Raw genomic sequence first — 277,800 nt, 5'->3', positions numbered from 1 at the left:
CATGAACATCTCGTGTTTTTCTTCTTATTTTTTTACTGTTCCGATTGCTCTGCTTTCTATTACTCTATTAGCCAATTAAATTAATTTATGTACACTATTCTTTCGAGATAATGGAGATACCTGCCTAAGTAAAGGCTACCATATGTAAAGACTTCAGGGTTCCTGGTATCTATCATTTACCGCCCTTGAAGATATGAAAGAATATCTCAAATATCTTATCTTTGTCTCAAAATTTCAATATAGGTTGACTACGGTCTATATGCATGTGCATTGGGGTTGGGGGCTGGAATTATTAAAATTCTTCAAATCTCAACCATTTATCATATCTAGTGGTTCATATTTATTGACATGTCACCAAACTATCTTTTAATGTTCCCTAATAAAAACAGACAGCCAGGAACAATAATAGTACATGCCGTTGATGGTTCTTCTCCTTCCATTGAGACTTCTTTTTTGTTTTGTTTGTTTACTGCCTCTAAAATCCTCTTGTTCTTATTCACAACCCAACTGCTACTGAGTCTGCGAAAGGAGATGCCGATGAGGGTACAATATGTTCGAACTATGGACCATACACATCTTCATATTGGAATGATATTGTCTGCTTTAGATCTACGTTCGCACGAATTTGTTCATGGGTTCTACCCAAAAGGAATCATCCAATTACTACAAGAATAGCTTCTTTACCGGCACTTTAAAAATGCCACCAATAATTAAAATGCCGTATAAGATTTTAAGTAATGACACCTTTATATTGAGTGCCATATTACATTACCAGCGTTGACACTTTTTTCTAAAGTGAGTGTCGATATCAAGTGCGGGCAAAAAAACTGTTTCTTATAGTAGTGCATACTGTATAAACTCATCCATCTCCCCATGTCTAATCGATGGATTTGGGAGCTTCTCAATTTCTTAGACCAAAACCAGATGATATCATTCCAATATGAACCATTAAAAGCTAGATTGGTGATGGGTCAATAAATATGAACCATTAGATACAATAAATTGCTGAGATTTGAAGAATTTTAGGAATTTCAGCCCCCATTATTGATCTTGTCACACATATTCTTCTCAAGCATTAAGTACGCCAATCGTTATCATTCTTGCTTAATGCACCAAATTGAACTTAAATAAAGATAAAATTTTCATCACCAATCAAGATTGGATTATTGTAGATTTGGGTAATGTTGAGGCCCCATGATCGAGGGTCAAGTTCTTTTTTTTCCACTTTCTATACAATTTATTTTCTTATGCTGAGTCATAAAGGATGTGTCATGAGGTCGATATTTCACAAAGATATTTTGTTTATATATATATATATGACTCCATTTTTCGAGCTCTCTCTTTATTCATCTGAATTAACAAGTCCCCACTTGCATTGCATGATTTTGATCGTTCTTTCAATGCATGGTGGACAGTACAATATTCTTACTTTAACCATCAACTTGCATGGTGTAGGTAGCGAAAAGCCGAAAACTACTAGTACCAAGTTAACCTAATGTGCCTGTACAATGCACTGACAAACTAGATCAATAATCATAGCAACATAGGTCGTCACCTTTCAATTTCATTTCTCAGTCCTGACATGTAACAAATTGTTGACCACTGTGGTGCAGTGGTATGTCCTAAAGTAAAACATGTACTACTAGCTAGGTAGGTATTATATAGGATGAATGTTTGATCGTCGATATCCTGTATTCCGATGGAAAACTTATGTGCGCGCGGACCTGACAAACCTAGGTTAGGCTCATATAGATTGTCGAAATGACAAATTTATTTGTATAGTATTCGACCATCTCCTAGAACTACCCAAAAAAATTTACTCTAAATTATTATGCAAAAGCTTTAACCATGAAATTATGATCAGGGTGTCAATGATTGATCAAAATTTATTTTAATAAAATTATATAATTACAAGCAAGACCTGCCTCCTTTGTGGCATACCACAATCAAACTTACACCCTTTTCACAAACATGAACAATTTTAATATACACTCTAAATATGTATGTGTGTATATATGTATACCCTTTTATAATTCCAAAGATGAGTTGGTTCCATAATTGGACATAAGTGCATTGACTAGAGTTATATATTTTACAAGACCTAAAGAAGAGAAGTCCTTCTTGGATGGTCTTGAAACAACAAGCATTGGTGATCTCGTAAACCCCACAAACATTAATATAAAGTTATATATATGTGGTAGTTATGATGGCTAGCACAGTAATTGCTCATAAACAGAATAAAACGCCAACTCCATTGGATGCTCAGATTTTGGTGCAGCAGCCCCACATTAAAGAAGGGAAAAAGAAGAATATCTTCCATTGTTTTTTAGGGTTTTTGTTTTCTACTTAGTTTTTTAAGGAGCCTTTTTTGTTTTGGCTGGTTGAAGAAAGGGAAACCCACCACTAGTCGGTAAAGGAATCTATATTGGTTGAATGAGGAGTTGGAATCCACTCATTTTGTGGTTGTGTGTGTGAGTTTGATACTTTGATGTGAATAAAAACAGGCATAAATATACATTTGAAATATGTAGCTAGGGACACTTAACATGGCACCAAGGCTTTGACAACCTCGGCTCTCTCTTTCAGGACGTGTAAAGATGGACTCCACTAGATCCCACCCTTGTTTGAATGATTGGTGCCTTAAAACTCAAATAAACTACGTCTTTCTAAGCTTCAATTATTGGTAGGAAAGCTAATATATATGAATCCCCTTCTCCAATGTAGCCAACCATATATCACTTGCTAATAAAATCTCTCCCACATTTACGACTTTGTTTTCTTCCAAAAAAGAACGATCCCTCTATATACATATACATATATCTCATCATGTACATCTAATAATATATTATGATTTGTGTTCCATTGTAGATTGTGGTCTCACTTGACTCCCTCATGTTCCCACCTACCCAAACCATGAGAAATCTTTCATGTGTGACAACTAAGACCATAAACATTACGAAAATCTTTAATTCAAAAGTGTGTGTATATATATATATATATAGACGATCGTATAATATAAAGTTGAGATGGCTGCATTTTGTAAGGTGGCATGGGAAGGGAACCTTTTCAGTACTAGTGCATCCTGGCTAGGAATGGTCCTGCAAACATACGTGTCAAAATTTCTCAAATAATTTTTGACACGTGTGGAGGCCTTGGGAAACGGTCCCCGCATTGAAGGTCGAGCCCCAATATATCTGTACATGTATAGATATGTTGTATATATATATATAAAGTATATATGAATGGTATTGTATGTGACAAACAATAAGGTCACATGGAGTGGCATGTGAGGCCCCAAGATGCCATTGCTATGGGGAACAAATGAATGGAATTATGGGTCGACATGGGTTAATCCCGACAAATAATTGAAAAGGATTGTATGAGAGTCTTAAGAGATGAAGAAAGAAGGAAGAGAGAAGATTGAATGAATGAATGATTGAGAATGTGTTGATGGATCATTGGTGGGATTTTATTTTTTATTTTTACAATAAAAGCATTCCCCTTCATGACTCTAAAATTGGTGTTGGTGAGTCATCCATTAATGAAACTATACTTCCTATAGCTACTATAGCATAGAATAATGAAGAACATTTAATTTCTTTTTGGGATTTCATAACTATTTTTAGAGGTTCCAACTGCCAAGTTATTAACTTAATTAGGTATATCATACATACGTGATTGACCTGTCTAGCTTTCATTACAAAAGTGTGTGTGTGTGTGTATATATATTTATTTATATATGATTCATACGTGATTGACTTGTCTAGGTTTCATTGCAAGTATAAATATATTTGCAAAGCTGCGTTACGTGCTCTAAGTATGGAGCTACTACTTAGAAATAAAATATATATATATATATATATATATATATATATATATATATATATATATATATATATAAAGTTTAGGGTTTTATAACTTAAAATTCGACTACGTATGAGTTGAAGAAGAAGACATACAATTTCTCGACAATATATTTGTCTCCGTCCATAGTTTCATGTAATGTGTGGTATGTATAGGGCAACCTTACGACAAAAAAGGGAGAGGATAAAATTTTATCCGAAATGAGAAGAATGATAATTCAAAGAACCTAGCCAATAAAAACAAACCGGTTTTATTTTTTTGTCAAAAGCTATTAGTACTAGTTAGATTGCCATTTATATCTATATAATACATGTAGTTTCTTCTTCATCTTGAAGTCTACCGTATATGTATAAAACATATGGTAGATTGACATTTATATCTATATAAAAACGTGTAGTAATCCCTCACTTCTTCTTCTTGAAGTCTACCATATGTGTGTGTGTGTGTATATATCAATGTTTAATTTAACCCCTTCTAGCTTGCATTTGTCAAAAGATGTCTCATCACCTTCAAATTCTTTGCTAAATTAATCGAGATGTTATACTCAAACTTGATTTGTTTGTCAGATACAAATACATGCAGCCATAGTGTTGTGTACATATGCAAGTACTAATATGTCTTCATGTGACAAATTTGTGTGCGCTCGGGTCTAACAGCGCGAGTTTAGACCCATATCGAATATAAAATGGTAAGTTTGTATACTGTGATTCTTGGTTAAAAAGGAGAGAGTATATATGCAAGTACAAACACTAACTGAAGAGTTGCATTGATTCTTTTTTTGATAACCTGAGAAATCCCTTGTCCAACGTTCACTTTGTGATCCTTGAACTAGATACAAACCCCGGACCACACTCCCACTATGCGATAGTTTGACTGGGCCAAAGCCCTTTCAAGAAATACCGCAAAGATGATAAGTAATTATCATCACACAATAAGAAATCATTTAAACATGACTTTGTTCTTTGATAGTATTCAAGTAATTATTATCAAAAGAAACTGAAATAAAGGAAGCACCATATAATTGAACATTTTAGCTAGGGGCCATGTGTGCAAGTGCATGTATCAGAAAAGGTGGAGAAGCAAACTCTACTTTCCAAACTTCCATAATTGCATAACTAGCTGGTAGAATACCAAATTTTTCCGGGAAAAAGAAAGAGAGAAAGAAAGGGGAGTAGGGGATGTCATCTTTTTATATAGTTTCTAGCTCACTGTCTATAATATATATATATGCGATCCTTTTAAAGTTCCCTTCCTTTAATCCAACACTCATTAGTTCCACTTCTTTGCATTTTATGCTTTTTCTATAAAAGATTAAATATATGTGCCGGTATTCAATTATTTGTTCATCTACTTTGGTGCTTCTTTCTTTCTAGCTAGAGCTTCCGAGCTGGAACTCACTCATGTACTTTTGCACCTAGATAAATACATGCATGTATTAGGGATACTTTTAAGAAAGTTCAATTATATTTGTGGAATTCACTTATTGTTATTGTTGCTAGGGCTGTAAGGAATTAACGGAAAAAATCAACCGAACGGTTAACCGATCCAATGGTCAATCATTTTCAAAAAAAATATATAGTTAGTGAGAACCGAAGGGTTAATTGATCGAATAACTGCTGTTAATCGACCGATCGGTCGGTTAAATTTGTCAAAAAACAGAAAAACCAACCATTTACGCCCCTAATTTTTGTTTACTGGCCTTAATTACCGCATGCAAAGCACATAAAATGCATGAGTCCATCGGATTTGGTGGCTATACAATTTCTTAATAATTCCGGAATCTAAAATCTTACATCTAGCCGTTAAAACTAAATGTCACATCATTTACTTTTTATTTTTATCCAAACAATGTCACGTCATTCTATATCATCACATGTTTTCTTGATTTTGTTAAGAAAAAATGACTTGGCATCACATGAGCTATCAAATGAGAATTCAGATCCAAAAATTCAAGAGAAATTGTAGAGCCCCTGAATTCGGACCCTAAACCCTAGATCCATATCATAATGTTAATTCGTAATAAAACGTGAAATTATAACTAATAATATTTTGATTCTAATATAATATATATTAAATGTGCATCTACCTTTTTTTGGGGAGAGAAAAAACGAACAAACAAATCATATTATGATGTAGATTTAATGGGAGGGAGGAATGCATGGATAGCTAGCCCAGACCCAAATCTCTCTTGTAAGATCTGGGCCTGCTCAATAGCAATTGGATCATCTGTACCCCAAATCACTGAAGTGAAATTTGGGCCCAGGAATAAAATATAAAGCCCATCCTGCAAACTACAATGGACAAGATTTAAGAACCATAAATTTAGTTTCATGACAACTACATGTCGTCCAAAAGATGATTTCTTCTCCTTTTTGTTGTTGTTGTAAGGACTAGTTGAAATCTGAGTGACATTGTTGAGATTGAACCTTAGAACTTTTCCCCATCAACTTGTTCATCTTGAAAGTGCATACCACATCCATGTCCTTGCTCCCAATATTGAGTATGGGAGCATCAAATTTCACCTTGACATGCATTTTTAACGTTAATGACACCGGATGATCTTTGGCCTTCTCAATCTCTTTAGGCAATGTTGCACTCGAACCCTTTAGCCCTATACGAACGTCGCTTGAACCACCTTCGTCTTGGTGCAATTCGGGCATTTCCCCCGTTGCGAACTTGTGTTCTTTAAGAAGAAGCAAGACATCTCCAGTATCATAAGAGATGTCCATTCTTTCATTTGGATTTTTGGCTTTGAGTGTGACTTCAAATCCAAAATTTGACCTCTGATGACTGGAAGATTTTAGGGTTTTGAGAACAACCTTATCAATTGAAAAAGAAGGAACTTGAGGGCTAAAAATATGGTGCAATACGGCCATGGTTACCCCAATTACAAGAGCAATTAGAGCCAATGCTACAATAATCCACACGATGCGCTTGCAATGTGACCTATCCTTCTTAACCGGGGTGCGAAATTGTTCGACAATGGCAGCATTTTCCGGTGGAGGAACTCGATATATGATTTCTTTTGGGATTTGGATAATGTAGGTTTCTGAATGAACTTTAATTGGCGGCGGCGGTGGTAGAAGGGGAGGTTCATTGGCAGCGGTGGAGTCATTGTTATTGTTCTTTGAGACGGGGGAGGGATTTGGATGGGGAGGCGGGTCATCGTTGGGAGGCGAATCCCGCCCCTCCATAGGAAGATGGGGAGCGTAGCACAAAGAAAGTGTGTGGTTGCAAAAGGAACAAATAAAAGGAAATGAGAAAAGTTAGGGTTTGCATGGGGGGAATGGTTGGTATGTGTGGGAGGCATGGTAACAGAATGGAATAGAAATGACAACGCAAGCATGCTGTGAGTTTTGGCCTTTTAGGAGTTAGTGAAGATTGAGTTTACAGCTCTTTATATGTATGTGGTGTTTTTAACTTGTATTTTGGTATATATTGTTTGCTTCTTTGTCATCAAATAAGGGGTGGAGAATGCAATCTATTAATGTTTGGTACATATATTCGAATATTCCTAAGTCAAATCCTTTTGTCACACAATGGATGGAAGAAATCTACAATTCGACAGACTTTTAAATTTGCAACTAACGGTGCATAAACAATATACCAGAACTGGATCCCTTCTGAAGAAATTTAGCCAAGTAGTAGCTAAGAAAGCAATCAATTAATTGTCTTTTTGATTGAAATTGAAACAGCAAATACGATAGGTCACAATGCATAAATTATCCGCTGTTGATCCAAATTAGTTAAAATCTCATTTCTCGTCTGATCGTCTGAACTGTATATGATACCTCTTCCCTGGTCGAATTCAAGGATTCAAATCAGCTCAAGGATTAGAATCAGTTCAACACTGCAGTCCATGCGAGGCCAGATCTTCAAAGAGGGTCATCTCCAGAAAGATGTGGCATAGAAAAAATACGACAGAGTGATGTGACACACCTCTCAAGCTGTTGGATACGAATTTGAAACTCTGGAGAATTGCAAAGGGTCTGGATCCCACAAAGACACCCTGCCCTGGAATATGGATAGAGAGACCATTGTATCAATTTACAAAAAATAAAATTTAAAAAATTACTTATGTCACGACAAATTATAAACTATTGTGAATTGTAAGAGCAAGAATGGGCCGATTAGGGCACGTAGGATAGTGGGCCTTTGGGCCTATACAATCCTGGTGGTAGACGGGCAGTCCATGCTTGTTGATTCTAATGAAGAGTGAAAACAGGTAGAGAAGATTTATCGCATGACTCGGTGCTTGGACGACAAGGCAAAATTTTGGGGATATTTGCAGGAGGAACAATGACAGAGGCTAAGGGGTATAGTAGGTTCAACTTCTACGGAGAGATTTAAGAGAAACCCATGAAAATTTTCTCCTGAAACGATCATGCCCATCTTTCGGTCTCTTTTCCTTTCCTCCAAGCACCGCCCTCTGAATCTGCTTCAAAGGTCCATTCTTGAAATCCTTCAATTCTTTCCTGTTTCTGCGGACCATTTTTTGATTTTGTGGTTATTCTTTAGTGCTTTCGTAGTAGTAATGTTTTATTCCTAGCTCTTCCTGTATTTTGGGTCTTTACTGTATTCTTTTGGTTCCATTATTTGTTGAGATTCGAGTTGAATTGATTTGATTCTGTATGGATTTATAATTTTTATGAGGAATCCAGTTAACTGTGAGCAAATATCTTTTTAGTTGAATCTGAGAACTTATTCGGTAGTTAGTGATATTTGATTGGTTTTCACGCGGGAGTTATTCATGCCCCAGATGTTTGTGTTGGTGAAATACAGTATATTTATGGGAGTTTGGGGTTTTCTATGAAGTGTCATTGATTGTTGATGCTGTTTGCAAATTACTTGATTATTGCTGAATAGACATATTTTCTTTCACTGTGATCAGGCCAGACCCTTTCATCTCTAATTTATCTTTGAAATGCAGTATAATGTGTGCTCTTTCTTTTAAGAGTAATTCTAAGGATCTTAGTTATTCAAAAAAATTATGGCGGATATAGGTTTGGCCTGTCAAAGGGGTTTCAGGCTCGTAGCTATACAAAATCAACAAGGCAAGTAAATCAAAAGCGAGATGGTCATTCTGTAATGTCTACAGAAACTCAGGCTCCCCGCTCATGGAATATTTACATCATTGTATGCTGCCTCAGACCCCATTTTGTCTTTATATGCTTCATTTCATTGTTTCAATATGCATTTCCTGAATTGATTTGCATGGAAAGAGGAACTTGCATCAGAAGAATCTAAATATTTGATTGGTATACCTTACTTTCTGTGTGCAGCCAGCTGCTGCTGTACTTGGATTGGCTGGATTAGCTACTTTTGTTCATTATAATGACGAGAGAAGAGCCATCTTAAAAGGTGCCATTTTACAGTTACTATTATCATTTAATGGCTTTAGTAATGGGTTGACTATTGAATTCTGAACTGCTTGTGATCTCAGATTCTGTACCTTCCAAATCGATGTACTGTTAGGTTCTTTGTTAATTGAAGGAGACATTCAATTAATTGTGAGCTAATATTTGTAAAATGGGAAAAGTCTAGGTGACCATATACGCTTTAGGTAACTAACTGGCAATTGGAATTATTTATTTTAAGTTGCGCATTTTTGAAAACTCGATACCTCTGAGGAAAGGAAGTGGAGCTTTATGCCACTCTGAGCTTGCGAATATGGGTTATCTTGTAATGTAAAATTGAAGAGGAAAGTTACCTAGCTATACTTGTAAATCCATGATCATCTAAGAAAACCCCGGTACCAGCAGAAAGATCCTTATGTATTGCTTTTGTGGTTTAGAAGATATAGTTTTACATTTTTTGAGTGTCCTGTCACAACTTTTATGGCATGGATAATCCTGAAGTTAGGAGAAACATGCCCATGAAAAGGTGCAGAGAAAAATTCAAGTGGAATGTCATAATTATCCGGTTATTTTCACATATTGTTTGAAAGTTTTATGCACATATACCATTATACATATGGTATTGATATTGACACTTCATAGTAAGTATAGTCTTTTTCGCACATATACATATGGTATTCATAGTAAATATAGTCTTTTTTTTCTATCGCATTGCATCATTGATCAATCTACAAGAACATAGTTTTATTGAATGATTATTTAGACTCTAGAGCACTTATATCCATCTTTTGGGATAAAGGCTCAAATGATGATGATATCCATTTTCTTAAAAAAAATAAACTTTAGCCTGTTTTCTTTTACTCAAGCGTTTTCATCCTGCTGTATGTTGAACTTTATTGATTATCAGTCAGCTGTGGTAATAAACTTATTGAATCAAATGTTAGTCTTGTCATTCTTAAATGAATAGTTGGCAGTGTTATAAAAAACAAATTTACTCTCAGGGAAGTGATAGGCAGGTTCTTTCATTTTTATGAGAACGCTCTGGAGAAAACAACCCAAAATAGTAAGCTATTTTCTAGAGTGTAATCTATTTCATATTACAGCTCCCAATGGTGAGGACGTTCTAAAATTGATCTGTTATCTGGTTCGTTGGGCATTTGGGACAATTATAGACTCGTCCTGGGGTAGGGCTATCTGAAATTCCACTTACTATATTATTGGGTTAGAGTTGTATATATAATGACTCATGTGGAGGGTACCTCAAATTGCAATACGGTCAAGGGATAGGGCTAGTAGATATTCCAATATGCTGTAAGATTTAGAGGAATTTCTGCAAGGCTAGAACTAGTTCTGCACGTTGCTTATAGTTGTACGACAGAGGCCTAGTCAGATTTGTTGTGTAGCATATGGCATTGTCTATTCTTTTTCTTTCTTTCTTTTTTGTAAGGCAAATATGTTTGGCATTATATATTCACTGTTAGTGTTGGGGAAATCATGGTCAGGGAGTTCTCCTATGCACAAGCGTGTGTAGGCCCTGATACACTTTTGTGTACCCATCTAAACCCAAAAGCTTAAACATGTTATTTCTAAGTCCGTCCTTGATCCTAACCACTTACTTTGCTTCTAACTTAACAAACATGGAACACTCTTTGAGACATACTTGTTCAGTAGTTCTTAGTGAGCTATTTTCAACTATACCCAGCCAGACCACTACTACTGCCCAACTACTGAGCCACACTGCACCATCTCTTGAGGCATAACATATGGCAAAGGGATTTAGAACTTAGAAGTCAAGAAGATCAAACTAAAATGAAGGATTTAGAAGTCAAGAAGGTCAAACTAAAATGAACCATCCAAAATTTTGCACTTGCGAATACCTCTACTGAATGTCTACTGCTTGAGCTTCACTCAATGGATCTCAGTTTATCGATGATCCTATACCATAACATAATTTGTCCCAGGGATCAGAATATATGTGCATACAGTAAAGCATAGGCACCCATTATATGGCTGTTTTCATTCGCAACATCTCGTCACGTGGCCTTCAAGTCTTCAATGTAGCATACTTGGCAATCTTTTTTTCATAAACCATACATGACAATCTAATGATAAGAATGTGTTAAAAAACTGTTCTTATTTTGTTTGATTGCATTACTGAGAAAAGCTGTTAGCTTTTGTTAGTTATTGCCTTGCATACTGAATTGGCTGATGTCGGTAAGCGAAGGTTTTTCATTCCAACATATTAATAAGTTTGGACTTCGAGATCATGTGTTCTCAAGTGGGTGTATGTATCATAGGTTATGTGTTTTACTGTGTATGATCCAATTTTTTCGTGATATTTATCTTTCCTTAAAGCTACTTCTCTTTGGTCTATTCATAGTTCAAAATGTAAGGTTTTGAAGTTCCTTCAGTTCATATGCTTGAATCCTGCTTTCCTTTGAATTTGTATTTGTACCAGATTTATTCGCTAGCTCTATTATGCATGTTGTATACTACAACAATTGATGGGGCTTACAGATTATTAACCCAATTGTCTTTTTTCCCATGAAACAATGTTTAGGGTTTCCATGAAACCATGTTTAGGGTTTAGGTGATATCTAGAAGAACAAGATCTGCATGTTTAGGCAATATTATGTCATATATGACCCCAAAAAAACTCGTTGTATCTCTGAAAACGCATAACATGGTTGTTAGATATGTTTCTGTATTATTCTTAGTGGCAGTAATCTGGCCTGGGATTCTGAGTTGGACAAAAGGTGGTTGAGGATAAATGAAAAATCTTGTAGGACTGTCCATTCTAAATGGAAAACAACTGCTCATTTATTATAGTATTTCTAGCTGTTGTCATAAATTTCAATTTCGTATCCCGTACTTTGTACTAATTTATGGATTTATTTTGTTTCTTTGATGTTTTGAATGGATGAGAGATATGGCATGTGCAACTAATGACTTGTAATTATTTTTCGTATTGGATCAGGACAGGGGAACAGCGATAATGATACTACTGCTAAGGGTCCGATCATTGGTGGCCCTTTCACTCTGGTTGATACGGAAAATAAAACAGTGACTGAAAAGAACCTTTTAGGGAACTGGGTTCTACTCTATTTCGGCTACACATCATCTCCCGATGTTGGACCTGATCAAGTCCAAATGATGGCCAAGGCAATAAAGATATTAGGTTTGTCGCCTCTCCTGCATCCGTATATCACATGATTTACCCTTCTTGGATTATTACTGACATTGTATACTTTACATGTGCTAGAATCAAAACATAATGTTAAGGTTTTACCGGTATTTGTCACAATTGATCCTCAGCGTGATACACCTTCTCATCTTCGTGCCTACCTTCAAGGTTAGAATTCCCTCATAACTTAAAACATTTGTGATAACATGCATATTCTGTTAGGATTATAAGTTGTGCTAACTGCTAACTCTTGCCTTCTTTGACTTGAGGATCGCAGAGTTTGATTCGAGAATAACGGGATTGACGGGGCCTGCTAATGCTATAAGGCAGATGGCACAGGAATACCGAGTGTATTTCCGGAAGATTGAGGAAGAAGGGAATGACTATCTTGTCGAGTCTTCTCACAACATGTGAGCCGGAATACCTTCTGTGATTTCCATTTACTGGTTCCTTTCCCTTTGCTCACATGGATTCTATTTCTTGTTAAAACAAGCAGGTATCTGATGAACCCAAACATGGAGGTTGCAAGATGCTTTGGAGTTGAGTACAATGCAGAAGACTTGTCAGAAGCAATAGTAAAGGAACTACAGAAAACGCCAAGTTAGTTGTTTATCAAGAACTTGAGTCTTGATTCACTGCCAGCATTTTTTCAGATTTAACAGATTCTGGGTAATCTTTTTAACATTCTTCCCACCTTGGGTCCTTATTTCCAATTTTGTAGTGGAAATTTTACACATTTCATAATCCAAGATTTTCAGATGGCAGATTTTTTTTTTCATGGTTGAGAAAAGCTTGTGGGTTGTGGCAAGTGTTTAGCAGTGCTCTTTTAATCATCCTTTACCTTCTTTTATTAGAAGAAACTAGTGTTTGAACTCGTGCGATGCACGAAGAATAAAATAATTTATAATTTCATTAAAAATATTGGAAATATTGAAAATATTCAAAAATCAACAGATTGATTAAGATAAGAAACGTTAGGTTCAACATTAGTATTAGTTAAGACTTAAATTCGACTTTATTAGTTCAGATTTGCATTAGGTCCATCCTGATTAGTGGTGATTACCATCTAATTTTTCAGTTCAAGCGTCTAAGTTTTTCATAACGACTTGAGTGATAACCTAATTGGTGAATATCTCTGGTACCAAATCGTATCGACTCGAGAAGTTCTGAGTTCAATTCCTATTGCGAGCAATATCTCGCAATATCCTTATTGTCATGCGTTGGGCTTTGAATCAATTACTCTGTTGTTAGGTGAGAAATTTCTATGTGCGCGGACTTGATGACCCGAATTTAGGATCCGTATCAGATGTCTAAAGGATAAACTTTTATCAGTTTTAAAAAAAAGGTTTAGATTTTTCGTGTAATCTTAAACAAAAAGAGTGGGTGGATGGTAATGTAAATCAATGAAAAAGTTGAGTTGACTTTTTGACTCTATGATTCCCTCTTTCACTTATGTTCCGCTGATATATATATATATATATATCTTCTCCTCTGAATGCCCTATGGAATTGTTGGTCTTGAAGAGTAATGAAATAGAATGGGCATGATGAGGAGGATGAATGGAATACCTCCCTTCTATTTTTTTCTAAAAATCTAGAGATCCTCATTGTGCCTATGACCGGGTCTCCTGCTGCCCCATGCTTCAACCAAACAGAAAAACCAAGACAAAAGTAAAACAAAAATCAAACCCAAATCAACAATTTTAATAAAACAAAACAAAACAAAAGAAAATCTCAACTCTCTTTTCCTGGAAAATTGTCTTCTCTGTCATCATGCAATCTCATTCTATCTCTCCAACAGAAAGAGAGAGAAAACGAACAGACTTTTTCTTCTTTCAACAGCCACTCCAGGGGTCCATGATCTTCTGGGGCCAGGCTTCTTTTCAAACATAGATTCCTTCAAAATTGTTGTCCGATTTCAGGTTTCAACAACTACCCAATGTTAAAAAACATTTCTTTGCTTCAACGTACACGATTCTTTATTTACATAGGACTACTACTGCATTGTCAACAAGAAAATATATAGCAGTGGAAGCTTTGAAGGTCACAATACTGAGACATGGGAGACACCTCTCCTGATAGAAAATCAGGTTGTGGGCTGTTAAATGCAGTTTTAGGTCGCCGGAACTTCTGGCAGAGAAGAGCTACCTCTACAGGCTCGCTTCCTACTGCCAGCAATGGAACATTAGTCAAAACACCAAGCACTCCAAACTCGAAAAGGCGGAGAGGAGGCTCTGGCTCTGGCTCTGATGAGGCAGCATTTCTAGGCCCTTCAATGAATGTACCAGAAGCACATCAAAAACCAATCACAAGAGCTCCTAATCATCCCAAGATTCCTCCTGCTGTATATCAACAACCACCAGTCAATGTTAGAAGAAATCCTGATCATGAATCAAACAGGATTTCACCTAACCAAGGTTATGTTAATCAAGGTAGGAGGGTGCCTAAGGAGGCAATAGGAATTTCTGGAGAGCTGGAGAGCGTGATTGCTGATCATCAGAAATCAAAGGGAAGCAATACGCTTGTTCGGGCTTCATCGGGCAATGTCATGCTTATGGGAAATTTAGGCAATTTGAGGCAACCAGGAGGAGGAGGAGGAGGAGGAGGAGGAAGAGGAAATACAAATTCCTATAATGTTCTTGATCATCTACCCAAGACAGCTAGAGAAGAAACCACAATGCCTTATGGAAGATACCCAAATAGTGTGATGGGAAATGTAGTGAAGAAAACAAATGAAGCGGAGAAGCCTAAAGAAGAACAATCTGCAGGTTCCTTATGCAGAGCTATATCTACCAGAATGGACCCTGAGCAGTTGAAAATTATGGGTAATGAAGATTACAAGAACGGAAATTTCGCAGAGGCGTTGGCTTTATATGATGCAGCTATCTCAATTGACCCAAATAAGGCTTCTTATAGGAGCAACAAGAGCGCGGCGTTAACAGCTCTGGGTAGGATTCTTGACGCTGTTTTTGAGTGCAGAGAAGCAATCCGGATTGACCCTCGTTATCACAGAGCACATCATCGTCTGGCGAACTTGTATCTCAGGTATGTAAAGATGTAATTTTGAAATGCATCAGTTAAGTACTGACAGATTCTGTCGATAATTGTTGTGTTGGTCATCTTGTAATCTGCATTTTAGATTAGGTGAAGCAGAGAAGGCTATATATCACTACAAACATGCAGGACCAGAAGCAGACCATATCGACATATCAAAAGCCAAAACCCTTCAAGCTCATCTCAGCAAATGCACCGAGGCTCGAAGGTTACGAGATTGGAACACCCTGATCAAAGAGACTGCCAACACTATGTCTGCTGGTGCAGATTCTGCTCCACAGGTATCAAACCATGCATGCTATCAAAATTCATTACAATTGGTTTGGTAGGTTTAGTAACTATTACCATAAAACTTGCACATAACCTCATATCTGGTTTGGTACTTTCACAAGATTTATGCATTGCAAGCTGAGGCCCTATTGAAGCTCCATAGACACCAGGAAGCAGATGATGCATTGACAAAAGGTCCGAACTTTGAAGTCGATGCTTGTACCAAATTTTTCGGTCCTATTGGTAATGCGAATTTGCTGGTAGTACGAGCTCAAGTTGACTTAGCGGTTGGAAGGTTAGTTGATTAATTCTTCATTATTTCATACATGATTCACAATACAAATTGCATTATAAAGTAGAGTGAAAAGAACTAAAGAAGGTAGGGTAGGCTCCTAAAAGTGTTTTATGAATTTGATTATACATTAACGTAGAACAACTCAAAAGAGAACTACTTGCTGGCAAAAGAATGTTATTATAGCTTCAGCTTTTAAAAAAAATATTTGAGCATAAAGCTCTCCTAGTGGGCGTGGGTCGAGGACAGACAATACTAATACAAACTTTACCCCCCCCCCCCAACACTAGTGCACAAAACTCCCGCATTGGGAGGGGTCGGAGATGTTATTATAGCTTCAGCATTAAAAAACACATCGGTGCACAAAGCTCTCGCCATGGGCGCGGAGTTAAGGACATACAAATGTACGTAGATCTTATCCTCCACATAATATGTGGAGACACTATTTCCAAGAATTCAACTTGAAACCTCTAGACTACTAAGCCACATGTTCGTCTATGTTACATTAATACTGGGTTTTGGGGGATTAATATGTTCATACATTGTACCTATAGAGAGACCTTTTTTATGCTTAGGATGGGACCTTCAATCACAAAGTTATGGTGGTTTCCAGCCAATCTTTTGCTTTTCAAGCTTCCCCATCCCATCTTGTGAAAAAAGATCCTTGTAGGAGTAATTGACAAAATCATCTTCAATGTTAAAAAGAACTTTAAAAAGTGTTATAACTCTCAAGTCAAAAATGGCATCCTATATGGTTCTTGATTAAATGTTATAGTAAACATATTTTTAGTGACAAGCTTATCTAAGTATTCTATTTAATGAGACATATGACCTAATGGATTGAACAGATTTGATGATGCACTGGCTTCCGCACAGCGAGCCGCCCGGCTAGATTCGAACAACAAGGAGGTTAACATGGTAATGAGAAGGGCTAGAGCCGTGGGTGCAGCTAGATCAAATGGGAATGAGCACTTCAAGGCTTCAAAATATAAAGAGGCATGTGGTGCGTATGGGGAGGGGCTTGACCACGACCCATACAACTCAGTCTTGTTGTGCAACCGTGCCGCTTGTAAGTCCAAGCTCGGCCACTATGAGAAAGCTGTAGAAGACTGTACTGCTGCCCTGAATGTGCGTCCTAATTACAGCAAAGCAAGACTAAGAAGAGCCGACTGTAATGCCAAGGTGAATAACTACTACACTCTTTTTATAAGCTCAAGTAGATTTTTCTTTTTATCGTGGGAACCTCTCCAAGTCAAGGCCCTTTGGATCCAATCCGATAGAGTAAATCTCTAGATCCGTGCACCGCCCCCTAAGAAGTTCCCTACACGGGATCAGGATAATTTGTTGACATTTTATCAGAAGATGTGACCCCAAAGTGTTGCCGAGATATTTCAAGCCTAGGATCGTATGTTTATATTATTATATGGAATATTAGGAACCGACCCGGTCAACCCAACCCTTGGGGATTATAGGTTTCAAGTGGTTGATTCTAATGTTTGTTGTATTGGGCTTTATATGTGTAGTTGGGGAGATGGGAGGCCTCAATACAAGACTACGAGGTGTTGCAAAAGGAGACACCCGAGGACGAGGAGATAAAGCGGGCCTTATCAGAAGCCCAAGCCCAGCTCAAGAAACGGAGAGGAGTGTGAGGGAAGGCCCTGAAGGGCGTGATCATATGAAGCCCGGTTCATCTTAGCGTATTGGAGACAGCCGAATACATTTTCTACAGCCATTAATGGATTGATCGAGGAGGGATTGATGTGCTATTTGTGTGATTCGATCGTTGTTTAGAACATGAGGTAATGTAAAAACAAGAAGCAGATTTTTTTTTTTTTTTAATATGATTCCAATTGTGGAATTGTATCTTGTATGAGAACTCGTTTGACTGGCTTTTAAAAAAAAATATAGGACTTAATTGATCTTTTGTCGAAAGTATAAGGTCCTTCCTTATTTTAAAATTATAAATTATTCAAAAAAATATATGTCAGATACTTAACCACACTTCTTTGTCACATCAGAGCGTCGTTATAACACTTCTTTGTCCGATCTAGATTAAATCAAGTTTCAACATAAGTTATATGCTTGAAATTCGAGTCCAGACACAAATTTTTTATCCGGTTTAAGACCGAGTACGAGTCCAAACACATAAATATTTTCTGATTTATTTGTTCGAACCCTAACTCGAATTATATTATTGTCCGATTTACTTATCTATATTTAAATCAATCTAGTTTTAGGGAATTAAAATACATTCAAAATCTTATCAGGATTAGAGTCCAAACAAATAAATATTTCACAAATACGTGTTATTATCCGACGTAGAACTGACCTGGAGTCAATTTTTTTTTTTCCACCCCCAAGTGAGGATCACATTTAGGCCTTACCGACAAAAGCCCATTAAAGAACAACTTAAAACCTAACCACCACTAAAACAATGCATTTCAAATTCAAATGCCTCGATTATTATCATAATGATAGCTACTCAGTTGACCAAAGAAGTGATCCGATCCGATCCGATAAAGAATCACATCACATCACAGCAAACGATACACCGATAAATCACTCATAGTACATACACCAGATTATTATTACTATTCTTGCAAAAATATGAAAAATCACACTACCGATCTGATCAGAGAAGACTTCTTGATCTTGCGGCCATCAAATTCAGACTGACAGTAATTCCTAATAGCAGTGAGCTCCCAAGGCGCCGTATCAAGGGCCAACCACTGCTCCACCGTGAACTGCTGCTGCGTACAGGGGGTGTGTACTCCGGTCGCCGTAACCTCCACATAGTTGCAGTACCATCCGTGATGGGGACTGGACCCGTCCGATGTGATATTCAAGGCACAGATTGGGGAGCTCAGGCACTCACCCCTCCCACTGAAAATGTCCAAATTGCCCCTCTCGAAGTAGTTGTAATCCGGGCCCATCAGCCCGCCCCAGGCCTCCAGGTCTGTGATCTCCACCGTCTCGCCGAACACGTCGTAGAGGGTTAAACTGATGATGGAATCGGTTCCGCCCTTGATGATCGAACCGGTCCTTATGTAGACCGTGTACACGCAATCATCGCCCTGCATTATTAATCAAACCAAAAAATTTAAAAAAAAAAAAAAAAAGAGTAGCGGAGTTGTAGAGTTTAGGAAGGAAAACTTACACGGGCGATGGTGATGAAGGAGAAAGAGAGGGCGAAGAGGACAGTGAGGAGCCTGACTGACATGTCTGTTTGGTGTGTTGAAGAGTGAAGCTTCGCGTCACAGAGAGTGAGCGTATCTGGGTATTGTTCACAGATATATATGGAAATTTTCTATATATGGACAATTTCCATTTACAGATATATTTTTATCTTAATAATAATGAGTTGGTATAAATTCAGAATTCAGACCCATGAAGAATCTAATGGCCATAAAACGATCACGTGTCGCGTGCATTAATTTGGATAGATTGGCAACGAAATGGGAAATGGGCCAAATGGCAACTTGGCAAATGTTGTCTGGGATAATACAGTGAATCAGTTATAATAGGGATCTCAACAGTTGATATTCTAGTTGTTGAATTGTATGCACAGAATTTTATTTGCGTCATGTAGGACATGCAGAGTTTATGAATTTACTCAGATTTTGCGTGTCTCCAACTCAACGACTAATATAATTAGAATATCAATTACTGAGATCTTTTTTTATCATTTTCGGGTACAACCTCATGTGCAACAATAGTTAAGCGACAAGAGGGGTGAAATTTCCTAGTTTTTGACATTTTGTTGGATCTTCTTTATTACGATTAAAAAACACGTAGTGCCACATTGTTAAAGGTTGTGTGCAAAACACAATACGGCCCACTATTGTTTGGGCCTCGAGCTTGAGACAAAAACAATCAGGGCCCAGTCTCAGTGAGGCCTGGATTGACCCAATGACAATGATGGACTATACAGAAGGGCACATTATCAGGCTCTGGCCCATTTATTCCCTAAGACAAGGTCCATACACCATACTCATGGGACCTCGATATTGGATATAGGCTTTAGCACAGAGCTGAAGATAGATTTTACGCATCAAAGCCATACGTTTGCCGTCGAGAAGCAAGGGGTGGTGGCGCAGTTGGCTAGCGCGTAGGTCTCATAGCTTAGAGTAATCCTGAGGTCGAGAGTTCGAGCCTCTCTCACCCCAAATCTTTTTTATATTTATGTTTTTTTAATCATACCGATAATCAAAAGTCCCTCTGTCTTATTTTTTGTGTTAATTATTGGCTGGAAGTGATAAGGGCCTCTAGGGTTTCAAATCGAGCGGTTCGATCAGGATCTCCATCGACGCTACACTGTTAGAAGCTCGCCTGGACTCTCTTCAAGCGGTTTATGTACGAGGTATGCAAAAGGCCGTACTCTTGCGCGATTGTATTGGATTTTTACAATCTGAGCTCGATATCTGCTCAATGCTCGTTGTTGCCATTTTAAATGCTGCCATGCTGGTGTACGTAGATTGTTGTTTTGTTGTGATGAACGATTTGAGTGTTAACACGGATGAGTTTTTTTGAGATTTTTTTTTTAAAGATTAATAAGCGATACTGTCTCCATGTTTGATCAGGTCCTTGAAGGGGAATATAAATGCTTGCGGTGATATTTGAGTATCGTTGTGTAATGGCTTAATTGATATTGCGCACTAGTAAACTCACATTGATATGATAAGGAACGATGTTATGAAGGAGAACTGCGTGATGAAGATGCGCAAAGCTGATCAGACAGATTGGTAGTGATGTCTTAATGGAATCTGTGATGTGAATATTCTCTGCGTTCATTGCTTGGTTGCAACATACATTTTCCTTAAGTTTCTTATACCTGAACTGTTTGGTCTTAGCTCTCTTTAATTTTACAAGAATAACTATAGTATGACAAGCTGGTTGTTTGAATCGTTGTTTGAATCCTGCCTGCCTTTTGGGTAAACACAGACCGTAGTTGGATGCTAACATTAAGATTGAGCACTTGAAAGTTAATGTATGATTGGTGTTCCCTAAATTTATATTTGGGGAAAAATAAAGGTTTTACTTTTAGGCTCATTCTCAAATTTCCATACCAAGGGTATGCCAGTTTGCCTCCTTGATTTCTTGAGATTAGACCCTTGATCTGGCCCTGCTTAGTTGATATCAAGTGTTGATTATATGCCGAACATTTCCATTTGTGCTCCTTATTGAGTTCATGTTACCAAAAGTTACGTGTAGTCATAGAACTTTGATTTTAGGGCCAGATTGTTTTCCTTTTTAAACTCTAGATAGTTACATATGAGATGTGTTTTGCCCTCTGCTTGAATTGAATAAATGAAAGGCTTGAGGAGAAAAGGGTGACAAAGTTAAAATCATGTCTGAAAACTTTGATTTTAGGGCCAGATTGTTTTCCTTTTTAAAATCTAGATAGCTACATATGAGATGTGTTTTGAACATGAATTGAAAAAATGAAAAGCCGGAGGAGAAAAGGATGACAAAGTTAAAGCTTGACCCTAAAATTAGGTAGCAATTCTATTTTCATCATTTTGTCTGATTTTCTCTAACCCTTTCATCTCTGGCTATTGTCCTAATTGCTGACATGCTTGAACAGGTCGCTGGATGTAATCCTGTTGCAAGAGAACATTATTAAACAAGATTTGTATTCTCTTCTGAAGTCTAGTGGGACATAAATTACTGTTGTAGCAGGGGAAATTGTGGCTGATAATCTGGAATAGTAGCATTGGCTATAAAGCAGTAGAATTTCAATGGATGCCATCAATAGATATAATTCTTCTCCAACTCAACCCAAATGGAGAAAGGTGGCATATGGAGGAATGCAACCTGGATATGACGACAACCACACTGATGAGACGTTTTTGGAAGACATGGTCATGAATGCCAACGTTGTTAAAAGGGATATGCTTAAAGTTATGCAAGATTCGGTTTCGATAGCTGAATACCTGTGCATTGTTGCCCTCGTCGTCTTAGTTTGGACCTATACACTTGGATTAACTCTTAACGAAAGATCCCTCCTGCTTATTGATGTAGGGCTTCTTGGATCAGGTTTCTCTGTTCTGCTTCTGACTGAAGAAATGCTTTCCCTCAGTCTGCTCTTCCATTATTTCCTAAACATCTCATTTTTCATTACTGGTTTATATGTTTTGGCTCCCATTTATCAAACCCTAACGAGGTCTATCAGCTCGGACTCTATTTTGGCAGTAACTATTTCACTTCTTATACTCCATCTCTTCCTCCATGACTACTCTGGATCCACTATAAGGGCCCCGGGGGCTCATAAAAATCCAAGCTTGACCAGCTGTATTTCCTTAAACGCTTCCATCGTTGCTTCAGTTTTCACCGCATCTCGCCTCCCGACAAGCCTGCATGTTTTCGCCATCATGTTATTCTCCTTGCAGGTGTTCCTCTTTGCTCCATTGGTCACATACTGTGTAAAGAAATACTCCTTCCGCTTGCACCTAATATTTTCCTTTGGGTTGATGGTTGTCACCTTGGCTTTAGTTTACATGCTTCACAGGTTAGTTTTTGTGATGTTGTTAGGCTTATTGGTTTTTGTGACTGTTGTGTGCCCATATTGGCTCATACGGATTCACGGATACAAGTTTGAGATCAATGGCCCTTGGGATGAGGCTAAGCTTTGTTTTGATATAGCAGATTAAGATAACTGATCCCAAACATTTTTGTGTGATGGAAGTTAGTAAAACGATTGGAGCTACACTCCCGCTTGTTCTTTGCTTTTTTATTTTTTTGTGTGTGTTTAGTGACAGTTGAATGTGCGATATGCATTAACTCTCGGTGGAGGGTATTGCTCATTTGTTAAAAGGGAGAATCGAACTCAGAACATTTCAAGTCAACGTTTAATGTGTGATAACAAGGATATTGACTATAGTGATAATTAAACTCAGGACCTTTTGAGATTATACGGTTTTGACCGGGAGAAATTCACTGACTAGGTTATCACTCAAGTGATTGTCTTTCTCTTGTTAGTGGTAATAATTATAATAATAATAATAAAATTTGATTTATTAAGAAAATCTAACTGAAAATAAAAGTCAATTGAGTATCACTGTCAACGACTTTTACGGTCGAATGAAATATTTAAATGGGTAATAATGAAGAAGAATCAAACGTCGCTAACCATATGTCGTGTTCACCACGTTTGATTGTGGAAGGGAAGAAATCAACAAGTCAGTTTCGTGTGGTTCGGAGTTCTGGCTTCTGATCACTGATCAGCCATGGCAACTGGCATTGATGAAGAAGAAACCCCGCTATTGGAACTACAAGTCGACGGCTTCGTCGACTACAAAGGCCGTCCAATCCTCAAATCCTACTCCGGCGGTTGGAGATCTGCTGCTTTCCTTATTGGTAATTTTTCAATTACAGAAATGCAACATCCACATATATTACTAAATCTTGCTTACAGTTGCTTAGGTATGTGTGTGTAGGAGTTGAAGTGGCGGAGAGGTTCTCCTATTACGGGATCGCTTCCAACCTTATAACATTCTTGACGGGGTCGCTTGGGGAGTCCACAACTACAGCTGCTGAAAACGTGAACTTGTGGACTGGCGTATCTATGCTGTTGCCTATTCTTGGTGGCTTTGTAGCTGATTCTTTCTTTGGAAGATACCGCACCATCGTCATTGCTTCGATTATTTACATCTTGGTGCGTTCTCTTTGCCTATCACTATTGCAATTTCTTGACATACAGTTCTGTACAAAAGAAAATTATGTACATCTGCTGTTGGCCAATCCTGTTATTATGGTGATAATCTTTGTTCTCTCTTTATAATGAAGTTGAAATTGTTTATCGTGTATGCTGAAAGATTTTCATTACAAAAACGTACTTGTGGGATTTGGCTCAAACGAAGTTTTGGGAATTTGGGCAGAGTGACTCCGCTCGAGCACAATTGGTGTTGGTTGCAAGATATAAATAGGAATTTCGAAAGGGTTTTCTTATTGTACAGTTATAGCGCGAGTGAGTGAGAGAGAAACTCTAGTCCTCTTGGTGTAAGTTTCACCCATTGTAATCTTCTCCTACAAAGCGAATCTGAATCTCAGCTGTCCGTAGATGTAGGCTTTTGCCATACCACGAATCTGAATCTCAGCTGTCCGTAGATGTAGGCTTTTGCCATACCACATAAATCTTGTGTTCTTTACTTCTTTGCTTTGAATATTTATCTCTGGATTGCTTGGATTGTGATATTGATTTAGTCAATCGATTGAATGCTTTGTCTGTTGGGTTAATTTTGGCAATACTTGTATTATGCTTTCGTAGGAAGTGAATGCAATATGTTTTGGGACTAGAGATAAGTGAAACATATTTATAGAAAATAAGACTGACTAAAAGCATCACATTTTTGTTATGAATTTAAATTGAAGCAAATTTCAACAGCTTACATGTGTAAAATTTTTTAAAAAATGAAATCCGAAATCATGGGACCTCTTGAATTGAAATGGTCATGGATGTAGTGATACTGATTTGGATTGAAATGTATTGCAGGGACTAGGCTTGCTGTCTCTGCTTGCCGTGCTTACTTCCGGCAGCAGTTCTTCTTCTAATATCTATGTAATTTTATTCTACGTTGCTTTATATCTAGTGGCAATTGGACAAGGTGGGCACAAGCCTTGTGTTCAAGCTTTTGGAGCAGATCAGTTTGATGGGAAAGATCCAGAGGAGAGCAAATCCAAAAGCTCTTTCTTCAATTGGTGGTATTTCAGTTCAAACGTTGGCATCCTCGTAACGTTTTCAGTCTTGGTCTATATTCAAGACAACCTTAGTTGGGCCTTTGGATTCGGAATCCCTTGTATTGTGATGGTGGCTGCATTGTTCATTTTCTTGCTTGGAAGTAGGACTTATAGATATAGTGCCAAGACTGATAAGAAACACCCATTTGTGAGAATTGGCCGAGTGTTTGTGGCAGCAGTTAGGAACCGGAAAATTACTCCTCTGGCAATGGCTCCCGAAGAGGAAGGTTGTGGCTCCTTGCCTCCCCACCTTTCCCAACAGTTAAAGTAAGAAAACTGACGCATCTCTTCATTTTCTTTTCTTAATTCTTATGTGTCCATTTTATGTTATTTCCACTAATAAGTACAATGATCATGCTACAAAAGTCTATTAGTTGCCAGTTCCAAGTCAATGTTATAGAACATAACTCCTTTTTTAAGAAAAATGAATCTTCATAGAAGCCTAACCAATATAACCTTTCGTAAGTTGTATTTTAGATCTTTTTGCTTTGTATTTGTTTCTTTTTTTCCCTATGAGACATGATACTCTTTGTGGAGCAAACTTTTAGTACAATAATGTGTGTGGTTATTTCTCTAAAGGACAATGCTAGAGACCCCCAAAATATCACCCTCAAAAGTCCCCCAAATCTATGTGACATTAAAATAGTCATTGATTAAAAACACACATGTAGAATCCACTTCACATCCAACACTCCACATTAAATGAGGGTATTTTGGTGTCACTTTTTGGGGGTCTCAAGCATTATTCTTCTTTAAAATGGTAACAACTCCAAGCTCATAATTTCTTCCTTGTAAGATGCCTAGACAAAGCACTGCTGACAACAGCTGGTTTCATGGAGGATGGGAAGGTGTGCAGCGCAGGTGAGGTAGAAGAAGCGAAGGCGGTACTAAGGCTCATTCCAATATGGGTTTCATGCTTGGGATACGCTGTAGCATTCGCGCAATCTTCGACCTTCTTTACAAAGCAAGGGGCTACTATGGACAGAACCATCACATCAAACTTCAGAATTCCAGCTGCTTCTCTACAATCTTTTATCTGCATCGCCATTATTCTCATCGTTCCGATATATGACCGTATTTTCGTTCGGGTATCAAGAGCTATAACTATGAAGCCCTCAGGAGTTACCATGCTTCAGAGAATTGGAATTGGAATGGTTTTATCTGCTATCTCCATGGTGATTGCAGCTCTAGTTGAGATGAAAAGGCTTAAAACTGCAGAAGAAAATGGGTTGGTTAATAAGCCAAATGCAACTATTCCAATGAGTATATGGTGGTTGGTTCCCCAATACATACTGTTTGGTGCTGCAGATGTGTTCACCATGGTTGGACTACAAGAGTTCTTCTATGATCAGGTCCCAGTAGAACTAAGGAGTATAGGTCTTTCCCTTTATCTTAGTATATTTGGTGTAGGCAACATCTTAAGCAGCCTACTTATCTCTGCTACAGACAAAGTGAGCGACGGTACCTGGTTCAACGACAACCTAAACCTGGCGCATCTTGATTACTTCTATTGGCTTCTTGCTGGACTCAGCGCGGTAGGATTGGCTTCATTTTGGTATTTTGCCAAATCTTACATCTATAAAAGGGAAAGCACAGGGTAAGGGTGTTCTTTCACTTCCTGGTTATATATTGTACAGCTTAATTGCTTCTTTCTTTGGGTGTGTCTAGGTGATTGTAAAGGCTGAAAACTTAAAACATATATATATATACACACACTGTCTACTTGTGTAGCTATAGAACCATATAATATAAAACAAACATATATGCATTGTTTGCCTTTGTTGATGGATACCCGCAATTATTGATGAACATATCGTAGAATCAAATGTGGTAAATGGACAGTTAGCGGTCCATATCCACTTTTTTGGGCTGAAGAAGAGAGATTATCACGGCATTAAGGAAGTCGAGAGTAATTAATTACTTCTTTTGTGGCCTCTAAGCATGCATTATGTGTGTGTTTGGTGCAGTGAAGGTGCATGCGGTTCCGCTGCATCAAACTAGTGATTGATCTCAGCGGATCCGCTGGCAAAACAAACTCCAATTAGGAGTTTCTTTGCAGTACATCCTTTACACTTTTTTCTTTTTTAAAAAGTTGAAAAAAGTGGGTCCCACAATAAATCATTTTATCAATATTTTTTATATAAATTATTTTTATATATATAATATATAACGTGGGTCAGACAATATTTTTTATATTAAATAATTTTTTACCGGGTCCCACAATAAATCATTTTAGTAATATTTTTTAATATAAATAATTTTTTATATATATAACGTGGGTGAGACATTTTTTAATATAAATCATTTATATATATATAACGTGGGTGAGACAATTTTGTTATTAATATAAAACTCACAATAATATAAATAAAATAAGTAAAATTATAAAATCCATTAATCATAAAATCTAATATTATAAAATTAAGATAAATTATTGGTTGATTATTTTGAGCCATTAAAATTAAGATAAATTATAAAATCCACAATAAAGTAAGTAAAATTATAACGTGGGTGAGACAATTATATTGGTTGATTATTTTCAAAAAAATTTTTACTTAGAACCGATCGATAAATTATAAATCAATCGAATTCATGTAAAAAAATAAATTAAAAAAAAACCCTGATCATTTACACCCCTAAATCCACAACAAGTTATTGCTAATAGTCATAAATTATTAATAATAGTAATAATACAATTTGATTTATTGAAAAAATTTCAACTGACAATAAAAGCTTCAATTGAGCATCACTATCAACCACTTTTATCAACCACTTTTAAGGTGATGGCACCGAATGAGATGTTCAATGGGTAAATAATGAAGCAGAATCCAACGTAACGTGGCTAAATAAAAAAAAAAAAAGGACGGGCTCATATCGTTTTCCGCATGAAATAGTTGCCTTTGACTGTTGAAGTTGAAGAGAAGAAATCAAGAAGTCGGTTTCGTCTGGTTCTGACTTCTGATCACTGATCAGCCATGTCAACTGGCACTGATGAAGAGGAAACCCTGCTATTGGAACTACATGTCGACGGCTTCGTCGACTACGAAGGCCGTCCAATCCTCAAATCCTACTCCGGCGGTTGGAGATCTGCTGCTTTCCTTATTGGTAATTTTTCAATTACAGAAATGCAAATCAACATATATTACTAAATCTTGCTTACAGTTGCCTAGGTATGCGTGTGTGTAGGTGTTGAAGTGGCGGAGAGGTTCTCCTATTACGGGATCGCCTCCAACCTTATAACATTCTTGACGGGGTCGCTTGGGGAGTCCACTGCTACAGCCGCTGAAAACGTTAACTTGTGGGCTGGCGTAGCCACTCTGTTGCCTCTTCTCGGTGGCTTTGTAGCTGATTCTTTCTTTGGACGATACCGCACCATTGTCATTGCTTCGATTATTTACATCTTGGTGCGTTCTCTTTCCCTATCACTATTGCAATTTCTCGAAACGAAAATGATAAAGATCTCCGTTGTATCCCAATTATCCCAACAGTTACTTGGATTGCACAGGATCCAAGTGAATTAGTGGGTTCCACACCCGCTGTTGGGATCCCTTATCATTGCTGTTCTCGAAATACAGTGCTGTGCAGAAGAAAATTATGTACATCTGCTGTTGCCATTGGCAATATGGTTATTATGGTGATATCTTTGTTTTCTCTTTATAATGAAATTGAAATTCTTTTATCATGTATGCTGAAAGGATTTCATTACAAAAACATAGTTGTATTCTGCTTTCTTATGAAGTGAAATGCGATATGTTTGGGGACTAGAGATAATAAGGCAGATTAAAAGCATCAAATTTTAGTTACGAATTAATCAGATAGATTCATATATGAAAGGGGTTGACTCTAATTTTTTTAAAATTAACTATTCGCCCCTCAATCGAGTAAATAGATCTACGAACGAATGGATCGGATCAAATTGGAAAATGGAAAGTCCTGGTATAGTAGATGCTTCTCATATTAATAGACAATCATACTCAATTCAATGGAATTGTTTGATCGTAAAGGGGATCTTCTATAATTTCACACGTGGGGTTATTTCTTGGTTTCTGCCAGAAGCAATTTTCAACAGCTTACTGATTTGGATTGAAATGTATTGCAGGGACTAGGCTTGCTGTCTCTGCTTGCAGGCCTTACTTCCGGCAGCAGTTCATCTTCTAACATCTATGTAATTTTATTCTACTTTGCTTTATATCTAGTGGCAATTGGACAAGGTGGACACAAGCCTTGTATTCTAGCTTTTGGAGCAGATCAGTTTGATGGGAAAGATCCAGAGGAGAGCAAATCCAAAAGCTCTTTCTTCAATTGGTGGTACTTCAGTTCAAATGTTGGCATCCTCGTAACGCTTTCTGTCTTGGTCTATATTCAAGACAACCTTAGTTGGGCCTTTGGATTTGGAATCCCTTGTATTATGATGGTTGCTGCATTGTTCATTTTCTTTCTTGGAACTAGGACTTATAGATATAGTGCCAAGACTAATAAGAAACACCCATTTGTGAGAATCGGCCGAGTGTTTGTGGCAGCAGCTAGGAACCGGAAAATTACTCCTCTGGCAATGGCTCCTGAAGAGGAAGGTTGTAGCTCCTTGCCTCCCCACCTTTCCAAACAGTTCAAGTAAGAAAACTGGCACACTCTCTTCATTTTCTTTTCTTAATTCTAATGAGTTCATTTTCTGCAATTTCCACAAATAAGTATCATAATCATGCTGCAAAAAGTATAATCGCAAGTTCCATGTCAATGTTATAGAAAAGAACTCCTTTTTAGGGAAATGAATTCTCATATAAGCATAAGTTATATTTCAGATTTTTTGTTTTGTGTTCGTTTCTTGTTTTTTTTCTTTCTATGAGACATGATGCTCTTTGTGGAGCAATGTTTTTAATACAATCATGTGTGTGGTTTTTTCTTTAAAATGGTAACATCTCCAATCTCACAATTTCTTCCTTGTAAGATGCCTAGACAAAGCATTGCTGACAACAGCTGGTTTCATGGAGGATGGGAAGGTGTGCAGCGCAGTTGAGGTTGAAGAAGCGAAGGCGGTACTAAGGCTCGTTCCAATATGGGTGTCATGCTTGGGATATGCTGTAGTGTTCGCGCAATGTTCGACCTTCTTTACAAAGCAAGGGGTGACAATGGACAGAACCATCACCTCAAACTTCAGAATTCCAGCTGCTTCTCTACAATCTTTTATCTCCATCGCCATTATTCTCATCGTTCCGCTATACGACAGAATTTTCGTTCGGGTAGCAAGAGCTATAACTATGAAGCCCTCAGGATTTACCATGCTTCAGAGAATTGGAATTGGAATGATTTTATCTGCTATTTCCATGGTGATTGCAGCTCTAGTTGAGATGAAAAGGCTTCAAAGTGCAGAAGAAAACGGGTTGGTTAATAAGCCAAATGCAACTATTCCAATGAGTATATGGTGGTTGGTTCCCCAATACATATTGTTTGGTGCTGCAGATGTGTTCACCATGATTGGTCTGCAAGAGTTCTTCTATGATCAGGTCCCAGTAGAACTAAGGAGTATAGGCATTTCCCTTTATCTTAGCATATTTGGTGTAGGCAGCATCTTAAGCAGCCTACTTATCTCTGCTATAGACAAAGTGAGCAATGGTACCTGGTTCAACGATAACCTAAACCGAGCGCATCTTGATTACTTCTATTGGCTTCTTGCTGGACTCAACGCTGTAGGATTGGCTTCATTTTGGTATTTTGCCAAATCTTACATCTACAAAAGGGAAAGTACAGGGTAGAGGTGTTCTTTCACTTCCAGGTAATATATTGTACACCTTAATTGCTTCTTTCTGTGTACTTGTGTAGCTAGAGAACCTTACTCAAAATATATTGCATTGTTTGCCTTTGTTGATGGATACCCGCAATTATTAATGAACATATTGTAGAATCAAATGTGATAAATGGACAGTTAGCAGTCCATATCCACTTTTTTTGGCCTTTACTAAAGACTAAAGACCAAAGAAGTGAGCTGAAGAATAGAGATTATCAAGAAATGAGAGAAGTCAAGGGTAGTTAAGGAGTAGTTATTTTGTGGCCTATAAGCATGCATTATATGTTGGAGGGATAGCATAGGACCAATGACTCGATTAAGAAACTGTAATTGACTACAAATCCTCCACTTATTTTCTCTAGTCAGAGCCAGCTATAGTGTTTTTTTTAAAAAAAAAACCAAAAATGATAACATATAAATTTGCCCTTTGGATATATAGAGCCTAAACTCAAGCCATCATGTCACATGTACATAAATATCCCACCCGACGATAAGATAAGTTGGGCTAAAGCCTAGAGCGTGGCCACAAGAGTATTGTTCCCAGTGGAAATCGAACTCAAAATCTCGTGAGTCCATACAGTTTATCCCCATAGAGATTCATCAACTAAGTTATCACCTAAATGGTTAATTTTAGTTTTTTTGTTGAAGCTGTCACCGTAAGAGTCATTACCCTAAAATGATGAACAAAATGAGGGTCTTGAATTATTATTTTTTTCTGAAATACCATATAGAAATATGTTTACGGTTAGAATCGAACGTTGGACACACATACCAATCGATTATCAACTGAACCACGTCTCATTGGTCTTGAATTGATTAATTTGTTGACACTTGACACATTGTTAGGCAATTGTTTTCGTTAATTATGCGTTTTCTTTAAATATGTGTTGACTTTTTCCAAACGTAGAGGAAAGACCTATTCATGGTCTTAATGAGTATTATAAAGAGGGAAACAGCTATTTACAGCCACATATTAGACCAATCTCGTTAAGATGTATATTAAGAGATGGGTATGTCACATAGAAGAAATTGAGTATAAGCAAAGTTACTAATTAAGAAAATTCACAGTATTAATCCATCATTTAAGGCCATCATGGTAAAAGATCATTTACTTGAATCCTGAATGTTCACAATGAGGAAGTGACGAATTCATTTTGTTTTGATATCTCCCTTGTTGGAGAATACATAAAAGAATAAAATTGTGTGATGAGAATGGCTCATGTATTAGTTAGAAAATCGAGCTCAGACACATTAAAATGATAAATGTCCGCACAAATTTATTTTCTTGGGTCATCCCCAAAGTATTTACGGGACATTTGGTTGACATTTTGAGGGGGGAATGAGGTGAGCCGAGGTTCAAGAAATACGTTACTTGTGTGAGAGAAGCTGAATTTTTGCTTATATACCAATACCATTCAATTGAGTTATACCAATCCATGTGGGATTATGAGTCTCGACAATATCTCCAATTAAGATCTTATTCTCCTTTTCAGAATCATAATAAATTTTTCCCATTCATCACTATTTTCATATTTATTATTACAATATCATCCTTATCCTCATTGTTTTATCAAAATTAAACTTTGCCATTCATGACAATCCGGTCCCCTCCGAGGTCCTGTTTCGACATTTCACGCAAACGAGTGCGGAAGTGACGTTAGTCATCTCGATCGCACATCTCATGCCATTGAAAAGCGCGCATACACAGCCAACTTCCGCTCGTGGCCGTCTTTGTATTCACGCAGGAGTACAATTGTACAAAGGAAGAACAACGTAACACTTCCAAAAATACCGACCAACATAGCGGAGTCAGGATTTTAGACAAAGGAGAGAAAAAAAAAAATGACGTGATCGGGAAGCAGCGTCTCAGATTTTTTTGGGATTATTTACTGAACATTTGTTGTTGAAAATGTTGTTTTAACATGATTTAAAGTTGTAAAATTCCTCCACCAATGTCATTTATCATTAGGGTAGTATTGATAGACCGGAAATCAAAACACCACATGTCCTTTTAAATATCTCTTCACGAGCATGAACAAAAAAAATTAAGCAAACAAAAGCAAGTCAACTTCAATATAAGAAAGCAGAAAGCAATTGAGCAAAATTAAATTTGTTTGGATTTTTGGGCTTTGTGGACAAGCGGATAGCACAAAGTTAGTTAAGCGGCCTTTGGACATTTACGATTTGTGGACTTTGTAGATGGAAGTTTATCGTATTTGGAATAAAAGAGGTTCAATAGAGACGAGTTTGGGAAAAATATATTTTAAAGGGGGATTGAAAGAATGGATAGTATATATGGTATTTTTTTTTAAATAAGGGGGTAAAATTGAACAAATTGATATGGATATTGACTTCTAATTGTCCCACGTTAATAAATTTCTTTTTTTAGACAGATTCTTTCTTGGGAAGTTATTGATGTGCTTATTTGAGATAATCGAGTCGGACCAATCGGCAATAATGAATTATTATTAGATGAACATAGAGAATTCAATTTTTATAATCAATTTTTATTTGACAAATCCCACCAAGTGATTGTTACAAGTAATTTCCAACTAATTCATTAAATAAAATAATAATTACGATCAAGATTTAGTTGTAATAGTAACATGGTGACCTTCTTTGCAAATTTTCCAAATCCCCCCAAAAAAATAAAGTATCATTTTAGTCCCTATATTTTGTTTGGTGAAAACAAGTTCTTCTCCTTTGAGTTTCAATCGTGATAAATCATCACCCTTGGCTTCCTCGTCCTCATCTCCTAAAATTTTTGCCACTCCTCCAGCTGTCGCTCTCATGATACCGACAATTTTCTTCAAGATTGAAACTCCTTCGCTCTTGATGAAATCATCATCTCAAATTAAAACAACGATCGTCTGCTATGTTATTTGATATGTCTTTCAATTTTAGGGTTTTTAATTCAAATTTTAGGGTCTTTTGATTCAAAATTGAAGCAGATACTCTCTGTTGAATGAATCATTGAGTCTCATTTCTCTCTTGTATTAAAATAGAGGAGCTCATTTGTCCATTCTATTAAAATAGGAGGGTTTATTTGTTACGTGTACGTGTCACTTGTGTAAACAAATTAATAAAAAAAGTTAACGTCACTGATTTAACGGCGCCGTTATGCAATGTAGTCAGCCATTTGATATAGAAAGTCATTTAAGGACTTGTCTAATCCGGAAGCACAAACTAGAAGGACTTGTTTTTACAAAACAAAATACAGGGGTTAAAATGACACTTTGATTAAAGTATATAGGCCAAAATGTATTTTACCACAAAAGAAATAACTAAAAGGGCATAATGGGAAACCGAATTTTGTTGGTATGTTATGTCTCTGAAGATAACTAGATAAGTATCAAAATTAGGGGTTTCAAAACTCTCTCCGATCCGAATGACCGAATTTGTTCAACTCGAATTAAATCAAGTTTGGATATAAATTATATTTCCGAAATCCAGATCCTAACACAAAATTTTTGTCTGATTTAAAATTGAATCAAGGCTCAAACATATAAACCTTGTCTGATTTACTCATTCAAACATTAATTCAAATTATATTATTATCCGATTTACTTATCTTGATTTAAACTAATCCGGATTTGATCAATTAGGTGTGTTCAAAATCCAATCTGAATCAAGGTCTGAACATATAAATATTGAATAAACACATGTTGTTATCCAACCCAAACCCGACATGAAACCGATTTTTTTCCACCCCTCATCAAAACCATATACATGACGCACGAGTTGCAGTCGCCTTTTCCCATTCTGCCCCTAACGGTTTGTTAATTCTGCCTTCAAACTCGAAAGGAAACATTTTACGAAAAATGTATAAAACGCAACTCCGTAAATAATTCCTCACCCAATCTATCTTCATTACTTCATATCAATCTCTCTCTCTTCCTCTTGTCTTACTTTGTTCGGTTTTCGTCCGATTCGCGGACTTCACTTCCTCCGGTTCCTTGAGATATCAGGGTCTCCAGGGTTCAAATCGAGCGGTTCGGTTAGGATCTCCATTGACGCTCGACTGTTTGAAGCTCGCGTGGATTCTATTCAAGCTGTAAAGTTACTGGCAGCGATACTGCGTGGGAGAAAGTGAGTTGAGGTGAGTTCGTAACTTTCTATTGCTTGTGATGCTGTTTACGTATGAGGTATGCGAAGGGTCCTACTCGTACGCGATTGTATGGGTTTTACTATTATAATTTGGTATGTGCTCAATGTTTTTCAATTTAATTGCTGTTGTAGGTAGATTGCTGTTTGATTGTGATGAAGGATTTTTTGTTGATACATATGAGGATTTTTGGATTTTTTTAAGGATATATATATATAGCAGCAGGATGTGCTGAACTGTTGAAGTTATTGATTGTGGAGGCATGATGTTTGTGAGTAATTGACAAAATAGGAAAATGCATGGGAATTTTTTATATTTGGTTTATGGAATTTAGCATCACTCTGCATCATACGGCCCCAGGGAACATATGCACACACCCCAAAGAAAAATAAAAAGCTTTATCTGTACCAACTACCAACATTATTTTCTCGAAGATATGTATGAACGTTAGTGTCATCTCCAAGTTTAGTTTTTTGCTTTTCAGGTAAACAATTGAGCAGAAGTACGTAGTTGATTTAATGGAGATTAATTCTGACTTGTCCTCAGGATGATTTCATCCCTGCTCTATCTAGTTGAGATTTTTTATTTCTAAATACAAGCAAAGAGATATCTCTTATTTATATGATTAGTAAAATTCTAATAATTTACTGCTTAACATTGAGATTTATTGTAATTTTTGCTTCACTTCACTGTTTTTCGTTTGGTACTGGGGCTGTGACCTACATTCCTTTGAATATCTTTTTCTACAGTTGCCTTCTTTTTTTAAGTTTTTTATTTTTAAAAATTTCCAAACCCTGCTTAACTATTGGCTATGGGGGAAGGGAAGCAAGATGGATTGAACATTGGTTTTGCATATGGCAGAATTATTTACTCTCGTATTCAAAAGGAAGTTGCGGTTACTGATATTTTCTGGTAGGGGGAAGTTCCTTTTACAGCCATGCCTTCTCTTCAGCTCCTGCATTTAACTGAGCATGGGCGAAGCCTTATGGCTTCAAGAAGGTATATTGTTCTATTTTATGTTTTTCCTAAAGATGTTGAATCTAAATATGTTGTCAGAGCATTATCCATCATGTTTTGGTGTTCAAATTGTTTCTAAGTGACAAATTTGGTGCTGCCTTATTTGCTATTTTGATAAGTTCCTTTACAAGCTTTAAATGACATTTGGTTTCAGAGCTTGATTGACTGGAACTTAGTTCTTGGTGAAATTTTGCAATATTCTCATTCATGGTGTTCAATGGGCAATGTTTATGTGTGTAAAACAGTTGCTATTCATAATTGCAATATTGGCGACTGCTAAGGGTGCTGTTGTGCTCTCTCACAATAACACCTCTGCCTGCAACCTGTTTTGTGCTTGATGCTTTGAACTCTTGGAAATGGGTTACACTAGAGTCTGAGAGAAAATTTCAGTCATTTGGTAGTAAAAATTACGATGGACTAGAGGGTACCAGGCTATGATGATAGTCATTATTAAAACTAAGACACTGTCGTTCATTCAAAAAACTAAGACACTGTCATTAAGCCATTGGACTGTTCTGTGTATTCTATTGTTACATCTTCCATTCATATTAACATCTACCAGGATGCAAAAGCTGTAAGGTGCATGATATTCATTCCAGTATATATTAGTTTCATTCGTCACTCTCTTGCATAAAACTTATTCTGGAGCATGTTCTCTCCCTTATGCCCTAAGGGTATCTATAATATTTTTCTTGACCACAGGAAAACTCTACTGGTTGCCGCTGGTATCTTAGTGGCTGGGGGAACTGCAGCATATGTGCAGTCACGATTTAGCCGTAAGAAGATTGATTCGTTTCATCATTACAATGGGCTTGGAGATAATGAAGAAAAATCGGCAAAGGTAGTTTCAGATGATAATAATAGAAAGAAAACTACACATAAGAGAGGAGGAATAAAGTCTCTTCAAGTTTTAGCCGCAATTCTTCTCTCTAAGATGGGAAAAATGGGTGCAAAGGACCTTTTGGCTTTAGTGTCCATAGTGGTGAGTTTTCCTTTTGTACACTCTAAAATGCAATTGTCTTTTTTGGTAATTTGGTCCTTTGTGCTTTTTTTTATTGTGACTAATATCTTGTTGCATGTCCTATCGCCTTCTCTTTTATACAATGTCTTAAGCCTAGATGTCTATCGACCATTTTAAATGACAAGACCATAAGTTATTGGTTATCTGGTTTGATAATTTGCAATTGGATATGGTGGAGATGAAGACTTGTCTTGAAGCTCATAAACAAAACCTTTTAATCCACTTTTCTGTTGATGGTGGTTGGACTTTTCCAAACGGATTTGTGCATTTCTTGCAGGTATTGAGAACTGCTTTGAGCAACAGATTAGCGAAGGTCCAAGGATTTCTATTTCGCGCTGCGTTTCTCCGACGTGTGCCATTATTTTTCAGGCTGATATCAGAAAACATGTTGTTATGTTTCCTTCTGTCAACCATGCATTCCACATCAAAATACATTACAGGGATCTTGAGTCTTCGCTTCAGAAAAATATTGACTAAACTTATCCATGAACATTATTTTGAGGTAGGTACAACCACTACTTAGTACTTATGCAAGTAGTAATTTTAGTCTCTGATCCTATTCTTATAGTGGTCTTATTCGAATTTAGCTCCGTTGCATGGTTCTTCTAAGCGATTAACCCCTTTCATGCATTGATGGAGTTAAAATTTATCTTATATGAAGATTTAGTTTTCCCCCATACTTCGTCACTTGAAACTGTGACGTTGCAGGTTTTAGCTGTCAAATATGCGTGTGTTTCTTTGCCGTTGAAAATTCTATCGTCTTTTTTGTGTTTTTCTTCCTGAGTTCCTGGGAAATACTCTATAAAGGTTTTTAGTGCCCAGTTATTCTTGTATAATCCTGATTCTTCCGGAATCAGGATATGCACTTATGCGGTCAATCTTCTAATGCAATTGCAAATACATACACTATTATTTTCCATCACAAGGCAAAGCTGTATTGGCTGAAAGAATTGTCTAGTGAGTGCATAATTGTTTGGGGTATTCAAGTCCCCTTTGGTGTGTTTCATTGGTCCTTTTGTTTGAGGTGCAGAACATGGCTTACTATAAAATATCACATGTTGATGGTCGGATTACCAATCCTGAACAAAGAATCGCGAGTGATGTACCAAAGTTCTGTTCAGAGTTGAGTGAGCTTGTACAGGATGATTTGACGGCAGTTACTGATGGTCTGCTTTATACTTGGAGGCTCTGTTCATATGCCAGTCCAAAATATCTTGTATGGATTTTGGTAAGTAAAATATTTCCTGTTTATTGAGCTATTTGCTATTCTTGGTCTTTCTCTGCATGGCATCGGTTTCTACCCACTCATTTACGTAAGATATTGCTTTGTAGGCATATGTTTTTGGAGCAGGAGCAGCTATTAGAAACTTCACTCCTCCTTTTGGAAAATTAATGTCCAAAGAACAACAGTTGGAAGGGGAGTATCGCCAGCTTCATTCACGGTTAAGGACCCACGCTGAAAGTATAGCCTTTTATGGTGGAGAAAGCAGAGAAGAATATCACATTCAGCAAAAGTTTAAGAATCTTATAAGGCACATGAGAATTGTTCTACATGACCATTGGTGGTTTGGAATGATTCAGGACTTCTTAGTAAAGTATTTTGGTGCTACTGTTGCTGTGATATTGATTATTGAACCCTTCTTTGCCGGCCATCTTAGACCTGACTCATCAACTTTAGGGCGAGCAGAAATGTTAAGCAATCTACGGTATCATACTAGTGTCATAATATCACTATTCCAAGCTCTTGGAACTATTTCTGTAAGTTCAAGGAGGCTTAACCGTCTCAGGTATTTCTCCTCAATTTTGATTTTTTACAGTTGCCTTAAATAGGGATCTGATGAACAATATAGATTTGAGCAATTACTGGCTGACAATATTTAATATTTTTTGCACCATGCATCTTCTTTGTGAGGTTATGGACACACTTGCTTTTATATGACTTTATGGTAAATTTCCATGCTACCAAAACATTTCACTTCTCTATCCTCCATAAGACTGTTAAATTTATGAATAATGGAAATGGGCAAAGCTCTTTGGGGTGAGTGGAAGAGGATAGAGACAAAGAGCAGGAGTAGACCAGATAGAAACTAAGGAGTAAAAAGAGGCATAATTTGTTGATCATCAAAAACACATCTCATACCGACTACTGAGTACTGCTCTTTTCTGTTTATTATCTAATTGTTTATTTGTATCCAGTGGATACGCAGACCGCATACATGAATTAATGGCCATATCGAGAGAGCTTAAATCTGATGGCAGATCCACTCCGCTGAATGATGGAAGTACAAGCTACTTTACTGAAGCTAATTACATTGAGTTTTCTGATGTCAAGGTACTTGAAAATTAGTGGATTATCTAGCTTCTGTTAGTAGTTTTATTTATGCACATTTCAGTGATTTTTGGTATTGCCTTGCAGGTTGTTACCCCAACGGGCAATGTATTGGTGGAGAATCTGACTCTCAGGGTTGAATCGGGATCTAATCTATTGATTACAGGTAGATTTTTTTTTTACCTTTCTATGTAATGGGATAAATCCTCTGTGATTTTCTGTGCTGTCCTGTCCTTTGCACATGGTTGGATTTTTTTGTGTATTTCTTAGCTTCTTTTTCCTTTATTATTTTTTTTGTGAAAAAAAAGGGAAGCAAAAGCAGTTCTATGAATATGTACTACTATGTTTGCATAGGTCCTATTTGTACACTGATAGCCTTTGAGGTGAATGTTTCACTGGATTAGTTAAGAGTTTTGGTTGTGGAATCATATTTGTGAGAGAGATGGAATAAGGAAACAAGATAATCCAATGAGAAGAAGAAAACTCTAGGGCACAGTTATCTAATGCCCTTCTCTTGCCCCTCTACTCTATTTTAACCAATTCAGCTTCTCCTTTCTGTCTGTGCTAAATTTTCACTTCTTATATTCTTTATTTTGAACTCATCAATCAAACACCATATATTCTGCAAATAACATGCAGCAAGTGTGCAATATACATTTGGGGGTTAGTTGATTGTTGTTAATGCTTTACAAATTAGCTTTTTAAGGACATATTCTCTTGCCAGACAGTCTGCACTATAGGAGTAGAATCAGATGGTAATTGAAGATACAGAGTAATTTTATCTGAATTAATTAGTCGTGATTTGATGTAGGGCTGCCAATTTATATCATAAGGAGTATCCATTCTCTTGTGATATACATGGCTGTGTTTGTATGTTTTTCTTTCTCTGGATAAATCGTCGTGTGCAATTCATGCGGAAGCGATGTCTGCATACAAAGATATGCCTTTAGCATTTTCTTTTTCAGGATAATTTAGGTCATAAGGTAGCTGTTATTACCAACCTTCTCTATTTCTTCCGTACTAGTCTTGAGCAGATGTTTGGGATAATTGACAATTTAGTGCTTGCTGTGATAGCATATGTATACTTTTTATTTGATATGAAGAAGCCTTTTTTAATGAACTTCTTACATCATGACTGAAATGTTGACTGGCTTAATTTTCTGTGTGGATAAAGATGCAAACAGTCAAAAGTTTATGTGATTTTGTTACTCTCCCTGAATTTATTTGTTCTGGAAACTGATCTTCTGTTAAGTGCATGAGTAGTAACTAGTAACTCTATAAAGCTTGGAAAATGGAGAGGAATCCTGAATTCTCTACTGTGTATATGGCATGATGACTGGAAAGAACTAACATTGTTTATGTGTTCTGCATGTGGATTCTAGCCTTTTTTAATGATGAAGTGGAACTCTCAAAAAGATATATGTCTGTTGCATCACGGGCCAGAACGGGTCTTTTATTGTACATTGGCTATGTTATGGTGCTGAACTAAGCAAGTTTGCTTATTTATTTGTATTGAAGGTCCGAACGGAAGTGGAAAGAGCTCACTTTTTCGAGTTCTAGGGGGACTTTGGCCACTGGTGTCTGGCCATATTGCAAAGCCTGGGGTTGGGTCTGATCTCAATAAGGAGATCTTCTATGTACCACAAAGGCCTTATACGGCTTTTGGAACACTTCGCGACCAGTTAATTTATCCTCTTACTGCAGATCAAGAGGTTGAACCACTCACACATAGTGGAATGGTGGAGCTGTTGAAAAATGTAGGAAATCTTATCCATCTTTTTATACAAACATCCCCCTCTCCTCAAACTCCTCAGAAGGATAAAAAAGAAAATGAGGAGGGAAACAAGGAAAGGGTTGATGACTTGTATTTCATAATTATCTGCATATTTTGTACATGACTCTTTGCATAATCCTTGGTGTAAATTTGTGCCCAATTTCTTAGGTTGACCTTGAGTATCTATTGGACCGTTATCCACCTGAGAAAGAGATTAACTGGGGTGATGAACTATCTCTTGGAGAGCAACAAAGGTTGGGAATGGCCAGACTATTTTATCACAAGCCTAAATTTGCAATTCTTGATGAATGCACCAGTGCTGTAACGACTGATATGGAAGAGCGCTTTTGTGCAAAAGTTCTAGCTATGGGTACTTCATGCATAACAATATCTCATCGTCCAGCTCTAGTTGCTTTTCATGATGTGGTTTTGTCTTTGGATGGTGAAGGGGGTTGGCATGTTCACTACAAGAGGTTGGATTTCTGAATCACAAGTCTGCAGAAGTTTTTTGTTGAATCTGTAAGTACTAAGTAGTGTTACTGAACTCTCTTTGAAAACTAGGGACGATTCTCCAGATTTAACACAAGCCAGCACCAATGCGTTGAAGACTTCTGAGACAAAACGCCAAACTGATGCAATGGCTGTTCAACATGCATTTACTAATACTGGAAAAGTTAGAATTTTAAACCTGTTAATATTTTCTGCAGTTATGTTTTATTTGATTTATTTCACTTAGTTTAGCCTTTCTGGCATTGTTTGTCCAGGGTCTGGCATTTTCAAATTCAAGACCACAATCTTATATTTCTGAGGTGGTGGCTGCATCTCCTCGCATGGATTGTGGAGCAACATTGTCTGCCATTCCACAGCTCAAAAGCACTCCAAGGGTATTGCCCTTGAGAGTAGCGGCCATGTCTAAAATACTGGTAAGTATGATGTTTACAAGCCCTTTCCCTAGCATAGCTTTTATTTGTTCACGTGGTTGCTAATCCATCATGGTACTAATCAAGTAATCATAGACTTCTTTTATTATGTTGACTTCTGAAAATATATTCCTTGCCTTTGGAACTAATTGCCTACATAGTGTTAATCTTGTAAGTACCATAGTGCTACCGCTCGTGTGACTTCTTTTGTCATTTTGAGTTGTTTTTTCTCCATCAAGGATTTTGATGTCATATTTTGTGGGTCAGGATCTCACGTTCTTAAAGGATCTGGAGTCTGTAAGGCAGAGTTGCATTTCCCACTTTATGTTTTTACCTTTATAAATGTCAATGCTACTCTTTCTTTTAGATCAATGTGATTGCTTTTGCTTTTTCTTTGTAGTTAGGTACACCCTCCTTGGTACCTTTCTAATGTAAGTCCTCTTATATTTTTAAAAAGATGCACTAGTTCTGACCTTGTACTAAAAGACTTCGCGTAGGCATAACATGGTTGTAAGTCCTTTGAAAGGATCAGTTGACGGAGAATCTACTTCCGAGTCATTGCTTCTTGCTTCTACTCTCAATGTGTAATGTTTCCCCACCTGCAAGGTGTTTTGATGTTTACTGGATTCTAACTCCTCACTTTATTTAGTTTTGACTTCTTCTTGTTATTAAATTGACAATTACTAAAAACACATTGTGGTCTAATCTGTATTCAATGATTTTGTACCATTTTTGCATGGCGGAAAATTTATCATGCCTCTTACTTGGCTTTTTATCACGTTCTTTCCAGGTACCAACTGTATTTGACAAACAAGGGGCACAACTACTTGTAGTTGCTTTGCTTGTGGTATCAAGGACCTGGGTTTCAGACCGGATTGCCTCATTGAATGGTACTTTTTGTTTGTCGTGGGGAAGGTGGGATTTGAATTTGATACTCGGAAGGGATCACGTGTAATGGTTGAATATGTGTGTTTTCTCAGGTACTACTGTAAAGTATGTTTTGGAGCAGGACAAGGCATCCTTCATTAGGTTGATCGGTATTAGTGTTCTTCAAAGTGCCGCATCTTCTTTTATCGCACCTTCATTAAGGTAACTTCAATTTACTGTCCTGACTTCCTGTTCATGTGCTGTGAATTTGTTGCTGAATCAAGCAATGATACTTCTGATTACTTTTTAGGTAGATGTGTGATGCATGCGGCTTATAATTATTTTGTATTTTTTTCCCTTCTTGGGAGTCGCATCTCAGCAATATTTGCACTTCATTTTCTTGTAAGTGTGAGTGTAACATATACTTTGACTGCTCTCATGGATGTATTTTTCTCAGTTGGGCAAAAAGACTGATTAAAATACTGTTGATATGTATATTATATAAGTAAAAGAGCATGGCCTGGGACTATGTTCTGGAGTCCTTCGTATAGCACCCCCTTTGTCCCCATTAAATTTGCACCTCAGTTCCTGGTTATTGAAACTAATTTATTTTGGGGTGTCACTGGAGTTGGGTCTATGTATTATCTTCCAGGTTGGAATGAGTTCTGTTCAAGAAAACTGGACAGCTGACTTCAAGACTTCACGTGGGGACCTCATACCTGGAATTGATCCTAATTTTTGATCAAAGTCAGATTCTGTAATACTTCCATCACGGGCATCTTATTGGATCTCCTATAGTAACTGTCAAATGTGTGCACCTTATTATTTTTATGAGCCAGTGTATTCCAGTGTAGCCCTTCTGACTATAAAGTGAGAAGGTAGACCAATTACTGAATGTCTCATGCTTCACTAACCTTAAGCACTAACACAGCTCTAGGGTTCTAAACGCATCCTATGTTTTCTTTTGGTCGTCTTCAGAAGTGGAGATGAAAAAGAACCTATTAAGTAATAGAAATTGCCTTTGAGTATATGAAATGATATATACTTGCAATCTGTGAACACTGTTGGTCATGTAGACGTTCAAATTGATGAATTCTCACCCTTCCTACCTCTGCTCCTCTTCCTTCTCCTCTTGAATAAAATTTCTATTATTTTTGTACAGGCACTTGACAGCCAGACTGGCTCTTGGATGGAGAATTCGTTTGACTCAACATTTACTGAAGAACTATTTGAGGAAGAATGCATTTTACAAGGTACTCCCATATGGTATTGCGGTCAATTTCTAATTAATCTTATTTCATGGAAAGGGAACACTGCGTGCATGTTTTTGAAGTCATTGCACGATATCGACATTGTAGTATATTACACTACTCACAAACACCTTTGGAAAAGTTTGGGATTCTCATAGTCTGAGCAAAAGCAGTCATATTTTGCAAAAGGGATTTGCTTATGTCAAGTGCTTTTCAAATTTTTTGGGTATTTCATAATTCGTTATGATATAAAGCTACCTAAGTTCATGTAAGAGGCATCTCTTTGTAGGTATTCCACATGTCACGCAAAACTGTCGATGCAGATCAAAGAATAACTCATGATTTGGATAAGTTAGCAACTGACTTGTCTGGATTGGTTACTGGAATGGTAAAACCATCTGTTGACATCCTATGGTGAGTACCTGTATTGTTTTATATATGTTATTGTAGACTATTGTATGAGTCCCTTAGGCTTTAGATTTTAGATACTCGTGTGAGCTTGTCCACTTTCTTATATGTCAACATTTTGAACTGTTCTGAATATTTTAAAGGTTTACTTGGAGAATGAAGCTCTTAACTGGTCGGAGGGGAGTTGTTATACTGTATGCTTATATGCTGCTTGGTCTGGGTTTTCTAAGAATTGTAACTCCTGATTTGGGTGAATTGGCCAGTCGAGAACAAGAACTTGAAGGAACTTTCAGGTAATTTTGTTTGCTTTCTGCTCTCCTTTTTGTTTATGGCACATAACGGATGTACACAGGTGGTGATTGGTGAATTGCATTTCTGTATGCACGGTCCTAATTTCTGTGTTTATACTATAGGTTCATGCATGAAAGACTTCGCACTCATGCTGAATCTGTTGCTTTCTTTGGGGGTGGAGCTCGTGAAAAAGCTGTAAGATGCTCGGTCTTCACTTTGTATTGGTTCATCCTGAATTTCAATTGATATTTCTATAATCGCAACATTACATTCTGACTAGAACATGAGTTGACATTTCCATGCCTTGACATCACTTGTGTTCTTGGCTTTGTCTTTAACATGGGGCATAGATGATCTGAGAAATGAAAGTTTCTTGTATCTTTGTGGATTGACAGGTTTTTTTTACTGAGTCATTAGCATCTTAGCTACCATTCCAAAGGGGAAATGACTTCCTATTCCTGTGTTCCATGTGATGCAAGTGTTGTTCTGATAGTATTTCCGAGTTTATATTGGGAATTTGGTTGTTTTGGGAAGCATATGATATTGTCATAAAAATTTTGTTTTATCTGCTGCATTACTTTTTTTACACCTTTTAATTATAGGCAAGTTCCAATCATAACGTGGTTTGAAGTTTGATACGTCTGGAAGAGTTAGACATGCTTTTTACCATGGTGTTAACTTTCTGCAAGGCCAATCCTTACTGACATGCTATGCTTGTTTTTGGGAATGGAACTGACATCTATGTTTTTGTTTTTCATCTAGGGGAAACATAATGTAGCTGTTTCCCCTTAGTAGTGATATTTCTTTTTTATGTTACACGACCTATTATGGATTATTTTTCATGTACAATGCACCTGCGGATGCATATTTCACTTTGTCTTTTATGATTTTATGACTTTCACCAAATTTATTATACTTAAGCTGCATGTAAGAAGGATGATGAGGGTGTAGCTCTCCTTCCCTTGCATTCATGGTAGCTATGGTAGTCTGGAGATGTCTTGCTCTTTCTGAATTGGCCTGTTGGCTCCTTGAAGAGGAGAGTGACATGGAAAAGAAATCACAGAGGGTTGTCTCACTTGTATCTCTCACAATATTTGGCTGGAGAGTGACGGAAGGGCTCTTTGAGGGTAGAACAATCAACAACTAAATTCAAATCAAGAGTTTTAGGGTCTACTATATTTAGTTATTTACCATATGTTTTCTTGGGTGTCAACAATTATATTGGAAACTTGTGAAATTTAAAAGCTCGCATTATTAAATTACAGAATTGCAGCCAGGACTCTCTGTATTTCTTTACTTTTCTTTATCCTTTTAGGTACGTACTTTACATTAATACTTAAGTAAACTGTTTGTACTTTGAGCAGATGGTTGAGTCAAGATTCAGGGAACTTCTTCAACATTCAATGTTACTTCTAAAGAAGAAATGGCTGTTTGGCATACTAGATGATTTCGTGACAAAGCAGCTCCCACATAATGTGACTTGGGGCTTGAGCTTGTTATATGCAGTGGAACACAAGGGAGACCGAGCCTTGAGCTCCACTCAAGGTGATTACCCTGATAACTAATTCAAATTGCTTTCCGTCATTACCCCACCCTCTCCCCTCCCTCTATATATATATATGCATGCGACATGCGTGTATGTGCGCGCTCGCGCACTTGTGTGTTCGAGTCTTACTCTCTTTCTGGTATGCATGCATACTCACTTTCCTTCCTTGTGGTATGCATGCACATGCACGCCTCATACACTGCCATATGTTCACAAACATGCTCATGGACATAATGTGCACACTCAACAAGCGCACTGACATTTATGAGCATAACATTTTCAGGTGAGCTGGCACATGCATTGAGGTTCTTAGCATCTGTTGTATCTCAAAGCTTTTTGGCCTTTGGAGATATTCTTGAATTACACAGAAAGTTCCTTGAGCTCTCTGGAAGTATCAACCGAGTTTTTGAGCTTGAAGAGCTTGTCGATGCTGCTCAATATGGTACTGATTTAATTTTATGTTATTTCGTTTCATTTATAATATAGGCCTTAGTTGGTGCTGCAGTAGCTTTTAGTGAAGCGCTTCATATAAAAGAGAGATGAATAGAGATTTTAGTCAACATAATTAGTGCCTTTTGTTTATTATAATTTTAGAAAAAAGCTTTTATAGAGAGAAATGGATATACATGAAAGTTTTTTTTTTTTATTTTAAAAATAAACTTTCATGTTTATCCATTTCTCTCTATAAAAGCTTAAATTGAAGTTATTTGATTTGATTATAAAAAGAAATAAAAATAAACAATACCGAACTTTATTCTGGTAAAAGCATCTCTCCTCCTGATTTTGTGACGAGCTTTCAGCATCTTCTCTCTCTTTTTTTTAAGTGCTTCCCTTAGTTTAACAAGCACCTACTTTTTTTTAAATGAATAACAAACACCTAGTTAGGTGCTTCAATATCAACTGCACTATGAAACAAGCATGTAGTATTGAAATTAATTTTATTTGGTGCAGCAGGACTCCTAGATAGTAGATACTAGTCTTGTTAATGGACACATAGGAGAATACGTCAACTTGGTCATTCTCAAATCACCATTTTCTAAGGAGGTTGATGAATGTTAAGAGGATGAAGATTGTTAGTGAAATGTTTGTCTTGTCATTTGGCCTTGTGGAGGTTGCTTGCTAACTTAGAAAACCTTTTTAAAAAGATTTGAGGTTTTTAGTTTAGTACATTAAGATTTTATGAGCATGGTAATATTTTGTCTAACATACATTCATAATGTTTCTGAATCCCTATAATGCTGATGCATTTATCAGTTGGACAAACATTGTTTTTTTTTTTTTTATCTTTCCTTTTATTGTTATTTCATATATTTTTGCATCCATGCTAGGCCCTCCAGGGGATTCAGTGATGAATGGTCTCTTCCCATCTGAAAAGAGGAATCTTTCCCCAGAAGATGCTATCTCTTTTGTTAAGGTGGATATCATTACACCGGCGCAAAAGATGTTGGCCAGGCAGTTGACGTGTGACATAGTGCCTGGGAAAAGCCTACTTGTTACTGGTTAGTTTAACAGATTTCTTTCTTTAGCATGATATGCAAATTTGTGATTGACGTGCTTGAAACTTTTAAAGGTCCAAATGGGAGTGGGAAAAGTTCTGTTTTCCGTGTTCTGAGAGGTCTTTGGCCGGTCATGAGTGGAAGACTTACCAAACCATCCCAACATACTGAAGAGACTGGTTATGGCATATTCTATGTTCCTCAGCGACCATACACGTGCTTAGGAACCTTGAGAGACCAAATTATTTATCCTCTGTCTCACGAAGAAGCAGAAATAGTGGCATTAAAATTATATGGAAAAGGTAAAGTACTTGTATCACTCAATGATATGGCCACTTTATGCTAACTAGTTTCCATCATAGTGTTTCCTTTTTAAGATGACTAAACAAGTAAACGTTTTAAGTTTCACCTGTTGAAGCAGTCAATAGTGTCATTGTTTATGCTGGTCACTATTAAGTTGACGAGTTTGGCATTGCTCTTGCTTGCTAAAAGATGCTATCTGACACTACTGCACAAGTTGGTGCGAACCTGTAGTAGATAGCCTTTATGCGGTAAACTGCTTTTCAAATTAACTCTTCGACTGCTTTCAAAAGCGCCCTGTTAAAAGCAGCAGTGGATTTCAAAATTGATATTTAATACTTATTTTCCAGTAGTGTGATGCCATAATCCTAAAAGCTCAATGGCAGCTGATAGAGTCCCATATCGGTTAGGAGAGGGGAGAAAGTGTTGTATATAGGTGGGAGGTAGTACCTCTCCTTAGTACCTGGGGTTTTTAGCCTAAACTGGGCCTCAGGTACAACCCCTGCCAGCACATGGGCCGTATGGTTTGGGCCAGGCTATGGGTTGGGCCTTAGGTACTGAGTGATGTGTTCCTCCCTCTCTATCATTGGTATCAGAGGCCTCGTTCTTGGCCTGTGGGGAGCTCTGGTATCCACGGGCCTTGTGCCCTTGGCCCTTGGGGCCGCGTCTGCGGAGTGGCCGGCCTTGGTGTTCTGTTATATGGGGCCGAAAGGATAGGGATAGGGAAGGGTCCCGGGTCCTGAGTCTGAGTACTCTGCCATGGCAGGCCAAGGTGCTCGACCAACGTGGACGTTGGTCTTAAAGGGGTGGGTATTGATAGAGTCCTACATCGGTTAGGAGAGGGGGTGGGTATTGATAGAGTCCTACATCGGTTAGGAGAGGGGAGAAAGTGTTGTATATAGGTGAGAGGTAGTACCTCTCCTTAGTACCTGGGGTTTTCAGCCTAAACTGAGCCTCAGGTACAACCCCTGCCAGCACATGGGCCGTATGGTTTGGGCTAGGCTATGGGCTGGTAGATGGGTTGGGCCTTAGGTACTGAGTGATGTGTTCCTCCCTCTCTATCATTGTATTGATAGAGTCCCACATCGGTTAGGAGAGGGGAGAAAGTGTTGTATATAGGTGGGAGGTAGTACTTCTCCTTAGTACCTGAGATTTTCAGCCTAAACTGGGCCTCAGGTACAACCCCTGCCAGCACATGGGCCGTATGGTTTGGGCCAGGCTATGGGCTGGTAGATGGGTTGGGGCTTAGGTACTGAGTGATGTGTTCCTCCCTCTCTATCAGCAGCTGACAGTACCATTTGTCACTTTAAGAAATTCCTGAAATTCCTGTTTGCATCTAAAATTGTATGGTATAATGCTTAATATTTGGCCGAGACATTATTGTTTTGGTCTATGATAGATAGTGATGTGTTCCTCCCTCTCTATCAGCAGCTGACAGTACCATTTGTCACTTTAAGAAATTCCTGTTTGCATCTAAAATTGTATGGTATAATGCTTAATATTTGGCCGTGACATTATTGTTTTGGTCTATGATAGATCCCTGAGAATTTTTACTGCGCTAAATTTCAGGGCAAAAATATGCGGACTCTACGAACTTTCTTGATACACATTTAAAAACTATTCTGGTGAATGTTCGATTAAATTATCTTTTAGAGAGGGAGGAAGGTGGTTGGGATGCTAATCTCAACTGGGAAGACATGCTCTCTCTGGGAGAGCAACAGAGATTAGGCATGGTTAGTGACTCACATTCTTGTTTGGGAGATCATTTTACAATTAAATAGTGAGTTTATTCATTGTTTCATTTGTTACCTTTATTGTAATAGGCACGGCTATTCTTTCACAAGCCTAAATTTGGCATCCTTGATGAGTGCACCAAGTAAGCTACCGAAACTCTTTATTTTTGTCACTTAATGAAAATACTTTCCTGGTTATGTAACTGTATATTGGTGCTTGATTATGTTGTGAATGGCAGCGCAACTAGTGTTGATGTTGAGGAGCAACTTTATAGACTTGCTACTGATATGGGCATAACAGTTGTTACCTCCTCACAGGTAATCAGTTCTCAACTTATGATGAAGGATCCTACATACTTTAATCTGAGTTCTCAACATGTAGTACATGAGTTTGAAATGGTTTTTATTATACATCAAATGGATCCTATTACGTTTGATACTTATGCATTACATTATTACATCCCACCATCAAGCATTGCAATTTGAATTGGTGATCTGTACTTTGTTGTTTTGCCTTGTGCATTTGCACCTCACATATCGTGCTCTTTGCTTTAATGCTTTCTCAGCGTCCCGCTTTAATACCATTTCATTCCATGGAATTGCGGTTTATCGATGGGGAGGGAAACTGGGAGCTTCGTTTAATTAAGCAGGATTAGCTATGCAGTGCACCACCCCTCTGTACATGCTATGACAACTCTGGCTCTTACACATGGAGCTGAGGGCAAGTCACAAAGTCAGTGGAATTGATTTATCTTACTGTATATCGCCTTTTGCTGATATTTCCATTCCTATGCAAGTAGATTGAAATGGAGATGCCGTCATATCCATTCCCCGAAGCTAACCATTTTAATGTACTACAAGCTACCTTTATTTCCAGCAATCCTCATGGATGAAAAGGAGAAGTCAAACCACATCAGGAGTATAGAAATAACTTAGTTTGATTTAAGTCCAGGATAAATGGATTAGAATATACAGATTGATCATGTACAGGCTTTTATTTTTTGTAAATTTTTTTTGGTTGGGTATTCAAGATCAGATGCCTGCCATGTTGTAGGAATTTAAAGCTCAATTATTTTTAATTGGTCCCCAGGAATAAAAGGTCTAGGGGAAAATAACAGGTCCACATATTTCACTTGGGGCTGGTGCTCTCTTACTGTACTCTCTGCGCTCAGTCTTCTGGACTGATGGTTGTGACTTGTGAGCTCTCGAGTCAACAGAGCTCCAATTTGCTTGAATGTGGGAACACATTTTTTTAACGTAATAATTGCACTTGTTCATGGATCTTTCTGCCTCCATTTGTTTGCTAGAGGTGGTTAAATCTGGTCTGCCTTTTTCACTAGATAATAACCGGGTGGCTTGAGTTCCTAGTCCTTAATGAATTTCTTTCTTTGTTTCTTCTGTCTTGACGACATATCAAGTTGTAGGATTGATGTCAGATGGTGTCCTCGGTTATGTTGAGTATGAACATTACACATGAGCTAAAAATGGCTCCGAAGGTGTGTTTGGGAGACCTCTTTGACGTCAAATCAGTAAGCAATCAATTGGGTGTTTGGAGCACCCTCTCTCCCCTTAGTTGCAAGTAAAGCGTAAATTCAGAATCATTTACTTGTAGCGGGCCATCTCGGCTCTTCTTTGTCGGTGGTCGAGGAGACTTCCAGATTGATGTTTTAGTTTGGTATTTTATGCCACGTGTCAAGAGTCTAGTGGAGGTTAATTTCGATATCATCAACTTGAAATTGCTTTTGAAGGAATTTGGAGCTAGCTAGAGCAACTTACGTTTTCCTCTCCTTGAAAGCATTGATGATATGTAAGGGTGAGATTTTCCATTTGGGGTAAGAATGAATGGACATCGTTCATCCCAGGTGGAGATGACATTCTAGGCTGGATATATTGGAAAGCATAATAAGCATAATTATCCTAATCATAATGAAGGATAGATCAGTGCAATGAGTTCAAGGCTGTGGATGATATTGGAAGGCATGAGTAAGCATAATTATCCTGCTAACGTGTTAACCACAATTCTCATCTCTCTTCCTCATAAATCAACAAACTTTTTAGCTAAACTAGTATAAAAAAGTAATGTTGCAATTAATCTAATCTGATATTCTTTCCTTACAATAATCACGAGTAGCTCAGATAAAGCCTCAATAATGTCATATTCTAAGAGCCCAAACTATGTGATTGAATAAATCCTCCTCTCTTTGTTGCGGGTCGAGGATTCCCTCTCCTTCCACTTCTTCAAACTCCGATTCATATTTCTTATAGAGAAATCTCTGATCAATGTGTGTGTGATATCTATGGTTCTCGCAGCTCAGATGACACTCACGTGTGTGGTATCTCATAGAGGTCTCGAGTTAGAGAGTCTCCATCCCCTTCTCCTATAAATCTGCTTTCGAATAAATACACTTTATTATCTACTTGTATTTGTAATGGCAAAGTGGATATCCTTTGAAGATCTCTCCTAGGGATACAATCTTTTGCTATATGCCTTATCAGTTGTCAGGTCAAAAATTGAATCTCATATTAAAAATTAAAAATTGATTTGTTAAAAGGAACCAACTCCACTTGGGCTTGGCTGAGTTGGCTCTACTATCCAAACGGGCCTGTGAATATTTAATAGGGTAGCTTTAGTCACACCCTGATTTTTTTAAAGACACCCCATCTAAATTGACCACCCCTCGTAAAAATCAGTTGACAATGTGTCTTTGGAAAAAACCGGGGTGTGACTAAAGCTACCCTATTTTATATGCAGTGATGTTGACAAACTAAAGGCAAATTGGCTTGTTCTCTCCATTTTCCCAATAGAATGATCAATCGTGTAAATAGGTGGTTAATAGATACAACTTTTGTTATCCTTTATTGTATATATTAGTGGCTAATATGACCTTCTGACTTGTCTCACTTTGCATAGCTCTATGCATGGCAATTTCCTTAACAGTTATAATGATAGTGCTTTAGTTGTTATCTAATTAAGTTTTGGATTTATTACTTATGTAGCGACGCGTTGGGTTTTAACTCAACTTATCATGTCGTTAAGGAGAAAAACTTATGTATAGATAGGTCTGACGACCAGAATTTAGGTTGATATATCGAAGAATGTTCAAGAGAGCGAATTTTATGGTGTCATTCTCGATTATAGAACAAAATGAATTATTGTCCCTGTGAGATTTTAAAGGTCAGAAGGTAAAATCAACCTAGGATTTATTTTGCTTACTAAGTTCTGAAAAAGCTTGCCAAGTTGGTACTGCACATAGCCACATATATATAAAACACGTTTGGTTTGTGGGCTTTGCACTACAAGGGTCGTTTATAAAAGATGATCAAATCCAGCCTTTCGAGATTCACAAGGGATTATTTTAATTAAATACAATCTTCCCCACAATCTGATATTGATCCCCTTGATTTCATCTGTATAATATTTGCAACTGAGATTTTGCAAACCCCACTTACATAGATACATATATACATATATTATGCACATTGCAGCTTCCTCAAAAGCCACTATCTCCTTCCCTCCACATCAATAGATAGATACATACATGGTCCACCTATATATATGCATACCCCCACAAACCCAATTCATCAACACACACCAAAACCAAAGCTTGCCTTGAAAAAACAAAACCCACAAATTCAATTCAGTGTCTGTGTCTCTCAATGGATGCTCCTCAGTCTCTTCGTTGTGAACTAAGAATTGTTCAAGCAAGAAACCTTGAATTCAAGTCAAATGGCACCCTCTTTGTAAGGTACTATCTTTCATCTGGTAATGGCCAGAGAATTCGATTGAACAGTCAAGAACTCTCTACAAAATCTGATCACCTTGTTTGGAACGAATCCTTCTCATTGGAGTGCATAGGGACCCAAGAATCTATTGACCATCTGAGGCAAGAAACTGTTGTTTTTGAGCTGAGATGGAGGAACACAGTGCCAGTTCTTGGGAGAATTGGGTCTTCACAAGTCATAGCCAGAGCTGAAATTCCATGGAAAGATGTTTTGGAGTCACCAAAAATGGCGATTGAGAATTGGGTTGTGATGAAGTCTAGGAAGAAGAGCTGTGTTGTTGAAGGTCTAAAGCCTCCTGCTCTGTTAGTAGGAATGAAAGTTGAAGTTCCAACAATGGTGGAGATGGAGAAGAAGAGCAAGAGAAACAATGGGATCATGAAGAAATTAGAGAATAATCATCATGAGTACTGTGGATGCAAAGGTGCTTGCTTTGATAATGATCACTATGATGTCTTTGCTCTAGTGGCTGCTTTGGATGCACTCTAGAACAAGAACATGGATTTCTTCATCATTCTTTTGATTTTTTGTTGTAATAGATAGATACAATTTTGTTGGAAACTGTATGCCTATCATATCAATGAATTATCAAAGTTTTAATCTTTTTATTAGCTCGTCTCACATACGTAATTTATGGACTAATACGTAGGTCTGATTAATTTACTCAATACATACACCTAAAGGATAGTAACTGCGAGTCTTAACTTTAAAAAAGCATGACGTTTGTGAGCAATCCTACAAGGATAGGATTAATCTTTTAGATGTCGTTAATAAACATAATCTAATATTAGACTACAACCACTAACTTTAAGTGAGCATTGAATAAATATATGAGCCCATACAACAATTCTAAAATTACATATTTATGGGATTTGGGAGCTGTCCTACAAGAACCTTGGCATGCCTAATAAACATCATCTAATATGATATTACAACTAGCTTTGAGTGTGCACTGAATAAGTCTATGAATCAATATAATGATTCTAAACTCTCAAGCGGTTTACACTTGGTCTCGGCCCAATTAATTTGTCGGATGAATTTATGCGTGTCTAGACAGACCGAGTTTGTGCACAATAAACTTGGTTAATCATTCTATTTATGGTTAGTGATTTACTCATGTTGGAGGTAATTATTAGCCTAACAAAAAAAAGCCTATTTCAATGCAACCACCAAACAGGGCTTTTTTGAATTAATGCCTCTAGTCTCTACCATGGTCAAGTGTACTGCCAGTCTGCCACGTGCACTCCAGATCTCCTTTGCTCCATTTAAAAATTCAAAAACTCGTTTTATTATTATTTTTTTTTCAAAATTTAAAATTCATTGAAATTAAAATATCTCAAACAGATTCTCCACAACCCAGAAACACTCGTAGCAGAGACGGAGCTTAAACAATGGAGAGAGCCACACCTGTGAGGAAGACCCACACTTCCACCGCCGACCTCCTTACTTGGCAGGAGGTTCAACCGTCTGACTCCTCCACCGCCGCCTCCCATCGGTCCGGCGCTCGTTCACACCAGGTATGGCGAAATGCTTGGTCCTCATCCCAGCTACAAATGTATACGATTTGTTATGTTCTCAGCGGGGTTAGGGTTTTGACTTTCTTCGATTTTTTCATGCATTGTCAGCCGTCGGATGGCATCTCCAAGGTCCTCTCCGGAGGTCAGGTCACTGAAGAAGAAGCTGAGTCTCTCGTGAAGAAGTAAGATCTGCTTCTGTTTCCTGATAAAATGTTTGCTTGCCTTTTGTTTTCAATTTTTTTTCGAAGCTTGAAGCTTCGTCTTTTTTCTAAAATGTTATTTCTATTTCAACCTACCAGATTATACAACATTCCTTGTGCGTTACGGGTCTTTAATTTTCGGACATTTTTTAGTTTTTTTCCCTGTTTCAAATATGGAATTTTTTGCTTTGTTTGTCAAATGCAACATCGATCTAGTGTTTCATGCTTTCGTTTGAGTTTCGATGCTTCGTTGTATTAGATTGTTATGGCGATCTGTACCAAGTTGCTTAATTTGGTTGGTTTATCAGCTTAAAAACTTGAAATCAGTAAAGAAAGCTTCTCAATGCTATGACAGATTTTGATTTTGATCTGTTTATGTGTCAAATCACGTATTCTGAATGTGTTGGCGGTGAAGAGTATCTTTAGTGGGGTTTCATGGCTTTATTAACAAAGATTTTATATGACCATAAATGTGGCAAGAAATTAATTTTGATATGGAACTGAGTTTCACTTTTAGTCAATTTGTTATTGTCAGAGAAGGTTTTACTTTGGTTCATGCTCAATTTTCTAGTGATATTCGAATTAGTAAGATTCTTTTGTGCTTCTGGTTGAACTGGTTTCTTCAAGTTCTTATCCAGGCATTGTTTTTTAAATAACTTTTAATTATAACATGAATTCTTCCTTTTTCGAGTTTTGTTTTGGTACTTTTATATGTGGTTTTTTTTTGTTGCTAATTTTAATAGATTGATCACATTCTAATTTGCAACCCAAGATGCAATGAAGAAATACAAAAGGTAAAATGGGAGAGATAAAAAACACTAATATGAATTACTCTTCTTGTTTCTGTAGTCCAGATTAGGTGAAATTTTGTGGGAAACTGGTTCTTCTAGGTTGTAAGTTGTAACTTGGATGAAGCGGGCATCAATACTTCCATTAATAAAGTAATTACACACCTGACCCTCAGAAACTCAGACGTTTGAAGCAATTGCAAGTCTTTTATTTGATCTGTGTCTTGGAATTTTTAATTTTCTTATCCTAGTTTACGGATTCACCCCTTAGTTTGATCAATGGCCGGAGTTGTCATATCAACAATAAGTGTTTCTATTCCATCTAAGCTCATCTAGAACTGTTTCCTGTGCTATTCTCAGGAGACCTTGTTCAGGGTATAAGTGGAAAGAAATGACTGGCAGTGGTATATTTGCTGCCAATGGTGAAGATGATGCAACAGATTCTGCTGCTATGAGTCCTAATAACAGAACGAAAGTGCGTGGCTATCAGGTACATGTGTTGTCTCTCTGTTATTTGCTTAGTACTTATTTTTATATATTTCGTGGTTTAACTGCCAGCAAGCGATAAATGGAATTAGCCAAATATCATTCAGTTCTGAGGAGAGCATCTCTCCAAAAAAGCCTACCTCTATTCCTGAGGTAGCAAAGCAGCGTGAATTAAGCGGTACATTGCTACATGAGTCAGATGCAAAAAATAAGAAGCAGATATCAAATGCAAAGATCAAGGAGATCAGTGGACACAACATCTTTGGCCCTCCTACTGAAACTGTGCCTCAATCATTGGTTGCTGCACGCTCCTTGGAATCAAAAGAAACTAAAGACCTTGGGGAGCCTGCACCTCGCAATGTGCGAACGTCTGTCAAAGTTTCCAATGTGAGTAACTTCTTGACTTTGTGAAAAGAAAACTTTTCTTGTGTTTGTGTTTAACTCTCCACTGGAATCTCTTTCATTTTGGCTGTAGTGTTTTGATCTGGATTGGAAGTTAAAGATAAAATAAATGCATTACTCATGCTTGGGGCCATTAGAAGCTCCTACAATGATTTATTGTTTAATCTCACTATGCATTGTCTCTCAACTTCCATCAGCCCTTGTGTTTTTACACAATGTTTTATTTTACCGTGTTTGGCTGGAAAGAAGGAATAAACCTCTTCTTCGACTAATAAAAAACAAGTGGTGAATATCATTTGCAGCTGGTTCAATGTAAGATCCGATATAGTCTATGATTTCTCTTTGTTTCTGGGAGGCATCCCATTGGTTCCATCAGCTAGAGATTCAATTTTTTTACTGCTAAAAAAAGTCTTGGTTGGGAATGTTTGAGATCATCTTTGGTTGCCCTGATGCATGTGATTGTGAACTAAAATATCTGGGATATGCATTTGTAATTTAACTTGGGTTGTTGCCATGGCAGTCAAACAGAACATTCGGTTTCTTCACTGATGAAATTGGAGTTTAACATTTTGTTTCCCATTTCTGTAGCCCGCCGGAGGTCAGAGTAGTATTCTGTTCAGTGAAGAACCTGTCGTTAAGACATCAAAGAAAATTCACAATCAGAAATTTGCAGAGCTGACAGGAAATGATATTTTCAAGGGAGATGTTCCTCCAGGGTCTGCTGAAAAACCACTGAGCACTGCTAAGCTGAGAGAAATAAGTGGCAATGACATCTTTGCTGACGGGAAGGCAGAATCCCGTGATTACTTCGGCGGTGTTCGCAAGCCCCCTGGTGGTGAGAGCAGCATTGCATTAGTTTGAAACTTTGTATCCATCTGTAATTCTATTGTGTTTGCAAACTCATGGTACGTATTAGACTGGATGATGGCCACTCATGCCTTGTGATGCAGTTTCTTTTGACAGTGAAGTCATGTATGTGGGTAATGTGGCTTTCTTTCACGTTCAGATTTAACTTTCTGATCGAAACTGCTGGATGAATGACCAAATGAATTTTCTTGATAATGTGTATTTATATGTTTTCTTTTAATTCTTCATTCCACACAGGTCTTCTTGATAATTGGTAATTGAAGTTCATTGCCCATGAGAGTTGGCATAAGTGGGCCGTGTCCACTAATGGGCTGGCCGACGAAACGTAGCTCAATGGGCCATGGACAAAAGACTAATAATAAACAAAACAAATTGAAATTCAACGGCCATGAGCGTTGAATAGCGTGGGCCCAACTAGTGGGTTGGCCAACAAAACGGAGCTCACTGGGGGCCCATAATAAGCAAAAAAGAAATTGAACCGACTTCACTGGGGATCGAACTCTGGTTCCGTAGACCAGCGCCTTATCCATTGGGCCATGAAGTCGTTGACACTTGAAAATCGATCATTTGAATAAGATACCTATTAAATGCTATACAAGTCTTGTCAAGCATCAAAGGTTCGGGCTATCGGATATTGGCAGATACGCAGACTCATAGATGATAACAGCAGAATCCACTGCCAATTAATAAACAAAAGTAACTTCAAAGTTGGTCCTCTTATCCGCCTACCCACCTGCCTATGTTCGGAGATGGACGAAGGCGAAGTGGGCACATTGAGTTTCACCAGTCAACCATAAAAAGGAATAGAAGTGATAAGAATCTCAGTAAAAAACATTTTAGTCATTTCAATAGTGGATGTGCCACTCTCTGATTCAATCATCAGGTTTTGTGAGCAAAAAGAAATATAGTGTTCACAAATCTATTGAGTTGCTTCGTTGTTTGTACGATATTGATTATGGTAACTCATTGCAAATGTAAATAGTCGTACGTTGAATTCCACGTTCAACTGTTTCCACATTATTTTCTTGCATGAGCCAAAGATCATGAGAGACTTTGTGAAGTTAATTCCATTTTGTGAGCTTCGGTCTCGTTCTCTCCATATGACCTTATGTCCAATCTTACTTGTCACTGATATGAAGCGACCTGAGTCGACAACTCGAGTTTAGAGCTTCACCAATTTAGGAATATTTGCGCTACTGACTCATATAGTAGTTTAGGAATATTCGTAATGATCGAGAGGTCCTTCTCTACATTTACGGTGTCTCCTAGTTACTGTACTGTATGAAGGACTCTTTCACTGTTTACCTGTTTCGGATACAAATTGGATTTGATATCCTTGTCCCGCCATTAAGCCAAGTATGAAGACTTCCGCACTTCACACAAATTAATATAAGTTGCTCATTCACTTTCAGGCCATTCGTGGAAGAACAAGGAAGGAAGAAACAAGGGAAATAAGTCGCTAATTCAAGACCAGAGAACTATATCAGATGAAATCCAAACCCCTTTAAGGATCTAATAATGCTCTTCAGACAACTACAAAAGAAAATGTGGGTATTACACAGCCTAACCAACGTGTCTCTAAACGTCTAGCACCTCTACCTGTAGTTTGGCAAACTTCACCAGCAAAAGCCTTTCATGGGATCTGTCAATAGAACCAGAATTAGACGAAATTGGAATTTAAGATCCAACGATGAATTTCATTCATAAAAAATTAAAAACTAGCTTTATAACATTGGAACGGAAGACAGATCGACTTTCCCAATGAAATTTAGTACCTTTCGTGTTAGTTCGCATTGTTAATGCACGGAAAATATGTATGCTCTACTGCTCTAGCCCCAATCAAACTACTGTTGCAGTCTTCTCTACAATGCCTTCTTGTAGTTTATGTGAGCGTCCATTCATCACATTGGCATTCTTCATATCTCTCTGCTCCTCATATGCAGAGGCATGGACACCCAGGGCAGCACGACCGGAAGGATCCGGATTTTTTGACCATGCAGCATCCCATTCCACCGCTTTAGCTGTACTGCATGCCACACTTGGACCTCCAGGAACTGTAGCTCTTGCAGCATTCTGCTCATAAATGGGAAATTGATCAAAATAATTTCTAAAGAAGTGAGCAAAAGTTTAATAGAAATACCAAATGAAAAATAACATTAATAGAAAGAACTTAAAACCACCTTAGGGAAGAATTTCTCAAAGATCGTCCTATAGTAGTAGCCCTCTTTTGTCGTAGGAGTATTCTCAGGGTAAACAAAGCTTGCATTCATCAGCATTGAATCTGTAACCTGACAGATTACAAATTGAGACTAGGTATTTATTCAATGTACTCAAGAGGTGTATTGAAAATTAAAAGAAAATGATGGATTCCCCTTGCAGAGCAAAAAGCTTTGGCAAAACGGTAAAACCCACGACATACGCAATTTAAGAACCAAATCCTGGTCAACAAGACGGGCAAGGCATCCAAAATGAAACCCTAGTTGAAAGGATGCATACTTGTTTGTTCGCATGATCCTTCAAGCCATCAATCCAACTGTACCCAACACCATCGCTGAATTGTTCCTTCTGCCTGTACAATATGTGCTAAACCCCAAAAGGCAAAAAAGAAGAAAACGCATGTAAAATCGTAGCAAGATGGACAAAACAGTCCAGAGGGAAAAAGGAAGGAAAGCAGAAGCAAGATATAAATTCATATCAAATTCGGCAAGCCCGAAGTCAGTAAATGCTAAAATATTGCACACCTTTGGCAGATATGGCTTGTGATCATCATCGAATGCATTACGTAACACCCACTTCTCAATCCTTCCAATATCTGGTCTGATCTGTAATGGGTGTAAATATACAAATAGTTATTAGGATATTGCTTAAAGTCACCATCCAGCAAGTTTACAGAGCAACAATTCATGGACATTAAAAACTGAATGACTAACCCTGTGAAGGACTAGAGCCAACAATATAAAGAACAAAGATTACATGAAAAATGACCTCTTGTCAAACCTTAAGAATCATGGCCATTCAAATATTGAGACTCAACTCTGCCTGCAATTGTTACCAAGTGATATGCATAATCTAGCATTTGCAAGTATAATGACAATACCAGCCATGAATAAATTAGCCCCACAAATAGCTATTACAACGAAGAAAAAATAAACTTGGTTTTGTCGCAAACAATGCACCTGAAGCTCTACACAGTTAAAATGGATTGTGCATTGCAATGCCCAAGATCTTAAGAACTTTCATACCATTTTCCACTCTGGATCTATGCTCATTGCTGTGTTGATGAATTCTTTATCTAAAAAGGGTACACGTGCTTCAACAGCCCATGCTGAAGTCGATTTATTGGCCCTCAAGCAATCATAAAGATGAAGAGCTTTGATCTATTGAGTTAGAAAAGATGCCATCAGAACCGACAAAATGGACCAAGCAGTATATATTACGGCCAGTCAAGTTGAACAGTCCGTCAATACATGTGAACAAATAAACAGAGACAAAATTACCTTTCTACATGTTTCTTCGTGAAACTCTTCTTTGTTAGGTGCCTTGTGGAAATACAAGTAACCTCCAAATATTTCATCTGAACCTTCCCCAGAAATAACCATTTTCACTCCCAAAGATTTAATTTTCCGAGACATGAGAAACATCGGAGTGCTTGCTCTAATAGTAGTCACATCATATGTTTCAATATGATATATAACTTCTTCAAGAGCATCTATACCTTCCTGATATGACAGTTAACATAAAAAGGCTCCAATTTGTAAAGACCAAGAACTCACATAACAGATGTTTTCTCTTGTTTTAAAAAGATGCATAAGTGATTACCTGAACAGTAAAATAAAACTCATGGTGGCGAGTTTTAAGATAATTTGCTACCTCTCTGGCAGCCTTCAGATCTGGGGAACCCTGAATAACGAATATAAATGAATAAATAAGCTATACAGAGACAAACCCAGAGGAAAGAAAACCGAACACTGTGAAATCTTTTTACAACTGTAAATTTTTCCAGTCTTCAATTATTTTTGCCATCAATAGTATAATTGTGACTTCATAAACAGGAGTCCACATTAATGGTCAAGGCCTCCATAGAAAAACACATGCTATTCTAGAAGCTAAAATATTTTAGAGATTACCCTCAGACCAATGCAGAAGGTATGTAATTGTGATCCCCATTGGCAAGCAGCTTCTGACTCAACCAAATGGCGGGATGCCACAGCAGCGACAAGTGATGAGTCCAGCCCTCCAGACAAAAGTACACCAAATGGTACATCAGTCATAAGTCTCTTAATGACAGCCTGCATGACATTAACCGAACACATGTAGAGTTTTAGTCTCAAAATAAACTAGGTAAATTACATGAGTCTCAAAAAAGGAGGAGGAAATTACCACGATCAATGAGAAGTCATTCTACTTTATTCAAGAATTTGCATGAAATTATACGAACTTTGTTCAAACTAATATATTTGTTTCGAAAAAGAAAAAAAAAGAAACAGAGTTCATTCTGGCCATCAGTTGACCACATATAAAAAAATGAACGAAAGGACCACCAGTGGAACACATAAAAAGTTTTTTTGTTAGTCTCTTTCCTTCCACTGGATCATTTGGAAAGAGAGCATACAAGGGGATTGAATCTAATTTCGATTTAATAAAAAATAGAAGAATACAATTCCAAACCGTTACAGATTAATATACGCTTCTGAATTTAACATAGTGAGGTAAAGTGCTCTGTATTTGAGCAGCATCACTCCAACTTATAGAAATAGTTTTAACCACATTTAGTTCATGCCGCCACAGAATAAAGAATATACACTTAAATCTCAATGGAGAAGCAGTTCTATATGAGGAGATATTCTCAGAGCTTGTTCCATTGGACAAAGTCAAAAAGAACCAAGATATAACTCAGAAAGGATTTCAAGCAAATATAAGAAGATGGCCAGAGCATGCCTTCTCAAAAGCTGCACGTAAAACCAGGGGATCATATGGTGTGGAAGGAATCTGCTCTGAGAACCAGGGTGGGATGTACCACCTTCTAAGCCCACCTGCAAGGCATTGCTACTGTTATCAAAGAAAATTTAAAAAATCACAATAAGGATGGAATTCCATTCCATGGATATCAACTTTTCAAAACACAGATGCAAAGGAGGGGAGGAGTGGGGCGGGGCAACCAAATAAAATTAAGAAATTCCCTATTCCCATTTTTCGGATTAGCGTATCTGCAAAAATGCCTTGAATTTCTTAGTCAAACAAAACGAGCTCTCCTTAGATGAACCGTCCCATATATCATAACATTTTCTTACTTCATAATTCAACCAATGATTGAATTAACAATTTTACATTTCAAGGTGGAACAAATTCTATAAACTATACAACCTATTTAAAAGTCACATAACCCAACTTGTTTGCTTCAAAAAAAAAAACAAAAGAAATATGTAAAAGAAGTATACCCTAGACTACTTTGTAACGATTAACGTTTCAAATATGCCAACCTTGTTTGCTTGAATATATATGCCCCGGAAGGAAAGATACAAATCTTTCACAATCGTCACTCAATGCTTTCATTTCAGAAGCAAACCATATTGAACCTGAAGAGAGATATGGCACCAAATAAAAAAAAGTTAAAATATCTTACAAGGAAAATCATAACTGACATCATGAATTTTACATCATAAAAGATGTTGAATAGTGAATTTAACAACACTCAGATAAACCAAATTCGATTGTGCCTAAACAGATGTTCCAAAAAAAAAACAAAGATATCACAGAAAAATAAAACGAAGATCAGGTACATCATCTGCTAGTCACTGTCACTACTTATTGAATCCATTCTATGTGATTAACATGGATCCACAGATTCCACACACACTAAAATGATAAAGTGGGCTGGGCTGCCCAAACAGATGAAAAATGCCATCAGCTTTTGTCAACGGTGCCTTTCAAACTTTCTAAACATGCACTAGTTGCAGAAGTAAACAAATCATATCCAGAATATTACGTGTTAAGGTTTGCTACAACACATAAGTAAACAAGATCCACCCAAGCTAAGGAATGCTAGTGTTAGCAGTAACAATAACACCACCGTTGTAATCGAAGCTTTCAAAAGTCTATTGCTAATTGATATGCCAATTATATTCATATAATTGTGCATCCTTTTATATGAAATCTTGCATTGTTTAAGAGTTAATTCGAATTATATGCTGCTTAAAGAGTGTTATTTGCACATTTCAGGTTCCGGAGCATAAATGGAAGAAAAGCAGCTTAATGGATAGGAATAAGCAAGAAATTGGACCCGGAAAGAAAAAATCCGATCGATCGGACCAAATGCCCGATCGATCGGATTCTAATTTAACTGAATTGGACAGTGGAGAATTCCGATCGATCGGGCCAAAAACCGATCGATCGGCCAGAGTAGTCTCGCGAATTTTTAGGCCTTTAGATGTCCGAAATCAACCTAAAGTCAAGAAAGATCAGCTCAAAACGACATCATCCTGTGAGATAAACGACTCTGGGTCATGGGGAGTATAAAAGGAATAAGTTGCTAGGTTTTGTGGGGTTGGAACGTTTTGGAGAAATTCTCTCAAGCTTGGACGGCAACCATTGGGAGCTCAAGCTGGAATTTCAGGGGTTTCATCTAATTTCTTCTCATTTCTTGTATTAAATGACTGCTAGTATGGATTTCAAGTTGTATTTCGTGATTATGAGGAACTAATCCTCTAACTAGGGGTCCTAATGGAACCCCTCTTTGAATGTTGAATGAACTTGATTTTTAGCCTTTAATCTCTCTTATGGTTGTTGATTTTCTATGGATACACTTATTGCTTTCAAATGCTTGATCACCATTTGAATGATTTTTAGCTTGAGTTGAGTCCGGAAGGATAGGCCTAAGGTTGCAAGAATCCGTAGAAAACATAAGTTGAATGAACCATAGAAATATAGGTTTATGACTTATGCAATTGTTAAGTGATTTCCATTGATCTTAATGGGTTTACAATGTACTAATCCGAGTGTTAGGAATAACCCGGATTTATGTTGAAAACACATTCGATGTATCTAGGAATAGAACATTGAATAGAGTGGGAAATTGATTGTCAACAACTAATTTGAGAATTGAGAGTTAAAGAATCAATGGAGTTCAATTGGATGAGAGGTGGTGAAATTAGGAACCCTAGTGTTTAACTTTCTTGGAAATCAAATTGTCGTTTGTTGTTAGTTAATTGTTCAATTTGTTACTTACTTAGTGATTTTGCAGTTGCTTGTTAGCTTTGAATGACCACAATCACAATTCGCATTACCAATTAGTGTAAAAATTGTTCGAATTGACTTTGAATTTGAATTTGCTAAAATATCCTCGTGGGAACGATACTCTACTCATTCTTTATTACTTGTGCGACTTGTCCGCTTGCGAATAATTACACAACAAGTTTTTGGCGCCGTTGCCGGGGATTGAGGCAAAGTTTTATTTTTGTGTCAATTTAGGAAATTTTTGTGCTAATTCGGTTTTTAATTTTCTGCAGAAATTATTTCCTCTTGTATGAGCTTGGGAACACGTTCTTCTAATCCAGAATTAATTGCTATTGATTTGGAGATTGAAAGGACTCTTCACAATCTTAGACGAGAGCTTATTAATAATCAAATGGAAGGCTTTGGGGACAATCAAGGAAGGGGAAATCTTGGTGATCTTGGTGGAGCTGTAAATGTGAATGGTGGCAATGGTAATGGTGGAGGTGTTAATGTAAGACATGGTGATGATGAGGTTGAAGGTCCTCCTAGACAATTTGATCCTCGCTCTCTCGAGGATTGTGCTAGGCCTACTTGGGACACCAATCCTTCAAGCATCCGCTATCCCCCTATCAATGCTACTAATTTTGAGATCAAGCCGGCTATCATCAACATTATCTCTAATTCAGTGGTTTTCTATGGTCTTCCCAATGAAGAGCCCAATATTCATCTTCGCTCTTTCTTGCATGTGTGCACCACTTTTGGGATTAACGGAGCTTCTAAGGATGCTATCTTGTTGAGGTTATTCCCATTTTCTTTGAGGGACAAGGCTAAGGGATGGTTGATGTCTTTGCCTCCCAACTCTATCACCACTTGGGATGAGATGGCGGAACAATTTTTGACGAAATTCTTTCCTCCAAGCAAGGCGGTGCTAATTAGGGCGGATATCATGTCTTTTGCCCAAAAGGATTTTGAATCATTTTATGAAGCTTGGGAGCGCTTTAAAGGAATTATTCGAAGTTACCCAAATCATGGCCTCCCGGAATGGGTAGTGTACCAAGCTTTTTATAATGGTTTGAGCATGCATACTAAAGAGACTATTAATGCAGCTGCGGGAGGTTCATTCATGACCAAGAATCAAGAGGAGGCTAGAGAATTACTGGAAAAAGTGGCCAAAACCACTAACTCTTGGTCTTCGGAGAGGGGGAATCCAAAGCAAGGAGGAAGTTTTAGAGATGATGAAGTTATGTCTACCTTGGCTATAATGGCAAAGAAGATTGAGGCATTGACACTAAATCAAGCTCAAGGAGTACATGCTATGCAAAGCACACCTTCTCATATGTCTTGTGATTATTGTTGTAGTACTAACCATCACACCGGAGAATGCTTGATCACTAATGCATCTTCGTCTCAAGGTGAGCAAGTTAATGCTATTGGAGGTGGATATTACAGTCGGCCCCGAAATGATCCATACTCAAACTTCTATAATCCGGGGTTTCGGAATCATCCAAACTTCTCTTGGAGCAACAATAAAAATGTGCAAAACCCCCCCCCCTCAACAAATCCAGCCACAAGAGAAAAGGAGGGATATCGATGAAATGTTTGCTAAAATGGCCGGAAGTATGGAGGCATTAGCCAACAACACCAACAATTTCATTAGCAAGACTGATTCTGCATTACAAACTCAAGCGTCACTGATTCAGAATCAAGGGGCATCCATTAGAAATCTTGAAATACAAGTGGGGCAGCTAGCTAATGCCCTATCATCAAGAGAAAAAGGGGAACTCCCTAGCCAAACGGAAGTGAATCCAAAAGGTAAAGATCATTGTTATGCTATCACCTTACGGAATGGGAATCTAGTAAAAACTGCTGCTGATCTCGATGCTGAAAAAGCGAAAAAATTGAAAGATGCAGAATTGCAGAAAAATGTAGTTGAGGAAACACAGAGTCCAAATCCGATCGATCGGACCTCAAATCCGATCGATCGGATCCCTGAATTTGAAAATGAGACAGGAGAAAAATCCGATCGATCGGACACAATTCCGATCGATCGGACCACTGCAGACCAAAATGAAAGTGTTGAAAATATGCAGAAGAGCAAGGATGTGCAGTCCCGGTATGCAGTTGAATTGGATTGGCCTGATAGTTCATTGCCAGCACCTCCAGTTAAAGCATATGTACCTCCAATTCCTTTTCCACAAAGGTTGAAAAACACCAAGACGGATTCTGGATTCTCAAAGTTTCTTGATGTGTTCAAGAAATTGCAGATAAACATACCTTTTGCCGAAGCTTTGGAGCAGATGCCCAGCTATGCCAAGTTTATGAAGGAGATTCTTTCTAAGAAGCGGAGGTTGAAGGATTATGAGAGTGTCCAGTTGACAGAGGAGTGTAGTGCAATAGTGCAGCAAAAGCTTCCAGTTAAGAAGAAAGATCCAGGAAGTTTCACTATTCCTTGCACTATTGGCAGTACAGTAATTGAAAGGGCATTATGTGATTTGGGAGCTAGTATCAATTTAATGCCACTATCGATAGCCAAGCTCATTGGCTTGCATGAAATCAGCCCCACTACAATGTCTCTTATCATGGCGGATCGATCTATTAAACATCCTCGGGGTATCATTGAGGATGTTCTTGTCAAAGTAGACAAATTGGTTTTTCCGGTGGATTTTGTGATTCTTGATATGGAAGAAGATTCTAATACTCCAATTATTTTGGGGAGACCTTTCTTGCGTACGGGGAGGACTCTTATTGATGTGGAAAAAGGTACTTTGGTATTGAGAATTGCGGATGAAGAAGTCACGTTCAAGGTGTTTAACACTACCAAGTACCCGAATGACGAAGAATCTTGTCTTTGCATAGACTCGGTGGACCATATTTTGGCTCATACTTATTCCATCAATTCTTGCCAAGACCCTCTTGAGTCTTGCTTGGTGAATAGAGATGCTCTTGAATACGGTGATGATGAAATGGTAGAGTTTATGAATTGGTTAGAATCGATGCAAGAAGCTAAACCAAGAAGATTCCAGCGATTTGAACCGCTTGGTGTTTTGTCTTCAAGGCCACAACCAAGTATCATAGAAGCTCCAACACTCACTTTGAAACCTCTTCCGTCTCATCTTCGGTATGCTTACTTGGGAAATTCTACTACCTTGCCGGTTATTATCTCTTCGAAGTTGAATACGGAAGAAGAGGACAAACTTTTAAGAGTATTGAGGGAGCACAAAATGGCTTTGGGGTGGACAATAGCAGATATTCGGGGAATCAGCCCCACTATGTGTATGCATCGTATTCTAATGGAGGAGGATTACAAGTCTTCGGTAGAGCATCAACGCCATAACACCTAGTGCCCTAAGCCAACTGGATTGGGAGGATTACAAGTCTTCCGTCTCATCGTATTCTTTCATAAATTTTTTGCTGAGTAACCGGGCCTCTTGCCTAGCAAGCAATGAGTTTCGCGTAAAAAGGTAGGAAATGAATGTTAGAGTACCTTGGTGACTAGTTTAACCTCGTAGCCTTTTTGACTTGGGTAATTAGATCCGTTGGGGTGTCTTAACACCTAGTGCCCTAAGCCAACTGGATTGGGAGTCATTGGTCGAAAGCTCGTTACATGAGTCATTTAGAAAGCTTAAGGAGGTTGAACATTGCACAAGTCACCTTTGAGAAGAAAAAGAAAAAAAAAATGTGAATAAGAATGAAGTTTGAATAAATGCTCATTCTATTTGCTTTTGGATTCTTATTGTTCTTGGAAGACTACATGGCCATTGTTTAGGTCACTTTGAAGCCAAATATCAAGTGAAATCCATTATGTGCATCAATTCTAGAATTTATAAGCAAAGTGGATGAGATAAGATTCTTGAAGGAATGCCTTTATTGGTTTGAATGCCCTAATGTTTGGTTTGTTAATGTGGATAGGGTTGCAATTGTGAATCCGTTTTATACTCTTGTTGATGACATGAATTTTGGCATTGAATTTGTTTAATGTTTGTGGGTATCATTCTGGTAAACCCTCAGGAGACACAACTCCTCCTACTAGGGGCACCTAGGGGTTTAAAGGCTTGTGGCACATGCTAAGTGTCATCGTGAGCCCTACGAAAGTGGCATAGATTAGTTGCTTATTTGGAGTAGGTCTTTGTTGTTTTATTTTTCATTTGAGCTTAACAGAAAATACTCTTTCCCTCCTTTATTCATTCTCAACTTGCTCGAGGACGAGCAAAGGTTAAGTGTGGGGGTGTTTGATGTGTCAAATATATACATACATTTGTGCATCCTTTACACATAAGTTCATTGCATTTTGAGTTGATTAAGAGTTAATATTGCCTAAGAAAGCTATATTTGCATATTGTAGGTGTCAAGGCAAGAAAGGGAGGAAAAGAGTGCAAAATGAAGACTTGGAGCCCATGACTAATTTCCGATCGATCGGCCATAATTTCCGATCGATCGGACCTGCCAAAACACCTAAAAATATCATTGAGACAGATTGTATTTCCGATCGATCGGACTATTCCCGATCGATCGGAGTACTATTCACAGCACTGCGCAGTTTCGCGGAAAAGACCCGAATTCACGTGTTTCTAAGCCAAAACGACCCCAACTTGTTTTGGAAACGACATAAGAGTTTGGAGAAGTATAAAAGGGCATAAGATAGGGTTTTGGAGGAGAGCTTGGAGGCTGGGGAGCTGGATTTCGTGCTGCCTCCATGGGAGAGCTTGGAGGTCACCTTGGAGCTTGGAGAAGAAGAGGATCTACAAGGGGGTTTCCTCTCTCCTTTTCTATCCTAGTTTCTATGGTTGATTTCCTTTGTTTAATGATGTATTTTGCTTCCATGAGTGGCTAGATTTCCTACTAGGGTCTTAATGTAACCAAACCTTGAAGATTCAATAAACTTGATTTCCTTATTTCTTGATTTCTCTTTCTCTCTTGATTGTCTATGGGTGTGATTAATGCTTTTGAGTGTTTGGCCATCATTCAATTGATTTGCTGCCTAGATTGAGACCGGAAGGAGATATCTAGGGTTTGCCTCAAGCCATAGATGACATAGGGTGCATGAACCATAGGAATATAGGTTTGTGACTTATGCAATTGCTAAATGATTTCCATAGTTCGTAATGAGTTTTTGATATATTAATCCAATTGTTAGGAATAACAGGGATTTATATTGAAAATACGTTTGATGTATCTAGGAATAGAACATTGAATAGGTTGAGAAATCGATTGTCATTATTGAGAGATGAATTAGGGATTAAGGAATCAAGGGAATTGAATTGGATAGGTGAGGTGAAGTTAAGTACCCTAGTGCTTTCCATCCTTAATTTCATATTTGTGTTTGATTTGTTTTTGTTCTTTTTAATTAGTTTAGTAAAAATCAAAACCAATCGCTAATCATTTTCTCCAATTTACATAATTGCAGCTTGTTTGACATTGATTTTCCCACGGGTCCCCCCTTTTTTTTTTTTACTTACCCAATCCGATCGATCGGCTATATGGTCCGATCGATCGGACTTCGTCTCTGTCCATATTTTCACAATTTTGCATATCCTGCACCATAACACTTCCAATCCAACCCAGGCAGTTTTCAAAACAAGCAAAACAAATATGTACATGAAAATAAAGCAATGCAAAAGAAATTAGGGAACGAAAGTACCCTGGTTGGGTTGCCTCCCAACAAGCGCCTAGTTTATAGTCGATGGCCCGACTATGGCTTGCTCATTGTTGTGGATTTTGGAGAGGAAGAGTGACCTTCCCTCCAGAAAATTCAGCTTCATAATAAGGCTTCAATCTCTGCCCATTCACCTTGAATGAAGTTCCCATAGTTTCATGCTTGATCTCAACGGCGCCATGAGGAAACACCGTGGTAACTAGAAAAGGTCCGGACCATCTCGATTTGAGCTTGCCCGGAAATAGACGGAGTCTTGAATTGAATAACAGCACTTGTTGCCCCACCTTGAACTCCTTCCGAACAATGTGGCTATCATGCCATTTCTTGGTCCGTTCCTTATAGATTTTTGCATTCTCATAAGCATCAAGGCGAATTTCATCAAGCTCATTCAATTGCAATAACCGTTGTTCTCCCGCACTTGTCATGTCAAAATTCAGAAATTTAATAGCCCAAAAGGCTTTGTGCTCCAATTCAACCGGGAGGTGACAAGCTTTCCCAAATACCAAGCGGAAGGGAGACATGCCAATAGGAGTTTTAAAAGCTGTACGGTAAGCCCACAAAGCATCATCTAGCTTTAAAGACCAATCCTTCCTTGAGGCATTGACTGTTTTTTCAAGAATTTTCTTCAACTCTCTATTAGAAATCTCCACTTGGCCACTTGTCTGAGGATGGTACGGAGTAGCGACCTTGTGAGTAATGCCATATTTGGCAAGCAAGGAATCGAATTGCCGGTTGCAAAAGTGGGTACCCCCATCACTAATAATCGCCCTCGGGGTACCAAATCTTGTAAAAATATTCTTCTTCAAAAACTTCAACACCCTTTTGGAATCATTGGTGGGTAATGCCATAGCCTCCACCCATTTAGAAACATAGTCAACCGCCATAAGGATATAGTAATTTCCCAAAGAATTAGGGAATGGCCCCATAAAATCTATGCCCCACACATCAAAAAGCTCCACCTCGAGAATATTGGTTAAAGGCATTTGATTCCGATTTGAAATATTCCCAGTACGTTGACATTCATCACAAGCAGAAACAAATGAGTGGGCATCTTTAAACAAAGTAGGCCAATAAAAACCGGATTGCAAGACCTTATCTGCCGTTTTGTTACCGCCAAAATGACCACCACATGGAAACGAGTGGCAATGCTTCAAGATACTAATCATTTCTTCCTCCGGAACACACCGACGAATAATTTGATCCATACATTGCTTCCATAAGAAAGGCTCCTCCCAATAATAAAACCGAACAAGATGGAGGAATCTCTTCCTTTGATAGTGGGATAAATCCGGAGGAAGGATCTCCTTGGCCAAATAATTTACAAAATCAGCATACCAAGGAGTTGTAGAAGAGTGAATAGCAAACAATTGTTCATCTGGAAATGTTTCTTTGATAGGAATGGTCGCTTCTTCACGCCCCTCCAATATTCTAGACAAGTGATCCGCCACCACATTCTCGGATCCCTTTTTATCTCGAATTTCCAAGTCAAATTCTTGCAATAGAAGAATCCATCGAATCAACCTTGGCTTGGCTTCCTTCTTCATTAATAAATAGCGCAAGGCTGCATGATCAGTGTATACAATGACTTTAGAGCCAATCAAGTACGACCGGAACTTGTCAAGAGCAAAGACAACCGCCAAAAGTTCTTTCTCCGTTGTTGTGTAATTGAGTTGAGCATCATTTAGAGTACGGCTAGCATAGTAGATAACATACAAAATTTTATTCTTCCTTTGACCGAGAACCGCTCCCATAGCGTAGTCACTAGCATCACACATGAGCTCAAATGGAATGTTCCAATCCGGAGAAGTGATAATAGGAGCTGTAGTAAGCCTTTCCTTGAGAGTGGTATAGGCTGCCAAGCACTCCTTTGTAAAATGAAACTTAACATCTTTCAACAATAATTCACACAAAGGCTTTGTGATTCTCGAAAAATCCTTGATGAAACGCCTATAGAATCCCGCATGCCCCAAAAAACTTCTCACCTCTTTAACCGAAGTTGGTGGAGGGAGTTTCTCAATAAGTTCAATTTTAGCTTTGTCCACTTCAATGCCCTTTTGAGAAATTCGATGCCCTAAGACTATCCCTTCTTGCACCATGAAATGGCATTTCTCCCAATTGAGCACTAAATTAGTCTCTTCACATCTTTGGAGCACCATAGATAAATTTTTCAAACAAGAGTCAAATGATGAGCCAAAAACAGAAAAATCATCCATGAATACCTCAATTGTGTGCTCCACCATATCACTGAAAATACTCATCATACACCGTTGAAAGGTGGCCGGCGCATTACATAAGCCGAAAGGCATCCTTTTATAAGCAAAAGTGCCAAAAGGACAAGTAAAAGTGGTCTTTTCTTGGTCTTCCGGAGCAATGGGGATTTGATTGTACCCCGAATAACCATCCAAGAAGCAATAATAGGAATATCCCGAAAGCCTCTCTAGCATTTGATCAATAAAGGGTAAAGGAAAGTGATCCTTCCTAGTGGCATTGTTGAGCTTCCTATAATCAATGCAAACTCGCCAACCAGTCGTAGTGCGGGTGGGAATCAATTCATTCTTCTCATTCTTCACCACTGTGATTCCACCCTTTTTGGGTGAGATTATGTCTTCCACATTTGAAGTGCGGGATTTGTTTGAATGCTTACACTATTTTGAAATGGATGTCTGTGGGAACTTGAGCTTGTTAGATGTATCCGACCTTGTTGTCCTTGTGTTTTCCATATTTTTGCATCGTGCTCTCATCTGTTTTCGTCTTTTGCAGCATGGGACGACGCAAGGCAGCTGAGGCGTCCGGTTCCACCACACCTCCACCCTCCCCCAAGCGAGCGCGGGGCACTAAGAAGAAAACTTTGGCACCTCCGCGTCCGCGGCCATCGGAGGATAATTTTGCTTCGGCTCGCATTGCGAATGATTGGAGGCTCGACTCCCGTATCATGGACGAGCCACTGAATTCTTGGGCCGCGGGGTACTTGAGTCGAGCTCGGCTAGATTTTCTGTGGAACTACCGCCATTTCCGGCTTGATGTATACTCCACTTTAATTCGTGCTTTCTACCGTACTCTACGCACGGTTGATTCCAGCGAGGGCGACGACGGCCCCGAGCATTACATTGTGAGAATACCCAAGATAGACAAAGGAGTCGTTTCTTATACATTCACTACTGCTGATATTTGTGATGCTCTTGGCTATCCTGCTTCTTATTCAGAGGATCTTCCAGTCGGCCCTCCGGTAGAGGTGGATCACACTACCATGTTCCACACGTTAGTGCCCGACCCAGTTGTCCGCCAGAGAAATAGGCATGCTGCTACGAGAGGCTCTATTCCCTCTCGTCTTTGGATTATTGACAGTATGATGAAGAAAAATTTATGGCCCCATGGCCATAAATCTGAGAGACGCGGCCCAGCCTTGGAGTTACTGTATTTCTTCCATCAGAAGTGCTGGTTTGATATTGGCTATTATTTTGTGCGCTCCATGCTGCAATGCACTACGGAGGTGCGTCAGGGGAAGAAGATGCAGTTGTTCTTTCCCCGGTTGATCACTCGTTTGCTCCGTCATTTGGGGCACCCGCTACCAGAGACCGGTGATGCTGATCCTCTTGTTTCTGAGCTCTCCCCCGCCGACTGGAATCTGCGTACAGGTCATCTCCCTCCAGCTGTTGATCCGGCTGCTGAGCCGGCTGATTCTAGTCCCCCGTCCAGTCAGGCTGATCCACCACATGTTCGCTCTACGGAGGAGCGGTTAGAGGCCATTGAGATGTTTCAGATTGAGACACGTGACCAGCTGGCTGCCATTCGTGCTCAGCAATCGGAGATGGTTGCTCTTCTACGCCAGCTGTCCATGCAGTCTTCCAACGCGCCAGCTGCTCCTGCACCTGCTTCTGCTGGGCCATCCACTGTTTCTCTTCCATCCAGGCGTCGTTCCTTCTGAGATTGCCCAGGTTGTTTTGTTCCTCTCCTCCCTACTGTGTACTCATAGTTTGCAACACTGAGGACAGTGTTCCCATCAAGTGTGGGGGTGGGAAGGAAAAACTTTTTATTAGATCACGTTTCGTCTTTTTATTGTGTTTTTCTTTTCTTTTAGAACCTTTTAATTTTATGGTAGTGTAACTTTTTCTTTTGAAACTTTTAGTGTTGCTTTCCCCCTCTATGATGCTTCCTATTGATGTGTTCAATGCATTGGAGATGAATTGATGAATTGTAGATTAGAAAGTTGATTTTTAGCCTTAAAAAAAAAAAAAAAAAAAAAAAAAAAAAAAACTTGTGGCCAAAGGATCAAATTGAAAACTTTTTGGTAGTGCACATCCATTATTTAGCAAATTGTGGAGACTTGAACCAATGTGAGTTTTTTGAGCCATTCGTTTCTTAATGAGTGATATAAATCAACTCTATTGTTTTTATTCCGCTCACTATAATATTTGCTTGATCTCATTATTCTTCATCTCGGTTGCTTGCTAAGTACTCATTGCATGACATTACATCCAAATCACTTTCTTGTGGGAAATTCAATAGTGTTCTTGAAAGATGAGAGTAAGGCCATTTTTGAATCTATAAATACCTCTTTCATCATATTTTATACATGCTATCCATTGCACCCTTTTTGAAGCCAAACACTGACCTTTTATTCATAGCCAACTTCCATGCTTCTTATTGTGGAGGAAGAATTATTTATGTTAAATGAAAAATTGGGATGATATATGCTGAATCTCTTTTGATCATTGAGGGAGTGTGGATGGATGTTGTAGTTTCTTTTGGAAGAAGTGTGGGGGGGTATTGACTGATAGAAAAGAAGAAACAGAAGCATGCAATTGGTTTCTTCTTTAAAAAAAAAAAAAAAAAAAAAAAAAAGAAAAAAAAAAAAAGAAAAAAAAAAAACCAATTGCAATTGCATGTGACTCTATAGTTGTGAATTGATTGTGAAGGAAAGGGAATGATGGAAGAATGGAAAGATAGTGAAGTATGGAGAAAAATTTGAATGACATTTCTTTGTATAATGATCCTCCACTAATTCAAAATTCTATACCCTTTGCCCTTCTCATCTAGCCTTTACCCTACATTACAAGCTTAAAAAGTCCCACTTGATTTTGAGAATGCTTTGAATTTGAACACGAGTTGGTGAATGAGGATGTTGGTCAATTGCTTGGTTAAGTGACATCCATTCATGAGATCATTTCATTTGTTTCTTAAGCCTTCATTACATTATTGCATGTGGGAATTCTGAGTTCTTGTTTATAATATTCCGCCCGCATGCACTTGAGAGAAACACTTAGCCACTTCAGTGCGATTTTGCTTGCTAGTGAATATCTGTGAGGCTTGAAGTTGAAGCTAAAAACTTTGTAATGTGCTGTGTTTTCTGCTAGAGTTTGAATTTTGATCCTAAGGCTGCTCGACATTTTAAAAAAAAAAAAAAAAAAAAAATATTATTACTGAGCTACAGTTTTGTTGATGCTCCTCCTTTGTCTTGAATTATTTTCATTCCTGAGAGTGTGGGAAAGTTTTAAAATTCCTTTCATTCTTGATTTTGGAGTTACTCGAGGACGAGCAAAGATTAAGTGTGGGGGTATTTGATATGCCAATTATATTCATATAATTGTGCATCCTTTTATATGAAATCTTGCATTGTTTAAGAGTTAATTCGAATTATATGCTGCTTAAAGAGTGTTATTTGCACATTTCAGGTTCCGGAGCATAAATGGAAGAAAAGCAGCTTAATGGATAGGAATAAGCAAGAAATTGGACCCGGAAAGAAAAAATCCGATCGATCGGACCAAATGCCCGATCGATCGGATTCTAATTTAACTGAATTGGACAGTGGAGAATTCCGATCGATCGGGCCAAAAACCGATCGATCGGCCAGAGTAGTCTCGCGAATTTTTAGGCCTTTAGATGTCCGAAATCAACCTAAAGTCAAGAAAGATCAGCTCAAAACGACATCATCCTGTGAGATAAACGACTCTGGGTCATGGGGAGTATAAAAGGAATAAGTTGCTAGGTTTTGTGGGGTTGGAACGTTTTGGAGAAATTCTCTCAAGCTTGGACGGCAACCCTTGGGAGCTCAAGCTGGAATTTCAGGGGTTTCATCTAATTTCTTCTCATTTCTTGTATTAAATGACTGCTAGTATGGATTTCAAGTTGTATTTCGTGATTATGAGGAACTAATCCTCTAACTAGGGGTCCTAATGGAACCCCTCTTTGAATGTTGAATGAACTTGATTTTTAGCCTTTAATCTCTCTTATGGTTGTTGATTTTCTATGGATACACTTATTGCTTTCAAATGCTTGATCACCATTTGAATGATTTTTAGCTTGAGTTGAGTCCGGAAGGATAGGCCTAAGGTTGCAAGAATCCGTAGAAAACATAAGTTGAATGAACCATAGAAATATAGGTTTATGACTTATGCAATTGTTAAGTGATTTCCATTGATCTTAATGGGTTTACAATGTACTAATCCGAGTGTTAGGAATAACCCGGATTTATGTTGAAAACACATTCGATGTATCTAGGAATAGAACATTGAATAGAGTGGGAAATTGATTGTCAACAACTAATTTGAGAATTGAGAGTTAAAGAATCAATGGAGTTCAATTGGATGAGAGGTGGTGAAATTAGGAACCCTAGTGTTTAACTTTCTTGGAAATCAAATTGTCGTTTGTTGTTAGTTAATTGTTCAATTTGTTACTTACTTAGTGATTTTGCAGTTGCTTGTTAGCTTTGAATGACCACAATCACAATTCGCATTACCAATTAGTGTAAAAATTGTTCGAATTGACTTTGAATTTGAATTTGCTAAAATATCCTCGTGGGAACGATACTCTACTCATTCTTTATTACTTGTGCGACTTGTCCGCTTGCGAATAATTACACAACACTAATGGACCCTTCCATACTAGCTGCATATGCATTCATGTGACTCCAAATTTGGAAGATGTTAAATGATATCAAGGAAGAAATTAATGTTTTAAGAATGTGATGGAGTGGTTAATAACAAGTCAACGTAGAAACTCAACCATGCCAGCATGCAAAATTCAAGATGGATGTCAATGCCTTTTAAAGTGCAGTGAAGGAGACAGTGAATACTGCCTAGTTAACTAACACGTGTTGTACTGCATTTTAGAGCTTGCTATGGAAAATATCTAAGCATACTATTCAAGGAAGACTTAAATAATGCACTTTCAAAGTTTTTTCAAAAAGCATTCAATAATGTATAATTTTTATTCCTTTCAAATAGAGCCCACATTTCAGATTAGTTTACCTTGGAAAAAGCCTAACCCAAATATGGCTATGGGGTTTCTCTCAAGAAATAGTAAAGAAATTAATCTAACTAACATAATATCACGATGTGATGAAAAAAGTAACTTGTCGAACATATGTTGAAGAAAAGGTATGTACCATCAAGGCCCCAGCCCCCATATAGTGGAGTAATTCCAATAGCATCCCGAGCTGCAATGAAACTCCTGTCACGGGTGTCAAGAAGAACAAAAGAGAACATGCCATCCAGCATGTCGACAAAGTCCTCTCCATATTCTTCATACTACAAAAGACAACAAACCAAAAAATAAACGTCTTGAAACCCAGGCAAGTGGTAATGAAGCAGACAAGGGAAATGAACATAGACATATACTAATTCTCAAGTACTTACAAGATGCGCGATCACTTCACAGTCACTTCCAGTTCGGAACTGATGAGACTTCAACTTTTCTCTTAATTCTTTATGGTTATAGATCTCCCCATTAACCTTAAGATCAAAGCGCCATTGATAAGAAATGAGAGTATCCAAGATTTTATACTACGATTAAGAGAAGGTCTAGAAAATATTTTACCTTCAGATACCATGACACACCACAAGCATCTAAGAAGGAAAAATTAAAACCAAAAGGACTGAACTAGCATGTATATGTACTATTTTAACCATGACAGATCATTTTTGTGCATGACATCCTACCACAGGGGTCATGCTAAACTTCTTCGTATCATAACCTGCTAGTAGTATGCATTGCTAATAAAATAAGTACAAATTGCATGGATGTGCATTATTTAAACTAAAGCTATAAAGTATTGAAAGGGTCCACAACAAGGCACTCTCCTACACCAATTCAATAAAAGATTGCATAACTTGGATTTTTCTGTTTTCGATCAGCAAGAAGAAAATAAATCAGGCATTAGTTTGGAAAATTTTCTAGTACCAAAAATCCAAACATAATTGAAGCCCCAACTCTTATCTAGAAAGGGTTAAATTTAGCTTTCAAAGCAACAGAAAATGTTTGATTGAGATAACTATCCCTCTCATGTCCAAAATAAAATAATTGAAGCTTCTATTCATTTCCATATGAGTCTATAACAAAATCTCTACAGCTAAGTAGCACTGATTTTGTAGAAAATAGAATGTTATATCATGTTCTAGTTCAAATAGGTTTATGGCTTAGCTCATCAGAAAAGTCTATGTTAAGGCTTTAATTCATCGACTTCATCAAAGATTTAATGCTTTAATTCAACGACGTCATCAAAGATTCCATGGAGTTTACAAGTAGCTCTTTCTAGATAATTAAGGTTCTTCCGACACATACTATCAATTCACTCACGGAGCCTAAGATTACCAACAAATTTTCGTCCATAATAAGTGTTCATTTAAGTTTTTCCCATATCCTCGATACTTTGTTTCATTTTTCACGTACAGAACTTGAATAAAAAGAAAGATTTGTATGTTTTGAACTATCCATTTAAATCAACTGTCTAATTTTCTTCATAGGACGCCATAAGAACAAAAGTTGCCCCTTTTTCATTTTTATTAATTCAAGGTTAAGAGTGACAGCCAGAGAATTAGGTAAATCATGTTGGAAAATGATGGTCAACTATATTTTGACCATTATTAAATGAAAGCTCAATAATAATTATTGAATGAAATTTATGGGCAATTGATCCTTGTTATAAGGACAATAAACTGGAGTAATTAGTGTGACCAAATCATTTATTGGTTGAATGTAAAAAGACTTCAAAGTGACCATGATGAGCATGGTGAACATAATGCAATAAGTGTGTGTATGGGAATCCCACATTGAAAAAATACCATGTGGATGTGTTGTTTATAAGTCCAAGTGTTGTAGTAAAACTTTGGGCCCAAGGGCACCCAAGCTTTTGTAGGAGTGAGAGGTTCCACATTATGAACTTGGACTAAAACACACGCGCGCGCCCGCCTGCCGAGTAGAGCCGGTGCGTGTCAGGCCCTTCGCAGGCTTAGCCCAATAATTTCTTACATTTTTGCACTTTGTTATAAGCCCATAAGAGAGGCCCAAATGCATTGAATATGGACTGTTCAAGCCCAGCCCATGACTGGTGGTTGCAACCTTGCTTGGTCAAATTGCCAGCCCGATTCTGGGTTTTTTGTTGCTAAGCCTCCTATATAAGGAGAGCCTTGGCAGCAGCTTCATTAGATAGAAAATCTTCTTCTTCTGTCATTCTGCTGCTCTTCTAAGTCTCGTTTTCTTTTTCTTCAATCTGTTTGAGAGTGCAATTCTAAATTGGTTTGTCTAAGTCCATTAGTATTGAAGTGCTGCTTACTAGTGGTTTGCGGAGCGTTGTATCTTGGGAAGAGTCTGTCCGGAGAGCTTGGCACCAGTGGCTGGACATTTCTCTTTAAGGAGATTCGTGAAAGGCGTACCTCGCTCCCACTATTCCTATCAACTGTTTACGGGTTTTGGTATTTTAATTTTAACATCAATTATTGAGTTCATATATGCTGATGTTACTGTTTCTGATTAATGTTACTGTTTTAGTTCTGTAGCTTGTTCACTGTTCATGCAATATAAATATTAATTGGTTTATTGCATGTTATATTCCAACATATCATATATACCGTGACAATAACAGTCTTGTCTTCATTGTAAAGTGGCTGATCCCCTGAAGCGGGTCTACAATAGCTAGTCGCTGATGAGCAAGATAACAGTCCTCGTGACAATGCAAGCCACTCCAATCGGGACCTCTATGGCGCAATCTGCGTTTCCAAATCAACAGCAACAAATTCGGTGATTTTGCAAACGCAAAGAGAAGATGTGCAGAAGGAAATCATGAGAGGGAAAATATTATTGAAAGAACTAACCTTCGAGACAGCTCGATGATGCGGAAGCGTTTGGCTTGAGAGTTGTCTGTGCAGCCGAAGACGGCGAGTATTCCACACATTGCTGGCGGCTTCTGCTTCCCTGTCCTCTCTACGTGAAAAAAGCGCGAGCGGGACGACGAATGCTGCTGAATAAGATGGATTTTATAGTGGCCCTTTGATCACGGCCGTTGATTCTCTGACCTGTAGAGATTCGCCCGTTTTCGTCCCTTTCCATTCTAATTAATGATAATTTAATATATAGTATAATTTTAAATTAGGGTTTCATTTGTTAGTGTCTAGTGGGTTCTCCTTTTTCAACACTTCTAGTATCACGTACAGCTTCCCTCACACAAATGATACGTTTGTTTGGGTCTAAATATTTAGAGAACGATCCAAAGAATAAATATCACAATAAATATCTACTTCACATATCAAAATGGTTACGGGTTTTCTAGTCTCACGTATAGCTTCTCTCACACAAATAAAATGTTCTTTTGGGTCTAAATATTTCGAGGACGGGTCCAAAAAATAAATATCTACTTCACATATCATAGTGGATAAGGTTTTGGAACGTAAGTTCAAACCCCATTATATTATAAATATCAAAAAAGTTTTACGAATCCAAACCTATACCAAAGTTCAAACCACATTATATTATAAATATCGTGTGGGTTGTTTTTCCTAAAGCCATAAATAGTTAATTTCTGGAATACAAGCTTTCCGTTAAACCTTATTTGACAAACGAGAAAATAGTTAGATTTCACAGTTACATGGTTTTGGGTGCAGGCTTGAGGTCTAGACATTTAGGATATGGATAATCTTCTTCTTAAGTTGACTTTACGACCAATTGAATTGGAGCTTGCCCTCCTTTCTCCATTTCCATCTTCCTCCATCCTACGCTGAAAAAGAGCTGATTTTCTAATCATCTTCCACGCGAAATTCCAACCCGATGTCTTTCTTTGCTTGTCGGTTAGCTTTTCATATTCATGTTGCAGCTCGGAGTAGTCTCTCTGCAGTTCTGCCATCCTTGTCTTTGTCATCTCAAGTTCAGCTTTCAGGTTCTTAAACTCTGTTTTTGTGGATGGCAGGTCAAGTTCTTGTTCTGAGTTATTGCCACTAACGGCCAGCTCCTTCCCTTGCATCGCTTCCCTTATTTTCACTTGCTCTGCGAACAGTACCTGCACTTTGTATGACAAAATAATTAACCTTAACATGGTATCGGAGCGGGAGATATTGGGTTCAACTCTTAATATAAAACTTTCATAAAATTACCTGGATCACTGTTCTAAGAGGCAGTCGATCATTTTGCGCCGCATGGGCGCATGCATCCAGTGATAGTTTTTTGCAGTTCATTACTTTGCATAGCCTTTTCCTGTCGTGCTCGGGGAGCGAGGGATGAGTCTGGAAGGAAGAATGGAATTTCATGCTTAATGAATTTGTTTATCAGAAGTTTTAGACAGGAAAAGAGAGAAAAGTGGCAAACCTTTAGGTAGGTGTCAATGGCTCTGTAAAGTCCATCATCACATGCTCGAGCGTTTTCCGGAAGAGCTTCTGCAAAGACTTGGAACTTGGTGATGCAGAGATTTGGGTCCTTTGCGATCTCAGCTAGGTAATTGTCCAGAAGCTTACTGATACTAGATTTTTCAGACATTGTTTGCAGTTGTTGATGCTGTTCATGCATTAAGAAGTATTCTACAATTCTTTGCACCACATCTATGTTGTGCATTGTTTGTGGTTCTGGCGAACTGTGTCACATGCTTGTAATTATCAGTGCATATGCAAATCAATGAAGTTCATGAACTGTAAAATTTGTGAAAGACTACAAATCTCACATCGGATTGGTATAACGCAACCGTGGTTTAGAAGCAAAATCGAATCCTTCTCACAACACCAATATCTTTTTTTTGGTCTTAAGTATTATATACGACGACGCCTTAGAAAAACAAAGTCATGCCAGCTCAGCCTAAAGCTGACAATATTGGTTTATAATGTTTGGAGTGGATTTTCTAACATGGTATTGGAACAAACTCTCACTCTAGTTGGACGTGGCATTTACCTATCATTTGTTGGGTCTCGCATAACCCAATCCACAAGTGTAGAGAGTGTCAAGACAAAAAAAAATCTCATGTCGGATTGATATAACCCAACCTAATGTTTTATAAACAAAGATCTATTCCCTCTAACATAACCAATGCATTTTCTGGGCATAAATACCATAGGCGACACAGAAGGACAAAGCTATGTGGGCTCAAGCCTAAAGCGGACAATATTTATTTGTCGTATTTGAGTGGATTTTCTATAAAAAAATTTCCACAATCTTTGTACCTAGCTAGATACCAGAATAAAAAAAATGTAGAAGGAAAAGAGTAGATACTCACTTCATTGTTTTTGCTTGATCTTCATTTTTGAACATTGGAATTAAGAGATCATTCACATTGGCATCTTCCAAGACCATTCCCACTCTCTTCTCGAGTTCTGAAATCAAAGCCGGCGCTGCAGAATAAACCATGGCTATCTTCAACATCTTCAACAAGAATTTACATGAGATAGCTTCTTGTTGAGGAGGAAGTATGCTTATTAGGCTTTCAATGATTGTTTTCTGCTCCTTGGTACTGTGCCTAACATTCCCATCTTCCATTCTTCCACTTTCTATACTGAACTGTAATTCATTATTTCCATATCCATACCCTCTTAGTCCCTCTAACTCCATCTCCATGCCGGGCAACCATCTTGCTGCATAGTGCATTATGCATTTGCATATGATATCTGGTTTTGTTCCTTTCGCTTGGATGGCAGTTATGATTCTCATAAAATGACCGATGCGAAGGCTAGCGACATCGTCAAACCACCAGCCTTCCTCATGGACTGCATTTCCTGCGGCTTCGTCGTCTCGAGAAGCCTTCCAAGCAATTGAATCACAGCATCTGCGTACAATTTGGAGATTTTCAGCCCAGGGAGAGAGGTTTTCACATGATTTGAGAACAGTTATGGCATCTTTCCATGAAGAAAGGATGACAAATGTGAGGAAAGCCTCTGTTTTGGTTATGAGATTTCCATCTTCAAACTCTTCGCTCATCTCTAGAAACTGCGATCCGCATCTTAGTGAAGCTATGTTGTTGGGGTTTAAATCCAGTGGAAGACCATAACAGAACATCAGAATGATCTGAAACGTCTCCGATCCACCTGGGAAGTTCTCGAGCTTCAGTTCATACCCAAAGTTTGAGATTGAAGGTTGAAGTTCTAGTCGGCCTATGTACCCACATTTCTTCACCAGCGGATACTGTTTCAGTAAAAGTAAATAGGTCAGCCAATTGCAGTGACTTTTTTTCTCTTTTTCTTTTTAACTCAATTCGCGAATTCATTCCGCTCCACGCCGGCGAAAGATAAGTTCGGGTCAAAGTTTATGGAGAGAGAATAAGACCGAAGTTGACAAAGAAGAATTAACTTCACAAAACACGGGCCACGAGTAAGATTAGGTCAAAACCCGTGTAAGGAGAACAAGACCGAAGTCCACAAAGGAAAGTTAACTCCACAAGGCCTCCTACATACAAAGAAATAATGCTAAAACTGTTGGGTGAAAGTTGAATTTGTGATCTCCTGCATTTGCGAGGAGTTACAATAGTCAACTCAACCATCCCAACCAAAACTTCTTTGTTACCAATTGCAAGAACTTTGATGTCAATATTATTGAAGGATTTGAAGTTGGTTTGTGTCTGTATAAAAGAAAAGTGTCTGTTATCTATGTTAGTTACCTTATGAACTGTGAAGGTGGTATCTTGAACTTGAATACACAAGTCTGATGGAATTTGAGAGGCGACAAACCTGCATGAATCCATGGAGATCGAAAGAGAAAGTTCAAGAATTTAACGTCAGTCAGTGCAGAGACTAGCTTTGAAAGGTAAATGTAGGCAATACATGTTCATATATATACATATATACCATGTACGGCCTCTCTTTTCGAAGGCAATGGCTTTGGTTTGAATTACTATGCCTTGATCATCGGTTTCATCACTTTGTTGCTGAATACCTGCAGGGAGAGACTTCATCATTGTGGTTCTGGTTTTCAGTTTTTTTACTTACAATCGCGGCAACAAGTCATATAGATTGAAGAAGAAGACAGATAAGGGTGGGGTCGATTGGGTCTTCAATAGTTACTGTAGTATCCGGAGCTTGTGGTTGATATTGAAATATGACTAATTGAGTTGGTTGGTTGGTCATCTCAGTAGACATAGAACAGTGATAGAGATGAATCATATGATATGCAATCCAAGGAAAAGAGAATGTTGGGTTTGTTCTGTCAAATCTTATTATAAAACCTCAGCCACTCATATCATCACTATTTTTTTGATCGTATCTTGCTCCGATATCATATCATAAATCTCTGCCTATCCACTCACATAATCTTGATACAAAACCCAGCCCACACGTCTTTGTTCCCGCCCGTCCAATTGAACCGAGACTTTTCTCCGATGTCATGTTAGAAATCTTAACCCACTCACATCAACAGTGTTGTCCACTTTAGATTTATGGGTTTACTGCGGATACATCTTTGCTTCGATGTCATGTTGGAAATATCAACCCACTCACATCAACAATATTATTGTCCGTCTTAGATTTGTTGATTCACTGTGGATACATCGGACTCGCACGATCTCATGAGTTTACACAAGCGATGTGGGATATTTTACAGGTACTCTTCACAAATCTCAACCACGTAGATAGGGAGTGAACCACTAGATGATCTTGTGGCTCTAGAGAATGTATAGTGATTCTGCTACACTATTGTATCAGTTTGCAAGGTCTCATTCATGGAGTAATTGTATGTTGGGATTGCTACAGACACTGGGTCCATGCCAAACTGTGGTTTCATAGAACTACTACAAGTCTACAAGTATTTGCCATAAATGGCTAGTTTGGTGACTTATACTGCCAATACATTCTGTGTTTACAAGCACAAAATTTATTATTATTTAAAAAAAATGCTAGGTTTTATAAACCTCACCTTCACATTGTTGCGCTTCAAATTCAATCATCAAATGTGAATGCCAGCAAAGCTATAGAAAGGTTAGCGATCATAATCTGATAAAATGCTTAAGTAGATTGGGAATAGGGGGCTGTAATTACTAATTAGCTGAAATTACCCCTAAATCCCCTAAATAAATTTTTAATTTTTTTTTGGTATTATTAAGTATTTTGGTTATCATAATATTATAATATAGATGGTTTTGACAAAAAAATAATAATCATAAATCTCAAATTCTAAACCCTAAATTGTAACACCTAAACCCCTAATACTAAATCCCTAACTCTTTAGTCCTAATAACACAAAAAAAAAAATTTTAAAAAAAGTTTATTTGGGGGATTTAAGGGGTAATTACAGCTAATTATAGCTAAGGTTCTTTTCAAAAAAAATTATAACTAAGGTAATTACAACCCCATTTTTTCCAATAGATTGGATGAGATTTGAGGAGAAAATATTTCGTGGTCCTGATAGCATGTCATACATTGACGTGGTGTACCAGGGCCAATAGCATTATGATATTTCATAGTTGATTGATACCAAATCATGGGTGGTTGAAGATAATTTTGAATTTTAAATTATAAAATAACTATTTTCATCTCCAACTATCTATGATTTGACATCACAAACCATAAAATGTTACAATACTATTGATTTTAGTATGCCACATCATCATGACATAACAAGACCACTAACTATTTTCTCTAAATTTGTATTTTATTTTAGTACTTCTTTGGAATCATGTTGATAATAAAGACATGCCAAGGATAAAATCATTCATTTCCAATAAATATGATTGCTTGGTTTTTAGTCATTTGACTTTTGACACAGATTAAGTTCTTAACAAAAAATCTGAAACGAAACGCACCGTATATAGACTGGTTTAAACTACTTTAAAGAACGTTGACTTCATGAACAAATGAACTGAAGGACATGTATGTCATTAAAGTAGAAGAATAGGGCAGAATTGGTAATAGAAGGCTTTCAACAATTTTGACTTGGTCGTTTGGTCTTAGTTGGCGGTTTCTCCTCCCACCTATTTAAATCGATCAAAACTCAAAGTTTCCCTTCCGTTCGGTTTTCTTCTTCTCTCTACGGTTTTTGTTGAAGACGAGATTCAGATCTACAGCGTCGATTCAGCTTTACTTGGACCGGAAGTCTCACAAAAATGGCTACGGTGTCCCCTCTCGCCAAGTACAAGCTTGTTTTCTTGGGCGATCAATCGGTCGGTAAAACCAGTATCATCACTCGCTTCATGTACGATAAATTCGACACCACTTACCAGGTCAATTGTTCGCTTCTCATTGCATATGTTATCCATTTTTTCTAATTAGAATATGAGGATCTGGATCATAAGCGAGATTCGACAATCTTGTTCTCTATTGGTTTTAAACGAGTTTGGGAAATTAGGTTGTGTTGAATTAGACATCCAGTCAATAATGGCTGATCGTTAATTGTTTCTGAGTTTCTGTCTCATGATTTGATGTGAAAATTGACTTATATGCTGAATACTGGTGCTCAACCCCAGTGACTGTTATAAAGTTTGTGAACGAAACATAACTTTGCTTAAAATAAGGAATGCAGATTGAAAATGCAATTGTTGTTTTCTGCTCGGTTAATTTCATGTGATTCCAGATTTATTGTCGTTGAAATGAGAATTCTGTCATTACGTAGTTCACTGGAGGAATGACCAGTTTATCGGTTTTATTATTGACAAGTTCTTGATAACTGATTGTCCCATCATAAATTGTAAACTAACTGCAGGCCACGATCGGAATAGATTTTTTGTCAAAAACAATGTACCTTGAAGATCGAACCGTCCGGTTGCAGCTTTGGTAAGCTTTTCTTTGTCATCTCTCCTTTTCCAAGACTATGCCCTGTTGCATTATATTTTCACTTTAAGAAGGTTGTATGCAAGCCTTTGTACTGAGCCTGTTGAGGAAAGCCTATTGAGGAAAGCAGGAGAATAATTGTAGGTGGGGACATTGTTTTAAAAGGCGATTGAGGCGTACCCCCTGAGGCGCGCCTCAAGGCGAGGCGCAACCGAGCTGCCTCCGGGCGTACGCCCCTGACGGAGGTCGGAGAGGCTTTCCACAGAGTCGGACGCCTCGAGTAGAAACGCCTCAAGGCGTATGAGGCGTGAATGACTTCGGCCCAGTTTTTTATTTTGGCCCAATTTTCTTCTCTTGGCCCAATCACAACAGCCCAGTAACTCCCTCTTCTAGTCCTCTGCTGCGCGACTTCACCTTGCAATTGCAGATGCTTGAACCCTAAAATTCACATACGAATGTTCTTCGCTTGTTGCGCTGGGATTTGACTCGGTTCTGTGCTATTTATTTGTTCTATTCTTTGTTGTCGCTTGTTCTACTCTCTGCTGGAGCTATTCTGTGTTCTCTTTCATCGGTTCTGGAGGTGTTCCTCTTAGTCGGTTGTTCTAGTCTGCTGGTCGACTCAGGTTCTTTATTCTATCTAATATTCTTGTACGGTTGTACCATTGTGTTCTGTAATCTGTCTGCTTCTGCTGTTGTTGTGTTCAACTTCTGCAGTTCTGCTGTTGCTGTTGCTGTTGTGCTCTCTGTGTTGTGTTCTGTACTTCTGTAATCTGTCTGCTTCTAACAGCGTTCTGCTGTTGTTGTGTTCTACTTCTGCTGTTGCTGTTGTGCTCTCTGTGTTGTGTTTTGAAAGAATTTATCCTCAGTCAGCTCATCTACACACCTAGATGATTGACTTGGTTTTAACACTTGAATTCTCTTTGGTGTCATCCCCACCGTGGGGATGACACCAAAATGTAACAGTGTTAGAGAACATTAGTAGTGTTGGCCAAGGCATTATAGGATCATTTGTATTGTGGTAATTTCTAGTTTTGGTTAAGGTGGTGGCTGGTGTGGAGCTGGATGGTGATGCTGAGGATTTGTTAAGGGGGAATTCTTTTGGCCTTTGGTTATTTTTCCATTCAACTAAATAACGAAATCTTACTCTCTTTGAATGAAAAACCTTGAAAATTGAAATCTAACCATTGCTGATCGAAATAGTTTGAAATGTAGTTGTGAACTTGTGATGTTTGTGAAGTTGCCAATGATTGGTCTCAGACATCCGTACTCTCAGATCATTCATTGCAGCCAGCCAAAATTTTTTTGCCTTTTCTTTATATCATTTACTTAAGAAATTCGTACTTAGGTTGTATTTTTTTCTCCCATTTTATTGGTTATTCCTGGTTTTAAAAAATTGGATTTTAATTCCTCAGGGATACTGCTGGGCAAGAGAGGTTTAGGAGTCTCATCCCAAGCTACATTAGAGATTCTTCTGTTGCTGTAATTGTCTATGACGTAGCAAGTAAGTATAAATATGTCATAAGAAGTTCCTTGCAGCTGCTCGAATCAATTTGATTTCATTATAGAGGAAAAGAAAGATACTATTCCTGCATCACTAGGTGTGCATGAACACGAGTGTTATGTGGATAGAGAACTCTCTCAATCTCTCTCACACGCTTCTCTCATTCACAAACCATCATGCAGACAGGCAATCATTTTTAAATACTTCTAAGTGGGTAGAAGAGGTGCGAACAGAAAGAGGCAGTGATGTCATTATTGTCCTTGTTGGGAACAAGACTGATCTTGTTGATAAAAGGTGAGAACTGAATTGATGAATTACTTTCTTTAGTATTGATTTTTTTTTCTTTTTCTTTTTTGGCATATTTCTCTACTTCAGTTTTGTTATTGCTACCATCAGCTTTATCTCAACCAATTAAATATACTAATCAACCGCCAATGATTTAGCATGGGATATGATTGAATGCTACTATGCCAGGTATCTAATATGTTTTTCCCCTGTTGGGAATAAGTCCCATCTTCGAGTAGCAGTTACGCCTTCTATCATTAAACATCGTAGTTTTTGCCCTTCTTTTTTCTTGGTTTTTGAATTTGATAAGGAGATCAGATGTTTTACTTAGTTGATGGTTCATTCCACAACTTAGTAGACAATCTGAATATAATCCTAAGTTTTAAGAATCTCTGCATTGTTTATCTTTAATCCCTTCAACTATGTTGTCTTTGTGACTAAATAGGCAAGTCTCAATTGAGGAAGGAGACGGTAAAGCTCGGGAATTTGGAGTCATGTTTATAGAAACCAGTGCAAAAGCAGGATTTAATATCAAGGTGAATAAGATCACACACTATACAGTCAATAGCGGACATTCTTTTGATGTTTGTGCTCTAGTATTGGATATACGTGGCTCATTCTCTCTCTTTTTGGTGAAACTAACTTTAAATTGCAGCCTCTATTCCGCAAGATTGCTGCTGCCTTGCCAGGAATGGAAACCCTTTCTTCCACGAAACAAGAAGACATGGTTGATGTAAACCTGAAGCCCACTGTCAATTCATCACAGACAGAACAGCAAGGAGGGGGTTGTGCATGTTAGTGACGTGAAACACTCTATAATGACAAGATAATATTTCATATGAGTTGGCTGAATTTGTCAAACATGATGACAAAAAAGGATTCTGATATCAGTCACCGCAGACCGAGAGCTTACAGCAGTGCGATCTGAGGCCATCTGTTAGCTGAACCCCATCAGTGTTTGAGTGCTTATGATGCAGAAGGTAGGAATTTCTTGCTTGTAGGATTATGAAAACTGACAGTTCGGAGGTTTTTGTTAGTTCTTTCTCTCTTTCTTGTTTATCTTATTACCTTTGTGTTACTGGAGATTACTGATTCTGTCCCAAGTTGTCTTGGACCATGGCGTATTCACGCAACATTTCATGTCAAGGATATGGTATCCTGGAGTGATGGTATATGGTTAGAGCAGATGTTGTGCACAGCAGTATTAATTGCAATAGATATCACGTTCAGATTCTTATCTAATCTTCCAGGCATAACTAACCAAGACGTTTGACATTAAAATTATGCGATTTGTTTCTCTTAGTGGCGTAAAGATGCTGTATCAGGGCAGAGACCAATCTACAGAGTCGATATAGTGCTCCAGTTCCACAACTTCACAAACAGTATGTCAGCACAAACGAATATGAATCAGACGACATTAACATCTCCACATATCCCAAGTGAATTGGGAAAGCCATTTTATGGTTTAGGTACATGAGCTGAGCAGCTGAAATTGTGAAAGTCCTACTATTAATGTGCAGAGAACACCCAGAGCGGAAAAACTGACATCTTTACAAACATAATCGAAAATGAAAAAAAAAAGTTGCAAACTTCGGGCGTGGGATGGAATACAGAATCTAGCGGAAAATGAAGAAAGATGAGAGAAGGGCAGCAATGGCAAAAATCATTAGACATTCACGTAACCATCTGCTGCAGCCTCTCTTACCCTCAGAGTCAGATATATCAACACCAATGTCCCGAAACTTGACCTGCAAGAAATAAAACGGTTAAGTTCATGCCAAAGAAGGAAAATCAACTAAAATTCCTGCTACATATAAGAAGTGAAAACCTTCACAATATCTTCTTATTGAATGGCCTATTTTTCCAACAAGAAAAGCATGTCTGGATGACATGCTCCCTCAGTGGATTCATCTTCCGGGTCTAAAGTACAAATTTACAGTCAACTAATATTGACGGATTGAACTCACGTTGTCCCATTGATCAAACTAGAGTTGTAAAAAGCTATGCAACCAAAACATTATTCCAGGTATTTTAGGACTGGGAAGGCCATATGTCATCTTGTCTTCCAACAATTGGATCCACAAAATGAATAATTTTTTTTATGATAAACTTCTTAATCATGAAGGACTAATAAGATACTAGCGAGTGGAACATAAACAAAATTTCCAAACACGACATAGAAAATTGTACCAACTATCACAGAATCAAGCTTATGAGTCATGATAAAATTAAATAAAAGGCTATTGAATCAGCCAAGATTGAAAGTAAATGATTCAGAGAAGCAATATTGTCTTATGCTGGAATCTTTTCTCAGGAAAGCTCAAGTATAGAAAAAGAAAGTGCTTCCATTCAGTTTCCATTGATATAGAGAAGACTAAGAATGAGATTTCTAGGGACATGAACATTATAGAGAATTAACGAATCTCTGTTATTTGTATTATCCTGAAGAAAAATATATGAAGAAGCAATAGCTACTGTCCGAATTGGGCGAAAGATGGAGGATGAAGATGAAAAAAGAAAACATTCATTTCATGGTAAGCTGTGAAAACGTGATTTAAATCGGAGAAAGGTGGATGCTGAAGAAATATACATGGAAATAACAATGATCATGGGTAACACTACAGGGATGTTGCTTAGTCCTTTTATTAAATTTCTTTCTGCGCATTCATCTGTCAGCTACTCAGCTTCTCTAGCAACAGTAACTCTAACAGATGCACACATTGTCCGTTGATTTCCACTACATCAGATATTAAACCTATTTTGATTATTTCACTTAAAATAGTTCTGTTGTCAGTACATAGCGTCATATCAATTCCAAAATAATGATGAATCTCATCAATAACCAATTCAAGGAGTTAGAAGGACAATTGCTCCTTCATTTTCGGCATCCATTAAGAATACTAAGTGGAAAGGCAGATGTATTTTGCAAGTGAAACAACAACTTACAGAATTGAGAAGAAGATCACAATTCTTCTCGAATCAAAGGGTGACGCTCGCTTGTATCTTCTCCATCTGTTGTTTGGAGTATCAAGACCCCTCTCGATGGATGCCTTATCTTTTAAATCAAGAATTAAGACATTGAAAATATCAACTAACATGATATAGTTCTAGATGCGAAAAGAAGCTCCGATGCCAGAGCACGAATATGTCAAGTCAGCCAGCCAACATAAAATTTTTCCAAACTATATAAACATGAATGATGAGGCCATATGCCGACATTGCATAAACCAAATTGCGCGACTCTCTTGGGTGGCAATAAAATGCAGGCCAAGTTCAGATGGACCAATTAATCATGTACTACATATATACTGTCCACAGTTTTTGGGTAGTGGAAAATAATGCTACCCCAAGAAAAACATCAAGCGCTAATATGGTGACAGAATGTTCTTCATACCTTTAAAAAGGAACTTGAGTAACATTGAACCATAAGTCATTAAAGGTTGCATTAATTTTCCACCCGATTTCAGGCTTGCTTGTCTCAACAGCACCTTCTGCAGATGGTGTCAGTCACTAACGTTAACATAAAAAATCCTTGATGATGACAAATTGGTAACTACTTTATGTAAATTGGAATTCTTCCTTAAAATATCAGAGATGTGCTAGTGCGAATATTTACTCGTTGATTTAAAGAGATTCACTAAAGCTGTACGTGGTATGGACAAGAAAGAGGAACTTACAGTTAGTGCTCCACTTTTTGTACTCTGAGCAGTTTCATTATTGGTCTTGGGTATTTTGACCATCTCCTTCTCTATATCTGAATCCAGAATGCATCGAGTGTAAGCATCTGCACTTTCTATTTGTACATCAATGTAGTCCCGACAATTTGATTGTATGTCCAGGCACATTTCATTTTTAGATGGAATAGGAACTCCCAAGAAGCTTAAAAAGGCTAAATGTGATGTACAATTTGGACTGGTGTTGCCTTCCTTGGACAGCACTGAAATGCTATAAACATCCTGACCCTGCATCAAAGATTTTTACGACTTTAACATTCAAGTAATAAATCCTCACATTACTTCTAACTAGTCATTTTGGCAAGAGGTTATTCATTTGGAGAGAAGAAGTAAAAGATTGCTAACTTGGAATAATGATGATTGAGATTGGTACATGACAAAAAATAATGTTTGTCAAAAGTTATAACGATTAAACAAGTAACAATAGCCAGAGTTCTTGGCCTGAAAGTCCTATAGCATTTATTTTTATTAAGATAAGACCTCTATACATGCATTACATCATTCCATCTAGGTGGACGCTTTCCCGAAATTACTCTTCTAGGTTATAATAAAATTCTGCATGCCTCTCTTCTGCTAGACTGATAAATTACACAGTTGAACTACATAGCATTGTCTGCAGTAGAACATTGAGTCCGTTCAAGGTATTGGCAGCTAACAGAAATATTACTTTTATGAGAGAGAAGAAAATCATGGCCAAAAATAAAAAGAGAAAGGGTATGCTTGTAAATATTCAACTAAAATCTTGTTAACTTCCCAGGATTGGACTTGGCCTGATAATTTCTAATAGTTTGCATTTGAAATAATTATGCAAGGAGAAATGGCAGACCCAACTTGAGGAACATTCAATATTCAGTTGAAAACATGAGGTTTGAAGACATGAACCTCATGTTCGCCAAAGGCTCTCACACCATGTGAAACACCATTTATCCCCATCTTTTAACTTGTTAGGAGGGTAAATATTTTTATTATACATACATACATAAATATATTTCTGTAACAACATCTACAATATGAATGCTAATGGTCAATGAAAGATAGAAAGCAGAATAGAGTGATCTTAGATCCTATACAATGATTTCTCCTTATAATATACCCGTACAGCTATCTATGAAACAATGACAAGCAATGCCCATGATATAGAGGGGGTTTCAAAGTAACATATTGGTGCCACCTCATGGGATTATGGTAGTCTCGGTTAGTCTGGTTTTGATCGTTGAAAATTGCAAAGGCTAGGTTCTGAACCATAAAAACGATTATATAATTACAAAGAAGTACCAAATTTTCCGAGTTAGCCTGGACACTCCCAGGAAGTCAATAGTTCCTGTTAATACAAATTTGGCTTGTAGTGTTCTGTACTATTGTTTTCAATATGGACACCAAAAAAACAGGCAGATATGATGCTTGAGAAGATCGTGGTTTTATTCTGAGTGAGTTTAATTGTATGATTGTAAGGTTAATGAAGAAAGACACGAAAAACTATATATCAGAAACAATTAACAAGATTTTAACCCCTTGGTCAAAAAGAGCTAAAACATCAGATTGTGACTCAAACCAAGACAATTCAGTGTCAATATTTCAAATGCAATAAACAGGATAAATTTACATGTGTATTGTGAAATGGCCACTTTTCTGCTGCTGGAAGTGCAGCCTCCTCAAAAAGGATAGGCAGAACATCTGAAATTTCAGGTCAGGAAAATTCGTTAGACAGAAGCAATGGCATCCCGTCACGTGAAGTAACTGACAGAGAAAAGTATCTACCCAAAGAACAATGCTGGTGGACGTCATTGAGATTTGCCTTCATTAACTGAAAGCTTGGACCAATGACAGTTGGGTTGCAGCTTCCCTCAGAGGTTGTCAATAAGCAGCGCCTCTCCTGAATGCAGATCAAAATTATGGCAAACATGATAAGGAAGATAAACAGAACAGAAAAATATAAAACTCATTCATGGAAATGCCCCATTGCACACCATCTAAAGATTATCCTACTTGAATGGACGACAAAATTCATAGGATACTGATCACCAAACAATACTATATCACCAGTCATTTTCTTTTAAGTTATACCTCAGAAAGAGTAATCACTGATAAGATAACATCTTTAACAATTGGGCCGAAACTCTAACTTCACACTTCCAGTTGTTGAACCTCCCAAATATCACGTCAAGATGTTTGTCCCCAACGAAAACCAAATGATTTTATTCCCAATGAAAATGACATACCACAAGATTATTCACATTTTCAATATCTTATAGTAATATGAAACTGAAATGGACGGGGCTAGCCTAAGGTAAATAAGATGACCTCAATAGAAAAACCAAAACAGTGCATAACGACAGGTTGTCTCAGTTAGACAGAGAAAATAAGGACACCAGAGTGAGACGTCTGGGATACAGAAACTTACACCAAGATAAAAATCTAAAAAGAAGAAATTCAAATTAGCCAAGTATTAGAGATGTATCAGCCACGTATCATATAGTGCAAAATAACCAGAAGAAAATTCTTGATAGCAACTACACCAAAGGTTTTGCAACTTGTATAAAGAAAACCAGGCATACATTCGAAGGTTTTAACATGAAAATTCTCAAGCTCTTCTGCATTTGAGCCCTAGGAACAAGTTATAGAGCAATTATTTTGAACAAGTGATCCAATTGAAAGGAGTCTACTAGCATCCAAATCTCTTCTCATAACATACAAAACAGATTACATTGCCGAGAAAATGAAGGAAAATACACAAATAAGAGAATTGAGAATTGCATGCTCTCGATAAAGCTGTAAGCGCACAGAAAACAGCCAACATTATAATTATGAAGTAAACTAGAACATTTATAGCAAAATTAAGCACCGTAAGCATCAAATTGCTGGCAGAGACTCGAAATGCAGGTAAAATTAGATGATAATGACCATACATAGTCCGATTCGTGAACAGGAAGAGAGAAATGGAACAGCTATGGAGTTCAAATTAAGGCATAGAAGCCCTCACCTCCTCCTCACAAGCTCCAGAAGCCATTGCAGAGATACCAGAGACTGCGTACAGATGTCTTGACTCTTGACTACTACATACGCACAATGCATGTGACTGAATGTATATCTACGTATAGACAGCGAGAGTGAGAGAGAGATGATGAAATTTACATGGGAGAGGAGGCGCGATTTGCCAGTGAAGCGCTCCTGACTACGACAATGAAGATAATGACACATTAATCATTTTTTTCGCTCTGACCAAAATGACCCTCGCATTCTACTCTTTTCCCCAAAATTAGGGTTATGAGAAAGAAGGAGTGAAGGGCAAAGTGGTCAAAGGAGTGAAAATAGGGCGTGGCGTAAAGGCTAAAGAGAGAGATGTTTGTCGGGTTGTTACATTTAAGCTACATGTGAAGGTTGAAAAAGAGAAAAAGTGACTAATGGATGAAAAACACAAGCTACAAGACAATCTTGGTATCAAACTCGAATGGGGAAAGGTAAGTCACGGGCGTCTTAAGCCATTCCAAGGTCGTCCTGCCACCGCTTATAGCCTCTGACCTAGATTTTCATTGTGCCCGGGTGGCCCGACCCCTTCGTGGGCCAGGCTGGCCCAATGCCTTGTGTGCTGGGCCGCCCCATCTCGTCATAGTTTGCAGGCTGACCCGCAACCATCAAATCATATGGCTCTTCATTAAAGCATGTTTTAATGAAGGCTGCTTGATTCTTTTAATCTCCGTTGTTGTTGTTTTTTACTCTAGATCACATACACGTTAAGCTATGTTTGAGTTCGAGGGGTATGAAGATCACCACAGCGAATGAAAACTACCCAAATCCCAACCCGTGGTGAAAATGGAACCCTCGACCTTAAGGTTCTGGACAAACAACCTAACCAACCAGACCACCTCTCATTCTATCTTCATTGTTCTTATTAGTACTCCCCTCTACATTTTTCAGCTTCGACAGGATCCTCAAATTCTGTTAAGGGCAAATGCAATAAGAAACAATTTATTGGGCCAACATTTTTGTTGGCCCGATCCCACCTCTATTACACAAAAAGTCAAGTCAAACACGTATTCTAATACAGACACATCAGCAAAACACAAATTTCTATACACTTTTTCTTCCCACACACTTTCTTTTTCCAACCAACCCAACAACATTTCATTCCTCCATATTATCCACAACAAAACTACACCAAAACATTAAATATCAATACATCCACATCAGCAAAACACTTATCCCAATACAACCACATAAGCAAAACACGTTTTACAATACAGCCACATCAGCAAAAAACAACATCTTTGTTGGCACAATACCATTTCACCATTGCATTTGCTCTTATGTGACATGCATTCACTTTTTCTTAATTTTGTAACCGAGTATTTTTCTCTTCGATTCACGTGGCCAACTGTTAAAGGAAAATTTACATAGTGGCTGCACTGCAATAATTTCCAATTGGATTTTACCCTTTAGAATCCTCAAACCCAATTATATAATATAAGGGATAAAGATTTTACTAGATCCTTTTCCAATTTTTATGCTGAGACATCTAATATTTTCGATAAGAACGAAGATAGTAGCTCCCCGTGAAGAAGCACTAGGTGGGGTGTTATGAATCCCACATCGGTTAGGTCTTCTAATCGAGTGTGGGTTATAAACCCAAGCCCATCTCTTAACATACAACAAGGCATTTTCATAAACTTAGTGAGCTTGGGTTTTGGCCCGGAGTACTGGGCTTACTGTAAATTGGGTTTCGGCCCATAGGTAGTTGGGGTTAGAAGGAACAAAGTCGTGCGGGTTCGATATATCCACGAAAATCGAATAACCCAAAGCGGACAACATTGTTGACCTAAATACATTAGATGATCAAATGGAGCTGGCTCCTGTTAGCCGGTATGGTATGGGGTGATAGCTGGTGGTATTCATCCTTTATATGCTGGATGAATTCCAAGCTTATTGTAGGTATGTTGAATTATTTCTGCAAAGAAGAATTTTCTTCTCATTCTCAAAAGTTTTGTGTTTATTTTTTGTTGTTACAGCTTGTAAGAGCATTATCAGTGAAAGCGTCCCCTTGGAGATGCTTAAACATGTCCCCACCTTATTTTTATAAAAAAATAAAGGACTCATAAGTTTCACAATGACTAAGGGGGCCAAAAAAAAGTACCGTTTTAGACCACTCAACAAAAAATTCCCCTCAAGTGAATCGTTGGTTGAACGATAATCACATTATATGTAAGAGATTACCCACCCATTAGATCGTGAGTGTCAGTCCTACCTCTTCCCTAAATCCCTATTTCAAAAAAAAAAATCCCCTATTAGAGCTTTTTTCGAGCCAACGTCTGGCTGAGCATGTGGAGCTAAGTTAGCTCAACAGCTCTGCCAAACAAACACGATATAAGGACAGTGAATTTGACTAGTTTACAGTGAAGCACGGTTGAGCAAATCGTAGTACATATTTATTCTTGATCTTAAAGATGCATTTCCTTACACAAGAAATCTATTTAAGGAAGAAACTTATATATAGATCAAGACTTCATATCACAAAAAAGGGCGTTCTTGAGAAAATTCTTCGTCTTATTATTCCCTTGCACAGTGTGCAGGGAGTAGTAAGAAACACTAGTTGAAGCAGCAACCGGGTTCACAACACACGTACCCACATCGCCGCTCATTCCTCATGACATAATAGCAGCAGCGACAACCTGAATGTCGATCAATCAAACATAGTCTATATGTTTATCCCAAAAGTTCGGGCTCAGCTACATAAGTTCATGAGAGAATCAATGGGAATCTAGTACGCGTATTTGTTTATGGCATTCATTTCTATCTAGGATTATACTTTCATCAATTCTTAATTATTCAATCTATATCATTTCTTAGGTGGAGTAAAATTAATCAAACTCCGTAAGTAGGAAACCAAATTCAAAATACCATATTCAACAAGATAGAGCCCAACTTATTACCTGCTTGACGACCCATGTTATTAACCTTAAACTTATCAGGAGTCCCTGCAGCTGCATCTGTGCAGATGACAATTGATGCCACTACCAGGAGCCATGCCAGAACACTCAGCAGACTAACTTTCTTAACCATCTTCACTACTTCCCACTTAACCTTTTGAGTATTCAACTAGGAAAATTGAAAACATGAAGCAGGGTGGTCAGGAGTCAGGACCTAAATGCATTAGATCAAATGGAGCTGGCTACTGTTAGGACACTGCTGCATGGGGCGACAACTGGTGCTTGTTCTAGCATGAACCAAATCATTCCCAGGCTGTACAAAAAATAGAGCTGCTTCACAATCGTCAAACCATCCTACGTAACAACGTAATAATGATCGGCTTTCTACAAATTAATAACCTTTGTTACATCATCTCTTAATAAAGTTCCAACTTCCAAGGATCTACTTCTAATAAGTCGGCTTGTTCATTTGATGAGCGTCTTATTTAACCATTCGTCTTTTTAAGTCATGTCCTCCAATCTACACGGTTTGATGCATATCACGATTTTTAAAACTATGTTTTTAAGTCTTCCCCTCCAATTTATGGAGGAAAATAATATTTGTCGAAATCCCAAATGATATGAGAAAAAAAAAAGAAACAAAAAAAGCTCATGGATATTTCTCTTTGCTTGTCTTTAATTATAAGTTTTCTCTTTATGTGAAAAGCTGGCTCATTGAGCTTTGTTTGGATGTGCTTTCTGTTTGCAGATATCATTTATGTCGGATGTCCGTATGATCTGACAAACTTCTTGTCTCTTAACAAGAGTTGTTGAATCTATAGAACTACTTTATGATGCACTTCCTTACACAAGAAAACTATTCAAGGAAGAAACTTACTGATAGATCAAGACTTCATATCATTACAAAAAAGGACATTCTTGGGAAAATTCTTCGGCTTTTTATTCCTTTGCACAGCAACCATATTCACAACACACCAACGCACAATACACAAACCCATTCTTCCAGGCAAAACAACAGTGACAACCTGAATAGCGATCAATCAAACTTCGTAGGTCGTTATAGAAACTCATTTATAGATAAGAATTCATAACATAAAAAGAAAAAGGACATTCTTGAGAAAATTCTTCGGCTTATTAATTATTCCCTTGCGGCAATGTGCAGTGAGTACACACACTTCAACCGCAGCAACCGTCAACATAGCAGACGTACCCACATTGGATAAGCCCATTTGTTCCTGAAAAAAGTGCTACAACGACAACCTGAATATGAATCAATCAAACATCGTTAGTCATTGTCATTACCCAAGTCTTTCATCCCAAAAGTATGGGGTCGGTTACACGCAAGTTTATGAAAAAATCAATGGTAATTTAGTATGTCTATTCGTTTCCGTTATTCATTTTTATGTAGGATCACACTTTCATCGGAGTTAATCAAACTTGGTAAGTAAAACAAAAATTCAAATTATTGTATTCAACTTAAGATAGAGGTCAGCTTATTACCTGCTTGAGGATGAACCATGCCATCAAACTTAAGCTTATCAGTAGGAGTCCCTGCAGCTGCATTTGAGCAGATGACAATTGATGCCACCACCAGTAGCCATGCCAGAACACTCAGCGGGGCAACTTTCCTAACCATCTTCACTACTTCCCACTTAACCTTTCGAGTACTCGACAGAGAAAATATAGACAATAGTGCATGTGCTACTACCTACCACACCCACATATGCATGGATCATAAAAGTCCAAACTTTCAATATGAACACATCCATATAAAGGGTATCAAAACCATGTTATCAAATTTTTGCTTGTTTGGGTTGGTTTGTTTGATTTTAGTCCAACTCTCATGTAACTGCGTAAGCCCATTAACTCTAACCCACCTATATAAACTTCTCTCTTCTTAGGCGCAACACACTTCACTTGCTCTCTTCTTTCTCTCAAAAAATTCTCTCTAAAATAATCTAGACAGAGATAATTGATGTTTCTTGCGGGACTTTAGGTTAACCATCCAAATACAGGTTTCAGTTAGCTATAAGACCGAATCGGGCGGTTGTATCCTAGATGAGCCGTTAACCATCCAAGTACACAGGTTTCAATTAGTTATACGATTGAATCGGACGGTTGTATCCCAGATCAGTCTAGTTGCTCAAGTGAAGAAGTGCAGGAAATTAAAAACATGCACCGAGTATGTCGGTTATAAGCTAAAAGAAGAAATTGTCATTTTGCTCCAAAACCATGTGGAAGTCCACAAGGAAGACAACAATGAGAATCTTCAAAGCATGGCAGATATAACAGTTCAATACTAAGTTGCTGATCAAGTGGCCATAAAACTATCTATATCACCCATGTGAGAATTCCTATAGATATATATGTACACACATATATTCCTTATTTTTTTACATTTCTATAGCCTGCATCATATCTTGAAACTTGCACTCGTCCCATCAAAAAAATGGTGACATTTCTTTTTGCCTGTCTTCAGGTTTTTTTTTTTTTGGTTTTTCTTTCTTAGTGAAAAGCTTGCTCATTGAGCTTTGTTTGGCTATGCTTTCTGTTTGCAGAAAACATTCATGTCGGATATCTGTAAGATCTGAAACTTATTTGTCTTTAAACAAGAGTTGTTGAATCTATAGAACTACTAAACTAGACTTCAGTTTCTGTTATTTTTCCGTGCAATTATACAATATATATAAGGACAGTATATTAATTCTTACATATTGGTTAGTATTAACCATCTTTTGAGTCTCAAATATATATGAATTTAGCCAATTATTAAATATTTTAAAATTTGTTGTTTTATGTACACTTTTCAAGTTGCTTGGCTTGTTCTTCAAAGATTTATTTGCAGATGATTATCAACGCTAGGGAATAAAATTGATATTGCAAATAATATACTGTGTTTATGTTCTAATGAGTGAATAAACGACACTTATAGAGTCTCATAGCAATAAATAATAGAAAATGGCCAAACTGTTGTCTTAAATGGTACTTATAAAGAGTGCCGAACAAAAAATAACAAAATTTGAAGTATTTGACACTTAACAGAAGCACTGGTTATCAAGTATATATCGTAGCACTTTTATCTAAAACAACACTTGTAAAGAGTGTAATAACAAAAAATCATTATTTGTCAATAGTGTCGGTTTTAAATAATATATAGCGGAACTTTAGTATGCAACGGCAATTACGAAAGTGCCGCTACGTGGATCTTGTACTGGCAATTTCTATAATCGCCATTACTAATTACCGACACTATATTTAGTGGTTTTTTAATTACGGTACTTTCCTAATTAAATATCAGTTCTGTTCAATGTCGACACTTGCAAATGAGCCATTGGTTGAGTGGCAATGACTTTGCATGTCCCTGACTGAGGTCATGGGTTCTAGTCTCACCTCCTCCGAATATTTACAAGGAGGTGTGTGGGCTTCGTCTGCCCCTGCGTGAGCTTGATTTGTGCCTCCTGCGTGGGGCCTGTTGACACCTGTACTTTCAGAGGCTTGATCTGGTGGTGTGTCGTATATTGTGTTTGTACTTGTACTCAAAAAAAAAAAAAAATGTCGACACTTCAAAATCACTAGTGGCATTTTCAAAATACCTGTAAATAAGAGCTTTGTTGTAGTGCGTGAAGCACTGTTGCGCTAATTGCAGTACATATTATTCATGATCTTACACAATGCACTTCCTTACATGAGAAAACCATTTAAGGAAAGAAACTTCTTTATAGATCAAGACTTCATAACATTAAAACAAAAAACAGACATTCTTGAGGAAATTCTCCGGCTTATTATTCCCTTGCACAGTGTGCAGTGAGTAAACACATTTCAACCGCAGCAACCGTCAACACAGCACGCAGACCCACATTGGAGAAACCCATTTTTGTCCCTGATAAAGTAGCAGCAGCGACAACCTGAATGTCAATCAAACGTCGTCAATCATTATCATTATCCGAATTTTTGTCCCAAAAGTTTTAGAGTCAGCTGCATAAGTTTATGAAAAAATCTACAGAAATCCAGTACATCTATTTGTTTCCGGTATTCATGTCTATCTAGGATCATACTTTCATCGGCGGGTTAATCAAACTTCGTAAGTAAGAAAACAAATACAAATTATCATAATGCAACAAGATAGAGGCCGGCTTATTACCTGCTTGAGGATAAACCACGTTATCAAACTTAAGCTTATCAGCAGGAGTCCCTGCAGCTGCATTTGAGCAGATGACAATTGATGCCACCACCAGGAGCCATGCCAGAACACTCAGCAGACTAACTTTGCTAACCATCTAACTACTTCCCACTTAACCTTTTGAGTATTCACCTATGAAAATATAGAGAAGTGTGAGAACTCAGTCTCTCTTGCATCATATTTATACTGGAAATTTGATTCTCCTTTGCAATTAATATTACCAAGTTGGCCTTTTTTTCATATTTATTCTAACAATAGTGCATGTGATCCTATGACCTACCGCACCCATATTGGCATGGATATGTCAACTTTTTCTGAGCACTAAGATTTGGCATTTTGTATGGCAGTACGTGTGCAACTACAGCCGCCATTGCTGAGTACAACTCAAAACCTCATGTATCTTGAAGACTTTCTCCTTTCCCTTTCAATGTGAACACATCCATATTAAAGAGTAGCAGTTCGGGGCTCAAATTTTGGCTTGTTTTGATTGGTTGGTTTTGGATTTTAGTCCAAGTCATCCATGCATAGACTTTTGTCTGGAGTACTAAGCTAAAACAATAAATTGTCATTTTGCTCCAAAACCATGTGGAACTCCACAAGGAAGACAAAATTGAGAATCTTCAAAGCATGGCAAATTGGCAAGGCAGATGTAACAGTTCAGTTCCAAGTAGCCGATCAAGTAGCCATAAATTACTATATCCGTCATCGATGCATGTGAGGATTCCTATAGGCTATATACATGAGGCGGAGATAGGAAGTGATAACGAGGTGGGCTAATACTAAAATAATAGTATTTTGATCAGCACGAAAAATTTTAGCGGGGCTGGCCCATAATTTTTTTTTCCTAGCATTATTATCATGAACATTTATCTTGATGTTTTGTCTTATAAAGTAACCCAATTAGATTAAATACATATTGAAATCGATGAAAACTAGTTAAATACCATGTACAAAATGAAATAATGAATGTGTAAAAAATATTGTTATGTATTGTTTGTTTAATATTAACAATAATAGAATGGATCATATTAAAGTGACTATTATTATGTATTGTTCATTACTATTACGTTAAATGTATTTTTTGAGTCATTAAAAAGACTAAATTTGGGGGCCTACAGCCTTTTGTCATCCCCTACCTATGACCCTAGCTATATAGATGTATGTACACGTACACATGTATTTCTTACTGTTTGATGCTATCTTTAATTAAGCTCAAATTGTATAATGTACGGGCTAAAAAATCGTCTTGACTCATTCAACAAGGTATGACAAAAGCTCAAATAAAATAGTCTATGGCCTTATATTGTGCCTGCATAAATCCAACTCACTTGGAATTGGCCCACGCTCATTACAGGTATAACTATTTGTCTACCATACTTTTATATATCAACATATATATATAACATACTCGTGCATGGATCCACTGTCCAAATGACAATTTAAGGGTCTGTTTGGTATCACTTTTGTTTCTTGTTTTTTGTTTTAGTTTTCAAAAAATAGAAAATAAAAACAAAAAATATTGTTTGTTTGTATTTTCTGTTTTGGTTTTTATGAAAACCAAAAACAGATTTTCAAAATTTTTGAAAACAAGAAAAAAAGGTTTTTGAAGGTTTTGGAAACAGAACTAGTTACACTTATTATAGATTGTATTTTCTTTAAAATTTCAAATTACAAATTACATAGAGATATGAAGACAATGATCAAATATACTTTGGGTTATTGTTTTATTTCTTATCTTTTTTTTTCTTTCTACTGATGTTTTCAATGGTGAATTACGTCGCAATAAACACGGCAAAGGTTGCAGTTATGAAAAATGTAGTGGTATGGATGTATTCCATTATTATGAAAATAAAAGCATAAACACACTTTTTTTTCAATTTTATGCTTTCAGTTTTAAGTGTTCAACCAAACAATTTTCAATTTTATGTTTTCATTTTATGTTTTATGTTTTATGTTTTATGTTTTTGTTTTCAAAATTTTTGGTAGTGACCCCAAACACAACCTAAACCTGTCACATCATTACTTTCTCATTCCTCCTTGCCTCGACCTCAAAGTCTTCTGCCATACCGGCTCGACCTCACACAAGAACCAATCATGACCATTCTCAGGCCTTACTCCTATGCCTCTCGATCAAATTGGCTTTCTTTTACAGCAGAACTCGTCAGTCGTAACTTGTATCACGTTTCCTCTTTGCTAAATAAACTTTACTTTCTGGCATTCCTTTTGTCAACCAATCACCAACTCTCCTTCACATATCCTCTGACTCACTCTATAGCTTACCCCATATCTTGAAACTTGCACTCGTCGGGTCGCAATTCTAGGATTCTACTTTACCAATTAATCGTATCATAAGAGTGCATTAGCCACGAGCTATATGTCACCATTTTTTCTAAAACAACCTCAAGATTTGTTCCTTTGTCAACTTTTAGGTGCCTTCTTCTTGAAGAAAGTAAGTCGATCCGTTAGTAAGGTAAGAACCTCAAGCTGATCACACCATTGCACCCTCACGAAACAATACTTATCGATTATGTCCACATCGGACTCTTGATCCCCAAACACGGTTCTAGTCACGAGCCTTCTACCACGGTCAGATCTCTTCACATGCATCTCTCCACACATTCTTGATCTTCAAGTTTATTGATTTGATCGTCGGAGTCTCTTTGGCCATCGGCCCTCCTGGTGTCAAGAGATTTTCGATCACCTTTGCTTACATGTCTTAGGGTTGCAGGAGGCTCACATTGACTTTTCAACAATTGTAAATTGAGCACCTATATATAACTTGACTTTAAAATCATCGTAAATTGAGCAACTCTACAATATTTCTTTTTTGCTTTAGTTTTTTTTCCTCTTATGTGAAAAGCTTGCTCATTGAGCTTTGTTTGGCTGTGCATTCACGTCGAATCTCTGTAAGATTCTGAAACTTATTTGTCTTTAAACAAGAGTTGCTAAACTAGACTTCAGTTTCTGTTATTTTCCGTGCAATTATACAATATTTATAAGGACAGTATATTATTGGTTATTAATTCTTACAATAGCTGCATTTGGGCAGATGACAATTGATGTCACCACCAAATATCTTTTGGCTTTCAAAAAATTAATCAAAACTTGAGAGTGTATTCTACTGTTATTTTCCTAGGTTTGACAATCATTAGCCTTAATCATGCATTTGTTTTGATGAGCATCAAGTATTAACCATCTTTTTAGATGGGACGAGTGCAAATTCCAAGATATGGCGCAGGCTATAGAGTGAGTCAGAGGATCTGTGAAGGAGAGTTGGTGATTGGTCGGCAAAAAGAATGTCGAAAAGTATAGTTTATTTAGTAAAGAGGAAACGTGATACAAGTTACGAATTACGAAAGTAAGTCCATTACTAAGGTAAGCACCTCAAGCTCATTACTAAGGTAAGAACTTATCCATTATGTCCACATCGGACTCTCGATCCCCAAATACGATTCTAGTCGCGAGCCTTCTACCACGGTCAGATATCTTCACGTGCATCTTTCTGCATATTCTTGATCATCAGAGCCTCTTTGGCTAGCATCCTCGGCCCTCTTGGTGTCAAGAGATTTTTGGATCACCTTTACTTACATGTCCTTACAGGTTGCAAGAGGCCCACCTTGACTGTTCAACGATTGTAAATTCAACACCTCCACAATATTTCTTTTTGCCTGTCTTTAGTTTTTTTTTTTTTTTTTTCCTTTTATGGGAAAAGCTTGCTCATTGAGCTTTGTTTGGCTGTGCTTTCTGTATGCAGATAACATTCATGTCGGATATATGTAAGATCTGAAACTTCTCTGTCTTTAAACAAGAGTTGTTGAATCTATAGAAATACTAAATTAGGCTTCAGTTTCTGTTATTTTCCATGCAATTATACAATATAAGCACACTATATTAATGGTTATTAATTCAATCTTACATATTATTTAGTATTAACCATCTTTTGAGTCTCAAATATGAATTTAGCCAATTATTAAATATTTAAAAATTTGTTGTTTTATATACACTTTTCAAGTTGTTTGTTGTTCAAAGATTTATTTGCAGATGATTATCAACGCTAGGGAATAAAAATGATATTGCAAAAATAATACACTGTGTTTATGTCCTACTGAGTGAATAAACGACACTTATAGAGAGTCCCATAACAACAAACAACATAATATGACCCCACTTCAGTATACATCGGGCAATTACGAAAGTGTCATTACATGGATCTTTGTACTAAAAATTTCAATAATCGGCCATTAGGCACTATATATTTAGTGGTGTTTTAAGTACGGCACTTTCTTAAATACCATTTACGTTCAATTGTCGACACTTTACAATCATTAGTGGCATTTTCAAAATAGTCGTAAATAAGAGCTTTGTTGAATTGTTGTAGTGAGTGAAGCAGGGTTGAGGAAATTGTAGTACATATATGTATTCATGATCTTACAGGCACTTCCTTACATGAGAGAACCATTTAAGGAAAAACTTATTTATAGATCAAGACTTCATTTCATTAAAACAAAAAAAGGGACATTCTTGAGGAAATTTCTCCGGCTTATTATTCCCTTGCACAGTGTGCAGTGAGTGAACACATTTCAACCACAGCAGCCGTCAACACAACACGTCTTCCCACATTGGAGAAGCCCGTGTTTGTTCCTGACAAAATTGCAGCAGCGACAACCTGAATATCGATCAATCAAACGTCGTCAGTTGTTATTATTATCTGAGCATTTATCTCAAAAGTCTAGAGTCATTTCTATTTAGGATCATATTTTCATCGGCGGAGTTGATCAAACTTCGTAAGTAAGAAAACAAATACAAATTATCGTAATTCAACAAGATCGAGGCCAGCTTATTACCTGCTTGAGGATAAACCACGTTATCAAGCTTAAGCTTATCAGTAGGAGTCCCTGCAGCTGCATTTGAGCAGATGACAATTGATGCCACCACCAGGAGCCATGCCAGAACACTCAGCAGAGCAACTTTCCTAACCATCTTCACTACTTATCACTTAACCTTTTGAATATTCAACAAAGAAAATATAGAGAGGTGTGGAAACTCACTCTCTCTTGCATCATATTTATACTGAAAATTTGATTCTCCTATGAAAGTAATATTACCAAGTTGGCCTTTTTCATATTTATCCTGAAAATTTCATTCTCCTTTGAAATTGATATTAACAAGTTGGCCATTTCATATTTATCCTGTGACCATAATGAATGTGATACTACCTACCCCACTCATATTGGTCGGTCTTTTTCTTTTTTGGTCCAATGTTTTAATTTCATTCAGTTTTTAGTGGAGAAATGTATAACTTTTATAAAAAAATTAGAGTAATCGATTCGGTTACGATGGATTTCGGTTTTCACGGTTCTTTGAAGAGCCCACCCACCACACCCACGTTGGCATGGATACAAATCTCATATGTTCAAACCTCTAAGAGCAATCACAATGGTTGCTATTTGATGGGGCATGGATGAATTGATAGATATAAAACAATGAGATTTTGTTGGTTTATTTATGTTGTGGCATAGAGAGGGGAGGGGACATTGGTTTGTCCATATGTTTACACAAAAATCAATATCGATTTCTATCTCTATTACACAAAAAGTAAAACCAATAAATTTATATAATTGTATCAATATATTTTATTGTTCCAATCACATCAACAAAATATTTTTCCCAATACATTTTGTCTCAACAAAAAACTACATTATTAGTGCTCTAAGATTTGGCATTTTGTATGACAGTGCTAGACTACTAGTAGGTCACCATAGCTGCCATTGTTGACTACAACACCAAAACTAGGGGCGCGGTAGCAAGGGGGGCCTACACTACAGTACACTAGACACATATATATACTGCTACAGGGGTTTTCTCTTATACGGTCTCATATTACGACACAAAATGCGGACTACATTCTCAGTCATACGATCTCTTCAACGGTTGAGATCATATTCTATTAAAAAAATACCTCACGCGCGTCTAACCTTTCACTCAGTCCTCTCTCTATCTCGCAACTCAGCTCCGCCTCCTTTCTTCGAGCTCACCTCACCCATTTCTCGGACTCACCTCCACTTCTCATGTTCGAGCTCATCTCCGCCTCCTCTTCACTAATCTCACCGGCCCGGCATGAAATGCATTGTTCCGAAGTAGCCTAGAGCGGAGTCCCAAGATCGTTATTCGAGTTCGATGAAGTCTCTTAGGGTTTAGGTTATTGAAATTTTCTGGTCGAGTTTGGCGAATCTCGGATCTTGTAGGTCGCGATTTTGAGTTGCCTTCACAATCTTCGCTGGCCAGAACCATCAATGGGTTTTGAAATTGTTCAGAAGCATCGATTTTTGACTTGTCCATAAACATCGATTATTTATTTTCCTTTTCAGGGGCGGCCTTGAAATTAATTATATTTGCGAAGTCCTTGGTTCTGTACACAAAATGACAAATGCAAAGATGATGGGGGTGGGTTCTTTGGGGAGATGAAGTCGGTGGGTGTAGTTGCATGACATTATCACAACAACAAATCGAGTGGGTAAATGGGTTTTTGGAGAGATGAAGTGCAAGTTTTGGTCGGCTTGATTGAGTGAAGACTGCAGGCTCATCATCGGAGTGGTAGAGAGGAGGTCCAGGTTTCTGGTGAAGCAAGCCAGAGGCGAAGGTGAAGTTCGATAGAGGGGACTGAGTAAGTGGCTTCACTCGTGTGAAGTGGAGTGGAGAGAGATTTTTTTTGAATCTAATCTCAATCATTGAAAAGATCAGACGGTTGATACAAGTGTCCTTATGTTCCGTCCGTAAAATCAATCCGCATGAGAGAAACGTTGTACTACTACGTAACACACACACATATATATATATTACTATTTATATACATACATATATGTTTGTATAGATTTTTATGTGAAAATATATCTTTTTATATTTGAAAATATCATTTTGATGTGTATTTTTTTAATAAATGTATATTTATCATTTTAATAAATATATTAACCTTTTAGATTATTTATAAGATCAAACATTAAGATGAATATTTATCAATGATATCATTTTAATAAATTGTATTATTATAAAATAGTCTTAAAAAAAATTTCAAGGCGCTACAAAATACAACAGTTCACCCCAACATCAATTACTAGTTCCGCCCCTTATCAAACCCTCATATATCTAGAAGAATTTCGTTTCTCCTTTCCCTTTCAATGTGAACACATCCATATTCAGAGTAGCAGTTCAGGGCTCAAATTTTGATTGGTTGGTTTAGGATTTTTAGTCCAAGTCATCCATGCGTAGACTTTTGTCTGGAGTGCTAAAGTAAAATTTGACTTTGTCTTCCTAGTCATAACACTAGTTCATACTAGTTTGAGCTCAGTAAAAATACTTACTATTAGTTAAGAAGTTTAATCTATTATATTATGCAATTTACATCGTCTCATGTGCGATGACCGATGGGAACAAGAAACTTAATCTCATTGTCACTCGGTATAGCTCGCCGAGTACGATCAAGCTTGACACTCACGGTAGAGGTTTGTGGTCTCGTCCACGTGAGACGGGTGTTATATATATTATTAATATATGCACACACCTGTATTCCTTTCCTTCTTTTTTCTGATGCTATCTTTAATTAAGCTCAAATTGTATACATAACATGAAAAAGCAACCGAGGAAAAGAAAACAAAAGTGTGATCCTATAGTAGCTGCGAGCGAAATAGGAGCAGCCTAAACCGTGAAAACGGGATTTTAGGAGAGCAATGCAAGCGCAACTAGGTGAAGCGGTGGAGTGCTGCACCATAGATGGTGATAGTCCAGAACCAGAAGCTGAAAACATCACGTATTACTGCTCCGTAGTAGACCTTTTTGCTGCGTCCAGCAGCTTCTGCTTCTTGAACAAAAATTGCACACACTAAAAGGAATGCTTAGGGCAAATGCAATGGTGAAGTGGTATTGGGCCAACAAAGATGTTGTCTTTTGCTGATGTGGCTGTATTGTAAAATGTGTTTTGCTTATGTGGCTGTATTGGGATAAGTGTTTTGCTGATGTGGATGTATTGATATTTAATGTTTTGGTGTAGTTTTGTTGTGGATAATATGGAGGAATGGAATGTTGTTGGGTTGGGTGGAAAGAGAAAGTGTGTGGGAAGAAAAAGTGTATAGAAATTTGTGTTTTGCTGATGTGACTGTATTAGAATACGTGTTTGACTTGACTTTTTGTGTAATAGAGGTGGGACCGGACCAACAAAAATATTGGGCCAATAAATTGTTTCTTATTGCATTTGCCCTTATAAAGCATACGACAATGGTCACTGTAGTCTATTATAGTGAAGTGACTCCAAATCTTTTCCATGTAAATTTGACTCTTGCTTGCACCATGATATTACACTATTAAGCCAAGAAACAATTATACCCAATTCCAGGCAATACGCTGTATGCACAAAGAAATAGGGACATAGACAGATGATACATACTAACCAATTACTTTCAGATAGATAGGAATCAAATGTACGTGCGGTGAAACAGTATTTTTGGTGTCCACATAAATCCATGTCAAGAAAGATATCCTTCATTATAGTAGTCAGTGTATCTGTTTCCAAGCTTATTGCTGCCAACCAGATTGTTGATTTCGATTACCAGCCATTGGGTTCGGACCTCTCCCTGCCGAGCCTCCATACTGACCACTTTGAGAATAATTTGGAGGGCCAACTCCATAATTACCACTGGCCCCTCTCGGACCAGCTGGCATGCCGCTACTAGGATATGGTGGACCTCGCCCTTGTGGTGGATATGGACCACTACTATAACCTCCAACTTGGCCACCGCGATTCGGGTTGTATCCCCCACTCTGATTTCCACCTTGATGGTACCTGTTTGGACCTCCTGGAGGACCACGAGACTTCCCATAATGGTGGTGACTAGGCCCAGCAGACACAGTAGGTGGTGCATTGTTCATGGGATGATTAGGCCCTGGCCAATGCGCCGGATGCGCTTGTCCAGAATGTTGAATAGGGGGGAGGCGAGAATGTTGCTGTGGGTGTTGCAACTTCTGTCTCTTTGCTGCTTCCTCATTCTGTCGCTGCTGCTGCCGTTTTTTCTTTGTCTGGAACTCATGCGACGACTCATATTTTGGCAAGCTGAGTTTGCAAAACAAGAATGATATTACAAACAGTAGGAGACAACCAGGGATGATGAGAGACGATTGCTTCCTAGTTCCTAGCCTTTTTCTGTATGTGTATTATAAAACAAACAGAACTCCAGGGATCATATGGACAAATTAGAGAAGGGAAACACACCTCTTGGGATCACAAGGCAAGGGGTCGGCCCAAAAATACTCAGCATCAAGTGCATCCTTGGCTGATATTCTCTGGTTAAAAAGAAAGAGATTTATTAGCATAATAATGAATAGAAGGAAGCCAAAATGCACATAAGCAGAAGAAAAATATCTAAAAAACAAAACTTACACGTTTCAAAGGGGAAATATTCTAGCAAAACCATGTCGTAATAGAGCGTAATTAAATTCACACAAGGATTCAAGCTGCTACAACTTGAAAACAGATGGGAAAATTGGGCGGAGAACTAGAAACCTGCTAAAATAAGCGACTAGGCATAGCATGAAGAGTCTTATGAGATAATTTCAAGCCAAAATCAGCCGTCTTTCCTGTCAGGCTGTTACATAAACGAAGCTAAATTCAAATTGAGCCTTCTCTTCTTACCATCGTCAAAGGTTCTTCAAATGGTTAAAACACAAATGTGCTAGAATTCCGACGACAACGAAGCAGAACTGGGAATTTATTTAGCCTTGAAATGAGTTGCAGTGAGAGTGGGAAAGGGATTCCTTCAAGAACAAGTTTTTGTACAAACCAGTGTAAGGAAATCAATTGACGAATCAAATAAAATAACTAACATGATTATGGGGCTTTTATTTGTTGTCTAGGGGCGGCGGGGGATGGGGGTATCAATCCACGGTTAAGTACTTATGTCTACTGGCATAAATGTGGATTACACGCCTTAACAATGTAAAGATAAATCAAGGCTGTTAAGGTGACTCAACCAGCAGCACAAGTAATGCACTAATTACCATGAAGTCAACAGCCTAACAATTAGAAGCTATAAGTTTTTATACAACGCAACAAAATGATAATTTTATGATGGCAAAGAAACTTCAAAATTAGAAATGGCACCTGCGATGGATCAAGCACAAGCATTTTCTCCAGTAGTTCTAGAGCATGGCGGTCAAAACTGTAAAAGCAAACAAAATAAGGTATACCGCGCCAAATACCCATATGAAAGTTTTGAACTGGTAATAAATCTGCTAGATGCAAATGCTAAACTTAGCTAACTTACTGTCTGAAAACCTCTCGGACACGTCTCTTCATGGGCCTTGATGGCTTGAAATTGTTATACCAGGGCATTTTTGAAACACCAGGCCAGTTGATCTCATCAGGAGATCCACAGAGCTCAAATATCTTATTCAATTGCTCGGGCTGGAATCAATGTGAACAAAATATAATTACACTTTCCATCAAAGTTTGTTAAGCATCATCATCATTAAAACCTTTCAAATGCACAATTTTCATATAAATCATTTGTATAAAGAAGATGCTCTTGTCAAAAGAATGATTGCGAAAAAGAAAGGACAAGACGTCCAATTGAAATTCTGAAGCTCATATTTGCTATTATAATTTGATGAGCATACTATGTATAAAGTATATACAATAGAATCTGAGCATACTGCTTAAAAATAAAACGTTTGAAAAGGCAAGAAGTTCAAAGCACAAGCCTAACCTCATTTTTTCCAGGCACGATTGGTTTCCCATTCAGAAGCTCAGCAAAGATACAGCCAACAGACCACATGTCAACAGCTGGCCCATACCTAGTGGCTCCAAGCAGCAACTCAGGAGGTCTGTTCATTTCACAACATAGAGTATAGAAGATTTAACCAAAGTAGCAGAGTGATTCAGTGCACAATTATCTGCATTCAGCAGTAAAACTGTAAAAGCTTCTTCTCGATAGCAATTTATGTTTGCGTATACCTGCTGAATGCTGATTGTTGTGGGAACTTACCTATACCACAAAGTGATGACACGATTTGTAAGATTTCCATTGTGATCATGAGAAAATGACCGTGCAAGTCCAAAATCAGCAAGCTTTAAATTTCCTTCATTATCTATCAAAAGATTGGAACCTGGAAGCAGAAGTATTACTTAGGAAAGAAGAAAATTGAAAATAAAATTATCTAATCAAATATGATGTTAACCTTTAATATCTCGGTGAAGCACTTGATTTACATGACAATAATGGAGCCCAGTCAATAACTGCTTCATATAACACTGCCAGAGAGGCATTAAGATATTGTCAGCAACCAGATGCCCCATAAAAACAGGCATTTAACAATCAAAAGTATCAGAATATAAAGTACCTTAATTTGGGGTACGGTAAATCTTAGTCCAGGGCGATCGGCAAGGCCAGTCAAATCATGGTCCATGTACTCAAAAACCATGTAGATGCTCCCGTTGTACTTATTACCATCTGAAACAACTCGGGGAACTGAGTTACATTTAGAAATTGATGGGATAATCATCTGGAGCAGTAAATTACACCATATTTTATGAAAAGGCTTTACTCACCTGGCTTTCCTTGATCATCCTTGTCACGACCTAGAGGCAGAAGCAAAATATCAGATATGTGAAACTCGGTATGACCTTAAGATTTTATAATATATGGCAGAGACGTGAAAAACGATAAAGTACCTGGAGAAGTCACAATCTCTTTCAGATTAATAACATTTTCATGGTGAAGTTTCTTTAGAATTTTAATTTCCCGAATGGCTGTTATAGGAAACTGCATCAACATAGTAACAAGTGAAGAAAAAAATCATTCACAAAGAAGAAAAGACTAGTTTTTAACCAAGATAACATATAAACGAACAGAACATACCCCTTCTCTTTCATTGTCCATGCGTATCTTTTTCAAAGCAACAATTTCCCCAGTTTGGATTTCACGGGCCATGTATACTTGACTACAGAAGACAAACACCAACACATCATATAAATAAACAAACTAACCACAGTAACTACATCATTCATTCTTTACAATTGTCAACGTATTGCAATCTCTTCGGCAAACAGAGAATGAACACGCTTTGATTGCATGGAAGATTGGTGAAAAGCTACTACAATATATAAGAATAGCAGCATCTAGTGATGGTTAAAAAGAAATTATTTCTTAGGACCACTCATTGTGCCTTGTCACATCTATTTCGGCAGCAAAGAACTCTGAAAACAGTCTTCATCAGATGATATTATTCAAATTCAGAGTCACAAATACAAGCATTTATAAACCTTCCTCGAATATAAGCATGATTAAGTTGTAAAAACTGATTTTCAATCACTAATATTAGTATTTTTATACATTGTATTCCAAAACCAACTAATTGACACTGTGGACACAGGGGAGAGGAAAAGGGGTAAAAGACTCTTCTCTCTCACGTTTGTAATATCTATTTATTTCCTCTCAACCTAATTTGGTTTGTCACTCATTGTGAGTTCCTTCCAAATGAAAGATACATCAATTTCCAAATCTTTTACTATGTAAGGTTTCAACTTACATATTGACTATAATAATGATACTCCTCTCTCCCCCCCCCCCCCCATTCTAGTAAAACATCCGACAGGGTAACAATTATATCTGTCTCTTCCACCTTATCCCCTACCCTACTCGACCATTGGACTCCACTTCTTTTGCAGGGCAATAGGGCATGAGAAACGGTTAAGTGAGTGACAAAATTATATTTCAGTTTTACCTCTACAGATCCTCGCACATGAAGTGAAGAACTTACGACTGCAGTTAGGCTGGGTCTGGTTAGCAAATTTGGCAATAGCAATATCCAATTGCAATTAATATTAATCTTAACACCAATTGAGAAACCCCAGTACCTGTGCTTACACAAATAATTATACCAAATATTTCTGCGGGAATCAGTATCTCATTCCTTTTGTAAACCAAACATAACCTATTTAAAAAGTAGAACTGATTTCTAATGCACTGATTCTGAATATTGTAATAACTTACAGAATATCGAAGCTAAAGCCTTCTCAAAATTTGGAGGCGTATATACCGTATAGCAATCCGTTAACAATATTTTTGCATTGTCAATAGAAAAAACTTGAAATTTGAAAAAAAAAATCTGAGCCAAACAACACCACCAAGAAAGTACTGAATGGGTCTTAAATATGCAGTATTTTCGAGCATACCCTATTAAACTTGCTTGTCTAGTTTGAAACTAAAATTCAATTCAACCCTAGAAAAATCACCAAAAAATATATATATATAAACAGGGAGTGATACATAATCAATTGAAGAGAAGATTAATATGCTAGCAGACACACCCGTAAGTGCCCTCGCCAATCTGCTCGAGCTTCTCGAAGCAATCGACGCTTCTAGAGCCCCATGACGGCGGAGACTCCTCAATATTGAGCTGCCCAGGTGCGGCAATCGCCATTTTTTCCGTTCTCACAATTGGGACTTGAGATCAATGCCCAGACAGAAAAAACGAAGGCGTGAAAAAATACGCGGATTTCAATATATACCCTCGCATCTCGGTTACGTGTTTCTGACTTTCTGGGTCAGATGTTGGGTCACCTTTGATTGGGCCGCTTATTGATTATTTGAGTTCTTGGGCTTCAGTTCGAATAGCACTTGGGCTTTCAACTACAGCCTACGGGCCTTTATCCTGCAAATCAAAACAACACAGTACAACATGTGTGATAACCTTTTCAATTTAGTCTTGTTCTTTTTTGTCAACTCAACATATCCGTTGAGACTTTTTATTTCACATCAATTCTGTACATATATATACAGTTTTGGCTCTTAGCTGTTGTAACTTGTAAGCATTGTAGGGTAAATGCTATTTTTGGGTATTCATAGATACGTCATATTACAACTCAATCATTTATGTTCTAAATATTGTAAATTGGTCATTGACTTTACTAAGTCGTTCTACGGTCAGATTCTTTGTTATTTCAATCAGTTAAAGAGCTGACATGACACATTGAAGGATGTGTCGATGTGAGAATTATACAATTTGAAGCAAAATTTGATGATGTTTTACATGCGTTTGAACGGGGCCTACTTCGACGGTGAGTTATGGCATTAAGATTCCAGAGAAGAACCCTAATTTGTTTGGGGATCTTAGCTGCCTCTTTTCTACGGTCACCTGCCTTGTCTTCATGGTGGATGGTTGACAGAGGGGATATTGATTGATTTTAGGGTTTCAAAATGGGTCTTTTCGCTTTAAAATCCTTTTTTTGTGCCAATGCACTCTTTAATCCACATCATTATTTTGTAGCGCCATGTCATCTATTTTGTTTGGTCAACAGGATACTTCAGCTAGCTGTTGACTGACCGAGACTTCAAGAAGATTGATCGTGGAACGGAAGAGACTGAGTTATAACAAGATATATCTGTCTTTCGGCCACAACTAACATTTATCCTATAATTATCAATAAAGCTAGTAATGAAGCTACTTCTTCTTCCCTCTAATTTTCTCTGAATTTTTTTGATAATGTAAAACCTATCCAGTTGCTCATCGAACAACTAATTGGTAAATCTCGAGCCATATTGAAAAACATTGCAAACTCCCATATACTAGTTGAGACATGAGGCGATGCCTAGTGTGGGAAGATAACACATGGTGACATTCACGTTGGGCTAAGCAAGTGCACATGTCGTGAATTGTGATAATAGAAACACCCATGAGACTTGAACTTACGACCTCCCACTTACGCTAAAAGTTACCGCCGTCAATTTCTCTCAAGCTCGAGCACCATTTCATTCACAAAGTATAAGAAGTACAGCATGGAAAATTGGAAATCATAATACAAGAATGATACCTCAATGAATGGAACAAACCATTCAATTTCTCCCTAATATGTGAATGGCCCCCACAAGCCAAAAAAAGAGGCCGACCAGGCTAAGTTGTGTGCTAAAGTGTGTCATATATATAGACAAAGAGGGGCCCTAATCCTGGTTGCAGGTTTGGCTTTACTGTCTACAAAAGTAAGCCTTTAATATATAGAATCAACAGTCATCATTGTATATGCTTGGCTTCCTCTGCCATCAATATTTTGTTGATGTCCTTTTGAATTATTACAGACACCAACCATTGCGGCTTTCAAATTGGTTATTACAATGTTGTACATACATGTTAAATCTTTTCCAAGGTGCTTTATTACAATATTGTTGTTATTGTAACAAAAATTGATGCATGAATAATTGGTCTACTTTCAATTGATCACTTCCTTTTCTATCTTTAGATTATAACACATTGACTGATAAAAATCATCCCAACTCAATAGTATATTAAAAAAATGATGAAACAATACATATACTATATTTTAGATTGTCAATGCTAAAAATCATATTAGAGATGCGTTTTTTAGTTTCTCTCATAATAAAGACGCGTTCTATGAGCCTAAAAATCAATGGCAACGGTTCATGAAAAATAAATTCGTGCGGACCCGTAACTCATAGCATGCAATATCTCCAAATTATTTGGCTTGTGAAGTTAGGGTGCGACGCATGTTAAATTGAATGGTGACTTGATCAATTGTGCAAGCAAAGTGATTAATTAGCCACCTCCATACAAAAATAAAATAAAAATTAGCCACCTCTATCAATTGGGAAGCAAGCAGATATATAGCACCAAAACGAAAGAAAAACAATAGGGCATCAGATGGGATGACCCTTCACGACTGTTTGAATTGAAAAATAAATTAATAAATGTCAAAGTCAAAGTCAAAGTTTTATTTTTTAAACGTGAAAGTCCAATAAATGGGCGGCTGAGATGATCTTTTATTTGAGATTTTAGGTGATCTTCTTCTGCATTATGTAACATATACAGTAAAGTCATCTAGAATAATATTATCAGAATTAAGAAAAATTATTATTTTGAGGAGGTTATTTAATTGTTGATAGATTTATCGTTAAATTAATATTTATTAATTTATAAATAATTTTCTGTTTTCAACCCTTATACATGTATATTATTTTATGTCAGTAAGATATATGAATAACTTATAAATAAAATACAGTAACGACCTCCAGATTAGCTGATAATGCATTCCCACACCTAGACCTGTAGAACTCACCTCACAACACCACGACTTTTTACCTTAGAGCACCTCACCTCACAATACCTAAATACAAAGCACTCTCAAACGGATCAATGTTTTGGGATGTGAATGAGAATCCGTGGAGTGCAATTATCCCCCACTAATTTTTGTTTTAAAAAAGAATCCTAGTACGACGACGTAGGAGTTCCTTGATTGTTGAAGCCATCAAGGAATAGTAATATCCGGAGGGAGATCCACATGAAGGTGGTTGGTTTCGCGCCAGTGCTACATTATCCTCGTTCCACGCACACAATATCTTTCAAGTCTCTTTTGCAATCCCTAGCCTCCACGTCACTCTTGTGTTAGGGTATTTATGTCATTGTAACACACCGCCATTCATAGACAACGTGGGTGCCTTCCATTCTCCAGTTCTCCTCCAACCAGAGTAACTAACGCAGTTTATTCAAAGCGCATGGTTCCAAAACGACGACGTCGATAGTTTGTCTTATTTATTAATTTGAAGATGGAGGTGAGAGAAGTTGGGCCCAATCCATTTGAGATATTGTTCGCTCTAAACGTAAGATCCGCATGTGTTTGTCCTTTAAAAGACATCTCAAGTGTTGAGGTATTGAAACCTATGTTATAAACCACATCACTTGATATTCTCAAAATGATGTGAGCCGCATTTGTGAGTTTGTTTATATGAGGGTCAACAAATGGGCTATCCGGATTAGAATCCATGTAGTACCATTCACCTTGTTGTTGGTTTATTCATAAGGACATTCGAAAGGTCAAATAAGTGACCCAAATGAGTGGAGGTCTTTATATGATAGAGACTATGTTATGATACTATTTTATAATTTGAAGAAAGCAACGAGAAATAGAGATGAATGTGAGAAAGGTTGAGCAAAATCTATTTGAAGTATTGTCCGTTTTGCGCCTAATTTCCACACATGTTTAATACTTATGGGACCTCCTACTATGTCCCTTCCCTAGTTCCCTTGTGTCATTGTAATGTAAAAAAAATAAAATATAATTATTAATGCTTCTGAAATCACACTTTATAGAAGAAGTACAAATTACAAATAGTTTTGGCACCAAATATGCTCTCCCACTTCTAACTTGTAGTACCAAATGGGACTTAGAAGTCGACAATAAAACTAGATTTAAGGGATTTGCTAATTTTTTGTTAAGAAAGAAAAAACATTTGATGAATGTACTAAATACTATTATTACGAGAAATATGATTAGTCTCGAGTTGGAACCTTCCCTCAATATAATAAAAATATTGTTATTACAGCCTTAATTTTCCATTAGTTACTTTGAAAGCTTAAATAATAATTAATTAGTTAATTAATTAATTAATGCGGCATTGGAAATGTCTTCTGATTTCTCTTTTACTTTTCAATCTCAGGCGATTTAATGGTGTTATTACCAATAACTTTTTTTTTCTTCTCGTTTTGCGTTTCCTCATCTTTGACTCTCTCTGGACTTTTATTTACAACACAGACTCCTTAATTCCTCCGTTTCTCTCTCCCGCCGTCTGGTTCTCCCTGGCTGACACTTCCGGTTCCGGTCTCCACACTGCGGCGAAACCGTTTATTCTCTCCGGGGAGCTGGTCTTTGCTGACTCCAAGGCAGCTATTCTTGTTGTACATAGTCTGCACCGAGGGGATTGTGGGGTTTGGACTGGGGCAATCAGTGTTTGACTTCCAATTTTGGACGGAGAGGATCTAGGGCTTCTGATTTTGCGGGACGTGGCAGATCTGCTGGACTTTTGTCGTTGTTGTGGGGGCGGTGGCGGTGATGTGAGAGTGGTGGTGGATGGTGGCGCACGGAGTAGGAGGTTGTGTGGCGTTATATGATGAACGGAGCTCCGAAGAGGGATCGTAGAGGGTGGTGGCGTTTTGGTAAATCTTTCACATGGAATGGCAGATCTTGTTAGCTACGGGAATGCCAACCGTGACATCGAGCAGGTTTGAATGTCCTTGCTTTCTTTCCCTTGAATTTGCGTCAACAAATTTATTAGAGAATTGAAACTTTGAAACAAATTGGTGTGCTTTATTTTTTAGTGTTTTATTTTATTTTGCTATATTATATTTAATTATTTATTTCCCGTTTTAAACATGCTACTAGTATTTTTGGGGAATGAATTAATGAAAATCTCGAACAATTTGTGTGTTTTTTTTTAATTTTTTTTTTTGTTCAGGTAGTGAAGCTTTATGGTTCTAGGTTGTCAGCATTGGCATTATCTCTCCCTCTCTTTCTCAAAAATAAAAAGGAGAAAGAAAGCACTGATATTGATAGAGGAAGAAGAGAACATATGTTAGCTGAAAATTGATAGGCCGTTCAAATGTGTTAGCTGTTGCATTTTCAATTACACTGGGTATTGAATATAGGGCTTAAAAATCAGCGAAAGGTGACCTATAATGATATATAATAATTATATAGTTTATTCCTACTGTTTCTAAGCTGGCATCAGTCTCAGACAAGAAAGAAGATCAAATAGAATCCGATTTCCGACATGAAAGAGTAGTAAAGCATCGAAGCAAATAGCGTAAAAGGATACCTATCGAATAGGCTTTTGGGATTTGTTTGGACTTTTTTTCAGAGGTTTTTTCCGAGATGCATCGAATGCCTTTGTTTTCGCCTTATCCGCTCTTGGAGCTGGTAGGGAGGGTTGTGCACTCATAGGTTGTTCCGACTTTCCTGCTTGCCCTTTTCTTAGAGAAACAGTAGGTAATTAGAAGTTATAACTGCACAAAAAAGCCCAACCAAAGAAAGCTAATTGAAACTTTTGAATTACAGAAACAGGCTGTCAAGTCTGCATAAATCTGCCCTCTCTAGAAACACTAGTGGTAGTGGGAGCCATGTTTACTGGGCTTGACCTTTTAATCAGGTGCGGTAACTCAAATGCCAAACAATCTAAATTTATGCCATCCATTGGTTGGATGAAGGATGCTTTACAGAAGTTGAATTTTGAAATGTGATGAGAAATATTGAAATGCAGTTCTTCATGGTCTCTATGGTTCTATTACAACTGGCAATACTGGTTATAGATACTGAACTTGCCCAAGTTTCTTTATAACATCACATTTGTCAGCTGTATACAGTTTTCTTCATTTTAAAGATCTTTCTACTCTTTGCAGGCATTAATTGCTCTAAAGAAGGGTGCTCAACTTCTGAAATATGGTCGTAAAGGGAAACCCAAGTTTTGTCCATTTAGACTCTCTTATGTAAGTCTTAAGCCTTTATATTTTTCCATACGTTTGTCATATATTTGCTACTTGGCCTGGACAACAGAGTTTGCTTTAATATTTAAGGGGCTGTCAAGAAAATTCACTTTTCCTTGGAAAGTTACAACCCACGACTTGTATATTGGAGTTTTTTTTTTTATATTCCTTTGATGCCTAATCGCAATATGTTCAGAGAAATGTCTTTTCTTTTTACTGCTTTGAATGTAGATGGAGTTTTTATATGCATTATATTGATTTTTCAAGTAGAAAATACTGTGAAGTGTTGAAATTTGATTTTGGCCTGAGAAGTTACAGGATCCTTATCTTTTAGTTAGTACGTTTTTCATGCAAAAACTGTTCTGATTTACTTTAGATTGGCTTTCTCTTAATTGTTTGGTTAAGCTAGGCAGCATATAAATGTGTTGAGTATGATTCAATTTTCTCTATGCAATGCAAGATAGCTTTTGTGAATAGTGATATAAGACCTACCTCTCAGAGCTAGTAGTATACATTAGAAAGCAAGTTATGAGATAGATGGAAAGCAACACGTGAGCGCGACGGTTTCATGAAGCAAGCATTTTATTTCAAATTTTATTACTTAAGTGACCTGTTTAAATCATCAATAACTTTGCTCATTGTACTCAATATGTTTATTGTAGATCGGGGCATCTTGTAGTTTGAACCAAGAATGCAGTTCTAACATATAGAAATATGATGGTACATAGCAACTATAACACATTTGCAGAGTGATTAAAATCAAATTTCTTTCAATGGTATTTCAACCTGCAAAGTTATATGCACAAGGAAATAGCATATCCTTGCATACGCTGCCTGTCAGATGATTGGTAGTTGAGTGTTTAATCCTTGAGCTTTACTATCATGCATTCTATCGTCTTCCTTCATATTTGAGAGCATGGCCCTGAATTTAAAGCTACCGGTTTAGATAATTGCTTTGGTTACACAAGACTCAGTTTCCTAGGAGACTTTCTGATAAGAACCTAGTTCTTACAACAGCTTCAGAGTAGCTTCTTTCACACAATACAAAATCAAAATAACATAGCCTTCCCTCCGACAGAAACTAAACACATATAGTTCCGGACAAACCCTAACACCTGACTAACAGAACACTGACGTAAAGACTTATGTAACGTACTAGACACAAAATATCCTGAGCAGTGGACTTATTAGCTATCTTAGTCCTCCTGTTTGACAGTAATAATGCTAGTTCTGGTTGATCATAATAGTTGAATTAACATATCAATATATCATCCATCAATGCAATTTCTGCTTTTGAGGAAGATTTAGAGGGATAAAGAGGATTTCTTTGTTCCTGCTCCATATTACCTGGATAGTTTTTTTTTTTATAATTATTATCTGGATGTTTGTATCTGTCCTATGTTATCTAGTGAAATTCATGCCATAGGACATAATGTGGCGTAACATGTTTGATGGATTGTTGCCCTGTTCTCCATTCGCTATTTTTTTTTTTTGTTTTGTGATCTGTTTTATGACTTTTCTCTTCTCTTCTGATGATTTTCCTGTTTTGTGTGTACAACTTACAGGATGAAACATCTTTGATTTGGATTTCAAGTAGTGGCGAAAGAAGTTTGAAGTTAGCTTCTGTCTCAAAAATTATTCCTGGGCAAAGAACTGTGAGATTCTTGTGTTTGATAGACATTTTTTTTCCCTTCATATATTTCTAGCATCCATCAGATTCACTTCCTTGCTTAAGTTTTCTATCTTCATGTTAACTTCTTCATCTTCATCTTCATTGTGCTCTCAGGCGGTTTTCCAACGGTATCTTCGTCCTGAAAAGGATTATTTGTCATTCTCGCTTATATACAACAACGGAAAACGGTCCCTTGATTTGGTTGGTGAAGTTCTGATATTTATATTTTGATATGCCTGATCATTTAGTTTATAGATTGCATGCATGCAGTAGTTGCAAATGTAATGTGTCGTTACCTTTCAGATTTGCAAGGACAAAGTTGAGGCAGAAGTGTGGATTGCCGGCCTGAAGGCTTTAATATCCTCTGGTCAGGATGGACGATCCAAAATTGATGGATGGAATGATGGAGGCCTTTACCTTGATGTATACCTTGAAACTTCGTGTTAATTTGAGATTGTGGTCTTGTTTTTCTTTCGATGTGCTTCACTATAAGGGCAGAAGGAAAAAAATTGGGGAAGAACTTGGGTAAATGTGGATTGGTAGAGCTTAATACTGACTAATTAAGTATGTAGCTTGTAAATCTTTGACGACTCTTAAGTTGCTTGTGCAAACAACATACATGGGACAGAGGAAGGTGGTTGATTATCACAGTACTTTTAACATCCGTAATGAGCAGTTTTCAAATATATCTGAATCCCGCACCCCCCCCCCCCCGGGCAAGTGATGTTTATTGTTGGAGCTTTTTATGATATATTGCTTAAAAAGATTCCATTGAATGCGGAACCAGTTTTATGGAGTTTGGGGAGGATAGATCATAGATGTACATAGCCTTTGCATATGATGCTTTAGTGGTTTGAACCTATGATGTGCAGGCAGTCACGGAGAAACCTTACAAATGTGTTTATGTAAGAAAATTGCAAAATATGATCATACTTTATCGGTGTTCCATCTGTCACATCCGTGTGCCCATTGGTGTGATGTGAGTGAAGTGGGAGAGGGATTTAATACTTTTTTTTTCTAACATTATATTAATGGTCATTTGATTTCAGGATAGCAGAGATTTGACTTCAAATAGTGCAAGCGACAGTTCCGTTAGTCTTACACGTGATTTTAGCTCTCCAGAGGTTTCGGTTAGTTTTTACCCAAATACTTCTCCCAAGAGTTTCCTGCCTGAGAATTCTGCTTATTTTGAACGGTCACATGTAGCATCAGACAATACAAACATGCAAGTTAAAGGAACTGGTTCAGATGCATTTCGAGTTAGCGTTTCTAGTGCACCCAGCACTTCTAGTCATGGCTCCGTGCCAGACGATTGTGATGCTTTGGGTGATGTGTATATATGGGGAGAGGTTATATGTGACAGTGTTGTAAAAGTTGGGGCTGATAAGAATGCTAGTTATTTGAGCACAAAAGCTGATGTGCTTGTTCCCAGGCCATTAGAATCCAATGTAGTTTTGGATGTACATCATATTTCCTGTGGTGTGAAGCATGTTGCCCTAGTCACAAGGCAAGGTGAACTCTTTACATGGGGTGAAGAATCAGGTGGACGGCTTGGCCATGGTGTTGGGAAGGATGTCATTCAACCCCACCTTGTTGAAGCTTTGGCAATTACTAGTGTTGACTTTGTAGCATGTGGAGAGTTCCATACATGTGCTGTTACTATGGCTGGGGAACTATATACATGGGGTGATGGCACGCATAATGCTGGGCTTCTTGGTCATGGTACTGATATTAGTCACTGGATACCCAAGAGAATCTTGGGTCCTCTTGAGGGACTGCAAATTGCTTCAGTAACTTGTGGTCCGTGGCATACAGCCTTGGTAACATCAACAGGACAGCTTTTCACATTTGGTGATGGAACATTTGGTGTCTTGGGCCATGGCGACAGAGAAAATGTGTCGTATCCAAGAGAAGTAGAGTCCCTTTCTGGGTTGAGAACAATTGCTGTTGCATGTGGAGTCTGGCATACTGCTGCTGTGGTTGAGGTTATTGTTACACAGTCCAGTGCCAGTGTCTCATCTGGAAAACTGTTTACTTGGGGTGATGGAGATAAAAATCGTCTTGGACATGGAGACAAGGAACCTCGACTGAAACCTACATGTGTGCCAGCACTAATTGACTACAACTTTTATAAAGTAGCTTGTGGTCATAGCTTAACTGTTGGGTTGACCACATCAGGACAGGTATTTACAATGGGGAGTACTGTTTATGGTCAACTTGGGAACCCCCATGCTGATGGAAAGCTCCCATGCTTGGTTGAAGATAGGCTTGCTGGGGAATCTGTTGAAGAAATTGCTTGTGGTGCATATCATGTTGCAGTTTTAACATCCAGGAATGAAGTTTATATGTGGGGAAAGGGTGCTAACGGGAGATTAGGCCATGGAGATATTGAGGATCGCAAGTCACCTACTCTTCTTGAGGCTTTGAAGGATAGACATGTGAAATATATTGCTTGTGGTTCAAATTACTCTGCAGCCATATGTATACATAAATGGGTATCTGGTGCTGAGCAGTCACAGTGCTCGGCATGTAGACAGGTTTTTGGGTTTACTCGAAAGAGACACAACTGCTATAATTGTGGTCTTGTGCACTGCCATTCATGCAGTTCCAGGAAGGCCACAAGAGCAGCATTAGCGCCTAATCCTGGAAAACCATATCGTGTTTGTGATTCCTGTTTTACCAAACTGAACAAAGTGTCAGAAGCTAGTGTAAATAATAGGAGGAGCATTTTACCTCGGCTTTCAGGTGAAAACAAGGATAGGTTGGACAAGGCTGAGCTAAGATTGTCCAAGTCAGGAATCCCATCTAATTTGGATTTGATAAAGCAGTTAGATAGCAAAGCAGCCAAACAAGGAAAGAAAGCTGATACATTCTCTTTAGTCTGCTCATCTCAAGCACCTTCTTTGCTGCAGTTGAAAGATGTTGTTTTGTCTAGTGCAGTTGATTTACGGCGAACAGTTCCCAAGCCAATTCTTGCACCATCAGGAGTAAGTTCCAGGTCAGTGTCACCTTTCTCAAGGAGACCTAGTCCCCCACGATCTGCTACACCTGTTCCCACAACATCAGGACTTTCTTTTTCTAAAAGCATTGCTGATAGTTTGAAGAAAACAAATGAACTTATGAATCAGGAGGTGCTAAAGTTGCGTGCACAGGTAAATTTACTTTTTTTTAGGTCTCTTGGTGGGAGATGGTTTCTGAATCTTAATTTTCTTTTTGGAAATACCTTAACATTTATGAATATCAATGTGGTTCAGGTTGAGAGCCTGAGACAGAGATGTGACCTTCAAGAAGTAGAGCTTCAGAAATCTGCAAAGAAAGCTCAAGAAGCTATGGCTTTGGCTGCCGAGGAATCAGCTAAATCTAAATCTGCAAAAGAAGTCATAAAGTCCCTTACTGCACAGGTTATCACTTGTTTTGCATATTTTTCTTGTATTTAGTAATTAATAATGAACTGATACAAATTTTTCTTGATATTCTGTTCTTGTTTCATTTGAGGTATGGCTGACATGCATTTTTTTGCGTGTCCACTCATTATATGAGTTTTGATAGAAATGAGTTTCTTCACAATTGAAACTAGTGTGTACCTAGTTGGCAGAACTGAAGTCAAGGCAATTGAATGTACATATTTGGCCTACGAAGAGAATTATCGATATAACATTTCACTATTATCATGTATGCCATACACCACCCACGATATATTGTATTAGTGGAATGCAATTCACTTTCTAGATGCTTGGTATGGAAATGGTAGACACCTGTAAGACTCAAAATCTGGTTTTAAAGAATGTCAGGGGAGGTCGAGATTTTCTATGATGTGAATTGGTTTTTGATGGAGGATAACGAATTGAATAATTCTTTTACAATAAATTCCATCAAATCTGTTTGTCAAAAATTATTATATTCAGATCTTTTTTCATTCCTGCTCCGTAATTATATGATCATCATTGGGGTTTCTTTTCTACCATTTTGGTACCTCGCCAGAGTTTCTTTCCTACCATGTTGGTGATTTCTTTTGCGCATTATAGTTTAACTCTTTATGAAATGTTCTTGTGATAATTTTCTATTAATTAGACCTTTAATTTAATCTCAGCTTAAGGATATGGCTGAGAGGATGCCACCTGGGGTTTATGATACCGAGAGTGTAAAGCTAGCTTACCTACCCAATGGATTAGAGTCAAATGGTGTTCATTATGCTGATGCAAACAGGGAGCGTCATTCAAGATCTGATTCAGTCAGCAGTTCTTTCCTGGCTTCCCCTACAGAAACCAACAATGCTACCACAAATGGAACTCAAGTTCCTACTCAATTGTCAATTGATCCACCTATAGCCCATCGAGGAGATGATCATCGAGATTTCAGACTGCCCAATGGTAGTGGTGGTGTTCTGGTGAGTAGCCATAGTGGGACAGTGTCTGTTGATGGCAAGGAATCTGGAGCTTTCCAAGATAACGAGAATGGCTTGAAATCTAAGAGTTCTGCAGTGTCTACTAATGGAAATCAAGTTGAGGCTGAGTGGATTGAGCAGTATGAACCTGGCGTCTATATAACTCTTGTTGCCTTACATGATGGAACTAGAGATCTCAAACGTGTTCGCTTCAGGTAGTTCATCTAAATTTAACCCCTATTTTTATATGAATGGTGTCTTTATTCCTGTTGGCTGTTGCCCTTTGGCTTTCTGTTAAGGAGTACTGGAGGACTTTCGGCTTTTCAGGTCTACACGCAAAAATTTCTAGTGAATAGATGTCCTTTAGATTTGAGAATTAACTTGTCGAGATTACCTTTTGGCACTTTGATTTATCGAAGAACAGAACATGCTCATTTACTTGTTTGATTGGGTTCTGGTTGACCCCCACATACTATTGGTTTTTAAGTACTCTGTTATGGGTATATGCAGCCGAAGAAGATTTGGAGAGCACCAAGCAGAGACTTGGTGGTCAGAGAACCGCGAAAAAGTGTATGAAAGGTACAATGTTCGTGGTTCAGACAAATCTTCAGTTTCTGGCCAGACTGCACGCAGATCAGATGGAAACTTCTCACCCACTTCCCAGGCTTAACGACATAGATGGTGAAGTTAACATGTTGAAACAGATTTTTTCAGCAGCCTTTGTGAAGCTTTGAAGTCGAAGAAAGATTAATCAGGCTGTTACCTTCTTTTGACGCTTTTGTGACATCCTCTTCCCTTCCCTCTTCTTTTTTTAATTCTTAATTTATAGCTTCTTCTTCCATTTAATTTATGGGCCATGCTGATTTACATATTTGCTGTTGTATTTTAGTGTATATAAAAACATTAGTTATGGCAGAACAGAGTTTATGATCATAGAATTTTTGTTCTTTAAGGCACTCGAGTCACCATAAAAATGGATTACAAGAGAACTACAAAAAGGAAAATACAAATAACGATCATCATGGATTACAAGAGAACTACATAAAGGAAAATACAAATAACGATCATCGCTAGACACTCTTGATCGACATCATATTACATTGGATAATCGTTGAAAGACACTATAGTTTTGGTTAACCTAAGATTGGTGAACCAATATTCCTAGAATCATGTTACAAATGTTTTATATTAATTATTTATTAATGTAGTTTTCATTCTCTAATTTTATTCCGTTAGGGATATCCATGGTCGGTTTTAGTCGGATATTAAACGTTAAAATTGAGCAAATACATGCAACTAGTTAACTCGCCCAAGGACCCATGTCAAGTTATCAACATATGCTAAATTGGCTGGGATTGAAGCCGAGCCGAGCCAAGCCAAGGCGAGCAGAGCTGCAGGCGTCTTGGTCGAATGAGTCACCGAGTCTGATACTAATTGAAAGGAAGGGAATCTTTTCTTCACGCGCGACGCGTCTCCTCGATATCTTCTCTCCGCCTGAAAATTCATCTTCCGCGGCGATCCCTTCTTTTTCTCACTGTAATTCGACAATCATAAGCTAACGAAGTTTAAGCGTCTCTCTATCTCACCCTCGCCTCCATCAAACAACTACCAGTACTACTAATGTAGCAAAGAAGCCTCGTTTCAGTTTCTTATCCTCTTCGTTTGGTATTATAGGTTATTTTTGCTTTGTCAATGGTGACCTATGTGTGCTGATTTTGAAATCAGAGTGACAGAGACAGTTAACAACAAAAGACAGCAGATGGCGGAGACTAGGCGACACTCTCTTGGTAATCAACTAGGTAAAGCCAAGAAATTAAGTGTTTGGCTGGAAAGTTTGCTTTCGAACTTCTTTGTGTTATTTTCCAGCTAATGTGATATTTTTTTTATTCGAATTCATATGCACCATTACCAAACTTTGTCTGCAAATAATGAACAGATTGCTATTGAGTCCACAACTACCGTCCGTTCTTATGTGTGTGTGTGATTATAAACTAGTTACTATTTAAGTATGGAATTCAACGATTGAATTAAGATGACTGATTTGGTGATTTTTTTTTCAGTGAAGCATCTGTTCTACTTGTTCGATAGGAATTTGTGTGAATTTTGACAAATATATTTTGGAATGCAGATATTGAGCAGATACTGTTGGAAGCAGAACATCGATGGCTACGACCTGCTGAAATTTGTGAAATTCTTCAAAATTATAAAAAATTTGGCATTGCCCCTGAACCTCCAAAGATACCCCCGAGTACGATTTTTGATGTGCAATCGTTTTGCTGTTTAACTTACGATTCTTCTTATAACATCTATTAGTGATCAAAGCTTGTTTTTATGGCTAGTTGGCTTATTATCCGATAAAAGTTTGACTGTTTATGTATTTGTGATGCCTCAGCTATTGCACAGAGTTTGATCCAATTCTCATATTTGGTTTTACTAGTAATAGGTTTTAGTTTAACAAGCATTTTGATTTCAGGTGGTTCACTTTTTCTGTTTGACCGGAAAGTGCTCAGATATTTCAGAAAAGATGGTCATAACTGGAGGAAGAAAAAAGATGGAAAAACAGTTAAGGAAGCTCACGAGAGGCTTAAAGTAAGTTGCAGAAGTGATGCATTAATTTTTCATTCTATTGAAGCTCAGGTCCACTCTTGTTTTAATGGAAACAAGTATAGATGTTTTAGCTCAAGGCTATTTGTATTTGGCCTAGTGGCCTATTTGTCGGGAAGCATCTTTCTTTTTTGAGGAGATGAATTGGAAAACGTATGTCCTTTCAGGCTGGAAGTATCGATGTGCTGCACTGCTACTACGCTCATGGCGAAGAAAATGAAAATTTTCAAAGACGCAGTTATTGGATGCTCGAAGAGTGAGTCTGTAAATGTATACGCAAGTGGTATTTAGTGTTCTAAAAAAAGTGGTGTTTAATGTTGATTCTTTGAATTTTGCTGCCCTGTTAGACATTCTGTTTGTATGCACACTTACTAGTCTCATGAAATGGGAAATAGTAATGATTTCGATTTGCTTTTCTAATGTTCATCTTTTAAAAGGATCTCTCTTCTGTTTCTTACCTAGTTAGCAATTGTTGCAGGGAACTCTCGCACATAGTTTTTGTCCACTACCTGGAAGTAAAGGTTACATTTTTTTTTCCTTATGATTTCCTTGCTTTTTTTCCTATGCTCAAGTAGTTTTCTTTCTCTGAAAAGTGGTGGGTGTCAGATGATGCCTTTTTTTTTCGTTGCTGCTTTGATTATTTCTCAGATGTATATGACTATTAGGACAGAGATAATCCAATATCTTATTGTCCATCTACATGCATCTTTGGGTGCTCGAGATTGGGTGTTTTACTGTTTTTGAGCTTCTTTTTATGTTTTAAAGCTTCTTTTCATGTCTCCTAGTTAAAGGTAGCAGTCTTATTAGGAGATGTATACTGGCATCAACTGCGTCATCCACTTGGTGCTTGCAACAATGATAATTGAGAACGCATAGAAAGCAAGGGTGGAGGGGTAGGAAAAGCTTCATGGGGTTTATCATTTATGCTTTGGTCTGAATATTGATTTTATGTTAATCAGATTGGGAGATGGCGTGATTAAATGATTGCTAGGGTGACAGTTATTGACTTTACAATTATCTAATGTTGGAAGTCTGACAAATTCTTATATAAATAAAGAATTTTACTAAGCACTTTTTCTCCCCCATATTAGACCTATATAATTTCTAATCTTGAATGGAACTATAACGCCTTTCATTTATATGAAGAATGAGCACTTTTTAATTTGTGTTTTAACAACTGATGCATTATTGGACAATGCTTATGCTGAAATAGATAGATTAAGAATGCATCAATCTATTGAATTAGATACCCTGTTTATCGTGAATTCAGGAGGAAAAATACTGAATGAGCCACTTCCAGCAGTGATGGTATTCCCATCATCATTGTGGAAGAAGGATTAGACTAATGTTAATAATCAACCTAACTTGGCTTGTTTGACCTTCAAGTATCAGTGACTCTCTGTGAACAGCTTGTTTTTTAACCATGATGCGTTTGAGGACTAATCAACTAGTTCTAAATTATTTGACATTGATAAATTCATTGACGTGGTGGAAAACCGAGGCCTTGAATTGGATATCATACATGTTAATATATATGCACTGCACTTGTGGGTTTGATGTGTGTGCCTCTTGGATTCATGTCCATGTACTCTTTCACAAATTCTCTCTCTTTATTTCTCTTTATCTTCTTCATAGAAAATGTGTTATTGTCTACTTGCAATCTTGATGTTGTGCTTATATATCTGTCAAGGGGCATTGAAGGATTTAGGCTCTTCTGAATTCTGATCCTTACATATTATTGAAGATATGTCTTTTTAATTTTCTCATTCTACCTGTGCTGCATTCATTAGTTTCTTTACACTCTAGAATCTTCCCATGCTGGCCTTACTTCTGTTCATTTTGAATTCCTCAGGGCACAAGGACAAATTTCAACCGAATTCAAGATACTAACAAAGCTAGTTTGTATTGCCAAGAAACTAAAGAGTTAATGCCCATTTCTGAGATAGACAGTTCTCGGTCTACCACGTCTTGTCGTAACAATGATCATGGGCCTTCACTAACTACAGACATGGCAAGCCAGAACAGCGTCCAGGCATCAGAATATGAGGATGCTGAATCAGGTGCAGTTATTGTAATGCCTTTTATGCACAATAGACTACTGATATTATTTGGCGCGGACAATTGTATGACTCTGTCGATGATAATGAATTCCCTCTCATGTTTTGATGCATGACGCCGATATTTAATTCAGCATACAATCACCAAGGAACTTCCAGATTCCATTCATTTCTTGAGGTACAACAACCTGGGCTAGAGAAGATTGGTGCTGAACTTTCTGATTGCTATATTCCTGCATCTTCATCAGGTAACCAACCTTTTACCTCACGTTATTATATTAACTTTTTCAAGACATATATACTTATTATAGTAACGTATTGTTGGTTTGTTCACATAAATTGCTTAACCAAAATGATGTTAATACTTCATACTTGCAATTAATGGATGATTATCAAGGGAACTTGTCAAATTCTGGACTGGATTTTCTGTCTCTTGCTCAAGTTGATAAAGTTGAAGACAGTCATGCTGCTGGATTGGCGTACGGGTCCCGGAAAAATATTGACTTCTCATCTTGGGATGATGCCCTGCATAATTGTAATCTGGCAACTGAATCTCTGTCCTTTCAGCAATCTGCTACAGAATCCCATACCGTGGATGCTTTTCATAAACCAAAAAGTCAAATATCGGGGCAGCATTGGGCTCGTAACTTTGGTGAGAGCTGGGAGCTTGACAATCGCCCACAGCTCCAGGACGGGTGGCAGGTACAGACTGACAGCTTATGTAGTACATTTTAGTTGTATTACAAATTTGATTCAACACAACAGGTTATGATATTAGAAATTTATCGTCTCGTCGCTACTGTTATGAAATTAGAAAACTTTTTTTTTCATGAAGGAGCTTCTATGGGGAGCTAGTATTTCAACATACTAAAAATAGATTCTACATTTTTACTGTTGGCACCTACCTGGTGCCTTGTGCAATAAAATTTTCTCTTCTGTTTTAAAAAAAGAGAGGCTAAAATACATTGAAAACTTCGATCGTGACAACGCCTTGAGTTTAAACAAACTTTGCAAATATGCGCTGTTAATTTTTTTTTCTTTCTTCCATATTTCAGTGTAGGATTTCCATATCAGCAACCGGTGTGCATTCCAATGATTTTTTTGAATTCAAATTATTTGGCTTTGTTGTGCAAACAGGTATCTGAAAGTGATGGTCTACATTTGTCCAAGGCTCCTGTGGATCATTCCTTACAATTGCAATCAGCATATGATGGAACTCCTAGCTTACATGAAGAACAAGTCAATAATGTTAATTTAATCGATTCTCCTGAGCTTTGTGATACACCCTCAGATAATCAAAGGGGCTATTGTATGCATGACGACCTTCAGATGCAGCATTTAAATTCACAAAGTGAACTTTTGCAGAGTTCAGTTTTACAAAGCAATGCGACTCTAGAGGGTGAATCCAACCACTCGTCTTCTTTGGAACATCATGTGTTAGTTGGTTCTGAAACAGAAGTTCTGAAGAAGCTTGACAGTTTCAACCGATGGATGAGCAAAGAACTTGGAGATGTCAATGAATCACATACGCAGGCCAGCTCTGGGATGTATTGGGATACGCTCGAAGGTGAAAATGCAATTGATGATACCAGCATTGCCCCTCAAGCATGCTTGGAAACCGATATGCTCAGTCCTTCCGTTTCCCAAGACCAGCTCTTTAGCATTATCGATTTCTCGCCAAACTGGGCATATGTAGGCTCAAAGGTTAAGGTACTCCATAACTTGACCTTTCTTATCTCTGCAATTGTGAGATTTAATCTGTTGAATGTGTGTTAAAAAAATAAGATATTTGAAGGATTTAAAAAAGGCAGTACTTCATTGTCTACTGCTCATAAATACCTAAAGCTCTACCTTTGCTGCAGCAACAAGCTTATTTGGTGTTACAATTTTCCCTTTCTCACCACTACTTTTACAGGTCCTGATTACAGGAAGATTTTTGAAGGGTCAACTGGAAATACAAAATTATAAGTGGTCATGTATGTTTGGGGAGATGGAAGTTCCTTTGGAGATAGTAGCAGAAGGTGTATTTCGTTGCCATTCTCCACTACACGGGGCTGGCAGGGTTCCCTTCTATGTTACAAGTTCCAATAGGTTAGCATGTAGTGAAGTACGGGAATTCGAATACCGAGTAGACCATATTCCGGATGTAAATACTGCAGATAATTGTGGCAACAGGACTATTGATAATCTTTCTATTCGATTTGGAAAGTTACTGTGTCTGAGCTGTTTTTGTCCTCCAAAATTTGACTCTAGCTGTATAGGGAAGATGCCCCAATTTAATCAAAGCCTTTTGGCGCTGAAAGAGGATAATGACGAATGGTCCCAGATGTTAAAGCTAACTTCGGAGGGATTTCCCCTGGAAGAAGTAAAAAACCAACTACTTCAAAAGCTACTGAAGGATAGATTACATGTGTGGCTTGTGCAGAAGGTCGTGGAAGGTGGAAAAGGCCCATGTGTGCTTGATGAGGATGGCCAAGGTGCTCTGCATTTTTCTGCTGCTCTTGGGTATGACTGGGCCCTAGAGCCCATAATTGTTGCAGGTGTAAATGTTAATTTTCGTGATGTTAATGGATGGACTGCTCTACATTGGGCTGCACTTTATGGCCGGTAAGCTCCTTGGAAAATTTCTCAAATATTCTTGAGTTGATCGTTTGTCCATTTGTTCTTTGTTTTTTCTCACTTTGTTTATGTGGCATTCCATATTGTATGCTTTGGGATCAAGGGATTTCAGCTGCTTTATGTTTTTGTCAAAACAATGCAAAACATAAGTTTAGTCAAAATGATTAGACCATAAATGAGACAACAAACGAGGCTGCCTGAAATGCTTAGAATTAGATGAGTAAGTACCTTTTAGAAAATGAAAACTGTCGAAAGAAAAATATCTATGTTCAGTTTCTTTAAGGACATTAGAGTTTTGATGGGGTTCACCATATGGGATGTTAAAAGGTCATCTGATTGCGTTTGACCCAAGTTTTAGGGTGTTAGTGCTTGATTTTTTCTTTAGACCCTTCTTCAGTTGATTATTTGATCAGTAACTTATTCTCCTTTTATTTCTTGCCCACTGTTTCTATAAAATCAGAGAGCACACGGTCGCTTTCCTCATCTCTAAGGGTGCAGCACCTGGAGCCTTAACAGATCCAACTCCCAAATATCCTGCAGGGAGAACACCTGCTGACTTAGCTTCTGCCAGTGGGCACAAAGGAATTGCTGGCTATCTCGCAGAATCTGCTTTGAGCACGCACCTTTCATCTCTTAATTTGGGTGTCCAGCATGGAAATGCTGCAGAACATTCTGGTACAACAGCTGTGCAGACTGTTTCAGAAAGAAGTGCAACTCCAGTTAGTGATGGGGATTTGCAATATGGATTGTCCTTGAAAGACTCATTAGCTGCTGTTCGTAATGCTACTCAAGCTGCTGCTCGAATTCATCAAGTTTTTAGGGTTCAGTCTTTCCAGAAAAAGCAGCTAAAAGAGTACAGTGATAATAAATTTGGAATGCCAGATGAGCAGGCTCTTTCATGTCTAGTGGTTAAGACACAAAAGCGAGGACAACAAGATGAGCCAGTACATATGGCTGCCGTACGAATACAGAATAAGTTCCGCAGTTGGAAGGGTAGAAAAGAATTTTTGGTGATTCGAGAAAGAATTGTTAAAATACAGGTGTATTTCAATCTTTTTTTAATTTAGATGATTCATAGCTCCTGTTTTACATAATAGATGCATTTTTTCATCATTTATTTTCTCTGTATGGTAATTTCTTTGATCTATTCAATTCTCGGAGTCTAAACTCTGGTTTTCTGGTGAAGGCCCATGTAAGAGGCCACCAGGTCAGGAAAAACTATAGAAAGATAATATGGTCTGTTGGAATTATGGAGAAGATTATCTTGCGTTGGAGACGGAAAGGAAGCGGTTTGCGTGGATTTAAACAGGAAAGTCTTACTGAGGGTACAGGCAAGCGGGATTCATCCTCAAAAGAAGATGATTCCGATTTCCTGAAAGAAGGCAGAAAGCAGACTGAAGAAAGATTGCAAAAAGCCCTCGCCAGGGTGAAGTCAATGGTTCAGTACCCAGAGGCAAGAGATCAATATCGCAGGCTGCTGAATGTTTTCGCTGACATTCAAGAAACCAAGGTAGTCAACTCTTTGCCATTACTGAATTGTATTATTTGCTAACTTTTGTTTCAATGTGCATGAGGCTCTGCCGATATGCGAATGAGTTGACTTGAGCCATAACCAGGGAAATCATCCTTTCCCTAACGGCAGTTCCTATTTAAGATGGATTAGTAGAACCAATGTACGTTGTACAAGTCGAGGTTTTCTCATCCCCACCAGTGTGATATACTCTAATGCAGTTTTAGAATTCTGAATTTTCAGTTACCGCATATAACATCATTTCTAAACTATGCTTGGTAAGCAATAATCTTATAGTTGGGAATTTAAGATAGAAAATTGCTATCTAGTGATTACTGGGCTGAAACCATGGAGCTCATATCTTTAATTTCTGAAACACCCATTACCATTGCTTTTAGTTCCATTAAACCATCCAATGTGACTTCAAATTTATATTTTCCTTGTCTCTGTGTATCCGTTCTATGGAATAAACAGGTAATCTCTGATCAGGTTGAAGAAGCAACTGATTTTGATGACAATCTTATTGATCTTGATGCATTACCGGGTGATGACACCGTCATGAGTACAGCATCTTGAGAGACTCCCGTTCACCCTCTTGCACCATCTGTTATGGCCATATTATTTCCCATTGTAGTTCATTCGTACGTCTTAGAATCTTGTAAATGTAAGGGAACGGCTTTAGGTCTTAATGTTTTATTTAGATTAAGGCATTTGTTCTGTATACAGCTGATTTGATACACGTATATTTTGTGAGGAGAGGTATATTTTGTCTGTCAGATTAAGTTTACTACAGTAGGAGTTAATGAAGAAATATTTGCTCAATATTGAGAACTTGCAAGAAATCAATATGGTTTGTCTGTGATGGTTTCCCATGATCCTCCTATTCAGCTATGGTAATGTGAGAATGTTGCTCCTGTGCTAAGATAGGAGCTTCAATTTCTTGCTACAATTGTAGTTATAATTCTTCCCAAAAATATCTTCTTTTTTTTTTTTGAGTATTTTGATATTCATAAAGTTGGGATATATTAGGTTTTGAAAAAAAAAACTTAAAAGTTCATATTTTAAATCCAAAACATTTTTTTTTTGGATTATAAACCTTGGAACCTTAAAAACTAAAAATTAAGAAGCAAACACTAAAAATTAAAAAATAACAATTAAACCCTAGAAGTTACAATTAAACCCTAAATCCTAAACTTTGAAGACTGAACTCTAAACATTAATTCCTAATCTCTAATGTCATTTTTAAACCAACAAAAATTTGATTTAACATGATTTCTAGGAGGAATTGTAACTACAATTGTAACAAAAAATTGAAGCCCCTCCCAACACACCAACCTCCCTCGAGAACCAATTGAATGGTTGGTTGGCAACTTTCCACTATACTTCCTGCATGTTGGGCTGGGATGCCTCCATTCCCATCCCATCCTTATGATCTCTGGGCCTTCCCACTATGAGATTCCCAGTGCATCCCTAAACCCTAAAGCATAAGTCAAATGATAGATATCCCATCTTCAACAAAAAGATGTTACCACTCGGAATGAATAGAGGCACAAGACAGTCATATATATAACAGACGTCCGTAAACACTAAACAAGATGACCAGTTTCATTGCCAGTCACCATTTCCTGCAAACAACTGTAAAATGAGGACCGTTCTAAGCAATTATACAATGCCTTTTTCCCTCTTATTGTGAAGAAACAAAAGGTGGGTGTCCTCTGACCATTTGCTGTACATGGTAACCACCTAAGTATACATTTTCACAACCCATATCATCTCACCGATGATGAAAAAGGGGAAGAAAAAAATGATGAAAATAGGCAAAAAGTTAAAAAGTCAACTTCAAAATGATTAAAATGCCTACTCATAAAACCAATGACCATCTTCTCAACTCTTGTTGCTGGCACCAAGGCTCTCGTAGAACAAGATATACCCGTGATCCGTATTACTAGAATACTCCTGTGCCGACCCAAAAAATGTCTGTACGACTGACTCGTCAATTATCTCCACATTTTCGTCATCAAAAAACAACCAGTGATTGTGGCTTTTCACAAGGCTGACATAGTGCCCATGATTGGGACCACTGCCAACATGGACAACAACTGCAAACAAGGAATACTCAATATCTGCATCTTCCATGGTGTTGCTCAGCTTAAGCTCGAGTGGGAAGACAACCCGATAACATAGCTTCTTGTACCTGCCAAGCTGCTCAATATATTTAAATCGTTTCAGATGGATGACCAAAACGCGAGGAGGCTTCTTTATCTTCATCCTCTTCTGAGCTTCCTGCAAACTGTACATTGACAAAAGAACATGTTATTTGGCTATCAGACTATAATCAACTGAAGATGCCCTTAAGTTAGTTGTTGAATGCTGTATTTGTTGTCCCTGAAGGATAATTAGTAGACGACATCAATGAACATCTAAGCGATATAAATCGAAATACTAAATCCTGAAATACTCTCAGAACTTCATAATTCGAAATCAATAGCTGACATATAATCCAAACAGAATATTTGATCAATTATCACTAAGAATGTAATAAGACCACAGCAATTTTTTAGTTTAAGACACACAAGTCTTCTACGTTGCTATATGAGACAAACCAAGATCAAAGTCTCCAACCTTGTCCATAAAGTCTCATATGTTGTCCTCTGATAATATTGATTAACAAAGAAAGATTATGAAAGAAGTTTCAACCTAAGCCATAAGTTTCTCATATTCATCCTTCCATTAAAATAAATTTTTGCGAGTGCTAATGATATTCAATTAGTGGAGTGAATCTTTGATATTCATAAGATAAACCAAACCAATTCCTGACACCTTCCTATAATTGCAGGTTCAGCTGGGCAGCTTGCCAAAAACTAAGAGATGCTGCCACAATACGAGACCCCCAGCCAAACCAAGCTTAGGTTAGTCTATATCTCACCAGGCTTAGCTTGAAGAAAAATATGTCAAGAGCAGTTCAAAAAAAAGATTTCCAGCCTGATGTATTAGATCCTTCTTAGAGTGCCTTCTACAATTGCTTCTTGAATATCGTTTAGATATGGCATCAAGGAAATGAGACAACCCAGGCGAGAGTAAAGACAGCCAATCGTTTTCAGGAGGTGATGTTTTGTCTAAACTGTGAAAAGCGACAACCAACCAACAACATTTCAGGAAACAAATGCCAAATGAGAATGAATAAAAAGCACTTACCTACAGCATTTGTCACAGAAAAATTTATCCTCTGCGTTCAGTGTCTCTGTAGAGCTAAAATTTTTTAAACAGCTTGTTATTGAACTGTTCTGTTCAATATCCAGACTCAAGTCAAAGAAAGTTTCATCCCTTGCTGTCACCGTTTCACATCTCAAGCACCTTGTCTCATTGGTGAGTATTCCCTGACCCACATAACCATAAACAACAATGAGAAACCTGCTTAAATTAGAAAGGAAAGGAAAGAAAAGATAAGAAAAGGGTAACCTTGTTGTCACCATCGAACAAACAACAAAATTAATACAGAATGCAGAGGCATAAGCTACTGTATCTTACATTTAATGATCACCTTTTTTTGGCAGCTACATTTCATCGTCATTATCATTATTATAACTATTACTGCATCATTTTCATTTTGCCGGTGGAGTGGGAGGGGAGGGAGTGGGGGAATTTTCTGATGAGAAGAAAAGAGGGAAGTGAAAGTAAAGCATACGCATTGTAGTTACACTAATTCCCAGACTATCAATTCAACAGGCTGAGACGATATCAGTCAGGTTGACCCAAAATACAACTCATGAGCCATCTCATGGTCACACAACAACATACTTCTATAACAAATTCTTCATAGCCACACAAGATAAGTGTTGAAACCTCAAAGTTGAAGTATTATTTTGGCAAATGTAACCATATGTTAATGATAAGTGACATTGTGACAAAAATCAGACGGTATGTAAAATCACCTGAAAATTTTTGTGTACCCATGTAACCAGAGGCTCCTTTTGAACCCCGTTTGCCGGAGCAATTTTTGGTCCATTTGCAATCTTTTCAGGTGGAGATAAATTTTCCGGATTGTTCTTTGCAGCTTGGGCCTCTTTCTCCAATATGTCAACAAGTTCGTTCAATAAAAAGTTGAGAAATTCATGAGCATCCTACACAAAAGAAATAGATAGGCAAAGCATTAATCATCCTCACTCCCCCTACATAGAGAAAATACAAGGATAATTAGAGACAAAATGAACTTGCAGAAAAAACTTCACAAGCTTATAATGTGGCTTTGTTCGGATTATTAAAGATGCCTTCTCATTAAATATTCTGTTATCGCCATTCAAGCTTCTACAGCAAACCATTCGAAAATAAAAAATGTTTATGATCCTATAGAAAGATATAAACATACCTGATGCATATAGCTACGGAAAATTTCGTTTTGCTTCTTCAATCTCTGTACAAAACGTTTAGGAGCAATGACACCCGTTTTCTTCTTCTGTGAACTTATCTACACAGGAATACAATTTAAAGTTGTCACCGATCCTATGACTCTAAATGAAAAAGATGCAACAAACATGCTAAAAAGGATTAGCTATCTGTGCAAAGGAAAGAAAAACCTTAATTGCCATCCTTTTTTTTAAAAAAAAGGTAATGGAAGTGAGGAATGGAGCATTAAAGCACAAAAAAAGCCTCCTGCTTATACTGCATTACTTGCAAGAAAATTTAAAGCTAAAAGGAAAGTGGGGAAAAAATGGCATAAAAATTAGGATACTACTTTTGGCATTATTTATCAAGGGGAAAAATATCACAAGAAGTATGTCATCAAAAGTCACACATATGCCACAATTAAAAAAAGTACACAGAAATTAAAACAAAGTATCATACAATACTTAAAAACAAAAGATATATAGTGTGAACACAGAATTCATATCATAAAAAGAGTAGATGATCAAACAAAAGAGAAAAAAAAGGGGATCTAACAGCTTCACTGCAATCGAAATGAAACTTATGGAGCATAAGGGTTATAGGAACCAGTGGGTTAAAACCAATACAGAGCTGCAGAGAAGGAGATTCACCTATCATTAATTTTGATCGATCTAATCAAAGGTTTAAGAAAAGATAATCCATCAGCATTTCCAAAACCATATTACATATGGGGATATACCTGTGTAAATAAGTCTGCCAAGCATGTCAGAAGATTCTCTTCCGCATCCCCAATGTTCTTATTGGTTGCGTAATAGTCCAGTAACTGCTCGCGAAATGGAACACAAAAATAAAGCGCCTGCATAGAAAAGGATAAGAGAAAAATATAAGACAAAGATAGAGTACTTGAAGCTAAATTTTCAACAGAGTTAAAGAAAATACTTCTCCATTCACCGAAAATAGAAGGGAAACCTGATGAATGCATCTGAATATATTTTGGAAAGTTATAATCATTAAATTTTCAAGTGCTTTCTTAACCTATTCGCCTATGATTTATGAAATTATGTCAAGTATTGATGTGAACACAAATGGACTCAAAAAAAGAATCATCTTGACATTAATACAGACAGAGAAATATGAATATCATCGATGAAGTTGACGAATGAAAGAAACTATTAGTATGAAAATGTTGAAATTATTAGTAGGAAAAATGTTTACTATTCTTAACAAAACTTTTGAGAAAGATAAATAAATAATTTAGATAGAACAAACATCTAATTACCATAACAACTGCGTTGGACCAAATGCACTTTTTCAACAGCTTAGTACTCCAATTTTATGAACAGGAGCTTCAGGATTTTTATATGGTTAAGGCTCATTTAATGGTCCATTTATATTCTGCAAGTGCCGACTCGACCATCAGTCCCAACTCCCAACACCAACAAATACAGATTGAAGCTGACACTGATCCGTTACAAAAAGGCAATGAGGCTACAAGAAAATATAGTGAAACGGGGACCGCTCAGCTTGATTCAGCAAACACCAGAGCTAGTGTGCAACTGCAACAACGGAAACTAAACATACAGCAGCAAGCACACACTTGTATGGTCTCTTAACTTATTAGGTAATATGTAAGCTGGCGTCATTCTAAATGCAACACTTCCTACATTAGGAGAGGGTATTTCCTTTTCTGGCTGTTTGTGGGCAAGCAGGGATTTCAAACCACCGACGCCACGAGTCATAACCACAAGCTCAATCGCCTATATCAGGGCATGCCTGTGTAAGGCAGGGCCAAGGATCTCTGATTATGTGAAGGAGCCATGTGATTTTATCCTGACATCGGTTTGAAGGCTCAAGGCTCAATCCAAAAGATGACCAGCTTGACAGCATTTAGAGGAAGCCTCCTATTACTGGGCTTATGTTAAAAACTAGGGTAGCAGCAAAACTATCTAATGAACCAAAGTTCAAGACCTCTGATTCAAACCTGAAAATAGACTCCATCACATGATGAAAGAACTATATCTGAAGAAGAATACGTGATGGGAGTAAAAAAAAAGAAGTAAGTGGCATGAGCATGATGCTCATTGCTCAACCAACATTCTGTAGTAAAATTTTTCCCAATCCACAGATGAACATACAAAATGTAAAAAATCTTAGATGATCTGAATCAACGAATACTTCTCAGGATGCTTCAGAATTTCAGAAGCTGCCATTATCACGTATTACTGTAATTTTGAATTTCACATATTAAATTCAATATAGAGTCACAGACTTGAATCTAAGATAATAGTAAATTCCTCAAGGATGATCATTCACGGAAAAGTTCACGGCACCATCTAGATGGCAATTAGCTTGAATGAAAACTGAATGAACGGTCTCAATAATAAACTAAGACAACAAGGAAGAGGTAAATATCAAATCAATTGCAATAATAGAGGAAAAAAACTAATAGTCAACAAAACGAACAACAGATGAACACAGCACAAAGAAACCACGCAAAATGCACCAAATTTCACCGCTCGCAAAACGACCTCAAGAGCCATCCACACATCAAAATCCGACACATCAAAAAAGGATTAAATCTGATGCGAGCGGAACCTGCAATACGCTGTTGCAGTAACACGTGTTGCCAAAATTCTCGAGGCCAAAGTATCTCTCGCCCTCTGGAAACTGGTCGCCGAGAGCCTTCTCGAGTTTGGAGCCCGCAGCACCCATCACCGCATCGAAATTTCGTAACGCAGGCTTGACTCCGATCTCCCGTCTGATTCGAATCTTCCAAGCAATCTTTCGTCAAAGCCACTCGCTCTTCCTTTGAGGAGGAGATTTTTTCCCGTCTCGGAGTGAGAGAGACGTCGCGCTGATGGTTTCGTTTGAGAGAGACAGACAATATGAGGAAGACGAGAGCGAGTGATATATATTTGAAGAAAATAGTTCAACCTTATGACTTCACAGCGCTCCATTTTCCTCTGCTGACGCCACCATTTTGTTACTGTGGGTACTCAGCCTCACGTGCCAACACGTGTAAGGTATAGAGCACCTTATCCATCACAGCCGGACACAATTGAGCATAGAGAGGCACAGAGGGAAAAGATGTCGAGTCTCTCCATGGCTTCTCCAACGCCAGTCACGATTTCTCCAAAGACGCGGCTGTCTCCGATTCTCAAATCTTCTTTCTCCGGTATTAGAATCTGCCGCACCTGTTCCACTCGCGTGTTTCCCCAGCTGACGCAGTCGGGTCGGGGCCGCTCTGCGTCGTCAGTGGTCATGATGGCAAAGAGAGAAGAGGAAATGAAGGAAATCAGAGCCAAAACCACCGAAGAGATAAATGAAGAGGTGGTGGATCTTAAAGGCGAACTTTTCATGCTTCGGCTACAGAAATCCGTCCGCAACGAGTTCAAGTCCAGCGAATTTGGCCGAATGCGCAAAAGGGTATTGATTTGCTTATTCGTTTGACATTTTATTGTTTGACACTCGCTATTCTTTTCCTCGTTGAATGGGATTGGTTTAGTTTTGTTCTTGCAAATGGTCACTCATGGCAATGCTGTCTTTAGGTTTATATAAGTAGTTTCTAGGTGAATACTATGAACTTGTTGAAATTCCGAAGAGCATAGACTAACTGGATAGCTACTGAATGATGGGAATTTGTTGATTCTGAGGGGAAATTTTTAAAGATTTATCTGCTCTGTGGATTTTGATTGGGTTGGGGAGGGTGGGGTAGAGGACAAAGGGGTATTGCTCATTCACCTATAAGTTCCTCTCTCTCATTTTATCAAACACTGCCCTAGCATTTATTGGGCTGCGACAACTGCAATTTCAATGATGGAATTCTCAAGAAACCCATATGGCTTCTCATATGTTTCTTGGCAACCAATTGCGTAAGGTCCAATTTAGATGGACTTTGATTGGCAATGTTTGGAAGAGGCATCGATAAGTTATTTGGCTAGCACTGATACCCTCCTTGTCCATTTTCTTCCTAGAATTTGTGAGCTTCATGCTTCTATTGTGGGTATGGAAGAATTAAGCACATACAAAAAAACCATAATATGGTCCTAAATAAAGGAACAGTAGCACAACGAGCAATGGAGTTAATTGTATCTCTCCTTAAGAAACCAGAGGATTTTGAAGAATATAGTCAAATAGGGTTAGATACAGCTACATCTCCCCTCAGTTCTTGATGTTTACTGTCAAATCCTAGAATTTGATAGACTCTTCCTTCCATAAGGAATCCAGAGAGAAAATGGGAGGAATCCTTTGCAGGCAACGGCTTATGTGACAAGTGACAAGCCCGCGTTTGCTCAAGTCCCTTCTCTCTCAGATGCAACCTTCCTCACTCAAAACCAGTAAGAATTTTTTGAGAAATGGGCGAGGCATGATTAATTTTCTTGATGCATAATGTTTACCTTCTCTTTCAACTTTCCAGTCTACCTTTGTATACATCATCCTCTAGCAAAAGGTTATTTACTTGCTTTGTTGATGGCATAAGCTATTGTTACACCTTGATCATTATATGGAATGAAAGGGAGAGAGAGATAATGTTATTCTTACACCGTCATCATTATATGGAATGGAAGGGAGAGATGTAGAATGTCATTGTAGAAACATGTAATGGCATTAATATTATTGTTCGAATCAAAGTTCCATCCCTCTTTTGTGAAATGGCTGCTTGAATCCTCTGAGTTATACAGTCAAAGTTATATCATACAAAATCATCTTCTGCATTGATGTGCTAACTAAAGAGCCGTCTACAGTTTCATCAAGCTTTGATTCTCCTTGGTTTCTCTGTGCTACACTGCTACTAGTGAAATTAACGGCAGTTGTTGAGACATTGCTGCTAGTAGCCTCTGGTTTGAGTATTATGCTAATGGTTGTTCCTTTTTTGCAATATAAGGTTGCTCGCATGCTTACTGTTAGACGGGAAAGAGAACTTGAGGAGGGCATCGGTAAGAGGCAGTCAAGGAAGTTTGATCGACTCTGGAAGAAAAGCATTGTTGTAAGACCACCTCCATCATTGAAGAAGTTGCAAGAGGAAGAGGCAGCTGCAGAAGCCGCAGAAGCTGAGAAATCCACATAAGTGACTTTAAATGATTTCTCAACCAATATTGTTCAATCAGGAGCTCTTTCTATCCCTATAAAATCTCTGCTTCAGATCATTTTTGTGTATAATGATATATTGCTGGTAGGTTTATCTCATGTTTTAAGAATTCAGTGCGGATGGAATGTATGAATGCATCGTTGGCAAATGAAATAAATTTTGATTCTTAATCTCGACTCCCAGAAAAAGAACTTACAGTCTCCTTGATCATGGCTATTTGTAATAAGTAATAACTGGCCTTCTCTTTTGTTTTAAGAAAGAGGACCAAGACACTCGAGTTACTAATTAGAGTGATAAAGATAGTGCGTATCATCACCCTGGGACTAGGGTTCGAATCACCTCCCGGTTCAAAAAAAAAGAGAGAACGAGGATCCAGAATAACCTTTGAGGATAATATCTGAATTTATTCCTCCCCTTCTTCTTCGGAAATAAAATGGGCCTAAATTCAGTACTGGACCAATCCGGCCCATTTTTAACACATCGTGGGCCAAGCTGTTCCTAGTTCCTACGCTTCAAGGCCTCTTAATGCAGCGAACTGCCGCACACATCTGCCACTTCTTCTCAACCAAGGAGAGGGGTTGTTAATGGCGGCGACGGGAATCGCTGAATCGCAGTCTACGAGAATGAAGCTCTACTATCTTTCTGGCGCTTCTTGCAGCGCCAATTGGGGGGCGAGAACTTCTCTCGAGGTAGGATCTGTGATGTTTGTCATCTTAACCCGGCTTGTTCTTTTCCTCACTTCAGTTCAGTACAAAATTTTAATTGAGCAGTCTTTCATTTCTTCTGATAATAATGTGTTAGGAATCTACGTATCTCTTCATTTTCAGTTCAATTTATTCATCTGATTTCATTCAGTGAATATATCTTAGTTCTTGAATTCAAACGAGTGACCTTCGATCTCATATTTATAGGTGAACCTCGAGAATAAAAGATGATTCAGATGATTTTGGGACTCCTATGGGTTTACGCGAGAATTATTTCTACATTTGACACATTATCTTTTGATTGTGGTGGCGACTTGATAGTCTTCTGATTGAGTTCTTTTCTCTTTTCTTAAAGTGTGAATAATGGTTTTTCTTATTCATTATTATATGATGATACTTCCTTGATTGCAACCATGGTACTGTCTTTACTCTTTATAGTGTATTTCTCTATGTAATTGTTGTAGATGTAGCCATTACCTAATTTACTCTTCAACTAGCTATTATCACGTGGTTGAAAAAGGCTGGGGTACTTGCTATAATAACATTATAGCAGTACCTGGCTGTTTGTCTCATCACCATCCAAAGATGAATTCTACTTCAAAATTGTGTGTAGGGTACACTTATCATCATGTATTGGTCCATGAATATGTAAACAGCTGTTACTGATGTAAAATTGTTATAACATGCACCCTTGCCCGATTGGGGAGGCTGTCAATGACTTGGTTTAGACTTTACAATTAGGATCGAATTCTATTATACTGACATGAGTAGATTTGATTAGTATCCGAATCCAATTACTTGAGTTATTACCAAATAGAATATGGATAAACATTATATGTTATATGATCAATTCCTGTTTCGATTAGTTAATATTAGTGTGTGTGAATGTCATTGCACAAGTGATATATACAAAGTGGTAGTCTAATTAAAATGTTAGATTGATATGGACCGTAGATCTTGTACAAAATTTACGGTCAATATGCATTGCAAGTTTAACATATATATTAAGAACCCTAATCTACATTTCTCTTCACAACCCCCATTCTGAGTCCGCCGTCGTACTCTCTTGCTGTCTTATCTCTCACAATCTATCTACTCTGTCACTGGCTTCTTTTTGTCTCTTAACCAAACAAGCAATCTTTCGCCTTTAGGCCTCCTCCAGTTAGTGAGTATTTTTTTCCCTGTTGAATTTTGTGTTCTGTTTAGCAAATTGAAGCTTTTAGACATGGGAGACGATGGGATTTTTTGTGGTGTGTTAATGGATGATTAGTATCCTATTAGTACTGACTAAAGGTATGTAGCTAATGGTGTCTTACTGTTCGTATCGTTTTATTTTCCTTAAATTACAATAAATATTTGATATATAAGTTTTTCTTAATTATGTTTGCTATTGTTATGTTTAGATTTCATTGGTTGATAGAATTCAATTTTTCGATGCGAGTGATAAGTTGATATGGGTTCTTTATTTGGTTCAATCATTTATTTCTTGAAAAAGAGATGGTAAATCAATATTGAGTCCAACATATGTAATACAATGCAAGTTTATATGCTTAAATTCTTTGGTGCCCAAGATTTTCTGCACTAAATGATGCTAATGCGAAACGTATTTTTTTCCCTTGTTTGAATTGGTGATTCAGTGCTTGATGTTGCATATTTTACCATGTTGTTAATGCATGCAACACTTTTCCTGCTTAATCATGTGCTCCAAAGTCCAAATATAGAATAAAATCTCAATAAGAGGAGACAAATTTAGTCTATGGAAATGGGAGTAGAAATAAGATAGTAAAATGTAATAATAATATCCACCATCCTCCCTAAACTTTGCTGAAATACAGTCTTGTTGGTAAATATCAAGGTCACATACTAGTGAATTGTGATTTATGATAGAAATTGAATAAGCTTGTTGAGGACATGATTAAGTCATCTTCTTATGGCAAGAACAACACGGGACGTCTCGGGGTCTCCAGAACATACATTGAGTGTGTATGTGGTGGTTAATAGATTTATAAATACTTTTACGTTTGATGTTGTATCCTGTAATTTTAAATGAATAGATAATTAAGTGTGGCCAAACAAAATTTTCCAAGTCCACTGTAGCCTTAACAAAATTGTAATTACATAGAAGGTTTATAAATATTGTCAGTGTCTTAAATTTAACACAAGTGACCATTATAAACGTTGAAGATACTACTAAACAACAGTGGTTGTTTGTGGAGATATGGGAAGAACAATGAATGAGCATTTTGACATTCATTTGTTTTTTTTTTTCCTCTTATTTGATGCAGGTATCGCTAAGGTTAGGGAGGCTTGTGGAAGGACACAGGGGAAAATGCTAGCTAGCCTTCCGGCGGGAGTTAAGTTGACCGTAGAGTTTGATGACCATCACAGACCAATTGGACGTCACATGTCCCACTATGCCACCATGCAAGGACTTGTTATTCGCAACAAGGAATTCACTCCACTTGGCTATAAATCTTGGCTTGAACTGCCAGGCGAGAATAAGAACAAAATGGTGCAGGAGGTTCTAGTAAGTGCCAACTTTTACTATGTTTATTATTATTATTATTATTATTTTGGTTTTGTTGCTTCGCTAATGTGTATGTATATATATGCTATTTGTTAGAAAAAATTTGAAATTGGGGATGTAGAGTTGAGGGTCAAGTACTGGTAAAGTCTCTCGGAAAGAAGTGGAAAGAATATCGATGTGAACTGAAAAAGGCATATGATATACGCTTTATTGATGCGGTTCATGCGGAGAAACTTCAGAACCTACTTAAAGGGGTTTCTGAGTCTGATTGGCTATGGCTGGTGGATCACTGGGGTGGACTGGCCATGAAGGTATGACTAACTTTTTCAGTTCAATTATTCAAAATAATTGAGTTTAAAATTATACTTGTTAATTAGTCTTGTTTATTGAATATAGGAACTCTCTAGGCGGAACAAGCAAAGAAGAGCGCAGCAGACAATGCTTCACTGCACAGGCAGAAGATCCTTTGCTCAGATTTCTGATAAGAAAGTGATACATTTTTTTCATATTCATGTTAATTTGTATATTTTATTTCTTCATAATTGCATGATTTCAATTTTCATTAATTTCCTTTCCACAAACCAGGAGAGGAGTACTGGGGTTGAACCAAGTAGGCTTGATGTCTTTGACGTGGCATACAGAAGATCAGATGGGACATTCTCGGATCCTGTGGCTGAGCAGAAAGGCGTATGTGTTTTAGAGTGTCTCATTGCTTCTGTTCTATGTAATTATTGTTTTAACTTTTTTTGGAATTAATCTGTTATTAATTAAATTCAGGAGGAGATCAGCAGATTAAGGAGGGAGAGGGAGCAGGGTCTAAATTCCTACTCCGAAGAAGATATGTTTAGGCTAGTTTTTGGAAGAGAAAGGGATGGGAGAGTCCGCTGCATCGGATATGTACTTACTCCGACTGTTGTGTTTGGAAGGCAAAGGGCGGTCTGAAGTGAACTTTGAGGACTGAGGCTTCCCTGAACACAAAGAAGAAGTAAGAAAAGACCCGAAAACAGAAGTGATGAAAAATAGGGGGGACTGATTTATTTGCCTTTTTAAGTTGAATGGTTTTTTCCTCTTCCATTTGGACCCTTTTTTTGTTATATTTTATGGGTCACAAACTCTTGTGAAACCAACAGAAAGCCCAAACCAGACTGGGCTTATTTTCGTAGTAAGTCCAGCCCAAGACTTGAAAGTTTTAATATAAGATTTATCATGATAGAAATTAGGGGTGACAAAATTTTGTCTGGTCCGAATAACTGGATTTCTCGTTAATTCAAATTTGGACATAAATTATATGTCCAAAATTTGGGTTCAAAAAAAGAAATTTTGTCCAGTTTAAAATTTGGTTCAGGTTCTAACACACTAGTTTACTTGTTTACACCTTAACTAGTTTGTTGTCCGATTTATTTATTCAATTAAAATCAATATGGGTTTGATCAATTAGATACGTTTGAAATTCAATTCGGATTAGAGTTCGAACATGCAAATATTCCGTAAACAAACGATGTTGTTTGACTTGGAATTATCTCGAAACCTTCTTTTTTTTTTTCCATTTCTAGAAATAGTTCATTAAAGGGGTTGGTTCTAGAGTCCAAGAGAGGAAGATACGCAGAGGATTGTTTTGACTTGAATAAAAAATTCATTCGTACTCAGATTATGAACGTCATAATAAGACTTTCAAAGCACAGCCAAAGCCAATGACATCAAATTGTCTGAATTCAATTAACAAGAGCCATGTTAGACCAGCTGGAGACATCCCTGTAATCCATATATTCCAACGAATTTTTCGTTAGCTGTATTCTTGACTTGGCGTTATTACAAGTATTCTATTAGAGTGGGAGACGAAACATCCTATAAAGCAGCCAAATGTATTGGATTAAGAAGCTTCTGAATTTGCTTTCTACTGGAGGTAATATTCTTATGCGCAGGTTTTGAGTTTTGTTCAAACTTACCCAGTTATCAAGTGAGAAATTTATGTACACATAACCACAAGTTGAGTTTTACCCTAATTTACTGAGTTTTGGTTTAACTTACTCAATCATTGAAACTTTTGTACAGACGGCTAGGATTTAAACTCACAAAAATGTTCAAATAACAAATTTATATGACATTATTCTCAAATATTATAAAAAACAACAACTGCAAAGCAGCCAAACAAATTAAATTAAGACTACTCCAAAATTGGATTTCCACTACTTTTTCTTCTAATGAGTTGACTGGGGAAGGTAATATTTGGATCCAAGACCAAATCCATTTTTTGGATCAAGTAGCGAACGGTTGATGTTACTCCGTGGCCCACATCTGAATTTGTGGTCAACTGGAACCTCATTCAACGGTCGAGATTTCTTGTATCTTATGCCACGTATGCATGAGCCACATGTCAATAAAATAAGCATTTTTCTTAGTCGACGAAAGTCGATCCGAACAAAAGAGGCGCAGAGTTATGAATCAGCTTGGTCACTACTTCCAGAATCAAAGACCTACTACTCTCTACCGAAGACTAAAATCCCACAAAAACGATGTTAAACTCCGATAGTTCACCGGCGTATTCTACTGCCGGAACTTCTCCCCGGAAGCATCCGGTAACGGACCGCCGTCTGCCCCTCCTTAACCTCTCCACGGTCCGCGCGAGAATGGATTCGCTGCAATGCTTTCTGTCGGAATCGGTCAACAGCAACACGATCGTCGGCAAGGATCAGATGGATATGGTCTCCTTCGAGATCTTTTCCGCCATCCAACAGATCATCGTCAACGGTGCCGCTCTTCTCGAGAGCTCCCAGTTCTCGGATGTCGAAACCCCTAATTTGTCTGATTCGAAAACAGCGGAGAGAAAGACTCAGCATTTGAATCCGGATCCTGAAGAATTGAAGCAAGGGTCGGACTATTTGAAGATGAAAGAAGCAGTAATCGATGATTACGGTGACGATTGTGAGATTTTGGAGATGGACGCGGTGGAGCTGCTGGCGGAACACACACATTTTTGCGAGATATGTGGGAAAGGGTTCAAACGCGATGCGAATCTACGGATGCATATGCGGGCCCACGGGAACCAGTTCAAGACTCCAGAGGCCCTCGCAAAGCCCACGATCTCCGTGACGACGGAATTGGTGACGGGGCGGAAGACCCGGTTCTCGTGCCCGTTTGATGGGTGCAGCAGAAACAAGAAGCATTCGAAGTTCCGGCCCCTGAAGTCGGTGATATGCGTGAGGAACCATTTCAAGAGGAGCCATTGCCCCAAGATGTACTCCTGCAACCGTTGCAACAAGAAGAGTTTCTCTGTGTTGGCGGATCTGAAGAGCCACTTGAAGCATTGTGGGGAGTCCAAGTGGAAATGTTCCTGCGGGACTACTTTTTCGAGGAAGGATAAGTTGTTTGGTCACATGGCATTGTTTGAGGGTCATATGCCGGCGGTGGTTGATGAGGATCAGAAGGGGAAGAGCGATGTGGTTCCAATGGAGGAGGAAGGAGGAATTGTGAAGGGAATGGGAATGGGGATGGATTATGAGGATAATGAGATATTTGATGGATTGTTTGATGGGATTGGTTCGATTGAGGGGTATAGTTTGCAGGATGTGCTTGGGTACTGGAATGGAGGGGTTTTGTGACCTGGTTTGTTTCGTTTCCTTCATGTCGATATGCTTGTTGTTTTGAGCTATATATATGGTTTCTTTGTAATAATAGAATTCTGATCCTCTGATAGAATTTTAGTCTTATTCATTTGATAGTTGCTCCATGTTTTCTTACTTTCAATAAAGACAGGATCTTGTTTTGTTTTGCAAGACCAAAATCTCTTTTGTTGATTGTCAATTTTACATTCGACATTTTCAGTTTTTTGATTGGAATTTGCTACTTAAGTTGCAATACTAGTGTTTCCTCACCTCCTCCTTTTGTTGAGATGACTGTAACAGTGTGGAGTTTCCATTGAGAAAACCTTGTCTGGTTCTGGTTTTTGGTATTAGAAATAGCTCTAGTTGATCCCAAGCTCAGTTGCTATATATCAGAAGTAAACATTGCTCTAAAAAGCCTAATGGGAGGGAAGGTGTTGGGGCGGAACACATTGGTATTTTGGATCTTGACTTCTCCATCTTTACGAGCTCATGGGTTCTAGTGGGGGCATGGGTTCTAGTGGGGAAGCGGAAACATTTTCTTAAATAAATACACACCACCTGAATGTTGGGTTCCAGCACATACGTTGACAATCCCTATTCCGACCCAACAAAAGGGAAAGTGGATGGAAGAAGATAAAAGGTTAGGTTAATTGAGTGGGTATAGTTTCGAGACCTAGCAAAGAGCAATTGCTGCACACACATAAGTGCAGGTGCATGCATTTGCACTCTTGCTTTTTCTAGAACGTCGTGGTAACAGCAATTGGTGCAAGAGCCATTATTAAACAGCCTTAAAGCAGAGTCTGCCTCATGGTCCCCTAACCTAACACTCTTCAATCAGTAAGGCAAAAAAAAGTTAAACAATCCGGATCCGGTCCGGCGGGCCGAATTTTATCAGCTTAACTGCTACGACATTTCCTCAAAATCCCCAACTCCTCCTCACAATATTCTCGGGTCGCGTAATGAATTTTCCCGGGTCGCGCAATGAGTCGCAACTGGATTTGGGGCTCCACAAACGGTAAACCCCATTCTTCCTTTCAAGAGTTGATACATAAAGAAGAGTATTTAGAGCATCCACAGTGATGCTTGAAATATCAAGCACTTCAAAATTATTCTTTCTCTCCTCCTTTATCCTACGTGGCACAATTTAATTGGATGATTAAATCTCACAATATACACTATTCATCAACACTTCATACATTCCAACACTTCATACTCACTTTCTCTATTTTCTCTCTCTTCCTTTTTATCATCTTTTTCTTCCTTTTCATATCTCTCTCTTCCTTTTCATCTTCTCTTTCTTCCTTTTTATCATCTCTCTCTTCCTTTTCATCTTCTCTTTCTTCCTTTTTATCATCTCTCTCTTCCTTTTCATCACCTCTTTCTTCCTTTTTATCATCTCTCTCTTCACTATTCATCAACTATATACATACTCAAACTCTCAAGTATCATTTTTCCACAACTAAATTTTCAAGCGTCATTTTTCACCCATTGTGTGCATGTAGCGCTATACTTATCAAAAAAGTAACATTTCAAGTACTTAAAATACACTCCATTATATCCATTGTGAACATCTAGCACTTAACTTATCAAGAAAGTATCATATCAAATACTTCAAAATCATCCCATTGTGGATGCTCTTACACACTTATTTCAAACAAATTTGAAATATTCCTATTTAAGTTTTTATTATTTTGGTTGCAAGAAATAAAATAAAATAAAGGGTCTCATAATTTCTCAGTAATTCATTGACAACAACCATGAAAGAATATTACATATCCTTTTCAAGGTGATAAAATCAACAGTACTACAGATTTTATTATCCTATAATAACTTTCAAAAGGGATTTGCTAGCTAGCTCGTAGAGACACATATGTATAGCTTGGAAATGATTAATTAGTTGGATGTAGGGTATAGATGCGGAGCCAAACGAGGCTTAGCAGAAGCAGTGAGTGGATTAATCAGGAAAAGCTCGTCCTCAGCCTCGCTAAGATCAATCTCAGTCGCACCACTAGGTGGTGTCCAATCAAAACACTGAAGAAGCCTCGCTAAAAGCATAGTAGTCATACAAGTTCCAAGAAGAGATGCAATGCAACCTCGTCTTCCAGTACTAAATGAGATAAACCTTAAATCATGCTCTGTCAGCATCACGTCTTGTCCGTTCATGTGCCGTTCTGGGTCATACTTTAGTGGGTTCTTCCAGGTCTTCGGATTTCGACCTAGCCCATATCGACTGAGTATTGCATGACTTCCTTTTGGGATAAAGTAACCGGCGACAATGGTGTCTTGCATTGTCACGTGTGGCAGGTTGAATGGTGCGATTGGGTGGAGCCTGAATGACTCCCTTGCACATGCCTTAACGTAATTGAGTTTTGCTATGTCGGATTCTTGCACAAGCCTATCTTTTCCAACCACCATATCTATTTCTTCAATTGCCTTTTTGAGCAGTTCAGGTTGATTAATCAGCTCCGCCATCGCCCATTCAATAGCATTTGATGGATTATCAACCGCTGCCATCATGATCTCCTGCATTGATAATTAAGGACAAGAAAATTACTCTTTTCATCATAATAAAAATATATAATAATAATAATACAAATTCATGCATGCATGAAAATAACTTACAGCTGCTTGATTCTTGATCTCATCTAGAGTGAGCAATGGTTTGCCATCATTATCTTTGAGAGTGATAAGAACATCAAGAAGGTCCTCCATCTGCTTGCGTTGACCATTTCTCCATTCGCCATATCTCTCATCGATTATAGGATTTTGATAATCCCTAATTGTCTCATTAGCATCCTTCGCTATCTTCTCTTGTCCATCAAGATTCAATCCTCGCAGAAAAGGCACGTAATCAGATATACAAAATGAGTAGACATATTTAAGTGCCGTAAAAATTGCCTCAACATGCTTAATCTCGTCAGGACCAGGCCCTCCATCCTCCACTGGCTCCCCAAAATATCTCCTATTAAACATCAGCTTCCTTATCACATTGCCACAGTAATGTTGTGCTGCAATTCTTACGTTAACATCTTTGTTGTTCTTGTATTGGTTATGGACATAGAACACAAGATTGTCACTCTCTTCAGCTCTTTTATCATGAAGCCACTTGTGCCTTGCAGGACAAATAATCTCAGACACCAAGATTTTCCTCATTTTTTTCCATTGCTCATTGTAAGGCACAACGACTGTCGTCATGTATCCACCACTTATTGCATCTGCTGACACTGAAAGTGGCCGGTCGGCGAAGTGTGCATCATGTTTCTTAAGCATTTCCTGGGGGATTTCTGGACAAAGAACAGGGATGATGTTGGTGTTTGCAAGACGAATGCAAGCGATGTCAGTGTTCATTTCCTTCATCATTTGGTGTATCCATCGAAATGTGGGCTTGAAACGGAGAGTTTCGGGGATGTTGCCTAGAATAGGCCATGGCGTTGGTCCTGGAGGAAGTGGAAGGCCCTTGTTAACCTTCTTGAGTGTTGAAGACCTTCGTTTGAGTTTCAAAAAGCCAATAATGGAGACAAGGAATGCGATTATTAGGGTTTTGATGTTGCTGTTGATAATGGTGTTTGTGGTGGCGGAGGAAAGGAAGCTAAGAGAAGCTGCGGTTGTGATGTTAGTAGACATCTTGTTTTGCCTCAAACGAAGTCAGTCTACGAATAGTAAGTTGCTCAACAAGCTTGTATGTCCAGGTATATATAGGGTTTGTTCAGGTTGCTTAAAAATATTTCTTTTCATGGCCACACTTAATGATAGTAACATGTGTTGAAATCATGACTTATTTTCTTTGAAGATGATGTGTGATTTACTTTCCTATTAATCTTGATATGGAATTAAAATGCAATTTACAGTGACTACTGCAACTGCTGTTGGGCTTGAACTAGTAGATGATCTAAACTTAGAAATGGTCATCAATGAGGGGCATTCACTTCTGTTCCAAAATCAGTACAATAATAAGATTTTTTGAACCTGCCGGTGCAATAATTACTTGATTTCAGTATGTTAATAGTAAACAAGAACATGCAGTTGGGCATTCCTCTACTTCTGTTTCTTGACAAGAGGAAAATAATAAGTGAACAAATTTTTAACAAGAAAAAGTGTATACGTTAATCCAAAAATAGTGAAGAAAGAAATTAAAGAAGAAAACAAAATAATACTATTGTCTTCTTCCCCCTTTTAGTTTAATATGTTTTCCTTATCAGACTACCAACAAAAATGACCATTTGTACATATTACTCTGCGTTCTCATCAGTGGTTTACTCATCAAACCAACCAACCATTATTGACTTCATATTGAGCTGTAATTAGGGTAAAAAAAAACAATTTGAATGGGTTAGATTGTATATTTCACAATATTCAACCACTGTGCTCTAATTAATTTCTTGACTAAATACAGAGAGTAAAGTAACAGTTGTATGCTTCGTTTAAATATTTCCCTTCGAGAGTTTGATACATAAAGAAGAGCTTTTATACACTTAAATCAAACAAATTTTACCTTACTAAAATTTTTTGAATGGGTAAGATTGTATATTTCCCATTACAGAACAACTGTCTTCTAATTAATTTATTGATTAAATATAGAGCAAGTAAAGTAGCAGTGGTATGCTTTGTTTAAATATTTCCTTTCAAGAGTAAGATACACATAAAGAAGAGTATGTATACACTATGAATTCTCCTATGCGCACTTAAAATAGACACAATTTTTTAAAGGTGTGGATGAGTTAAATGACAAGTGGGGTCCACTGCTTTGGGTCCCACTTATTTCAAATCGATAGTGAAAATAAAGGTGTATATTTCAAGTACGCATAGGAGAATTCTTCAATCAAACAAATTTTAAATATTCCTATTAATGAGTAGTTTCATAGGTTTATTGTTATGACGTCACGTTGGTTGGTTGAACATAACTATTTAGTACTGTACCAACGAGAGGTGGTTTGGTTGACAATCGACTGAATTAGGCATATTGTGTGCCCCATGTTGGATTCCAATGAGAAACAAATTTCTCAATAGTATTTCAAAAAACTATTCACTGGAAATTGATATGGTTGATTTTTATGTTCATGGTTTTTATATTCATGTTTAATTGAGTGTCATATATTCTTTCAATTTTTCTTTCTCATTAGGTTTATTTAATAGTGAATAATATTACTTAATCAAACTTATTTTTAAGTTTTTATTATTTTGGTTGTAAATAAAATAAATGTGGACTCTCATAATTTCTCAGTAATTTAGTGATAACCACCATTAAAGAATAATACATATCGTTCAGGTGATAAGATCAACACTACTGATTCTATTTCCTATAATTTTCAAAAGGGTCTTGCTAGTTTCGCACACAAACACACATATATATAGTTTGCAAATGATTGATTAATTAGTTGGATGTAGGTAGGGGTGAAAATTGACCGGGCTATCCGCAGGCAACTTGAGGGCGGCCCTCTTCAAGCCCAGCTCAAGCTAGTTATGTTCATATGACAAAGAGGCCGAGCAAGGGCCTTTTTCTAAGCTTGTTTAACATAAGGGGGCAAGCCTGAGCTTGAAGAAGTCCGACTCGTAGGCCTTCTTAGGATCTACATATAATATATGTATATGTGTGTGTATATATGTATCATGTATGTATGTAAATGCATGTAAGTCCCATACAATTAAGATGAATTATTGAGATCCCATTGAGTTGGGATCTCTAACATTTTTGTATAGGGTGTGGTTAGGTTGCTTCAAAAATAGTTTTTCACTTGTGAATAAAAAAAAATTAAAATGATTAAATTGTATTCTTTTTGGTGGCCAGCATGGTAGACACGTATACAAATGCATGCATGAATGGATACATCATACACGAATGGCACGTAACTCGTTTATTGTATCATGACAAATTAAACACGTAAGCTTTTTAAAAGCTTTAAAGTGTTTTTTTTATTTTTTTTTTGCATGGAAATCTTTAAAGTTAAAAGCATGCCCGGGAGTTTAGATGAGTAGTTGTTACTATTTCAATAGTTTACTGGATAGTAATCCATATGAGGGTGGCACGAGTCTCTTGTAGAGGTGTCAATTTCATTTTGTCTAGGTAGTGACTAGTAAAATATATTCAGGTCAAAAGACTTTTTCAAATAAATAAATATACCAAAAATGGAAAAAAAAATTCAATCTGCTGAATCAACATGACAACATCAACGAATGAAAGTCTGCCACCAATGTCAACAAGACAACAACAGTGCTCTAGATTCTTAGGACACATGGACCCTAGCTGGTTGTTGCCAAGAACCACTAGGGCCTGCGCCAGAATAATAAGGTTAAAAAATTGTGAAACATACCGTTGACGTGGCAAACTGGTCGGTGCACTGCCAAGGACCACTAGGGGCAGCACCAGAATAACAAGGTTTTTAATTATAACTTGTGAAAAACAACCTTAATGAACCAATTTGGTGTTCTTTTTTGGGATAAATTTGAGATAATTTATTGATAATGAAAGAGAGATAAAGGACAGGCCTTCATAGAGATACAAAGCCTCCAAGCTAAACAAGACCCGTAAACCAGAACAACCACCATCCCAAAGCAAAAACATCAAGAGAGAGATTTTATGATACTGTCCGATTCCCACTTTCATGGTTGGGTCCAATGGTTATCGAAGTATTTCCCAAGAGATGACTGGATGCAACTCTAGCTAGGTACTTATCTTGCACTTCTTATCTCCCTTGTCTTCTTTCTTCTCCTCCTAGGATCTCTTTCATCCTCCCTATTCACCAGTTCTTCTGCCTTTCTATTTTCATCTTTTTTTCTAGCCTCCCCCAGGACCAATCTCTTTTTCAGATCTCTGCTCCCCTTTTTTTCTTTCACTTTTTTCCGCTTCATTTTGCTTATTCTTCTTGCGTCCTTTTCAAGAAAACTTGTCATATTTTCTCCTTCTACGTCCTTATCAGACTGTCACCCATCTTCCACCAGTGTCTGATGATGCGTATGCTCGACCTAACTGACCACGTGAATGTGTTCTTTCTTTCTTTTGACAGCAGACTTTGCTCGTTCTGAAGGAAAGGATAGCCACCAGGCCTGATCCCTGTGGAGTCTCAATTGAGTTCGGAGGACAATAGGTGGAATACGACTTTCAGGCGCTGAACCCATCCCATTAAACTGAACCCAGCAAGAGGACAAACTCGTTCAAGAGTTTCATAAATTGATGACTCTTTTTCATAAATACATTCTTTCGTAGATATTTCTGGTTCAGATGGCCCACTCCCTTGTATATTTAAGGAAGTGCGTCTTGCAGTATTTGGGCATCCAGCAATTACAACAAATACTGCATAACAAACAACAATGGCAATGGCCATCATTTCACTACAATGGCTTCCTACACTAGCCCTAATTCTCCTTCCAATTCTTGCTTTGCTTCTCATCAGAGGCAAGAAGAAGAAGAAGCAAGACCCAGGAGTGAAGCTCCCTCCAGGCCCTTCAAAGCTTCCAATCATTGGTAACCTCCACCAAGTTGGAAGCTTACCTTACAAGTCCTTGTGGAACTTGTCACAAAAATATGGCCCTGTAATGCAACTTCAACTTGGCAGAACCCCTGCAGTTGTTATCTCATCAGCCCAAGCCTTTAGGGAGGTCATGAAAGACAATGACCTTGAGACTTGTAGCCGACCTCTCTCTGTTGGTCCGGGCAAGCTTTCTTATAACTTTCTTGATGTGGCATTCTCTCCTTACTCTGATTACTGGAGGGAGATGAGAAAGCTCTTCATTTTCCAGCTCTTGTCGATGAAGAGAGTTCATATGTATTGGTATGCGAGGGAGGAACAGATTGAAAAGTTGATTGGTATCCTGTCCAATGCTGGTCCAAACCCAGTGAACCTTACTGAGTTGGTGTTCAATGTCATTGATGGCATCATAGGAACAGTTGCTTTTGGGAGAAATTATGGGCAATTGGAATTCAAACAGGGGTTTGTTAAAGTGATTGGTTCAGCCATGGACATGTTGAGCAGCTTCCACTGCGAGGATTACTTCCCAACAGCAGGAAGATTCATTGATATGGTGACTGGACAGTTCGCCAAGCGTGAGGAGACCTTCAAAGTTCTTGATGGCTATTTCGAGAAGGTGCTTAACCAACATATGGATCCCAAAAGGCCAAAACCAGATAGTAGCAATCAAGACATTGTTGATGTCTTGATCGAACTCATGAACGATCAAAACGCCTCTTTTAAGCTCACCAGAGAACATGTCAAGGCCATTCTCTTGGTAAACTGTTCTATCTTTCTCACAGACATTTTATCAAACACTACAAGTTCATATCAATTGACCAACATTCGCTAATATCTTCGCAGGACGTATTTGTTGGGGGTATAGATACAAGCTCAGTCACAACAACATGGGCATTCTCAGAGATGCTGAAGAACCCAAGAATCATGAACAAGGCGCAAGCAGAGGTAAGGGGGATTGTTGGTAAGGCAAAAAGAGTAGAAGGAAGCGACATTGAGAAATTCACATACTTGAAAAATATTGTCAAGGAAACATTCAGGAAACACGCACCAGTGCCTCTGTTAATCCCACGCGAGTGCATCAAACACTGCAAGATTAGTGGGTATGATGTTTTCCCAGGAACAACTATACTCACCAACACTTATGCAGTCGGAAGGGACCCAAAATGCTGGAAAAATCCGGATGAGTTCTTCCCAGAAAGGTTTGAGAACTCTGATGTTGATTTCAAAGGGGCTCATTTTGAGTTGGTGCCGTTTGGTGCTGGGCGCAGGATTTGCCCTGGCTTGGCTATGGGAACCACTGCTGTGCTCTACACTCTGGCTAATCTGCTTTATGGGTTTGATTATGAGCTCCCAAATGGGATGAAATTTGAAGACTTTCCATTGATTGAAACAGGTGGCCTCACCATCCACAACAAGCAAGACCTCATTGTCATTCCCAAGAAGTATCAGTGGAAAGATTAGGCCTTTTTTCTTCTACTTTTATGTCATGTTGAAGTCAATAATGAAATAAAAGACCATATGCAACAAATGTCTCTGTTTCGTATATGAAGTAAAGATAAAAAAAAGAAAAAAGAAGATAATTATTCTGAGCCCTTGGATTCACTTTTAGGGCATCCAATGATTATAAATTTGACATTCTCTCCCTTCTCACTGCTCACAAACTCTCTCATCCTGCAATCAACATGATCACCCCCTATGAAGATTACTAAATTATCATTTGTGCATGCGACAGACACTTTTTTTTTAATTTATTGGAAAACGGCCTAAGGAACAAAACTCAGTACCTTTGGCACGAACGTTCGAAGACTTCAAATGATCGGTTGTACATGAGTTTCTTTTCCGAGAACATTATTTTCACATGCAGGAAAGACCTAACGATAAACGTTAACATAGCCTAACATTTTATAACTTTGCTTATGCTTACAAATGGTGCTGACGTGGCACGAAATAAAGCCGGCAAAAACCATCTTAACCTAAATATCTCAAAACTTAAAATCAGTCTCTGCTCTGCCTTTATACGAATCGTATCAACTGGGGTTCTCCACATTTGTACAACGATTGAAGCATGGATCAAGACGATTGAATCCTAGATCAAGACGTATCAACTGGTGTGTCCTTGTTTGTATTTGTATGCATGGATTCTTGTTTGCCACTACTGTCGAGTCTGGACCACCAGCAACAATACAAATTTTTTTTGATTATAGTAAGTTTTGTGGTCCCTTCTTTCCATTTGTATGGATTCTTGTTTGCATGTGGTCCCATGCCAATTTTATTCATTTTTTAATATATGATTTAGGGTTTTATTCATTTCCCAATTTTATGCATTGTTGTTTATGGTGAAGGTACTTTCTTGCAAGTTAGGCATAAAAAGGAAGTCTATTGGTATTAGACCCGTGACAAGGTATGGTGGTGTTTTGAATGAAGTTGATCAAGGTTTGAGTGGTTTAATTTAGATAGTGTTCCAGTTGATAATGTTGTCCAGTCTGAGGTCAATGCTAGAGGGTCTGTGGTAGTCTCACCTCGTTCTGACTTACCTTTAGATGATGCTGACGATGATGTATTAGATGCATATATGTAAGATTTAGAAAAGAATACTTATGTTTGGGGAGAGGGTGTGGTGCATCTCCCATAGGTGCTGACCATCAACCAGCAAGCTCGTACTGTTATTCACTAATTGAAGCACAAATAATTAAAGAAGGCAGCCAAATATCAAACTCCTATAGCAGTAAAGACCAAGCCAAGTAGAATCACCCAAGGAAATGCCACAGAAGGCTAAAACTAGATAACCTTAGTTGTTCAGTACAAGGAATCAACAAACTAATCTCCAACAAATACAAACATCTCCATAGGTAACTAATCTGTCAATACAATGCGAAGGAGATGCAAAAACAAGAGAGGAAGGAATTACAAACCAACAGGGAGAACCCTAACACAAAGAAAGAAACTAAGAAAATCTAAGCTTTAACCAAAATATCCAAATCTGGCTTCTACGACACCCGCCGACCCTTTTGTATCACAAGAAGAAGAAGCTAATCATCACGGGCTTGGGCCTTTAAGTCTAGTCCAACCAAGTTGTTCCAAATTTCACACCCAACTGCGCTTTTTAAGTATAAGCCCACTGCATCAGGGTGATATATAGCAGTGAGGGTTACAGTGAAGAGGGATATAGTGATGATGAAGGTAATAATCGTGGTGATGATATAGAGGTGGGTAATGATGTCGGGTTGAAAGCAAATGATGATGATAATTCTGATGCATAATTTGTGTACGAGTCTGATGACTGTGGCATATTACTTTATGCACACGACAGTGATGATGAAGTTAGGGTAGGTAGGCATGGAAATCCAAAGTATGATCCTAGGCATGGAAATCCAAAGTGTGGACTTGGGCGGCATTTTCAACCTTTAGCAAAAATGATTCAATAGTAAATAACATGTCTGAGAGCATAAATTCAACGATATTGTCACATAGGGACAAACCAATCATTATAATCCTTGAGGAATTAAGAGTTGATGCTATGGATAGGCATGTGAAGCTTAGTCAATGTGGATATGGCAACATGTACATGCATGCCAATCATTACAATGCTTGAAGAATTAAGGGCTTGTGAAAATTGGATACTTATTTTAAACCGTTTGAAAAATGAGATATTTATTTTGAAACGTTTGAAAAATGAGTGATTGAGTTGGAATTTTCCTCAAAATTCAGTGACCAAAAGTTGTGTTTCCCCAATAGTGGTATGATTTATTTAAATATTTACTTTCAAGAGTTAGAAATGTAAAAAAGAGTATTTATACACTTAAACATTTCCTTTCAAGAGTTAGTGATGTAAGACTATCCCACATCGATAAAACTAGAGTTCCAAGTGCAGCTTATAAGGACAGGTAATTCTCTCTCTGTAAATCATAATTTTGGGTTATGAGTTAGACCCAAACTTATGACGTTGGGTTTGAGCCCAGGCCCACAAAACCCTCTTGGGCGTGTGAGGCCTCACTGCATATATAAGTAAGATACATAAAGAAGAGTATTTATAGACTGAAATCAAACAAATTTTACCTTACGATTTTTTTAATGGGTTAGATTGTATAATTCAGAATATTGAACAACTTTCTTCTAATTAATTTCTTAACTAAATATAGAGCAAGTAAAGTAATAGTGGTATGGTTTGTTTAAATATTTCCTTTCAAGAGTGTTTTTTTTTTTTTTTTTGAAAGGGTTACCCCATTTTTCCTTTCAAGAGTTAGATACATAAAGAAGAGTACTTAAAACACTTACATCAAACAAATTTGAAATATTCCTATTAAAGTTTTTATTATTTTGGTTGCAAGAAATAAAATAAAATAAAGAGTCTCATAATTTCTCAGTAATTCATTGACTACAACCATTAAAGAATATTACATGCATATCCTTCAAGGTGATAAGATCAACAGTACTACTGATTTCATTTTTTTATAATAACTTTCAAACGAGACTTGCTAGCCAACTCGCATAGACACATATGTGTAGTTTACAAATGATTAATTAGTTGGATGTAGGGTATAGCTGTGGAGCCAAACGAGGCATAGCAGAAGCAGTAAATGGATTAACCAGGGAAAGCTCGTCCTCAACCTCGCTAAGATCAATCTCAGTCGCACCACCGGTGGTGTCCAATCAAAACATTGAAGAACCCTCGCTAAAAACATATATAGTAGTCATACAAGTCCCATGAAGAGCCGCAATGCAACCTCGTCTTCGAATACTAAATGAGATAAACCTCAAATCATGCTCCGTCAACATCACATCTTGTCCTTTCATGTGCTGTTCTGGGTCGTACTTTAGTGGTTCCTTCCAGACCTTCGGGTTTCGACCCAGCCCATATCGACTCAGCATTGCATGGCTTCCTTTTGGGATGAAGTAACCTGCGACAATGGTGTCCTGGATTGCTATGTGTGGCACATTGAATGGAGAATATGGGTGGAGCCCGATTGACTCCCTTGCACATGCCTTGCACATCCCTTGCACATGCCTTGACAAATATATATATATATATAGCAGCTTGATTAAATAGAAAGAAAGACTTACAGCAGCTTGGTTCTTGATCTCATCTGGAGTGAGCAAGGGTTTGCCATGACTGTCATTGAGAGTGAAAAGAACATCGAGAAGGTCCTCCATATGCTTTCGTTGACCAGTCCTCCATTCTCCATATCTCTCGTCAATTATAGGATTTTGATAATCCCTAATTGTCTTATTCGCATCCTTCACTATCTTTTCTTGTCCATCAAGATTCAACCCTCGCAGAAAAGGCAAGTAATCAGATATCACTACAAGAAAACACAGATTTAGTGACGGAAAATAGTGACGGAAATTATTTCGTCGCTAAATTAGTAATTAGCGACAGAAAATCATTGACTTGCTGTCGCTAAAGTCAAAAAAAGCAATGGCATTTTAGTGACGGAATTAATGACGGAAAATTCCGCCGCTAATATATTCCGTCGCCAAATCCCTCACAAATTCGGACCGCGTTAGTTGGCAACGGATATTAGTGACGGATATTTTCTTTCGTCGCTAAATATGGAGACGGAAATATTATTCCGTCGCTAAATTGAGAACATTGTAAAATTAGGGGCGGAAAATATGTTTTGTCGCTAATATTTGCGACGAAATTGGATTTCTGTCACAATTTTAGCGACGGAACTTATTTTTCGTCACAATTTTAGCGACGGACTAATATGTCCGTCGCAAATATTCCGTACACTGACAATTGAATTAAAATATCATTCAATTTTACGAAGTTAACGATGGAATACAATTGTCGTCGCCAACATTAGCGACGGAATATAATTTCCGTTGCTAAATTTTCGTACACTGACTTCTGTCAAAAAGTTTTTTTGGCATATTTGGTTGAATTAGTGACGGATTGTACTTTCCGTCACTAACTTTAGCGATGGAAACTAGATTCCGTCGCTAAATCAGCTTTATCTAAAGAAATCAATTTGCTTTATACTAACATCTAGGACATAAAATTTTGCTTTATAAGGACGTAAGGACATAAAAATTGATTCTTCAGCATTGATTATTCTGACAATATTCAGAAGATTTTTTTTCTTGCACAATTAGCAACGGAATTGAAATTCCGTCACTAATTTTTTTATACAGAAAACTTTCTTTAGGTCTTCATTGTCAGTTGCACCATTCTTTCATGTTTGCATTCTCTTAACTCCATTCTCTCTCATTTTTTAATCTCTTCATCCCATTCTTCTTCTTTGCTACCCCTAAATTTCGTCTTTAATTTTTTATACAGAAAATCTTTCTTTATGTCTTCATTGCCAGTTGCACCCTTCTCTCATCTTTGCATTTTCTTAGCTCCATTCTCTCTCATTTTTTAATCTCTCCATCCCATTCATCTTCCTTGCTACCCCTCTTTCTTATTCTTCCGTTCACATTTTGTTTTTTATTTATTATGGAAGTGCCTAAGTATCGGACGTGGATGTACAACAGAGTTGGACCCGGTCGGGTGGGAATTACTGATGAGTTCTTGAGTGGGGTGGAGGAGTTCATTGATTATGCAAGCAAAAAAAATTCAGAATTTGAAAATACAGGAAAGATAAGGTGTCCATGTATGAAGTGCAAATGCATACGATTTCGGAGTTTGGATGATATAAGGATGCACCTATACAAAAAAGGTTTTCAGCCCGGATATTATTATTGGACTTCTCATGGTGAAGAAATGTCGAACATTCCCCATGTAGCGGCTGTTGATGTGCCAGAAGATGCTGCAAATTATTACTGGCAAGATGGTGATCAAGCTAATTTCAATCCATACGAGCAGATGGTAATGGATGCTGCTGGACCATCGGTTAGGGATGAGTTATTACAAGGAGATAATTACAACCAACAGTTTGTGCCGGAACCTCCTAATCCCGATGCGCAAGGTTTCTTTGACATGTTGTCTGCTGCCCAAGCTCCATTGTGGGATGGATGCAAGTCGCACTCAGAGTTGTCTGCTGCGATGAGGCTTTTAAGCATTAAAGCTGATTACAATATGCCGCAGGGTTGTTTCGATGATGTCGTCCACCTTATGAAAGAGACGATGCCTACAGATAATAGGATGCCTGTAAATTTCTATCAAACCAAGAAGTCGGTGTCTAAGCTTGGACTTGGGTATCAACGAATCGATTGTTGTACAAATGGTTGTATGATATTCTATAAAGACGACGCAAATGAGAAGCAGTGCAAATTTTGCGAGGCAGACCGTTACAAACCACGGAGAACTGGACGTGGAAATTTCAAGGAGATTCCGATTAAACGTATGTGGTACCTACCACTAATTCCCAGGCTTCAGCGACTTTTTAGTTCAACAGTGACAGCAAAAGAGATGAGGTGGCATTATGAGCATCAAAGTGAGGCCGACATGTTGTGTCATCCTTCTGATGGAGAAGCATGGAAGCACTTTGATCAAACATATCAAGATTTTACTTCAGAACCGCGGAACATAAGATTAGGTTTATGTGCAGATGGTTTCACTCCTTTTGGACAATCTGGAAAGAACTACTCATGTTGGCCAGTCATTTTGACTCCTTATAATTTACCTCCTGGGATGTGCATGAAAAGGGAGTTTATGTTCCTGACAGTAATCATTCCAGGTCCCCAAAATCCGAAGAGCAGAATCGATGTTTATCTCCAATCAAGAGTATCCTCGAATTTCAATCTTCAATCAACCTGGTCGTCTTGTTGGACCAGCTGGTAGGCGCTACCTCACTGACAGAGAATACAGTGCAGCAACATTATACTTATTTCTGAATTGTGACATTGTCCAACCTTTTATCAAGTAAGTTATTATAAATTGTTAAAAAAATTTGTTGAGTAATCATACTCTAACTGAATTTTTAAATGATATTTTTAATTTGTTGTAGCATGTACACGAATTTCGTGCGAGCATCAGTGCCAGCATTGAATGACGATGCAATCGACTATCAAATTGAGATAGGTTTTGCATCATGGTTCAGACAATACGTAAGTATTAGCTTATTATAATAAAATGACATAGTTTTAATAAAATGACATAGTTTTAATAAAATAAAATAATATATGCTGATTAACCTGTATTTTTCATGTTTAAGGTTCATGAGCCACAGAATGGGATAACCGATGACATAGTACGAAGTGTGGCAAGAGGACCATTGAGGAGTGTTGAGATTTGGCATATGTGTTACGTCAATGGATACAAATTCGACACCGATGCGAGGAGCGAAGGCAAGTCAACAATCAATAACGGTGTATGCATACGGGGGACCGATTATGGACAATCAGAAAATGACTACTATGGAGTACTGAAAGAGATTGTTCAATTGGAATTAACAGGACTACCGATAAAGAAAATTATTCTTTTTAATTGTGAGTGGTTCGACCCAACTCCTAATCGAGGTATGCGAATCCATAAACATAATGGTCTTGTCGAGGTTAAACATAGAGGAAGGTACAACAAGTTTGATCCATTTATAATTGCACAACAAGCGGAGCAAGTTTACTTTGCTCCTTATCCATAAGGGATACGTGATCGACAAGATTGGTTGGCCGTGATTAAGACAAAAGCCAGGCACACAATTACTGGACAATCAAATCAAGTCGATGATGCCTTTCAAGATGATGAAGTTCCAGTTGAGCCAGTTAGACTAGACACTGACCAATTGGATTCTCTAGTAGACAATGAAGCTGAACCCGAGGAAGTTCTGGACGAATACTCTACAAGACAATTAATGATTGAGGAAGAGAATGATGAAGATGATGAAGAATTGCAATCGTATGATTCGGAGACAGAGGAAGAGTCAGAAAATTATGAAGAATGTTATGAAGATGATTAATAATGTGTATTTGCTTATTTTTCAATACTTTACTTATTATTTAAATGCTTGTAGACAAAGAAAAAATTTTAAAAATCATTATATAATTATCTTATGAATTTAGAAGTAGAAACAAAGACGTTACTGTATGTTACTTATTATTTAATTTCTTGTAGATAAAGAGAAAATTATTAAAAAATCATTATATAATAAAAAATGAAAATTTAGAAGTTAAAAAAATTCTTTACTTATAATTTAATTTATTTTATACAAATTCAAAAAATTTTAAAATCATTATACAACAACAAATCTTATTTAGAAGAAAAATATTATACTCTTGTCGCTAATGTTATTTGAATAGAGACGGACAAAAGTTTCGTCACTAATGAAATTCGAATAGCGACGGACTATCAATTTCCGTCACGAATGAAATTTGAATGGCAACGAACTATTTTGTGTTGCTATTATTAAGCAAAAAAAAAGGTCAGAGGCAATAAAAATAAGCTATTTCGCACGAAGTCGTCCTTGTTCTTTCTTTTCTCTCTCTGTTCTCACCTCCCACCACTGCCCTCAGCCCCTCACCATCCACCACTACCCACAGCCATTCACCACTGCAGCAACGGTTAACCACTGAAGCCACCACCCACGACTGAGATCACCGTCCACCACCGACCGTGTATAACCAGAGAACGAACGGTAATTATTGTGTTACTTTTGTTGGTTGAGGTAAGTGAAAGTTCGATGTTCTTGCTTTCATGATCCTATGCACTGATTAATTGAGATTATAGACCATTTGAATCTAATTGGTCCAATTTCTTTCTACAATATCATATCTGGAGTTTCTTTATGCTAGGGTTCCTAGATGTCATATTTAGGGATTTTTAGATCTAATCTCTTATTGTGCCTTTTTCACTGATAAATTATTTCTTTCGATCTAATGCATATTGTATGACTTTTTCGTTGGATTATTATTGTGCCTTCCTTATATTACGGCGCCTCCTTCCTTGGGCCCTTTTGCTGTTGTTTTGAAGTTTGGATTCTAGCTTTTGTAATGGCTGGAATTGAGTCTTCAAAAGTCATGTCAACAATTCATGAAAAGGGCTTTGACTTTAGAATCCAATATTTGTTTGCAAATGCGTTACAAAGAAGCATAATTTTTATTAAAAAAAAACACTTGGTAATATGATTCAAAAGTCATGCCAACAATTCTCTGATGCATTTTGTTATTTTTATATACAGTAGCCATTGCACTCCAAGTAGCGGCATCTTTTCTTACCATGTTTTAAATTTTGGTGTTGTTTAACTGTAGATGTCTAGGGAGCAGACCAGCGATCGTAGTCATCTTCCATCTAGTCGAGGTTGAGGTCGTTATCATCATCAACCTGGATCCAATAGATTGTCAGTGGATCATACTTCGCCTCACAGCACATCCGCATCTCCCTCCTCTGTCAATTCACTTCACCCGCATATCGCATCCTATCCACACAGGATATCACCTCCTCATTTATACACCTCTGAGATGTGGACGCAGCATCCATCATCGCCCTTCTTCCCTCAAAACATGCCCCCTACCCCACCTACACCCACCACCAATATCCCGCCAACAGACACGCAAGCAGCTGGTGCCTCATCCCAGCAGGCTGGGGCGACAGATATGGATCATAAAATCTGGATACGACCATATACCGACTCTGCGTAAGTACATTTTTCATTACCTAGCTTATTTTTTATACCTCAATTACATAAATATTGACGCTACTAATATGTTCTTCTTTTTAATTTTTAGTTTTGAGCCTTCTTCCATTCATAGGAGGATGACTAAGATTTTGAAGAGCAAGTACAAGCATCTTTGCAACACATGGAAGAGTGTTCCTCAAGAGCAAAAGGATATATATTTTGAGGAGTTCACACTAAGTATAATTATCTTACAAAATTTTTTCCTTTAATTAATATATGATAATTTATGTTCACTGAATTTTTATATTTTGCAGAAAAATTTTAGATGGGATCCTGCAAATGAGTGTGAAGTAATAAAAGTGTGGAATAGGAAGAATGCGGGGTTATTCCGGGGAATGATGGAGAAGGTTCGGAAGGGGGATGACATTGGTGAATGGATTTCTGAGAGCATTAGAGGTCAACTTCGTGAGATTTGGGTGGATCCAGAGTATGTGAAGAAAAGGGAGAAGGGAAAGATGAACCGCTCCTCTAGCGCTGGTGGGACCACTCATACTGGCGGCTCTATTTCACACTCAGAGCATTATAAGAGATTGGTAAAAATTATAATTTTTAATAAAGTTTATATTTCAATGATGAGTCTAATATAAAATAAAATTTGACTTACCTTTTAACTTGCATTGCAGCTAGAAGAATTAGGTCGGGAACCCACCAGTATTGAGCTCTTTCTTCGTACCCATCAGAAAAAGGGTACGCAAGATCTCGTCGATACACGAGCAACAAAAGCTGTGGTAAGTAATATATATTTTATCATCAGTTGCTGTCATAAATAAAAATCAATGCACTTTATATTTGTTGCAGCATGATATGTGTTTTATGTTCTGTTTGCACCGATTAATGGTCACAAAGAAGCCCAACATTATCTTTGAGTCTCTCTGGCAGGTGCATTATAATGTTAGCATGCATATTTTTTTTTTCTTTGTCTGATCCATTAGAGTTGTCTGCTATGTTGCAAGGGAGTTTGTTTGTATAAAAATATTATACTGTATGTGGAGATGTGAGTAGTGGTGAGTAGTTTGTGTTCACTATACTACTTGTGCATTGAACTTCAAGGTTTAACGCTTTCAAAAGAAAAAAACAACCCATTACTTTATTACTTGATTATAAACTTAGACTCACATTACTTTATTACTTGATTTTCTACTGATCTTTGTTTCTATTGTAGACTCACGTTATTTTATGTAAAATTCTGTTATTTGATTTCTTTTAATTTACAATACCTTCATTCTCAACTTATATATAAGATAGATATACAATTTGAATATATATAATATAATATTTACTTTGTGATGATCTTTGAGCATAAGCTATGCTAGTAACTTTTTTCACCAGATATTGTATATTTCACACACTGTTATCGATCCCTTATCATGAATTAAATATTATATTAATTTTTTACTTTTAATATAGGATGACTACAATAGGTTGATGGCTTCTCGATCATTGAGCTCTGATGCTGGTAGCGAGACAGCTTTTCAGCCAGCGGATGAGACTTCAATATTCATAGAGGCGGTTGGGGGGTACAACAAGAAAGGTCGTGTTTACGGTCTTGGATCAGAGTCGCGTCGTTTGCGCTACTCATCATCTCCCTCCTTCGGATCACAGTCTCAGTATAGCCAGCAGGAGATGGAGGAGCGCGTGGCTCGGATGAACGCCGAGTTACATGAGCAACTTTTAGATCAGCGACATACGATTGTTAACTTGGAGCAACGGTTAGAGTCACAAGACCAGAGGATGATTGAACAAGAAAAAAAGATGCTTGCACAAAGTCAGATGATGCAGAATATATGTGCTCAGTTTGCTATGCAAACCCCTGGTGTTGGCCCCGTCGATGACCGCGATAATAATGATGATGCTGTGGATGATGATGAGGATGATGACGATGAAGATGAAGATGAGGATGAGAATGAGATTCTCGGGTAGTTGAATTTGTTTTGTTCAGCCTAAGTGGTTGAATTTGTTTTGTTTTTGTTCAACCTGGTTGGTTGAATTTATTTTGTTATACCTGTTTTAATTTAAGATAATTGACAATCTGTTATGGAGATATTTTTATATAATTTTTACTTATTTTAAATTATTTTTTGTCATTTTAATATAAGTATCTTAATTTAATAATATTAATTATATTATTGATAATAATTTAGAAAATATTAAAATATAGAAACTAAATATTGTAAAATAATTAAAAATATTAACGAAAGAAATATTTTGTCACAAAATTGATTCTATTTTTCAATTTTCAATAATTACACTTTTTCAGAAAATCAAATTTATAGTTTTGCGTCGGAATTTTGTTACAATTCCGTCGTTGAAGTAATATTATATTATTATTAAAAATAATAAAAGAAACATTATTTAATTACTTATCGACGGAATGTCCGTCGCTAAAATTATATCGTAATAATATTAAATATAAGGAAAAAAATTATTAATTGATTAGCGACAGAATATCCGTCGATAAAGGCGATGCCAATTAGCGACGACATATAGTTCGTCGCTAATTTGGCAATGACTAATCCGCCGCTATATGTCGTCGCAAAATTATTCCGTCGCTAATATTCCGTCGCTACTCCGTCACGAATTCCGTCGATAAATTTCCGTCACTAAATTCCATCGTTAAAATTTTGCGACGAGCAATTTAGCGACGACATAATTTCCGCCGCCAATTCCATCGCTAATGAATTTAGCGACGGAATTTCTTCGATTTGTGACGGAATTTTCCGCCGCAAAATGTCTTGTTTCTTGTAGTGTATACAAAATGAGTATATATAATTAATTGCTGTAAAAACGGCCTTAACATGCTTAATCTCATCAGGCCCAGGCCCACCGTCCTTCGTTTGCTCCCCAAAGTATCTCCTACTAAACGACATCTTCCTCATCTCATTACCACAGTAATGTTGTGTCGCAACCGGGGTCACGACGCGGACCGACGAGGAAAGGATGAAAAATGATTTAGAGTCGCCACCAATTGATTTAAGTGCAATTGGACACTAAAAAATGGTCTACGAACCAGAAAATGGGTAAGGGGGTTTATTGAGTGTGGGGAAGGTGTTAAGCACCCCACAACTCCCTAAAAGGTTACCTAGATTGATCTATGTGTTTTTTCTTGAAAAGTTGTTTGTCCAATATAGATGATATTTTGATTTGAAAAGATAACATAATTAAAGCATAGGCAGGAGCTGAATGTCATCAAGTCCTCCTCCTAATTAACTTCAATTTAGTTACCATTATGTTTTCGAGTACAAATGATACCTTAATTTGAAGAGATAACATAATTAAAGCCTAGGCAGGAGCTGAATGTCATCAAGTCCTCCTCCTAATGAACTTTAATTTAGGTATCTAGTAAATTGATTTATCATTGTGTTTAGAAATACAAATGACACTTTAATTTGAAAAGATAATATAATTAAAGCCTAGGCATGAGCTGAATGTCATCGAGTCCTCCTCCTAATGAACTTTAATTTAGGTATCTAGTAAATTAAATTACCATTTACATTTGCTTAAATAAGGATAACACAATTAAAGTCTAGGCAGGAGCAGAATGTCATCAAGTCCTCCTCCTAATTGACTTTAATGTAATATCCATTAATTTGTTTATGAAAAGTTGGTAAAGACGTGGTTGTTGAATTGACGGATTTGCGGAAAATGATCTATGCATACAATTCTAATATACATTCTAAACATGCATCCTAAACTAATAACCCCTAACATGCATATTAATCAATTTAAATATGCATAAATATAAATTACACTACTCTACACTACTTTTCATTATTTTTCCACTGTACTATTACATGGCTTACATTTACAAGGATATACATGCCCAACAAAAATAAAGTAAAAATATATACAAATAATGAAATATAAAAAAAATGCAAATATAAATATGGCCCATGGAGCCCATTAATTGCTCAAACCCGGTCCAATCTCCAAATAAGCTCTCCAGCCCAAATGAAGATCCATTGCAGTCGAGTCCATAAATCAAGCAAGAGAATGATCAAAATTAGAGGCTTAAACATAATCAAGATTCATATTAATAACAAGCTTCCATTAACAGTTTCTCTCATACGAACATACATATAAACACTACACCAAATCCGAATGATAGGAACAAGAGCCAAAACCAACTTGCATTATATCTCTATAGCACATCATGGATTCAAGCAAGTATAATACCAAACGATATAACAAAGCTCATAGATTATCAACCAAATACAATAGCCAACATCACTGAATGAGATCAAAGCAAGCATGATCAAAATACTAGCAGAGAACCAGACCCCATTCCTTATACCCAAAACACGTTCCATATACTTTATACCAAAAACAAAACAACAAATATGTGGCATCACAACATAGATCTAGGCTGAAAAACCGATTCATTTATCAACAGGATACAAACTAATAAAATTCCAGCCAGCATATTGTAACTCATTTCATCATTACTAATCTCACAAGGCAGAGCATCGAACCACATATAAACAACATCAAAAGTGACACATTGTTTTTGGTGCTAACTACAATGCATTCTCCAGCCAAATAAACAGTAACTCACAGCAAAAATTATCGGAGGATAACACAAATGACAAATAGGGAAGATCACGAAGAACTCAAACCATGCTAGCAGGAGAATCAAACAATACCCAGGAATTAACAATCAAGTATTAAGATGAGCAGCAGAAAAATATCAAGAATAGAACCAATCATAAACCAAAGAAATTTCAGAAATATAACCAGTAAAATCAATTATCATTCTCAACATCCAAACTCAAGTATCGAAACCAAAGAGTGAACCAGCACCACCTCAAAACAAACAGAAACTCATATATCAAAACCGAACATGTTTTCAGCACAAGAATCGAATCAAAGCAGGAAAATCAGAGAAAAGAACTGGAAACTTAAGTATAAACAGATTATTACTCTTGAAGGCTAGATTCGGATTGCGCGAAACCCTCTTCTCCCGATTTCGTCTCTAGTTTGCGTCTGCCTTTCACCCTTCCTCTGGTGCAGCCGCTCTTCTTCTTGGCCTCTTCCTCTTTTATGCAACTGGTTCCCTTTTACTCCCTTGGTTCCCCTATCAAGAATCCTTCCTTCTTTATCTCTCACGGTTTCTTTCTCTGTTTGCTCTCTTCTCCCTCTTTTTCTTTCTCCCTTTCTCCCTTTTTCTCTCAAAAAAATCTTGCACGATTTTTTTCCTTTTTCTTTTTCTTTGTGCGGCTCCTCCCCTCTCTTTTTAACATATCTTCTATTTCATAAAAATCCCAAAATGCCCCCAAAACCCTATTTTTCTCTCCTTCTCTAAAACCCTCAAGACTTACATTTTTTGTCTTTTCCTTATTTTTGTGAAACCCTAATAAAGGAACCACCTTTCTCTCTTAAGGATTTTCTTTTGTTTATTATTTATTTAATTGTCCTATTTTTTAGATATTTTATAGGGTTTAGATATTTTGGGTTTAGGTTTAAATTTTTATGGGCTTACGGTCCAAGAGGTGGGCCTTAGGACTTTTGTATGCTTATGGGTCCAAGAAACAGACTTTGAATTTTTTGTGAGATTACGGGCTCCAGAACGGGCTTTTGAATTATTATTATTATTATTGTATTTTTTAATTTTTTAATTTTTTCTATATTTTAATTTTTCTATTTATTTTATTTATTATTATTATTATTATTATTTTTTTTTTTTTTTTGGGGGCTGGAAGAAAACCGGGTACTACATGTTGTGTTGCAATTCTTATGTTAACATCATTGTTCTTCTTGTATTGGTTATCGACATAGAAGACGAGGTTATCACTCTCTTCAGCTCTCTTGTCATGAAGCCACTTGTGCCTAGCAGGACATATGATCTCGGGCACCAAGATTTTCCTCATTTTCTTCCATTGCTCGTTGGAAGGCACAACGATTGTCGTCATGTATCCACCACTTAATGCATGTGCCGACACCGAAAGTGGCCGGTCGACGAAGTTTGCATCCTGCTTCTTAAGCATTTCCCGAGCGATTTCCGGGCAAAGTACAGGGATGATGTTGGTGTTTGCAAGACGAATGCAAGCGATGTCGGTGTTCATTTCCTTCATCATTTGGTGTATCCATCGGAATGTGGGCTTGAAACGGAGGGTTTCGGGGATGTTGCCTAGAATAGGCCATGGGGTGGGTCCTGGTGGGAGTGGAAGGCCCTTGCTAACCTTTCTAAGTGTTAACCTTCGTTTGAGTTTCAAAATGCCAATAATGGAGACAAGGCATGCGAGTATTAGGGTTTTGAAGTTGCTGTTGGTAGTGGTGTTTGTGGTGGTGGAGGCAAGGATGCTAAGAGGAGCTGCGGTTGTGATGCTAGTATTCATCTTGTTTTTCTCTAAACGATGCAAGTGTAAGGCTAATAAGAGAAGGAATACTAAGTTGCTCAACATGCTTGTATTTGTCCAGGTATATATATAGCGTTCAGAAGTGATAGGAATCTCTATAACTGACATGTCACTCTTGATTTAATCACCAAGTTATATGAACCCCTACACTTACTTCAATTAAGAGATAAGATAAATTATTGAGATCTCATTTACTTTGGATCCCTAACATTTTTGTATAGGGTGTGGCCAGTTGCTAATTAAAAATTCCTTTTTCAATTGTGAATAAAAAAAGTTAAAATGTGGCCAGCATGATAGACACGTATATGTGCACAGTTGGTCGTACACACGTGCTACAAATGCATGCATGAATAGATACATCATACATGAATGGCGCGCGTAACTCGTTTATTATATATCATGGTTTTCATTTGGTTTTCACCGCCTTTTTCTTCCAATTGGCTGAATCAACATCAATGAATGAATGTCTTCCACTAATGTCAACAAGACAACACGACTCTCGAAGTCTACTTTTATCTTATGGCACATGAATCCTAGGCGCTGGTTGTCGCATGCCAAGAACCACTAGGGCCAGCGCCAGACTAATAAGAACCACCAGTTGTTGCCAAGAACGATTGGTGGTTGTTCTTCTCTTCCCCTTTTCTATCGTAATAAAATATCTCTGACTTATCAAAAAAACCAACCTTAACGTAGCAATCTAAACAAGACAATTTATTGATAATGAAAGAGGGATAAAGTACAGGCATTGGCACAGGGATACAAAGCCCCCAAGCTAAACAAGACCCGATAGCCAGAACAACAATCCTCCCAAAGTAAAGACATCAAGGCAGAGGACCAACACAACAAGTAGTGGTGTATTTATAGACTGAAATCAAACAAATTTTACCTTATTAAAATTTTGTTGAATGGGTTAGATTGTATAATTCACAATATTGAACAACTTTCTTCTAATTAATTTCTTAACTAAATATAGAGCAAGTAAAGTAATAGTGGCATGCTTTGTTTAAATATTTCCTTTCAAGAGTTCTTTTAAAAAGGGTTAAGCACCATTTTTCCTTTCAAGAGTTAGATACATAAAGAAGAGTATTTATACACTTACATCAAACAAACTTGAAATATTTAAGTTTTTTATTATCACAACACGTTGGGTGGTTGATTTTTATGTCATGTTTAATTAATGAATGTCATTCTTTCAATAAAATAATGTGTCTCATAATTTCTCCATAATTCATTGACAAAAACCATTAAAAATATTACATATCCTTCAAGGTGATAAGATCAAACTAGCTAGCTCGCACAGACACATATATGTAATTTGGAAATGATTAATTAGTTGGATGTAGGGTATAGATGCGGAGCCAAACGAGGCTTGGCAGAAGCAATGAGTGGGTTAACAAGGAAAAGCTCGTCCTCAGCCTCGCTAAGATCAATCTCAACAACACCACTAGGTGGTGTCCAATCAAAACACTGAAGAAGCCTCGCTAAAAGCATATATTAAAGAGGAAATTAAGGAGGATGTTAAGGAGGATATTAAGGAGGATATCAAGGAACATGTTAAGGAGGATATCAAGGAGGATATCAAGGAGAATATATTATTGATTCCATTACCTTAAATGCATGCATAAATTAGGCAATGTTTCTAGTTGTTTGCCATTGTTTAGGCTTGACTTAGTGCTTTCTTCTCCTATATATATCACTAACATAGATGTAAATGTATATACAATTTTCTCAACACCATACACAATTCTCTTTCTCTGTTTTCTTTTCATGGTATCGGAGCTTAGGCTTTCACCCTTCCTGTAAAACAACATCAACTGCAAATCATTATTCCACCTTGCCTCCGCACTCATGGCAAAGACCGACAACAATGACCCAGAAAAATCTGAGATAACCAAGATGCAAAACCATTGGCACGATGATCCAAGTGATCCTCTCTATCTTCACCACTCGGACCAACCTGGTCTTATCCTGGTGACCCAATCGCTGAATCAAGAGAACTATCCTCTTTGGAGTCATGCCATGCTCATGGCCCTTATTGCCAAGAACAAAGACGGTTTCATCGATGGAACCGTGACCAAACCTGTCACAGGATCCACGGCAGAGGTAAAGCAATGGACTCGTTGTGATCTTCTTGTCAAAGGATGGATCCTCAACACAGTAACCCCTGCAATCGGACAAAGCGTCATGTACAATGATAGTGCTCTTGCCGTCTGGAATGAACTAAAGGAACTACTCTCTACCACCAACAGTGTGTACCTTTTTCACATTGAGCAGGAAATCCATGATTGCTTGCAAGGCAACATGACCATTGGTGAATACTACACCAAGCTCAAAAGTCTCTGGGACAAACGAGATGCACTTTGTCCTCTACCACCTTGTAGTGGGGATATTGCCAAGACTCTACATCAATACCAACAGACACAACGTACCATCAAGTTCCTTATGGGACTCAATGAGGTTTATGCAGCAGCACGTGGTCAAATTCTTCTCATGGATCCACTACCTCCTGCTAACAAAGTGTTCTCTCTTGTCAATCAAGACGAAAAACAACGAGTCATCTCCTCACAAGGTCTGGGTAAAGCACCAGAGGCAGCAGCTTTCACCGCTAGAGAAAGGTTCAATCATACAGGGAAAGCTCCTTTGTCCCACCTCTCCACTATCCGTTGCCATCGTTGCCACCTTACTGGTCACTCCACTGAAAACTGTCGGGCACACTTAAAATGTGACTACTGCGGACACAAAGGTCACACAATCGATATTTGCCGCAAGCTTAAGAGGGCCAACTCTCACGGTGATAAGAGTAATCATTTGAACACAAACTCTCATTCTCGTTCAAAGGCTTATCATGTAAGTTTTCAACCAGACAATACTGATAGCACACCACCTTCCTACAACCTCACGGCAGATCAATATCATGATCTCCTTGCTCTTATTGATCAAAACAAAGTAGGAAACATGGCTAGTCAAGTGAATGCGGCAACTACAATGAGCAACGTTTCAGGTAACACAGTTTGTGCAAACTCTCTTATTCCACATAAGGAATGGATTTTTGATACAGGTGCTACAGATCACATGGTCTGCTCATCCACTCTTATGACCACCAAGACACCAATTCGTAATCGTCATGTATACCTGCCCAATCATGCCATTGCTCCCATAACACATATAGGCACCATACGGTTTTCTGATAATCTTGTGCTCTATAATGTTTTATGTGTTCCATCATTCCGATTAAACTTAATTTCAGTAGCCAAATTAGCCAAAACATCCCTATGTTCTGCAATTTTTACTGATGTGTCTTGCATTGTTCAGGACCAACGATCGGGGGAGATGATTGGGATGGGAACTGAGCGCAATGGGCTTTATTACTTGGACGTTGCGAGGATATCTGGGTGTTATTCTGCCTCAACAATTACACCTTCCAACTCATCCCATTTATGGCACCAACGTTTAGGTCATTTATCTAACAAAAGCCTACGGGCCATATCTTTGTCTACCAAAAATATCCATTTTTGTTCAGTTGATGATTGTGCCATTTGTCCTCTTGCCAAACAAACTCGTAACTCTTTTCCATTGAGTTCTATTACTACGAAAGTTCCATTTGAATTAATTCATGTTGACATTTGGGGAGGATACCATATCCAATCACTCAATGGGGCAAAATACTTTCTTACAATTGTTGATGATTTTTCTCGTTGTACTTGGATTTATCTATTACATAGCAAATCCGATGCACGTGGATCTCTTCTTTCCTTCATAAACTATGTTGAAACACAGTTTTCTACTCGCGTCAAAGTCATTAGGAGTGACAATGGTCCTGAATTCTCCATGCATAATTTCTACTCTGAAAAAGGGATTATGCATCAAACCACTTGTGTTTCCACCCCACAACAGAATGGAGTAGCCGAACGCAAGCACCGTCACCTTCTAAATGTTGCCCGCTCCTTACTTTTTCAAGCCAACCTTCCTAAATTTTTTTGGGGAGATTCCATCCTTACCGCTGCTTATCTCATCAATCGTACTCCCACTCCTGTTCTTAAAGGTAAAACTCCATACGAAATTCTCTTTCACAAAACACCTTCTTATGCACATTTACGTGTGTTTGGTTGTTTGTGTTTTGCCTCCACCCACCATACTCGTCCTACTAAATTTGATGCCCGTTCTATCCGTTGCCTATTCCTTGGATACCCATATGGTACCAAGGGATACCGCGTTTACAATCTCGAAACTGGTCAAATATTCATCTCTCGGGACGTTGTTTTTCATGAACAATTATTTCCCTACACTACTTCCGCTGCCACTCTTTCCCCTCCCCCCAATTCCACGTTGTTTCCCACTCCAATGGTCTCTATTGACCCATTACCGACACCTGCACCGAGTGCCATGCCCATTCCTTCAGACACACCTAACATTCCACCAAACACATCATTCCATAGTGACACCACTACCACACTTGACCCCATTATGTCTCCGCCACACCCTACTCCCACCTCCACACCCGCACCTCGGCTACGCCGCACAACCCATGCTCCCAGTTATCTTCAACACTACCATGTGGAGGTTTCATTGCCCACTCGGGATCCACCGTCATCGCCTCCATCATTGGCTGGACATACAGGTACTTCTCACCCTTTATCTCATGTTATATCCTATGATAACTTGTCTCCTTCCCACAGGGCCTTTGCCACATCCATCTCAGCCATCAAAACACCCACCACCTTTTCCCAAGCTGTCAAGGACCCCCAATGGCGCCATGCTATGGACCAAGAGCTTCAGGCTCTCCAAGAAAATGGTACGTGGTCCCTCCAACCACTGCCACCGCACAAGAAACCTGTTGGCTGCAAATGGGTTTACAAAATCAAATTCAATCCTGATGGCACGGTTGAACGTTACAAGGCACGGTTGGTTGCCAAAGGTTACAGTCAGATTGAAGGTTTTGATTACAGGGAGACTTTTGCCCCAGTTGCCAAGCTTGTTACCGTCCGTCTCCTGCTTGCCGTGGCTGCCACCCAACATTGGCATCTTCGTCAGCTTGACGTCAATAACGCGTTTCTCCATGGCGATCTTGAGGAAGAAGTATATATGTCCCTACCTCAGGGTTTCGGACGAAAGGGGGAGACTCGTGTATGCAAGTTGCACAAATCTCTGTACGGGCTCAAACAAGCCTCTCGCCAATGGTTCATAAAATTGTCTACAGCACTCAAACTTGCTGGTTTTCATCAATCTAAGTCGGACTATTCACTCTTCATCCGAACCCGAGGTAGCATCTTCACTGCACTTCTTGTTTATGTTGATGATGTCATCCTCACAGGGAATAGTCTGCAAGACATTGAGGAAGTTACAAATGGTCTCATGAGACAATTTAAGTTGAAGGATCTCGGTGAGTTGAAATATTTCTTGGGTATAGAGATTGCACGTTCTAGCAAGGGGATTGCTATTTCACAACGTAAATATGCCCTTGAAATACTGGAGGATGCAGGCTACCTTGCTGCTAGGTCAGTCAACACTCCTATGGAACAAAATTTATCCCTCAACAAGACTGATGGAGAGTGCATCAGTGATCCTTTTTCTTATCGAAGACTTGTTGGAAGGTTGATATACTTGACACTTACTCGCCCAGACTTAGTGTATGCTGTCCATATTCTTAGCCAATACATGGATAAGCCCCGTACTCCACATCTGGAAGCAGCTTACCGAGTATTGCGGTTCATCAAGCAAGCCCCCGGACAAGGTATTTTATTCTCTGCCACTAATCCGATACAGCTGAATGCTTTTTGCGATGCGGATTGGGCTAGATGTCGAGACACACGTCGTTCCACCACAGGATATTGCATGTTCCTCGGACAATCACTGATCTCTTGGAAAACTAAGAAACAAAACACAGTGTCCCGCTCAAGCGCGGAAGCAGAGTATCGTTCCATGGCTTCGGCATGTTGTGAAATAACTTGGTTAAAGTACATTCTATGTGATCTTGGAATCAAGCATCCACAACCAGCTAGGTTGTATTGTGACAATCAAGCAGCATTACATATAGCGTCAAATCCAGTATTTCACGAACGAACGAAACACATAGAGATTGACTGTCATCTTGTAAGAGAAAAAATTCAGGCCGGTTTACTCAAGACATTTCACATCTCAACCTCGAAGCAACCGGCAGACATTTTCACGAAGGCTGTAGGTGTCCCACAATTTTCCATCTTACTTAGCAAGTTGGGCATAGTCAACATCTATTCCAACTTGAGGGGGAGTATTAAAGAGGAAATTAAGGAGGATGTTAAGGAGGATATTAAGGAGGATATCAAGGAACATGTTAAGGAGGATATCAAGGAGGATATCAAGGAGAATATATTATTGATTCCATTACCTTAAATGCATGCATAAATTAGGCAATGTTTCTAGTTGTTTGCCATTGTTTAGGCTTGACTTAGTGCTTTCTTCTCCTATATATATCACTAACATAGATGTAAATGTATATACAATTTTCTCAACACCATACACAATTCTCTTTCTCTGTTTTCTTTTCAGCATAGTAGTCATACAAGTCCCAAGAAGAGCCGCAATGCAACCGCGTCTTCCAGTACTAAATGAGATAACGGCGTTGCTATTTTCACTCCCTATTTTTACTTATTTCACCCCTCATGAAATGACATGAAATGACTTTTGTCCCCCTACTCTATTAAATATAATGGCTTTTGCCTCTGTGGCTTTAGAAATTGGATCTGCCCCATACCTTTCAAAGCAGCCCAATGCATCAGGTACTGTCTAACTCAAAGATGGAGAGAATTTTGCTATTTACTCTCTAGCTTGAAGCCTCTAGGAAAACTTCACTAGTTTCATTTCTGTAAAGTCAACCATCTCTCCTATGGATCATCTGAAATTATGGGGTGAAGTACTAAGATTGTCAAGTGGTTCTAGTGATAAGGTAAATATATCAATTTTATTTTTTTAATAATTATTTTGATTAATAGCATATATTAATCTGAATTTATATTGTTGGCAGGATGATATTGATATAAATGAAATAAAACAAGAAAAAGAACCTGATCTTGTAAACGAAGGTCAAGAAGACATTGAAGTGGATGTTACAAATGAATTTTTCACCGATATGGTACGCTAAAAACTTGTAAAATATATTGTTTGTAAATGATACTGTTTACGAAAGATATTGTTTACGCTTGATATTGTTTATGAAAGATACTGTTTATGAAAGATACTGTTTATGAATGATATTATTTATGCATGATATTGTTTATGAAATATACTGTTTATGCATGATAATGTTTATGAAAGATATTGTTTATGATAGATATTGTTTATGCATGATACTGTTTATGAAAGATATTGTTTATGCATGATAATGTTTATGAAAGACAATGTTTATGAAAGATACTGTTTATGAAAGATACTGTTTATGCATGATAGTGTTTATGAAAGATACTGTTTACGCATGATATTGTTTATGAAAGATACTGTTTATGCATGATACTGTTTATGAAAGATACTGTTTATGCATGATAATGTTTATGAAAGATAATGTTTATGAAGATACTGTTTATGAAAGATAATGTTTATGAATGACTAGAAGCATTTATTAAGTGTAGACATTCTATATTCCCTCCCGAAATCACAGTGTTGTAATTTACATCAATTGTTTGAGTATCGAAATGTTATTTGGTGATTATGATCGGGCATGTTCCATTTATAATTCATTAAACTTTTGGGAGTCAAATAGACCAGAAGTAAAAAATGAAAAAAAATAAAAAATACAAATAAAAGATAAAAATAATAAATCTTAAAATGAAAATGAAAATAATTTTTTGTGTCATTATGTTATTTTCAGCTAATCATGGTAAATTTAGTGTGAATCTTATTTAAACCAACCTAATAATGACGTTGTTTGACCAAAGTTTATAGCAAAAAAGAAAAAAGAAAAAAAGTGTCTCGTTTGTCGCACATGTGGTACGATTGTCATTTCATGCAAAACTAAAGTCAAAATTATTAGAGAATACGATTGTCATTTCAAAGTACCTTTTTTTCTTAGAGATGAAACATCTAATCAATAGGGGGTTTAACTAGTAAAAGTAGAGGTGTGAATAGCAACACCCATGAGATAAACCTCAAAGCATGCTCTGTCAGCATCACATCTTTTCCATTCAAGTGTCGTTCTGGGTCGTACTTTAGAGGGTCCTTCCAGATCCTCGGGTTCCGACCCAACCCATATCAACTAAGTATTGCATGGCTTCCTTTTGGGATGAAGTAACCCGCGACAACGGTATCTTGCATTGTCACGTGTGGCAGGTTGAATGGTACGATTGGGTGGAGTCTGAATGACTCTCTTGCACACGCCTTGACGTAGTTAAAGTTTGCTATGTCGGATTCTTGCGCAAGCATATCTTTTCCCACCACCATATCTATTTCTTCGGTTGCCCTTTTGAGTAATTCAGGTTGATTAATCAGCTCCGCCATCACCCATTCAATAGCATTTGATGGATTATCAACCGCTGCCATCATGATCTCCTGCATTGATAATTAAGGACAAGAAAATTACTCTTTACATCATAATAAAAATATATAATAATTATAATAATACAAATTCATGCATGCGTGAAAATAACTTACAGCTACTTGATTCTTGATCTCATCTAGAGTGAGCAAGGGTTTGCCATCATTATCTTTGAGAGTGATAAGAACATCAAGAAGGTCATCCATCTCCTTCCGTTGACCACTCCTCCATTCTCCATATCTCTTATCGATAATAGGATTTTGATAATCCCTAATTGTCTTATTAGCATCCTTCGCTATCTTCTCTCGTCCATCAAGATTCCATCCTCGTAGAAAAGGTAAGTAATCAGACACACAAAATGAGTAGACATATTTGAGTGCCGTAAAAATTGCCTCAACATGCTTAATCTCGTCAGGACCAGGCCCTCCATCCTCCACTGGCTCCCCAAAATATCTCCTATTAAACATCAGCTTCCTTATCACATTGCCACAGTAATGTTGTGCTGCAATTCTTACGTTAACATCTTTGATGTTCTTGTATTGGTTATGGATATAGAACACAAGATTGTCACTCTCTTCAGCTCTTTTATCATGAAGCCACTTGTGCCTTGCAGGACAAATAATCTCGGACACCAAGATTTTCTTCATATTCTTCCATTGCTCATTGTAAGGAACAACGACTGTCGTCATGTATCCACCACTTATTGCATCTGCCGACACTGAAAGTGGCCGATCGGCGAAGTGTGCATCATGTTTCTTAAGCATTTCCCGGGTGATTTCTGGACAAAGAACAGAGATGATGTTGGTGTTTGCAAGACGAATGCAAGCGATGTCAGTGTTCATTTCCTTCATCATTTGGTGTATCCATCGGAATGTGGGCTTGAAACGGAGGGTTTCGGGGATGTTGCCTAGAATAGGCCATGGGGTTGGTCCTGGAGGAAGTGGAAGGCCCTTGCTAACCTTCATGAGTGTTGACGGCCTTCGTTTCAGTTTCAAAATGCCAATAATGGAGACAAGGAATGCGATTATTAGGGTTTTGATGTTGCTGTTGATAGTGGTGTTTCTGGTGGTGGAGGAAAGGAAGCTAAGAGAAGCTGCGGTTGTGATGTTAGTAGACATCTTTTTTTGGCCTTAAACGAAGTAAGTCTAGGGATAACAAGAGAAGGAATAGTAAGTTGCTCAACAAGCTTGTATGTCCAGGTATATATAGGGTTTGGTCAGGATGCTTAAAAGTATTTCTTTTCATGGCCACACTTAATGATAGTAACATGTGTTGAAATCATGACTTATTTTCTTCGAAGATGATGTGTGATTTACTTTCCTATTAATCTTGTTATGGAATTAAACTGCAATTTACAGTGACTACTGCAACTGCTGTTGGGCTTGAACTAGTAGATGATCTAAACTTAGAAATGGTCATCAATGAGGGGCATTCACTTCTGTTCCGAAATCACTACAATAATGAGATTTTCACCCATCTGGTGCAATAATTACTTGAATTTCAGTATGTTAATAGTAAACAAGAATATCTAGTTGGGCATTCCTCTTCTTCGGTTTCTTCCTTGTCTGTTCAAGAGAAGATAATGAGTGGACAAATTTTTAACAAGACAAAATGTATACGTTACTCCAAAAATAGTGAAAGAAAGTTTAATATGTTTTCCTTATCAGACTACCAAGAAAAATGACCATTTGTACATAGTACTCAACGTTCATAAAACCAACCTACCACTATTGACTAAATATTTAGTGCCCAATAGTCTATTGAGTGGCGGAGATATGATTCAATATTCATCCCAAGTGGGGGTGTATTTACGCTAATGTGAAAAGTAATTGTGGGTGCAAGTAGAATTGTTTATATTTGGAGGGATTAAGGCCAAAATAACTAATTTTATGGGGGCAAAAATATTAATTTTATAGTTTTTTTTTTTGAAAAAATAAAGCCTCCATATAACTCTGCCCCTTGGTTACTATATATGCAAAGTGTGGAGAAGTGACTCGAGTTGAAAAAGATTGAAACTGTTGGAATTCGAATATTCGATCATAATAAACATGACACCGTTTGGAAATGGTTTTTTCTTTCCACGCATTCAACAAATACAAGTCATAAGGTAGATATTACCGGTTTGTTGAAATATTTCATTTATAGACTTAAGTAAAACAAATTCGGAAGCACTACACATCCATAAATTTATATAAACATGTTGCATGTCTATGTAGTTTATTTAATAAAGTTTTTTTTTAATCTATGTGGCATGCCTTTTTTGCTTGTCACATAGATTATGTAAGTTTATGGATGAGAGAATTATGGACATATATCATTTTGGAAACAAATTTTACCTTATGTAAAATTAAAAAAAAAAACAATTTGAATGGGCTAGAGTGTATATTTCCCAATATTGAACAACTGTCTTCTAATTAATTTATTGACAAAATATAGAGCAAGTAAAGTAGTAGTGGTTTGCTTTGTTTAAATATTTCCTTTCAAGAGTTAGATACACATATATAAAAGAAGAGTATTTATACACTTAAATCAAACAAATTTTAAATATTCCTATTAATTAGTAGTTTGATAAGTTTATTATTATTACATCACGTTGGTTGGTTGAACATAACTATTCCAAACTGAAATTAAAATTGATACTTTTTTATAGTGTTTGTATAGTGTTTGGTTAGGTTTGTGAGAAATACTTTTTTAATTGTGAATAAAAAAATTAAAATGACTAAATTGTATTCTTTTTTTTGTGGCCAGCATGGTAGACACATATATGTGCACTATTGGTCGTACATATATAACGTGGTGCACATGCATGCATGAGTGGAGAAATTTAAACACGTAAGCTTTCTAGAAGATTTAAAATATCTGAGGATGTTGTACATTTTGTTTTCACCGCCTAATGGAATGAAAGTTTCCCACTAATGTCAACAAGACAACACTACTCTACAAGTCTAGATTGATCTCACGACAAATGAATCCTAGTTGGTTGTTGCCAACGACAATTAGGGCCGGCCAGCGCTAGACTAATTATATAGTTGTGAAACACGACCTTTGACGTACCAAACTGGTCTTTGCCAAGGACGACTAGGGCCATTGCCAGAATAATGATGTGTTTTTAACGTGTGAAAAACAACGTTAACGTACCAATCTGGTGTGTTTTTTCTTTGCTGTCGATAAATCTGAGACAATTTAATTTATTGATATTGAAACAGAGAGAGTACAGGACTTTTTTTTGACAGGGATACAAAGCCTACCCGAGCTAAACAAGACCACAAAACCAGAACAACAACCCTCCCAAACACAAAACGTCAAAGATAGAAGACCAACACACCAATTTTTTATTTTTTTTTTGCATATTTAAATTGTAAATATTTATGTATATGTTTTCACTAATCGTGGCAGGATTTTGAAACTATCTCTCGGATGGTAATTATCCAACTCAGACAGGCATTGTGGGGTGTTTAACACCTTCCCTATGCGTAATCAAATCCCCGGACTCCCATTAATCTCCAGTGATGCATGAGAACCGCGCCTTAACAGTCAAACGTGCAATTGCGTCTATAAATATCAATTGGTGACAACTTCAAAGTTACTCGAGTGGGTTGTAATGACACATCGAGTGCGCTCCTACATCGTAATCACGTTATGATACCCACAAAGGAGGTTAACTCCACAAACTCTCTCAGTTGATCAACTAGCTAGAGGTATATATATACCTCTAGTTGATCCCAAGCTGAATTGCTATATATCAGAAGTAAACATTGCTCTAAAAAGCCTAATGGGAGGGAAGGTGTTGGGGCGGAATACATTGGTATTTTGGATGTTCACTTCCCCATCTCCACGAGCTCATGGGTTCTAGTGGGAGAGGCGGAAACATTTTCTTAAATAAAAACACAACACCTGAATGTTGGGCTCCAGCACATACGTTGACAATCCCTATACCTCCCAACAAAAGGGAAAGTTGATGGAAGAAGATAAAAGGTTAGGTTATTGCCTTATTGGTGGTGGATTACTTGAGTGGGTATAGTTTCGAGACCTAGCAAAGAGCTCTTTAGGGAGTGAGGATCGGCTTTCAAATATTTTTCTCTCAAATTACAAAACTCAATGTTGCCATACCCTTTTGCAGAATTACAGGAAACTATATGAGAACTGAATCTTCTGTAGTTGGGTGTCTTTAGACTTGAGAGTGAGAGGTGGATGCCATTGTTTTTATAGAACTCGGAGATGCTGAGATAGATGCATATGATTTTCTATGCATCATGTGGGCGCACGAGACCCACGATTTCACTTAGATCATGTGTGTTCATATCAATATTTGAGATAATTTGGACAAAAATACTGGGATCCATTTAATTTTCGCAGGAAAACATTATCATAACATCAATTGAAGATGCAACGCGACCCTTCACAATCACATGAAAAATTCCCGAATAATGTTATCATAATGTTGGAGCACCAAAGACGGACGTGTTTTGAGTTGAATTAGAAAAAGTCAATATATAATATGATTGTAGGTCCATAAACATTATTCCCTTTTGATCAATTATCTCATAATCTCTCAGTAATTCATTGACAACAACCATTAAAGACATATCCTTCAAGGTGATAACATCAATACTACTAATTTTATTTTCCAATAATGACTTTTAAAAGGGCCTTGCGTGCTCTTACAGACACACTGATGCAGCATGGCGTGGTGGAAAGAATACATACTTGGACCTGTTGATTCGACTCACGAATACCAAGAACAAGTCTACTTAAATCTGTTGATTCGACACACGAATACCAGATTTAAGGCTTCAAAACTTTGTTTATTCTAGCGAATACCAAAGAATTGGAAAAGACTAGCCGTCTCTTAATTTTATTCAATCAAAACTCAAAAACTGAGATTCCTCAATGAGGGTTACAACCTAAAATAGTAAACCAAACGAAATCCTAGACACTTTTAATAGGAAACAAATACTTAAAAAGATACTATACTCCTAGAAAAATAATACTAATTGATTTACAAACAATTGATTTCCTAAAATACCAAAATAAAATATTTAATTGAAATATCTCAATCTCAATCTGCCTCATTCTCCCCTTGTTAGAGAAAACTCGACGTCGAGTTTTAAAGAATTGTAGTAAGAAAACTCTGGATTTCTCAATCATTGTCAATGCAACAAAAGAACAAGCCTCCAACTCATGGCACTTTAAACTGTTGATTAAATTCAGAAACAATATTAGTAAAGAGCCTTGTCCACGTGGGTCGTCAAGCCATTCTGGAATAATAAACTCCACATGTTGTATCTCTACAATAAGTCCATGATGAAATCTTTCTTTAGCTACAAATTTTGTAGGTTTTTCCACACCAACAACTTGTTCTAATAAAAACTCCTCTTTATCTTTCGGATAATCATCAAACACTGATTCAACCAAATACGACTCTAACTTTCGATCTACCTCCGGCTCATCAACATCATTGTAAACATCGAAGATAGGATCTCCAACTGGATAGAAGATCAGTTCTTCTACAAGAACTACCTCTAAATCGAAAATATCAAGAACATCTCTCGCATGATCGTAGACCTCCTCACTCGGAACCCATCCACCACCACGATTTTCATGTTCATAGGCCTCCTCTTTCGGAACCCGCCTACTACCACGATTTTCATGCTCATAGGCCTCCTCTTTCGGAACCCGCCTACTACCACGACCTTCATAGACTTCATCAACTCTACCGTCCCGTACCATGATTGCGAAGGAAGACCTCGCTCCGATACCAACTGATGCAGTACGGTGTGGTGGAAAGAACACCTACTTGGACCTGTTGATTCGACACACGAATCCCAGGAACAATTCTACTTAAATCTATTGATTCGACACACGAATACCAGATTTAAGGCTTCAAAACTTTGTTTATTCTAGCGAATACCAAAGAATTAGAAAAGACTAGCCGTCTCTTAATTTTATTCAATCAAAACTCAAAAACTGAAATTCCTCAATGAGGGTTACAACCTTAAATAGTAAACCAAACGAAACCCTAGACACTTCTAATAGGAAACAAATACTTAAAAAGATACTAGACTCCTAGAAAAATAATACTAATTGATTTACAAACAATTGATTTCCTAAAATACCAAAATAAAATATTTAATTGAAATATCTCAATCTCAATCTGCATCACACACACACACATAGTTTGAAAATGATTAATTAGTTGGATGTAGGGTATAGATACAGAGCCAAACGAGGCTTGGCAGAAGCAGTGAGTGGGTTAACCAGGCAAAGCTCATTCTCAGCCTCGCTAAGATCAATCTTAGTCGAACCATCAGGTGGTGTCCAATCAAAACACTGAAGAAGCCTCGCTAAAAGCATAGTAGTTATACAAGTCCCAAGAAGAGCCCCAATGCAACCGCGCCTTCCAGTACTAAACGAGATAAACCTCAAATCATGCTCCGTCAACATCACATTTTGTCCGTTTATGTGCCGTTCTGGGTCGTACTTTAGTGGGTCCTTCCAGACCTTTGGGTTTCGACCCAGCCCATATCTACTCAGCATTGCATGGCTTCCTTTTGGGATGAAGTAACCCCCGACAATGGTGTCCTGGATTGCTACGTGTGGTACGTTGAATGGAGACAATGGGTGGAGCCTAAATGACTCCCTTGCACATGCCTTGACGTAGTTGAGGTTTGCTATGTCGGATTCTTGCACAAGTCTATCTTTTCCGACCACCTTATCTATTTCTTCGGTAGCCCTTTTGAGCAGTTCGGGTTGATTTATCAACTCCGCCATTGTCCATTCAACACCGTTTGATGGATTATCAATGGATGCTATCATAAGCTCCTGCATTGACAAATAAAGATAAGAAAATTGTTTGTGCATCCTATCATAACACAAATACATAATAAAAAATAATAGTAAAAAAAACAACAACAATAATAGATGATATATATATATATATATATGGAATCACATGAACCAAGCTGCTATATATATATAAAAAGAAAGACTCACAGCAGCTTGGTTCTTGATCTCATCTGGAGTGAGCAAGGGTTTGCCATCACCGTCTTTGAGAGTGATAAGAACATCGAGAAGGTCCTCCATCTGCTTGCGTTGACCAGTCCTCCATTCTCTATATCTCTCATCAATTATAGGATTTTGATAATCCCTAATTGTCTTATTCGCATCCTTCACTATCTTTTCTTGTCCATCAAGATTCAACCCTCGTAGAAAAGGCAAGTAATCAGATATACAAAATGAGTATATATAATTAATTGCCGTTAAAACGGCCTTAACATGCTTAATCTCATCAGGCCCAGGCCCACCGTCCTTCGTTTGCTCCCCAAAGTATCTCCTACTAAACAACATCTTCCTCATCACATTACCACAGTAATGTTGTGTTGCAATTCTTACGTTAACATCTTTGTTGTTCTTGTATTGGTTATGGACATAGAAGACCAGGTTATCACTCTCTTCAGCTCTCTTGTCATGAAGCCACTTGTGCCTGGCAGGGCATATGATCTCGGACACCAAGATTTTTCTCATTTTCTTCCATTGCTCATTGTAAGGCACAACGGCTGTCGTCATGTATCCACCACTTAATGCATGTGCCGACACCGAAAATGGCCGGTCGACGAAGTTTGCATCTTGCTTCTTAAGCATTTCCCGGGCGATTTCCGGGCAAAGTACAGGGATGATGTTGGTGTTTGCAAGACGAATGCAAGCGATGTCGATTTTCATTTCCTTCATGATTTGGTGTATCCATCGGAATGTGGGCTTGAAACGGAGGGTCTCGGGGATGTTGCCTAGAATAGGCCATGGGGTGGGTCCTGGTGGGAGTGGAAGGCCCTTGCTAACCTTTCTAAGTGTTAACCTTCGTTTGAGTTTCAAAATGCCAATAATGGAGACAAGGCATGCTAGTATTAGGGTCTTGAAGTTGCTGTTCGTAGTGGTGTTTGTGGTGGTGGAGGCAAGGATGCTAAGAGGAGCTGCGGTTGTGATGTTAGTAGACATCTTGTTTTTCTCTAAACGATGCAAGTGTAAGGCTAATAAGAGAAAGAATACTAAGTTGCTCAACATGCTTGTATATGTCCAGGTATATATAGGGTTGAGAAGTGATAGGAATCTCTATGACTGACATGTCACTCTTTGATTCAATTATCAAGTTATGTGAGCGTCTACACTTACATCAATTAAGGAATAAGATGAATTACTGAGATCTCATTTACTTTGGATCCCTAACATTTTTGTATAGGGTGTGGTTAGGTCGCTACTTAAAAATACCTTTTTCAATTGTGAATAAAAAAAGTTAAAATGACTAAATTGTATTCTTTTTGGTGGCCGGCATGATAGACACGTATATGTGCACTAATGGTATTGGTCGTGCACACGTGCTACAAATGCATGCATGAATAGAGACATCATACATGAATGGCGCGTAACTCGTTTATTATATATCATGTTTTTCGTTTGGTTTTCATTAAAAGGAGTCTAATTCAATTTTATTTCTTTCTTCAAGTTGGATTTCTTTATGCTATGAGGAACCTCTATTCACCCAACTGCTCCATTATCTATATTTTAACGGTTAAATTATTTGTTCTTGAGCAGCATTGACATTGAGAGGTTGAATGGACATCGGATCGTTCTCTTTGCATATATTTTAACATAGAGCTTGAGTAAGTGTTTTTGGTTCTACAGGTTTTTCCTTGTGTTTTCTTAGCAAGGAAGAACAGCTCTGCCTCAGTCGACCTTTTGTGCTATCAGACAAAGCTACCAGTCAATTTTAGAAATCAAAATTTGATGCATTCACACAAGGCAGGAAATTCATACATAACTACTCACAAAACACAGACTCCAAACACAAGAAACAAAGAAAAAAATTACAGCAAAAGACATGTTCTCTCATGTGTAGGATCAGTGGTTGCAAGCTAGTTTAATGTTTTTCTGGGCAATCTTTCAACAGTATTTTTGTTGAAAACATTTTGGGTTAACAAGTATCCAACTAGATTATGTTGGTCAGTCTCTTGCACTTTTATAGAAAGTGTAAGGTCCGATTCCTACAAGGCTACAACCCTCATGATTCATTAGTCTTATCTAACAACAGCACGCCCCCAAGACTCACAAGTCAAAAGGTTTAACATTTTGTATTGCTCAAAATGGGACCATAGTCGGTAGAGATTTAATTTTCTACGGCGAAGGTGAAGAACAAGACAAAGACCAAGATCCTTAAACAAAAAGACAAAGATGTTTACGAAAAAAAAAAGAAGACCAAGACCAAGAACCTTAAACAAAAAGACAAAGATGTTTAGGAAAAAAAAAAGACCAAGACCAATAACCTTAAACAAAAGATAAAGATCGTAGGGAAAAAAAAAATGACCAAGACCAAGAACCACCTTAAACAAAAAGACAAAGATCTTTAGGGAAAAAAAAAGACCAAGACTTGCCGATTCTGTTTAGGAACTCAGGAGGAAACTTCCAAACAAACTAATAACTTGATCAACAAGCCACCAAGGTACTCTCACCAAGGTTTCGGGGATGTTGCCTAGAATAGGCCATGAGGTGGGTCCTGGTGGGAGTGGATGGCCCTTGCTAGCCTTTCTAAGTGTTAACCTTCGTTTGAGTTTCAAAATGCCAATAATGGAGACAAGGCATGCTAGTATTAGGGTTTTGAAGTTGCTGTTGGTAGTGGTGTTTGTGGTGGTGGGGGCAAGGATGCTAAGAGGAGCTGCAGATGTGATGTTAGTAGACATTTTGTTTTTCTCTAAACCATACAAGTGTAAGGCTAATAAAGAGAAGGAATACTAAGTTGCTCAACATGCTTGTATTTGTCCAGGTATATATATAGGGTTCAGAAGTGATAGGAATCTCTGTAACTGACATGTCACTCTTTGATTCAATCACCAAGTTTTGTGAGCCCCTAAACTTACTTCAATTATGGGATAAGATAAATTATTGAGATCCCATTTACTTTGGATCCCTAACATTTTCGTATAGGGTGTGGTCAGGTTGCTAATTAAAAATACCTTTTTCAATTGTGAATAAAAAAAGTTAAAATGTTGCCAGCTTGATAGACGCGTATATGTGCACTATTGGTCGTACACACGTGCTACAAATGCATGCATGAATAGATACGTCATACATGAATGGCACGCTTAACTCGTTTATTATATGTATATATATCATGGTTTTCACCGCCTTTTTCTTCCAATTGGCTGAATGACTCTCTTGCACACGCCTTGATGTAGTTAAGGTTTGCTATGTCGGATTCTTGCACAAGCCTATCTTTTCCCACCACCATATCTATTTCTTTGGTTGCCCTTTTGAGTAATTCAGGTTGATTAATCAGCTCCGTCATCGCCCATTCAATAGCATTTGATGGTTTATCAACTGCTGCCATCATGATCTCCTGCATTGATAATTAAGGACAAGAAAATTACTCTTTACGTCATAATAAAAATATATAATAATTATAATAATACAAATTCATGCATGCATGAAAATAACTTACAGCTGCTTGATTCTTGATCTCATCTAGAGTGAGCAAGGGTTTGCCATCATTATCTTTGAGAGTGATAAGAACATCAAGAAGGTCATTTATCTCCTTCCGTTGACCACTCCTCCATTCTCCATATCTCTTATCGATAATAGGATTTTGATAATCCCTTTTTTTTTTTTTTGATAAATCAGAATTTATTAGAAAGAATAGAAATTACAAAGGCAGCAACACATATCCTTTTACAACCACGAATAACCTTAACAAAAAAGGCACTAACGCTAGAGAAAAGAAAGACACAACAGAAGGGAAAGATTCAAGGACATTAGACAAGCCATGACACCATCAAATCTAGTCTATCAACCCCTTTCTTGGCTAAGAAATCTGCCACACCATTTGCCTCTCTCCAAATATGGACAAAATTCACTGCAGCAAAGACCTTAGTGAGATTAATGATTGCATTACAATCCTGATCCATAGACCATGGATTGGAGGAACCATTCTTGAGCCAGGAGACAGAATTGCGAGAATCAGATTCCACAATGAGTTTCACCCCATTACTTGAGCCATGAGCTACTGAGATCTCAAGGGCTTTCCTAATGGTCTTCATCTCAGCTGAAGTTGCATCAAGATTTCCTACTGAGCCTGAGAAGATACACAAGAAATTCCCACTACTATCTCTTAAGACCCCACCAATTCCTGCCTTATCTAGCCTAGAGGAACCATCAGTATTCCATTTCAAGTAGCTAGTAGGGGGAGCAACCCAAATGGACACCGGCCTTGGAGCTTTATTAAGGAGAATCTTGAATTTCACCCCATCACTTGCTGCCATTAATTCTGGACCACTGTAAGGAATTGAAATGTTAATTGCTTTAAGCCATAGTCCATATCTGATGAATACTAAGTACAACACATTACTCCACTCTACTTCAGCATCATCAAAAACCACCTTGTTTCTTTCGGTCCATATTGTCCAAATCACAGCAGCAAATATCATGTACCAGACCCTTTTTTGATGTTGACCATGAGCAAAAGAAGGCCACTCTTTGAAGAGATTTGAGATTGAACTTGGAGGGCACCAGCTAAAACCCCACCAACTTATAACATGATACCATAAAGAAGGGGGACCATGGCAGTGTAAAAGCAAGTGATTGAGGGTCTCTGGAACAAGTTGGCAGAAAGGACACTGATTGACTTCCACAATCCCAAGCCTTGAAAGCTTCTCCCTGGTATTTATCTTCCCACCAAGAACTAACCACAAGAAGAACTCAACTTTGGGGGGAGCCCAACCATTCCAAACCTTGGTAAGAGAATCTTCAAGAGCTGGGAACTCATAAGTAGCTGCTGCTTGGGTGAGAGACTTAACTGTGAAAATCCCATTGCTAGCATGCCTCCAAATTATTCTGTCATTTTTATAAGGACAAATCACTATGTTGCCAATTTTGTTCAAGAGTTCATTTTCCTGCTCCTTCTCCCATTGAAATAGTTGCCTTCTCCATGGGATTGACCAATTCCATCTAACTCCATCCCACACTCCAAAACTTTCAACTGGAAAGTTATGCAAGCTAGAAACCATATACAACCTTTGGAAGCAATCTTTCAAGGGACTAGAGCCGACCCAAGTGTCCTCTCAAAATTTCACCAAATGACCATTGCCTATACTGTAAGCAAGGCCCTCCTTTATAGCTTTTTCAGTGGCTCCATTTGAGGGTGACAAAAGTTTTTGGATATTCTTCCAATTAGCAGAGAAGTTATGGGAGTTGGAGGCATGCATGATGAACTCAGGGAGACTATATTTCTCTTGTAGCAAAATTTTCCAACCCACCTTGTCATTATCAGCCACTGTATTAAATCTCCATATCCATTTGAACATAAGAGCTTTGTTCTTCTCCAAAATAGAACCCACACCAGCACCACCTTTTTTCTTAGACTTTGTTACAATATCCCAGCTGATATTATGCATCCTCCTCTGGTTTTCTGTGTCCCCCCAAAGAAAATTTCTCTGAAGTTTCTCTATTTTCTGAGCCACTCCCTTAGGCATTTTGAAGAGGGACATATAGTAAATTGGCAAACTGGACAGCACTGACTTGATCAAAGTTAGCCTTCCTCCTATGGAGAGATGCTTGGCTTTCCACATGGACGGTCTTGATTCTACCTTTTTGACCACTGGATCCCACATGCTTGATCTCTTCATGTTCCCACCAAGAGGCATACCAAGGTACTTCATAGGAAGTGACTCTGTCTGGCATTTTAAAGCAGTGGCCATCCTCCTAACATTAACATCTGGAATGCCAATGCCAACTAAGGATGACTTAAAAAAGTTTACCTTCAGACCAGAGAGAAGCTCAAAGCACCGAAGTACCCTTTTCAGATTTTTCAAAACCTTTTTGTTATTGGGGCAAAAAAAGATTGTATCATCTGCGTATTGCAGATGTGAAATTTGGACTCCACCCTCCTTGACAGGAATCCCTTCTATCAGCCCCAATTCTTTGGCATTTTCAATCATCTGGTGCAATCCTTCAACAGCAATTATAAAAAGGAAAGGCGACAATGGATCACCTTGTCTAATACCTCTACCTAAATTGATCTCTCTTGTAGGGGAGCCATTAATAAGAGGAGCAACTTTTGCTGTAGATAAACATTCCATGACCCAACCAATCCACTTGGAACCGAACCCCATCTTGACAAGAACTGCTTCTAAGAATCCCCATTGGACTGTGTCAAAGGCTTTTTCGAAATCAATCTTAAGGATAAAACCTTGCTTTTTTCTTTTTTTCAAGTGATCTACAACTTCATTGGCCATCAATACAGAATCCATGGATTGTCTCCCTTTTATAAATCCAGATTGGACATCACTTATCACAATATTCAGCGTTTGCTTGAGTCTGTTGGATAAAGTCTTAGAGATAATCTTATAAAGGCTACTAATCAAGCTAATAGGCCTGAAGTCCTTCAATCTCTCAGCACCACAAAGTTTAGGAATAAGAGTAATGAATGAAGAATTGATACCTTTAGGAAGCCATCCTGTTCTGAAGAATCTACCCATCATATTCGAGATATCTACAGCAATTGTGTCCCACATTTTTTTATAGAAACCCAGGTTAAAACCATCTGGCCCTGGAGCTTTGTTACTGTCACAGCTCCAAACAGCTTGTTTGATCTCCTCGCAAGAAAAAGGAGATTCAAGGGAGTTTGCTAAAGGAGAGCTGATTCTCTTAAAACGAAGACCATCCATATCAAATTTCTTCCAGTTATTAACTGAATACAAGGCTTGAAAATGATCAAAAACCACATACCTAATTTCAGAGGGAACCGTTGTTCTGCCAACTGGGCCAACTAAGCTAAAAATTTTGTTACTCCTACCACGCACGCTGGCTACTGTATGGAAATAGCTGGTGTTTCTATCTCCTTCTTTTATCCATTTGACTCTAGATTTTTGCCTCCACAAAGATTCTTGCTGTCTGCTAACAGACCAAAGACTAGCTATGAGATCTCTAAGGTTACTTTCCTCATTGCTGTCCAACGAACGCAACTCTTTTAGTTTTTCTAAATTGTCTAAGTCTGCTTCAATATGCTTCATTTTCTCATTGATGTTCCCAAAAATATCAGAATTCCATACCTTCAGTTTCTCTTTCAGCAACTTCAGTTTGGTGACGATGCTGTAGTCCCCCGAGTAAGAAGAACTGAAGCCAATCCAAGAAGAGCAAATGAACTTCCAGAACCCAGGGTGATCCCACCAGCAGTTTAAAAACTTGAAGGGCCGAGGTCCCCAATTGAGATCAGTAAGAGATAGAAGAAGAGGGCAGTGGTCTGATAGACCTCTGCTGAGTCCCTGCAAAACAATGTTAGGAAAAATCTGTAACCAGCCAGTGTCTAAGAAAGCCCTGTCTATACGACTCATGCTTCTTTTATTTCTCCAAGTGTATCTTCTACCATGAAGAGGAAGCTCCACCGGTTGCAAGAGTTAAGAAAATCACCAAAGAGACTCATTCCCCTTGTGGTGTGCTCTCCTCCCAAACGATCACCAGGGCAAAGCACTTCATTGAAGTCACCCCAAACTAGCCATGGAACCATGCTTGTGGACTTAATAGAGAAGATCTCATCCCACTGCTTTAGCCTTAGACTTTCAGAGTTATGACCATAAATGGAAGCTATTACACATCTGAGCTTCAAGCTTTGAATAATTCCTTCCAAGATGATATACCTGTCCCCAATAATTACATTATGCATCTCAAAATAATTAGAGCTCCAAATACAAATAATTCCACCGGAGAGGCCTACTGCATCACAAGCTTTCCAATCAAAACCATCAGAGCCCCATATTGATCTTACCAAATTGGAATCCACATTAGAGATATTTGTTTCAAGCAGACAAATGACATCAATATTTTTTTCTCTAATCCAGCGTTGGACTGCCCTCCTCTTGATAGAACTACCCACCCCTCTAATATTCCAAGAAATAAAGTTGGTCATTGAGATAAAAAGGACCTAAACTCAAGGAAACGAGACAGATGCCTAGGGTTTCTGTTGGGTTTCACCCCATTCTCTATCTTCACATTCCACCATATGCTGAATGTCCCCCTCAATCACATCATCACTGCCACGGCCACTCAAACCAATTGCCTTTGCCAGTTCCCAAGTTTTCCTAGCTTCTTTCCTTAAAGTTCTTTCTCCATTGCCTGAGTTCATACTGCCATTGCTTATGTGATCTCCACTTCTGTTTTCATTTGGAGTGCATATAATCCTATTTCTATTAGCTATTCCTTCATCAGAGATGGAAATTCCAGCAATTTTATCATTCTCGACCTCATGAATGATGTTACTCAAATGCCTGATCTTCCTCTTCATTGGTTTCTGAAGCTGAGCAAGCATTAGACCATATTTTAGAGAGGATTGAGGGCACCTAGATTTTTTTCTCACTGGTCTCCTTTGAGCACCTTTTTTTCGACCCAAAGACTCTTCCACCTCCTTTGAATAACTAATCGTCTCCGGCCTTAGCAGGCAATCAGTCTCGCCAAGATCAGTCGAGAGAGACTCCTATCCTCCGTGTGAGCAATTTTGGATTTTTTTCCTCTCTGTTTTCGTCTTTTTTGCCCTTTAAGTCTACCACTTTCATGGTCACTTTCATTGGGCCTTATTACATCTACCACCCCTTTAGACGTTTCTTTGGGTCCAGTGCAAATCACTGGCCCATTCAAGGGAATTGTCTCACCCACTTCTTCCAAAATGTAGCCCAGCCCATAGGCCCTAGTCTCGCCGTTCTTGACAACAGTCTGTATAGGATTGAACGAGTCACCTCCGTACACAATTTGAAGAGAGAGCTCAGTGCCTTTGTCTGCTTCCACCTCTGCCACCTTATCCTTGTTCAAAAAGGGATTTTCTAAATACACTCACACTATTTACTATCTAAACCCACTCTACTTTTCCTACCTCTCTCAGCCCGTACAAAAACAATCAAAATGGGGACAAACACAAGAGACAAGACAGTGATTATGAGAGAAAGACAAGGGAGAGAGAATTATTGGGACTTGAAACACACTCTTTACTGTTATTCTTCCTTAAAGTACGTGCCACAAACTTTCAACCTCCCTACAGACTAACTTTCACAGGATCCATGTTCCATTTCGTGCGTTACATATCTATACATATACATATACATATATATACATACATACATATATATATATACACACACACACATACAAATAGGAAAATGATGAAAAAAATATATTAAAACCAACTTTTTTATTACTATTAATTATTTTACTTAAACAAATAATTAAGTTAGATTCACAATTATAATATTTAATTGTTAGATTCATTGTTATAACATGTATTTATATATATATATGCATGCAAAGAGAGATAGTGTTTGTCCACATGATTTGTATACAGAGATTGTAAGAAAGTTAATATAATCTGATTGAATTTCCGATTTTTCCCTTTTTTATACGAGGAAAAATTAAATAACACAAAAGTTTTGAATATTTAAAACAAATTTATTCAAATATATTGACACATTACATTTCTAATCTTCCAACACAATGGTTTCAGAATGAAACCTAGGACGAATATACTGCATGTACGCATGAATTCGCTCCTCATATGGGGTAGCCCATGCAGTTGCTCAATCAAGTTTGAAGTGAACCCATTGAGGCATAATGGGAGGCATCGGGTAATTGAGGCATAATATGAGGCCCTAAACGAACTCGGATGGCTAAAATCCATCGAACGTCTACGCCAAGAGGCATAGAGTACGATTTCTGTAGTCGTTCCGCTTCCAACAAGGTATGGTTCGTCCGAAACGGAGCTCGTCAACAATTACTAAAATACCGACTACGTCCTTTTTAAATGACGATTATGTTCTTTTTGTATTTTAAACTTCTTCCTCTCGAATTTTATGCAGAGCCGACTAATACGACTCGGATAGTGTAATTTAATGAGTGAATGTAAACACACCCTAACGATATTCCAATTAATACTCATCAATTATTATTTTATGACTCATTAATTAGTCATTAAATTGATCACAATTTTTGCAAAAATTTTGAACATGTGTGACTCTTATGTATCTATCATAAGTGCTAGAGTGAGTCTAAATGAGAATCCCACACTTTATGCATTGTACACACACAGAATATATACACACTGTCACACGTATATAGTATATACACATATACACATGGATTAAATGAGGGCCCCACACTTTATGCATTGTACACCCACATAATATATACACCTTCACACGTATATAGTATAAACAATGATACACATAAACATTGATTGATTTGACCCACTCAAAATTTTGATGAGACTTGATGTTTGTTTTATCATAGGTACTAGGGTGAGTTTCTTTAGCAACACCCGTTCAAAAAATGATGCCTATGTGTCAGATTATCAGGTCTGTCACCCTCAGTCATAGCAGCTGTACCTTTAAATTTTGAATTTGAATTCTGCCTTTTGCCCGTTGGGGTTGTACTCCGGCCACTCCCGCCGGTGCCGCTTTCAACCGACGAACTCTGCAGACGAAAAATTGCTTTAGCTGCATATGGGTTGTTTCTTTTTCCTATTTGCATTTTCCGGTCACCATTCTTTTCAACCCTTGGCCTGTTGATGCCGGAAGAGCTTCCGATGGAGTCCATATCTTCATCTTCGGCATCCTTCAGACTATCAAACCTTCCAGAGTTGCAGTTTTTGAAACTTTCTATCTCCGCCAGCCACTCCTCCCAATCTTTACATTCCCCACCTTTCTCCTGATCGCTCCCATTATAAATACGACTGCACCAAGGACCGTCGGAGGGTTCTTCCACAATTTTGACAGGGTAAATATCTCCATCAACTGAGAGGTTTATGGTTAGGCATATAGGATCCTTGCTTGGTGTGGAAATGAGGACTTTAGCCACATCCAAACGTTGTTTGCGAGCAGTTGCGTAGTCTATAGAAACAGCATTCCCGATGGTATCCCCAATCATCATGAAAAGACCATTGTTCCAAGCATGCAATGGTATACCCTTGCACCTAAGCCAGACATATCTTTCTTCGCAGACATCTTTGGCCTGCCAAGGATTTATTTGTTCAAAATAGTCTTCAATCCAATCCGTTTTGGTTGCAACTGCTGTAGACATTTCTTCACTTGTAGGAAAAGTCAGAAGCACCATTTTCCCTCCCATTGGTATAATCTCATAATTGATCTTGCTATCTGCCGTGCACCTCTTTTTGATTTGTTGTATGGAATCACAGTGCCATTAGGTTCCTACAGCAGATCTCTCCAACCATTCTCTGTCCTTGGGAACTGCAAAATATTCCACATACACTTCACCTTCGCTGGTTTTCGGATCTTCAGCTTTTCTACTGGTTTCTCCTTTATCTTCAATGTTTTTCTTCGTAGCCATCTTCTCTACCTCTCCTTTTTTTTTTGACTATAATCCTCTTTAACGTCATCGGCATAGCGTCTCCCTTGGACCTGTTGCGTTGCTCTATATTCTTGGTTCAACTTCATTCCGACCTTGGTCATAGACTTCTGTTGGGGATTGCGAAGGGTAAGACCCCGTTTGAGATCAAACTTTACCCTGTTTGCCCGTATCTTGTAAGTACCTATCCACATTCCTCGCAAGCTATTCAGAATCACCTCTGCGTTCTCCTTCCTGCTGAATGTGACAAAGCCAAATCTGATACCCTTCCTATTTAACTTAGCCGGTACGTAAACGTCTTCCACACTTCCGTGGTAGGAAAAAGCTCTCTTCAAGGCAGATGCATCCCAGTCTTGGGGAAAATTCTCAAAGTAGAATTTTGGCGGCGATACGAGCTTGTTTTGGTTAGGGTCATAATGATGGCTGAGGATATGCTGTTGATAATAAAGACTAGAGTTATGTGGGTTGGTGTTTTGGCTCTGTGTTTGATGAGGAGTGTTCTGGGTCAAGTGATGTTTGTTGGCTGGGTTTATTGGGTTGGATCTTTGGGTTTGGTGGCTGTTGTTTGCAGGATGGTGGTTTGGCCAGTGTTTCACGGTAGTCGGCAGAGGAGGCGGTGGTAGGAGGCCGCGGGTGACTTGGTGGAGGCTTGGCCAGTGTTGTTCCATCACGGTTTTCTCTTTCTCTCTAATGCATATTTTCCTTAATTAGACTATACCTAACCTTTTGATAATCCCTAATTGTCTTATTAGCATCCTTCGCTATCTTTTCTTGTCCATCAAGATTCAATCCTCGTAGAAAAGGTAAGTAATCAGACACACAAAATGAGTAGACATATTTAAGTGCCGTAAAAATTGCCTCAACATGCTTAATCTCATCAGGACCAGGCCCTCCATCCTCCACTGGCTCCCCAAAATATCTCCTATTAAACATCAGCTTCCTTATCACATTGCCACGATAATGTTGTGTTGCAATTCTTGCGTTAACATCTTTGTTGTTCTTGTATTGGTTATCAACATAGAACACAAGATTGTCACTCTCTTAAGCTCTTTTATCATGAAGCCGGCCACTTGTGCCTTGCAGGACAAATAATCTCGGACACCAAGATTTTCCTCATTTTCTACCATTGCTCATTGTAAGGCACAACGACTGTTGTCATGTATCCATCACTTATTGCATCTGCCGACACTGAAAGTGGCCGGTCGGCGAAGTGTGCATCATGTTTCTTAAGCATTTCGCGGGCGATTTTTGGACAAAGAGCAGGGATGATGTTGGTGTTTGCAAGACGAATGCAAGTAATGTCAGTGTTCATTTCCTTCATCATTTGGTGTATCCATGCATCGAAATGTGGGCTTGAAATGGAGCGTTTAGGGGATGTTGCCTAGAATAGGCCATGGGGTTGGTCCTAGAGGAAGTGGAAAGCCCTTGCTAACCTTCTTGAGTGTTGACGACCTTTGTTTGAGCTTCAAAATGCCAATAACGGAGACAAGGAATGCGATTATTAGGGTTTTGATGTTGCTGTTGACAGTAGCGTTTGTGGTGGTGGAGGAAAGGAAGCTAAGAGGAGCTGCGGTTGTGATGCTAGTAGACATCTTGTTTTGCCTTAAACGAAGTCAGTCTAGGGATAACAAGAGAAGGAATACTAAGTTGCTCAGCAAGCTAGAACTTCTCCAGGTATATATAGGGTTTGGACCACAGGTTGCTTAAAAATACTTCTTTATTGGAAACACGCTTAGTGATAATAGTAAACTGCAATTTTGCAGAGACTACTGCAAGATGATGTGTGATTCGTCGAAATCAGGACTGATTTACTTTCTTATTAATCTTGATATGGAATTAAACTGCAATTTACAGAGACTACTGCAACTGCTGTACGTAGGGCTTGAACTAGTAGAGGACCTAAACATAGAAATTGTCATCAATGAGGGGCATGCACTTCTGTTCCAAAATCACTACAATAATGGGATATTTCATCCTGGTGGTGCAATAATTACTTGAATTTCAGTATGTTAATTAATGGTAAACAAGAATATCCAGTTGGGCATTCCTCTTCTTCTGTTTCTTCTTTTTCATCGTACAGGAGAAAATAATAAGTGAACAAAGTTTTAACAAGACAAAATGTGTACGTTACTCCAAAAATAGTGAAAGGAAGAAAGAAAGAAGAAAACAAATTAATACTATTGTCTTCTTCCTCCTTTTTAGTGCAATATGTTTTATCTATCAATATTTGACTAAATATTAATTGAGCTGTAAATGCGCAATAGTCTTGTGAGTGGCGGAGATAGGATTCAGTATTCATCCCAAGTGGGGGTGTATTTATGCTAATGTGAAAAGTAATTGTGGGTGCAAGTAGAATTGTTTATATTTGGAGGGACTAGAGTCAAAGTAACTAATTTTATGGGGGCAAAAATAATAGTAATTTTATAGTAATTTTTTTCTTAAAAAATAAAGTGGTGGCACACCCCCATAAAACTCCGCTCTTTGATTACTAAATACGCATAGTGTGAAGAAAGTGACTCGAGTTGAAAAAGATTGAAACTGTTGGAATTCGATCATAATAAGAGATCGATGATATACATAGAAAGATTTATCATGCCAATCTTCTTGTTTGCATAAACACGACACCGTTTGGCAATGGTTTTTTCTTCCCAAGCATTCAACAAATACAAGTCATAATAATGTAATAATAATAATTCCATAGATATCTCTCTCTTCTTTATGCAACTAATATTTTATCTACAATGTATAATTCTGTGTAGTGAAATTGCCATTAAAAATTTTGTATACATGCTTTCCTAATTTTGGAAACCAAATTCCAGAATGCCTTAGATATATATATATGGTATGGTTTGTACACTTAAATCAAACAAATTTAAATATTCCTATTAATTAGTAATTTGATAAGTTTATTATTATTACATCACGTTGGTTGGTTGAACAAAACTATTCAAAACTGAAAATTGATAATTTCATGATTTTTACGTTCACGTGTAATTGATTGTCGTTCTTTCAATTTTTCTTTTCTCATTAGGTTTGTTAATAGTGAATAATATTTACTTAAAATAAAAGAGTCTCATAATTTCTCAGTAATTCATTGACAACAACCATTAAAGACATATCCTTCAAGGTGATAACATCAATACTACTAATTTTATTTTCCAATAATAACTTTTAAAAGGGCCTTGCAAGCTCGTACAGACACACACACATAGTTTGAAAATGATTCATTAGTTGGATGTAGGGTATAGATGCAGAGCCAAACGAGGCTTGGCAAAAGCTGTGAGTGGGTTAACCAGGAAAAGCTCGTCCTCAGCCTCGCTAAGATCAATCTTAGTTGAACCATCAGGTGGTGTCCAATCAAAACACTGAAGAAGCCTTGCTAAAAGCATAGTAGTCATACAAGTCCCAAGAAGAGCCCCAATGCAACCGCGCCTTCCAGTACTAAATGAGATAAACCTCAAATCATGCTCTGTCAGCATCACATTTTGTCCGTTCATGTGCCGTTCTGGGTCGTACTTCAGTGGGTCCTTCCAGACCTTTGGGTTTCGACCCAGCCCATATCGACTCAATATTGCATGGCTTCCTTTTGGGATGAAGTAACCCCCGACAATGGTGTCCTGAATTGCTACGTGTGGTACGTTGAATGGAGACAATGGGTGGAGCCTGAATGACTCCCTTGCACATGCCTTGACGTAGTTGAGGTTTGCTATGTCGGATTCTTGCACAAGTCTGTCTTTTCCGACCACCCTATCTATTTCTTCGGTTGCCCTTTTGAGCAGTTCAGGTTGATTTATCAATTCCGCCATTGTCCATTCAACACCGTTTGATGGATTATCAATGGATGCTATCATAAGCTCCTGCATTGACAAATAAAGATAAGAAAATTGTTTGTGCATCCTATCATAACAAAAATACATTATAAAAAATAATAGTAAAAAAACAACAACAATAATAATAGATGATATGTATATGGAATCACATGAACCAAGCTGCTATACATATATAGAAAGAAAGACTTACAGCAGCTTGGTTCTTGATCTCATCTGGAGTGAGCAAGGGTTTGCCATCATCGTCTTTGAGAGTGATAAGAACATCGAGAAGGTCCTCCATCTGCTTGCGTTGACCAGTCCTCCATTCTTCATATCTCTCATCAATTATAGGATTTTGATAATCCCTAATTGTCTTATTCGCATCCTTCACTATCTTTTCTTGTCCATCAAGATTCAACCCTCGCAGAAAAGGCAAGTAATCAGATATACAAAATGAGTATATATAATTAATTGCCGTAAAAACGGCCTTAACATGCTTAATCTCATCAGGTCCAGGCCCACCATCCTTCGTTTGCTCCCCAAAGTATCTCCTACTAAACAACATCTTCCTCATCACATTACCACAGTAATGTTGTGTTGCAATTCTTATGTTGACATCTTTGTTGTTCTTGTATTGGTTATGGACATAGAAGACGAGGTTATCACTCTCTTCAGCTCTCTTGTCATGAAGCCACTTGTGCCTAGCAGGACATATGATCTCGGACACCAAGATTTTCCTCATTTTCTTCCATTGCTCATTGTAAGGCACAACGATTGTCGTCATGTATCCACCACTTAATGCATGTGCCGACACCGAAAGAGGCCGGTCGGCGAAGTTCGCATCCTGCTTCTTAAGCATTTCCCGGGCGATTTCCGGGCAAAGTACAGGGATGATGTTGGTGTTTGCAAGACGAATGCAAGCGATGTCGGTGTTCATTTCCTTCATCATTTGGTGTATCCATCGGAATGTGGGCTTCAAACGGAGGGTTTCGGGGATGTTGCCTAGAATAGGCCATGGGGTGGGTCCTGGTGGGAGTGGAAGGCCCTTGCTAACCTTTCTAAGTGTTAACGTTCGTTTGAGTTTCAAAATGCCAATAATGGAGACAAGGCATGCGAGTATTAGGGCTTTGAAGTTGCTGTTGGTAGTGGTGTTTGTGGTGGTGGAGGCAAGGATGCTAAGAGGAGCTGCGATTGTGATGTTAGTAGACATCTTGTTTTTCTCTAAACGATGCAAGTGTAAGGCTAATAAGAGAAGGATTAATATTAAGTGGCTCAACATGCTTGTATTTGGCCAGGTATATATAGCTAGGGTTAGGTCAGTTTGCTTAAAATTTTTTTTTTAATTGTGAATAAAGATATTAAAAAGACTAAATTGTAATTTTTTTTTTGTGGCCAGGATTCCATGACAGGAACGTATACTATTTGTCGTACACAACGTGGTGCACATGCATGCATGAATGGATACATCATACACGAATGGCACGTAACTCGTTTATTATATCATGACAAATTAAACACGTAAGCTTTTTAAAAGCTTTAAAGTGTGTTTTTTTAATTTTATTTTTGCATGGTGACCGACACCAAAGTGTGTGTGTACTTACCCCAAGTGTAGGGTATCGTCAAGTAATAAACCGGTGAGTCCGGTATCGATCCACGAGGAAGCAATGCAAATTTGAAGTGAATGATATGCAAATGACTAGCTAACACTAATAAACACAATGAATATCAAATAAAAGCAAGTAAAAGAAATGGGCCGAATGACTCGGTAGCATGAGCGATTTTGTAATCAAAGTAAGCACAAATTGGATTTAAAACAATTAATTAAAAACCTAGTCTCTAGTCCGTCCCGGTGGCTACTCGGTTCTCATACTCAAGGTATCATTGCAAACACACACAACCATACACAATGCATTGTGTGATACTATCAATCATGAATATGCAAAGAGAATTGGGATATAAGACTTCAATTCATACATGTAGGCCATCGGGTCTCTTAATCTACGATGAACGCAAAGGGATAAGCACCTAATATTATGGATTAATGTTCCCCCTTGGGGCTCGGCTTGGCTAACACCCTAGTTTCACACTCAAAGATCAATTAACCATAACTCTCCCATGCACATTCCTAAATTAACCCAAAACCCCATCATCAATACACATAATTAATAGCTATGCAATGGAAAACTCAATTAATTAAGGAAATCATGCAATGGATTTAACAATTCTCGATCGAACACATTAGATGCAATCCCTAGACTAGACAATCCAAGAATACAATCAAATATGTCATTCCCATAGATCCAATCACACAACTATCACGAAATTAAAAGAGAGAAATCGAAGCTACGATTCTTTGAGCATACCTTGAGTAATCGAAACCTTGCACCCACCGTTCGGGACTAGAAACTAGAAAGGGAACTTAGCCACTCATTATAATGAGAATAAACATCAATTTTATAGATGAAAACCAATGTTTACAATCAAGATCACAAGAACTAAGTAAAACCCTAGAGAGAGAAAGAGAGAAAAACTATGGAGGCTAGATGTTGTGAATGAATGAATTATCTCAAGGAAGAAGAAATCTTAGGGTTTTCTCCTCCTTTTACCATTGAAAATACCTAACTACCCTTATACAAACGTTCCCCATTGGTTACATACATGATTTACCCCAAATGCCCTTGAAATGTTGTGCAGAAAAAATTGCAGTTCCGCGGTGGTGTCCGGACAGGTGTCCGGACGGGTGTCCGGACACTTCATGCGTCCATCAACTTTGAAGCCCCTGTCTCAATTTGTGAAGAAAGCGTCCGGACGGCACTTTAGGTGTCCGGACAGGTGTCCGGACACTTGCTGAATCCCAGCTTCTTCTTTCAGCTCCAAAGGTGCCCAATTCAGTCATTTAAGCCCGATTTCCTGCAAAACCAACGGGAAACATGTATAAGGGTAAAATTACTTTATTTAAACACAAATGCATTACTATAAGCACTAGAACCTCCTAATTAGATGATATTAGGACCTCAAAATAGAGGTCCGATCACATGGAAAACTTTAAAGTTAATAAGAATGCGCGGGAGTTTAGTTGTTACTATGAACTTTAAAGCTTTAAAGTTAACTAGCAACAGACCTGCGTTACGCCACGGATTATTACATTATTATTTTGTCTGATACAGAAGCATGCATGTAAATGGCAAATGTAGAGTTTCAAAGAATATATAACGACCACAAACAATGAGAGTTTAATTACTGAAGAATGAGTATCTTGAACCATGACAATCGATAGCTAATATCAGTATTTGACAACAAAATCATTGTCCAATCTAATTTATGAGCAGAAAATTAAGACAATTAAGATGTAGAAAGAATGCTGACCATATGGCATCATGAATGAGTCTAGTGATAAAATCAACTATGAAGTTTCATATTAATAGAATTTAGCAGGCAGAGGAATTAAAGTCCATGGTTCTTTTGTTAAGTTCATGGCTGTGCTTTCATAGTTTATTGGATTGTAATCCATTTACAGGTGGCACGAGTGCCTTGTAGAAGCCTCCATTTCATTTTGCCGATTTACTGGGGCTAGTGAAATATATTCAGGTCAAGAGATCTTTTCAAAAAAATAAAATAAATAAGCATGCCAAAAATGAATAAAAAAAACAAAAAACAAAAGAAAGATGCAATCTGCTGAATCAACATGACAACATCAACGAATGAAAGTCTGCCACCAATGTCAACAAGACAACAACAGTACTCCAGATTGATCTTAGATTATTAGAACACATGGATCCCATCTGGTTGTTGCCAAGGACCACTAGGGCCGGCGGCAGAATAATAAGGTTATAAAATTGTGAAACACACCCTCAACATTCCAAACTGGTCGGTAGGGCCTGCACCAGAGTAACATGGTTTTTATAACTTGAAAACAACCTTAACGTACCAATTTGGTGTTCTTTTTTGGATAAATTTGAGATAATTTATTGCTAATGAAAGAGAGATTAAATACAAGCCTTGATAGAGATACAAAGCCTCTAGCTATACAAGACCCGAAAACCAGAACAACCACCCTCCCAAAGCAAAAACATCAAGATAGAGGATGAGCACAACAATTAGTGGCGTATTTGAGTCTTTAGGGCCTTTGGCTAACTTTTAAAAAGTACCCTCTTAAAAAGCAAAATTAAATTTCATATTACTTAAATGGGTGTAGGGCTACTATAATATTAATATTTTTTTTCCAAAAATATGTGGTCATATACAATGCATCCCATAATGCGTCTTTCGTATCCCTCATCCATCCATTCGGAGATGGACAGTGTCTCACGTTTTACCCTTCTACCCATACATCTCTTTCATCCCCCACATCACTATGCATAAGTTAATCTCGCATGCATACATCTTCTTGCTCCTTACCACGTACACATCGCGCTTTCCCCAACAACAAGGCCCCGCGACGCCATCACTTGATAGTCTGCATGCACTCTGATCATAGATCCGCATAGGACTTCGACTGGAACATGTGGTCCGAACGACCCTCAACCTCTTTTGTTTTCTGTATATTTAAATTGTAAATATTTATGTATATGTTTTCTCTAATCATGGAAGGATTCATAGATTCGCATAGGACTCCAAGTCGAACATCTGGTCCGAATGACCCCCAACCTCTTTTGTTTTTTGTATATTTAAATTGTAAATATTTATGTATATATTTTCTCTAATCATGGAAGGATTCAGAACTTTTTCTCTTGGATGGTAACTGTCCAACTCAGATAGGCACTACGTTGAACATCTGGTCCGAATGACCCCCAATCTCTTTTGTTTTTTGTATATTTAAATTGTAAATATTTATGTATATGTTTTCTCTAATCATGGAAGGATTCAGAACTTTTTCTCTTGGATGGCAACTGTCCAACTCAGACAGGCACTGTGGAGTGTTTAACACCTTACCCATACTTAATCAAACTCTCAGACCCTCGTGAACCTCCAATGATGCTTGAGGACCATGCCTTAACAGTCAGACGTCCAGTTGCGTCTATAAATATCAACTAATGGTGACTTCAAAGATACTTGGGTGGGTTGTAATGACACATCTGAGTGCCCACTTGAGTCGTAATCCTGATTATAACACCAACAAAGGAGGTTAACTGCACAAGCTAAAGTCCCATGGAAAAAAAATATGTTTTTAAGGACAACGCTTTAGGATATTGTTTTAAGCAAAACACTTAACACTATGTTTGGTTACACCATTCTAGCTCAGAACCGGAATGTTCAATTCCATTTCAAAGCAAATTTATATGTTTGATTATGCCTTTTGTATGGGAATGGAACCACAAGTTCCGTTCCTATCCGGAATTGAACCTTCCAGCTTTGGACCTCGGAAGTGAAAGTACAGGGCAAAACGGAATATGGTTTAGGTCTAAAATGACAACAAGACCCATGGACATAGATCATTTTCTTCGCCACTCACTCATTCCTTCTTTTATCTCATCTTCTTCGCCCTTCTGAATGATGGTTGTCTACTTGTCTCGAGCTTTCACAGCTGCTGCTACCTTCTGGATTGTTACGATACTACTACTTCGAATTCGAGTGATGCCTCAGTGCCAGTAGCTGATTATTTAGCTATTGGTTTGGGACTTTGGGCTAAGATACTTGGATTCTAAGGCTTCTATTTGGGCCTTGATTGGGTTTTGTTCTCATAGTCAAGTTCTCCTCTTCATTTAACTTCGGCCCAAGTTCATATATATAATTGTAATATATTGTTATTTATATTTGTCAAATCGTCAGTTGTACCCAATCTAAATCTTTAATTATTTTTTTTCTTAGTAATTCACTTGGCAAATTAAGAAGCTACCTCAAATACAATTTTAGACAAACAGAGAAGCAATTTATCATTAAAGGGATAATAATGAAATTGTATCATCAAAGGAATAAATATAGTCTTTTATGAACTATTTTCATACCTATTCTTCCTCAATTCCTTCGCCAATCAAATATCAAAATTCAAATAATTCTCATTCTTATTCCCATTTCCATTAACATGACTAACCAAACATAGCGTTAGGGTCGGCCCTGTTGTCAACACAAGTCACAATAATTTCAAATCTCAGTTTCATTGTTGGAACAAATCGACCCGCTGGACATCTACTGATCCAAATAGGAAATGCACTTTTCCTCTGCAACTCAAAGCTTTCTGGTTTTTGGATGCTATGCACAATCCTCTTCTCACCTCTGCCAATTGTTGACAAAACAGCTGGAATTGACAAGTAACCAACCACATGAATGTGCATTGTGGATGTGCTCTATCATTCTTCTGCTTGTTTGGTTTTTCATATATTCACAAAGCAACCACTGCAGCTGCTGTAGGGCTTGAATTAGTATAGGAGAAATGATGATCAATGAGGGCTCCAAAATCACTACAATAATGCGATTTTTCATCCAATATTTGCTTGATTTTAGTATGTTAATAGTAAACTGTAACAAACAGGTACTATATATATGCAAAGCAACAATGAAAATTGATGACTCTTTTTCATAAATACATTCTTTCACAGATATTTCTGGTTCAGATGGCTCACTCCTTTGTATATATAAGGGAGTGCGTCTTGCAGTATTTGGGCATCCAGCAATTAGAACAAATACTACATAACAAACAGCAATGACAATGGCCATCATTTCACTACAATGGCTTCCTACACTAGCCCTAATTTTCCTTCCAATTCTTGCTTTGCTTCTCTTCAGAGGCAAGAAGAAGAAGAAGCAAGACCCAGGAGTGAAGCTCCCTCCAGGCCCTTCAAAGCTTCCAATCATTGGTAATCTCCACCAAGTTGGAAGCTTACCTTACAAGTCCTTGTGGAATTTGTCACAAAAATATGGCCCTGTAATGCGACTTCAACTTGGCAGAACCCCTGCAGTTGTTATCTCATCAGCCCAAGCCTTTAGGGAGGTCATGAAAGACAATGACCTTGAGACTTGTAGCCGACCTCTCTCCGTTGGTCCGGGCAAGCTTTCTTATAACTTTCTAGATGTGGCACTCTCTCCTTACTCTGATTACTGGAGGGAGATGAGAAAGCTCTTCATTTTCCAGCTCTTGTCGATGAAGAGAGTTCATATGTATTGGTATGCGAGGGAGGAACAGATTGAAAAGTTGATTGGTATCCTGTCCAATGCTGGTCCAAACCCAGTGAACCTTACTGAGTTGGTGTTCAATGTCATTGATGGCATCATAGGAACAGTTGCTTTTGGGAGAAATTATGGGCAATTGGAATTCAAACAGGGGTTTGTTAAAGTGATTGGTTCAGCCATGGACATGTTGAGCAGCTTCCATTGCGAGGATTACTTCCCAACAGCAGGAAGATTCATTGATATGGTGACTGGACAGTTCGCCAAGCGTGAGGAGACCTTCAAAGTTCTTGATGGCTATTTCGAGAAGGTGCTAAACCAACATATGGATCCCAATAGGCCAAAACCAGATAGTAGCAATCAAGACATTGTTGATGTCTTGATCGAACTCATGAACGATCAAAACGCCTCTTTTAAGCTCACCAGAGAACATGTCAAGGCCATTCTCTTGGTAAACTGTTCTATCTTTCTCACAGACATTTTATCAAACACTACAAGTTCATATCAATTGACCAACATTCACTAATATCTTCGCAGGACGTATTTGTTGGGGGTATAGATACAAGCTCAGTCACAACAACCTGGGCATTCTCAGAGATGCTGAAAAACCCAAGAATCATGAACAAGGCGCAAGCAGAGGTAAGGGGGATTGTTGGTAAGGCAAAAAGAGTAGAAGGAAGCGACATTGAGAAATTCACATACTTGAAAAATATTGTCAAGGAAACATTCAGGAAGCACGCACCAGTGCCTCTGTTAATCCCACGCGAGTGCATCAAACACTGCAAGATTAGTGGGTATGATGTTTTCCCAGGAACAACTATACTCACCAACACTTATGCCGTCGGAAGGGACCCAAAATGCTGGAAAAATCCGGATGAGTTCTTCCCAGAAAGGTTTGAGAACTCTGATGTTGATTTCAAAGGGGCTCATTTTGAGTTGGTGCCGTTTGGTGCTGGGCGCAGGATTTGCCCTGGCTTGGCTATGGGAACCACTGCTGTGCTCTACACTCTGGCTAATCTGCTTTATGGGTTTGATTATGAGCTCCCAAATGGGATGAAATTTGAAGACTTTCCATTGATTGAAACAGGTGGCCTCACTATCCACAACAAGCAAGACCTCATTGTCATTCCCAAGAAGTATCAGTGGAAAGATTAGGGCTTTTTCTTGTACTTTTAAGTCATTTTGAAGTCATCAATGAAATAAAGATAATATGCAAATAATGTGACACAATTGACATACTCTCTCTTCTCAGTTCTCACAAACTCTCTCATCCTGCGATTAACATCACACCCCTGTGAAGATTACTAAAGTATCATTTGTGCATGTCACAGAAACTTTTTTATTTATGGAAAACGCCCTAAGGAACAAACTCAGTACCTCTGGCACGGACGTTCGAAGACTTCGAATGTTCCCCCTCTCCATGGAAGCTGGATCAAGACTGCAATGCCATAATTAATATTGTTGAGACTCTTGCTAATGTCGAATTCATTCACACGTGGAGAGAGGCTGACGGAGTTGTGGACTTTTTGGCCAAGAATGGTGTCGACAGAAGCGAAATGATGACAGCATGGTCTGCATAACATGGTTCCTTTGAGCTGAGTTTTGGAGAAGGCTTGCACGGGTCTGCATGTTGTCTATTTAGAGTATGAGTCATAGTGGAAGATCTATGTCTGTAATAGTGACATTCACTACTGTTGTTTGCCTTGGGGCTTCCTTTTAAACTTGCATAAAGCCTTCTTTAATAATATATCTGATCTACCAAAAAAAAAAAAGTTGTACATGAGTTTCTTTTCTGAGAAAATTATTTTCATGTACATCTGAACTCAAAAATGAGTTATTTTCCAAGTGAAAAGAGCCTTAAGGTAGGACAAGATTCAGTATTTTCTAGAATTATTAGGAATTGTTGGTATTTAATGATTATGAATTTTATTTTGAGTAACAATTTAGAATTCTAGTATTTTAATTTTGCTATTAGTATTTTTGGTATTTTTTGTCTACTAAGGTTTTATAATTTTAGTATTTATAGCGTTGTAACCGTTTTCGACAAAATAATCTTTGATAATAAATTAAAAATATTTCTTAGATTTTTCTCAACTTTATTAGTGGATTTCAAGCTTTCTTGACGTAGTTGTAAAATAGTCAATCAATTCGCATTGCGCCAAGACATTGGCGCCCAGCCTCTCACTTGTTTTTTAACCAATGAGGTTACTGTGTCAATTTCCCTTTGGGCAAGTAGATGTATGGCCTTGCTTGTGGGCTGTTTTGAGGTCGCTATTCTTCAGTTACATTTTAGGAAAGGTGGTCTTCTTCTTCTTCTTCTTTTTTCCCTCTATGGGTTGCAACTGGGTTTAAGTTCTTTGGGTTCTGGTTGTGGATTTGTTTTCTCCCATTGCTGTGTTGGTTTATAATTCTCCTTAGCCCTCTCTCAATAAAATTTATCAGAATTATCAAAAGAAAACAAAAAACTATTGAAGAAGTCATGTTTCTGTTGAATCAAAGATCCTACATTTAAAAAAAAAAATTGATGATCAAACAATTTGTACTATTTGATTATATGTTTGAATTTATGTGCAACATGATTGAATTTGACGTGTATGCAATGTTACTTAGTAATTCAGGAACTAGGAACCCTAATCGGGTGCAATTCTTATTTTTCATTCAAATGACATCCAATTGCCATAAAATTTGACATGCCTATTTTTAAATGATAAATCTAAATTGTCTTGTGTTTAAATTAAATTTTCAAATTAAATTTATATTGACTAACTTATGTGCAAAGCATGAAACTCCTTTGAATTTGCAAGCATAAGTTGATGTAGCACACCATTTACATATTTCAGGTTCAACTTTCAAAAGAGAAATGAGTTTCCTTATTCAAAGGAATTTATTTTCTGGAGGAGTTCTCCATATTTGTTCAACCGAATCCAGGACAGATTGAGGGGAGGTCCAGTGTCAAAAAAACACTGGACCCTCCAGTGAACAATACCAGCCATCAGATCAATCTGATGGCTAGAAAAATAACTACCTTATTTTTACTTCTCAGTTCTCAACACATATTGTTCTAATTTTACTTCTCAGTTCTTAGCACAAATAGTGGATTCGAAAGCAAAGACAGCTGTTGTTTAGGTAGTGGATGTAAGACTTGGTGAAGTCTCTGAACCACTCTAAACACTATTATCATCTCTCTTCCCTTCACTCTTTTATATTTGTCTATGCTTGCTTTGACTTGTTAACATATTAGGTCTAAGCTGCCCGATCCTAAGATTGGTGGTCGAGTTTCATTGTTGATGACTTGATATTGATCCATTGTAGATAAACACATTAGTTGGATAAAGAAGAGAGAAATAACCTTATTATTGGGAATTTGATACGTTAGGGAAAGGGGAAGTTGTGCGAGAGAAAAGCGTAGACAACCGATATAAAATGGTTGATAAGTTTTGCGTGGGGGTATAATTTTATTTTTGGGTATCTAAGTAGGTGCTATAAAAGGGTTAAAACCTTAGCCAAAGACTCCGTGAATATAGGTATATTGTCAAGCCACGTAAATCATGTGTTCTTTCTCTTTCTTTACTGTTTTCGATTACTGCTTATTATTATTCTATTCTTTGATTATTTTGCGTAGGACCTGTATTACAACACCTCGCCCTGGTCGTCCTTGGCAACAACCAACCGGATCTAGTACTTCGTTGATTTTGATACAGCCGACTGGAAGAAAAGTTGGTGAGAAAAAAAATGAAAAATCCTCCCATCTTTTCTTTCATTTCTTGCATTCTTATTATACTTAAAACATTTAAATCGCTTACGTGTTTTGTCATCATATAATAATAAACGAGTTACGTGTCATTTTGTACGATGTATCCATTTATATATTGATGCAAGTGCATGTACTGCGTCTGCGTGTATGACCACACATGTCTACCCTGGGAAAGTGATTGGCTTGGTAGCTTCTACTATCACTAAAGCGTGGCCACGAAAAAGAATACGAGTTAGTCACTAAGCAATCTTACGTATCCCACTATCTAAGTTGGTCTCAACTAGGAATGGCAAAAAAACTGATTTCATAACAGTTATATATCCCGAATGCTCACGATTTCATATGAATGATGTATGACCAATGATTTCTCGATACTTTAGTTTTCTCTCTAAAATAGGGCCTAGGGTTTCCATTTTTAGGGTTTCGAAAGGCTGGATTGGATGAGTACCGTCTTGGGTCGCAAGTGTTGGTCCCCAATAGTGTCTCTAATATTAATTAGTTGTCAAGAAATTAATTATAAGCCATGTTTATCCAAAAGAGGAAGATTAATTGGCATGAAAAATTCCAAAACCAAAAAATATAAACGTGTCCCAGCAAGCAATTGGGATCCAAAAGAGGACAATTAATTGACATGAAAAATTGCAAAACCAAATGGTGCCATACACCTCTTCAACTGTGACGTCTAGTACTGCTACCGTTGTTCCAGAACATATACTTCATCAAATTAAACAAAGTAATAATGGTCTATTACATCACCAAAATAGCACAAATGCTAATGGTCAGTTGACAATTGAGCCGTGGCTGCACCAGCTCATTATTCATTCTTTTATTTACTAATCAAACCAACGTAAGATCATTGACAATTGAGCTGTGGGTGCACAAATGGTCTTCTCCAATACCATCTAATTGAGTGTTCCTGCTCATAATCAATGAAAATAATTATTTAGTCAGGCAGTTAACAAAAATGTTAGGGATCCCACTAGTGGATCTTGTCTCTTGATTGATCTACGTGTAGGGCGCACAAAATATGACGATTGAACTGGAGAATGAAACATCTATTACTGGGGTGACTGAGATCTCGATCACCTCTGGGCATGTAATTTAGTTTTACACGGCTCACTTCTTGTTATATAAGATTATAAGGGGGTGTCACTTAGACCACAAGGCAATGGCCATCATTTCACAACAATGGCTTCCTACACTAGCCTTAATTCTCCTTCCAATTCTTGCTTTGCTTCTCTTCAGAGGCAAGAAGAAGAAGAAGCAAGAACCAGGAGTGAAGCTCCCTCCAGGCCCTTTAAAGCTTCCAATCATTGGTAACCTCCACCAAGTTGGAAGCTTACCTTACAAGTCCTTCTGGAATTTGTCACAAAAATATGGCCCTGTAATGCAACTTCAACTTGGGAAAACCCCTGTGATTGTTCTCTCCTCAGGGCAAACCGCTAAGGAAGCCATGAAAGACCATGACCTTGAGACTTGCAGCCGTCCTCGCTCGGTTGGTCCTGGAATACTTACTTATAATTTTCTTGATGTTGTCTTTGCTCCTTATTCTGATTACTGGAAAGAGATTAAAAAGCTCTTTATTACCGAGCTCTTGTCGATGAAGAGAGTTCGTATGTATTTGTATGAGAGGGAGGAACAGATTGACAAGTTGATTGGCATCCTATCCAATGCTTCTCCAAACCCAGTAAACCTCACTGAGTTGGTGTTCAATGTCTATGATGGTTTCATTGGAACAGTTGCTTTTGGGAGGAGTTTTGGGCAGTCAGAGTTCAAACAAGGGTTTGTTGAAGTGATTAGTGGAGCCATGGACATGATGAATGGCTTCCACGCCGAGGATTTTTTCCTAACTGCGGGGAAGTTTATTGATATATTGACAGGGCAGCTCGCCAAGCGTGAGAAGATTTTCAGAAACCTCGATGACTACTTCGAGAAGGTGCTTAACCAACATTTGGATCCCAAAAGGCCTAAACCAGAGAGTGGCAAAGAAGATATTGTTGATATCTTGATAGGAATCATGGAAGACGAAAGTGCCTCTTTTAAGCTCACCAGAGACAATCTCAAGAGTATTATCTTGGTAAACACTTCTATCTTTCAATATATCCATTCATGGTTTAGTTTCCAAATTGCAAAATCGCGTTCAATTTGGAATAATAGCGAAGAAATTCTGTTTCGTTTCTCACAGAACAAAGAAGTTTTGGTTGGAATGGTGAATTTGACTGTGTTAACTCCTGACAAATGCAAGAGGTGACAAGTTCAACTCTCCAAGTTTGCTAATATCAATTAACCGACGTTGGCTAATATCTTTGCAGGACATATTTCTTGGGGGTATAGATACAAGCGCAGCCACAACAACATGGGCATTGTCAGAGATGTTAAAGAACCCAAGAATCATGAAGAAAGCACAGGAAGAGATAAGGGAAATTGTTGGCAAGGCAAACAGAGTTGAAGGCAGAAACTTAGAGAGGTTCACATACTTGAATATGATTGTCAAGGAAACATTCAGGAAGCACCCACCATTGCCTTTATTAATCCCACATGAGTGCATCAAACACTGCAAGATTGGAGGGTATGATGTTTTCCCAGGAACAACTGTAATGATTAACGCCTATGCCATGGGAAGAGACCCAAAGTGCTGGGACAATCCCGAGGAGTTCATCCCAGAAAGGTTCGAGAATTCTGATATTGATTTCAAGGGTTCCCATTTTGAGTTGTTGCCATTCGGTGCTGGACGCAGGATTTGCCCTGGCTTGGCCATGGGAAGCACTGCTGTGATGCACACTCTGGCGAATCTGTTATATGGGTTTGATTTTGAGCTCCCAAATGGAATGAAATTTGAAGAGTTTCCATTGATAGAGAAAGGGGGTCTCACTATCCACAACAAGCAACAACTCATTGTCATTCCTAACAAGTATCAGCCGAAGGATTAGGGCTCTGTTAATGTTCAGTACTTTTCAGGTCTGCGATGATAAAATAAAAGATCATACGGTGGAAGTATCAAGTGGAAGGATTAGGGTTCTGTTCTTTCCTGTGCTCTCGTTTTATGTCCTTTCCATTTCAGGACCGCAATCAAATAAAAGATCATGTTAGGCGTCACCTGAAGAGCCAACAAAAGTCCACTTAAAACGGCGGCAAGCCAGCAGCCGCCCCAACCCACACACAACCTAACATTTTTATTACAAGTCGGATGTCAATTTAGTTGGTTCTCATTTTTATATTTCTATCTTGCGATCAAGGGTTCAATCATTATTGATAGTATTTGTGTGAATTATGTGAGTGTGTGTGAATTATGTGTGTGTGAATTGAATGGGTACATATGTCATATGTGTGTTTCTATTGTCATATATAAAAAATAAAAAAACTTTGCATAAATATATATATATATATGCATACTTTATCAAACTTTTGTGTATCACTCAAGTCAATTCTCTCTCATCGATTAAATGGGCCCCATTATTTGAAAAAAAAGGATTAAAATGGCCCCATTAAGAGACAGCCTTACAGCCATCACGCATGCCCGACGGCATTATTGTCTGTCCCTATCAAACGCGTCACTCTGCCTGACGACCACCTTAGAGCATTCACAATGGGATGATTTTGAAGTACTTGAGATAATATTTTATTGATAAGTTAAGTGTTAGATGTTCATAATGGGTTTAATGGAGTGTATTTCAAGTACTTGAAATATTACTTTTTTGATAAGTATAGCGCTACATGCGCACAATGGGTGAAAAATGACATTTGAAAATTTAGTTGTGGAAAAATAATACTTGAGAGTTGAAGTATATATATAGTTGATGAATAGTGAAGAGAGAAATGACGAAAATGAAGAAAAAGGTAATGAAAAGGAAGAGAGAGAAGATTAAAAGGAAGAGAGAGGTGATGAAAAGAAAGAGAGAGAAGATGAAAAGGAAGAGAGAGATGATGAAAAGGAAGAGAGAGAAAATGAATATAAAGTGTCGGAATATATGAAGTGTTGATGAATAGTATTCATTGTGGGGCCCATTCACCCAATTAAATTATGCCACATAGGAGAGAGGAGAAGAAAGAGAATGATTTTAAAGTGCTGGATATTTAGTTTATTACTGTGGATGCTCTTACGCCATACTGTTTTAATATTATTTTTTTAATTTTAAAAATTGAACGATTTTTTTAAGGTGGGACGCACTTAACTCTCCACCTGATGATAATAGACAGGAAAATTTCAGGTCACATAAAAGACCCATAACCCTTATATACCAATTGAGAAATAGGCCGAGGTGTAGTATAAAAAGATAATACAGGGTCTGCACAAATAAAGCTGGGCAAGGGCCTATCTAGAAAATTATAATAATAAAATCACCCATGCGATGCAATAAACGTTATCACGGTCATGTTTACAATGTGAGCCAATAATTTTGATACTTCGTAAATAACAAATAATGAAATGAAAAATGGGGAAGCAAAGCTATCATACAGGACAGGAGAGAAATTTGTCTGTCTTTAAAAGGAAAATCACTATGCACCTCTTTTACAAAAGGCAGAGCAATGAAGGCAAGAAACCATTTATCATTTCTCTTCTTTTTTCAGAATCTGGGGCATAATAAACTCCACCCCCCAGCCGCAGGTCTAATACAGTTCTGGTTACGGCCACCAACCAAAAACGGCAGAAACATTCCGTATTCTGGCTCGTGTTTTGCCATTTCTAGCTGTTAAAACATTGCAAATCTGGATACTACTAAATCTGGATAAATTGATCAAGTGGACTAGTTCATCTCTATTTGTTTTTGCGTCTCTATTCATTGTTTTCTTAGTTAGCTCCTTATTCAAAGTTACTTGAAGCAAAGGAATCCCTTGCAATGTTTAACAACTAAATTTATTTATGGTTCTTAAATCTTATCCATTGTAGTTTGAAGGATGGGCCATATTCTATTTCAGTGATTTGGGGTCCAGATGATCCAATTACTATGGAGCAGGCCCAGATGTTACAAGAGAGATTTGGGTCTGGGCTAGCTATCCATTCCATGCATTCCTTCCCTCCTATCAAATCTACATCATAATATGATTTGTTTGTTCGTTTCTTTTTTTCTCCCAAAAAATAGGTAGGTGCACATTTAATACTATATCTTAGAATCAAAATATTATTAGACATTCCATATTCGGTCTGTTTGATGGGCACCCCTAAAAATTTAAGATATTTATAAATACACCCAAAGTATATAAAATCCCAAACATTTTAGAAATACGCCCCGAATCAGAAAACATAGCAACCCATATAATTCTCTTTATCTTCAAATGGAAATTCAGATTCAGCCATTAGACGCTTGAAGGAGGGAAACAACAATGGTTGTTTGTCTAGATTGTCAATCTTGAAACCGCGGCCAATATTTTACACCGGTTCTCAATATTAAAAAAGTAATTAATTAATCTCACCTAATCTTGTAAGGAACAAAAAAAAAAGAATTTAGTCATTTTAATTTTTCACATTACACAATTAGGAAAATAATTAATCAATCTCACCTAACCTAGCAAGGGAAAAAAAAATTTGTTCATTTTAATTTTTCACATCACACAATTAAGAAAGTAATTAATCACTGACGTCATTGCAATGGTAAAAATGCCCTAGCTTTCCCAACATGTAACTACATGTTGGACACAACCTCAAATCCTAATGACCACATCACCCAATACAAGCAAAGGATGTTCATAGCTACCATTCCTGATGGCCTACAAGAAACCTGCATGCGTAAAGGGGTTTGGATCCTGTCTATTGTGACCAGCCAAATGATGTAGTGGGCCTAACTCACCCCTGAAAATCGATTTACAAGGGAATGATTGCCCACCACATATAAAGCACCCTACTTACTCACACCTACCCGATGTGGGATATGGGAACGACCAACGCACTACATCATCTATAGTGTTACATGAAAAAAAAATTAAAGGCGCGGCTGCATGTGATCTTTTATTTCATTGCGGTCCTGAAAAGGACATAAAACGAGAGTACAGAGAAGAACAGAACCCTAATCCTTCCACTTGATACTTCCACCATATGCTGTTTTATTTTATTATAGCAGACCTGAAAAGTACAGAACATAACAGAGCCCTAATCCTTCGGCTGATACTTGTTAGGAATGACAATGAGTTGTTGCTTGTTGTGGATAGTGAGACCCCCTTTCTCTATCAATGGAAACTCTTCAAATTTCATTCCATTTGGGAGCTCAAAATCAAACCCATATAACAGATTCGCCAGAGTGTGCATCACAGCAGTGGTTCCCATGGCCAAGCCAGGGCAAATCCTGCGTCCAGCACCGAACGGCAACAACTCAAAATGGGAACCCTTGAAATCAACATCAGAATTCTCGAACCTTTCTGGGATGAACTCCTCGGGATTGTCCCAGCACTTTGGGTCTCTTCCCATGGCATAAGCGTTAATCATTACAGTTGTTCCTGGGAAAACATCATACCCTCCAATCTTGCAGTGTTTGATGCACTCATGTGGGATTAATAGAGGCAATGGTGGGTGCTTCCTGAATGTTTCCTTGACAATCATATTCAAGTACGTGAACCTCTCTAAGTCTCTGCCTTCAACTCTGTTTGCCTTGCCAACAATTCCCCTTATCTCTTCCTGTGCTTTCTTCATGATTCTTGGGTTCTTTAACATCTCTGACAATGCCCATGTTGTTGTCGATGTGCTTGTATCTATACCCCCAAGAAATATGTCCTGCAAACATATTAGCCAACGTCGATCAATTGATATTAGCAAACTCGGAGAATTGAACTTGTAACCTCCTATATTTGCAACGAGTTAACACGGTCAACTTCATCATCCCAATCAAAACCTCTTTGTTCCGTGAGAAACAAAGTTTCTTTGTGATTATTCCAAATTGTGATTTTGCAATTTGGAAACTAAACTATGAATGGATACATTGAAAGTTTTAAGTGTTTACCAAGATAATACTCTTGAGATTGTCTCTGGTGAGCTTAAAAGAGGCATTTTCGTCTTTCATGAGTCCTATCAAGATATCAACAATGTCTTCTTTGCCACTCTCTGGTTTAGGCCTGTTGGGATCCAAATGTTGGTTAACCACCTTCTCGAAGTAGTCATCAAGGTTTCTGAAAATCTTCTCACGTTTGGCAAGCTGCCCTGTCAATATATCGATAAACTTCCCTGCTGTTGGGAAAAAATCCTCGGCGTGGAAGCCATTCATCATGTCCATGGCTCCACTAATCACTTCAACAAACCCTTGTTTGAACTCTGACTGCCCAAAACTCCTCCCAAAAGCAACTGTTCCAATGAAACCATCATAGACATTGAACACCAACTCAGTGAGGTTCACTGGGTTTGGAGAAGCATTGGACAGGACACCAATCAACTTGTCAATCTGTTCCTCCCTCGCATACCAATGCATATGAACTCTCTTCATCGACAAGAGCTCGGTAATAAAGAGCTTTTTAATCTCTTTCCAGTAATCAGAATAAGGAGCAAAGACAACATCAAGAAAATTATACGTAAGTATTCCAGGACCAACCGAGCGAGGACGGCTGCAAGTCTCAAGGTCATGGTCTTTCATGGCTTCCTTAGCGGTTTGTCCCGAAGAGAGAACAATCACAGGGGTTTTCCCAAATTGAAGTTGCATTACAGGGCCATATTTTTGTGACAAATTCCACAAGGACTTGTAAGGTAAGCTTCCAACTTGGTGGAGGTTACCAATGATTGGAAGCTTTGAAGGGCCTGGAGGGAGCTTCACTCCTGGTTCTTGCTTCTTCTTCTTATTGCCTCTGAAGAAAAGCAAAGCAAGAATTGGAAGGAGAATTAGTGCTAGCGTAGGTAGCCATTGTTCTGAAATGATGGCCAATGTTGCCATTGTTGTTGTTATTTGGTACTGCAAGTCGCACTCCCTTCACTACAATAAATAATACATTTTCTCACCGTTTTAACCGCAAGAAAACATATTAAAAGAACCACAGGTGAAAACTTATCCCGCGGTTGGATATCCGCTGGTACAAATATTTTGACCATAATTGTAATGAAATCTTTAGCTGCAGTCTTATAACAAAAGCTAAAGCTTCACCCGTGGTTTTATAAATGTTAGGGATCCCAATAGATGGGATCTCAACTATCTCAATAGTAGATCTTGTCCATTGACTGATGTAAACGTAGGGGTTCACAAAACCTGATGATTGAACCAAAGTCTTGAGGAAAGTAATTAATCAATCTCACCTAATCTGGCAAGTAAAAAAAAAATACAATTTACTAATTTTAATTTTCCGCATCACACAAACTTAGGAAAGTAATTAATCAATCTCGCCTAATCTGGCAAGGAAAAAAAATCCAATTAGTCATTTTAATTTTTCACATCACACAACTTTAGGAAAACAATTAAGCAATCTCGCCTAATCTGGCAAGGGAAAAAAATACAATTTAGTCATTTTAATTTTTCGCATCATACAAAATTAGGAAAGTAATAATCAATCTCACTTACTCTGGCAAGGATAAAAAAAAATACAATTTAGTCATTTTACAAAGAAGTGATTTTTATATATTCCTGGCCAAATACAAGCATGTTGAGCAATTTAGTATTCCTTCTCTTGTTAGCCCTATAATAACATCTTTTAGGGCAAAACAAGATGAATACTAACATCACAACCACATCTCCTTTTAGCATCCTTACCTCCACCATCACAAACACCAACATCAAAACCCTAATAATCGTGTTCCTTGTCACCATGATTGGCATTTTGAAACTCAAACAGAGGTCAACACTCAGAAAGGTTAGCAAGGGCTTTCCACTCCTTCCAAGACCAACCCATGGCCTATTCTAGGGAACATCCCCGAAATGCTCCGTTTCAAGCCGACGTTCTGATGGATACACCAAATAATGAAGGAAATGAACACCGACATCGCTTGCATTCGTTTTGAAAACACCAACTTCATCCCTGTATTTTGTCTGGAAATCGCCCGGGAAATGCTTAAGAAGCAGGATCCGAACTTCGCCGATGGGACACTTTCAGTGTCGGCAGATGCAATAAGCAGTGGATACAAGACAACAGTCGTTGTGCCTTACAATGAGCAATGGAAGAAAATGAGGAAAATCTTGGTGTCGGAGATTATTTGTCCTGCAAGGCACAAGTGGCTTCATGATAAAAGAGCTGAAGAGAGTGACAATCTTGTGTTCTATGTCCATAACCAATACAAGAACAACAAAGATGTTAACATAAGAATTGCAGCACAACATTACTATGGTAATGTGATAAGGAAACTGATGTTTAATAGGAGATACTTTGGGGAGACAGTGGAGGATGGAAGGCCTGGTCTTGACAAAATTAAGCATGTGGAGGCAATTTTTACGGCACTTAAATATGTCTACTCACTTTGTGCGTCTGATTACTTGCCTTTTCTGCGAGGGTTGGATCTTGATGGACAAGAAAAGATAGCGAAGGATGCTAATAAGACAATTAGGGATTATCAAAATCCTATTATCGATGAGAGACATGGAGAATGGAGGAGTGGTCAACGGAAGGAGATGGATGACCTTCTTGATGTTCTTATCATTCTCAAAGATGGTGATGGCAAACCCTTGCTCACTCTAGATGAGATCAAGAATCAAGCAGCTGTAAGTTGTTTTCATGCATGCATTAATTTGTATTATTATTATTATGTATTTTTATTATGATGAAAAGAGTAATTTTCTTATCCTTAATTATCAATGCAGGAGATCATGATGGCAGCGGTTGATAATCCATCAAATGCTATTGAATGGGCGATGGCGGAGCTGATTAATCAATCTGAACTGCTCAAAAGGGCAACTGAAGAAATAGATATGGTGGTCGGAAAAGACATGCTTGTGCAAGAATCCGACATAGCAAACCTCAACTACGTTAAGGCATGTGCGAGGGAGTCATTCAGGCTCCACCCAATCGCACCATTCAACCTGCCACACGTGGCAATCCAGGACACGATTGTTGCGGGTTACTTCATCCCAAAAGGAAGCCATGCAATTCTAAGTCGACATGGGTTGGGTCAGAACCCAAAAATCTAGGAGGATCCACTAAAGAACAATCCAAAACGGCACATGAACGGACAAGACGTGATGTTGACGAGCATGATTTGAGGTTTATCTCGTTTAGTACTGGAAGATGCGGTTGCATTGTAGCTCTACTTGGGACTTGTATGACTACTATGCTTTTAGCGAGGCTTCTTCAGTGTTTTGATTGGACGGACAAATCATACTTAGTAATAATATAATCATACTTAGATTAGATTATGTTCTTTTATTTTGTTTTTAATGTATGATTCGGTTTTTGGGTTCAAGTTTGGGGAGTGTTAGAGTTTGAATTTGTGGGTTTAGAAACAATTATCTAACCATTTATGAAAAATATTAAAAGTTAAATGGTAAACGGGTATCCGATGGTAAATGATTATGAAACAGTTTTTGATTTTGAAAATTCAAATGATTTTTTAAACAATTATGGAACAGTTTTGGTATAGGATAATTTGAATGAAAACTATTTTAGTATTTTCTAATTGAAAATTTATTCGATTCGTTTTCATCCCTACTCGTAGCTATAAATATGAACCATTAACAAAAAGTCAAAACATTTAGGAAGTAGAACTATTTATTTAAAAGTGGGAAAAATCTAAGAAGTGGTTTTCCTGAAAAATAAAATTTAATCTCTTTTTTTCTTTTTAACGTGAAACCTATCTAACTGTGCATCAGTCAAGTGATTGGTAAACTCCAAGCCAATTGGAAGATTCTGTAATCCCATAAACCCTAAAGGTGGTCTATAGATCAAGCTTCATTGCATCCTAAGAAGGGTTTGTTGTAACCCAATACCCAATGCAACAATTTGGTGGGGACAAATATTGTATTAAAGAAAACGACTACGTGTCTTGAAGCACCATTTTTATATAGATTTTATTGCAACCATTAAATTCTTCAACCAAGCATTCAAGACAAAACTTGGCAGGGAATCGTTCACATTCGAGACAAGATGGTTGCTTCACCTGCAACATGAAACAGAACCGATCGAATTACACATTTTACTATGACAACTCAAGATTAAATAAACCAGGATTACGTAGATAAGAAAGAATAAATCCAAATAAAGGGAAATAAATAACAAAAATGGAAGTTCCAGTGATCATCCATCTTTTTTCACCTACTTTCAACTCGTATATTTTTCTGGCTAATGTGATGACCAAGAGATCCAAATCCCAACTCAAACCGCATGTCTAATATGATTCTGGCTACGGCCACCAACCAAAAACTGCAGGGACATTCCATATTCTGGCCCGCGTTTTTTCAAAACCGCGGGCCAACACATGAGGAAAATAGTCAGTACTGAATACCACATCTTACAAAATTAGGAAAGTAAATCAATCTCACCTAATCTGGCCTAGAAAGGAAAATAAATTTAGTCATCTTTTATTTTGCACAACAAAAATGTGGTCTTTAAGCAACCTGACCAAACCCCTATATATACCTGGACAAATACAAGCATGTTGAAAGATCCTGCAAACCTCTTGTTAGCCCCATACTGACATCTTTTAGGGCAAAATAAGATGAATACTAACATCACAACCGCAGCTCCTCTTAGCAGCCTTATCTCCACCACCACAAACACCACTACCAACATTAACCTCAAAACCCTAATAATCGCATTCCTTGTCACCATTATTGGCATTTTGAAACTCAAACGAAGGTCAACACTCAGAAAGGTTAGCAAGGGCCTTCCACTCCCTCCAGGACCAACTCCATGGCCTATTCTAGGCAACGTTCCCGAAATGCTCCGATTCAAGCCCACATTCCGATGGATAAACCAAATGATGAAGGAAATGAACACCGACATCGCTTGCATTCGTTTTGCAAACACCAACGTCATCCCTGTAGTTTCCCCGGAAATCGCCAGGGAAATGCTTAAGAAACAGGATGCAAACTTCGCCAGCCGGCCAATTTCTGTGTCGTCGCATGCAGTAAGTGGTGGATACATGGGGACAGTCGTTACGCCTTTAAATGAACAATGGAAGAAAATGAGGAAAATCTTGGTGTCTGAGATTATTAATGTTGCAAGACACAAGTGGCTCCATGACAAAAGAGCTGAAGAGAGTGATAATCTTGTGTTCTATGTCCATAACCAATACAAGAAGAACAAAGATGTTAACATAAGAATTGCAACACAACATTACTGTGGTAATGTGATAAGGAAGCTGATGTTTGGTAGGAGATACTTTGGGGAGCCAGTGATGGATGGAGGACCTGGTCCTGACGAGATTAACCATGTTGAGGCAGCTCTTACGGGACTTAATTATACCTACTCATTTTCTTTATCTGATTACTTGCCTTTTCTGCGAGGGTTGGATCTTGATGGACAAGAAAAGATAGTGAAGAATGCCATTAATACTATCAAGGATTATCAAAATCCTATTATCGATGAGAGATATGAAGAATGGAGGACTGGTAAAAGGAAGGAGATGGAGGACCTTCTTGATGTTTTCATCACTCTCAAAAATAGTGATGGCAAACCATTGCTCACTCCAGATGAGATCAAGTATCAAGCCATTGTAAGTTATATATATTTGGTTCATGATGTTTATGTACTCCATGCATTAATTTGTATACACAATAGAAATCTAAGGTTTTATACATATGTATGATTATTTCAATTTCACTCATTGTTTTATATAGAGAATCTATGACGTCCCTGGGTTGGGGCGACATGAGTTGTCGCCCAGGGCCCATATTCTTGAAAAAATCTATTTAAGTAACATACGACATTTTATTTTTTAAAGAGGGCTCCCTGTTTAGAGTTTGCTCCTCGAAAACTCATGGTACTCCGCACATAAATGCTATGTGTTATGATTACCGTTATTATTATTACTACTACTAATACTACGATGACACAAATAATTTGTTGTCTTTGCAGGAGTTGTTCATGGCAGCGATTGATAATCCATCAAATGCCGTTGAATGGGCGATAGCGGAACTGATGAACCAACCTAAACTATTCAAAAGGGCAATCGAAGAAATAGATAGGGTAGTCGGAAAAGACAGGCTTGTGCAAGAATCCGATATAGAAAACCTCAACTACATCAAGGCATGTGCAAGGGAGTCGTATAGGCTCCACCCAGTTGCACCATTCAACCTACCACATGTGTCAATTCAAGACACGACCGTCTCAGGTTACTTCATCCCAAAAGGAAGCCACACAATTCTAAGTCGATATGGACTAGGTCGGAACCCGAAAATCTGGGAGGACCCACTGAAATACGACCCAGAAAGGCACATGAAGGAACAAGACGTGATGTTGACAGAGCATGATTTGAGGTTTATCTCGTTTAGTACAGGAAGGCGTGGTTGCATTGCACCTCTTCTTGGTACTTGTATGACTACTATGCTCTTAGCGAGACTTCTTCAGTGTTTTGATTGGACACTACCAGATGGTGTGAGTGTGATTGATCTTAGCGAGGCTAAGAACGATCTTTTCATGGCTAATCCACTCATTGCTTTTGCTAAGCCTCGTTTAGCTCCGCATCTGTACCCTACATCCAACTAATTAATCGTTTGCAAACTATATGTGTGTGTGTGCTCGCGCGAGCTACCAACACCTTTTTAAAAGCTAATTTATGAAAATAAACAGTAGTTTCTCTTGTAGTTTAATTAATTGTCCATCTTGTTTCAATTTCTTTCTTCTTTATAAGATTACTAGTCGGCAGCCGGCTCAATTCGACAGAAATGCCAACAAAAATATATAATTTAAGTTTTTACAAACATTGAAAATGTTTTGGAGTTCTGAAATCAGTGAGCAAGAAAAAGAATTAATGGCTTATTTGATTCATCAGAAAGTTGCAAAATTAGGGAGATGAGAAGTAGAGCATTATATATTGACATGCCCCTTCTCTGCAAGAAACAAACAGTAACAAACGTACAAGAATCTAAAAACAAGACAAGACTTCACTTGTCACCAACGGTCATAAAGAAGAAGAGATGGTAAATGACGTCGCATAGGGCAATACATAAACAGAGATAAATCTCGGACATATGGAAAACCCCGCAACCTCGTTATTGACCCTGAAAGTGTGATGGGGTAATTCTAGTACTTATCCTTGAACAAGCTAGGATACATTATCCAAATCAAATATGGGTTTATCCAGCCTTACAAGAAGTTCTCTGCAACAATCTTTCCCGAACAAAAACTCAGATTTGATTGAAGCAACAGCTTTAGCCCATTCAAGCATCTTTGCTTTCAACCTCCTTTGATCATTTGCTTCTAATTCATTCTTCTCAACTACTACCATATTTCATTCAGTTTGGTCTTCTAGCAGACATGGTGGTGGTGGTGGATCTTCCAGTCCCAAAACTTCAACTTTGATGTCGCATTTCCTGTAGTCAACACCCGCCATTGCTAGAGCTTCTATCGACATTGCTTCTTCTTCTTCTTCTCTCGCAAATGAATGCTGGTAATTCTTTGGAGTTCTGCAATTAATGGACTAAGGCTCTCTTTATTTATATGCAACCAATTCGATCTCTTTTGCCTTTTGGGTCATTTATTTCTTCTGGTTAAAAGTGAAGTTTTGGGCACAAGAATTACATGCACAAAATACTGTACATATTTATGTGATCGTGATTTCTCTCTTTTTCTTCGGCCTTAACTAAGGCAGATGCTTAATTAATTGTTTTAGGTGAAATTATGGATTTGTCAAGACTAATATCCTACATCGGATTGGTATAACCTAAATTGATTGGTATATGGCCATATGGGTAAAGGTATTTGCACCTCTCATACAAGTACATATTTTCATGGACTTAAGAACCAATGACGAACTCGTACTATGTGTTTAGAAATACATAATACAAAGTTTATCATTTTAACATTTGATATGGGTCTAAATTATGACCGTCAGACTTGCACCATATAGAAATTTTTCACCTGACGACATGATAGATTGAGTCGTAGGCACAAGAATATTGCTTCTAATGGAAATCGAACTCAGAACCTTTCGAGTTCATATATTTTGTCCCAAAGAGATTCACTACTAGAACATTACCTTAACCTTATGCTATGTCTTTCATATCTAGAACGTGGGAGTCTTAATAATTATTCTGGTTGGCGTGAGTTTTAAAAATCAAAATAAACGTGACTTACATATGTATATTCGTCTGATATGTAGATGTGACTCGTAACAGATACATAGGACCAAACTGAATTTCCTAAGAAAACACGGATAACAGGTAAAAAATTTCCTAAAGCACTCGTGAGTGAGTTGTGGGATCTTATCAACTTTATCATCTATTTCAACTCAAAAAGTGATTGATTATTTAATCTTATGACATCAATGGCAATTGTTGACACTGACGTAAATATTGAATAAAAAAAATTACATAGAAACCCAGCAGGCAAATTCCACTTAGCTGAGTCTGGGACAAGGAGTAGTGCCTTCAAGAAAAGGATAAAAGAAATGCAGAAAGCTTGTAGGGACTATGCCACTCCATTGAGCTACCTTTATGCGCCCACACGTTTGCCTCCTTTTTACCGAGGAACCACCCAATAGAGCATGTTCTCCGGACAGTTGAGTGAACAAGAGTAAGGATCATTAATCAAATCAATGATTATCAAGACATCTCCTTCAACAGCCACCTCTTTGTACAAACTTGGACTAGTGTATGCATATTCATAAAGTTTAGTCCAGGCTAACCAAAAACTGGTGTGTGTGAACAATATCTTAAAACCTGACTGTTGATTGCCCAGCAAGGACGTGGTATTTTGGTGGTGGTCATTGTTGGTGTTGTGCCCAAACCAATCATCTGCAACATGTTGCTTTAAACAACCATTCTTTCATCTCATCTCAACTTCACACCGGAAAGCTGCATCTACATCTCCACCAGAACCTTCAAAGACAGTTAAATCACTTTAATTTACAGCAATTATTCATTACCAGTAAACATGATCTGCGCAAAATTACCTTCAAGCTACATTACTAGAATAGCACTTTTAGGTCATTTGAAGGCTGAAGCACGAAGTTGTGACAGCATCCCATCTTCATGGAGTAGTCAATCATCGAATAATTAGCGAAACGCTCCCAATGAGTTTTGAGAATTGAAACGAGACGACCTAGCAAAAACTAATAGCTTTTCTCAGAATTAAACAGCACTCCAACCAGCTGTCTTCCCAACACCCCTTTCCTTCATCATATCTCTAGCCATTTCTGCCTCCTCCCACCTACCACTGGAATTATACATGTTGGCGAGCATTACATAGTACCCATCATTTTCTGGATCAGACTCAATAGCACGCTTTGCAATCCTCACTCCTGTTTCAATGTCATTATGAGTTTTACAAGCACTTAATAAAGTTCCCCACACACCTCCATCAGGAGAGACGGGCATTGAGAGAACCATCTCTTCAGCTTCCTGAAGATTTCCTGATCTGCCTAGAAGATCTACCATACAAGCATAATGTTTTAAATTGGGTGTAACGGAATAATGTAGCATCCTATCAAACAGATACTTCCCTTCTTCAACAAGCCCTACATGAGCACAAGCAGAGAGAAGAGGAAGAAAGGTCAGATTATTTGGTTTGACTTTCGATCTCTCCATTTCTTCGAAGATCTCTATTGCTGATTTTGCGTCTCCATGCATTCCATAACCTGAGATCATCACATTCCAAGTTATTACGTCCCTTTCCTTGATTGAATTGAACAATTCTCTCGAATTCTCAAGCTTCCCGCACTTTGCATACATATCGATTAATGCAGTGGCAACAGATTTATTAAGCTCGATCCCTTCTTCCTTAATGTAATTGTGAACCCTTTCCCCTTTATCCAGACTTGCCAGATGTGAGCAAGCTGAAACCACAGTCACCAATGTAGCAGAATTGGGTTTCAAGTTCTCCAAAATCATTTCATCAAAAAGGGCAACAGCCTTGATAGGGCACCCATTGTGAATATACAGTGAAAGCATTGTGTTCCATGTTACAATATCTCTCTGTTTCCTAAAAAATATACTCCGTGCAACAGCCAAATAATCATTTCTTCCATACATGTCGATAAGTAAACTTGTGATTGACACATCATCATCCATAGAATTTTTAACTAAATAGCAATGAAGCAATCGGCCTAATTGGATCAGTCCCAAATGAGAACACGAAGTAATCACAGAGATCATGCAGTTTAGATCGGGTTTAAGGCCTAGATTTTGCATATCCCTGAACAGTTCAATACATTTTGATTTTGCCCCAACCTTGCAGTAGCCAAAGATCATGGTGTTCCAAGACTCATTGTTGCATTTATGTTCTCTATCAAAAAGCTTTTCTGCCAGGGCTAAACATTCAAACTTGCAGTACATGGATATTAATGCATTACAAACCTTTTGGTCTAGCACATAATTCCTCCTTACAATTAATCCATGAAAGGCCTTACCTTCGGAGACACCCATGAAATTCCCAAAACCTGCAAGCATGCAACTGATCATAATTTCATCCGGAAGTATACCATCTATTTGCATTTCCCAAAAGAAACTTATGCAATCATCCATTAACCCAAATCTGGCATAAACACTGATAATTGATGTCCATGAGAGAATATCCTTATCAATAACTTCACAAAACGCAAGGTGAGTGTCATTGCATTCTCCACACTTAGAATACATGGTCAAAAGCGAAGATTGAACAACTTCAGAACAACCAAGTCCAGTTTTCACAACCAAACCATGTAGACACATACCCTCAATCAAAGCACCCATATTCCCACATGACTGAATCCCACCTTCTATGGTCCTGAAGTTTGGCCTCTCATCATCTCCACCAATTCTATGCATCTCACAAAAACAATTAAACCCTTTCTCACTTTCCCCATTTTGCACATACCCAATCACAAGCGCAGTCCAAGCAACCACATCTCTCACTGTCATTTCACCAAACACATGGGATGCATCTCCCATTCGCTCACATTTTGAATACATATATACAAAGGAAGACCCCAGTGCAGAATTCACATAGAAAAGGCCACATTTCAAAGCCAACCCATGAATATATCTCCCACATCCTAGCGACATTAGCTCCGCACACGCAGAAACAACCATAGGAATGGTAAAATCGCTGGGGAGGGTATCACATAACCGCATTCTCTCAAAAAAATCGAAGGCTTGCTCGTAATTACCGTTGGAGAAGTGGGATTGGATAACTGAGTTCCAAAGAAACGCGTCTTTGCAAGAAACTGAATCAAACACTCTGCTGCTCGAATTGGGCCTCTTGAAAAGAGTGTAAAAAGAGATGAGCTTTGACGCAATGAAGGGGTTGCTAGAGTTCCCAGTTGTGATAATAAGGGCATGAAATTGAAGAAGGGCTTGTAGATTAGATGGGGCTGGGTTGGACAGCAAGGAAGTGAATTGACAGTTAAGGTAGTTAGAAGGCGAGTGTGAGCAGAAGCGCTTGAAAATGTAGTGAGCGGGTCTGACGCTACTACGCATAGACTGTGACATCTAAGCAGGATCTCCAACCAGTAGAGATACATGGAACAAGCTCTATGATTAAAAACCTATTATTCGTGCAATAAACATTCCAAGTTATTGAAATCGAACACCAAAAACACCAAAAGATCATACCTTTCTGATGCTCCGACTTCAGTTTGAATCAAAGCCCGTCTCTTTTCGTTAACAGAGAGACAACAGGGAGAGTTGACACATACATCACTCGTTAATAGGTTTTTTTTTTTCCTCTCTTTAGAACAAGCGTAAATGCAAGAGAGCAGGGACGTAGGGGGGAATTGCGGGGTTCGCCCCATTTTATTTTATTTTATTGGGTTATTTATATCAAACTAGTTGCATGCCCGCGTTTCGCGCGGCACATATTTTGATTGGAAAATAGAGATATGTGAGAATTTTTCAATACTTTGTTACCATGAAGAGCAGTAGAGTAGAGTTTTAATTGTAGAAAATAGAGATAATTGTGAGATGAAGATGCAGATAAAATATGTACAATACCGTTTTTTTAGTTTGCTAAGAAAAAAAATTTCTAATAGGGTGTAAGAAATTTGATTCATAAAAACTAAGTATGTTAAGAGTTTATCAATTTTTATTTGTGTCGTTAGTATCTACAAAGTGTTATAGGTCATCAAAGCATGTTTATGAGACAATATTGTATGGTTAGTACAACATTCTCTATAAAGTGACATTCAATATCGAGAAATACAATGTAGCATAAGTAATATTTTTGAAATTATATTTTTAGAATAAGATTCTTAATATTTTTAGAATAAGATTTTTGAATTTATATTTTTGAAATGTTATGTATGACTGGTAGATTTATGCCTATAATCACTTTGACCTTCAACAACTCATTGAATTCTATCATGCTTTCATGTCACCACTTACATGTTCCAATACCAAATGGGCTTAATTTACTTACACATTATAACAATATAGCGTGAGAAAAACCTCTCATGTTGTGTATATTGCAATCCAGACAGACTACTAAACCTGACCAAACTCTAAACATGAACAATACATCAATTAAATACTACAAAAACACACAAAATACATAAAAAAAACACACAAAATGATAAAAACACACAAAAATAATGATAAAAACACTCAAAAATTCCCACAAAATGATGATAATTAATGCAAAAAACATACAAAATGTTTTCAAACTAAATACTACAAAGGAATTTCATTAATTGAGTAATATCAAAAGACTCTCATAATTAACAATAAATGACCTTAGTGAAGCTGAAACAACATCAAACCACTTCCATGAAACATTAAATACCCATTATGGGTCTTAAAGTTTTTCAATATATTTTAATTTTTTGTTTTGTCCATTACATTTTTTTTTAAAATTAATTCTCATCACTCAAGTTGTCAATCATTCCTTTTTATCAAGTTTAATTAAAATGTGTAAGCTTTTTTATAGAGGCGTCCACGTGGCATCAAGAATTAAGGAGAAGCCTTGTGGATCTTCAGTTATATATATATAAATTGATATAAATTATTATATTTATATCATTTATAAAAATAGTTATAAATTACAATTTTTTGCCACCATTTTTTATTTTTTTTGAAAACCTTCTAGGATCGTTTCATTACTGACATCATCGAACATTTTTTCCACAACATATACAATCAAATTATCATGTAACAGTTGATCTTCTATTTGATTGTAGAAAGACTCTTCACAGTCTTCTTCATGAGAGAAAATGTTCTATCTAAAGTTGTGACAACTTCAAGAGTCAATAAATCAATGAATACGGGGTAATAAAATTTTTAGATACTGAATAATTTGATCCAATTCAACTCGATAACCGATTTTTCAAACGTTTCAATTTAAATATCGAAATTTCAAATTTGTTCCAAAATGCTCACACTTGCTTTTTTACGTTGACCTACTAAAAAATGAGTAGGTTCACACGCTTCTAAGGTGCGAGATCTAGATGCTTTTTTTCTCTTGGTTGATTTACAATGAATCATTGAAGAAATAAGACGCAATAGTGCCAACCCAATAAAAAGCTCAACCAACCCGCACCCTTCAACAGGTGATGAAAATTCAAACCTCCAACATGAAAATTGAAAGGATGTACACCAACACAATGCAGAATACACCAAACAGAATTCACAAAAAGAAGGAAGAGATGATCGAGCTTATACCGATATATCCTCCCTTTCTCTTCCTTTCTAAGTTCAAATTACAAGTTTTCTTAACCAATAAAAACATTTCTAGCCAAGCAAAATAAGATTGCATTCTTATGGTTGCAGCCTAGAATCTGTTTGTATCACCTTCCACCAGACAGCTCAATGGCATCCTGGTTATATACTGAATCTTCTCCCCAGTCGAATCTTCTTTGCAGCCTCTCGTACTCTTCCCTGCGATTTACTTCCACGTGCTGCCATTCCTCCCACCTCTCAGCCAGGCCCTCTCCTTCCAGCATCCGTACCACTTCTGACATCGCTGGACGGTCCTCTGGTGATGATTGGGTACATAGGAGTGCAACTTGTATCATCATCTCCACCTCCTGGATGTTGTAGTTCCGACCTAGGTTGTGGTCCACAATAGAATACAGTCTTTTCTCTCTCTCCAGCTTCTTGACCTTCATAACCAAATAGACATGAAGCCATAAGCAAGCGAAAAAGTTGTGCTACGAAAATCATCCCGTAGAAATAGACACATTTCCGGACATCAAATTAGTCTCCAAGTTCATAGTCATGCAACACAGTAATATATGTAATTTGGACTAGGGCATTGGATAAAAACATATTACTGGGTGCGGTGACACCCTTCTGCATCCCATTATCAAAAATGGCTACAGTTTTAGGAAGGAGCGAAGACTAAATGCAGACATACAATCAAGGAAGAAACAGATGGGGATATCTTACATGATCCAGCAATAAGACATCATCCTCTTCTTCCAAACGTGAAAAGTCGATTGCCCTTTGACCAGTTACAAGCTCCAGAAGCATAACTCCATAACCAAAAACGTCAGTCCTTTCAGATGACTTTCCTGTGGACAAGTATTCTGGTGCTATGTGGCCCATTGTTCCACGTACTTGAGTTGTTACATTGGTCTTTCTCACATCAACCAATTTTGCCAAGCCAAAGTCACCGACAACTGCTTCAAAATCTTCATCTAACAACACATTAGCAGCCTTCACATCCCGATGGATAATCTTCGGATTGCAATGTTCATGAAGGTACTCCAGTCCACGCGCTGCACCTAAGGCTACACGTTTTCTTGTGGTCCAATCTAAAACAGGCTCCCCAGGTTTAAGATCTGCAACATTGCTCAAAATTATGAAATTATTAATAAAATTCGTGAGTATTATGAAGCTGTGCTTGAGAGAACTGAGTCGATTTCAGTTTCAGAATTTGACAAGACTCGATTCACATTTGAATCATGTGCTAATGGGGAAAACATATAGTAATTGAATGTTATCTAAATCGGGTGTTTAGGAGAAGCAAGAATACATTTCAGCCAAGACCAATTAGATAACAAGGAAACTAGACATAATGAGACCAATCACAAAAACCATTGGAGGATGCCTCTCTAATTGGAATTCAGTACTTTCTCAAATATACATGAGCTTCATTTGGTAGAGCTTATTATAAGCTATCTAAGCTAGATTATAAGCTATAAAATAAGTTGTTAGTTGTTTGGTAATCATAAAGCTTTAAGCTAGCTTATAAGCTCCTTTGAGAAGATTATTTTAAGCTAGCTTATTTTTGGTATTTGGTTGCATGAGGTGGTGAAGTCCAAATGAAGCTCATTTGAATCAAAGAGCATACAAGTAGAATGATTTCAAGATGTAACTAGAAACAGACGACAAGGGGCAATGAAGAAACAAGTTACATCGTTTTCTGGTGGGATCGGACTATTCTTTCCTTTTCTTTTCATTTTTTTTTTGCTAGGGAAATCAACCACCTTGAGTATGCACATGGTTACTCAAAGATAATCGTTACATGAGGGACACCTGGACCACTAGTCCATATTACCTTACAATGAAAGAGAGCCTGAGGGTTTTAAAAGTACACATAAGGTGCCAGAGAAACGAGCATGTTATTGAAGATTTAAAGTTTAGCAGCTTCGGGTTATACTATGAATTAAAGACCAATACCTCTGAGACGATTTGCCACACTTAAATTCTGCATTAATGGATACACCAAAAGGCGTTCTGTTGGTGTTGTGCAAAACCCAATCAGCCGCAACAGGTTCCTGTGGACAGCTACACTTATCATCTCAACTTCACGTTGAAAAGCAGCATCTCCACCCGGACTTTCAAAATCAGTTAACCGCTTCACAGCAATTTTCGTATTATCAGCAAGGACTCCTTTATAAACCTTTCCGAAACCCCCCTGTCCAAGGATATTCTTCTCACTGAAGTTGTCAGTAGCCAGTTGTAATTCCCTCCAAGAAAATCTTTTCAATTGACCAAAAGCAATTCTTCGGTCAACTTCACCTGAGCCATAAAAATAAAAATAAAAATAATACACCTCGAACAACCAGCTGAGTAAAGTTAAAAGTCTTTAAAAAAAAAAAAAGAGTCGTCATAATCGCAAATACTAGCACAAACCTACAACATCTACAAATACTTCACGCTTATAGCCCCTGTGTCTACCCTTGCATACAAAAAACAACAGTCCAATAAGAACTATTATTGTAAGTCCTCCAGTAACTCCGACTATGATTCCAACTTTTGGCTTACTTGAACCACCTGCCAAGAAGGTAAGGTTAGTAGGAATTAGCTGGTTAGGTCAAAAAACTCAATTGCTTTAGTTTGGTAAGCAAGATAATTCAAATTGAAATAGCTAATCTTATTACCTGATTGATCACCACTTGATTCACAAGGGTGATGAGAATTGATACCGCAATTCAATTTGTTTCCTGTAAAACTGAACCAAGAAAAGCTAAATCAGGATGAAGGTGAATTCAAGCCGAAGTTAAATTTATATACAGTTGAACCGAAGAAAGTGGAAGCTGTATCAGACTATGTTTGACATTCATAGTCACGAGAACTAGAAGATGAAAAGAATTGTAATCCAAGCTTATCATACTTGTATTTCGCAATTTGGAATAAATGCTCAGGAATTTGACCACTGAGATTATTGGAATCAAGCAGACTGCAAACATAAGCATACCATCAGAAACTATGATATATATCAAGAAACACAAATATATAAAGTTATCCTGCAGAATTCTAAAAGAAAAATATGTAGGAGAGCAGTTGATTCATCTTCATCTTAGCTACATAAAAGCAATCCATTTTCTAGTCTCGTCAGAGCACCAGATCGGATTTTTTCACTCACACGCTGATCAGGCTCGAAAGGCTTGAAAGTGATTGGGGTATAGTCCCAGTGAGATTGTTTTGACTCAAAGTCCTGGTCATACCAAAAAGTTCACAGCAATAACTACAACAATCAGTCTTTAAAACAAATGTATAAGAAGTGTAGAATATGTCTTACAGAACTCATAACATAAGAACATCAAAGACTATAACACTTACAGGAACTGAAGCCCCTTAAGATCAGCAAGGGAAGAAGGAATTTCACCAGTTAAATGATTATTCGTCAAATCCAAGCTAGTTAAACTTGTCAAATTTCCAAATTCCTTTGGTATCTCACCATTTATGCCATTTCCTTTCAAAGTACTGCATGACAAATGAATTGACATATATTAGCACAACACTCAACAGCTCTGTGCTCGAGTATCTGAAGATTGACAGATAAGCATAATATATATTGATGTCTGTGTAACTGAGAGCTCCACAAAACATGCACCCTAACAGTCAGGTTTGATTCCAAGACCGTGGGAAAATATTAACATTAGGAAAGTAGAAAGTTTCACCTCATTGACGAAAATAAATGAAGAGGTGTGTGAATTTATATGGTGTACAAGTGTTGCATATTTTGTAATATCAATGTCTACTGAGTATGCAAACATCCACCTCCATAGTAAACTAACAGCCTCATACGTACAGTGTTGTCAGAGTCTTCAAAATTCCAAGTTTAGGGGACAAGGTTCCAGAAAAGTTCATGGATGACAATGTCCTGCAAAAAGTACAAATATTAACATGTTCCAAGCATTAACAAACAGACTGAGTAACCAACGACTACGAGTATCTTGCATAAAAGTCTAGCAGTGCTAACATGAGCAGTTATTCGTGCATCGCTGTTGACAGAAAAAGGCTATTCTATGGAGGAAGAGCTTACACAGAAACAACTTTATTACTATTGGGGTCACAGATAACATTTGACCAAGTGCAGGGGTTAACTTGATTTGGATTCCAGTCTGACAGCTGACTGGGAGAAGCATTAAGTGAGACCTTCAGATCATTTAGGGCATCACCTAAAACAGGAAACAGAAGTATTCAGCATCATATCAAGCAATCACCGCACCTCTAACTAATCAGTACTAACACTCAAAAAAACTATGCTATCAAGACCAAGGAATATCAATAAAATATCATCCAATTTCATCATCATAGTGCCAATATAGCCATTTTTTACATTTCCTCAAAATTCATTACCCAACTCAATTGCTAAGTTGAAAAGAGAGAGACAAGTGAATATATTAGAAATAACTACCAAAATCTATAAGTGAAAACAGAAGAAAAACATATCACAAAACCAATATATCCCATTTAATGTATAGGTAGCTCCAACTGAAGATAAACATTTAAAATGCTCCAAGCATGTGAATGAATATGCCACAATGCAAAAAGATGAGAAAAACTTAAGAAGGGGGCTTCTCAGCGAAAAGAGAGAGGCCGAAAAGGACATGCAAAGTATTAGTCATATCTTCTTGTCGTAGTTTACTTGATTGGCGTTGTACCTTGGTCATCAGGCAAAACAAATGAATTCAGGCAAGCTAGTACCAAGACCACAAGAAACAAATCCATCTCTGATGCTATCAACCCCAAAGATGAATGCAATGAAACAGAGGCACCCCAACAAACGCATGGGTAAATGCCATATCTGCAAAAACATTCCACCATTGAGATTTCTAAACTGTAAATATAGACAACATACACAAAACTTGGTAGCAATATCTGCATCAACTGATCCGGAGAGGGGAACCAGTGAAGAAAAATATGAACATTCAGTATGCAAATGTCTAATTAGTTTTTTGTGTTTTTTTAGCAGTGTATTGAGCATACACATTTGAGTGTCACAGTAAAATTACTCAGAAGAACGGAATAACAGCCTTAGACAACCAATCTCAACCACTAATCGTCAAATCTACCTTATCAATATCATGTAATTCTCTCGACCCGAAAGATTTGCAAAGCAAGTTGCTGACAGTCTTCTGAAGCTCATTAGTTTAGGCTTTAGAGCAAAACCTCAGAAATTAAAATTATTTAAGCCATCAGTTTATTGTTCATTGAACCATTGAATCCTATTATTCGCACACCGTGTCATTCCGAGTAGCTGTGAATTAAGGGCGCGGCGCATACCACTTCAAGAATACCAGAGAAACCATACATCTACTTTAATTATCAATTTCAGGTACCAGTTTCAGAAAACCCAGTTTCATTTTCTGCTGAAGAATTAAGGGCCAATCTCATTCATTTCTCGACTTTTAAGGACTCTTCTGAAATTCCAGGTACCAATTCAGAAAACCCAGTTTCATTTCCTTCATAAAATCACTCGGAAGCAAAACAAGAAACAATTTATGCAAACCCCAGATCAAGAAAACTAAGAAATCAAGACTGAGAGAGAATGCAGAAGATGATAAAATTGAAGAAAGAGGGTACCTTTCGAAGGCTACAGAGATGTAGGAATCTGAATCAGAAGACGAATCTCACGAGGGGACTGCAGGATGGGAGAGTAGGAGTGCTTTTTCTTCGAGGGGGTTGAGCTGGCTAAAGCTTGGCAGCAGAGAGAGATAAAGGTAGACAGTAGACAGAGTATACAGTGTCTCCAGAGATTTTAACAGCCAAATGGCCCAAATCTAGAAAGAAACTTCCGTCTTAGAAGTCTCTTTTGTTCTTTTTACTTTCTTCTTTGCTTTTGCTTTCATGGTTGTCTGTAATTCTTTTGGTAAAACTGGAGAGTGGGGACGCCAGCAATAATTACTCCTCTCTCTCTCTCTCTCTCGGACTTCGCTTGGACTTGAATAGTTGAATTGGTTTCTGGTTAGCAAGTCAGAAGACAAAAATACAAAAATATCTTATTACTAATAATTTTATTACTGGGCCATTTTTTTTTAAAAGCCACATAGACTTACGCCATTAAATTAGTATAAAATTGTATTTATACAGTTATATTCTAAATATGACTACGTTCTCTGTATTGTTTATTTAGAGACGTGCTCTACTTTGCACTTGCTATGTAAGATAAAAATAAAGTTTTTTAGATATTAAAGTCAAAATATGAATTTATATAAATTAAGAGAGATTTAAATAAGATTGAAACCTAATAATATGATATATGTGAGGAGATGGTGATTTTCCAACTCTGTCAAAATGAAACTTCTGGTACCAAATTGTTTGGATTTGGAAGGTTTGAGTTCAATTTCACTGTGAACAATGACCATGCGATGGCCTTTCCCCAACTTACCCTATCTTTGGATGAGAAACTTCTATGTGTATGGGCCTGAGTTTAGGCTTATGTCGGATGTGCAAAGAGCAAGCTTATATGGTGTCATTCTCGATTACTGAAAAAATAGTGTCTTTTCAACTCTCTCAAAATGGAATCTATTCAAAATATATGTCATGGTTCCTTAGGTAACATGTATCTAAATTGGAGCTTTTTAGATACTTTTAAGTCTTTATCAACCATGTTGATGATACTAATTAGGTGTCGAAAATTTATATCCATTTTTCGGGATGTTATGCATGGATGAGATAACCATGACGGAAAGTCCTCTCTCACCCTCCCTAAAAAAAAACTATCATCTCATCTTCAAAAACCGATTGGGGAAGGGGAGAGATCTGACTCTTCTCCTCATCCCCACCCGTTCCTCCTCCTCCCATGGGTTTTGATTTGTCCTTTCTTAATCTAGATCTATTTAAAATTTTTATATTGTCGTGTTGAATAAGGATTTTGCAGGTTTCTCTTCTCCGACTATAGATCTCACCCTTCTGTCGTGGATCTTTGATCATCGACGTATTCTAGTGTACTTCAATAACATATATGTGGTTTTCTAGTAATGAAAATTTCAGATCTGAGAGAGATCGACCTCTCTTATTGAAGGGGAAGCCAAGATCCTTGTTGTATATCCAAATTGTAATATGCATGTTGGTTTTTTTGTTCAGTCTTTGTTATTCGATGTAGATCGGTGGAGTACGGAATTATTCGATGGTCATTCGACGATGTCTGGTGTAATACGGTGTCGTCCAATAATGTCCGGCGATGGGCATCTTTGTGTTAGTTTTTTGAGACTATTTCACTTTTGCAAAAAAAAAAAGATACTCCTGGATGACTGATAGCGAAGTAGCACCATGAGGAAATGGTGAAAAGAACCCCCATTGAATTTGTCTAACCCATGGAAAATAAGTGTCCATTCAACCACACAAATAATATAAAACGATTAGTAACAATCTTGGAGAGTGGCGTATGTGTACATGGAGTTTAAAAAAGAAAAAAGGGTTGTCAATAGAAGTTTTGTTATTATGGCAGTCAAAAGTTGGTCAAAAAAACCAAAAAAAAGTTGCATCCCCAACAGAAAAGTTGACTTTATAAGATATTATTTAAATTTTAAGCACATTGCATATTCATCATGATAGAATAAAAAAACGAGTATGGACAGGAGAACAACTTTAATACTTGAAGTGCTCTCTTATTCCACAATTATTTTAAGTTAATGGTCCATTAACTCACCAAAAAATATATATTAGTATTAGTAATATCATTAGTTCTTATCCAACTCTCATTATAATATAACTTTGCAATTTTCACAAGTTATTGGATATCCCATGAGATTATATTATATTATATTGGCATATGTAGAGATTTTACCATAATATTATAATATTTGTGTAAAAATTGAAATTTAATATTAACCCTGAAGAAAACTATTAGTGAGTGGATAATCTATCATGAATGGGTTATATTCAATCCAATAAATTTTGTTTACAATGACATGAGGCTTTATATGATACTTTTTTTTTTTAGTAATCGAAAACGATACCATACAAGTTTGTCATTTAGATATCCTATATGGGTCTACACTCGGCCACTCGAGCCGTCAAGCTATGATACCCTCTTCATTAATCTGTATGATTTTGAGGGTCGAATCCTTCGACACACTATGATAATTAATAGTACAGTTAGTATTATTCAAGAAAAATCCTTGTTTTCTTACATTATTATCTGATTAAAGAATGCTCATATCCGCCCCATTGACCACATCCACATGGAACTGTGTTCTATGGGCCGTATGGGCTCACAGGCTGGGCCTGCATGATCCATTTTGACTGATTGGACGGGCTTAACAACGTGTCCACTGTCCAATGCAGGCCTAACCTGTGAGCCTATGGGGCCCATGGACTCGCTTCCTGGTGGGCCGGAAGGCCCCCCTGTCTTAGCCTCAGACTATCCGCACGCGTCTAGTGGGGTCATGGTTTTGGAATATTGAGGCCTTCATTGATTATTATAATCTATGCATTTTTTGTCATAATTGGTTGGCCCTCACCAACTCTTCTTAGCCGTTGACAAAATATTGCTAAATTTTAAATGGTTATTAATTTAAGAAAATGAAATTGATTGTTGAATATACACATTTAGTTAGAAAGTTCCATACCAATTAATTAGGAGAAAAGAAAATATTTAAGTTGAAGGAAATTAAGATATTAATATATGGATGAGCCATAATTTTTTGCAATATCTCTGTGAACACATATTGAGGTTTTGTCTAACTTATCTTGTCATCAGAGAAAATTATTTTGAGGACGGTATAAGTTTAAACTTATATCTAATTTTTAAATTATAAACTTGTTTAGTGTCATTTTTTATTATAATTTGAATGGATAAGGAGTAAGAGTATATCGAAGATTAACGGACAATAAAATATCTAGGTGAATGCTCTTGCCAAATGGGTTGCTGCCTTGAGATTCTCATGCCGTATTCCCAATCATTTGCTTTCGTTTTTGTAAAATATTGATTAGATAACAGCCATGATCATTCGTATTATTATTACCACGTATCGTGGTATGGTTTGTAGTATTTATTTATTTATGTGGAATAAAAAAACATGGGATTTTAATATTTTATGACACAATATCGAAATTAATGAATTTTTTTTTCGTCAGAAACCTTAAAAAGTCAATAGTCTCGAAAAACTAAAAAAGCATTCATGGCCTCTCCAGTCTAAAGAACTGTCCACCTTTTCGCTTGAAGGGTCCAAGGATTCCATTATTTGCGTGTAGACACAGCCTTTTGGTTCCGAATCCACAATCAAATCAAACCACACTCTTTTCTGATCCAGTTCACTAGAGGTAGAGGACCTTCTGCATCGAATGGCTAATTGTGTTAGCTTCACTTCATCGCGGGACCAGTGCTTCAGATACTCCTTTGCCAGCGCCGGCCTCAAATCCTGCACCACCGATCTTGGCGACGGCACGATCATGCACTGCTGGGTCCCAAAGCGGCACATCGAGACTAAGCCTACCGTGGTTCTGATTCACGGGATCGGTGCCAACGCAATGTGGCAATGGGACTACTTCCTCTCCCCAATCAAGACGCGCTTCAACGTCTACGTCCCGGACCTTCTCTTCTTCGGCGAATCCTACACGACCCGACCCGAGAGGTCCGAATCTTTCCAGGCACAGTGCGTGATGGGCCTTATGGGTGCCCACAACGTGACCCATATGGACCTGGTGGGGATTAGCTACGGCGGGTTTGTGGCCTACAGTATGGCTGCGCAGTACAAGGACCGCGTGGGTCGCGTGGTGTTGTGCTGTGCTGGGGTTAGTTTAGAGGAGAAGGACATGGATGAAGGGTTGTTTACGGTTAAGAGTGTGGATGAGGCAGTGGAGATGTTGTTGCCGCAGAGGCCGGAGAAGGTACGGGCGCTGCTGCGGATGACTTTCTATAAGCCGCCCAAGAACGTACCCAATTGTTTTCTCAACGATTTTATCGATGTAAGAACAAAACCCATTAATACTTTTTTGACATATGATTTGTTTAGTTTGATTGACTGTATATATGGTTCAAGCTTCCTTCTTTTGCAATATTTTATGCAATAATTAGGACTCATAAATGTGATTGCTTGTGGATGTGGTTTATCTTTATTACCAGAGCTATATAAATTGGTTAAGCTGAACTTTCTATGCTGTGCATACTGTAGAAATGGTAAATTTGAAATGGAGTGGATTGAAAATAAACAGAGGCAGACACTGTCATCAATGTAAGGAGGGAAGGGTTTAAAGGATTGCAAAAGGGGATCTATTTGAATCTTTCATGTAGCCAAAACTAAAGGTTTTTCTAGATAGAGTCATGTATTGCTCATGTTGAGAGTTAGAAAGGACTGCTCGTATTCTCAATTCTAGAAATCCCTGCTTGTTGACAGCATGCTTCTAAACTTGTTAGGTTCTGGATGAACTGAAGTTCTTGAGTGTCTCATGATTTTATATCTCTAAAGACGAGGCATGTTACTATGGTCAATTGTCCAAACGGCAGCTGTTAGATGTTTTACGCATTTGTGACATCTTTCTCTCTATTGTCTTAAGTTAGTCTTTCATTAATGGTTGCGACTTGCGACAGAAGGGATTTTCATCCTCCCTTTCGTGTTGTAGCCAACTCCTGCTGCTTCTAGATAGTTTTGTTGCATATCCTGCTAGTAAATGGTAAAACTATCTTCGGGATGTCAAAGTTCTGCTGGGAAGATGTCGTATAGGTACTTTTCTTGTCATTATACATAATATCATCTATTGCTGTGCAGGTATTCTTGAGTAGGATTGAGAATAGGTAGATGAACTTGCTCCTGTCAGTAATCAAACTACGCTCTGATACCGATTCGAGATATTCTGACAAATTAATTGGGAAAAAGGGAATGTCTTTGTGAAATTGATAATAAAACCATGCATGATACGGAGACAAAAAAAGGAAAGGAATAAGCTACCTGGAAAGTAGAAGATATAAAAAAACCAATGGAGCTAGGAATGCAAATGTGTTTTGATTAGAAAAGGGATATGAATGGAGACATATCTTGGTCCACGATAGGAGGCAATATTCATTAGCATCTCCATTCAATAAGGCGTCGGAATCCCAAAAGGTGGGATCAACCTGCTCTGTTTTGGCTGATTGCCGGTCCATGAATAAAGGAGGTTGGTTACATAAAGTTGGAGAAACCATACTTTGAGATTGCTGTGACCTATAGAAAATGAGTGTAGCATTTTTGATGACTTTGAAATACTAAAAATAGGTGGAGATCTGGAGATTTAAAAATTCCATAATAGGACGTAATTAGTAAAGACTTGGAAGATTCATGAATCATCTTGAAAGAGATGGAATTTGGATACCTAATGAGAATACTGAAGGGTTTAACTCTTTTAAATTTATCTCCTCATTCTCTGCCTCTCTGGCATCATCTTGCTGACTTTCGTGTATTGTGTTGAGCTTAGAATGACTTAAAGCTTCCGCATTATGGCTTCCTTAGGAATGAAGTGGTTTTCCCATTTGGACTGCAACCTGGGCATGTAGTTTAGAGAATGTAAAGAAGTCTGCTCGAGGTTGGCTGCTTGAAGCATGTTGCATTGCTTCTGCTTCTTGGATGCTAATAGAAATTTGCTTATACATTACATGTAAAAAAAAAAACAACTTAACTAAAAAAATGATGAAAGAAAGGGAGAAGCAAAGAAACAGAGAGGAGAGCGTCTTATGTTTACATGCTAACAAGAAAAAAAAGAAGCATTTGTGATGGGAAATAATTTCTCTTCTATGTGGTGCCCTTTAATCTTTGGTTTCAAATGAATTAGGATGTTATTGGGCTGTTGTTTTTTGTTGCCTGGGCAGGTGATGTGTATGGAATATATTCAAGAGAGGAAAGAATTAATCCATGCCTTGCACAAAGACAGAAAGTTGTCCGATCTACCAAAAATAACCCAGGTATTGTAATTAGCATCATTTGATGTACTTTTAATTTATCTTCTTCCTTCTCTCTCGTTGTGGTTAAAAATCTCGAGCATTGCCTAATGCCTGGTTTTTCTTGATGCAGCCTACTTTTTTAATTTGGGGAGAATACGATCAGGTTTTCCCTTTGGAATTAGCACACAGATTAAAAAGGTTAGTCTGAAGATTTGAAAAGCTTAGTGCCAATTTGTAGTTCTTATTTCTTTTCTGTCAGAAGAGACCATTTAATGTTTGGATAAGCTGAAGAAGAAGATGCAAAGCCTTCCTGTGTGCCCCTCCATTCCTTCTGCTATCTGTTTCTGATACGTTGGAATTCATTTTGTTCCGCGTAGTTAGAACCAGAACTGAGTTGTGATATTTCGCTTTGGTACCTCTGCAGGCATATTGGTGATAATGCACAAGTAGTCATCATAAAGAACGCTGGGCATGCAATAAATGCAGAGAAGCCTAAAGAAATGTTGAAGCACATCAAGTCTTTCCTCTTTGATAAACTCACTTCCCCCAAGCAAGAAAACCATCCGAACAACAATAACAAGAACCTCAGCAATGGCCACAAGGTGGATTGAAATGCAGTGGAAAGGAAAAAATGGAAAAGTAGAATACAGAAGTTGCTGATATAGTGGAGTTAAGTCTGTGTATATCTGGGTGTAGTTGCGTCGTTGTAAGTCGTAGAGTCTAGCATTGTCTTGCTTCTTCATCCTTGAATGGCAGATAATGGTTAAGGTATCGAGTACTATTTATGTATGTATACTGTAACTTTGATATGCGATTGTGAACGTAATCCCATTGGGTTATATGTGTCTTTTAGTCCTACTCGTACCTTTCTTGTTCAGTTTATCTACAGAGCTTCCTAACAAAACTTGGTTTAAGATGTGCTATTTGGACAATGCATGGTCTGAAGATGTCAAAGACTATATCAGTATATCCCATGGATTGATATAACTCAACGAGTGATATATAAACAAAGTCCTAACGCATCTCCCATCGGCCGGGTGGAGTCGGGGAATCCTGAACCGAATCCACCGAAGCATACCAATCACACTTGAGCTTCCTCAAGTCAAGTTTACTGTTCACCTTTGGAATCAAAATTAGCGGGAGAGTACACGCAACAAGTGTTGGCCGGAGGAAAGAGGGAAGGCCCAGGCCAATGACTGATGGACACGTGTATATGGAGAGCAAAGGTGGGACGATGACGTGTCACAGACCGGTGAGGAGTTGCTTGTGAAAGAGGAGGTTGGGGTGTCCAAAGAGGAGGAAAGTTGATGGGCCGGGCTGGAACAGGCTGGCCCAGTCAAGGCCCAAGTGGGGAGATGGCTTGATTGAGGTGCATGTGAGTAAGGTAAAAAAATAGTTATGATCGCACAACATACTTTATAAAATATTTACATGACGGAACCTTAATGTGAATTGGATTTCTGACACGCTAATATAATCCAGGTTAGGACAGTGAGAAGTAAATTGAACAAAAATTTTGTATTTTGGAATTGTACCCAATTTTAAACTGGACAAAAATTATGTTAGATCTAAATTTCGGACATATAATTTATTATCAAAACTTGATTTAATCCGAATCGAATAGAGTTTTATCACCCTACATGTGAGACATGTAAGGGAGGAGGAGGGGTGGGTTGGGTAAGTGATGCAGCCGCGCCGCCGTCAAGGAGGAGGTGAGGGGTGGTAGAGAGAGACAAAAATTGTGGGCTTGAAATTAAACTTATGACCGTCAGATTATTTTGAAAAATATCGGACAGTGATAACAATTCGTTGCAATGATTCGTCGATCAGTTAAAAAGATCGACGGTGGAGAGCCAGGTCTCGTACTCTACAGCTAGGGCCTTCTAGAACAGCGAATCGTATCCAACTATTCACCAGATTTTCTTCTTCTCCAGTAGGAAACATCTCCCTGTTCTTTCCTGCTCGTGCGCCTCTCTCTGATTTCCCTCTCCCGCTTTTGAGAGAGAGAGAGCGAAGCGACATAGCATCGACAACGAACAGGTAGGTTTTGTTGCCTTGTACTCTAAATACCCTAACTTGGCATTAAAGACACTCCGGCTCAATCTTCTCTCTGGTTCATGTGTATTTACTTACGTTTTCTCGATTGATTGCCCGCTAGGTATCGGTCTTAGGCCATTGAAACTGTGCAGAACTACCTGAAAACCAATATCTGTTCAGTTCGCCTTTTTTTGGTATAATTGGCTTCTGATTAATTACTTTCTGGGTTCAAAAACATTGATTTTAGGGTTTTTGAATCAATAGAAAGGCTTTGTAATGATTAAGCATGTGGCTTTCAGGAACCTCTAAGTGAGGAAAAGTAAATAACGATCAGGCTAGTAGCTTAGTCGCCCCATTTGAATTGTGAATCAAACCACTGATTGAGTTTATATTGGATTTTCAATATGGATGCTTTTTTGTTTCGAATGAACAAGATAGGCTTTTACTGTGCTGCAAAATCCATTACTTTCTGAAATAGATTATAGATAGATAGTAGTAGTTCACAGGTTGTCTACTAAACGTGGAAAAGTGTAGTCGCCAGTTCTATACCAATTCTTGGAGTTCGGGATTTGGGATTCAAGGCTTGCGTTCCATGAAGTCAGAGAAGCGAATCTAACCCTTTATATCATGCCTCTGGCTATTCTTTTGAGCATTCCCAGCATTGATTGGGTTCAAATGCTATCAGAAAGGACTTCTTGACATCATATGCATGCCTTCATAATGCATTTGAATGCAAATGGGTTTTTCAGGATCTTTTTCTCTTACTATTATAGTGTGCATTTTAATTATATGTTTTATTCTAATTGGCGAGGAACTTACTTTTCAGTCCACGGAAGGCCATCAGCTGTGAATTTGTATACTGAAAATTTATTGGATGGCCATTATCCCTTGTGGAAACACGTCAGTAGCTCAATGGGGTATTTGTCCTCAATTTATGCTGAGATCCTGTCTTGCCAACAGGATAGCGATGCCCCTGAACTGGTAAGCATTTATTCACAGTACTTTAGAGCATAGAGTTGGGTGCAGGCATTAGTTTCATATCTTTTATTATTTGTGTTGATTTGTCCTAGAGATATTATAGTTTGATGGTTTGGCTACTGTCGGTTATCTGTTGAAGGCTGTATGTTCTGCTGCGTGCCTCAACACTCAACAGACTAGAAGTTGTAATCATTTGTTACTCTTTTGAATTGAGTGCACATCTAGTTGACTAGACCTAAGAGTTACCCTTCCGTAACTTGCACTATATGGTCATTGCTTCATGTGCATGATGCTGAACATCAAATACGTACTTTTCTACTTTCAACTTGGAGGAGAGGTGAGATTCTTTCCTTAGATTTTTAGAACAATATTTTTACATTTTCAAATATATTTTTAAACTTTTTCTCCCAAATATATTTAGGAAATTTTGTTTTGAGCAGCCATTTAGAGTTTATGAATTATGAGCTTGAGTAATCTAAAAGAAAGTGTTAACGAGCAAGACAGGAGTCCTGAATGAGTGATAGGTTTTTTCTTTTTGTCACAAATGCGACATGGAAGGCACATTTTACAGTTGGGCATAATTTTAAGTTGTGTGACATTACATGGAGCTGCATAACTGACACAGGTGCATGGTGGCTGGAGATGATGTGGTTTATTTTTAAATAGTGACCTTGCTTGTGATTGGTTCATTATTAATTTTTGTGTTATATTGCATCCCTGGGTGCATTGAACTTTTATCTTTTTGAAAATCATCAATTGCTGCAATATATGCCAGCAAAAACTCAAATTGCTGAATATAATTATGAATAGAGAAGTGTATATTTCTGAATCTGCAGTATTTCCAACAAAATGAGCTTTTTGGGGGCGTCGGGTTCAAGCTTGTTTTCACGTGACTCCTTTCCAGTGTTATCTTTTATTGGGTCATCTCGATCTTCTCATCAGCAGAGAGGATCACGATTTATTGTTCGAGCTGATGCGGTAAGTTAGAAACTTATTTTCCCTTCTGTGTTGACGGTTTTTACGAAAGTGTTTGAATAAATTTCTTGTTTAACTCCTTAATTGTTTTCCATTTCACTTGAGTACCGATAATTTCTCATCTGCAGGATTTCTACTCTGTCCTTGGTGTATCAAAAAATGCAAGCAAACCTGAAATTAAAAGTGGTAGGGACTCTCACTATCATTGTTTTGTTTGGATGGTTTTATTGTGATCTGAAGTTGTTTTACATTTACATTTCATATTTGCCACTTTCGTTGATCATTTTGGGGGGGGAAGAGAAACTGGTTGAGGTAAAATTATTTTTGATGGGTGGTTGAGGTAAGGTTCTTGATCATTAAACGTTCAGCAATTCCTTCCCTTCCAACTAAGGGAATGAACTACAAGATCTTCCTGCTTGATCCATTATTGCCAGGATTTTCCAAGCTCTATTTTCTGAGCACAATTCTACACCTATAATCCAATTGATACCAATTAGACTCAAGATAACTCCCTGGACTTTGCTGGTCCTATCACAATGCAGTATATGACTGAGTGACTGACAGATTCTTCTGCTATTTTGCATGGAGGGCACTCCTCTTGAGTTGCCAATGATTGAAATTTTTCTACAGGTTCTTTTTTTTGGAGGGACTTTAACTTTCCAAATGCAGCTTTGCCTATAGAAGAGTGAGTTTCCTAGATGGTGATTAGCTTCCATAATAACCTCATTGTGATAGGATCTAATAGACTATCGGCCATCTGTTGAAAGTTTCCATGGTATTTTGTTCTCTATGTTTAAATTTATGACCTGATCACATACCATGATACAACCCTCCAAAAATTGAGAAAAGAGTCCACCTTCCAATCTTGAGCATCCCTATTGAAAGTTGAAACATGTATTCAAGGTTGAACTGGAATTTTAGTAAATAGGAACTTACTGATGCTTGCTTCTTTTGCTTCAAGCAATTCTGAACAGAGTTGGGAATTGCACCTTAAGAGTGTGGGTGCCTGTCCATTCATCATTTTGCAAGCTGAGTTATCACCTCTTCCCACCTCAAAAGAAGTAAATTTCTTCCAATCACCTCAGCCTTTTTCCTTCTCTGACAAGATATCCATCCTCCGTCACTTGGCTAGTACTAGTCTTTTGACTGAAGGTTTTGCTTAGTGTTACTAAATTTCCACAACCATTTCCTCGAAAGGGCTTTGTTGAGGCTGGAAAGATTTAGGTGGTCTCCGAATAATCTTTAGGAAATTTCTGTACATCTCATTAAAGCAAATGGAATTTTCTGCTTGCTTTTGTCTCCCCACAAAAAATTCCTCTGTATACCTTCACTCCTGTCAGCAACCAAACTAGGAAGGGGGAAGATAGACGCAATGAACTGGGAGACTTCTGAGCATCCTGTTACAGTTTTTCTAATTAATTTTATAGCACTTCTTTAATCCTTGTCATTTCGCTTGAATTTGACTTCTCCATTTCCTGTTTCGATCCTGTTAATGATTTTATTGGATCCCTTGTGTACTTGTTATTTCAGCTTATCGGAAACTAGCAAGGAGTTACCATCCAGATGTCAATAAGTAAGTTCCTATCAGATATGCATGATTTTTCTCTCTTAATCTTTCTTGGCATGTTAACTTTATCCTGTGGCAACTGCCAACATCGGGGAATAGCATCTGGGATGTTTAACAACTTTGCCATCTTTTTTAGGATTATTCTGAGTGTTTTATCGTAGATAGTTGATTGATATTATATTATGCAGCCAAGGCGGCAAAGGATCTCAAAAGTTCACATGTTTTCCCCTGTGCCACTTATTCGCCTAGACAAAAAGAAACGTGACAACAGGGAAAACAACAGCCAGCCTTATAGGCCCTTAGCAGCCAAAGAACAGACAAGCTGCAAGGCTCATTCCAGCCAATAAAATAAAATGTATTTTGGTTTACTATAGAACTAAGAGGTTTCGATTTCTTTACTGGGCATTGGGAAGAAATGTTTTTGTTCTTTTTTTGGTAAGGAATCGTGAAATTTCTCTTACAATGGTACGATGAAGTTACGGCTAAGGGAGTTAGCAAAATGATGGGGTCAATGTAAAAGTTACTAGATTCTTGGGATAGTATCACATGATTGTGGTTGATTTATTATTTCCAATCCTCTTAAATGATGAAGATTTGTTTTCTTCCATTTTCTTCCTAAGACTATCTGGTTGGGGATATCTCGATAAAGCTTGGTGAAAATAAGAAGGCTTGGAATGGTTATGCCTTGCTTAAGCATGTGGAGTTGGCCACAAAATCCAACTGTCCGTCAATTTTGAACATGGCATAGCATTCTGTCCAAGTTGATAATCTTTACGGGAAGGTTACATTTGAAAAAATTACTAGGTCGGTACTGTTGGTAAGAAGAGGGAGATTAGTCCTATTTTGTGGTCGAAATTTTCTGGTCTGTCGCATGGAAGGGATGAAACTTAGGACAACAATCATACATTCTATGGTCAGATGTTTTATTTCTGATGTTGTTTCATTCCAAAGATGGACCATGCATTGCATATGTCTATTTTTACAGTCCATTGGTCATTTAGATTTTTATGGACAAGATTGCTTGTTTTTCATCGTCTTTGTTGGAATTGTCCCATTTCTGCAGAGATCCTGGTGCAGAAGAGAAGTTCAAGGAAATCAGTAATGCATATGAGGTAGATGATCTCTTTGATGGCTATTCTCATCGTAACCTTTGCTTGTGCTGGCCATTTTGGGGATTTTTGCTATAGTAATTCGTTTTTAAAAACTGAAAATGTGTTATGTCAGGTTTTGTCTGATGATGAGAAACGATCTTTGTATGACAAGTATGGAGAGGCTGGACTTAAGGGGGCTGGCATGGGCATGGGGGTAAGCGAACCCGCATTGATGTCAATTTATTGATATTCTCAACATCTTCTATCCTCTTATTGCTTGTGATCTTTTTACCAAGCAGGATTTCAGCAATCCTTTTGATTTGTTTGAGTCTTTGTTTGAGGGCATGGGAGGTATGGGTGGCATGGGAGGCATGGGCGGTAGAGGTTCCAGGAGCAGAGCAGTTGATGGCCAAGATGAATATTACAGCCTTGTTTTAAATTTCAAGGAAGCAGTTTTTGGAGTAGAAAAAGAGATTGAAATAACTCGACTCGAGAGCTGTGGTACTTGCAATGGTTCTGGTGCAAAACCAGGGACAAAGCCATCTACATGCAGTACATGTGGTGGGCAAGGCCAGGTTGTCTCATCGGCAAGAACTCCGTTAGGTGTCTTCCAGCAAGTAATGACATGCTCCTCATGTGGTGGGACAGGGGAGATTTCTACGCCATGCAACACTTGTTCCGGAGATGGACGGGTGAGAAGGACAAAGCGTATTAGTCTGAAGGTGCCAGCCGGTGTGGACTCTGGTAGCCGTTTAAGAGTCCGATCTGAAGGTAATGCTGGAAAGAAAGGAGGGTCTCCTGGTGACCTGTTTGTGGTTATTGAAGTGATCCCAGACCCAGTCCTAAAACGTGATGACACGAACATATTATACACCTGCAAGGTATCATATGTAGATGCAATCTTGGGGACAACAGTCAAAGTGCCAACAGTTGATGGAATAGTTGATTTGAAGATCCCGGCTGGAACCCAGCCAAATACCACACTTGTAATGGCGAAGAAAGGTGTTCCGGTGCTGAATAAAAGCAACATGAGAGGTGATCAGTTAGTTCGGGTCCAGGTTGAAATTCCTAAGAGATTGAGCAACGAAGAGCGAAAAATCATTGAGGAGCTTGCGGATCTCAGCAAGGGCAAGACAGCTACCAGTATGAGATAGTTGCCTGGACGTCATTGAGTATCCATATATTGTATATTATTTAGCTCCATCAACCATTTTCTTCTTTTCACGGGTGTTGAAGGAGAATGTAGCAATCCGTGCTTGCTTGAATTGCAGGATGGGTAGGCGTTGCTACGAGCACTGGTAGGTTAAACCAAAAAAAATCATGTTTTGTTATAATTTTGTCGCGGATTTTGAATTTATTTGAGAAGGGATGTGAAAACAGAAGGTAAAAATAGGAAAACTGGAGGTATGCCCCACTTTGATTTTGCTTTGGCTTGGAACCCTACACTTCACTGATTAATTATTCTTTCAAGTTGAACTGTTATTTGAGCTCAAATGTATTTTGCTTTATACCTCTTTGATCTTTTATGAGTAGTGATTAGTGAAGTCTAGTTCAAGCATTGTTCTTTTTTTCTTTTATAATTGAGGATGGTAAGGGTTCCTCTTTTTTTTTTGGGAGGAGAGGAGACTATATCCACAATTGCGGGGAGTTGAAGATTTCATTACAATTGCGGTCAAAATAACCGTAGGTCAAACTTTAGCTATGGTTTTGAAAGCACGGTTGAAAATTTCATTACAATTGTGTTCAAAATATTTTTATCAACTGTCACATAATTTGTGGATTAAATCTTTGCGATACTTTCATATTCAGTGGACATCCAATCGTGAAAAAAGTTTTTATCAGCGGTTTTTTAAATATATTCTCGTTGTTTATGGTTTAGAAATTTAACCTAAACAATTTTTTTTTAAAAAAAGAAAGAAATCTTGAATAGTTTTGAAGCACCTTTTCACCTACCAAATCTTCTCTACATTAACTAACCTGTGTAGTGGAGGGAAGAGATGAGGCTGGAACTATAAGAAATGGGGTGGTCTTTGGTTCGATGGGAGGATTGTTAGGTGCAAACTAAAATCCCACATCGGCTAAACATGAAAAAGATCATTGGTTTATAAGTGTGACCAATATCTTAATTGGTATGAGATTTTTTGGATATAAACTAAAGAGCAAATCCGTGCGGGCTTAAGTTTAAAGCGGAGAATAACATATCATTGTGGAGATACGTGGAGTCTCTAGTCCCAACTTTCTTCAAGACTGTCTCTAGAAATTAATGATGTGACCTCTCTACAATTGCACCTCACAAATCTACCATAAACCACATGTTCCCCACTCTCAAATACTCCATATTTTTCAGATGATTAGCTTTTACATGATTTATGGAGGTGTAGATTGTAGAATATGCTCTTCAGCATCCTTTCTCACTCTTGCTTTTGCAGGTATTATCATATTTTCAATTCCCAATTGATAAAGGAATCTTTTTTTTGTCTTTATCTTCACTTTCCAAATCCTTTAGATCCACACAAACATCATGTGGTCATAAATTGGATTTTGTGCTTTATAATTTTCTAGAATCTACCACTCAAGTATGATGGTGAAGAAAAATCAGATAATTTATTTTTTAAAAAAACATCTTTAAAAATGAAAAATAAGAATATTGTTAATTGTACCTTAGATTCAATACAAAACATAAAGTCTCACATTGAATAACCGAGAAAGTAAACATAATTAATAAGAGAGAATACACTAATAGGTAATTATGATGGATTAGGATATGAATCCAACCCTCGGGCGCAAGAGAGTAAAGAAAGAGTAGAGAAAGAGGGGGAGGTATGGATTTTCGATTTGTATCCAACGCAATGCGCGATAGATGACACCAACACTGTTTTTTACATTATAATTTATATTTATTTATATGGACATGATAATTTGTAATTTACTTGAAGTTGTTGGAAATAATTTTTTTTTAAAAAAAGGCAGTCTCTCTCTTGTCAATTGTCATGGGCTCCATCAGTCTCAACTTTGTTTCCCACTTAGAATAACAACAATGGGAAGAAACCTTTTGTTTTTTCCTTCTTTCTTCTTCTGGTTCTTACTCAATAATTGTGTGACGTGGGAGAGGGAGACACCAACGGTGCTTGGCTCCTCTCCCAACCGTGGATCCCACAGTATGGTCAAAGCCACAGTGTCCATGTGGTATGACCTGACTCGCTATCAATGGGGACAAAATTATGGGCCCACATGGTATAATGTACATGACCTAGTGGGCCACCATATCAGCCCCCAACATCTCCTATAATTGGACCAAATATTTGGGTTTTAAGATTGTGTCTACTTGCTTTAAAACATCTAGTAAATCATAGGATTGTATATGAATTCTCAAGTGCGGACGTCTGTAATATGTTATGTCACAAAAACATCATATATCTATAATATATAAAGTTATAGACGTCCGTAATATGTTATCACATAGAAACATTGAATGTCTATAATATATAAGATTACAGACGTCTGCATGTGAGCAATCCTGATATACACATACAAAGTTGCGACTCGATGAATCTTTAATCAGGTTACTTATTTATTACAATTTGAAATCAATCAAGTAGTGATGATCAATTCCCAAAGTGAAGAACCTCTTGAAACAACCTATTAAAATCATTGTAAGAAGATCCACCAACACTAGTTGCTTCTTCTGCTTTCTTCTTCCACTCCACTGCCCTTCTCTTCATTTTCTTCCCATTCTCACTCTCCAACACTTCCTTCACAAGCCTAGTCAGTTGCTCCCTCTTCACATCCTGATCCAGCTCCACCCCAATCCCCCAAACCGTGCAAGAAAACCGCGCATTCGTCGTCTGCTCCGCGAACAGAGGATAACAAATCACAGGCACGCCAGCACAAATAGTCTCCAATGTCGAATTCCACCCACTGTGAGAAAGATAAACACCAACTGATTTGTGGGCCAGAACTTGCTCTTGCGGACACCATGGAGCCAACAACCCTCTATCCTTAATCACCTCGTAGTATTCTTCGGTTAAAGTAGCCGAATTCGCCTTCACAATGTCAGGCCTAACCACCCACAAAAATGGATAATTACTATCAGCAAGTCCCCAAGCAAACTCCCTGAAGTGTTGTTCGGACAGTACTGCTATGCTACCGTAATTGACATAAACAACCGAGTTGGGTTTCTGTTTATCTAGCCATTCGAGACATTTAGTGTCTTGTTTCCACAAACTAGGGTTCAGTGTCTTTGCTTGGCTCTGTGAGAGGCTTTTCTCTAGTAATGTTAGAGGTCCAATGTTGTAGATGTTGGGGTATATGGTCTTAACTACTTCCATGGCTTCGTGTTCGAATTCCTCGAAGGTGTTGACCATCATTGCCGGACATGAGAGACAGTCGATTGTCTCGTCTTTTAAACAATTCCAAAGGATTTCGTTAGGGTTGGTGGATCTGCAAGGCATTGGCAAGTCGCGTAGTCTGAAATCTTTGACGCCTGGTATCCAGTCGATTGGAGTATCTAGAGTGCCATCGGTGTTGAAATTTTCATCTGCAAGAAAGTAGAAACACCCCACCATTCTCAACAAATGCATAGCCTCATTTATGATGGAGATCTTAGCCGCTGATATCCGAGTTATCTCAATTGCTGAATTATACACACAATATTATATTTTATGTGTAGGAGAAATCTTTAATTCTATCTTTCAATTCATAAATAAATGACATTTTTTTCAAAAAAAAGGGAGAAATTATGTCTTGACTTCAGAAAATCAAATTTTGAATTTCTCGGCTAAGAAGATTTATCGTAACTAGCTGAACCATACCAAGGTGACTATGTTACTAAAGACAATGTTAAGACTTTATCCCACATTTGATTGAATTACCCAATCGAGTGGCATATAAGCAAAATTTCAATCCCTCTCACATAACAAACACGTTTTCTAGGCCTAAGAACTAATGACGAAATCGTGCACATCTTTGTCCCAAAATAGACAATATTGGTTTGTAGTGTGTAGGCGGGATTTTGGAACGTGAATGTGTTTGACAAATCTAACAAAAAAGAAACAAAGAAAAAGAAAAGGGGGGAAGCATTACCTTTGCATGGAAAAAGGCCTCTCTTACGAAGTTCCGGGTAATGCAAATATACCAAGAGGCCACAACCAGAGGCAGTCCAAAGAGGAATTCCAAGAATACCAAGCTCTCTAGCAGCCTTAACCCCAAAAATCAAGAACGCATCGGAAATCACACAACTCACCGGAGGCAAATCCGGCGTCGAATTCAGCTTCTTCAGTAACTCCCTGAATGGAACTATCATATCCTTCCTAGCCCTATCACTTAAGGATGCAATATCCTGGGTGGCATCCGGGTCGGACGGTGGCAGCCCGTCGGTAATGGTTTCGAACTTGAAATCCGGCAGGCCCTCGAGGTATTCGGATCCTTTGGACTTAAGATAGCGCTGGCGGTTAAATTCATTGTTAACGAAGGTTATGTGGAAGCCTCTTGAGTGAAGGAGCTTGGCTAGTTGCATGAATGGGTTCACATGGCCCTGTGCAGGGAATGGGAGAAGGACTACATGAGGCTTATTGATCAGAGAACCCATTCTTTCTAAAATGGAAGCAAATTGATGCACTCTAGGTCTTCCAAAGGAGGGGTTTATTTATAGGAATAGATTTTTAATCTCCACAGTTATTTTCAATCCATTTCTTCTTCTTTTTTTTCTCTATAATATAGGAACTCACAGTCACTATCCTTTGAGTACATATTGAGTAAATCCATGAACCCGCACAATAGTTTGCAAACCATGCTTGTCTGGCAAGCACATGGTAATTCCATGTACGGATTCACTAGGAATCAAATCTATGACCTTCTAAGCGAAAAGACTGATTTTAGAACTACTCTATTTTTATTACAAGAATATCTTTTAGTATAATCGAAAAGATTAATGGATTTACTAGGGTGATCCGTTTTGACGTGATCGTTAAGACTAGTGAAATTGCCAGTAGTCCCACATTATTTTGGCCAAATTCTATTGTTTAAGCCTTGGAATTATATTTTGTTGTTTTTAGATATTTTCTTAACTTTTACAATTTCCTTTGTTTCAATTTGCTTGTTTACTAATTAAGTATCCCGTTTCCCATTTATTTAGGATTGTAATCTTCTAAAAAGATTCATTCTAAAATTTATAAAAATATTTTGGGACTCTTTTTTTTTTTTATCTTTCATGGTGGATTACGATTGGTTTCTTATGTTTTAGGCTAAAACGTAAATTTAGACTTGGTATTGCGTTTTCGACTGTGTCAAACTCCCCCCAACCAGTTAGACCAGAGTTAAGATTCCTAGCTACTGTCATCTATTTCTTTTATTAATACTAATAATTTACACCTCAATCATTTCTCCTCACTCTTTTCAAATAGAGTGGGTATTCCAACACAAGGTCCACAATTAACTTAGAAAAGATAGATATGGCCTACATAATTATAATTGCATATATTTGCCCTATATATATATATATGATTTGTAAATCCAATTAAAACATATTTATAATTTTTTAAAATAAAAATAAAATATTTTTAATCTCTTTAAAAAGCAATTGCAGCGGGACCTGCTGTTCCCAGCCACTCAGGCACCATCATGTGGTGATCACTCGCCATGAATGGGAGCAGACAAAATTTATTACAAGTAATGGCTACTTAATTAGTTAATACAATAAATGCATGCGACCAACCTAATCTTTCTCGGACAGCCACCATCAAATGAGATTTTGGTAGAAGCAATCTACACGTGGAAAATATCTTGAGTGGTTTTGAAGCACGTTTTCACCAACCAAATCTCCTTTTATCTTTCAATAATATAATTTAAATATTTTCCACCCGAGAAAAAAAACCAAAACAAAAGAACTTGAATATTTTTTTCAATTACAGAGATGGATACACATTATTCATGTAAAATTATGAGCTCCATACGACTCACGTAATCTATGGGAAATCGCGTATGTCCATCTCAGTATTTAAGAGTTAGAAGAAAAAAAAAACTAGAATCCACGAAACTCCTTGTAGATATTTCAAAAAACCAAATCAAAATGTCATAAAAATATCATTTTATTCTTGGGTTTGGTATTATTTATTTATTTATTTATCTATCTGTTTGTCGTTAACTGGAGATCGGGATCCAAGAGTTGGGGTGTGTGGCTTCTATTCAACCCAATTTTCATTTGGGTGTGGACCAATGGTGCAGAGCTAGTTGCAAAGGTGGGTGGATGATTGTACACAGTTTTCCCACAAATTATGGAGTGATAGTGTTTCGCATTAAAACCTTTGATAGAGTTTACCCTTCGGATAATCTATCTTCTCACTAAAAGTATTATTTTTAAAACTGGATCAGGAGTCGATCCAGAGAGGGATCCCAAGTCCTTCTCTGGGGTTATCAGATGAACAAGTGGGGAAGACTAGATGAAAAATTGAGTACTCACTCTCCCATCACCAAAAGATCATGGGTTCGACTGAGGAACGTGATATTATCCTATGGAATAAATACTATGCGGGATGGGCCTACTTAGCGCCAATACCTTAAATTGGGGGAAAATAGTTCCCACGTTTATAAAATCGTCCAAAGTATTCGACTAATTTCCATAACAATAAAGATTTTTTTGTCATTGTTATTATTATTACTGCAATACAAAGAGGGGTCTAAATTCATTCTCGACTTTTTAACTTTCTTACCATTCTCAAATTTGAGTTTCGAACATGAAAAACTTCCTTCAAGAGCCTAATAAAATTATTGTAAGACGATCCTCCAATCCCCACACCTTCCTCTGCCTTTCTCATCCATTCTTCCTCACTCTCTCCCCTCAATCTCCCTCCAACATTTCCGTCACAAGACTCGTCAATTGATCGTGATCAACATCAAAATCAAGCTCCAATCCAATGTCCCCACACCGCGCATAAGTATCCACATATACATTATTCCTTTCAATAGTGATATCTTCAGCCAATGTTTACTGGAAAGCATAAAATTTTAAAAGATTGCACAAGCTCTTACCATAAATTGCAAAGATTTGAGCTCAATTCCTAACTGGCAGCAACAACGTCTTCAAGCAGTAGCTCTAAGTCTTTCAATCTACATGGATTTTGAGAACCATATGAATATATGACCACTCAAAAGCCAAAATTGAGGGAAAAAAACACCTTGAATGGTTACCATACCTGACATCGTTCAAGTTTGGGTAGATCGCTATAGCGTCTTTAAAGTCCTAAAAGGGATTATCACAATAAGAAACTAAATAGCAATCATGTTCACCAATTCTAGTTAAGTATCAGCTATAATATGAATGGTTCGCCAATGTTTAAACAAGCTACCGTAGAAAATGACAGACCTGTTCAGCTGTTGAAGATGTATAGGTTATTACACATGACATCCCAGCTGCTGTTGCTGCCTGCAGAATTGAAATAGTGAACTTGTTGGCTCTGAGTTGAATGAAATTTAATGCACTCTTTTTAAGGTGAAATGGCCAAATAAAAGCTGCTTCTTTTTTTTTTACCGAACACGAGATTGTTTTGAATTATAAACCAAGACATTGGTTGGCTAAGTAACACCTAGTACCTAATTTAGTAAAATCCAGGATGCTTAAAAGAAATCAGTATTGTGAAGGCCACAAATTACTCATTGACATTAAAACAGAAAAAGCTACCTTTAGCCCAATGACACTATCCTCCACCACCAAACAATCTCCTCCCGATACATCTAGCTTCTGCAAGGATTAACAGTTTAAAGCACAGACCACTATAAATTCCAGGCACATTAAGAAAAAACCATATGGAAAACATCAATAATATAGGTTTCATATGATCGTATTGACTACCTTGGCAGCTGTCAGATAAATTGATGGATCAGGTTTCTTCTCCTTGACATCATCACCTACAAGTGCAGAGTCATAACTGAACCATTGGAATCATAAAAAGTGATATAAATAAAAAATGATATCAACTGCAGCCTGAAATAAGCTAATGACTATATAAACCAATTTGATATTGGCCCACCAGAAGCCAAATGGGATTTTTTTTTGACGACTTTATTCTGAACACGTATTGTTTGTGCATATTCACTGGCAGAGCAGGGTAACTAAGTAAATGAAGTATTCCAATGATCCATGTTCTATACACCCAAGGACAGAAACCAAAAAAAAGAAAAGAAAAAAAGACAGACTTTGTCTTTTCAAAATCTTGTCCACAAACCTGCAAGGAAGCAATCGAGACTTTTAAAGCGCTCCTACAAAAAAGAATAATGAATTAATAGAAAGAAGTTCTGAAAACAGAAAGGATAATAGTGCAAACTGAATGATAATGGAGACTGGACTTACGATTCCTATAAGGTTTTCAAGAGTCAATATAACAGAACTTTTAGTTGCTGCAGAGCAAACAGCTAGCTTTTTCCCCTGTAACAGCAGGTAGAGGAAAGAAATTGATCTTGTGAGGCAGGATCCAAAAATGACATTATAACTGTAGCATATATTATATAATTTTACTTAAAAAGTAGATAAGGCCAGTAACCGCAAAATGAAACAAACATATTGAATCAAATCAGGCAGAGAAAATAAAGTAATCAAACCAATCACCAATGTACCATATCAGCATTTGTGCATTTTAATTATTAAGATTATCTTACTGCAGCTTTTGCCTCATCCATGAGCCGCAAAACTCCAGGTCTGGGTTCCACCTGGAAAAGTAATATTGGTCTATATCATTGAAAGCTACTCATTCAAAACAATTTTAATGAAACAGTTTTTGAAAAAAAAAACACAAAAGCGAATACGTAAAAAGAATCTCCTTACAGTTCCAGATTTGATGATTACTTGATACCTTTCAGTTTTCCAGTCCTACAAGACACCTAGGGGGTCATCAATCAGTATAAGATACAAAATGAATATAAGAATTAACATAGGATGGCATAATTCTTTTCCATAAAGGTATATGCAATCCCCTAAATAATATACAACAATACACTGTCAAATTATTGAATTGTCTACAATACTAGAAGACCCTAAAATGTATAAAGAATACAATAAAATTTCTTCTTGACTATATGAGTCCCAACACCAGCAGTTTCAAGATTTTTGTTCCTTTCAATGATGATGCGAGTCATAGTAACTTTAAATTGACCAAATTTTCTGAAATGTTTACTCACTTTCCTCAACATCTTACTCGCAAGTGTTTTATTCAGACTTTTCAGGATTTACTCACTTCTCTGAAATGCTCATACATTTAAAGAGAATTTGTGTCATAAAAACTTCCAAAATTTAATTAACTTATGAAACTTATACTCACAATTGATAAGATACTTTACTCACAAATCACAAGATAATTTATCATAGCTTATAGAAATCTCAAACATCTTCAGTTCCACTGGATTCATTTACTGAATATCCAAAAACACACAGTTCCATAAAACTAAATGATCAAGAAAATACAGGAAAACTCAAAAGAAGATACCTGAAGAGTGTCGATCAAGTTGGCACGATCCTCATCATTCTCCGGAGGTGTATTAAATATTGTGGAAGACGGCCATCCATGCTCCTTGAAGTACCTTATCAAATGCCAAACCAAACCAATCAACCAAAAATATATAGCAATCTTTTTAAAAGTTAAAGCCAAGCTTCAAAGAATAAAATAGAAAGAAAATAACCATCGCATTTTGGGCTTTCCACCGCCGATGCGGTTCTGGAGCTCATCATAGAAATCCAAGCCCCAATTGAGAGGCTGTTGAGAAGAAGGGCAACGTACATCGAAGTGCGCAAAAGCATCGTTATAGGCCTGCCGATGCAAATGCTCTGATTCTAGGATTACGCCATCGCAGTCGAAAATGAGAGCCTCCAGAGCACGCTGTGAGGCTGAGACTGAGAGCGATTTTGCCGTCAGCGACGGAGAAGGACTTCTGGTTCTAGAATCGAGTGTGTGGACGTAAGAGAGAGGATTAAGTGTGAAAGATGAAGAAACTAGGGCAGGAGAAGATGGAGAGAGATTGGTGTGAGAGATGAGCATGAGCGCAGAGGCCATAGCAGGATTCTCTATCTAGCGTCTCTGCGTCTGTGTGGCGGGGCTTGGTTCGTGTGGCTCCGGGCTCTCGAAGTATGTTTCAACGGATTTTAGCGACCGTTAATGTACAAGAATGTAAATTATGGTCTCTTTGGAGGCTGTTTTTGTTCAAATAACTTTTATACACTGTATTTTCTAGGGGTGAATCGGTAAATGCATAAAACTTTTTTAAAAAAAAAAACCAACATATCGATTCAATTATAGCTCGATTGTCTCGATAATTTTTGTATAGATGAACCACTTCATACAAATTTACCCTTTCAACATCCAATATGAAACTAAACTCGAAACATAAGACCCATGTACACACCAATCAACATGATAAGATGAACCAAAGCCCAAGCAAGACCATAAGGGCATTACTCCCAATGAGAATTGAAACTCAAAACATCCCGAATCCATACAATTTGATCTCAGAAAATTAAATACCCAATTAGAGTTAGACTTCAAAATCGAACCAATCAAATACGGATTAATCTATTGTCAATTTGATCTGGCTTTGGTTTGATTTCAAATTCAGCTAAATGAAAACAAAATTACTATTGGTACTGTTAGAATGTCTTGCCGGAAAAACCTACCATCAGGTCCTTTTAAGCAAATGCACCCACACAATGTAAGGAAATCCAATCACATTCCAACCCAACTCATCTTGAGTTAGAACCCATCCAACACAACATGTCACATAGTGAGATGCTACTTCCACTTAAACAGTGTACAGAGAAATAACCATTAGCATTAGGAAGAACAAGGGATGGAGGACCAGTCACTCAGACATGCTTGCGATTAGCAGTGAAAGACCAACAGGCATGACGACACTCTTCCAAACTTGCAAAGGGGCTGCCCTACTTCATCCTAAGATTCTCAAGTTATGGATCCAGCTACAAGGTTGTGCCCCCACCATCTGACATGAGAGATGCAGCGGCTGCATGAGCTGTAGGAACAACCCCGGTTGAAACACCAGGTTTTGACAAATGCACGAGCCTGTTAAACATGCCAGATGCCTAAGTTAGTTATAATAACTGCAGATAAAACTCCAACCAAAGTTCTTTGGCTTTTTCAAGGTACACAGAAGATTTTCTTCTAACTTATGCCATCATTGAGATTGGAACATCAAGGGATTGGGTAGAATGGAGTAAAGAGGAAGAAAGAACAATTAATACCTTATAATATTAAAAGAAAAGTTATATTATGTTTTACCTGTGTCACATTTTACTATCTCTGGAATGAAAATTATACGATAAGAGTTATGATTTATATGCTGGTCAGCAGCAACCTCACATAGGTGAAATAAGAGGTAATTTTAATTGGGGACACAATTCAATTGGTCAGCCAGGTCTGAAGACTTACGGTGCAAGATATTCACAGAAGGATGACATAGCTGCAGCAACTTCAGTATAGTTTTCAGGCAAGGCTGGGGCAGTTACTTCAATCAACTGTATGCCCGGGGTCACCGGCACAGCCTCATCTGTTGCGTGCAATTTTGGCATCTTATTGATTGATGACACGGTAACAGTGATCTGAGCACCTCTTTTGAAATGAAAAGCAAATCCCACTCTCAACAGCTCATGGTCCAATTTGTAGCCAAGTGCATAAAATAAACGAAGGGCATTTTTGCTTACTTTGCTTTCCACCATACTCCTAACAAGAACTGAAATCTGATCAGCACCAGCGCCCCTCATTGCACCTCCGATATGTTTAACAGTCCTACAGTTTAAAGCACTTCAGTAAGCACACGCAAAAGCATTGAAGGTCTAATACAAGATTGGAGCAACCCAACTTTTACCATATGGGTTCAGCCTGCTCAAGATCGCACAATAGTCGAACATCTGAAGAAACATGCCCTAGGAAATTAAGAGGATGAGAATTGGTCAAAAAAAAACCCAACCAGAACAAAAAAGATTCATCAAATTACCTCTGAAGTAATTGATATGTAAGCAATGGATGATTTATCAGGTCATGATTTGCTTACATGCTTCCATTATATAATACTCATGGTAATTTTTATTTTGGACGTTGTACAATCTTCTCTCTCATATACCTTATGAAAAAACATGACCATAGAAAGAGCTTTTATGGTTTTAAATAAATGAATTTTTCAAAGATGTCCTAATAATTTGATAGAAACATCATTAACATAAAAGCAGGCAAGGCAAGTGTCAACATGCTTGTAGATTTCCAACATTATAAAGCTAAGGTTGAAAAGCTATTTATATTCACCAAGGTTTGGACCACTTTTCAAGCATAATTCATGGATCCTCAAACTTTCTCTGCGTACACCACAAAGCCCCTGAAGAAGAATCTCAAGAGCCTCAACATGCTGCAGGACAAAACATACAAAAAGCCTCGATTACAGTCCACCATATTCTTCATATTATGTGTGTGTGTGTGTGTATATATATCTTGTGATTCACAAAAATGGGTTTATCCTTTTCTCTCCATACTAACAATGAAGGTGAGTTCATATAGTAGAAAACAACGTAAGGCATAGTTTTCTAATTCAGAAAAACAGGCCAAACTTGACACTAAAAGAACTGGTTGTGAATCTTCAGGATATGGGGCAACTCGGTCAATACGGCTTCTTGTTGCACCTATCTCATCCCCTTTGGTTTCATATAAAAGTCACAAATTGGAACAATTTTCTAGCCTATTCAGCTATATTTTACAATTTACATATAATTTCGGTCACGGGATGCATGCTAACAGATCATTGATGCACTGTATCATTTTATACTTATTCTTGTGTAGTGCAGGATCCTCATACCAGCGCCCTAATTGAGAAACACCATTCAGTTTCTAAACCAAACACGCTTTCACAAACAGACAGACAAGAATTGAAAACTAGAAACTTTTCCCGAGTGTCTTTCGTAGATTGATTCAAATTCACTTGTAGAGTTTCGTATGATAATCAACCAAAAGAAATCAAAAGCAGTACAACTAAAAATTGAAGAGGGAAATAGGGTTTTAATCTCAATGTACCGATGTCTCAATGATTCCCTGGACCACACACTCCATGACAGCCCGCTTTAGCTCATTCAAGAACTTGCACTCTACCAAAAAGCTTGCTTCCGCAGAAAAACAATATACCCAGATACCCAAAATGCTGCATAGGATACAAGAATCATGTAAGACGATCAATAAGAATTCAATCTCGGGTAAAGGAAATTGAAAGAAGAAACCTTTTCGAATCTAAAGAACAGTCTAGAGAGGGAGAAGTCACTGGGCCCTTCAGAGATCTTGGTTCATACTCTCTACTTCATACTGAGTCTTTAGGAGAGACGAAGGAAGAGAGTGCAGAGTTTGGGGGTTGCTCTGAAGTCTGAACCCTGAAAGGGCAAGAGGGGAGATAGAAGCTACTGGGCTTTAACTTAATAATTGGGCCTTTTCTTTCGGCCCCATCTTAATATGAGATGGAATTACTTAGAACCAACCGAAATAATTGTTGATGATCGACCGATTAATCGATTAAATTTATGTCAAAAAAAATGATCTTTTACACCCCTAACATCCTCAATAAATGCTCAAGCTCAACTATACTCCCAGTCAATGAATTCTTGACATTCTACACCAATGGGTACTTTCATGAATAATCCACTTAGGTTATAATTAAGTTGATAAATCTTTCTAGAGACAAACTATGTGAATTCGAGAGGTTCTAAGTTTGATTTTTATTATGAGCAATACTCTTGTTACTATACGTTGAATTTTGCCCAACTTACCCTATCCTTTGGTGGAAAATTTTTGTGAGAACGAACCTGATGGCCTGAGTTTAAATCATATCATATGTCAAATGCATATTTATATGGTATCTTTTTGGTTAAAATAAAAAAAATTTAAAAAAAAGCAACAACAAACAAAGTCTCAGAGTCTGTAACCCCCCCTACTGATTTGTTTACATCACCAGAATAACCTAAAACCCATAGAGCCATTTTGGTGAATTCAGTAGAGATTAATACAAGTACTGAAGTAAACACAAGACATCAGAGATCATGTGAATTGGGTCCCAGCAATCCCAAGAAGATAAGAAAAAAAATGCACAAGAATCCACAAATCCGTGAATAGCATAGACTGCTCTGCTCATAAAAATACAAATCCTGTACTGTACACTATAAGGGTTTTCTGTGTACTGATTAATGCTCTGGGATTAACCAAAAAAAATTAAGAAAAAAAAAACAGAGGAAATCGATATGGAATTAAGGTAAAAATTTGTTAAGGGTTGTAGAAGTGGTCACGGCAGCGACATTTCCAACCAAGAGGCTTGTAATTGGAGTAACGCCCACCACCACCACCGCCGTAAGAATAGTCAAATAACTCGGTCTTGGTGAAACCTGGCCGGACTCGGTCGTGACTCGGTTGTGTTGGCACTTGAACCGCCATACATGGGTGGCACTGGTTACACTTGTTGTGACAACTTGGTGGTGTTGAACCAAGCCTTCCTTTTCCTTCAAAAAACAAACCCACCTACACACACAACACAAATCAATTCTAACAAGACCCAAAAACAGAGCCTCAGAAAAAACAGAGGAACAATAACACAGAGCCAAAAACAAAGAGATGTGAGAGAGAGAGAGAGAGGCTAAATTACCTTAGGACTAAGGCAAGAAACTGGAGAAAGAGAGTTAAGTAGTGCAAGAATTAGGGTGATGGAGGGAAGGAGATGTGAGAGATGTAGTGCCATCATGGTTTTCTACAATAGTAAGGCATTTTTCATGTCACCATGAAAGTCAAAACAAACGAAAAAAACCCAATTTGCCAATGCTTCTCAAATTTACTCAGTCTATGACAATGCATGCGAGAGAGAGAGAGAGAGAGAGATGGGTTTTTGGGTTCTTGATGAAGATGAGAAAATACATAAATTGTGGGGGATCTGAGAGAGGGAAGGACAGAGAAGAGTGTAAGGAACAATACATGAGAGGGAAACAAATTGAAAGAATCCACATCAGAGGAAAGGACATTAGGACAGTATGGGGCTATGGGCCACTATTCATTATCTCATATTTGTTTTATTTGCTGGGTCTACTAGCTCAGGAAATGAAAGCAAAGAGATTCAGTTACTGTGTTAAATGTAAAAGGAGGCAGTGATTAATTCAGCATTGAATACAAAGGCCAGGCTCACTTTTCTTTCAGTGTCAGATTTGCCCTTGTGGGGTTTTGACTGTGATTGACTGATTGATGGAAATGGTTTGGTTTTGAGTATTTATCATGTACCTATCATACCAGACATGCTTCCCCAGATCTATTAATATCTTCAACAGAACCAGAGTTGTCCAAATTCCCTAATCAAAGACATCTAAATCTCCTTCTTCTTGATAGAATTATCTTGGAATATACAATAAGACCCAGTAAACCCAGCAGTGGTAATTTCTTCATTTGCATAGAATTTGCCTTATGCCGCCAGAAAGGAAGCAGAATATATATATATATATATATGTATGTATGTATGTACATGTGTAGTGACAGTGATTACACAAACGTAAAAGACCTCCCACAGTGCTGTGATCAGTAATCTCCTGATGTTTCTGCTTCTAATACAGTCCGCTTGTGAATTAAAAAGGCAAAAAAGAGTTGATGGAAACTGTAAACGATGTGAAAGAAGAGTTGAAAGCTATGGCATGGCAGTGATTCGTCGTGGGGATTGGAGAAGTGACGTCTGAGGATCAGATGGTACAGAGATTCAACGGTTCTGATGGCCATGATTTGCTAAAAACAATCTTTTGTACAAACTGGACCCCCACCACGGATCGATCTTGTGAAGTCGTAAATCTTTTGTGGCAGGCAGGCATGCTTGTCTTCGCCTGTGCAATGCACTGCTGCTTCTTGTTCTACCTTATGTTGCAGATCATCAATTCATACCAATATTTAATCAACAATCTAGGCATAAAAGAGCATGCATACATACATATATAATATATGTACATAAATACATATACACATTTAACTGGGGGTGGTAAAACTTTATCCAATCCTGATGATCAAATTTATTCGACCTATATTAAATCAAGTTTTTATAAGTTATATATCTGAAATATGGAACCAAACACGAAATTTTTGTCTGATTTAAATCTGGTCCGACTCCAAACACATAAACTTATAATTATCTGAAATACGGAAGAGTAATCAATCATGTCTGCCTAAAAGAACAAATGGAGGCTTCACGAAATCCAAAACTAACCACCCAATGTCATATATCATAGTTCTGTCTAATGTGAGACATCCAACGAACCAAACGATCTCTTGCTTACTCTTATCAAATCCCTAACGTCAGAGTATCAAGTCAACAAGGTTTTGTCGTTATTGCTTTGATGGCTGACACTACAATACACACTGTTTGGGTCGTGGGCTCAGTACCAGTCTTGCTTGGTTTGGCAGCAATAGAGAGTCATTGATTGTCTTAATTTTCTGGGTGTTACTGTTCACACTTTCCTCCATGAAAGTAGCTGTTTGCTGCAACTTTCTATGTTATATAAGGTGCATTCTAACTTGTAAGCAGAAAGGCTTTTCTTCTATATACAGTATTCACAGTAAAAGCTACTCCTTGTGGGTTTCATGACATTAACACTTGCAGCTTTATCATTGTAGAATTATTAAGTTATTATTACTCAAATACTTGTAAAGAGTAAGGAAAGCCATACTTGCTGGCCTCTTTTGGTTCTGAAGAGAACAAAGCCATTCCCAGCACTACTTTACCTTCTAAAATATTCTTCCATTATTTACTTGGGAATACAAGCGAACATGTGGTCCAGTGGTGCGCTGTGTCAATTGCATCAGTTTAATTTTACTTTCGAGATATTTCTTTCTGCATAGAAAAGCCATCTTTTTGTGGTATGAGAACAACGATATTGACCAACAGTACGTTGTTACTTATTAATTAAGGAGTAGAAAACCCGAAGATTATCGTAGAGCAGAAGGTGAGTATCACCTTTTCCACTCTCAATTGATACAGAAGCAGATTTAGCATTTGATAATCAAATGATTTCAGAGGAATCACCCCCATTATTTTCGAAGAAATATTAATATTTTTGTCCAAAAAATTAAAATCAACTTGTTCAGTTTCACATTTTGAGTGAGCATGTCATTTCATGTTGGGATGAAATCTGTACCTAACGCATCAGGCCAGGTCGAGCTGGTGTCGGCTCAAAATTATGATTGAGCCAATTTTGAAAACTTAGCCTGGCCTATGGGTTTAAAATGGCTGCCCAAAAATATATGTTGCATTGTTGCTATTAAAAATTAGGCGTATACAACGGGAGTCCAAACTTGGACCTTATCATGCAGACCCAAAAGATTTATTATCAGTCCGGGTCAAACCCAACTCAATAGGTTCTTAATAGGGTTGAATTCCGGATAATAACTTTCATAATTTTTGAGATATCGGGTCACTCAATGCCCAGTTTGAAAATAAAGTATTTATAGAGAGATTTAATGTGTTTCGTGTGTTTTGAAAATAAAGTCCGACTCCATTCCCCTCCACCCGAGCTGACTCGTCAAAAAGAAGCAGCTGCGCTACATCTAAGACACCAAAGAACAAGATCAAATCCTCACAAGGAGGCATGACGAGATGAACTGATCGCAGATGACATCGATTGATGGAGGATTCACATGGAACTGCCAAGGCCAAATTTCACATTTTTAGACCCAATTTCACTATTTTTGGAATAACATTGTTTTGTAAATGTAAATTTAGTCCTAATTTTAAATTTTAAGACCTAATTTCAATTTCAAATTTTTTTAAAAAAATTGTGAAATTTTATTTTATTTTTAAATTTCATTGTGTTTCAAAAATAATGTAATTTAAGAATACACATATAAAATATCGACAATGAATATTGTTGGAAATATTTAATTTTTTTGAAATTAAACATGTAATTTGAGAAAATGTTTTCAAATTTCGTATAAGAACAAAAGTGAGAAAAAAAAGGTGATGTCAACATCCGTGGGAGAGTAAATTGTCAGCGTGTGTGGGAGAAGAATTAGACTGATATTAGAAATAGAGATACTTTTTTCTTAAAATAAAAATTACTTTGCCAGGTCATGTGTTGAGTCAGTTTGTCATGTCCAGTTGTAATGAATTGAATTCAAATGTATAAAGTTGGGTTACCTAACACTACTGTTCATTTTATTTCGCACACTTTTTTACAAGA

General features: G+C 37.8%; 36 protein-coding genes, 2 long non-coding RNA genes, 2 other non-coding genes and 5 pseudogenes across 56 annotated transcripts; 22 read left to right on the top strand and 23 right to left on the bottom strand.

Moving 5' to 3' along the window:
- Positions 1-5,989: 5,989 nt before the first annotated feature.
- On the bottom strand, positions 5,990-7,058 carry LOC119992875 (NDR1/HIN1-like protein 13). The gene is made up of 2 exons (XM_038839684.1): positions 6,336-7,058; positions 5,990-6,148 (listed from the first exon to the last, which is right to left on the bottom strand). Exons 1-2 carry the CDS (start codon positions 7,056-7,058, stop codon positions 5,990-5,992), a joined length of 882 nt encoding a protein of 293 aa, XP_038695612.1.
- A 1,024-nt stretch (positions 7,059-8,082) lies between these two features.
- Positions 8,083-13,181, top strand: LOC119988806 (protein SCO1 homolog 2, mitochondrial). Of its 2 annotated transcripts, none has more exons than XM_038833989.1 (7): positions 8,083-8,310; positions 8,868-9,000; positions 9,147-9,225; positions 12,199-12,399; positions 12,484-12,573; positions 12,683-12,815; positions 12,902-13,181. In XM_038833989.1, exons 1-7 carry the CDS (start codon positions 8,249-8,251, stop codon positions 13,008-13,010), a joined length of 807 nt encoding a protein of 268 aa, XP_038689917.1. In that variant the 5' UTR covers positions 8,083-8,248; the 3' UTR covers positions 13,011-13,181. The 2 variants fall into 2 exon arrangements, with proteins under 2 accessions (XP_038689917.1, XP_038689926.1); XM_038833998.1 differs by having other exon boundaries at positions 8,098-8,310; positions 8,795-9,000; positions 12,902-13,168.
- Positions 13,182-14,014: 833 nt separating this feature from the next.
- Positions 14,015-17,981, top strand: LOC119987621 (inactive TPR repeat-containing thioredoxin TTL3-like). The gene is made up of 5 exons (XM_038832528.1): positions 14,015-15,449; positions 15,544-15,739; positions 15,851-16,023; positions 16,869-17,202; positions 17,544-17,981. Exons 1-5 carry the CDS (start codon positions 14,464-14,466, stop codon positions 17,667-17,669), a joined length of 1,815 nt encoding a protein of 604 aa, XP_038688456.1. The 5' UTR covers positions 14,015-14,463; the 3' UTR covers positions 17,670-17,981.
- A 474-nt stretch (positions 17,982-18,455) lies between these two features.
- On the bottom strand, positions 18,456-19,336 carry LOC119987627 (PLAT domain-containing protein 3-like). The gene is made up of 2 exons (XM_038832542.1): positions 19,178-19,336; positions 18,456-19,094 (listed from the first exon to the last, which is right to left on the bottom strand). The coding sequence occupies exons 1-2, from the start codon at positions 19,238-19,240 to the stop codon at positions 18,636-18,638; spliced, it is 522 nt and encodes a 173-aa protein (XP_038688470.1). The 5' UTR covers positions 19,241-19,336; the 3' UTR covers positions 18,456-18,635.
- Positions 19,337-20,097: 761 nt separating this feature from the next.
- On the top strand, positions 20,098-22,726 carry LOC119989220 (phosphatidylinositol N-acetylglucosaminyltransferase subunit C-like). 2 transcript variants are annotated; one of them, XM_038834612.1, is made up of 3 exons: positions 20,098-20,380; positions 20,601-20,762; positions 21,605-22,726. In XM_038834612.1, the coding sequence occupies exon 3, from the start codon at positions 21,759-21,761 to the stop codon at positions 22,668-22,670; it is 912 nt and encodes a 303-aa protein (XP_038690540.1). In that variant the 5' UTR covers positions 20,098-20,380; positions 20,601-20,762; positions 21,605-21,758; the 3' UTR covers positions 22,671-22,726. The 2 variants fall into 2 exon arrangements, with proteins under 2 accessions (XP_038690540.1, XP_038690547.1); XM_038834619.1 differs by lacking the exon at positions 20,601-20,762.
- On the top strand, positions 20,103-20,186 carry TRNAM-CAU. Its single transcript is given in 2 exon segments — positions 20,103-20,140; positions 20,151-20,186. It is a non-coding gene; the product is annotated as a tRNA-Met (tRNA).
- Positions 22,727-23,145: 419 nt separating the features above from the next.
- On the top strand, positions 23,146-26,567 carry LOC119989206 (protein NRT1/ PTR FAMILY 5.10-like). Its single transcript, XM_038834599.1, has 4 exons — positions 23,146-23,376; positions 23,457-23,674; positions 24,512-25,023; positions 25,553-26,567. Exons 1-4 carry the CDS (start codon positions 23,247-23,249, stop codon positions 26,355-26,357), a joined length of 1,665 nt encoding a protein of 554 aa, XP_038690527.1. The 5' UTR covers positions 23,146-23,246; the 3' UTR covers positions 26,358-26,567.
- Positions 26,568-27,630: 1,063 nt separating this feature from the next.
- Positions 27,631-30,659, top strand: LOC119989210 (protein NRT1/ PTR FAMILY 5.10-like). The gene is made up of 4 exons (XM_038834604.1): positions 27,631-27,861; positions 27,943-28,160; positions 28,856-29,367; positions 29,702-30,659. The coding sequence occupies exons 1-4, from the start codon at positions 27,732-27,734 to the stop codon at positions 30,504-30,506; spliced, it is 1,665 nt and encodes a 554-aa protein (XP_038690532.1). The 5' UTR covers positions 27,631-27,731; the 3' UTR covers positions 30,507-30,659.
- Positions 30,660-34,375: 3,716 nt separating this feature from the next.
- LOC119992785 (ABC transporter D family member 1-like) lies at positions 34,376-50,876 on the top strand. The gene is made up of 26 exons (XM_038839580.1): positions 34,376-34,637; positions 35,505-35,642; positions 36,363-36,642; positions 36,959-37,183; positions 37,712-37,909; positions 38,014-38,468; positions 38,878-39,013; positions 39,098-39,176; positions 40,529-40,767; positions 40,953-41,257; positions 41,346-41,457; positions 41,549-41,707; positions 42,495-42,594; positions 42,685-42,793; positions 43,734-43,824; positions 44,111-44,235; positions 44,373-44,522; positions 44,643-44,715; positions 45,885-46,065; positions 46,350-46,508; positions 47,395-47,565; positions 47,637-47,864; positions 49,432-49,595; positions 49,686-49,738; positions 49,835-49,913; positions 50,162-50,876. The coding sequence occupies exons 2-26, from the start codon at positions 35,581-35,583 to the stop codon at positions 50,249-50,251; spliced, it is 4,023 nt and encodes a 1,340-aa protein (XP_038695508.1). The 5' UTR covers positions 34,376-34,637; positions 35,505-35,580; the 3' UTR covers positions 50,252-50,876.
- Positions 50,877-53,018: 2,142 nt separating this feature from the next.
- LOC119995482 lies at positions 53,019-53,981 on the top strand. Its single transcript, XM_038841995.1, has one exon. The coding sequence runs from the start codon at positions 53,253-53,255 to the stop codon at positions 53,862-53,864; it is 612 nt and encodes a 203-aa protein (XP_038697923.1). The 5' UTR covers positions 53,019-53,252; the 3' UTR covers positions 53,865-53,981.
- Positions 53,982-54,710: 729 nt separating this feature from the next.
- Positions 54,711-57,836, top strand: LOC119987158. 2 transcript variants are annotated; one of them, XM_038831967.1, is made up of 5 exons: positions 54,711-54,892; positions 55,001-55,074; positions 56,241-56,355; positions 56,439-56,753; positions 57,357-57,836. In XM_038831967.1, exons 1-5 carry the CDS (start codon positions 54,767-54,769, stop codon positions 57,627-57,629), a joined length of 903 nt encoding a protein of 300 aa, XP_038687895.1. In that variant the 5' UTR covers positions 54,711-54,766; the 3' UTR covers positions 57,630-57,836. The 2 variants fall into 2 exon arrangements, with proteins under 2 accessions (XP_038687895.1, XP_038687886.1); XM_038831958.1 differs by having other exon boundaries at positions 56,241-56,370.
- A 1,150-nt stretch (positions 57,837-58,986) lies between these two features.
- Positions 58,987-80,897, bottom strand: LOC119988156 (annotated as a pseudogene).
- On the bottom strand, positions 65,776-65,882 carry LOC119995736. The gene has a single exon (XR_005467697.1). It is a non-coding gene; the product is annotated as a small nucleolar RNA R71 (small nucleolar RNA).
- Positions 80,898-81,391: 494 nt separating the features above from the next.
- On the bottom strand, positions 81,392-84,637 carry LOC119992867 (BTB/POZ domain-containing protein DOT3). Its single transcript, XM_038839672.1, has 6 exons — positions 84,528-84,637; positions 84,341-84,410; positions 82,967-83,868; positions 82,072-82,333; positions 81,861-81,989; positions 81,392-81,766 (listed from the first exon to the last, which is right to left on the bottom strand). Exons 1-6 carry the CDS (start codon positions 84,635-84,637, stop codon positions 81,392-81,394), a joined length of 1,848 nt encoding a protein of 615 aa, XP_038695600.1.
- Positions 84,638-86,668: 2,031 nt separating this feature from the next.
- LOC119995114 (ras-related protein RABH1e) lies at positions 86,669-90,468 on the top strand. Its single transcript, XM_038841502.1, has 6 exons — positions 86,669-86,893; positions 87,373-87,443; positions 88,853-88,941; positions 89,124-89,235; positions 89,672-89,762; positions 89,882-90,468. The coding sequence occupies exons 1-6, from the start codon at positions 86,777-86,779 to the stop codon at positions 90,023-90,025; spliced, it is 624 nt and encodes a 207-aa protein (XP_038697430.1). The 5' UTR covers positions 86,669-86,776; the 3' UTR covers positions 90,026-90,468.
- A 145-nt stretch (positions 90,469-90,613) lies between these two features.
- Positions 90,614-96,088, bottom strand: LOC119995112. Of its 3 annotated transcripts, none has more exons than XM_038841499.1 (7): positions 95,941-96,087; positions 94,719-94,833; positions 94,564-94,634; positions 92,904-93,188; positions 92,621-92,717; positions 92,173-92,281; positions 90,614-90,974 (listed from the first exon to the last, which is right to left on the bottom strand). In XM_038841499.1, the coding sequence occupies exons 1-7, from the start codon at positions 95,965-95,967 to the stop codon at positions 90,893-90,895; spliced, it is 786 nt and encodes a 261-aa protein (XP_038697427.1). In that variant the 5' UTR covers positions 95,968-96,087; the 3' UTR covers positions 90,614-90,892. The 3 variants fall into 3 exon arrangements, with proteins under 3 accessions (XP_038697427.1, XP_038697428.1, XP_038697429.1); XM_038841500.1 differs by lacking the exon at positions 95,941-96,087 and adding an exon at positions 95,025-95,157; XM_038841501.1 differs by lacking the exon at positions 92,173-92,281 and having other exon boundaries at positions 95,941-96,088.
- A 6,383-nt stretch (positions 96,089-102,471) lies between these two features.
- Positions 102,472-103,340, bottom strand: LOC119995275. Its single transcript, XR_005467647.1, has 2 exons — positions 103,023-103,340; positions 102,472-102,786 (listed from the first exon to the last, which is right to left on the bottom strand). It is a non-coding gene; the product is annotated as an uncharacterized LOC119995275 (long non-coding RNA).
- Positions 103,341-107,453: 4,113 nt separating this feature from the next.
- On the bottom strand, positions 107,454-108,097 carry LOC119988761. Its single transcript, XR_005465671.1, has 2 exons — positions 107,906-108,097; positions 107,454-107,727 (listed from the first exon to the last, which is right to left on the bottom strand). It is a non-coding gene; the product is annotated as an uncharacterized LOC119988761 (long non-coding RNA).
- Positions 108,098-111,369: 3,272 nt separating this feature from the next.
- Positions 111,370-116,570, bottom strand: LOC119995451 (cyclin-dependent kinase C-1-like). Its single transcript, XM_038841960.1, has 12 exons — positions 116,416-116,570; positions 114,965-115,046; positions 114,778-114,868; positions 114,655-114,684; positions 114,447-114,556; positions 114,285-114,357; positions 114,092-114,212; positions 113,813-113,930; positions 113,372-113,511; positions 113,209-113,266; positions 112,321-112,391; positions 111,370-112,161 (listed from the first exon to the last, which is right to left on the bottom strand). The coding sequence occupies exons 1-12, from the start codon at positions 116,526-116,528 to the stop codon at positions 111,627-111,629; spliced, it is 1,542 nt and encodes a 513-aa protein (XP_038697888.1). The 5' UTR covers positions 116,529-116,570; the 3' UTR covers positions 111,370-111,626.
- A 3,996-nt stretch (positions 116,571-120,566) lies between these two features.
- Positions 120,567-129,380, top strand: LOC119992163 (PH, RCC1 and FYVE domains-containing protein 1-like). Its single transcript, XM_038838829.1, has 9 exons — positions 120,567-121,115; positions 122,289-122,375; positions 123,938-124,027; positions 124,159-124,245; positions 124,348-124,467; positions 125,094-127,196; positions 127,299-127,445; positions 128,135-128,643; positions 128,939-129,380. The coding sequence occupies exons 1-9, from the start codon at positions 121,068-121,070 to the stop codon at positions 129,096-129,098; spliced, it is 3,351 nt and encodes a 1,116-aa protein (XP_038694757.1). The 5' UTR covers positions 120,567-121,067; the 3' UTR covers positions 129,099-129,380.
- A 533-nt stretch (positions 129,381-129,913) lies between these two features.
- Positions 129,914-138,077, top strand: LOC119992146 (calmodulin-binding transcription activator 3). 3 transcript variants are annotated; one of them, XM_038838808.1, is made up of 13 exons: positions 129,914-130,227; positions 130,557-130,676; positions 130,902-131,017; positions 131,200-131,288; positions 131,511-131,553; positions 132,885-133,092; positions 133,224-133,337; positions 133,487-133,791; positions 134,227-134,799; positions 135,005-135,696; positions 136,169-136,748; positions 136,895-137,218; positions 137,708-138,077. In XM_038838808.1, exons 1-13 carry the CDS (start codon positions 130,131-130,133, stop codon positions 137,792-137,794), a joined length of 3,348 nt encoding a protein of 1,115 aa, XP_038694736.1. In that variant the 5' UTR covers positions 129,914-130,130; the 3' UTR covers positions 137,795-138,077. The 3 variants fall into 3 exon arrangements, with proteins under 3 accessions (XP_038694736.1, XP_038694727.1, XP_038694745.1); XM_038838799.1 differs by having other exon boundaries at positions 129,916-130,227; positions 137,693-138,077; XM_038838817.1 differs by lacking the exons at positions 129,914-130,227; positions 130,557-130,676; positions 130,902-131,017 and having other exon boundaries at positions 131,218-131,302; positions 137,693-138,077.
- A 683-nt stretch (positions 138,078-138,760) lies between these two features.
- Positions 138,761-144,524, bottom strand: LOC119995030 (ubiquitin carboxyl-terminal hydrolase 4). Its single transcript, XM_038841388.1, has 6 exons — positions 144,197-144,524; positions 142,341-142,457; positions 141,585-141,683; positions 141,151-141,339; positions 140,414-140,595; positions 138,761-139,508 (listed from the first exon to the last, which is right to left on the bottom strand). Exons 1-6 carry the CDS (start codon positions 144,311-144,313, stop codon positions 139,103-139,105), a joined length of 1,110 nt encoding a protein of 369 aa, XP_038697316.1. The 5' UTR covers positions 144,314-144,524; the 3' UTR covers positions 138,761-139,102.
- Positions 144,525-144,657: 133 nt separating this feature from the next.
- Positions 144,658-146,863, top strand: LOC119995031 (50S ribosomal protein L29, chloroplastic-like). Its single transcript, XM_038841389.1, has 2 exons — positions 144,658-145,027; positions 146,487-146,863. The coding sequence occupies exons 1-2, from the start codon at positions 144,689-144,691 to the stop codon at positions 146,667-146,669; spliced, it is 522 nt and encodes a 173-aa protein (XP_038697317.1). The 5' UTR covers positions 144,658-144,688; the 3' UTR covers positions 146,670-146,863.
- Positions 146,864-147,326: 463 nt separating this feature from the next.
- Positions 147,327-151,114, top strand: LOC119987188. Of its 5 annotated transcripts, none has more exons than XM_038832025.1 (6): positions 148,258-148,559; positions 148,665-148,687; positions 149,680-149,921; positions 150,018-150,232; positions 150,318-150,608; positions 150,699-151,114. In XM_038832025.1, the coding sequence occupies exons 4-6, from the start codon at positions 150,227-150,229 to the stop codon at positions 150,861-150,863; spliced, it is 462 nt and encodes a 153-aa protein (XP_038687953.1). In that variant the 5' UTR covers positions 148,258-148,559; positions 148,665-148,687; positions 149,680-149,921; positions 150,018-150,226; the 3' UTR covers positions 150,864-151,114. The 5 variants fall into 5 exon arrangements, with proteins under 5 accessions (XP_038687947.1, XP_038687953.1, XP_038687930.1 ...); XM_038832036.1 differs by lacking the exon at positions 148,665-148,687 and having other exon boundaries at positions 148,418-148,559; positions 150,318-150,410; positions 150,507-150,608; positions 150,699-151,110; XM_038832019.1 differs by lacking the exons at positions 148,258-148,559; positions 148,665-148,687 and adding an exon at positions 147,327-147,433.
- A 1,206-nt stretch (positions 151,115-152,320) lies between these two features.
- Positions 152,321-153,702, top strand: LOC119995476 (zinc finger protein STOP1 homolog). Its single transcript, XM_038841990.1, has one exon. It carries the CDS (start codon positions 152,435-152,437, stop codon positions 153,518-153,520), a length of 1,086 nt encoding a protein of 361 aa, XP_038697918.1. The 5' UTR covers positions 152,321-152,434; the 3' UTR covers positions 153,521-153,702.
- Positions 153,703-155,416: 1,714 nt separating this feature from the next.
- On the bottom strand, positions 155,417-157,147 carry LOC119984126 (valine N-monooxygenase 1-like). The gene is made up of 2 exons (XM_038827936.1): positions 156,146-157,147; positions 155,417-156,046 (listed from the first exon to the last, which is right to left on the bottom strand). The coding sequence occupies exons 1-2, from the start codon at positions 157,145-157,147 to the stop codon at positions 155,417-155,419; spliced, it is 1,632 nt and encodes a 543-aa protein (XP_038683864.1).
- Positions 157,148-159,969: 2,822 nt separating this feature from the next.
- Positions 159,970-162,551, top strand: LOC119986676 (2-methylbutanal oxime monooxygenase-like). Of its 3 annotated transcripts, none has more exons than XM_038831344.1 (3): positions 159,970-160,185; positions 160,528-161,743; positions 161,830-162,551. In XM_038831344.1, exons 2-3 carry the CDS (start codon positions 160,829-160,831, stop codon positions 162,445-162,447), a joined length of 1,533 nt encoding a protein of 510 aa, XP_038687272.1. In that variant the 5' UTR covers positions 159,970-160,185; positions 160,528-160,828; the 3' UTR covers positions 162,448-162,551. The 3 variants fall into 3 exon arrangements, with proteins under 3 accessions (XP_038687272.1, XP_038687280.1, XP_038687265.1); XM_038831352.1 differs by having other exon boundaries at positions 160,525-161,743; XM_038831337.1 differs by having other exon boundaries at positions 159,970-161,743.
- A 2,956-nt stretch (positions 162,552-165,507) lies between these two features.
- Positions 165,508-178,003, bottom strand: LOC119992840 (annotated as a pseudogene).
- LOC119995187 (glutamic acid-rich protein-like) lies at positions 171,942-173,585 on the top strand. Of its 2 annotated transcripts, none has more exons than XM_038841608.1 (3): positions 171,942-172,075; positions 172,166-172,270; positions 172,964-173,585. In XM_038841608.1, exon 3 carries the CDS (start codon positions 172,968-172,970, stop codon positions 173,460-173,462), a length of 495 nt encoding a protein of 164 aa, XP_038697536.1. In that variant the 5' UTR covers positions 171,942-172,075; positions 172,166-172,270; positions 172,964-172,967; the 3' UTR covers positions 173,463-173,585. The 2 variants fall into 2 exon arrangements, with proteins under 2 accessions (XP_038697536.1, XP_038697535.1); XM_038841607.1 differs by having other exon boundaries at positions 172,951-173,585.
- Positions 178,004-183,890: 5,887 nt separating the features above from the next.
- Positions 183,891-189,486, bottom strand: LOC119992819 (annotated as a pseudogene).
- Positions 189,487-192,550: 3,064 nt separating this feature from the next.
- On the bottom strand, positions 192,551-194,421 carry LOC119989149 (valine N-monooxygenase 2-like). The gene is made up of 2 exons (XM_038834498.1): positions 193,392-194,421; positions 192,551-193,220 (listed from the first exon to the last, which is right to left on the bottom strand). The coding sequence occupies exons 1-2, from the start codon at positions 194,388-194,390 to the stop codon at positions 192,591-192,593; spliced, it is 1,629 nt and encodes a 542-aa protein (XP_038690426.1). The 5' UTR covers positions 194,391-194,421; the 3' UTR covers positions 192,551-192,590.
- A 1,045-nt stretch (positions 194,422-195,466) lies between these two features.
- LOC119992794 lies at positions 195,467-206,525 on the bottom strand (annotated as a pseudogene).
- A 1,344-nt stretch (positions 206,526-207,869) lies between these two features.
- On the bottom strand, positions 207,870-209,823 carry LOC119995445 (valine N-monooxygenase 1-like). The gene is made up of 2 exons (XM_038841955.1): positions 208,800-209,823; positions 207,870-208,636 (listed from the first exon to the last, which is right to left on the bottom strand). Exons 1-2 carry the CDS (start codon positions 209,796-209,798, stop codon positions 208,007-208,009), a joined length of 1,629 nt encoding a protein of 542 aa, XP_038697883.1. The 5' UTR covers positions 209,799-209,823; the 3' UTR covers positions 207,870-208,006.
- Positions 209,824-215,080: 5,257 nt separating this feature from the next.
- Positions 215,081-216,908, top strand: LOC119989269 (2-methylbutanal oxime monooxygenase-like). The gene is made up of 2 exons (XM_038834693.1): positions 215,081-216,143; positions 216,230-216,908. Exons 1-2 carry the CDS (start codon positions 215,229-215,231, stop codon positions 216,845-216,847), a joined length of 1,533 nt encoding a protein of 510 aa, XP_038690621.1. The 5' UTR covers positions 215,081-215,228; the 3' UTR covers positions 216,848-216,908.
- A 3,687-nt stretch (positions 216,909-220,595) lies between these two features.
- Positions 220,596-222,778, top strand: LOC119995209 (2-methylbutanal oxime monooxygenase-like). Its single transcript, XM_038841637.1, has 2 exons — positions 220,596-221,523; positions 221,759-222,778. The coding sequence occupies exons 1-2, from the start codon at positions 220,615-220,617 to the stop codon at positions 222,374-222,376; spliced, it is 1,527 nt and encodes a 508-aa protein (XP_038697565.1). The 5' UTR covers positions 220,596-220,614; the 3' UTR covers positions 222,377-222,778.
- Positions 222,779-225,503: 2,725 nt separating this feature from the next.
- Positions 225,504-227,293, bottom strand: LOC119992760 (2-methylbutanal oxime monooxygenase-like). Its single transcript, XM_038839555.1, has 2 exons — positions 226,376-227,293; positions 225,504-226,149 (listed from the first exon to the last, which is right to left on the bottom strand). The coding sequence occupies exons 1-2, from the start codon at positions 227,291-227,293 to the stop codon at positions 225,532-225,534; spliced, it is 1,536 nt and encodes a 511-aa protein (XP_038695483.1). The 3' UTR covers positions 225,504-225,531.
- Positions 227,294-228,056: 763 nt separating this feature from the next.
- Positions 228,057-232,982, top strand: LOC119992756 (annotated as a pseudogene).
- A 1,762-nt stretch (positions 232,983-234,744) lies between these two features.
- On the bottom strand, positions 234,745-238,187 carry LOC119992293 (pentatricopeptide repeat-containing protein At4g39952, mitochondrial). Its single transcript, XM_038839003.1, has 2 exons — positions 235,390-238,187; positions 234,745-235,315 (listed from the first exon to the last, which is right to left on the bottom strand). The coding sequence occupies exon 1, from the start codon at positions 237,902-237,904 to the stop codon at positions 235,568-235,570; it is 2,337 nt and encodes a 778-aa protein (XP_038694931.1). The 5' UTR covers positions 237,905-238,187; the 3' UTR covers positions 234,745-235,315; positions 235,390-235,567.
- Positions 238,188-239,922: 1,735 nt separating this feature from the next.
- Positions 239,923-245,899, bottom strand: LOC119992302 (probable LRR receptor-like serine/threonine-protein kinase At5g10290). The gene is made up of 12 exons (XM_038839016.1): positions 245,666-245,899; positions 244,744-244,886; positions 244,122-244,257; positions 243,888-243,959; positions 243,416-243,559; positions 243,219-243,290; positions 242,967-243,032; positions 242,734-242,804; positions 242,486-242,626; positions 242,030-242,371; positions 240,794-241,188; positions 239,923-240,507 (listed from the first exon to the last, which is right to left on the bottom strand). Exons 2-12 carry the CDS (start codon positions 244,808-244,810, stop codon positions 240,193-240,195), a joined length of 1,821 nt encoding a protein of 606 aa, XP_038694944.1. The 5' UTR covers positions 244,811-244,886; positions 245,666-245,899; the 3' UTR covers positions 239,923-240,192.
- Positions 245,900-249,218: 3,319 nt separating this feature from the next.
- Positions 249,219-252,797, top strand: LOC119995253 (uncharacterized hydrolase YugF). The gene is made up of 4 exons (XM_038841706.1): positions 249,219-249,994; positions 251,868-251,960; positions 252,070-252,137; positions 252,364-252,797. Exons 1-4 carry the CDS (start codon positions 249,371-249,373, stop codon positions 252,548-252,550), a joined length of 972 nt encoding a protein of 323 aa, XP_038697634.1. The 5' UTR covers positions 249,219-249,370; the 3' UTR covers positions 252,551-252,797.
- A 944-nt stretch (positions 252,798-253,741) lies between these two features.
- On the top strand, positions 253,742-260,101 carry LOC119995237 (chaperone protein dnaJ A6, chloroplastic-like). 2 transcript variants are annotated; one of them, XM_038841679.1, is made up of 9 exons: positions 253,742-253,979; positions 254,098-254,170; positions 254,803-254,957; positions 255,791-255,932; positions 256,058-256,115; positions 257,460-257,502; positions 258,560-258,608; positions 258,721-258,801; positions 258,887-259,741. In XM_038841679.1, exons 3-9 carry the CDS (start codon positions 254,851-254,853, stop codon positions 259,739-259,741), a joined length of 1,335 nt encoding a protein of 444 aa, XP_038697607.1. In that variant the 5' UTR covers positions 253,742-253,979; positions 254,098-254,170; positions 254,803-254,850. The 2 variants fall into 2 exon arrangements, with proteins under 2 accessions (XP_038697607.1, XP_038697606.1); XM_038841678.1 differs by lacking the exon at positions 254,098-254,170 and having other exon boundaries at positions 253,744-253,979; positions 258,887-260,101.
- Positions 260,102-262,037: 1,936 nt separating this feature from the next.
- LOC119989783 (linamarin synthase 2-like) lies at positions 262,038-264,236 on the bottom strand. The gene is made up of 2 exons (XM_038835482.1): positions 263,670-264,236; positions 262,038-263,124 (listed from the first exon to the last, which is right to left on the bottom strand). The coding sequence occupies exons 1-2, from the start codon at positions 264,172-264,174 to the stop codon at positions 262,193-262,195; spliced, it is 1,437 nt and encodes a 478-aa protein (XP_038691410.1). The 5' UTR covers positions 264,175-264,236; the 3' UTR covers positions 262,038-262,192.
- Positions 264,237-266,257: 2,021 nt separating this feature from the next.
- Positions 266,258-269,700, bottom strand: LOC119989448 (haloacid dehalogenase-like hydrolase domain-containing protein At4g39970). Of its 2 annotated transcripts, XM_038834983.1 has the most exons (12): positions 269,253-269,700; positions 269,060-269,153; positions 268,402-268,446; positions 268,236-268,286; positions 267,931-268,005; positions 267,806-267,839; positions 267,433-267,488; positions 267,262-267,321; positions 266,947-267,006; positions 266,777-266,823; positions 266,613-266,690; positions 266,258-266,539 (listed from the first exon to the last, which is right to left on the bottom strand). In XM_038834983.1, the coding sequence occupies exons 1-11, from the start codon at positions 269,621-269,623 to the stop codon at positions 266,642-266,644; spliced, it is 942 nt and encodes a 313-aa protein (XP_038690911.1). In that variant the 5' UTR covers positions 269,624-269,700; the 3' UTR covers positions 266,258-266,539; positions 266,613-266,641. The 2 variants fall into 2 exon arrangements, with proteins under 2 accessions (XP_038690911.1, XP_038690901.1); XM_038834973.1 differs by having other exon boundaries at positions 266,258-266,690.
- A 523-nt stretch (positions 269,701-270,223) lies between these two features.
- LOC119988188 (mediator of RNA polymerase II transcription subunit 18) lies at positions 270,224-272,999 on the bottom strand. Its single transcript, XM_038833150.1, has 6 exons — positions 272,839-272,999; positions 272,639-272,762; positions 271,880-271,979; positions 271,446-271,503; positions 271,010-271,366; positions 270,224-270,643 (listed from the first exon to the last, which is right to left on the bottom strand). Exons 2-6 carry the CDS (start codon positions 272,672-272,674, stop codon positions 270,541-270,543), a joined length of 654 nt encoding a protein of 217 aa, XP_038689078.1. The 5' UTR covers positions 272,675-272,762; positions 272,839-272,999; the 3' UTR covers positions 270,224-270,540.
- Positions 273,000-273,675: 676 nt separating this feature from the next.
- LOC119984304 (EPIDERMAL PATTERNING FACTOR-like protein 1) lies at positions 273,676-274,502 on the bottom strand. Its single transcript, XM_038828176.1, has 2 exons — positions 274,245-274,502; positions 273,676-274,120 (listed from the first exon to the last, which is right to left on the bottom strand). Exons 1-2 carry the CDS (start codon positions 274,338-274,340, stop codon positions 273,869-273,871), a joined length of 348 nt encoding a protein of 115 aa, XP_038684104.1. The 5' UTR covers positions 274,341-274,502; the 3' UTR covers positions 273,676-273,868.
- Between the last annotated feature and the right edge of the window lie 3,298 nt (positions 274,503-277,800).

The sequence above is a fragment of the Tripterygium wilfordii genome, chromosome 3 (genome assembly GCF_013401445.1).
Source record: "Tripterygium wilfordii isolate XIE 37 chromosome 3, ASM1340144v1, whole genome shotgun sequence".
In the NCBI taxonomy this organism is placed as follows: Eukaryota; Viridiplantae; Streptophyta; class Magnoliopsida; order Celastrales; family Celastraceae; genus Tripterygium; species Tripterygium wilfordii.
The sequence above is the reverse complement of the archived record's forward strand: the minus strand, read 5'-3'. Positions and strand labels throughout refer to the sequence as shown.

Coding starts and splice junctions, on each gene's coding strand:
- LOC119992875 (XM_038839684.1), bottom strand. CDS start 7,058: ATGGAGGGGCGGGATTCGCCTCCCAACGATGACCCGCCTCCCCATCCA. Junction 6,149..6,335: donor GGAGCAAGGACATGGATGTG/GTATGCACTTTC, acceptor TGTAGTTTGCAG/GATGGGCTTTATATTTTATT.
- LOC119988806 (XM_038833989.1), top strand. CDS start 8,249: ATGCCCATCTTTCGGTCTCTTTTCCTTTCCTCCAAGCACCGCCCTCTG. Junction 9,001..9,146: donor CATGGAATATTTACATCATT/GTATGCTGCCTC, acceptor TTCTGTGTGCAG/CCAGCTGCTGCTGTACTTGG. Junction 12,574..12,682: donor TCTTCGTGCCTACCTTCAAG/GTTAGAATTCCC, acceptor TGAGGATCGCAG/AGTTTGATTCGAGAATAACG.
- LOC119987621 (XM_038832528.1), top strand. CDS start 14,464: ATGGGAGACACCTCTCCTGATAGAAAATCAGGTTGTGGGCTGTTAAAT. Junction 15,740..15,850: donor GTGCAGATTCTGCTCCACAG/GTATCAAACCAT, acceptor TACTTTCACAAG/ATTTATGCATTGCAAGCTGA. Junction 17,203..17,543: donor GAGCCGACTGTAATGCCAAG/GTGAATAACTAC, acceptor TTATATGTGTAG/TTGGGGAGATGGGAGGCCTC.
- LOC119987627 (XM_038832542.1), bottom strand. CDS start 19,240: ATGTCAGTCAGGCTCCTCACTGTCCTCTTCGCCCTCTCTTTCTCCTTC. Junction 19,095..19,177: donor CCTTCATCACCATCGCCCGT/GTAAGTTTTCCT, acceptor TTAATAATGCAG/GGCGATGATTGCGTGTACAC.
- LOC119989220 (XM_038834619.1), top strand. CDS start 21,759: ATGGATGCCATCAATAGATATAATTCTTCTCCAACTCAACCCAAATGG.
- LOC119989206 (XM_038834599.1), top strand. CDS start 23,247: ATGGCAACTGGCATTGATGAAGAAGAAACCCCGCTATTGGAACTACAA. Junction 23,377..23,456: donor ATCTGCTGCTTTCCTTATTG/GTAATTTTTCAA, acceptor ATGTGTGTGTAG/GAGTTGAAGTGGCGGAGAGG. Junction 25,024..25,552: donor CACCTTTCCCAACAGTTAAA/GTAAGAAAACTG, acceptor CTTCCTTGTAAG/ATGCCTAGACAAAGCACTGC.
- LOC119989210 (XM_038834604.1), top strand. CDS start 27,732: ATGTCAACTGGCACTGATGAAGAGGAAACCCTGCTATTGGAACTACAT. Junction 28,161..28,855: donor CTTCGATTATTTACATCTTG/GTGCGTTCTCTT, acceptor AATGTATTGCAG/GGACTAGGCTTGCTGTCTCT. Junction 29,368..29,701: donor CACCTTTCCAAACAGTTCAA/GTAAGAAAACTG, acceptor CTTCCTTGTAAG/ATGCCTAGACAAAGCATTGC.
- LOC119992785 (XM_038839580.1), top strand. CDS start 35,581: ATGCCTTCTCTTCAGCTCCTGCATTTAACTGAGCATGGGCGAAGCCTT. Junction 36,643..36,958: donor TGGCTTTAGTGTCCATAGTG/GTGAGTTTTCCT, acceptor CATTTCTTGCAG/GTATTGAGAACTGCTTTGAG. Junction 40,768..40,952: donor TGGTGGAGCTGTTGAAAAAT/GTAGGAAATCTT, acceptor CCAATTTCTTAG/GTTGACCTTGAGTATCTATT.
- LOC119995482 (XM_038841995.1), top strand. CDS start 53,253: ATGGATGCTCCTCAGTCTCTTCGTTGTGAACTAAGAATTGTTCAAGCA.
- LOC119987158 (XM_038831958.1), top strand. CDS start 54,767: ATGGAGAGAGCCACACCTGTGAGGAAGACCCACACTTCCACCGCCGAC. Junction 56,371..56,438: donor CGAAAGTGCGTGGCTATCAG/GTACATGTGTTG, acceptor TTTAACTGCCAG/CAAGCGATAAATGGAATTAG. Junction 56,754..57,356: donor CGTCTGTCAAAGTTTCCAAT/GTGAGTAACTTC, acceptor CCATTTCTGTAG/CCCGCCGGAGGTCAGAGTAG.
- LOC119992867 (XM_038839672.1), bottom strand. CDS start 84,637: ATGATGAAGTCTCTCCCTGCAGGTATTCAGCAACAAAGTGATGAAACC. Junction 83,869..84,340: donor CCACCTTCACAGTTCATAAG/GTAACTAACATA, acceptor TTACTGAAACAG/TATCCGCTGGTGAAGAAATG. Junction 81,990..82,071: donor CCATTGACACCTACCTAAAG/GTTTGCCACTTT, acceptor TCTTCCTTCCAG/ACTCATCCCTCGCTCCCCGA.
- LOC119995114 (XM_038841502.1), top strand. CDS start 86,777: ATGGCTACGGTGTCCCCTCTCGCCAAGTACAAGCTTGTTTTCTTGGGC. Junction 88,942..89,123: donor AATTGTCTATGACGTAGCAA/GTAAGTATAAAT, acceptor ACCATCATGCAG/ACAGGCAATCATTTTTAAAT. Junction 89,236..89,671: donor ACTGATCTTGTTGATAAAAG/GTGAGAACTGAA, acceptor GTGACTAAATAG/GCAAGTCTCAATTGAGGAAG.
- LOC119995112 (XM_038841499.1), bottom strand. CDS start 95,967: ATGGCTTCTGGAGCTTGTGAGGAGGAG. Junction 94,834..95,940: donor CTGGAGCTTGTGAGGAGGAG/GTGAGGGCTTCT, acceptor ATCTGCATTCAG/GAGAGGCGCTGCTTATTGAC. Junction 90,975..92,172: donor GTGATCTTCTTCTCAATTCT/GTAAGTTGTTGT, acceptor TATTTCTTGCAG/GTCAAGTTTCGGGACATTGG.
- LOC119995451 (XM_038841960.1), bottom strand. CDS start 116,528: ATGGCGATTGCCGCACCTGGGCAGCTCAATATTGAGGAGTCTCCGCCG. Junction 114,869..114,964: donor TGGACAATGAAAGAGAAGGG/GTATGTTCTGTT, acceptor ATGTTGATGCAG/TTTCCTATAACAGCCATTCG. Junction 112,162..112,320: donor TTGCCTTGTGATCCCAAGAG/GTGTGTTTCCCT, acceptor TTGCAAACTCAG/CTTGCCAAAATATGAGTCGT.
- LOC119992163 (XM_038838829.1), top strand. CDS start 121,068: ATGGCAGATCTTGTTAGCTACGGGAATGCCAACCGTGACATCGAGCAG. Junction 122,376..123,937: donor GTCCATTTAGACTCTCTTAT/GTAAGTCTTAAG, acceptor TACAACTTACAG/GATGAAACATCTTTGATTTG. Junction 127,197..127,298: donor TGCTAAAGTTGCGTGCACAG/GTAAATTTACTT, acceptor AATGTGGTTCAG/GTTGAGAGCCTGAGACAGAG.
- LOC119992146 (XM_038838799.1), top strand. CDS start 130,131: ATGTGTGCTGATTTTGAAATCAGAGTGACAGAGACAGTTAACAACAAA. Junction 131,554..132,884: donor TCCACTACCTGGAAGTAAAG/GTTACATTTTTT, acceptor TGAATTCCTCAG/GGCACAAGGACAAATTTCAA. Junction 133,792..134,226: donor AGCTCCAGGACGGGTGGCAG/GTACAGACTGAC, acceptor TTGTGCAAACAG/GTATCTGAAAGTGATGGTCT.
- LOC119995030 (XM_038841388.1), bottom strand. CDS start 144,313: ATGGGTGCTGCGGGCTCCAAACTCGAGAAGGCTCTCGGCGACCAGTTT. Junction 141,684..142,340: donor TGGCAGACTTATTTACACAG/GTATATCCCCAT, acceptor ATTCCTGTGTAG/ATAAGTTCACAGAAGAAGAA. Junction 140,596..141,150: donor GGGTACACAAAAATTTTCAG/GTGATTTTACAT, acceptor TATGTGGGTCAG/GGAATACTCACCAATGAGAC.
- LOC119995031 (XM_038841389.1), top strand. CDS start 144,689: ATGTCGAGTCTCTCCATGGCTTCTCCAACGCCAGTCACGATTTCTCCA. Junction 145,028..146,486: donor TTGGCCGAATGCGCAAAAGG/GTATTGATTTGC, acceptor TTGCAATATAAG/GTTGCTCGCATGCTTACTGT.
- LOC119987188 (XM_038832019.1), top strand. Junction 150,609..150,698: donor CTGTGGCTGAGCAGAAAGGC/GTATGTGTTTTA, acceptor AATTAAATTCAG/GAGGAGATCAGCAGATTAAG.
- LOC119995476 (XM_038841990.1), top strand. CDS start 152,435: ATGTTAAACTCCGATAGTTCACCGGCGTATTCTACTGCCGGAACTTCT.
- LOC119984126 (XM_038827936.1), bottom strand. CDS start 157,147: ATGTCTACTAACATCACAACCGCAGCTTCTCTTAGCTTCCTTTCCTCC. Junction 156,047..156,145: donor AGATCAAGAATCAAGCAGCT/GTAAGTTATTTT, acceptor TTATCAATGCAG/GAGATCATGATGGCAGCGGT.
- LOC119986676 (XM_038831344.1), top strand. CDS start 160,829: ATGGCAATGGCCATCATTTCACTACAATGGCTTCCTACACTAGCCCTA. Junction 161,744..161,829: donor ATGTCAAGGCCATTCTCTTG/GTAAACTGTTCT, acceptor ATATCTTCGCAG/GACGTATTTGTTGGGGGTAT.
- LOC119995187 (XM_038841608.1), top strand. CDS start 172,968: ATGGCTTCTCGATCATTGAGCTCTGATGCTGGTAGCGAGACAGCTTTT.
- LOC119989149 (XM_038834498.1), bottom strand. CDS start 194,390: ATGTCTACTAACATCACAACCGCAGCTCCTCTTAGCATCCTTGCCTCC. Junction 193,221..193,391: donor AGATCAAGAACCAAGCTGCT/GTGAGTCTTTCT, acceptor TTGTCAATGCAG/GAGCTTATGATAGCATCCAT.
- LOC119995445 (XM_038841955.1), bottom strand. CDS start 209,798: ATGTCTACTAACATCACAATCGCAGCTCCTCTTAGCATCCTTGCCTCC. Junction 208,637..208,799: donor AGATCAAGAACCAAGCTGCT/GTAAGTCTTTCT, acceptor TTGTCAATGCAG/GAGCTTATGATAGCATCCAT.
- LOC119989269 (XM_038834693.1), top strand. CDS start 215,229: ATGACAATGGCCATCATTTCACTACAATGGCTTCCTACACTAGCCCTA. Junction 216,144..216,229: donor ATGTCAAGGCCATTCTCTTG/GTAAACTGTTCT, acceptor ATATCTTCGCAG/GACGTATTTGTTGGGGGTAT.
- LOC119995209 (XM_038841637.1), top strand. CDS start 220,615: ATGGCCATCATTTCACAACAATGGCTTCCTACACTAGCCTTAATTCTC. Junction 221,524..221,758: donor ATCTCAAGAGTATTATCTTG/GTAAACACTTCT, acceptor ATATCTTTGCAG/GACATATTTCTTGGGGGTAT.
- LOC119992760 (XM_038839555.1), bottom strand. CDS start 227,293: ATGGCAACATTGGCCATCATTTCAGAACAATGGCTACCTACGCTAGCA. Junction 226,150..226,375: donor ATCTCAAGAGTATTATCTTG/GTAAACACTTAA, acceptor ATATGTTTGCAG/GACATATTTCTTGGGGGTAT.
- LOC119992293 (XM_038839003.1), bottom strand. CDS start 237,904: ATGTCACAGTCTATGCGTAGTAGCGTCAGACCCGCTCACTACATTTTC.
- LOC119992302 (XM_038839016.1), bottom strand. CDS start 244,810: ATGGATTTGTTTCTTGTGGTCTTGGTACTAGCTTGCCTGAATTCATTT. Junction 243,033..243,218: donor CTTTCGAGCCTGATCAGCGT/GTGAGTGAAAAA, acceptor TTATGTTTGCAG/TCTGCTTGATTCCAATAATC. Junction 241,189..242,029: donor TGTGGCAAATCGTCTCAGAG/GTATTGGTCTTT, acceptor GCAATGTTGCAG/ATCTTAAACCTGGGGAGCCT.
- LOC119995253 (XM_038841706.1), top strand. CDS start 249,371: ATGGCTAATTGTGTTAGCTTCACTTCATCGCGGGACCAGTGCTTCAGA. Junction 249,995..251,867: donor TTCTCAACGATTTTATCGAT/GTAAGAACAAAA, acceptor TTGCCTGGGCAG/GTGATGTGTATGGAATATAT. Junction 251,961..252,069: donor ATCTACCAAAAATAACCCAG/GTATTGTAATTA, acceptor TTCTTGATGCAG/CCTACTTTTTTAATTTGGGG.
- LOC119995237 (XM_038841678.1), top strand. CDS start 254,851: ATGGCCATTATCCCTTGTGGAAACACGTCAGTAGCTCAATGGGGTATT. Junction 255,933..256,057: donor TTATTGTTCGAGCTGATGCG/GTAAGTTAGAAA, acceptor TCTCATCTGCAG/GATTTCTACTCTGTCCTTGG. Junction 258,802..258,886: donor GGGCTGGCATGGGCATGGGG/GTAAGCGAACCC, acceptor TTTACCAAGCAG/GATTTCAGCAATCCTTTTGA.
- LOC119989783 (XM_038835482.1), bottom strand. CDS start 264,174: ATGGGTTCTCTGATCAATAAGCCTCATGTAGTCCTTCTCCCATTCCCT. Junction 263,125..263,669: donor AGGCCTTTTTCCATGCAAAG/GTAATGCTTCCC, acceptor ACTTTCTTGCAG/ATGAAAATTTCAACACCGAT.
- LOC119989448 (XM_038834973.1), bottom strand. CDS start 269,623: ATGGCCTCTGCGCTCATGCTCATCTCTCACACCAATCTCTCTCCATCT. Junction 268,447..269,059: donor ACTTGATCGACACTCTTCAG/GTATCTTCTTTT, acceptor GGTGTCTTGTAG/GACTGGAAAACTGAAAGGTA. Junction 267,840..267,930: donor TTGAAAACCTTATAGGAATC/GTAAGTCCAGTC, acceptor TCTTTTTTGTAG/GAGCGCTTTAAAAGTCTCGA.
- LOC119988188 (XM_038833150.1), bottom strand. CDS start 272,674: ATGGAGTGTGTGGTCCAGGGAATCATTGAGACATCG. Junction 271,980..272,638: donor AGGGAATCATTGAGACATCG/GTACATTGAGAT, acceptor TTTGTCCTGCAG/CATGTTGAGGCTCTTGAGAT. Junction 271,504..271,879: donor GAAAAGTGGTCCAAACCTTG/GTGAATATAAAT, acceptor TTAATTTCCTAG/GGCATGTTTCTTCAGATGTT.
- LOC119984304 (XM_038828176.1), bottom strand. CDS start 274,340: ATGATGGCACTACATCTCTCACATCTCCTTCCCTCCATCACCCTAATT. Junction 274,121..274,244: donor TTTCTTGCCTTAGTCCTAAG/GTAATTTAGCCT, acceptor TTGTGTGTGTAG/GTGGGTTTGTTTTTTGAAGG.